The 288,358-nt window shown below is 41.9% G+C and overlaps 1 protein-coding gene across 4 annotated transcripts; it reads left to right on the top strand.

Moving 5' to 3' along the window:
* Window positions 1–139,690: 139,690 nt before the first annotated feature.
* Window positions 139,691–280,437, top strand: HMGA2 (high mobility group AT-hook 2). Of its 4 annotated transcripts, XM_070407646.1 has the most exons (7): window positions 139,691–139,763; window positions 140,781–141,103; window positions 143,703–143,789; window positions 154,745–154,795; window positions 264,931–264,963; window positions 277,506–277,583; window positions 280,280–280,437. In XM_070407646.1, the coding sequence occupies exons 2-7, from the start codon at window positions 140,993–140,995 to the stop codon at window positions 280,325–280,327; spliced, it is 408 nt and encodes a 135-aa protein (XP_070263747.1). In that variant the 5' UTR covers window positions 139,691–139,763; window positions 140,781–140,992; the 3' UTR covers window positions 280,328–280,437. The 4 variants fall into 4 exon arrangements, with proteins under 4 accessions (XP_070263747.1, XP_070263748.1, XP_070263746.1 ...); XM_070407647.1 differs by lacking the exon at window positions 139,691–139,763 and having other exon boundaries at window positions 140,109–141,103; window positions 277,506–277,568; XM_070407645.1 differs by lacking the exon at window positions 139,691–139,763 and having other exon boundaries at window positions 140,109–141,103.
* Window positions 280,438–288,358: the final 7,921 nt, after the last annotated feature.

Genomic DNA, 288,358 nt, shown 5'->3' with positions numbered 1-288,358 from the left:
AACTAACCATAACTCAAGCACCTCATAGTACATTATAGGTCAAAATACATCATCTAATTCAATTTTATACTTAAAACCGACGCTGCCTACCTCACCTCATGTCTACCACCCACCTTGCTAGTTTCCCTTCCTTCAGCCTTACCCAGTCCTTCAAAGCTGGACCAGCCTGATCCTGCTTTCCAGATCAGCCCAAGAGTTCATTTAACAGCCTCCGGGTTCCTTTCTTTGGAACTCAAAATGCCATCCTCCCACTCAAGGTCCATAGGTAGACTGCCTCACTGCATGGCTCCCACATCCCACACTCCTGTCTGCTGTCAATCATATCTGATACTTGAGACCTTGGCCCCTAGTTGTCCAAATTGTCCCCCCACACAGCTCACTCCATTCACCCATCCAAATGATAGCACTAGGACACTTTGACTCTATTCTGAAATTCCCAGCCTATTGCCCTGTTCACTTCCTCAAATCTCCTTGAGACCTGGCACATGATCCTAAATTCCAAGCTGGGGCCAGAGTCACTGCACTGTACTCTCTTCGTGAAGGTCCTCTCAGTAGTGCTAGCAGTCTCGCCTCAGAGTCTCAGCCTGGCTATGGGAGATACGGGCTAATGGAGCAGTTTTCCTTATTGCCTACCCATTTCCCCAAGACTCCTGTTAGTCTGCTCACCCCAGCATCATCATGATCTAAGCTTCCTAACTGCTCTTTTCCCACCTGACTCACCCCCCCCCCCCCCCCGCCCGCTGCCAGGTTAATATTATGACTAAGCCTGATATGCCCCTCAGACACCAGTGTCCACACATGGCCATCGTTCCTGGTAAGAGAGTGTACCTCCTTCCCTACTCTGCTTTGCAACATGTGCCAGCATACCTCATGCAACATTTACCCATTGGTGGTGATTAGGTGCTGGGCATTGTCCTAGTTGATGGAGAGGCAAAAAAGGCAAGTTCTGGACATGAAGAGTTTTACAGTCTTTATCTCTCCCTATCGACGTCCATGTTCACAGTTAATTTGTGAAGCATCTCTCTCATTAGATTACAACCTATGTGCTATGCAAAGGGTATAACAACAACAGGGTCTTACAGAATTGGACTCTTAGCCAAGTGTTACCTTAAGAAATAGTTATTTGATAGTTCTTTTATCATTAAAAAAGGAAGTATCACATAGGATTGCCTGTATAATATAACATGTAAATGAAGGAAAAAGTATGAGAATATAGCCATCCAAACACGTGTAAGTTTATACATCTGCATCACTGATTCTCAATAGTGGTGGTACTCCCCCAATGGAGGGCATTTTGAAAATTTGTGGGGGTGTTTTTTGTTCTCATGGTGATCAGGGATACTCCTAGCATATGGTGGAGCAAGCATGCCAGATGTTCTACAGTGAGGGAATAGTTTGCCTATTGAGAAAGCTGAGTTTGCCCTGACCGGTTTGGCTCAGTGGATAGAGCGTCGGCCTGTGGACTGAAGGATACTAGGTTAGATTCTGGTCAAGAGCATGTACCTTGGTTGTGGGCACATCCCCAGTAGGGGGTGTGCAGGAGGCAGCTGATTGATGTTTCTCTCTCATCAATGTTTCTAACTCTCTATCCCTCTCCCTTTCTCTCTGTAAAAAATCAATAAAATATATATTTTTTTAAAAAACGGAAGACCACTATCTATCAAGGAATAAACCCTGCTGACACCTTGATTAAAAAAAAAGAAAGAAGGAGAGAGAAGCAAGATGGCGGCGATATAGGCAGACGCGTCCCAGGTCTTGTCCCGGAGCAAACAGAGTAAGCAGCTGAAACTAATAACACCCACCCCGAATTGGCAAATTTACTCAGCTGGTGAGACGGTTTGCAGCCGGGAAGGGCAGACCTCCCCTGGAAAGGTTAAAAACCAGGGATCTGCGCAGGAAAGTTTGCCAGACCTGAGCCCAGAGGGTCGGAGGGAGACCGCATGGCAGACAGCCGCGTCTCTTGGGACAGACATAGACCCTGACCAGGGTAAGGAGTTCCGCGGGTTTGCTGGCGCCAGGAGATTTGAGATTTGGATTTTGTGATTGCGGAGAACTGAGACTAAAGGGGGCATCCTGAGGAACTGATCAGACCATGCAGTGCCCATAAGAGAGGAGCGTTTCCCAGACCATGCAGTGCTGCAGATCCAAGCAACAGCAGCCCCCTGATCACCGCAGCCTCCTGATCACCACAGCCTCCTGATCACCACACCCTCTGTCTGTGGAACAGCAGCTGTACGTGAAGCCTCCCCCCACCAGCCAGAAGAGCCAACACAGCTGTGAACAACACCCACCAGAGGAGCTGCTGCCAACTGGAAAGCAGCTGCTACCGCAACCGTCTGAGCAGCAACCACAACCCAAGGACCCCCTGCCACCCAGGGAGCAGCCACTGAACATCTCAACATGTACATATGTCAGCGAGATCAAACATGGGTAGGCAAAGAAACCCCCAAAGGAAAGAAAAGGAGGACTCGCCAGAAAAGCAGGTAAGTGAGACAGAGATATGCAACATGACGGAAAAAGAATTCAGAATAAGGTTCCTAGAGTACATGCACCAGATGTTCAAGAAGCAAGAAGAAACAGATGAAAAACTCAACTACTTATGCAAGAAGCTAGAAGAAACAGATGAAAAAATCAACAACTTAAGTAAGTCCCAAGAAGAAATGAAGAGTGACATAGCTTCAATAAAAAACTCCATTGAAAGTATCAACAGTAGACTGGGAGAAGCGGAGGACCGAATTAGTGAATTAGAAGACAAGGAAGCAAAACACACTCAAACTGTACGGCAAATGGAGAAAAAAATTAAAAGACAGGAGGAGAGCCTAAGGGAGCTTTGGGACAACATGAAACGAAACAACATACGAATAATAGGGGTGCCAGAACAACAGAAAGATGAACATGGATTAGAAAACCTATTCGAAGAAATAATATCAGAAAACTTCCCTGAGGTGGGGAAGAAAAAAGTCACACAAGCCCAGAGAGTTCCAAACAAGGTGAACCCGAAAAGACCCACACCAAGACACATCATAATTACCATGGCAAATGTTCAGGATAAAGAGAGAATCTTACAGGCTGCAAGAGAGAGATGGAAAGTAACATACAAGGGATCTCCCATTAGATTATCAAATGATTTTTCAACAGAAACACATCAGGCCAGAAAAGAATGGACGGAAATCTACAAAGTGATGCAAAGCAAAGGACTGAATCCAAGAATACTCTATCCAGCAAGGCTATCATTCAAAATTGAAGGGGAAATAAGAAGCTTCACAGACAAAAAAGGGCTAAGGGAGTTTATCACCACCAAGCCAGCCATGCAAGAAATGCTAAAGGGACTGGTGTAAAAAGAAGAAATATCAATCTCAGAAAGAAAACAGCCACACACACACACACAAAAAGAAATGGCTACAAACAAGTACCTTTCAATAATAACTTTAAATGTAAATGGACTAAATGCTCCAACCAAAAGACATTGAGTGGCTGAATGGATAAAAAAACATGACCCATACATCTGCTGTCTACAAGAGACCCACCTCATTAGAAGGGACTCACACAGACTGAAAGTGAAGGGATGGAAAAATATCTTTCACGCAAATGGAAAGGAAAAGAAAGCTGGGGTAGCAATACTTATATCTGACAAAATACATCTCAAAGTGAAGGCCATAACCAGAGATAAGGAAGGCCACTTCATAATACTAAAGGGATCAATACAACAAGAAGATATAACCCTGGTAAACATATATGCACCCAATGCAGGAGCACCCACATACATAAGAAAACTTCTGGAAGATATCAGGGGAGAGATCGACAACAATACAATCATAGTAGGGGACTTTAATACACCACTGACATCACTGGATAAATCCGCTAGACAAAAACTCAGCAAAGAAACAGCAATCCTAAATGACTCACTAGATCAGATGGACTTAATTGACATCTTCAGAACACTTCACCCCACAGCTGCGGAATATACATTCCTCTCAGGTGCTCATGGGACATATTCAAAAATAGACCACATATTGGGTCACAAGCAAAGTCTCCACAAATTCAAGAAGATTGAAATCATAAAAAGCTTCTTCGCAGACCACGATGGCATAATGTTAGAAATAAACTACAATAAAAACAACCCAAAATACTCAAACACTTGGAAGCTGAATAGCATGTTATTAAATATTGATTGGGTTACCGATGACATCAAAGAAGAAATTAAAAACATCCTGGACACTAATGACAATGAAAACACAACAATCCAAAACCTCTGGGACACAATGAAAGCAGTCCTGAGAGGAAAGTTTATAGCTCTACAGGCCTATCTCAAAAAACAAGAAAAAATGGTAGTCAATCATCTAACTCTACAACTCAAAGAATTAGAAAGAGAGCAACAAGAAAACCCCAGAGTGAGCAGAAGGAAGGAGATAATAAAGATTAGAGCAGAAATCAATGAAATAGAGACCAAAAAAACAATACAGAAAATCAATGAAACCAAGAGCTGGTTCTTTGAAAGGATAAACAAGATTGACAAACCCCTGGCGAGGCTCACCAAGAAGCAAAGAGAGAGGTCCCAAATAAACCAAATCAGAAATGATAGAGGCGAAATAACAACAGACCCCACAGAAATACAAATGATTGTCAAACAATACTACGGGCAACTCTACTCCAACAAACTAGACAACCTGGAGGAAATGGACAAATTCCTAGAAAAATACAACATTCCAAAACTCAATCAGGAAGAATCTAAAAACCTCAATAGGCCAATAACTATGGAAGAAATTGAAGCAGTCATCAGAAAGCTTCCAGCAAACAAAAGCCCAGGGCCAGACGGCTTCACAGGGGAGTTCTACCAAACATTCAAGGAAGAACTAAAACCTACCCTCCTCAGACTACTACAAAAAATTCAAGAGGAAGGAACGCTTCCAAGCTCATTCTATGAAGCCAGCATCACCCTAATACCAAAACCAGGTAAAGACATCACAATGAAAGAGAATTACAGGCCAATATCCCTCATGAACATAGATGCCAAAATCCTCAACAAAATCTTAGCAAATCGGATCCAGCAGTACATCAGAAGGATCATACACCATGACCAAGTAGGATTTATCCCAGAGATGCAAGGATGGTACAACATCCGTAAATCAATAAATGTGATACATCACATAAACAAATTGAAAGAAAAAAACCACATGGTCATATCAATTGATGCAGAAAAAGCATTCGACAAAATCCAACACCCATTTTTGATAAAAACTCTCAGAAAGGTGGGAATAGAAGGATCATACCTCAACATAATAAAAGCCATATATGACAGGCCCACAGCCAACATCATACTAAATGGACAAAAACTAACACCATTTCCCCTAAGAACAGGAACAAGACAGGGATGCCCACTCTCACCACTCCTGTTCAACATAGTCCTGGAAGTATTAGCCATTGCAATTAGGCAAGAAGAAGAAATAAAAGGCATCCAAATTGGAAAAGAGGAAGTAAAACTGTCCTTAATTGCAGATGACATGATATTATACATACAAAACCCTAGAGACTCCATCAAAAAGCTACTAGACTTAATACATGAATTTGGCAATGTAGCAGGATACAAAATTAACCCCAAGAAATCCGAGGCATTTCTATACACCAATAGTGAACTTTCAGAAAGGGAGATCAGAAAAACAATCCCATTTACCATCGCACCAAAAAAATTAAGATACCTAGGAATAAACTTAACTAAAGAGGTTAAAGACCTCTACTCAGAAAACTACAGGACGTTGAAAAAAGAGATAGAGGAAGACATAAACAGATGGAAGAACATACCATGTTCTTGGATTGGTAGAATCAACATCATTAAAATGTCCATACCACCCAAAGCAATCTATACATTCAACGCACTTCCCATTAAAATACCAATGGCCTTCTTCAAAGATCTAGAACGAACTCTCCAAAAATTCATCTGGAATAAAAAAAGACCCCGAATAGCTGCAACGATCCTGAGAAAGAACAAAGTAGGTGGGATCTCAATGCCAGATATCAAGCTGTATTACAAAGCCACTGTTCTCAAAACTGCCTGGTACTGGCACAAGAACAGACATATAGATCAGTGGAATAGAATAGAGAGTCCAGAAATTAGCCCGAACCAATATGCTCAATTAATATTTGACAAAGGAGGCATGAACATACAATGGAGCCAAGATAGTCTCTTCAATAAATGGTGTTGGGAAAATTGGACAGATATATGCAAGAAAATGAAACTAGACCACCAACTTACACCATACACAAGAATAAACTCAAAATGGATAAAGGACTTAAATGTACGACAGGAAACCATAAAAATTCTAGAAGAATACAAAGGCAACAAAATCTCAGACATATGCCAAAACAATTTCTTCACTGATACAGCTCCTAGGGCAGTTGAAACTAAAGAGAAACTGAACAAATGGGACTACATCAAAATAAAAAGCTTCTGCACAGCAAAAGAAACCATCAACAAAACAACAAGAAAACCCACCTCGTGGGAAAACATATTTGCCAACGTCATATCTGATAAGGGCTTAATCTCCAAAATTTATAGGGAACTCATACAACTTAACAAAAAGAAGATAAACAATCCAATCAAAAAATGGGCAAAGGATCTAAATAGACACCTTTCAAAAGAGGACATTCAGAAAGCCAAGAGACATATGAAAACATGCTCAAAGTCACTAATCATCCGAGAGATGCAAATCAAAACCACAATGAGGTACCATCTCACACCTGTCAGAATGGCCATCATCAACAAATCAACAAACGACAAGTGCTGGAGAGGATGTGGAGAAAAAGGAACACTTGTGCACTGCTGGTGGGAATGCAGACTGGTGCAGCCACTATGGAAGGCAGTATGGAGGTTCCTCAAAAAATTGGAAATGGAACTCCCATTTGACCCTGTGATCCCACTTCTAGGAATATATCCCAAGAAACCAGAAACACCAATCAGAAAGGATATATGCACCCAAATGTTCATAGCAGCACAATTCACCATAGCTAAGATCTGGAAACAGCCTAAGTGCCCATCAGTAGATGAATGGATTAGAAAACTGTGGTACATCTACACGATGGAATACTATGCTGCTGTTAAAAAGAAGGAACTCCTACCATTTGCAACATCATGGATGGAACTGGAGAGCATTATGCTAAGTGAAACAAGCCAGTCAATGAAGGAAAAATACCACATGATCTCACTCATTCATGGATAATAAAGACCATTACAAACTTTTGAACAATAATAGATACAGAGGCAGAGCTGCCTCAAACTGATTGTCAAACTGCAGTGGGAAGGCCAGAGAGAGTTGGGGGGCAGGGGGGAGGGGAGTAAGAGATCAACCGAAGGACTTGTATGCATGCATATAAGCATAACTAATGGACATAAGACACTGGGGGGTAAGGGAGGGTAGGGGTTTGTCAAGGGTTGGGGGGAAAAAAGGACACTTATGTAATACCCTTTGTAATACTTTAAGTGAAAAATAAAAAATAAAAAAAATAAAAAATAAAAAAAATAAAAAAAAATAAAAAAAGAAAGAAAGCTGAGTTTTGTACAACTTTTAAATATCCCAGCAAATAGTCACATAAATTAGACATCTATATATATAAAAGGCTAATATGCAAAATGTCCCCTCGGGAGTTCGACTGAGATACTGGGAGTTCAATTGCTTGCTTTGACGTGCGCTGACCACCAGGGGGCGGTGGGGAATGAAGGAAGGCCCTGGCCAGCAGCAAGCAGCTGGGGAAGAAAGGCCCAACCAGTAGCCAGAAGGCCCCAATCGGTCCTGATTGACGGCCAGGCCTAGGGACCCTACCGGTGCACACATTTCTTGCACTGGGCCTCTAGATTGTTTATAATTACCTGAGCCTAAAACCTAAAGCTACTTTCTATATAGACTCTTATAAACAGAGTCCAGCTCATTGGTAAAAATATTGAACTTCACTTTTTACACGTTGACTCTGTATTTCTTCTTGAGATTTTTCTTCTACTTATATTAGGATTAGTTTTCTCTTTTTATTATGACATATACATAGCTTGTTATTACTTATCCTAACACTTGTTTTTATTCTTTTATCCATTTGTACTTTTCCTCTGTTATTCTTTTCATTCTTCTTGTAAAGAATGGCTTTTGACTTTCTTAATAGTAACCTTATTCATTATAAATAAGTATAAACATATAACCACTTTATTATGTCTTCTAGTCTATAGATGCCCATGCATTTACACATGGAGATGTATGATTTTTATTGGAAATTACTTTCCCTTAGTTCTCCTCTATATAAAACAGTTAGATGCTGTTGTAGGCAGGTGGGCTGTATACTTCTGAAGTGTACTTTAGAATAATAAAGGAGATTGTTATAAAAAGGGAGCATTGGATTTCATAGGGTTGTTTCAACTGCTCTAGAACCAGCAAACTAACAAATAGTTTTACCCTGGAAAGAGCTTCCTGTAAGGCAAAAGTGGAACTCAAAATAACAGCCCACATAGTGCAAGCACCAACCCAGTCATGAATGACAACTGGAACAGAACCACTGCCCACCAGTGAAAATATTAGCCTTGTTTGAATACTCCTAGTTCATGGTGGTGACGCATTTTAACAAGGCACTGTTATGTCCTGCCTCCCCACCTAGGGCAATGTAGGTTTTGATCTCAATGTTCCTATGTGTTATCCCATTCGATCCTTTTTTAAAAAGCACTATCAGGAGATATTATCACCAACTTTACAGTTGAAAACCATGAAAAATTGAGAAATAATAAGGTTATACAGCTAGCAAGCAACAGAGCTGGGATTGTAGCATACTCTGACTCCTAAAAGCCATACTTGCCCTAGCTGATATGGCTCAATTGGTTGAGCAATGTCCTGTGCATGGAGAGGTTGAGGCTGGTTTGATTCCTGGTCAGGGCATATACCTCGGTTTCAGGCTCCATCCCCAGTAGGAAGCATGCAGGAGGCAGCCAATTGATGGTTCTCTTTCATCAATGTTTCTCTCTTTCTCTCTACATTTCTCTTTCTCTCTAAAATCAATAAAAACATATTTTTTTAAAAAGCCATACTTAACCACCCTGACCGATTTCATGTTCATTTATACAACTAGTACACAATGAACATAGCAGAAAGCACATGGTAGTTCATTATGAATAGCACTTTTGATCAAAACAAGAAATACAAATGATATAACAATAGGATTTATAACTATCTGATAACATTTGGATCTTGCCAATGTGGGCCTTATTGCAATCTAGCAAGCATAAAGAGACAGTTGCTTATGGTTTCACACATTCATGTGATCTTAATTTACAATTCACCTGAATTATAGTAATAAGGGGAAATAATACTATCTTGCAGGTACTGATTAAATTCTGTGATCTCCTTGAAGACAAGGGATCTTCATCTCCTCAACTTCGGTGCTAAGCACAGTGTCTAGTACAAAGTATTTGCTTAATAGATGGCTACTGGTGACATAACATTCTGCATGTCACCAGTCAATGAGAAAGGGTATGTAGTTCTCTCATTTCCATCCTCTTTGGCCTTGAAATCTCATGTGTTTGTTGTCATAAACTCCTGTGGAAGGATCAGGAGAGTATCCATACATTCACTCATGCTCCCAAGAGTTGACTCCTTAGGCTTTGCAAGTGCACATAGCTGAAGGATTATTTGGGAGGTAACTATAAGGATGAACAACTAGCAAGGCAGCTTTGGGTAAGAGAGGCTATGAGAATAAGTATAAATTCAACAAGGAAGGAAAAGAGATAGCATTCTCTATATATGAGATTCCAAGCTCTACAAATTCTGCAACTATTTTTGTTGTTGCAATTGTTCATATGTAAAGAACATGACTTCCTTTGCCAATTTATTTAGAAGTTAGTATGTCCTTGGATAGAAAGGAAAAATAAAATCCTAACATTGGAGGTTGGCTAAAGATTGATGATGAAGAATTTAAATTTGATCTAAGATAAAAGGTAAAAATAAAAGCTCCATGAGGGCAGGAACCACATTTGCTTCATTTAACACTATTTCCCTGTTACATGTCCCTGAACATGATCTGGTACTAATTAATATGTGTTGAATGAATTAATGAGATCATGCAAGGTAAAAGCCTAGTAAGTAGTGAAGTTATACTTCAGGACCTAAAATGGTATTCAATCTTTAAGAGTGGACTTCACAGAGGAATAATACATAGGGACTAGTCATCAGAAAATGAGGTTATTGTGATGGCCTTTCCAAGTCACCTTGCACAGAAGGCCCATAGACAGTTGGGAACTTGGGAACTTGGTTTTAAGAGTTCCAAAAAACATTCATGTAACAGTGCCCATGAATGGTAGGAAAATTTTATCTCCACCACTGAATCTCTAGTGGAGAACCCTCCAATGTACTCAAGATCTTATTTCTACTCAGAGGGAAGATACTTCTGAAATAATGGACTCCCTCTACTCCACTGACTGACTTACTCTAGACAGGATAGGAGTCAGGAGGTTCAGGCTTTCCTGACAGGTGTCTGGGGGAACCTAACAGAATAGTGTAGGACAAGAGGCTTGATATTAGGCATTGAAGGTTCCCTCAGATGATAGGAAAGAAGTGGAATGAGTTTTTAAAAAAAAAATGATCCTGAGAGGTTATCGCATGTAGGAAAATGGAAGACCTGTGACCTGTGCTTACTTCTACCAAATGATCTCTGTGAAGTTGAGCAGTTTCCCTGGCTCAGTGTTCTTATCTGGAAATTGGGAGACTTCAGTCGATTATCGTTAGGTTTCTCCATTAAAAGCTGGTGATTCTAAAAGGTACTTCTGATCTAAGTACTCTCTGAAGTTAACTAAGTTTTGCCAAAGATTTAGGACAGGAAAAAGGACCCATTAGCAGGTGGGAACGGTGCTGGGATGGGAGTCTGGATGGGTTTTGGCATCTCTTCTGCTACTAAGACTAGACAAGAAGCATGTTGCCCATTTGGGACATCAGATTCCTTTTCCCTAAAATCAGTGGGTGGGTAGGATGTCCTCTGTCACATTCTGTGTCTGTGTTTCACAATTTGGAAGGTGGATAGGGATAGTTGAGGGGAGAAACAATCTTCATACAGTTTTCTTAGTTACATATTAGTGTGCCAGAAGGGAGAAGGTCCATACTCCAAACAGGCTTGGCAATGAAGTATATAAATTCTTTGTACCATCTTTCCACAATTCTCTCCAAAATCACTTCCTTACCAGTTGTACTCTTATTGGTCCTATGCAATTTCAGATGTTTAAAACCTTAGAGATTTTAAAAAATAGTGTAAAGGACAAATATTTCAACATAGACTGTCATGATCACTTTATTTAATTTCTCAAAAGGAGAAAGAAACCATCCTATTTTAAAAAGGACAACTTAATAGATGTCTACTATTAGTTTGGGGTTTTTTGGAAGGTAAGGGAGGTGCATTATTCAGCCCAAACTGAAAAAGTATAAATATTGGTGATAAAAATAAAGGGTTAAAAATTATGTCAAAAAGATACTAATTTTAGAAATGGATACTATTGGGTTTGTGTTGTAAAAACTACAAATTGCAAGCCAAAAAAATAGTTGATCAACAATGTCCTTCCACCTATGGCTGATTTAAAAGGGAGAGAGTGTCTGCGTTATGATACATCTTTTGTAGCACATGTTTTCCATCTATATCAGATATGCATCTAAGAACAGAAGTCAATTTTATAATTGCTTTACAAAGCTAATTCAAGCAAAGGTGATTGTATTAGTTTCCTGTGGCTGCTGTAACAAATTACCACCAAACTGATGACTTACAACAGCTGAAATTTATTCTCTTACAGTTCTGGAAGTCCAAACAGGTGTTACTGGGTTGAAACCAAGGTGTCAGTCAGCAGGCTGCATGCTCTATGGAAGCGAAGGAAGAATCTGTCCCCTTGTTTCTCCCAGCGTCTAGAGTTGCACCGTGCTTTCCTTGGCTCATGACCCCTTCCTTCATCTCCAAAGCCAACAATGCAGCCTCTTATTTCACAGTTCACACTGCCTTTTTCTTCTGTCTCTATAGTCAAGTATCCCTCTTATAAGTATACTTATGACTGCATTTAGGGCCCACCAGGATAACCGCCCCCCCATTTCAAGAAACTTAACTTAGGTCTGCAAGGTCCCTTTTATCACACAAGGCAACTTTTCACAGTTTCTAGGAGTCAGGGCCTGGTTAGTTTGGGGGTTTTTTTGAAGGGAAGGGGGTGCGTTATTCTGCTTACCAATGTGATAAAAACATGTCTTCAATAGGAGACTGTGGTCGGAAGTTCTACTTCCAAATTAGAAATAAAACAGAGATGATTGCAATAATAATTGAGATCACCAACTTTCCAAAATATGCATGCATGAAAGAAACAGGTAAATTCATCACAAGGAGCTTCGGTTACTTTTTATGATAACCTTAGGTCACCATCAGCATATATGCTTCCTCATCATGAAAATTGGAAAGTGGGAAGTGGGCTAGACAAGAAGCAGAGCTCTCCAGGTATCTCTTCTATCTTCCCTAATGTTTTCAAAATAGAAATATTTGCAACAGCGTTGCAGTCATTGTTTATACTCACTAATAAGAATGAGGATGCATTTCTTCTTTCTGTTTTCCAAGATCAGAAATTTTGATAAAATTACTGTTTGAGTTGACTCTCACAATCCAGTGTTTATAATTTCCGCTGTGGTGGCAGGGGAATCTGGAAAATAGATAGGTCTGATTTCTCCTCCTCTTCAACTTGAATATTGTGTGATCGTTTAATTTATTTCTCACTCACTCCCATTCTAAAACACTGTTATTAAATATGGGTGATAGTCTGCAGTTAAAACTTGTTGTTTTTCATTTCAGCTCCCACTATATAAATCAAATTGATGATGAACTCAGTTAACTGAATGGTTGGAAGAAAACAGATTTTGTGGAACAGTCAATAATTTCCTGCTGTTTGCAAACTCTGCATAAGAATGATGAAAAATAAACACTGATGCATACTCTATACACTCAGCATGTGTCACAGATCCTACCAATGGTTCTTGATTCATACTCATGGATGCCAAGGGACTCAACTTTCCTCATTCTAGTTTTATAAATCTCTAAGGGGCGGGAATTGAATGGTTGTTATTGCATGATGAAAACCATGATTGGGGCCCTCATGATCTGACATCTTTAGCTTAATAATATGCAAAACACACTGGTCTTAGATCAGAAGGGCCTCTAAGTTTCCTTCAGACGCTAAGTTTTATGATTCTCTGCTCTTAGGATTGCTGACAAAAGAACAAGAAAAGAGAAACCAAGATCAGCACACCTCTCTCCTTTGCGTGTGAACCATTTGCTTTTGTTTTGGCTTGAAGCACTCACTCTTGGGAACAGATGTAGCCTCCTATGTCACATTCTTGCCACCATCTCTACACTTTTAGTTGAGACTGTCACTGACAGGGGGACACACCTGGGAACTGCAGCATTTCCCAGAACCATAACTCTAAATACCATCCTAGCAGTCTCTAAATTGCATGGGTTCCCTTGTAAGGTGAGAAACCCTGTCTGCTGGAGGTTTGTTTATCTTGCAGTTAGGAAAGGTAAGGGACTCCTTTGTGAACCATGTGCTTGGAATTTAAAAGTATAGTATTGCTGACAGAGTGCTGAAAATTCATCATATAGTGTATTTAGCATTTTCTCTCTCTAAGGGTGGTGGGCTAGGGGTGGCTCCTCCCCTCTTCGCTGTTCAGTTATTCTGACCAGGAGCAGGGGGTAGCTGCGATGACTCAGCCACTTGCTCATGAGGGTTCCCTTACCACAGGTTTGTTTGGAGGGCTCACTTCCAAAACAAAGATTAAAATGCCTTTTCTCTTTAATAGTCTCACTGAACACTGGTGCTTGTTAATGTTCAGACACTAATAGCACTAGAAAGAGTCGTTGCTTGTGTCAACTCATCAAGTAGTCTAAACAAGCCTGTTGGAGGCTGGCCAGCTCTGGCCAGTCATTGACCACAGACACGATCTGGAAGGCTATTACAGCTTGTGGAAGTCAGAGGTGGCTCTGCTTCCTGTCTAGCCCACTTCCCAGGGATTGTCCCCAGAAGCACTGGACTTGGAGGCCAGGAGGGGTTTTGTTCCCCTATAGACTTAAGATGTGCCTTATTTTTTAGCACCAAAATTGCAATGTGTGTAAAAGCTTCAGAAAAGCCAGAAATACGAACATTACCAGAAGTGATGCTTGGCAGCTGGAAGTTTATAATATAGTTATGTGGTTAGAAAGTGCTGAGAGTTTTTATCCTACTTGCATTTTTGATGAGTGGGTGGATGGATTTGAGAGAGTTCTTTTCTTTGAATGATTGTTGTGTAAGGAAGATGGATGGAGGGAATCTTCAAGTATGCCCTTCTGGTAACAGCAAAAATACATACATACATACATACATACGTACATACATACACACTAAAAATCCAGAAAACTCTATTGAAAAATTTTTTGTGGAGTTGCTTTTGTTTTCTAACTCTGGAGTATTCCTCAGGAGAGAAAAAAGTGGCTGTATCTGTCACATTGCATCCACGATCCCATTCTTGTTTCATTATTTATTGGAGAACTTTTTATCGCTTACTCTGCAGGAGCCATGCTAGCTACTAGGGGTTCAAAGATGAAACCACATGGCTGTTGCCCCCAAGGAGCACATATACTTGAAATAAAGTAGTTGCTATAATGGAAGGATGTAGAAAGCAGAAAAAGGAGCACCTGAGAGAAGCTGGGAAGACTTGGTTAAGGACATTCCATCTGTTTGTTGTTGTTGTTGTTTGGTAATCCTCACCCCAGAATATTTTTTCCATTGATTTTTAAAGAGAAGTGGAAGAAATGGATGTGAGAGAGACACATCCATCAGTTGTCTTCCGCACATACCCCAACTGGGGTGAGGATCCAACCTGCAACCTAGGTACATGCCCTAGAGGAGGAGTTGATCCCGGTGACCCTTCAGTGAGCTGGCTGATGCTCTAACCACCAGCCAGGGCAGGACATTCTATTTGAACTGGAACTTAAAGAATTGCGGGGATCTGTAGGAAAAAGAAATCAAGAGAACAGAAGGAGAGGGGATATTGCTGTGGCTTAGCTTCAGAAGCATTGAGCAGGAGCCGGTATGGTTACCCAGGGAAATTCAGATCCTTTCCTGCCTTCACAGATCGGGGAGGGCTTGGAGGGAGATGGGGCCAGGTAGATCACCAGGGACCAGTTCATTCAGTGCCTTAGAAGTTGACTTTAGATTTTACTCTTCACATGATGGCAGGTAATTGAAAAGTTCTAAACAAAAAAGTGACATCATCACATTTGCAGGTGAATAAAGAAAGCACTTTGGCAAACTGAATGCATACATAGTAGAATCCATTCATCACCTGGCACCTAGTCACTGGGGTTGATCAGGGCACACTGAAAAAGCTACCTATCTCCCAGTCTGTCTTTCTAGCTCCATCATGATCTATAGTGGATTTAAGGAGCTTTCCAAATTTTATTTCTAGTTCTGTGCAAGCCTTGGAGAGCTTTGTTGAGACTTTCCAACATTTTATCTCTGTCTAGGTTTTATTACTTGTTTTCTCTTGCTGCTGTTCCCCAGCATCCTATGATGACTTGCTGTCTTTGAACTAGTGAGCTTACGGCTTTTCAAAACATATTCAAAAGCTATGACAATTAAAACAATGTGATATTGAAAAGACAAGATTGAAAAGATATAGCACGGGAAGACATAGTTGATTCAAAATCAGACTCTAGTATGTATAAAAATGTAATATATGAGAAATAAATCATCAAATATTTTTTTCACAAATCAATCTTTCATGAAAAAGTGTGATTAGTACAAATGATTGATAAATAACAAAGTTTGATTTTACGAGTAAACAAAAAAGGCTAATCAAAGTAAAAATAAGACAAAAGATACTATTAAACAAGAAATATTAAATGTACTTCATAAAGTATATATGAGCAAGACATTCTCTTATTCCCTGAAAGAGATAACTTTTCTGAAAAGGTTTTTATGTATTAAAATCTGTTTTTAAAAAATGTATACCCTTGCCCTGGCCAGTTTTACTCAGTGGATAGAGTGTCAGCCTGTGGACTGAAAAGTCCAGGGTTTGATTCTAGTGAAGGGCACATGCCTGGGTTGTGGGTTTGATCCCCAGTGGGGGGCATGAGGAAGGCAGTTGACCGATGATTCTCTCTCACCATTGATGTTTCTATCTCTCTCTTCCTCTCTGAAATCAATAAAAATATATTTAAACAATAGTAGGTATTCAATAAATACTTGCCTAATAAAGAGAATTACTAAATTTTAAAAAATTAAATAAATAAAAAGTTTATACCCTTGATTTTGTGATTTTACTGATAGAAACTTATTTTAAGAAAAAAATTGGAGAATTAGACAAAGATTTATGTACAAAAATGTTCAGGTAGCATTATTTATAATATCAAACATTCCAAGGAAATTTATAAAATTAATCATACCAATGGTCACTCTTCTTCATAGAAATAAGTATTTACTGAATTTCTACTACATTCATTGCTTAATTTATCTCCTGTAATCTTCCCATGTTATAGAATAGGAATCTGGGGCTCAAAGGGGTTTGGTAATTCCCCCCAAACCACACCATTTTAGTGCTTATCTCAGGGATGACATCAAAGCCTTGTTCTTTCCATTACATCTCACTACTTCTGTTAATACATATTTGTCAACCATTTGCTTTAAAAATATCTGAGTAGCTCCACAGCTCTTTCTGTTTTTCCAACTTTCAAGAAAACAAGATGGTTCTGCTTTTGGATACCTGTGGTGTGGGTTGAGAGCTAGTGCCCATGGTTTGAAGAATCAATGAATTCATCTGCAATTCAGATCATTTGTTTCCCAAGAAAAAAAGAATGAGCCATAAGAATGCAGTGTCTCTCCTGGGGATCTTTCTTCTCTTACTTTTGGAGCAAATCTGAGGGAGAAAGCACTTAAGACACCGAGTACATCCCAGATAGGATCGGTAGTAAATAACCTCTGGTCCATTTGCATTTATTGTTTAGAGATATTTATAGGGCCCCCTCTTCTACTAAATAGCCAGTGTGTGAGAGCTAAGGAAGTACAGCATTATCAGTGCATTGAAGATAGAGAGAGTACACTGTCTAGTGGTAGAAGTAAAGGACTACAGTTATTTCTCAACAGTCAGTGGCTTGACTCAATCCTTACAAGAGGCACTGGTTGACTTCAGTTTTTGTAAAGATGGAAAGTGGAAGTAAAAACAAACCACCAGCCTCACAGGATCAAAGGTCCCTCAGCCTATACTTGCAAATTGCCAAGAAACACATTGCAGCAATGCCAAGTGTTGATGGTCAACTGAAAGGTCGTAAAATAAATAACACTTGTTTGCCTCCTACTTATATTTTCTTACTTTAAGGTGTTGGAACACTTGTTTTAGTTATTACCCCGTAATGTGTTATTCTGCCATCTTTAGATAGAACCAGTGGCTAGGGTCAGCATTGGATTTCTAAATAGTGTGAAGCAATAGAAAAGGCCTCATAAGAAAGTCGCAGGGCAATCTCTCCTTTCCCAAACTCTCCCTCTTCTTTCACTCCCTCTCTCTCTTTTCCTTTCCCTCCACAAAGAATAGAATTGTGCTTATATTTCATCAGATCCAAGGTAACACATTATAAGACTAACCAACATTTCAAGTATAATTAAAAAAGAAAAGTGCTGCCAATTAAAATGACACGGAGCTTTTTTGTCAACTTAAAATTTTTATTTTGTTCTTGTTGAAAGAGTTCATTTAGCTTATTTAGACAGATTTTTCTTTTTCATATATTGCTCTCTCTTTCATACATACACAAAAAGGAAAATACAAGCAAAATAACAAGCTTAAGGTATTCCTAAAGCTGCTTCACTGAATTAACTTTCCTTAGTCACTTTTTGATTCAGATATGGTTCTCTGTTCTATCGGAAATGTTTGTGCCGCACAAGAGTGCTCACTATTATCTCTGGGATTTTCTTTCAAGTCACAGACATCTACTGCTGCAAATGCTGGTTATTGCTTGATCCCACCAGATCAAAGGAAGGTTTTCAGACAACAGCCAGGATTCACATTTCTTCCTCAGATTATCGTTTAACAGTTTGTTGACTAAAATATTGAAGGGTTGCAATTATCCCACGATGCTTCCAGAATGTCAACCAAATTCAAGGTTGTGGGAGCAAAAGCAATGACAATTATGTCAGGACGTCCACCTGGTCAACAGTGATTATAAGGCGCTATTCACTGTAAGATTTCAAAGGTGCTAAAACGTAAGAAACCCAGAGGGAGAGGAGAGCATCCTAGAACGATGATATAAAGTCTGTGTGCCTTAATTAGGTGAGTGTTTAAAAGATCTTAGAGAGTCCTAGCTGGTTCTGCTCAGGGAATAGAGTGTCAGCCTGTGGACTGAAGGGCCCTGGGTTCGATTCTGGTCAAGGGCACAGGCCTCCTCTTGCAGGCTTGATCCCTGGTCCTGGTCCGAATGGCTGTGGGAAGTAACCAATTGATATGTCTCTGTTTCTTTTTTTTTTGGTCATCAGTTTATTTTGTTCTTTATGTTATTTATATTTGTATAATTCTTTATTGTTGAAAGTATGACATATGTCCCTCTCTCCCACTGACTCCCTCCAGCCCGTTCCCGCTCACCTAATCTAGGCAGGCTCTCCTAAAATAATCTCTTTTATGATGAATACAATTTCAACTGACTAAGGACCTTAATTTCAGCTGAAAACCATAAATTCTTTAAAGATATCTGAAACATAAAGTGACGGGTGGAATTGAGTGGGAGAAAGCTAAAAAAAATAAAAATAAAGTCTGTGTGCAATTTCTATTGCACATAGGGAAATGTGGGGGTAAGGGTATAGAGCAGTGATGGTGATCCTATGACACACGTGTCAGACGTGACATGCGAACTCATTTTTCTGGTTGATTTTTCTTTGTTAACTGGCATTTAAATATATAAAATAAATATCAAAAATATAAGTCTTTGTTTTACTATGGTTGCAAATATCAAAAAATTTCTATATGTGACACGGCACCAGAGTTAAGTTAGAGTTTTTCAAAATGCTGATACGCCGAGCTCAAAAGGTTCGCCATTACTGAGAGTTAGGGGTTAGGGATGGGGAATTGTCTTCTGATCATTATTTACTCCAAGTCTGAGTTTTGTCCTTTCATAGTATCCTCTCAAAGTGTCCTGCAAAGGACTAGACAGTGTTTGTGGGCTGACCCTGATACCTAAAGGAACTGGTAAGGTCTTCACAAGCTGTCTCATGTAATGAGAGCCTAGGTTTACAGCAGCATCTAATTTTCATTTCATTTTAAAGATTTTGAATTTATCATTAATTCTTATAGAAATAGACCCACCTTATAAAGAATCGGGTTTCTTTGTTTTCTCCCCCCTCTAAAGTTTGCATACAGCAGACAGTATTAGGAATCTCCTGCTGTGCCGAGGGAGAATCTGAGGAACAAAACTGATATGTGCTCACCTGCTTCTACCTTTATTATTGTTGTTGTTAATCCTCACCAGAGAATATTTTTCCCATTGATTTTAGTTTTTTAGAGACAGTGGAAGGGAGGAAGGAAGGGAGAGAGAGGGAGAGAGAGAAAGAAACACATTAATTGGTTGCCTCTTGCATGAGCCCTGACCAGGGCCCAGGCCAGAGAGGAGCCTGCAACCAAGGTACGTGCCCTCGACCGGAATCAAACCCGGGACCCTTTGGTCCGCAGGCTGACACTCTATTCACTGAGCCAAACCGGCTAGGGCAATTCCTTTATGATTCATACAGGAGTGTGGAATGAAAACCAAAAGTCAATCAATAGCAGTATGGCAGTGTTTCCTGGTTAAAAACAAAAAACAAACAAAAATTCTCTGAATTAGATGGACTTGTGTAGAACAGAGGTAGGGGAAGGAAATCGAAGGAGGAGAAAAAGAATGGAAAGTGAGACTTTACCTCCAAAGAGATAAAATGTTTGAAGAATAAACCTTTCCATGCTTTCATGTATTTCAAACACACATTATGTCTGGAATTGGCTTACGTTTGTTTTATTCAAAAAAGATACTGAGTTATTAGGAATAAACTCTATTATGTTAAAACTATATCACTCTGGTCTTCTCTATAGATTAGAATGAATTTTGGTCCAGAAATATATATCTTATTTGGTCAACTGTTGTTTAATTTTATTATGTAAAACATCCAAGTTTAAGACTAAGAATCTGACCAAAACCAGGAAGCAAAAGTAAAAACGTGACAGGTTCTGTGTGAGGAACAAAACCGACAAGAATGTTAGACTCCTGATATACAGATTATATCTTTACATTTTTTTAAAAAATGATCTACAGATATTTTGTTCTGTGAATGCATTGAGTTTGGAACTAAAAAAAAAAAAAAAAGGAAAATGCATAAAAGTAGTCCAAACAGATGTCAAAAAGGCTGTTAATTGTAGCCACTGGCTATATGTTTATCTTCACTTCATTTTGTATTAAGACTTTGCATATAACTCATTAATTAGAATTGAAAATATAAAAAATGCAGCCAAAATATTTTGTTTGGCATTTTAACAAAATATCAAGTCCCAAACCTCTGAAGATGTTTTCTCATCTAGATACACAAGTAGGAAACATGTTCTTTATCTTATCTTTTGGTTCTAAAAAACAATCTGCTTTAAACACTGAATTATACTTTCATATTTTCATAAGATAATATGAACCAATTTCATATTATTGTAGCGTTGTTAGTTTTCAGTCTCACTTTCTATTTTTCTGACTAATCATTAAAAAAAAAAAAACAGACCCATAGGACAACTGCAAATATGGGAAGAATTTAATAAAGTTATCAGCTATTTGTCTGTATTTCTGGAATACTTAAAACTTCCCTCACATTTAAGCATTCTCCCTACTGCCTTATTACACAGTAATTCTTAAATGATACAGGCTAATCCCTAGTCCTGCCCTTGTTCAAATTCTCACAAACCCTGACTTAATGAAGGACGAACTAGTGGGATGGATGGAGGAGATGGTACATATTGTAAAAGTGCTACTGGTGTTGGCCTGGACACTTAGCCTGAGGGAGTAAAAAGTGAAGGATAATGAATCATAATGGCAACAAACTAAAGGTCTCCAGTTGATTGGAAGGACCAACCCTTTGTCTTTGTTGGAACCCCAGCTTCTTCCAGCTCACTCTCCACCCACTGCCATATCTCTAATGACACCTGGATTGTCCTTAGTGCAATTGTTTAACTGATATAGTTTATTGTTTATCACCTGTCACAGCAACCATCTTTCCTCTCTTCAACTTTCCTACCACATGTGCATACATTTGTGTGTGTGCGCGCGCGAGCACACACACACACACACACACACACACACACACGCACCATGCATACACCCAGTGACTGATGTTTAGTGAGCCATTCTAAAGCCAAGTCTAGGGTGCTGTTAATGAAGTTTTGCACTTCAAGTTAATGAAGTTCCATTGCCCTGGGGTGCAGTCCCCCTTCTCCACTTGCCTCCCTCTTCTGTGCCAGGACACAGACTTATCTTGCCTCCCCAGGTGAAATTCTGTTTCCAATAACCAGTTCCCCAATTGCTGGGGTCCATCCCCAGCAGGTCCAGGGGTCCCCAAAGGTGTGGACGGAGTCGGGGAAGAAGGAATGACACGGAGACAGCGTTCAGTTGATCAGCAGCCTAGCCAGGATTCTAGCCAGGATCTCCAGCCAAGTTCTGGTCGGGATCTCCAGCGAAGTTCTGGTTAGGATCTGATGTTTATTGTCTTGTTACATCTGTATTTATACCAGCCGATTTTAATCCTGTCAATTTCTATTGCAAAGGTTAGGGCGTTTCTTATCTCCATTCCAGGGAGTAAAGATTATGTAGCTTAACTACCCGTCTGGCACTTAGTTAAGGGGCTGTATCCCCTCCCTAACCTCAGGGGAAAATCCCCACCTGGGGAAACAACCTTTCTCAGAGAGGTGACCTTGGTTAAAACACATGGCGCTAAGGAGAGCAAGCATATTAGGAACAATATGCTATATATGCCAGGTCCCTTGAAACATATGCTGTGCAGATGTTTCTTTCCTGCAGCGACTGTGTCAAGCAGCAAGGATGGACCGGCTTCTGGCACCCAATTACCTCCCCAAGTTCAGTCCCTCCTTCCCTGGTGGACTCACAACAGTGTTATAGGTTATACAATCCTATTAGCCTCGTCTTTTAAAGAGGTAGCATAGCCCTGGATGGTTTTTCTCAGTGGTTAGAGTGTAGGCCCGAGGACCAAAGGGTGGCAGCTTCGATTCTAGTCATAGGCATGTGTCTCTATTGCAGGCCTGATGCACAGCCCCAGTCAGGGCATGTGAGAGGAGGCAACCAATCGATGTGTCTCTCTCACATCGATGTTTCTCTCTCTTCCCCCTCCTTCCTCCTCTCTCCTCTCTCTAAAAAAATCAATGAAAAAATATCCTCAGGTGAGGATTAAAACAAAAAAAAGAAGAAGCATAGACAGCACAGGTATGAAGGACCAAGGAACAGGTGGCTCTTCCCCACTTGCTGTGCTCAAATGATCTGTGTGGGTGTGTGATCGTGGGCCTTAAACTCAGTGATTCAGATGTTGGCCCTCTTGATTTCTCTGTCCATGACATGGGAGACTATATATGTTGCCAGCCAGAGGACTATGAAGAATGGTTACCCAACACACTTTGTTTTTGTTCAAACTCCCAGTACATACAATTATTTCAGGATACACTGAAGCACTAAGCCAGACATGAAACATGTTTAGAACATTGATGCCTTTATCCTTTGTTTCAGAAGTTCCGAGGCCTCCATCCTATTGAGTATATGTGGCTGGGGGTTATGCTTTTGTGTAAGGCAAAAAGCCTGTGACAGAAACCGGTAATGTGAGCGGCTGCAGGGTTTGTGTTTTCGGTGTGTGGGAGGTTCACGAGAGGTTGGGAAGGGCACCCATTACTCACTCATATGGGTTCTCACTCAAAGTCAGGTTTACACCACAACACAACTGACCCTGAGTTTTGTTGATTTCCACTTGAAACGATAAGTCATCTCAGGTTCATTTGACATTTGCCCCTATCTAGTTTAAGGCTTAAGACAGGTTGACTCATAGTTTTGGGAGCCTCAGCAAACCTCTCAGTGAACTTGGACTGAATTTGAGGTCTTGATTCAGAAGTTTGGAGTTTTCATTCAGGAGCTTTGCATGATCCTTGGCTATTTCGGGCCACAATCTGAAATCCCATCAGACTCACTTCAGACCATATGGAACAAAGATAGAGACCGCTAGGGCTCTTACCCACCCGCCACACATTCATTCCTATGTTTCTATATCCTCAGCAGACCTCACTAGGCTTCTACAGAGAACACTTTTTTCTTTTTCAAAAAAAAAAAATAAAGACATTAGTCTCCGTGGCTGCTAGGAATGAACTGGTCAAGAAGACTATCAATTTCTTGACACTCTATTACATATGTTGAAGAATTGTTTCCAAAGTGTTTCCTTTCACTACCCTCAACAGACATGTTTGCTGCTTTTAAATCCAGTAACCACTCCTAACTGCACAATGTATTATGATCTTAAACTATTATTTCTAATTATGGTGGAGACTTTTCAAGAGGGTTTATTATATAATTTTGATTATAAAAGCAACAACAAAAATTATAGTCAGTCCTTAAAATACTTTTCTTGAATGCTGTTGATATTTATAATAAATGAGATGATTTAAAGTTGTATATTTTTAAAGTCTGGGATTTGTACCATTGATTTTTCCCTATGCTAGTTTTCCCCCCAGTGTGAGAATCTATTTTCATTACAAGTTCTCATTCATACTGAAATGACTCTTATTTTATGGTAAATTTTGTTGCTGCTTGCAATAGTATAGGTAATCGTAGATCATAAGAAAAATGGAGCAAACCCACATAAAATAGAAAAATTTCTATTGGTTTTGACAATGGGGAGAAAATCCCGTTTCCTTTGGTGAATAATGCAAATAAAGGATTTTTTTTCTCAGTTATAGTGCTTTGGGGGACATCTGGCTGCTCAGTATTGGGTTTTTCCAGACTAGTGCTTTACAACTGCTTTCCAAGTTATTTCTCAAATCCTCAGGAAACAGATTAACTTTGCAGTATTTATTCAAACATATTGGAAATCAAAGTGAGTTTCAACTGGTAAAATGTCTGAATTGAAGACTATTTGTAAAAAAAAAATGCATCTGGATTCCTTTTAAGGATATACGGTCATTGAAACATGGCTAATAAAAGTTTCTAAGCCAAATCCTTTGAAGGAAACTCTTTCATGAATAGAAGAGACAGTTAAGAATAAATTATAATCAGCAAGTCAATTGTTTCTAATAAGTGGGTTCTTGAAAACTCTTTGTTCCTCTCAGATTTAAGATTCTCCCCAAGTCTAGTTTTCACTATTAATTTTCTGGGTGCACATTGTGTTCACAGAGAATGCAAATGTATGCTTCAACCCAGCTTCTGAATCAGTGAGATGTGTGAGAAACTGGGGGCATTGCCCAGCCCCTGGGCTGCTGCCTCACCCGCTAGTTCGGTTATCACTTCGGGCTATATTTTCTTTGTTCTCTTCCATCGCCACCATATCCCAGACAAATAAATGCATTTTGCCTCAACCACCATTTTCTCTGGTCCTCATTGAGCTCACTCCCCCAACGCCAGATCACTGTCAAGCTTAAAGCTTCCTTCACCCGTCTTTCTTCCTCCTCCCCAGAGTTCAATCAGTGACCAAGAAGAATCCAGCCGATGCTTTCGCAACCACACCAATAACTTACCTCTCTTCCTCTCCATTTCCTCAGCCAGAATGCTGGCTCGGCAACTTACCTTTGGTTGCCTGACCTAGCACAGTCTTGCAGGAATCCTCTTAAACCTCCAGCCATCCTTCCGTCAATCATCCCTTAGAACACTGGGCACTGACCCATCTCCAATCCTAACACTTCTCTGACCAAAACCTGCCATGGCCCCTGTAGCCTGCTGAGCTCAGCACCAACTTCCTGGCCCAGCTGTTGGGAGCCTCCATGAGAACTGATTCCAGCTCTTTCCAATGTGAGCTCCTGCTCTCCCTCTGGGTAAACGCTACACTTGAACACATCAGATGATTATTTTTTCTGTTCCCCACACACACTGTGGGCCTTCCAACTGCTACACGTATTCATATGCCATTTCCCAATTTTTCTCTCAAAATCATATGAACCCTTCAGAGCCCAATACAAACATCCCAGTTTCCATAGTGTGTGGGTGTCCTTTCCAGTTATATAACATACTAGGGGCCCAGTGCACAAAATTCATGCATGGGTAGGGTCCCTAGGCCTGGCTGGGGCCTTCCTTCATTCTGCGCCACCCCCTGATGGTCAGCACACGTCATAGTGAGCTGTCAAACTCCTGGTCAGTCGAACTCCTGAGGGGACAATTTGCATATTAGCCTTTTATTATATAGGATAATCACATATAGGCATATCATACAGGGAAGCACTAGCCATATTTGTAAACACATGATCATTGAGTGCCTTTAGAAATGTGTGTATCAAGTATTCATTCACATATATCTTGTACTCAGAAAACACTTTAGAGTTCACAAAGAGCTTTCACCCACATTACCACATTTACTTTACAGCACAAACCCATGAGATGGGCAATATGGACAGCTGACAGACGAAGAAGCTAAGTCTGAGGAAATTGCGCAGATTACCCAAGGTCATCTCTCTAAAAAGTGACAGAAGCAGGTTTCACACCCAGCTCTCGTAACAGCTCCTGGCACTTTCAGCCCAATCACGATGACCTCCCTTCTAATGGGACAGAGACACAAATGAGGTGATTCCTGCAGCAGATGGGGAAAGAGGCCAGGCCGCGGCGTGTCAGGGGCGGTCTGTGAGAAGAGCAGTGGCGTGATCAAAGCGCTGCTGCAGGAAGATTGATCTGGTGGTGCTGGTGAGGCGGTGGGAGCGGAACACCCTGCTGGAATCCATCGCTCGCTCTTCTGAACCCGGTGGCTCTTTGTTTGTGCTCCCCATGCAGCATTTACCGCGCTGCACACGGGTTATTTGTTTGTTTACTTACTCCCTTCCCACACACACTCCGGAACGATTTAAGGTGGCTTGACACTGTCTTATATTTCACAACCATATTAACACAACTAGATCTTATCTCTGCCACTTAATTTTAAGCCTTGGAACAGCTTAAAATTGGGTATTAAAAAGTATGTGTTTTTACATCTTTGGACTAACCATGTGTTTGACATGGGGATGTATTGATTGTGGATGTTCAGAATCCAGTGAATGAATTCTGAGAGATTTCTGCTAAAGATAGGATGAGGGAGGGACATGGTTAAATAGATTACAATATTTATACTTAAAATCATATGCAACCATTAGTAGGATGAGATACATTTATATGAATTTAAATGGTAAGAAGACTATGATATATTGCTTCCTAAATCACAGAATACACATATATATGTGAAAAAAGCAGTGTGCATATGTTGTGTGTGTGCATGTATGTGTGTGTGTGTTGCACATTGAATTGTTAACACGGTTAACTGTTTACCTCTGGGGAAAGTAATGGGATTGGAAAACGGCCCTGTAGATGCCTTCAGACGTGCTGAATGTCTTCATTTAACTTAATCCTGGAGATTCTTTGCCGTTTGTGATCAAGACCCACTTCCAAGTCCAACTTCCTTCTCTGTGTTGCCTGCCCTACAAGTGGCCACAAAAGATGCCCCATACATGGTCTCCAGGTCTCCTTTCTGTCTTTCCTTTTCTGGAACTTCTAATGGCACACCCTGGTCCCTCCTGGTTTGACTCTCCTTCTTCTGCTTGGGACCATCTCCCTGGATCCAGCCCGCTGCCTCCATTGCCCGGCAAGGTTGCACAATACTCATTGACATTTTCACTGCAGCTCCATGAGACTTCAGTTTCAGGTGTGAAACCACCTCAGACCTGTTCTACTTACAGCAGGAAGAACTGTGGTACCATGTCCAATTCATTCCTTTCTCCATCTCCCCACCACCCTAACACCAACAACCACCACTTTTTAAAAGAAGATTATTTTCCTTAAATATTTAATGATGTTCCCTTCCAATGATAAAATATAGGTGTCAAGGGATTACAACTTTTTAAGCTATTAATACCCAAATGGTAATTAGAATTATGAGCTTCTTCATTAGCCACTACTCTTTATTTTCCTGGCACTTGAGTGTTTTTCCTTTGAAAAGTACACTTTTCCTCTTAACTCAGCTATTTATTCACTCACCACTAAATATCTTCCTTACATTGCATTAAATCTCACTTATGTTTCATTCTCCTAACACTTAAATAATGACCAAAACAGTCTGGCCTTATCAGATGGCAGCTTGTAATTTTGTCTTGTGTAACCAGGTGAACCACACCATAAAATGTGAAGCTATTGAATAATCTTCAGGAACCTGAGGAGAGATGGTTCGTCATCACCAGCCACCCTCTACCGTGATTGCTACCATCTTTCCATTTTCCTCCACTTCTTACTGAGCATACTGGAAGCTCGGGGGCATTGAGCTTCCATAGCTCTCACAGTCAAGTCTGAGACCAAGAACCCTTTCCCCAAAGACCCAGTTGGAAATTGGTGCATCCAGAGTGCCTACTATGTGCTCCACAATCACCATACCTCATATACCTGTCCCCAGTCACATCGGGCCCAAAGTTCTGCTGATCACATGCAAGACATGCAGAACTAAAGAGTGTATAGTGGGTAAAAACAATAGATCATGCAGGAACACTCAGGCAGATTTGTGAAGTTCAAAGTAAATGGTGCTTGTGCTACTCTTATTTCACCAAGAATTCATTTTCAAGGAAAATTCATTCTCTCTCACCTCTGTGCCCTGGAAAGGGAATCAAGCCATGGTTTTAATATTTTGTGGTTGCAGATCCCTTGAGAACTTGATGAAAACCATGAGGCCTCCTTTTCCTGGAAAAAAAAAAAGACTTCTGTTTATATACACGAAAATTTACAATTTCAAGGCATTCGCCTACCCCAATGCTCCTTCCCAGAAGTCCTTTCTTAGATCCTAGGTTAAGAACCTTGAACTAAAGGGAGAAATCAATCTTCTGGAATAAAGTCCAGGGGAAAGAGTTTCCAAATGGAGCTGATAGGTGGTTCTCACAGAGCTGTGTGTGAAGAGGAAGGAGGAGGTGGCATTCAGGGGAACAGTAAAAAACATGTTGGTGAAATAAAGGATCAGCATAACGGCATTACGCTTGTGGGTCAATCTGTGATGATACCGAGAACGAAAGCCCAGGCAAAATGGCAAAAGTCCCTCCAATAGTGGAGTCAAATGCTAAAAAGGAACTTTGGTACCAGATGGGTGTGGGTGAGGCCTGGCTCTGTCTTATAGTAACATTAGACAATTTACTCAACCCCTAAACCTCATTGTCTTCAGCTGTAACATGAGGGTAATAACAGTTTAATGGAGATGAGGTAGTAAATGAGATACTTGTGAAGTGCTTGTTACAATGCCTGCATAAGGGCTACCTGTTAACATTATACTGTTTTCCGTTTTCAGGCACCCAAAGGATCCTGTGCAAGTCATTTACACTATAATGTGAATTAACATTAAATGTTCACTCACTGGAAGCTATCTGTGCAGTGAACCCTCTTTCACCTGCAGGAAGTTGTCTCAGGTCAGTCCTTGGGGGGGAAAAAAAAGGTGGAGGTGATGGGCATAAGTAGGGGAGGAAGATTAAAAGATGCCTTAGCATCCTTAAAATCGCACTTCAGAGACAGCCAAGCTAGACCTGGGTGAAGATTCACATTAAGGGGCAAAGGAGAAGGCCTGCCACAGGGTTCTTGGAGTAAGGAGGCACGTCTGATCCTGGGCCTCAAGCTCCCTGCATTCTGCTAGCTGTGTTTGAACTCAGTGATTAAAATACATATACGGTCAGCAACAGGCATGGTGTTCAGTCATCTGGAAGGAAGGTCCTGTGGCCCAGCCCACAAACCTTAAACTGAGCAAAGATGTCAACTACATGAGTTAAAAATAATTGCCTCCAATTGCAAGCATCCTGACACGACACCTAAGCCGGGGAGCATTGCATTATTGTAAGCACAGTTGACACAGTACAGAGGCATTAAGAACGAAGTAGGACAAATGTCAAGCCTATCTGTGAAGTGGCCCACATCTTAAGGTTTTTGGGGTACTGGCGGTAACCGTGCTTTATGATTCAGCCATGTAATGCATCGTCCTGACCACTGCTTTGGACAGAGTTTCATTATTGTGATAAATAGCAGGGTTAAAATAGCCAAGCAGGGCTCCCACTGAGGCTGCTCTGTCTTTATTATACCGGACGACCCGGATTCCTAGAGGGGCTTATCATCCACTCTACTAAGTCTCCAAGGAAAACATGCAGAGCCTTTAAAAATGATGACATAGTGTGATTCAAGGAAATTTAAGCTTTTATTTATCAATTTCTATACTAGTCATTCCAACCGCTTGCAGTATATAAAGATTTTATTTCACATTCTATTAAAACAGACCTGTAGCACTTCCTCTAAGTTAGTGATTCAGGTGCATATAATTTTAAAACATTGAAAGTCAGACGTCTGCGTATGTGCTTATTGTTTGTTAGTGTCTATATATGTTACAAACATATCAGGTTGTTGGATGAAAACTTATGTTTCTGGATTTCATTTTACTTTGAGGAATGAAATCTGAAACAACTCTGAGATTATTTAAGTAGACTATTTAAAGCATAACATTGATTGTGCAACTTGTTTTGTTTTTTAAATCTTTAAAGGTCCATGAGTTGTATGACCCTACAAACAGAGACTTTGGTTTCTAACTTGGTCTGATCTTCATTAACAACTGTTCCTTCCTTATAAACAGAAGAAATATTTAGGAACCCAGAGCAGAGTGGTCTAACTCCTAAATCTGATGCCTTTCTCTCCTCCCTTCTTCAACCCCCTCCCCCATCTCTTTCTCTGTCTCCAACTTCATTTCTTTCTCTCTAACCAGTTAACTTTTTAATGGGATTTGTTAACTGTTGGTTAAGAGGGAAATTAAATTTGGAGGTCTTTGCTTCTTGGAGAATCTCAAGGATTTATAGAACTGTCTGGTATGAGAGACTATGTTTATTCTTAAGGCAACAGCCTTCATTTCTTGGCACTTATTCCATTTTGTTTTGTTCCTTTGATTATTGAAAACTTTTACAGGACAAGCAGGCTTTTTAAAGATTGAAAGGTCTCATTCCAGGGCAAAGCCCACTTATTTGTGAATGAACGGAAAGTTAATTGGAAAAAAAGGGGGGGCAGAGTGTATTTCATTTGTTGTCCATTTAAGTGGAGCTGATGAGCAAAGAAGTAAAACATTATTAAATTCCCAGGTATGTTTCTCAGCTCAGCTCCATATCGTGGGTTTCTTTTTCATGGTAATTCTGAAGGTCAGAGTTGTGTGTTTTTTATTCGTTTTTACAAAATATTTTACTAGATTAACTTCTCTCCTAGAAAAGCGTTCCTAGATATAGAGTCTAAAGAATGTAATGAATTTAGAAAGAGATCTGAGGACACCTTGAACATTCACACTTATGTGCTTATTGTTTGTGCAGTAAGATAATCAACTCTTCTGTTATACATTTCTCAATGTTATACAATTCTGCCTCATTTTACTTCTACTGGATGTATAATTATGCAAAATTTTTAAAGTTCCAGGGGAATAAAATTGCAATACTGGAGAACTGACTTGTGGTAATGTTCCATGAAACTCTTCTTTGTTTCCATTATTTTTAGTTTGGTTTTGGTTTTCTAAGAATTTGCACCCTTGATTTTGGAACTCATTATTTCAAACTCCAATAATCCTAAAAATGAAAGCTGAAACTATGGAATCTTTTATGGTTTTAACTTGATCATTCCTTTCACCTAGAAAAGGGCAAGAATTTGCCCCCAACTAAGCCAAATTTATGGAAAAGCTTGATAAAAATGGTGAATGTTTTGTGTATGCAGAGATGTCCACAGTGGTGTGACCTTTTCTGCCTTCAAGTTTTATTATATGAAATGTTCATGCCACTCTTCTAGGAATACTAACCTTATTTTTCTAAGACTCCTTTCATTTATTTTTTCAGTCAAAAGGGGGGAAGTAATTTGCAAAGAGTTCAGTACTGTGATAATGTACAGGGGTTCATGCTTTAGTGAGAGTTCAGAAATGGATTACAAATAAAAGCAGTTCAGTGTTCTCATCCTTAGAAATAGAGAGGAAGTTCATGGTTTATGAAAGAAAGCAGAAAAAAAATGTGCCTGCCTTATATGGCACAGTGAAGTGCAGCAGGGAATTTGTGTATATATATATATATATGAAAAGGTTATGATAGTTGTAAAAAACAAAACAAAACAGCATCAGCAACAGATTTCATGAAGATTAAATGTGAGAAACAGTTAAACATTCCCCCTCTTGTTACTTGGTCTTTAAGTAAAATTACAAAACACTGTTCTCATTGCATTTTATTCTTGTCTCTGCTGCTGACAATGAATGATCAGAAATAAATATTTGGATAGATGTTGTTTATTTACAATCTCTTGGCTGCTCTCAGAATTAAGGAAAGATAAGACTGTGGTCACAAACACACACACACACACACACACACACACACTAAATCCTGAGATTTTCTAAAGTAACACTGAGATTCAAATGTTCTTCTTCTGCTTTTTTATCCCGAACCATGGATTACACCTATTCCCAAAAGATCTTTTAAACTCTATAAAGTTTTTCAGCCATCTCCTTCTTGTTTCTTAGTCTTTCAATCTGGTCCTCATATGTTCATTTTGGCCTTCCTGTAGGCAGGCTTCCTGTCACGGCATCCAGATAGAAAGAATAATATGGAAGAGAGGAAAGTAAAGAGATGAAAATGTCAACAGATAGGAAGGCATGGAAACAAAAGATTAAGGCAATTCCGTACTACAAAGGCAGAGAAAAAGATGGAGAATCTGGGAAGGTTAATTATATTAGGCCTGTAAAACATTTGAGATTTTCAGAGAAGGCTGGGAGATGAGGAACTGGTCAGCAAATGGAGATTAATGTTGCAGTTCACGGTCAGAAACAGGAGCAGCTCTGCCTGTGACTTGGGCCTGTGCCCAAGGGCCAGCCTTGGATTTAGAAGCTGAGAAGCCCTGGGACACATTTACCCTAATGCCACTTCTTGGTTGTCCGAAAGCTTGGGTTTAACAGAATGGTGCAAAGATAGTCCTCTTCTTCCTAGGATTCCAGGACCACTCTAGATTCCCCAAAGCATCCTCAGGCCACTTTTTCAGCTATGAGTCAGGATCTATGGGGTCCAGCAACATTGAATACATGTTTGGTTATGTGAGTTTTTCTGAGATCTTTATGATTTAGAGTGATTACAGAAAGCCTAGTCTAAGTTTGGTAGGCTGACCATATATCTTTGCTTGTGTAGGGCAGACATATTTTGCACCTGTTATCCCAGCATAATTACTAATAGCACTAGAAGCCTGATGCACAAAAATTCGTGCAAGAGTAGGCCTTCCTTCCCCCAGCTGCCGGTACCGGCTTCCTTCTGGCAGGCACCCGGGACCCACGCTGGCTTCCCTTTGGCCCCGGCTTCATCAGGAAGGACGTCCAGAAGATGTCCAGTCTAATTAGCATATTACCCTTTTATTACTATAGATGTTCATTGCTCTCAAAAAAGATGGATGAAAAATTCCAAGGTCATCCTAAAGTTTAGGCTCTGAGATTTCTGAGAGACCCAGTAACCTAACAGCTCTTTTAAGTCTGGAGAAGTGTGAGCCAGGGCAGCTCACAAGTAACAGGCCATGAACCCTGCCATCTCCCTGAAAGCTGGGGAGTGAAGATGACAATCATTCTGTGGTCCCAGTCTGCAAACGTGACTGGCATTTCTAGAGAAAGGGAATAAATTTAACTCTTGAGACAGAGGTTCCAGATTTGGGGCCATGCATCTTGTCTGGGGGAGCCTTTTAAAACTAGGATCTCACCCTAGCTGGGTAGCTCAGTTTGTTAGAGCGTGGTCCCCAAACACCAAGTTTGCTGGTTCGCTCCCCGGTCAGGGCACATACAAGAAGCAACCAATGAATGCATAAACGAGTGGAACAACAAATCTCTCTCTTTCTTTCATCAATAAATTAAAAGTAAATAAATATAGGATCTCTTGGAGTTCATGGTTCATTGGGTAGAGCACTGGGACCCACCCCTGGGAATTCTGATGTTCCCCTCTGGCAGCAATTTGTTTCTTAAGGCATCCTATCTAATAATAGACAAACAGGGTAATTGACCATACCTTCGCTACGCCTCCCATTGGCTAATCACGATATGCAAATTAACCGCCAACAAAGATGGCGGTTAATTTGCATACGGTGCGAAGCGGCTGAGCAAAGACTGAAGGTGGCTCCGGCCAGAGCAGCGAGGGCTTTGAAATGAAGGCCTGGGTCCCGGGTGCTGGAGGAAAACCGGTGCCAGCAGCCAGGGGAAGGGAAGGCCTATTGCACGAATCTTTTCGTGCAACAGGCCTCTAGTGTTAAATAAAGATACAGCTTCATTAGTGTGTTCATTTAACAACTCAGATGAAAAAAATTTAAAGTACAACTAAAAATCCTAACAGGGAAAGACAAATGGTTGCACTTTGAGAAAAGGTAACCAAATACAGTAATAAAAAAATTAAGGTCATCACCCATCATACAAATTTGTAGGGAGTTTCTTTTAATACTAATCACCCTCTTTAAAACATGAATTTACTTTTATTTATATTTGATCATCAAAACAACTTTTGAGATGGGAATTATTATAACAGTTGAAGAAAATAAGGCTCAGAGAGTTAATGTAGTCTGTCCAAGCTGGTAGATGAATACTCTTATAAAAATTTGAATAATTTATAGAAATACAGAATAAAAATGACAAAGGAAGAGTTTGTCATCAAAAACAATATCTTAATGGAATACACTTGCACATGTCTCATTTCTATGGAAAAACTCACAATGAACAACCAGAAGGGCTTCTCAAGTCCAGCTTTCTTTGCCAGCTAGTCTAGAAAATTTTAAACATTAATAAACATTAAACAGGTAGTTGAGATATGGCATAGTGAGAACATATTGCTTAGTGACTTGTTACTATTCAATAACCTTATGGCCAAAAAAGTCTTCAGATACTAATGTCCATTTCTCCCATTTCTATCGATGTGACATTTCTTCTCACTATATCTCTCAGTATATTCCAACTCAAGAGCTGTGAAGATAACACTGTAATTATATAGGCTTATCAGTAATCCTGAATCTTCCCCTTACTAGAGTCAAAAACTTAACTCTTTTAATATTTTCTTTTTTTTTTTTTTTTTTTTTTTTTGTTCATCAGTTTTTTTTTTGTTTTTTTTTCGCTTAAAGTATTACAAAGGGTATTACATAAGTATCCTTCCCCCCCCCCCCCCTTGGCAAACCCCTACCCTCCCTTACCCCCCAGTGTCTTATGTCCATTAGTTATGCTTATATGCATGCATACAAGTCCTTCGGTTGATCTCTTACTCCCCTCCCTCCTGCCCCCCAACTCTCTCTGGCCTTCCCACTAAAGTTTGACAATCAGTTTGAGGCAGCTCTGCCTCTGTATCTATTATTGTTCAAAAGTTTGTAATGGTCTTTATTATCCATGAATGAGTGAGATCATGTGGTATTTTTCCTTCATTGACTAGCTTGTTTCACTTAGCATAATGCTCTCCAGTTCCATCCATGATGTTGCAAATGGTAGGAGTTCCTTCTTTTTAACAGCAGCATAGTATTCCATCGTGTAGATGTACCACTGTTTTCTAATCCATTCATCTACTGATGGGCACTTAGGCTGTTTCCAGATCTTAGCTATGGTGAATTGTGCTGCTATGAACATCTGGGTGCATATATCCTTTCTGATTGGTGTTTCTGGTTTCTTGGGATATATTCCTAGGAGTGGGATCACAGGGTCAAATGGGAGTTCCATTTCCAATTTTTTGAGGAACCTCCATACTGCCTTCCATAGTGGCTGCACCAGTCTGCATTCCCACCTGCAGTGCACAAGTGTTCCTTTTTCTCCACATCCTCTCCAGCACTTGTCGTTTGTTGATTTGTTGATGATGGCCATTCTGACAGGTGTGAGATGGTACCTCATTGTTGTTTTGATTTGCATCTCTCGGATGATTAGTGACTTTGAGCATGTTTTCATATGTCTCTTGGCTTTCTGAATGTCCTCTTTTGAAAGGTGTCTATTTAGATCCTTTGCCCATTTTTTGATTGGATTGTTTATCTTCTTTTTGTTAAGTTGTATGAGTTCCCTATAAATTTTGGAGATTAAGCCCTTATCAGATATGACGTTGGCAAATATGTTTTCCCACGAGGTGGGTTTTCTTGTTGTTTTGTTGATGGTTTCTTTTGCTGTGCAGAAGCTTTTTATTTTGATGTAGTCCCATTTGTTCAGTTTCTCTTTAGTTTCAACTGCCCTAGGAGCTGTATCAGTGAAGAAATTGCTTTGGCATATGTCTGAGATTTTGTTGCCTTTGTATTCTTCTAGAATTTTTATGGTTTCCTGTCGTACATTTAAGTCCTTTATCCATTTTGAGTTTATTCTTGTGTATGGTGTAAGTTGGTGGTCTAGTTTCATTTTCTTGCATATATCTGTCCAATTTTCCCAACACCATTTATTGAAGAGACTATCTTGGCTCCATTGTATGTTCATGCCTCCTTTGTCAAAAATTAATTGAGCATATTGGTTCGGGCTAATTTCTGGACTCTCTATTCTATTCCACTGATCTATATGCCTGTTCTTGTGCCAGTACCAGGCAGTTTTGAGAACAGTGGCTTTGTAATACAGCTTGATATCTGGCATTGAGATCCCACCTACTTTGTTCTTTCTCAGGATCGTTGCAGCTATTCGGGGTCTTTTTTTATTCCAGATGAATTTTTGGAGAGTTCGTTCTAGATCTGTGAAAAAGGCCATTGGTATTTTAATGGGAAGTGCGTTGAATGTATAGATTGCTTTGGGTAGTATGGACATTTTAATGATGTTGATTCTACCAATCCAAGAACATGGTATGTTCTTCCATCTGTTTATGTCTTCCTCTATCTCTTTTTTCAACGTCCTGTAGTTTTCTGAGTAGAGGTTTTTAACCTCTTTAGTTAAGTTTATTCCTAGGTATCTTAATTTTTTTGGTGCGATGGTAAATGGGATTGTTTTTCTGATCTCCCTTTCTGAAAGTTCACTATTGGTGTATAGAAATGCCTCAGATTTCTTGGGGTTAATTTTGTATCCTGCTACATTGCCAAATTCATGTATTAAGTCTAGTAGCTTTTTGATGGAGTCTCTAGGGTTTTGTATGTATAATATCATGTCATCTGCAAATAAGGACAGTTTTACTTCCTCTTTTCCAATTTGGATGCCTTTTATTCCTTCTTCTTGCCTAATTGCAATGGCTAATACTTCCAGTACTATGTTGAACAGGAGTGGTGAGAGTGGGCATCCCTGTCTTGTTCCTGTTCTTACGGGAAATGGTGTTAGTTTTTGACCATTGAGTATGATGTTGGCTGTGGGCCTGTCATATATGGCTTTTATTATGTTGAGGTATGATCCTTCTATTCCCACCTTTCTGAGAGTTTTTATCAAAAATGGGTGTTGGATTTTGTCGAATGCTTTTTCTGCATCAATTGATATGACCATGTGGTTTTTTTCTTTCAATTTGTTTATGTGATGTATCACATTTATTGATTTACGGATGTTGTACCATCCTTGCATCTCTGGGATGAATCCTACTTGGTCATGGTGTATGATCCTTCTGATGTACTGCTGGATCCGATTTGCTAAGATTTTGTTGAGGATTTTGGCATCTATGTTCATGAGGGATATTGGCCTGTAATTCTCTTTCATTGTGATGTCTTTACCTGGTTTTGGTATTAGGGTGATGCTGGCTTCATAGAATGAGCTTGGAAGCGTTCCTTCCTCTTGAATTTTTTGTAGTAGTCTGAGGAGGGTAGGTTTTAGTTCTTCCTTGAATGTTTGGTAGAACTCCCCTGTGAAGCCGTCTGGCCCTGGGCTTTTGTTTGCTGGAAGCTTTCTGATGACTGCTTCAATTTCTTCCATAGTTATTGGCCTATTGAGGTTTTTAGATTCTTCCTGATTGAGTTTTGGAATGTTGTATTTTTCTAGGAATTTGTCCATTTCCTCCAGGTTGTCCAGTTTGTTGGAGTAGAGTTGCTCGTAGTATTGTTTAACAATCATTTGTATTTCTGTGGGGTCTGTTGTTATTTCGCCTCTATCATTTCTGATTTGGTTTATTTGGGACCTCTCTCTTTGCTTCTTGGTGAGCCTGGCTAGGGGTTTGTCAATCTTGTTTATCCTATCAAAGAACCAGCTCTTGGTTTCATTGATTTTCTGTATTGTTTTTTTGGTCTCTATTTCATTGATTTCTGCTCTAATCTTTATTATCTCCTTCCTTCTGCTCACTCTGGGGTTTTCTTGTTGCTCTCTTTCTAATTCTTTGAGTTGTAGAGTTAGATGATTGACTACCATTTTTTCTTGTTTTTTGAGATAGGCCTGTAGAGCTATAAACTTTCCTCTCAGGACTGCTTTCATTGTGTCCCAGAGGTTTTGGATTGTTGTGTTTTCATTGTCATTAGTGTCCAGGATGTTTTTAATTTCTTCTTTGATGTCATCGGTAACCCAATCAATATTTAATAACATGCTATTCAGCTTCCAAGTGTTTGAGTATTTTGGGTTGTTTTTATTGTAGTTTATTTCTAACATTATGCCATCGTGGTCTGCGAAGAAGCTTTTTATGATTTCAATCTTCTTGAATTTGTGGAGACTTTGCTTGTGACCCAATATGTGGTCTATTTTTGAATATGTCCCATGAGCACCTGAGAGGAATGTATATTCCGCAGCTGTGGGGTGAAGTGTTCTGAAGATGTCAATTAAGTCCATCTGATCTAGTGAGTCATTTAGGATTGCTGTTTCTTTGCTGAGTTTTTGTCTAGCGGATTTATCCAGTGATGTCAGTGGTGTATTAAAGTCCCCTACTATGATTGTATTGTTGTCGATCTCTCCCCTGATATCTTCCAGAAGTTTTCTTATGTATGTGGGTGCTCCTGCATTGGGTGCATATATGTTTACCAGGGTTATATCTTCTTGTTGTATTGATCCCTTTAGTATTATGAAGTGGCCTTCCTTATCTCTGGTTATGGCCTTCACTTTGAGATGTATTTTGTCAGATATAAGTATTGCTACCCCAGCTTTCTTTTCCTTTCCATTTGCGTGAAAGATATTTTTCCATCCCTTCACTTTCAGTCTGTGTGAGTCCCTTCTAACGAGGTGGGTCTCTTGTAGACAGCAGATGTATGGGTCATGTTTTTTAACCATTCAGCCACTCGATGTCTTTTGGTTGGAGCATTTAGTCCATTTACATTTAAAGTTATTATTGAAAGGTATTTGTTTGTAGCCATTTCTTTTTTGTGTGTGTGTATGTGGCTGTTTTCTTTCTGAGCTTGATATTTCTTCTTTTTACACCAGTCCCTTTAGCATTTCTTGCATGGCTGGCTTGGTGGTGATAAACTCCCTTAACCCTTTTTTGTCTGTGAAGCTTCTTATTTCCCCTTCAATTTTGAATGATAGCCTTGCTGGATAGAGTATTCTTGGATTCAGTCCTTTGCTTTGCATCACTTTGTAGATTTCCGTCCATTCTTTTCTGGCCTGATGTGTTTCTGTTGAGAAATCATTTGATAATCTAATGGGAGATCCCTTGTATGTTACTTTCCGTCTCTCTCTTGCAGCCTGTAAGATTCTCTCTTTATCCTGAACATTTGCCATGGTAATTATGATGTGTCTTGGTGTGGGTCTTTTCGGGTTCACCTTGTTTGGAACTCTCTGGGCTTGTGTGACTTTTTTCTTCCCCACCTCAGGGAAGTTTTCTGATATTATTTCTTCGAATAGGTTTTCTAATCCATGTTCATCTTTCTGTTGTTCTGGCACCCCTATTATTCGTATGTTGTTTCGTTTCATGTTGTCCCAAAGCTCCCTTAGGCTCTCCTCCTGTCTTTTAATTTTTTTCTCCATTTGCCGTACAGTTTGAGTGTGTTTTGCTTCCTTGTCTTCTAATTCACTAATTCGGTCCTCCGCTTCTCCCAGTCTACTGTTGATACTTTCAATGGAGTTTTTTATTGAAGCTATGTCACTCTTCATTTCTTCTTGGGACTTACTTAAGTTGTTGATTTTTTCATCTGTTTCTTCTAGCTTCTTGCATAAGTAGTTGAGTTTTTCATCTGTTTCTTCTTGCTTCTTGAACATGTGGTGCATGTACTCTAGGAACCTTATTCTGAATTCTTTTTCCGTCATGTTGCATATCTCTGTCTCACTTAGCTGCTTTTCTGGGGAGTCCTCCTTTTCTTTCCTTTGGGGGTTTCTTTGCCTACCCATGTTTGATCTCGCTAACATATGTAGATGTTGAGATGTTCAGTGGCTGCTCCCTGGGTTGCAGGGGCTCCTTGGGTTGTGGTTGCTGCTCAGATGGTTGCGGTAGCAGCTGCTTTCCAGTTGGCAGCAGCTCCTCTGGTGGGTGTTGTTCACAGCTGTGTTGGCTCTTCTGGCTGGTGGGGGGAGGCTTCACGTACAGTTGCTGTTCCACAGACAGAGGGTGTGGTGATCAGGAGGCTGTGGTGATCAGGAGGCTGCGGTGCTCAGGGGGCTGCTGTTGCTTGGATCTGCGGTCTGGGAAACGCTCCTCTCTTATGGGCACTGCATGGTCTGATCAGTTCCTCAGGATGCCCCCTTTAGTCTCAGTTCTCCGCAGTCACAAAATCCAAATCTCAAATCTCCTGGCGCCAGCAAACCCGCGGAACTCCTTACCCTGGTCAGGGTCTGTGTCTGTCCCAAGAGACGCGGCTGTCTGCCATGCGGTCTCCCTCCGACCCTCTGGGCTCAGGTCTGGCAAACTTTCCTGCCCAGATCCCTGGTTTTTAACCTTTCCAGGGGAGGTCTGCCCTTCCAGGCTGCAAGCCGTCTCACCAGCTGAGTAAATTTGCCAATTCGGGGTGGGTGTTATTAGTTTCAGCTGCTTACTCCGTTTGCTCCGGGACAAGACCTGGGACGCGTCTGCCTATATCGCCGCCATCTTCGGTCCCTCTCCTTTTAATATTTTCAATTGATGTAGCTTAAACTTCTAATCCTGGAGGTGCTCTCTTCTGAAATACTTCAATTCTCATATTATTCTTTAAAACATACTATACTGGTAAACTTGACTTTTGGGCAAATGTTAAGCACCTCATGCCGCAGTTCATATCTTCAGGGCTCTTAATACTGCACATGCAAAGCTGCCCTCCTAAGAAGCAACACTGTTTATATAATGTCTCTGAATTCTACTTTTCTCATTAGAAAACGTATTTTTAGCTCAATTAGTGCCTAGAAAGAGAATGATAGGACAGTATAGACAGTGTTTCTTACACATTTCCTGTGTTGCAAGAAATTTTAACAACTTTTTTTTTAATATATGTATTTTTTAACTTATTTCAGAGAGGAAGAGAGAGGTAGAGAGCGATAGAAACATCAGTGATGAGAATCATTGATCGGCTGCCTCCTGCACACCCCCTACTGGGTGAGGATCCAGCCTACAACCCCAGCATGTGCCCTTGACTGGAATCGAACCCAGGATTCTTTATTCCGCAGGCCGACACTCTATCCACTGAGAAAACCGGCTAGGGCAATTTTAACAACTTTTACCATTGTACTTTATTTATTATTTACAGAAAAACTATGTATATAATTTATTTATGTATTTCTATTGTTCATCATAAACTAAAAAATTTTTACTTTCTTTCTTCCTCTTTTCCAATTCTTCACCCCTCCCCAAGTGGACCTTACCCTATAGGTAAGATACCAGTTTCTGAGAGAAAGTAATAATGCCAGTTAAATTTAAAATTTGACTTTTCACCTACTTCTGTGAAATACAGCACTCCACTTAAGTTATTAAAGACTTTTCTTTAGATAAAAAATGTCCTTGTCAATGAAGCTTTACTTGAAAGGTAAAGCATTGAGTTGCTGTGTTTCTTTTTATCAGCCAAATACCTATTAATCATTTTGATCTTATATGCACATAGCTCCATTAAAACTAGAAATCATAATTATACAGCACTAAGTAAACTGCACAGAGCTTTCTTTGATAAAATGGAAAATAAATTACATTTCCCTTTTCTTTGCTAGGTGAAACATATTTTTCTAAGTTTTGACTTAGGATTATATTCCCTGTACCTTTTTTTGTTAAACCATTAATAATAATTGAAATTGCACTTAATAGCTGGGGCATGTGCAATTTAAATTCACTAATAGTCCAAGGGTACACAACCCTTCACATATCTTTAATCATCAAAAGTATCAGTTTTCAAAACTGGGTGTTATTCGAGTCCACTTTAAGTTAGCACATTTTTCTCTGTGGGTAACATTTGCTACTGAAAAAACCTTGTCCGTGTCGGTATCCAGTAGAATTATCAATAATCGTGTTAATAAAGTTAATGAAACTGTACAGTTAAAGGACGGAGACAATTAGTTCACACCGTTTTGGTTTATTTATTTAGCAGTGAGCATTGTTGAACATGTCAGTCCCGAGGAACAGAAACAGCCATAAAGAGGCTTAACATTACTAATAAAACAATCAGTATCAAAATATTTTATGTAACAATTTGTCCGTGTTCATATAATAATCTGTCAACTCGATGATTTGCTTATTATGTGAATTAACTCCGTAATCGCTCCGAGATTGGATTCAGTGACACCGTTTAACTGCTCCCGAGTCGGGGGCTCTCGGCGGGTATTTTTAGGGAAGGAGCTGTCAGGTTAATCGGAGGGTATTTGGGGAAAGCCAATAAACTGTCACAAACTTGTAACAAGTTAGATTTCTCGTGGTTTGGTGGAACCTTTAACACTTCTCCCCTCTTGCCCTCCACTTCCACTCCGGCCCCTCCCTTCTCAAACGCTTTAAAAAAAAAAAATTAAGTGCTAATTCAGCACTAAACTTGCCTCTAATTGGAGAGCCTTAAAGGGCCCTGCATTGAAATGCGGCCGAGCCCAAACCTTCGGGAGCCAGGGCGGGGCGGTGGGGGAGGGGGGTGCTCTGGCGGGGAGGGAGAAATGTCAAAACCCTTCTCTCCGCCCCGCGGTGAGCGATCGCGCGCCGCAGACAGGGGAGGCGACGCCGCCTCCGGGACACCCTCGGTGGGCTCCCGAGAGGCGTCTTGGGGAGCAGCCACCCCGATCTCGGCCCAGGTCCCCCGGAGGAGGCGTGGGTTCGCTCCCAGCGCTGCCCTCGGGATGCGAACGTCTGTTTCTCCCACGCGCAATCTCCGCGCTCCAGCCGCTGGGGTCCCGGTCCGGTCCGCGGGCCACAGGCACCGAAGGGACACGCGGCGAAGGGCCACCTCCGCCTGGGTGTCCAGATCCCCGCGACAGCGAGCACGCGGGGGTCCGGACTCACAGGAGGCCAGTCCTGGGCACCGCGTGCTTGGCAGTCTCTGTGCCACAGCCTGGCCCTGAACCAGGTGGAGTGGGGAGGGGGCAGCGGCAAACGGTGAACGGGACCCCGCGGGAAGGGGAGAAAGAAACACAAGATCTATTTTAAGCTAAAAGCCGAACAGTGGGTCATTTGGGACACCTAAGGGGTATCCATGAATTGCAGCCTCCACCCCCCAAAAACCCAACCTTAGGTTTATGTGCTTACAGGTTAGCTTGTTAGACTTTCCTTTACAAATTCATCCCCACCCCACTTTTCCCTTGGCAGGGTTTCAACCACTAGATTTTTTAAAATTTCAGAGTGGATGTTGGCTAACATCTCTTTTTACAGCAGATTTCTATTTAGTATTTTTTTTAATTACCCCTGATAAATAAATCATACATGGCATACTCGTACAAATTGGTATCTAAAGCAAATCTTCTAGCAAGGTATTCCAAAATCTATCAATGCCCATCATTCCAGATCAGGGCAATTTTAGGAAGTGAAATTAATCGATCAAGGTAATTTTGGAAAGGACTAGAAAGGACCTACTGATGAGACTCCCATTTCTTTACTTATCAGAAACATCATGGCTGATCATAATTGAAGAACAAAGCAATTCAAGGAATGTCACCTGCTCCTTAGCATCCTGTCTGGGCAAATATTCAGGGTTTTGGCTCTACAGAGAAGGGTACTAACCTGTGCGCCGCAATCCAGGAGCAAGTTACACATGCAAAGGAATATTGGAGAGAACATCAGTTAGTGAGTGCGTGACTTGTTTTTCATTCAATAAATATCTGAACACACCTCTCTGGTAGGAAGGGTAAGAAAGAATTGGGGACGGGATAGAATGTGAAGAATGGATGTGTGGCTTCTGTCCTCGCTGATCATCCAGTCTAGTGACTGAAGAGAGTAAGAAAGTTTAAACCTCAGCAAGGGTTAGACAGTGTAAACACCTCAAGACATGTGAGTACAATACTAGGGAGTTCGGTGGCGGGAGAATTCCTCCCAGTTACAGGACTGTAGTGAATTAAGGTGAGTCTGGCCTTCCAAGTAGGGAAGGGACTTGCTAAAGGTGGGCTCCCTCCCTATCAGATGGTCTTTGATACCCATGTAGTATCCTGCCTCTTCTAGAACCTTCAGTATGTTCCCTTCTATCAGCTTTAAGTTGTCGCTTTCTTCCTTTTTAAGTCTCTTAACTACGAATTTAGGGAGTCCATTTCTGTAAATTGAGGCTGAGCTGAGGTGACACAATAAAAGGGAGTTACAAAGTTAAGAGCTAAATATGTTTTATTTATTACTTCTTTGCAAAAAGAATCTGGGTGGGCTATGACCCAGCACACCCCATTTCAAATAAATTGGTAAAATCATCATGGAAAACCAGAAAAAGAAAAAGTGAAAACTTGAAATAAGACAACCTTAGGAGTTAGCAGGTCACGGAGATCAAGCTTCAGATTTGGCTCTGAGCTCCTTGGCAGCCAAGGGAAAGAGAGGAAATGCCCTAAGTGACATTGGTCTTGCTGCTGAAAAATGTAAAGAATGTCTGGGTTTTTTTTTTTTTTTAATGAAACTGAATTATAAAAAGCATTTACTATGTAGAGAGCTGTCATAAAGGACACGGAGGGCTATAACAGGTAGTGTCCTACCAGTCCTCTTTTAGAAAAGAAAAGAGGATCTCACTGCCCTGTTTTGTGTAACAGCCTCCCATAAAAACCAAGACTCAAGTGGAAGGGAGTCTGCAGACTATTCAGTATTTGGGGTTCACCTGAAATGTGAAATGACATCCACTGGCCAGCCTTCCCCACATATCACTTCTCTCAGCTGTGATCTTGAGAAGAGCCAAATAATGTAAAATTAAGATGATTCTCTCTGGCAGAAGCCCAGAGTGTTGGCATCCCTTTTGGGATCCTGAAGTTCAGATTCACGGCATTTAGAAAAACAACCCAGCAGACGCCAAATTAGCCATCCTTCTACTGAAGCTGCGGAAGCAAATCGGTGTATTCGCACCGGTGAAGACCACCCTAGGTTTCCACAGAGTGAGCACTTTGCGGGGGCACTTAGAGCTTATGATAATAAAAAAATGTCATTAGACTATCGGAAGATATTTATCTTCCTATTTACTATGGCGGGCAGCTTCTAAAAGACAGGGAAGAGCATCCTGTTTTATACCACTCAAAGAATTTTTATTTGATCTGTCAGGACACTGTTCCTGCTTGTCTTGAGTCTTATAGGGAGTGTTGTAATAGAGAATTGTTTTTATTGAGGTAAAATGTACATAACATACAATTTACCATTTAACCATATTTAAGTGCACAGCTCAGTGGCATTCACTACATGCACAGTGCTGTACAACCATCACTACCCCATTCACCTCCGGAAGTTTTTCATCTTCCCCAACTGAAATTAGGTTTCATTAAACACTAACATCCCATTACTCCCTTCCCTAGCTACAGGCAACCTACTCTCTATGAAGTAGAATCACACAGTATTTGTCCTTTTGTGACTGACTTATTTCACTTTGCATGTCTTCAAGGATGATTTTTTTTTAGGACATTAACTAATAGTCTATGGGGAAACCATGTAATGTGTCTCATAACCAATTCCTGCCCACAAAATGGAGAGTCGGTGAAACCTACAGATCATCTTACGTTCTTCCAGGCGTGTTTCTCTCCAAAGCAATGAGAAATGCGCCAGTGACCAGTAAGAGACAGTAGCTACCTTTGTCACCCTCTTGCTCCTTAGGTGTAATGTCAGTCCAAATCAGAGATATAAAAGAACTGGGACAAGTTTTAATGGAATAATGCAAAAATATTGTTGGGTTTATAAATTATGAGATACAGACAGTTTCTCATAGATCATTAAGAGTGTAAACAGGTCCTGACCGGTTTGGCTTAGTGGATAGAGCATTGGCCTGCGGAATGAAGGGTCCCAGGTTCGATTCTGGTCAAAGGCATGTGCCTTGGTTGCAGGCACATCCCCACTGGGGGATGTGCAGGAGGCAGCTGATCGATGTTTCTAACTCTCTATCGCTCTCCTTTCCTCTCTGTAAAAAATCAATAAAATATATATATATATTTTTTAAAAAGAGTGTAAACAGAATCCTAGGAGAGGGGTGGTTTGAAATAAATAATTTGGTAAAGACTGCCACACATCAGTCAGAACAGGCAAAAGTCAGTTCTGGTAGTATTTCAATGACCTATTGTGAGCAAGGATTCCCAAACCCAGCAGCTTACAATAGCCATTTTACTTGGTTCATAATTCTGTGGGTGAGGAATTTGGGGATGGCCCTCCTGGGGTTTCTCATGTGGCTGCACTGCGAGATCATCTGGGACTGTGGTGTGGGTGGGGAGGATGCTGGCTCTTGGCTGGGAGCTCAACTGGGGCTGTCCCTCCACTGACAGGTTGGACCTCGTTGTGTGGACTGAGTGTCCCTGAAAGGTGAAAAGCAGATTTGGGTTTTTGAAAATCACTCTGATGGCAGCTCAGAGGATGAATAAAGGAGGGTGACAGGGGTCAGAGAGACAAGGTAGGAGGCTCTTCATTCAACAAACATTTTCTGAGCGCTGACTCTGTCAACACACTGAGACACTGAGGATTCAGCGAGGAGCAAACAAAGAAAAATTCCTGCCTTTGTGAAGTTTACATTTTACTGGGGGAAACATAATAAACAAGCAAAGAAAAGCACATAAATACATAATGTAAGTAAGTGCTAAGGAAAACTATTAAGAGTAGAAAGTGAAGTGGGTGACCACTATTCTATGTAGGCTGATTAAGAAAGGCTTCTCTGAAAGGGAGACATTGAAGCAAGAACAGAAAGAAGTGAGGGCGTGAGCTGTGCAGATATCTGGGGACAGCCTTCCAGAGAGAAAGAATAGGCCTACTCTCCTAAGGGAGGGGCATGCTTCGCTTGACTGAGGAGCATCGAGAAGATGAATTTGCCCAACATAGAGCTGTGGAAGCCCAGTATGAAGCTGCCCATTTTTTTAAAAAAATATATATTTTATTGATTTTAGAGGGGAAGGGAGAAGGATAGAGAGAGTGAAACATCAATGATGAGAGAGAATCGTTGATCGGCTGCTTCCTGCACGCCCCCTACTGGGGATAGAGCCCGCAACCCAGGCATGTGCCCTTGGCTGGAATCCAACCTGGGACCCTTCAGTTCGCAGGCAGAGGCTCTATCCACTGAACCAAATCGGCTAGGGCGAAGCTGACCGTTGGATCTGAGGAGTGAGAAAAGGGAAGGAATTTTGTGTGATTGCCATATTTCTGGATTGGGCAAATACATAGGGGTGTCACTGAGGGAAAGAGGGAATACAGGAAGGGTGGCACACCATGAAATCAATTTTGGACCTGTTGGGTCTGGTGTGCTGATGGAAATCCCAGTAGAAAAGCTTGTAGCCGCATGCACATGTGGGGGGTGTGTGTGTGTGTGTGTGTGTGTGTAGATGTGGTCCAAAGGTATGGGACATTAGCACTTTATTGAAATCCTCTTCAGAGTTTGGTCATTCATTCATTAACTAATTTTTATTGAGAGCCAAATTCTATACTAAATCCTGGGTATATAAAACAGACGTAGTCCCTGCCCATATGGAGCTTACAAGTGGACAGACAAAAAGCAAATAAACAACCAAATAACATAATTACAACTTGAAACATGATACACAAAGGAAACAAACACAGTGCTAAGAGAGTTACAGAACGTCTTAGGAAAAGGCCTCTCTGAGCTTATATTTTTGCTCAAATCTAAAGGATAAAACAAAGCTATCCATGCAGACTGTGGGAAAGAGCCTGTTTTAAGTCCTGAAGAGAAAGCCACAGAAGGTCATGAGGAAAGTACCCAAGATGCATTTGGAGAAATAACCAGACAGGTCTGGTAGGCATTGACACAAACAAGTTTGAACATTTTTAAGAATGGCAGTGACAGGATCCAATTTTTGGTTTTAAAAAATTATTTTGTGTATTAGTGGGGTAAGGGGTAGTGGTTGGGGAGAGGCAGGGAAGGAAAGATGAGAGGGAGGTAATAGAAGCCAGGAGAAACCAGTAAATAAAGCTGTTGCAGCAATCCTGGTGAAAGATAGGGCTTGGACTAGGGTAGGACAGAGAAAATAGAATCTGGAGATACATTTCGATGCATTTTGGAGGTAGAATGATGAGGATTTGGTGATGGATTTGGTGTGGGGAGTAAAGCAGATAGAATGGAAAAACGACTCCTAGGTTTCTGCCATGACCAGTTAGGTGCTTGGTGGAATCAGAGGGTTGATTTGGATGAGAAGACTGAAAACGAAATTTGGGAGATGTGAGACTAGGAGTTCTTTTGTGGATCTGTCACCTTTGAAATGCCCGAGAAGCTGTCAAGCAGGTAGAAGTATAGAGCTGAGCTCAGGGGAGAAAACATTTGGAACCATACAGGTGAAATTAAAATCCATGGAGTGTATGAGATCACTCCTTGAGGCAGAAGAAAGAGAAACGAACACCCTGGAAATTTCAGCCCTAGGCATGAGAAAAGAGGACAGGATGACAACCAAGATTGGATATATTTAACTAACAATAAGAATTCTTGAGACAACTGGTTAGAGTAAAAGACGTATTATGACACGATGGTAGAATTTTCCTGTATACCCTTTGAACATACTTTTGCTTCACATTAATATATTTTTATTTGGACTCACATGCCCTATTTAAGCTATAGGGATATTTGTTATTAATTCAATTGTCTGTTGAATAAAAGAAAGTAACAACTCTCCCCTCCCCCATGTAATCTGTCTCTAAATTTGCCAAATGGAAAAGAAGAAAGTCAGAAAAAAAGGGGGAAGGGGCTTCTGAACAATTAAAAAAAATGAGCAGCAGTTTAATTTCAAATATTCAAGAACTGTCATTTCATAACATTGTTAACATGGCTCCTTTTTCATTTAAATGCCCCTTTGCCACAGTACATTGCATTCGACAACTTTGCTAAGACGTGCCTGCTGCTGCAAATCAGCCATTTTTCACTAAATAAAGATGTTCCGGAACAAACACCAAGATAAGCAACTGCATTTAGGAGCAGAGAAAGGATGTTAGCTTTACGTTCCCTGTAAAATGAAGTAGTGATAAATACATACTGCTCCCGATCAAAGGGAGAAAAACAATTTTGCTCAGTAGAAAGTGTTTGCATTTCATTGAGAGGTAGATGGATGAGAGGGAAGAGAAAATTTGAACCATCTTTAGTTCAAAGTTGGAATTTAAAAAAACATAAAAGAAGGCACCTCTTCGCGAACCACAAACTTTTTTTTCCCCAGTGGTACCTTATTGGGCTCTCTCACTAGAATGCAGCTAACCGAACACCCTCACCTGCATCTCCCTAAGGACATAGATTTGAGCTCTGATCAGCAATAGAGAGCAGAGGTTCATGAAAATATCATCAAGAATGAGGATGACATTTTCGTAAGTGTCCTCTATTATCCATTTTATCTCCCTCCCTTCAATTGCTCTTATTTTTGCTGCTCATAATTTTTCTGTGCAATGTTTCCTCTATTTCAAGGAAGGACATCAATAATCTTAATCACTAAATCTTAGGAATTCCAAACTACCTTGCAGCCCAAGGTTCTACCTAGAACAGGGAGAACATTCAAACATAAGACTGGGGGGTACTGGATTATAATGCTCCTTCTGCTGGGCGGGGTGGGGGGCCCCCTCCAACATTACACACACGCTCAGATGTAACTCTCCCTCCTCCTAGATCAGCACGTATTTCAATAGGCTCCTTAGAACAGATGTGACCTGTAGATTTATGCGATGACCCCGTCGGAAATAATGTGGGATTGGGGAGAAGACTGCCTTCTTCTCCAGGAGCCTTTACTCAGGCAGCGGTTCTCAACCTGTGGGTCGCGACCCCTTTGGCGGTCAAACGACCCTTTCACAGGGGTCGCCTAAGACCATCCTGCATATCAGATATTTACATTACGATTCATAACAGTAGCAACATTGCAGTTATGAAGTAGCAACGAAAATAATTTTGTGGTTGGGTCACACCATGAGGAACTGTATTAAAGGGCCAGAAGGTTGAGAACCACTGCACTGTGTTCTCCCGAGTTAATGAGCCTCTGAGCCGCAAACTGGGCGCGTTATTATCCGTGTCCGCACGGCTGGAGGAAGAGAGTCGTAAGCGGCCACGGTCCGCCCCGGGGCCATCAGCCCTAGTTCCCTCAGGCCGAGGGCAGAGATGGAAAAACCCGGCGGGGTTCCGCTCCGATCCCCGGCCGGTCTGCGGTGGGAGAAAAGGGATCCATCCCGTCTGGGCGGCGGCGCGCCGCACACTTCCTGCGGCGGCTTGCAGCGGGGCTGGAGGGGGAGCTTCCCATTGGCTGGCGGCCGACGCCGCGCCGTCTGGGGGGGCGGGGCTGGGGGCGGGGCGGAGGCTGCGCGAGTTTCACTCCGAGGGGTCCCGCCTTGGGGGTCCCGCGTCTCGCGGAGCTTTTCCTTTCAAGAGCCAGCGGATGTCGGTGACAAGTTAATAGCTCTCGCCGCTCCGAGGTTAAACAGAACCGCGTTTGTGCCCGCGCCCCTGCCCCGACCTGCGGGAGCGAGCGGACTCCCCCGGCGCGGTGCCGGCGGCGCGGGGCTCAGCCTTCCGCTGCCTCCGGGGCTCCCGGTTCCCAGGCGGCGTCCGCCCGGCCTGCGACCCCCCACACCCCGGCCGGTCCGGGGCGCCCGCCTCACAGCGCTCAGCACCCACGGCCGCGGACACTGCCACACGCCGCTCCGAGCGCGCACACCCTGCAGGCACCGCGCACGCGCACGCGCGCGCGCACACACACACACACACACACACACACACACACGCCCACACACCCCTGCCTCCCCTCACACTCACCCCTGTCCTCTCTCACACACTCACCCCTGTCCTCTCACTCACCCCTGTCCTCTCTCACACTCACCTCTGTCCTCTCACACTCACCCCTGTCCTCTCTCACACTCACCTCTGTCCTCTCACACTCACCCCTGTCCTCTCTCACACTCACCCCTGTCCTCTCTCACACACTCACCCCTGTCCTCTCACACACTCACCCCTGTTCTCTCACACACTCACCCCCCCGTCCTCTCTCACACTCACCCCTGTCCTCTCACACTCACCCCTGTCCTCTCACACACTCACCCCTTTCCTCTCTCACACTCACCCCCCGTTCTCTCACACACTCACCCCTGTCCTCTCTCACACTCACCCCTGTCCTCTCTCACACTCACCCCTTTCCTCTCTCACACACTAACCCCTGTCCTCTCTCACACACTCACCCCTGTCTTCTCTCACACTCACCCCTGTCCTCTCTCACACTCACCCCCCGTCCTCTCACACACTCACCCCTGTCCTCTCTCACACTAACCCCTGTCCTCTCACACACTCACCCCTTTCCTCTCTCACACTCACCCCCCGTCCTCTCTCACACTCACCCCCCGTCCTCTCACACACTCACCCCTGTCCTCTCTCACACTCACCCCCCGTCCTCTCTCACACTCATCCCCCGTCCTCTCACACACTCACCCCTTTCCTCTCTCACACTCACCCCTGTCCTCTCTCACACTCACCCATGTCCTCTCACTGACCTCTGTCCTCTCTCACACTCACCCCTTTCCTCTCTCACACTCACCCCTGTCCTCTCTCACACTCACCCCTGTCCTCTCTCACACTCACCCATGTCCTCTCACTGACCTCTGTCCTCTCTCACACTCACCCCTTTCCTCTCTCACACTCACCCCTGTCCTCTCTCACACTCACCCCCCGTCCTCTCTCACACTCACCCCCCGTCCTCTCACACACTCACCCCCCGTCCTCTCTCACACTCACCCCTTTCCTCTCTCACACTCACCCCTGTCCTCTCTCACACTCACCCCCCCGTCCTCTCTCACACTCACCTCTGTCTTCTCTCACACTCACCTCTGTCCTCTCTCACACTCACCCCCCGTCCTCTCTCACACTCACCCCCCGTCCTCTCACACACTCACCCCTGTCCTCTCTCACACTAACCCCTGTCCTCTCTCACACTCACCCCCCGTCCTCTCACACACTCACCCCTTTCCTCTCTCACACTCACCCCCCGTTCTCTCACACACTCACCCCCCGTCCTCTCTCACACTCACCCCTGTCCTCTCTCACACTCACCCCTTTCCTCTCTCACACACTAACCCCTGTCCTCTCTCACACACTCACCCCTGTCTTCTCTCACACTCACCCCTGTCCTCTCTCACACTCACCCCCCGTCCTCTCACACACTCACCCCTGTCCTCTCTCACACTAACCCCTGTCCTCTCACACACTCACCCCTGTCCTCTCTCACACTAACCCCTGTCCTCTCTCACACTCACCCCTGTCCTCTCTCACACTCACCCCCCGTCCTCTCACACACTCACCCCTGTCCTCTCTCACACTAACCCCCGTCCTCTCTCACACTCACCCCTGTCCTCTCTTACACTCACCCCTGTCCTCTCTCACACTCACCCCTTTCCTCTCTCACACACTAACCCCTGTCCTCTCTCACACACTCACCCCTGTCTTCTCTCACACTCACCCCTGTCCTCTCTCACACTCACCCCCCGTCCTCTCACACACTCACCCCTGTCCTCTCTCACACTAACCCCTGTCCTCTCACACACTCACCCCTTTCCTCTCTCACACTCACCCCCCGTCCTCTCTCACACTCACCCCCCGTCCTCTCACACACTCACCCCTGTCCTCTCTCACACTCACCCCCCGTCCTCTCTCACACTCATCCCCCGTCCTCTCACACACTCACCCCTTTCCTCTCTCACACTCACCCCTGTCCTCTCTCACACTCACCCATGTCCTCTCACTGACCTCTGTCCTCTCTCACACTCACCCCTTTCCTCTCTCACACTCACCCTCCGTCCTCTCTCACACTCACCCCCCGTCCTCTCACACACTCACCCCTGTCCTCTCTCACACTCACCTCTGTCTTCTCTCACACTCACCTCTGTCCTCTCTCACACTCACCCCCCGTCCTCTCTCACACTCACCCCCCGTCCTCTCACACACTCACCCCTGTCCTCTCTCACACTAACCCCTGTCCTCTCTCACACTCACCCCCCGTCCTCTCACACACTCACCCCTTTCCTCTCTCACACTCACCCCCCGTTCTCTCACACACTCACCCCTGTCCTCTCTCACACTCACCCCTGTCCTCTCTCACACTCACCCCTTTCCTCTCTCACACACTAACCCCTGTCCTCTCTCACACACTCACCCCTGTCTTCTCTCACACTCACCCCTGTCCTCTCTCACACTCACCCCCCGTCCTCTCACACACTCACCCCTGTCCTCTCTCACACTAACCCCTGTCCTCTCACACACTCACCCCTTTCCTCTCTCACACTCACCCCCCGTCCTCTCTCACACTCACCCCCCGTCCTCTCACACACTCACCCCTGTCCTCTCTCACACTCACCCCCCGTCCTCTCTCACACTCATCCCCCGTCCTCTCACACACTCACCCCTTTCCTCTCTCACACTCACCCCTGTCCTCTCTCACACTCACCCATGTCCTCTCACTGACCTCTGTCCTCTCTCACACTCACCCCTTTCCTCTCTCACACTCACCCCTGTCCTCTCTCACACTCACCCCTGTCCTCTCTCACACTCACCCATGTCCTCTCACTGACCTCTGTCCTCTCTCACACTCACCCCTTTCCTCTCTCACACTCACCCCTGTCCTCTCTCACACTCACCCCCCGTCCTCTCTCACACTCACCCCCCGTCCTCTCACACACTCACCCCCCGTCCTCTCTCACACTCACCCCTTTCCTCTCTCACACTCACCCCTGTCCTCTCTCACACTCACCCCCCCGTCCTCTCTCACACTCACCTCTGTCTTCTCTCACACTCACCTCTGTCCTCTCTCACACTCACCCCCCGTCCTCTCTCACACTCACCCCCCGTCCTCTCACACACTCACCCCTGTCCTCTCTCACACTAACCCCTGTCCTCTCTCACACTCACCCCCCGTCCTCTCACACACTCACCCCTTTCCTCTCTCACACTCACCCCCCGTTCTCTCACACACTCACCCCCCGTCCTCTCTCACACTCACCCCTGTCCTCTCTCACACTCACCCCTTTCCTCTCTCACACACTAACCCCTGTCCTCTCTCACACACTCACCCCTGTCTTCTCTCACACTCACCCCTGTCCTCTCTCACACTCACCCCCCGTCCTCTCACACACTCACCCCTGTCCTCTCTCACACTAACCCCTGTCCTCTCACACACTCACCCCTGTCCTCTCTCACACTAACCCCTGTCCTCTCTCACACTCACCCCTGTCCTCTCTCACACTCACCCCCCGTCCTCTCACACACTCACCCCTGTCCTCTCTCACACTAACCCCCGTCCTCTCTCACACTCACCCCTGTCCTCTCTTACACTCACCCCTGTCCTCTCTCACACTCACCCCTTTCCTCTCTCACACACTAACCCCTGTCCTCTCTCACACACTCACCCCTGTCTTCTCTCACACTCACCCCTGTCCTCTCTCACACTCACCCCCCGTCCTCTCACACACTCACCCCTGTCCTCTCTCACACTAACCCCTGTCCTCTCACACACTCACCCCTTTCCTCTCTCACACTCACCCCCCGTCCTCTCTCACACTCACCCCCCGTCCTCTCACACACTCACCCCTGTCCTCTCTCACACTCACCCCCCGTCCTCTCTCACACTCATCCCCCGTCCTCTCACACACTCACCCCTTTCCTCTCTCACACTCACCCCTGTCCTCTCTCACACTCACCCATGTCCTCTCACTGACCTCTGTCCTCTCTCACACTCACCCCTTTCCTCTCTCACACTCACCCTCCGTCCTCTCTCACACTCACCCCCCGTCCTCTCACACACTCACCCCTGTCCTCTCTCACACTCACCTCTGTCTTCTCTCACACTCACCTCTGTCCTCTCTCACACTCACCCCCCGTCCTCTCTCACACTCACCCCCCGTCCTCTCACACACTCACCCCTGTCCTCTCTCACACTAACCCCTGTCCTCTCTCACACTCACCCCCCGTCCTCTCACACACTCACCCCTTTCCTCTCTCACACTCACCCCCCGTTCTCTCACACACTCACCCCTGTCCTCTCTCACACTCACCCCTGTCCTCTCTCACACTCACCCCTTTCCTCTCTCACACACTAACCCCTGTCCTCTCTCACACACTCACCCCTGTCTTCTCTCACACTCACCCCTGTCCTCTCTCACACTCACCCCCCGTCCTCTCACACACTCACCCCTGTCCTCTCTCACACTAACCCCTGTCCTCTCACACACTCACCCCTTTCCTCTCTCACACTCACCCCCCGTCCTCTCTCACACTCACCCCCCGTCCTCTCACACACTCACCCCTGTCCTCTCTCACACTCACCCCCCGTCCTCTCTCACACTCATCCCCCGTCCTCTCACACACTCACCCCTTTCCTCTCTCACACTCACCCCTGTCCTCTCTCACACTCACCCATGTCCTCTCACTGACCTCTGTCCTCTCTCACACTCACCCCTTTCCTCTCTCACACTCACCCCTGTCCTCTCTCACACTCACCCCTGTCCTCTCTCACACTCACCCCTGTCCTCTCACTGACCTCTGTCCTCTCTCACACTCACCCCTTTCCTCTCTCACACTCACCCCTGTCCTCTCTCACACTCACCCCCCGTCCTCTCTCACACTCACCCCCCGTCCTCTCACACACTCACCCCCCGTCCTCTCTCACACTCACCCCTTTCCTCTCTCACACTCACCCCTGTCCTCTCTCACACTCACCCCCCCGTCCTCTCTCACACTCACCTCTGTCTTCTCTCACACTCACCTCTGTCCTCTCTCACACTCACCCCCCGTCCTCTCTCACACTCACCCCCCGTCCTCTCACACACTCACCCCTGTCCTCTCTCACACTAACCCCTGTCCTCTCTCACACTCACCCCCCATCCTCTCACACACTCACCCCTTTCCTCTCTCACACTCACCCCCCGTTCTCTCACACACTCACCCCCCGTCCTCTCTCACACTCACCCCTGTCCTCTCTCACACTCACCCCTTTCCTCTCTCACACACTAACCCCTGTCCTCTCTCACACACTCACCCCTGTCTTCTCTCACACTCACCCCTGTCCTCTCTCACACTCACCCCCCGTCCTCTCACACACTCACCCCTGTCCTCTCTCACACTAACCCCTGTCCTCTCACACACTCACCCCTGTCCTCTCTCACACTAACCCCTGTCCTCTCTCACACTCACCCCTGTCCTCTCTCACACTCACCCCCCGTCCTCTCACACACTCACCCCTGTCCTCTCTCACACTAACCCCCGTCCTCTCTCACACTCACCCCCCGTCCTCTCACACACTCACCCCTGTCCTCTCTCACACTAACCCCTGTCCTCTCTCACACTCACCCCCCGTCCTCTCACACACTCACCCCTTTCCTCTCTCACACTCACCCCCCGTTCTCTCACACACTCACCCCTGTCCTCTCTCACACTCACCCCTGTCCTCTCTCACACTCACCCCTTTCCTCTCTCACACACTAACCCCTGTCCTCTCTCACACACTCACCCCTGTCTTCTCTCACACTCACCCCTGTCCTCTCTCACACTCACCCCCCGTCCTCTCACACACTCACCCCTGTCCTCTCTCACACTAACCCCTGTCCTCTCACACACTCACCCCTTTCCTCTCTCACACTCACCCCCCGTCCTCTCTCACACTCACCCCCCGTCCTCTCACACACTCACCCCTGTCCTCTCTCACACTCACCCCCCGTTCTCTCTCACACTCATCCCCCGTCCTCTCACACACTCACCCCTTTCCTCTCTCACACTCACCCCTGTCCTCTCTCACACTCACCCATGTCCTCTCACTGACCTCTGTCCTCTCTCACACTCACCCCTTTCCTCTCTCACACTCACCCCTGTCCTCTCTCACACTCACCCCTGTCCTCTCTCACACTCACCCATGTCCTCTCACTGACCTCTGTCCTCTCTCACACTCACCCCTTTCCTCTCTCACACTCACCCCTGTCCTCTCTCACACTCACCCCCCGTCCTCTCTCACACTCACCCCCCGTCCTCTCACACACTCACCCCCCGTCCTCTCTCACACTCACCCCTTTCCTCTCTCACACTCACCCCTGTCCTCTCTCACACTCACCCCTGTCCTCTCTCACACTCACCTCTGTCCTCTCACACTCACCCCTGTCTTCTCTCACACTCACCCCTGTCCTCTCTCACACTCACCCCCCGTCCTCTCACACACTCACCCCTGTCCTCTCTCACACTAACCCCTGTCCTCTCACACACTCACCCCTTTCCTCTCTCACACTCACCCCCCGTCCTCTCTCACACTCATCCCCCGTCCTCTCACACACTCACCCCTTTCCTCTCTCACACTCACCCCTGTCCTCTCTCACACTCACCCATGTCCTCTCACTGACCTCTGTCCTCTCTCACACTCACCCCTTTCCTCTCTCACACTCACCCCTGTCCTCTCTCACACTCACCCCCCTTTCCTCTCTCACACTCACCCCTGTCCTCTCTCACACTCACCCCCCGTCCTCTCTCACACTCACCCCCCGTCCTCTCACACACTCACCCCCCGTCCTCTCTCACACTCACCCCTTTCCTCTCTCACACTCACCCCTGTCCTCTCACACACTCACCCCTTTCCTCTCTCACACTCACCCCCCGTCCTCTCTCACACTCACCCCCCGTCCTCTCACACACTCACCCCTGTCCTCTCTCACACTAACCCCTGTCCTCTCTCACACTCACCCCCTGTCCTCTCACACACTCACCCCTTTCCTCTCTCACACTCACCCCTGTCCTCTCTCACACTCACCCCTGTCCTCTCACTGACCTCTGTCCTCTCTCACACTCACCCCTTTCCTCTCTCACACTCACCCCTGTCCTCTCTCACACTCACCCCCCCCCCCCCGTCCTCTCTCACACTCACCTCTGTCTTCTCTCACACTCACCTCTGTCCTCTCTCACACTCACCCCAGTTCCTCCTCCGCCCCCCCCCCCCCCCGGGCACAGCAGGGTCTCCCCCTCCAACATGCACCCACTGGGCATTCTCAGCAGCCACAGCCTGTCCCTGTGCGGCCCTGGGCTGGTTCCGCTGATGGTGAGAACCGGCGGGCCCACTGGCCCCGGCCCTCCCAGGCCCTCCCTGGCCCTCCAGGCCTCTGGTCTCCCTGTGGTTGGCTACAGTAGCGGTGCTGAGCGGCGTCCCCGGGGCGGGGCGGGTGCGGACCGCAGGGCGGCTGAGCCAGGCGCCCGCCTGCAGGGGCCTCGTTTCCTCCGCAGGTGACACCTTGGCGGGAACTGGGGTGCTTGGTGCCCGACCCCCCTCCCCTAGAGAGAATGAGCCTCCCCTGGAGCCCCACCGCGCTCCCTTCTACCCTCCCTCCCGCCCCCCCCCCCCCCCCCTCAGCCCCCAGTTCGCGTTCGCTCCATCACCCACAGGCTCTCGTCCGGGATCAGAGCGGCTTCTGCCTGGAGCTCTGGCGGCTTCTGCCTGGAGCTCTGGCGGCTTCTGCCTGGAGCTTTGGCGGCGGCTCCCTTTGCGGAGCTCCCTGCTCCGAGCTGCGGTGAAGTGAAGACTGGGCCGGGCGGGGGGAGGAGGGGCTACCCCCAGCTTCTGGCCCCACCTGGGTGGTCGCCCGCCGGACCAGCGCCTCCTTGGCACCCATCATTCTGCACACTCCATGCAGGCTGTTTTGCATAGAATAGATAAAGAAGCTTCAATAGGCTATTGTGGCAGGGACCTTGCAGGTGTAACCACCCGTTGGTCTATACTCAAGTAGACTGAGTGTGTGTGAGTATCGTTATTTTCCGGAAGGAGATGCTCCAAAGAGTGGTTTGTGAAACCATTGAGCCTGTTTTGTTTTTGTTTTGTGTGTGTGTTTGTTTTTCTTAAATCACTGTGATTTAAGACAGAAATTGGGAGATAGTAACTTTCACGGCAGGTATGCTTCTAAGGTATTGTCCAGATGTATGCTTGTTAGTGAGTTCTTGTTACCTCCTGATGCTGGGGGTTGCAGAGAGCGTCTACATCCACCCTTAAAATCTGAGCGGCCGGGGTAAACATCACTTCAGAATTAACCTGGTTACCTTTGTCTGGATAAAATAATGTCCACGTAGACTTGAGTGCTTGTACATTGCTTTCCAGTCCAGTTTCCACATCCCAGACTAGGAGGTTTTTGAGAATAGGGGTGTGCTCTCAATTGGATGGCTTAATGCTGGCCCAGGCGAATACTAGCACATTCAGTTATGGTGAAGTTGACTGAACCAGCTTTTTGAGTGAAGCTGTGCAAACATTTGATTAGATGCACTTAAAATGCTATATAAAGTTTTCCAAGAAGAGAAAAAAAATGAAAGGGAAAAGGAAAAGAGGGTGGGGGAAGGACCCCCCCCCCTCCCCCAAACACATTTCAGACCCTTTGAAAGAAAAGTTAGATGTAGTTCTTTAAAGCTAAACCAGCCAGATCCTGCACTTCAAAGCGAGAACACAGAAGCCCTAAAACCATCATTAAACACCTCAACTTTATATTGTTTTCCAGGCTCACGATGCCAACCCCCCTTAATATATAACATTCTCTAACTTTGAATTGTCTTTATGACTTTTCTGACGCACCTTCAAACTCTACATGCAAGTGCTGAGCTATGTCCACAAGGCTAGTAAACTGGATGCAGATTGTTCAAATGTAGAAAATGACAACTTTTCTTTTTTTCACCTAGGGAAATTTTATCCCACTTGAAAAAAGGGCAAGGGTTAACGTTACCTGATTAGCTGGCAATATGGAGGCATACTTAATCTTAAGAGCAGAGAACTCTATGACAGGGCATTATCTATATTATAAAAGGCCAGTGGCCATAATGCCATTATGACCAAATGACGGGTCACCAGGAGGTGCATTGAGCACTTCTTGGTCCCTCCCCCACCCGGCCTGGGAGCAGCTGCTCTCACAGTGGGTGGGCGCGGGCGGGGGGGGGGGGGGGGGGGGGGGGGGAGGGAGGCGTGAGCTCCAAGAGGCCAGAGCTATGAGTGGCAGAGGGCGGGGCTGCCAGCTGAGGCAAGCTACTTGCGCAGGACTTCGTGCGCGCTTGGCCTTTAGTTGAATATAATAGATCTTCCTGTATGTTGTTCACAATATAGACATTTTTCATTCAACAGTACATTTTGGGGATACACTATTTGACACATGTAGATCTTTAACGGCTGTATAGTATTCCCTTAAATGAATATTTCAGAATTTATTCATTCATCCTCATATATGAATGTTTAGAGGACCTTTTCTTTCTATTAGAAATAATATAACAATGTCTTTATAGGGATGGTCTCCATGTTTGCTCATGAGAGTGTTGCTCTTACTTTTGGGGTTAAAGTACATTCAATTCATCAGGGAAACAAGGACTATAAAAAGCCCACAAAAAATGGAAGCTACATCTGAAGTGATCTTGTCATCTCCAAGTCACCAGTTGCCTTCAGGTGGTGTGAATGAAACATGCAAAAGCAACAGCATCTCACTGGAGAAGATGTTGAAGTTATTGATCTCAGGAGAAAGAATCTTTAAAGATGGGAGACCTTAAACCTAACTCGAGTCGATTTTTAATGTAATTTTTAAACATTGCTTAAAAACAATGTTATAAACCCAGACTTGTTGCCTAGCAGAGTAACCTCTAAGCAAGAAAATAAACTCTTATGGCTTTTGTAAATGAAGACTTTAAAACGAAAATTGACCAATTACTATAATTGGATTCACCAATTATTATAAAAAGTTGCTTTTTTTTCTCCCACAGAGCCCTGACCAATACAGACAGAGAAAATTTTCATTGTATACTCTTTTGTGGGAGAAAATAAATATCCCTCTTGAATGAATACTGTCTAACCTGAGGCTGCACGTGAGAGTTTAATGGACTTTTTAACGCCCGCGATGGCAGAATCTACCCATCTTCAAGTTCCATGTGGTTGATAGGCTGTCTCCAAAGCAGGTGCCCTTAAGGTTACTCATGAGTGTTTTTAGCAAAGAACTCTAGCTCAATATCCACCATCCAAATGAGAATTTGAAATAGGGAGGAGGGCTGACTTCTCAGGTTACCACCATATTATAGGAGGATTAACTTGTCTGTTTGAGCTGCTATATGTCCAGCCAACTAATATCCATCTAGCTCCAAGAGATTTCACCTATTTTTTTTTTTCAAGTAGATGTCATTCTACATAGGAATCCCTGGTTGGGAGATATCATAAGTTGTGGTATTTTCTGGAAATGCCATAATTGACTTAAGGTGAAAGGTAAATTAAAATGTCTACATAAGCAGGAAAAGTGAGGTTCTGAAACTTTATGGAGTCTATAGAGAATATAAAAATCTTTGCTCTAAAGGTTGAACTGATTTTCCTCTCATCTTATTAACAGAATGAGCATTTAAGTCATTCCAACATTTTGAGAACTGACCCTATTTCTAAGCCCTAGAAATAAGTGGTAAGTTTTATACTGAATTATACTTTTCACTGATTTGTGGAAGTGTTTGGAGACAAAGGGAATAAATGGTATACCAGTCAAAACCAAAATCAAATCATCAGTTTCCACAAGACTTTGAAAATAGACAAGGTGCATTGTGCAAATAAATACACCTCACCCCTTGGAGCCCAGTGTAGGGGAAATCTATTACCAACATTTCTCAAGCCTGTTCCACCAGAACTGCGTAAGCTAAGTGAAATTTTATCAGGTATAGGAGAGAGGAAGTGACTGACAAACCCTTGCCATAAGGGCTGCTGCTTTTGTTAGCCCTGACGCTACATGGATTGAATAATTTTGACCAAAAAACATCCTCATGAGCTAGTAAAAAGAAAAAAATAAACTAACAACATTCTGGTGAAACACACTACTAGAAAAACTCAGAATTATCAATAATTAAATGTATTCTCCTGGATTATAGGCTGAAATTTTATGAAATCTGGTCCCAGGATAGATTTGTTGATGCCCTGGCAACATGCCTTCTCTTCTTACTCTTCAGACATCCTGTAGGACTAGTTGGTCCCAAAGCCTAAATAATGCCATTGAGAGTGTCTCCTATGGGGAGCATCACTAAATGAGCCGGCTGGTTTTGGCAACATACCCATTTCTCAATTCCCTGTTTCTCCGTCTTTCTCTTATCGCTTAGGAGGCCTGACAATCCCATCTTTCTCTTATCGCTTAGGAGGCCTGACAATCTTACATGCACTATGGTGTTCATACAGAAGCCTCTCCCAGTAGTGTTGCCCAGGAATGCTGTCATCACTCTTTCAGTCATCAGTGCAGTAGAACCAAACGCAAGTGAGAGGGACATATGGTAGCATAGTTACTGAGAAACAAAACAACCTTCAACGGTCCATGGAGCATCTGAGATGTCAATATCATGCTTCCCCTGTGAGTGGGTGGGCACGGAACTTTTGTTTTGCTGCAAAACATAACGCTTCCTTGATAGTTAAACTGCCTCTCTTTTTGGGCAGTGTCACAGCCCCTATGATTTAGATATGGAAAGTTTTATTTCTAAACTCTTCATGTTTCTTTGTAATTGCTTGAATCTACATAACAGCCGATTCCCAAGACAATCTATAAAGTCATCTCTCATTTGAGGTAAGTGCCTTTGACTGGAATTGAACCCAGGACCCTTCAGTCCACAGGCGGGTGCTCTATCCACTGAGACAAACTGGCTAGAGCTGTACAGTCCTTTCTTTATTAAAGAGCCCAATCTCCACCTTCTTATACAGGCAAACTTCTCACTTTCAGTGCTTATGGAAAACACAGAGCGATTTGTCTCTATGTAAAATGATGTCAGGCATCTGAGCCTTTAATGGCTTTTGAGACTCTGCAGAGTGGGTCGGGGGCACTGAAATAATGCTTCGAATCCTTAAGGTAGAAATTTTAATGAGAAACAACTGTCCAAGAAGCTCATTTTCTGAATTTCTACCACAATTGCATTTTGAAAAAGGAATTTTTGCTAAAGCTGGCCACTTTTGACTAGGAGGAGAAAAAGGGACTGTTTTAAGTGTCTGATCAAGAAAAATAAGTGACCACTCTATAAGAGAAAGGACACGCTCTCTCAAGTGAAGAAACAGGAGAACTTTCAGACATCCCTCTAGGCCAGTGTTTCCCTGCTCTGCAGCACTCTTGTAAATTTGTAAATTTGCCACAGCTTACTTGTAAATTTGCCAGGGTGGCAGGGACGCATGACTCTTTGCTGGGAGGCCTGCCAGCTATCAGAAGCCCCCAACTCTTAGGAGCGAGAAGGGGGAGGGTGTCCAGAGACCACCCCGGGTTACATTTATTTGCGGGGATACTTTCTGGTATTGATAGCATATCTCCCTAGACAGATGCAGCCCATATTGGAAGAATGTCTTGTTGAGAATTCCATCAACCCCCCAGTATCAGATCTAACACCTTATAAAATAAATCCTTACATTATAGCAAAGGTAAGTACTGCCTTCCTATCTGGCTTTATATGTCACCTGATATTTCAGGTTCGTCTGTGCCTGGATCCCTCTCACCAGAAACCCCTTGTTTATTCTCAGTGTGCAGAAACCCATAATTCTTACCCATTTCATCGATTTTCCCTCTGCTCACAAATCCCCCTTCATCCCTCTTCATTCCTGGTTCCCTCATTGTCGCTCGGCCTCCAAAGAATCATCTCACACCCGCAAGTCAGACAGATTAATGCCCCTGTTTCCCAAGGTGTGTGTTTGGTTTGACTCCAGCTGACCACTGGGATTTTCAGCCATGACCCTTCCCTGAGGAGAAACTGCCTCCCTTTTTATACTAAACTTATGCCTATTCCTGATCCTCAGTCTGAGACTGAAAAAAATATAAATATCTATTTAACTTTCCAAACATTTCTGAGAAGAAACCTAACACTCTCTTATCATATAAAAACCTCCCTTGAACCTTCGAACCCTGAAAGGGAGTACAGGCCCTATCAGAAATTTAGAATGATTTGCATTGCATTATTAGGGAATTTTAAATTAGTATCTCTCAACCTAGGTGATTCAACCAGTGGGTTTACTGAACTACATATACATGAGATGAGCTGGGCTCCTGGACCCCATTGTCATGCCCACTGAACTCACCACCTAGGATCTATCTGCCATAACAGGAACTCAGGAGACCAAAGCAAGTTTGGCAGTGACAGTTGAAAGATGGTCTTAGGGAAACAGAGAGGCCAAGAAGTGTTTTGTCCTCTTGGGGAAAGGAGGGGAGAGGGAAACAGTTCTAGAATGGACTGCTAGCATAACTTTTATTTTATAGATGCTATTCCAGCTGTCATAGTTTTTTGGGCTTATTTCTCCACAGTTTTTTGTAGAAACAGAGTTATGTTTCCTTTTTACAAAAAAAAAATGATACTATTGATCACTTTAAGAATTTAGAATAGCTTTCAGAGAAAAGGTTGTGTAAACATATTGTGTGTTAATTTTGTCAACATTTTTGATGCTGCAGGATCACATTCATGTCACGACATTCACCACAGTCATGACTTTTATTCATAGAAACACCAGAAATGAATTGTAGCAATATGCTACATAGGGAGAATTCAATGTCAAAATACCTAGGGCAGTGTCTCCTTCTCATGTCCACTTTATCCCCTCCTCTCTTCTCTCCCACTATCCCTCCCTTCCTTCTTTTCTTTCTCTGACCCCAGTGAACCAGAGGAAGCCATTCATTTAAAAGATTCTAAATGTAAAATAAATTTAAAAAGTAGTCCTTGACGGATCCTTGTAAAGCTTTGGAGCTCTCATTCATGACATTCATACATACACATATGTGCACATTGCAATGAACCCAATGTTCCAGATTATGATGAGATTCAAAACAATGCTTAGATGCTTAATTAGATGGTAAGTTCTTGGTTTTGTTTTCTTACTTCATTGGCTGGGTAGTTTAGGGTGTAGCAATGAAAGCAATGCAATGACTAGAAATTCTGATCCCAGTGGAAAAAGGCTAAGAAAGGGAGCTCAAGGGGACTCAAGGTTGGAACAGACTAACCAGAATCTTACTTTCTCGAGTCTTCTGTGCTGATTGACACAGGGGATTGTGGTATGCTGGCTCTGGTGAGGATGAGTGCAAAGCATCAGCATATGCCCAGCTATCTGCACACATGAGAGAGAAGAGTTCTTTACAAGACTACTGTTGACAGCGATGTTGTCATTTAATGTAGTCACAGAGAAGGATTAATCAAATTTCTGTCTACACATAGCTTTAGCTTAAATTCGGGCACCTTGCCCTGACCGGTTTAGCTCAGTGGATTGAGCATCTGCCTGCGGACTGAAGGGTCCTAGGTTCGATTCCGGTCAAGGGCATGTACCTTGGTTGCTGGCACATCCCCAGTAGGGGGTGTGCAAGAGGCAGCTGATCGATGTTTCTCTCTCATTGATGTTTCTAACTCTCTATCCCTCTCCCTTCCTCTATGTAAGAAATCAATAAAATATATTTAAAAATAAATAAATAAATTCGGGCACCTATTTTAACGTCCTTGCATTATTTAATAAAATAGCTATGTCATCTCAAAAAACCCATAGATTTTTGAAACAATGCATTCAAGGGTAATGTCAGAGTAAAGGAGGTGAAGCATATGCGTTTTTCCTAATATACTAGAGAATGCAAATAATGAAACTGAGTAGGTTTCTGGTCTTCTTGTTTTCAAATAAATTATCCACTTCATGGTAGTTTGTACTTTTCAAGATGGCTGCAGTAAGACCTCCCATGACACATTCACTTCTTACAACCTGATGTGACACTCCTCTGACAGAGGGGTGTAGTTTGTGCTCCTTCCTCTCAAATATGAGAGGTCCTGTTACTATGGCAGAAGTGATACTATGTGACTTGTAGGACTAGCCATAAAATGGATTGATCCAGTTTCTACTTGGTTTTTAAAAGAAATTTGCTCCTGGAACCCTGCCACTATGCCATGAAGAAGCCAAGCAGCCACAGAGAGAAGCCACATGTAGGTGTTCTAGCTGACAACCCAGCTGTGGTCCTGCCTGTCATCATATATCACTCACCAGTTATGTGTGTAATTCAGCCTTCAGATGATTTCAGCCTCTAGGATTCATCCCCAGCATTTGAGCCACCTAGCTCATGCTTTGTTCTGCCCAAATTGCAGTATTGTGAACACACACACACACACACACACACACACACACATACACTGAGTGGCCAGGTTATTATGACCACCTGACGTTTGTAGACAAATTAGCTATAATTTCGCACTGAAGTTGCTAGAGGGCCAGACCATTATAAATAGGGAAGCAGGTTGTTTACCACAACAGTAGAAGTGATTTTTTTCTGAAGATACGATTTAACAGCCTTTGAACGTGGGATATATATATATATATATATATATATATATATATATATATACTGAGTGGCCAGATTATTATGACCACCTGACGTTTGTAGGCAAAAGGAGTTCATCACCACCAAGCCAGCATTACAAGAAATGCTAAAGGGATTACTGAGAAGAAGAAACAGAGAAAGAAACCTAGCCATACAGAATTAAAATGACTATAAATAAGTACCTCTCAATAATAACCCTAAATGTAAATGGATTAAATGCTCCAATCAAAAGGCATAGGGTAGCTGAATGGATACAAAAACATGACCCAACTATATGTTGTCTACAAGAAACCCACCTCAAATCAAAAGACACACACAAGATGAAAGTGAAGGGATGAAAAAAAATTTTTCCATGCAAATGGAAAAGAAAAAAAAAGCTGGAGTAGCAATACTCATATCCGACAAAATAGACTTTAAAATGAAGGCCATCACAAGAGACAACAAAGGTCACTACATAATACTAAAGGCATCAATCCAACAAGAGGATATAACTCTGGTAAACATATATGCACCCAATATAGGTGCACCTAAATATATAAAAAACTTCTCGAGGACTTTAACAGAGAGATTGACAACAATACAGTCATAGTAGGGGACTTTAACACCCCTCTGACTTCACTGGATAGATCTTCCAGACAAAAACTTAACCAGGAAACAGAGACTCTAAAGGACACCTGGATCAGATGGATTTAATAGACATTTATAGAACATTTCACCCAAACACAGCAGAATATGGATCATTCACAAAGATAGACTACATGTTAGACACAAAACAGGTCTCTACAAGTTCAACAAGATTTAAATCATATCAAGCATCTTCTCAGATCACAGTGGAATGAAATTAGAAATCAACTACAGTAAAAACACCCCAAAACATTCAAACACATGGAGGCTAAATAGCATGTTATTAAACAATTAATTGGTTACCAACAAGATCAAGAAAGAAATCAAAAACTTCCTGGAAACAAATGAAAAAGAACACACAACAACCCAAAATCTCTGGGACACAGCAGAAGTAGTCCTGAGAGAGAAGTTCATAGCACTATAGGCATACCTCATAAAACAAAACAAAACAACAACAAAAGACAAACAAACAAACAAAAAAAAAAAACAAGAAAAATCAGCAATAAACTATTTAACCCTACAACTTAAAGAACTAGAAAGAGAACAACAAGAAAAGCCCAGAGTAATAAGTAATAAAAGGAAATAATAAAGATTAGAGCAGAAATAAATAACATAGAGACTAAAAAAACAATACAAAAATCAATGAAACCAAGAGCTGGTTTTTTGAAAGGATAAACAAAATTAATAAACCATTAGCCAGACTCATCAAGAAACAAGGAGAGAGAACCCAAATAAATAAAATTAGAAATGAAAATGGAGAAGTAACCACTGACACCACAGAAATACAAAGGATTGTAAGAAAATACTATGAACAACTATATGCCAACAAGCTGAACAATGTGGATGAAACAGACAAATTCCTAGAAAATTACAATCTCCCAAAACTGAATTAGGAAGAATCAAAAAACCTAAATAGGCCAATAACCACTGATGAAATAGAAGCAGTAATAAAAAAAAACTTTCCCCAAACAAAAGCCCACATCCGGACAGCTGCACAGGAGAGTTTTACCAAACATTCAAAGAAGAACTAACACTTATATTCCTCAAACTATTTCAGAAAATCCAAAAGGAAGGAACACCTCCAAACTCTTTTTAGGAGGCCAGCATTATCCTAATTCCAAAACCAGATAAAGACACTACAAAGAAAGAGAATTACAGGCCAGTATCCCTGATGAACATAGATGCTAAAATCCTCAACAAAATATTAGCAAATCGCATTTAGCAATATATTAAAAAGATCATACACCATGATCAAGTGAGATTTTTTCTAGAGATGCAAGGCTGGTACAATATTCTCAAATCAATAAATGTGATATATCACATAAACAAATTGAAAGACAAAAACCACATGATCATAGCAATTGATGCAGAAAAAGCATTTTACAAAACCCAACACCCATTTTTGATAAAAACTCTCAGCAAAATTAGGGAACATATCTCAACATGATAAAGGCCATATATGACAAACCTACAGCCAACATCATACTCAATGGGCAAAAAATAAAACTATTTCCCCTAAAAACAGGAACAAGACAGACATGGATGCCCACTTTTGCCACTCCTGTTCGACATAGTACTGGAAGTGCTAGCCACAGCGATCAGACAAGAAGAAGAAATAAGAGGCATCCAGATTGGAAAAGAAGAAGAAAAACTATCATTATTCACAGATGACATGATATTGTACATAGAAAACCTCAAAGACGCCATCAAAAAACTACTAGACTTAATAAATGAGTTTGGCAATGTAGCAGGATACAAAATTAACACCAATAAATCTATTACTTTTTTATACACCAATAATGAACTCACAGAAAGAGAAACTAAACAAACATTCCCCTTTACCATTGCAACAAAAAATTAAGATATCTAGGAATAAACTTAACTAAGGAGGTAAAAGACCTATACTTGAAAAACTACAGGACATTGAATAAAGAGATAGAGGAAGACATAAACAAATGGGAGAATATACCATGTTCAAGAATTGGTAGAATCAACATCATTAAAATGTCCATATTACCCAAAGCAAGCTATAGATTCAATGCAATCCCAATTAAGATGCCAATGGAATATTTCACAGACCTAGAACAGATTCTCCAAAAATTCATCTGGAATAAAAAAAGAACCCGAATAGCTTCAGCAATCCTGAGAAAGAAGAACAATGTTGGAGGGATCACAATACCAGATATCAAGCTATATCACAAAGCCACTGTTCTCAAAACTGTCTGGTACTGACACAAGAACAGACATATAGACCAATGGAACCAAACAGAGAACCCAGAAATAGACCCAAGCCATCATGCTCAATTAATATTTCACAAAGGAGGCAAGAGCATACAATTCAGTAAAGATAGTCTCTTCAATCAATGGTGTTGGGAAAATTGGACAGATACATGCAAAAAAATGAAACTAGATCATCAACTTGCACCATACACAAAAATAAACTAAAAATGGATAAAGGACTTAAACATAAGATGGGAAACCATAAAAATCTTAGAAGAATCCATAGACAGAAAATATCAGACATATGTTGTAGCAATATATTTACTTATACAGCTCCTACAGCAATGGAAACTAAAGAGAAAGTAAACAAATGGGACTACATCAAAATAAAAAGCTTCTGCACAGCAAAAGAAACCATCAACAAAACAACAAGAAAGCCCACTGCATGGGAGAACATATTTGCCAATGTTATCTCCGATAAGGGTTTAATATCCAAAATTTACAGGGAACTCATACAACTTAACAAAAAGAAGATAATCCAATAAAAATAATGGGCAAAGGACCTAAATAGACACTTTTCAAAAGAGGACATAAAGAAGGCCAAGAGACATATGAAAACATGCTCAAAGTCACTAATCATTGGAGAGATGCAAATCAAAACAACAATGAGGTACCATCTCACACCTGTCAGACTGGCTATCATCAACAAATCAACAAATGACAAGTGCTGGAGAGGATGTGGAGAAAAAGGAACACTTGTGCACTGCAGGTGGGAATGCAGACTGGTGCAGACACTGTGGAAAACAGTATGGAGTTTCCTCAAAAAATTAAAAATAGAACTCCCATGTGACCCAATAATCCCACTTCTATGAATATATGCAAAGAAATGAAAAACACCAATCAGAAAGGATATATGAACCCTTATGTTCATATCAGCACAATTTACAATAGCTAAGATTTGGAAACAGTCTAAGTGCCAATCAGCAGGTGATTGGATTAAAAAACTGTGGTACATCTACACAATGGAATACTACATTGCTGTAAATTAGAAGTAACTCTTACCATTTGCAACAGCATGGATGGACCTGGAGAGCATCATGCTAAGTGAAATAAGCCAGTTATATAAAGATAAATATCACATGATCTCACTCATTTGTGGAATATAATGAACAACATAAACTGATGAACAAAAATAGAGCCAGAGGGAAAAAAATAATATTTTAGAATATAATAGAAGTAATCCTGATATTTGCAGATTTTTAATATTCCCTACAAGTTTTGTGATATCATACTATATTAGTACAGTTTTGGCATTATTATTATTATTATTATTATACTTATTAAACTTAAACTCCTTTTTTCTTGAAATATTAATGTTTATTGCATATAATATTATTATATTTAAGATCGTTTTTCTTGAATTATTGGTGTTTACTGCATGTAACATTATTATAGTTAAAATCATTTTTCGTGAGAAAAAAAAAGAAGTTCTTGGAAACCAGAATGTCCTAGCTGCAGGAGAGTGCTGTCTGGCAGGAGCTATGGCCTTCAGCAGAGGATAAAAGACACAGCCAACCTGCCCAGGGACCCTGCAGACAGACACTTAGGGAAATACATTCTCCAGCTCTGTCTCCTCTCCCCTTTCCATCTCTTGCTGGTGTTTCCTATTAACTAAACCAACTGGAAGTCAGAGGACATAAAAGGCAGCATCCTGGGCACAAAGGAGAGTGGATCTGTGGACAGAGAATATCCATCATAGTGACCTTCACTATGGCTTACTGAAATGCCAGTTTTAGATATAGTTAGCTATGTTGATCAGTGCAAGTGAAAAGGCTGCTCTGTAAAAGGGTGCTTTACGGATTCAATAGTGCTAGCTTTGATGGAAAGAGGCGTGGATGGTGAGCACTTTGATTCCTGTCTTGAAGAGGTGTGCCTGGGGATATTGCCCAACTCAGAAAGGATCAAGGAGTAAAGAGAACAGAGAAGTGGAGGCAAAAGAGAAACAGCACATCTTTTGAAGAGTTGGGCACTTCAAGAAACTTTTTTGGGGGGAGAAATTTGGAAGGATTATCCTCTAAAAGTGGGTCCTGCCCACAGACCATGGCTCCTCTTTGTGCCTTGATTTACGGGTCTGTACACAAGATGCCACAGAGAAACTGTCCAGCCACTTTTCTGGAGTGGCTTCCCCATTTGACGTGGGTTTTCTCCCTCTTCCGGTCTAAAGAATCCAAACACCAACATCATACCTCATCGACACTTTTCATAAATACATTTATAGGGTGATCATTCGCTCTGGAAAGAACATAATGCACATACTTGTAAGACATGTCTCAAGCTGACCAGGCAAGGGAGTAGGAGACCGTCATAGCAAGGTTCTGAACAAGCTTCCTTCTTAACTAAAGCCCTCCTGAGTATTACCACTGAGCCCTCAAGAGAAAAGGAACATATTTTAAGTCATGACGGTAACTAAAATATACAAATATCTCAGGGTCAAAAAATCTAAAGTCCACAGCCAATACCACCCCAACCCCTCAGCAGCCAGAGCACAGCCTTAAATTACTGTGTGGTTGGAGGAGGAGACCCCACGTCCAGGTGTTCCTTTCCTTTTGGCTTTTCCAAAGGCCTGGTTCTGGTCAAATCTCTCCCTTCACTTTTTGGGCATCGGGTTCTTCAGATTGAAGTACATGATTGGTAAAATTATTTTTTTACCCGAAAATGATCTTGAGAACTTGCCATTTAAACCACCATGGTTTTTCATTTGTATCAATAAAATGTGATTGGTGTTTGAAAATGAAAAAAAAAAAATCACACATAAAAACAGCCATATTTAATGAAACCATCTAAACCAGAATCTTAATTTCTTAAGATTTAGCCCCAGGAAAAAGTGAAAATCCCACGCAAAATGAGTACCACTGTCTAAGAAAAGGAAGTGTAAGGGCAAATGCAGCTATCATTAATAATGCAGCAAGGGTTCTCATTCCTGGGTTCCTACAATGCACCATCCAGTGTACAAAGCAGGGAAATATTTCTTGACAGAGGTAGTTGGTTTCAAAAGATCAGAAAAAGAGGACTCTGAAGAAAGAAGAAGAGATAGGTTAGTAGATTGTAACATGAGCTAAGTTATGGACTTGGGATGAGTCTGCTATCACAGAATTTCAGAATCTCAAGTTTCATCTGCAATGTACTAGAAAAGTTATTGTCTAGTTTCTACTGTCTAATATCTTTGATATCAGGGAGAGCCCTCTTAAACTTCCCAAAGAAATTATCTGTTAGAAACTTCTTCCTTAGGTTAAGCTAAAATCATCTCTCTGCAACTTTTATCTTTTAGCTTTATTGTGAAGTTGCATCTTTTACTGGAGGTTTGACTCTAAAGTCAATGTGAGAAAACAGTTGCCTATGTCCAAACTTGGTCTTGAAAGTTTCTCAGGAGAGCACTCCAATAGTCATCAGCCTATGATTCCTCAGCCAGCATTCCCTCCAGTGTTGAAATTGGTCACTGTTTCTTTGGTTGAGAATCAAAGTCGTCGGCTGTGTATAGGAGATATATGGATTTAAAAATATGTATTTTTCAAGGCTAGACTCCCACTCAGACTGGGGAGATGCTTACACTCTGAAAGCAAGAGGGTCCTGAGATGAGGTTTTCACACTTCTTGTCTCCTGCTCATTTGGGGGCATAGATATGCTCATTAAGTGGAATAGCTAGAGTAGCCAGACACACTATTTAGATTGTACAGGGTTGGACAAATGTAGGTTTACAATTGTTTGTATGGAAAATAATATAATAAATAATAATGGAAGAATAAACTATGTGTTTCACATACTCACAAGTGTAAACCTACTTTTTCCTCATCCTACATTTTTTCCCTTAGAAATATGATTATTTTTGCAGATCTCACATAATTAAATTTATGTACATTAAACACATATATGACATAGCATTGTGTATGTAGGCCTGTTTTCTAGAGCTACAATAAGGCAGGTCTAATATCTTCTCCATGAAAGCCTAAAAAGACAAGTATTAGAACTCTTGAGACTGCTCCACATGAGACATCACCTTTCCTTCCAATGTTTCTCACAGAATGTGATTTGAGGCCCTCACTCTCTAGTATTTCTCCTCTGAACATGTGTCCTTAAGTATAAATCCCAGAATTGATCATACTGTCCATGTGCAATTAGGTCAGCACAGAATAGAGGAGGTGGGCACACATATTGTTCTTAATACTCACTTCTATTAGCCAAAAATCACACTTGAGTTTTTGGCAACCATGCTCCATGGCTGAATTATAGTTACCAAAATCCTAAGTGTTTTTTAAAGTTACAAAATGTTTAAACACTTAGAAAATAAAATAGCAGGCACCCATAACTCATCAACAAGATCAACAAATGTTACCTTGCCTTATTTACCTCTTTATGTGTTTTGATTTGCCCAGGTCTCCCACATACTGTATTTTTGCACTCATATAACCACACTATGAAGAGTTACTGATTTAATAATTATTTATGGAATCCCTACTGTGTCCTCTTTGACCTTAACTTTGCTATTCAAATGTATTATGTATTATTTCAGCATCAAATTATTTATAAATTTGATTAGGAACTCTTTGTACACAAGATTTATTACAACAATGAATGGGATTGGGTTGATGACAGATCCACCACTAATAACAATCTTCTAGATTGGCTGAAGCAATATTATATTTCTATGACCCTGTGCCTTTGTTTATGTTGTTCTTTCCACCTGGAGTGGCTCCTTACCTCCTTCTTTTGTCGGACTAACTTATATTAGTGAACTCTTTTGAGACTCAATGTCACCAGCTCCAGCAACCCTTCCCTCATCATCACCTGCTCAGTTAAGTGCCCCACTGTTGAACATTTCTCTATCATAGCTCCCGTGCTCTGTTGTACTCATTGGCTATTTATTTATCTTCCCCTCTCATCTTTAAGTTCTTTAATATCAAAAATGTACTCAAATTTATTTTTGTATTCTTAACCTTTTTAAGTGTGCCAGAACTTCAAAGGTGCTAGCTCATAGTAGCTGCCCAGAAATGCTTGTTAAATAAACATGTAAGAGGCCTGGCTGGTGTGGCTCAGTGGGTTGTAGTGTCATTGATTTCCAGTCATGGTAGATACCCAGGTTGTGGGTTCAATCCCTGGTTGGAACACATATTGGAACCAACTGATCATATCGATATTTCTCTCTTTTTCTTCCTCTCCCTTCCTCTCTCTCTAAAATCAATAAAAACATATCCTTGGTAAGGATTAAGAAGTAAAATAAAATAAATAAACATGTAAGAATAAAACAATTTAGTCAAATATTTCTTTCTGGTATTACAGGACTACTTTCCTGGATTTTGAAAGTCTTTTCTCATATTAAACCCCCAATCAGTTGCCTGCACCAATGTTCTTATTATAAACTAGAGGCCTGTTGCACGAAGAGATTCGTGCAATAGGCCTTCCCTTCCCTTGGCTGCTGACACCAGTTTGCCTCTGGCACCCGGAACCCAAGCCTTCGCTCTGGCCAGGCTCCACCGGAGCCAGGCCCGGGGCAGTCAGGTTTCGCTGCTTTGGCCCCGGAACCATCAGTCTTCGCTCCGTCGGCCCCAGGGCCGTCAGGCTTCGCTCTGCCACTTGGAGCCTATGTATGCAAATTAATTGCCATCTTTGTTGGGTTAATTTGCATACTCTCCTGATTGGCTGGTTAGCGTAGCGAAGGTACGATCAATTTACATGTTTGTCTATTATTAGGTAAGACTAGAGGCCCAATGCATGAAATTCGTGCAAGAGTAGGCCTTTCTTCCCTTGGCTGCCAGCACTGGCTTCCCTCTGGCACCTGGGACCCAGCTCCCGTTGCAGCCCAGACTTTGTTTGAAAGGTCATCTGGAAGGATGTCTGGTCTAATTAGCATATTATGCTTTTATTATTATAGATAAGTTGAGTCTCTATTCTGAATGTCAAGGATTCTTTTATGGCACTCACGTGGGTAACTAAATAGTTATTAGTGAATATGTTTTACATATAGCTAGCAGAACTGAAGAAATTATTTCAGTGCTCAGAATTGAAGCACTTTCGGGGGCATCCCATTGAGGATTTCTACCCTGAATTCTTTTCAGAAGCTAATTGGGACTGTGAAGACCACAGCACAGGTGTTCCGTGTTCTATGCAGCTCACATTCCTATGTAAACACGCCACTACTTTCTTGAGCATCACAAACTCCTGGGTGGTCTCAGGACTGCCTTCAAAGGGAAATAAATTGGAATTTTCTCAGATTGCTAATCATTTGAGGACCTGGTTAGTGTACAACTAGGCTATATTCTGAAATCTCTATTTATTGAGTCCACGAGTTCACACCTGAGGAGAAACCTAATAGACTAACCCTGGCCCCAAACTTGATTGAATAGCCAAAGAGTTGTAGGGAAAACAAAACTTAAAGAAACAGATAACTTCTGTGCTAAGATCAATGCCTTTCTATAAGTTCTTGATCGTAACTGTTACTTAGCACAGTTGGAAGCAATTGACATTACCCCTTGGGAATATGGAAGCAAACATTTCCTTTAACATTTAGGCTTTTGCCCCACAGATTGCAGATTTTTAAAAATGGTGATCAGTTGGCAAAATTTGGTAACAGAGCATTCATTATTCTCTTTGTAGCGAAGGTCAGTGATTCTTGTGTGCCACGTACTATGCTGGGAACTTCACACACCTTACCTCATGTGACCCTCATAACAATCCTGGAAAATAAATATTATCTCCATTTCATAAAGGAGGTACTGGATGCTCAAGAAAATTAAGAAACCTGTTCAATGTCTCAGAATTACTAAATTGCAAAAATAATTTAAATCCAGATAGTTCTTACTCCAAGGTCCTTGTGCTTTAGACCAGTGGTCGGCAAACTCATTAGTCAACAGAGCCAAATATCAACAGTACAACGATTGAAATTTCTTTTGAGAGCCAAATTTTTTAAACTTAAACTATATAGGTAGGTACATTGTTATTAACTTAATTAGGGTACTCCTAGGCTGGCCTTTGCTAAAAACGTCCTCAATCTGATTGAGGTACGTTCGCTGAGGTCGACCCCTTCCAACTCTCCCATCCATACTCGTCTTGTATACTTGTCAAACAGGGCTCCTAAAAAAATGTTTCATTTTATAATAATAAAGCCACCAACACCAAATAATTACAATTCTTAAATTGATGACAAAAATACCTGTAGGATTTGCAGCTGGTTGGAAAAATACAGGTAACTTTATGCTTCAATTTGCGGACGCGACTAGCACTAACCACTGCACATGAGACTGCTGACTGGCTCACTCAACTCACGCTGCGTATCCCCCGGCCCGCCTCCCGACCAACCCGACCGACACCCCCCACTTCTTCTACCGCCACTTCTTCAAAATAGACTCGCCCAGGCCGAAAACCGACTTCTGTGCGTGGGCCATGAAGTTTCAATCGCACTGTACATGTGTGCCCACACATGGTATTTTGTGGAAGAGCCACACTCAAGGGGCCAAAGAGCCGCATGTGGCTCGCGAGCCACGGTTTGCTGATCACTGCTTTAGACCGAGCCACGTTGCCTTTCATGGGCTTCACTGCATGATCTTCCACTTGGAGTTGAACTCTGCCTTTACTTCCTTGTCCCCTATTCCTGGATCACCCCTTTGATCTGCCGTTGGGTACCATCCTCTTAAAACAAAGTTATAGCATCCTTGCCTTATCAACCAGATTGTGTCTAATTCTGTTTTTACAATGTCACCCTTAAGAATATCCAGAAAGTATGGAGATGATTGCATGAATATCAGCTTCTCTCTCTTTAAAATTAAATCTTTATTGTTGAAAGTATTACACATGTCCCATTTTCCCCCCATTGACCCTTTCTAGGCTGCCCCGCCCCCACCCCAGCTTCTTTCTTTTACCTCAAGTTTGGGTTGGCAAGAGAGGACGGGTAGGAAGAGGTGATCTTTAAGTTAATAGGGTCTAACAGAAATATTTAGTAAAAAAATTAGTTGTGTGTGTGTGTGTTTTTTAATCTTCAGTCATCTGGACTGAGATGCTAGAGATAGCTTTTGTTGGTATTCATTGTGAACATTTTATTCACATTATTTAGGATTTTTTTCCATCTATCTCCATGCCCCATGCCTCACAGCATATTATTTAGACCAAGGCTTGCCCAAATCTGACCCACTGCCCATTATTGTAGAGTTTTAATAGAATGCAGCCACACTCATTCATTTATATACTGTCTGTGGCTCTTTTCACACTAGTAAGGCAGGGAGAAGAAGTCATTGCAATAGAGACTGTATGGCCCATAAAGCCTAAAATATTTACTTTCTGTTACTTTACAGAAACATTTTGCTGACTCCTGCTTTAGGCAGAACAAAAATATATGGGTGTTGCAGTCCAGCAATGAATCTCTGTGTCTAGACTAGAATGTGGAGGAATTTGGATTTGGATGTCTGAACCAGGACATCTTTAAAGGCTCGTCCAACCCTGTACTTCAAGGATTTAAAAACTCAGCATTATATACCTATATAATGTTTTTCCTCATAAATAAAGTATAAGAAGTAGGACCAAGACAGCAGATGTGAATTTGGAGTACAACGGGAATGTTAAAAACAGGCATTTCTGTTTTGTTAATTCTTACTATGCTGATACTCAAATAGAGCAAACTATATATATCCAGCACATTAGCTAAATCATGAAAAGTCTAGCCCGGCCTGAGTTGCTCAGTGGTTGAGCGTGGACCTATGAACTAGGAAGTCAAGGTTCATTTTCCAGTCAGGGCATATATCCAGGTTGCAGGATTGATCCCCAGTGTAGGGTGTGCAAGAGGCAGCCAATCAATGGTTTTCTCTCATCATTGATGTTTCTAGCTCTCTCTCCTTCTCCTTTCCTCTCTGAAATTAATAAAAAATATATTTTTTAAAAAAGAAAAGTCTCTAAAGATGGTCAAGGCTGGATACATGGAAGTGGGCCAATCTGCGTATATTGACATCAACAAGTATTTGAGAGAAATCTATCTACATAATTGTATCATTCTGCTTGTCGATGTTTGTAAAATATTATTCATGTCTTCAATGAAAACTCCCTCCAGTCATGGAAGCTTGGAATTATGTGAATGTTTTATTATTTTATTTATTGACCATCAACCCTCTGCGTGCTGCTACATGAACCAAGAGAGGAAATGTGGCTCTGCCCTGGAGGACAGTATTGCTGGGTTCTTAGACCCTCTTCCATGCCTCGGGACCTGTTATCATGTTTGGTTATTTTTAAGGTATTTCCAAATAAGTAAGATGCACACTTGAAAAATTTTGTATGATGTCAGAGGCTCACATTCTTGGGACCTAATGCCTGCTAGATTCCATTTTGCAACCCTGCGAACTTTAGCTGCATTTGAATTAGAAAACCCGTCCTTTGAATTTACAGTTTTTTTAAGCCTCCTGTATTCCCTGTAGATCTTCATTTGGCTTGCTGGTTTGTCACCGGATCTTTTAACTTGGGCCAAACTTCCTCTGAATACAAGAAGGATGTCAAAAGTTGATGTTTACTGACATCTGATCCCTGATGTATTGTATAAAACCATCAGGTACAAATATTTTAAAATATTTCTAGCATCTATGCAAGGAAATAAAAAGACTGAATTCATTTTTTTTTCTATTGAATTTAAAATCAAACCAGACTTATCTGAGTAAAACAACAGAAAGTATCAAAATTCCTTTAGGGTTTAGAATGATTTTCGTGGAGAGAAATATATCTTACTAGAGGCCTGGTGCACAACATTCGTGCACTGGGGGTGAGGGGAAGTTCCCTCATCCCGGCCTGCACCCTCTCTCATTCCGGGACCCCTCGCTCCTTACTGCCTGCCTGTTCGATGCTCCTTAGCACTGCCGTGGAGGCGGGAGAGGCTCCTGCCACCGCCACTGCACTCGCCAGCCATGAACCCGGCTTCTGGCTAAGTGCCGCTCCCCCTGTGGAAGCGCACTGACCACCAGGGGGCAGTTCCTGCATTGAGCATCTACTCCCTGGTGGTCAGTGTGCGTCATAGCAACCAGTCATTCTGCTGTTCAGTCAATTTGCATTATTAGGCTTTTATTATATAGGATGATTTGGAAATTAGAAAGAGGTTTTATCTTGGAAGGAAAAAAGATAACCTTCCAGAGAAGACTTTTTCTCATGTGTGGACATTAGGAATGGATTGTGGGTGTGACCCAACAGGAGGTCAGAGCTATCTGAACATTATACTTGCTCAGTGCCATTGTGAACTCATTGATAGGATGTTGTGTAATTGTTCTCAAGGCAGCCAACATATGAATATTTTGCTTTCTGAATCAGTAAAGAGCCGGATTTTCATCATTTATTTCTTTAGTATTTCCTCTCTTTTCTTCACCTAGGTATCTAACAAATATTTTATATTAGATATGTAGGAAGTGTTTACCAATGAATGACTACACTGTTTCAATTAGCTCATTGGTATATTTACTGAGAATCCACCCCTCATTCCCAACATTGCATGAACTTAGCCTTATAGGCAAGAAAATTCAGGAAGAAAATTTATGTTTTAAAATTGTTTAAAAAATCTTGTGTAATGGTTCTAGATGAACCCATTAAAGTTATTTCACATAATAACAATTTGTCATAAATCAATTGGCTCAATGACGAATTTGCCCCCTTAATGATATATAATGTTTTTTAACAATTAATAAATTAACAGGAATTTGTGTTTCAGTCAGGCTCTTCAATATACAGTTTACTTTGGGGAGAGACAATTTCTTGGGATTTTGGAAATTCTGCTATCAGGCATGTCACCAATCTCAATTTTTTTTTTCAACATGGTTTGGTAAGTTTTTATCTTCCAATATTTTTTCAACCTAGTCTATTGCTTTTTCTACTTCTTATAATTTTTTTTTCTTGACCAAGAGAGGAAGGAGTTCTACTGCAAGCAATTTACTGGGAATGTTCTTATATACGAACTAGTGGCCAGGTGCATGAAATTTGTGCTGGGGGCGTCCCTCAGCCCAGCCTGCACCCTCTCCAATCGGGGACCCCTTGGGGGATGTCTGACTGCCAGTTTAGGCCTGATCCTAAACCTGCAGTTGGACATCCCTCTCACAATCTGGGACCGCTAGCTCCTAACCACTCACCTGCATGCCTGTCTGATCGCCCCTAACTGCCTCTGCCTGCCTGCCTGATTACCCCTAACCCATCTGCCTGCGTGCCTGATCATCTCTAACCTCTCTGCCTGCCGGCCTGATCTCCCCTAACTGCCTCTGCCTGCAGCCTGATCACCCCTAACTGCCCTCCCCTGCCGGCCTGATCTTGCCCCCAACTGCCCTCCCCTGCTGGCCTGATCTCGCCCAGTCTCTGTCTCTCTTTGTTTTTCTCAGCAGTCCTCCAGACCTCCCTGTCTCCCTCTTCCTCTTTGCCGTCTAGGAGGGGGCGGGGCCAGTGGGGGCCACTCCACCCTCTGCTCACCCTTCCTTCCATCCAGGCCTCTTCAGGCCCAGTCTGTTTTGTTTTCTCATTCTGAGAGAGGCTCTGAGAGAGAGCTGGGAGGGAGGGAAAGAAAGGGAGAAAGGGCTGTGAGCTGGTGGGCGCTGTGTGTGTCTGTGCGTGTGTGCGGTTGTGAGTGAGTGTGAGTGCTGGCCCCACCTTCCCCATCCCCATCTCCGCTGCCACAAGTCTCCATGCACCAGGCTCTGGTGGGTGCACAGCCTGGGCATTAGGTCGAGCCTCCAGTCATTGTGGATGTGACAGACCCAGGGTTTTTATATATTAAGATAGGGAGGAGTGTTTGTGTGCATGTGATAATGAGTGCATGCATTGATACAATGAGAGTGTGAAAATGCCAGTGGTTTTAAGCTTGGCATTTTTTTCAAGCAATTATGGTAATAATTACAAAGCAACAAGTTCTTTGTGAATCAATAATATTGAATAACTGGTCTTTTGGCAAATTGGTTCTTTGATGAATTGGTAGTTAATGACTTACTATTTGGCTGATTTTCTACACTGATTTAGGTATAAAATCATCTTTCCTTGCCCAAGAAAGACCCACTTCTGTGGACTGCTAAAAACAGTCTCATGTAGAAGCAGATGAATGAAGCTTTTGCCATATTTTCCTGCCTTACAGCTTTACTAAAACAAACTGTTGTACTCCATGTAAACAACAACAAAAATCCCTCATGGTGTCTTTTTGGAGAATGTGGAGGACCTTTTAGTTATTGACCATTTCAATGTGATAGCATTAAAAAATATGGCTTTATTTTAACCATTAAAATGACTAATATCTCACAGTAGGAGGCAAAAGAAACTTGCCTATGTATAACAGGAAGGCAGAAAGAGAAAGAGTATATGTAGAAAAATGAGTAAAAATGCTCAAGGCTGGAAAGGATAAAAGAAATAAATATGCCTGAGAAAATAAAATGGCACAGGGCCATTAGAGTTTGGTGGGTGCTTAAGTACATGGATGTGTATCCTAGTATGAGACAAAGAAAGTTTATGTATATTAAAGATAGAAGGTCAACCCTCCCAAAACATTCAGCAATTGGTTATAGACATAGGCAATTTTCAGGCTTGCTTTGTTGACCTCATCCTGCCCAGATGCCTTCACAATTGAAATGCCTTCACAACTGTTCGGCTGAGCCTAGGTTCTGAAATTGCAATGACATTGGACAAACTCCATCCCACTAATGTTTTCAATGGTGATAACCAGAGACTGATGTCAAGAAGATACTAGAATTGACTATCCAAATAATGAAAGATACTAGATGTTGCTACCAAAATATCGATCTACATTCTTTTCTGTTAATAGGATACTGGCAACCATGAAAGAAAAGTCTGTAGAAAAAAAACTCAACTATCATTCGACCAAGTTTCTCTTTGTAACTTGTGCAAGAGTCCAGGGTTGTAAACAGAGCTTTCTATTCTTTAACTGTAACAGTTAAAGAATAGCTTTTTTATTCCAGGTATCAGTGCAGAGCCTAGACTTCTCACCAACCTGTCTTTCCAACACAAAAGAACTAAACTTGAGATCCTTGGAAATTCTTCTTGGTATGAGTCTTTGTCTTTCCATTGCTTTTTTCTTTGCCTCCTCTTATTTTCACTGGATTGAATCCATGCTTTTCTTCACTGAAGAAGGCGCTGCATCAGGCATAGGCGATCAGGAAAAGGTTTTTTTTCACCTCCATGATTTAGGTAGCAATACAGACATCTGGCAGCAAGGAGTTATAGAAAACTCCTTTATCCTCCCTCCTCCCCCTTTTTAAGGGAGCCATTACTTCAGGTAGAAGATATCAGCTAACATATTTCTGCAGGCATTGGGCTCTTTCAAGACCTCCATTGGTGATCAAACCAAATATTTAAAAGGACATTCCCGTAAACAAAAGCATGGTCTGCATTCACAAACCATTTTCAGTAAGATCTTTTTCCAGTCAAGACTCTGACCATCTGCTTGCCATCTTATATTTTTTAATATTATTCTGTCAAATATATGCTCTGTCAATGCAGGTAAAGGAATACTTGAAAAATCTGAACATACACAAATCAGTGGGTCCAGATGACATGAATCTTGAAGTCTGGAGGGAATTAGCTAATGTAGCTTTGCAAATAAGTACCCAAACAGAGCAGCCTCACAATATTTTATCAAACCGCCCTCCTTTCAGGAAGTACACAGGTAGTAAAATAAATACAATCAACATCATCTTAGACTCTCCTGGCATAAATTGTTACCTTGGACAAGTTCCTATTTCCAAATCCTCACATATGAGCTTACTCTACTACTATACTAGTAAAAAAGAGGGAGAGAGAAGAATATCACCAAGAAAGAACAAAAAACAAAAAAGTTTTGCAGGATGGTATTTTACTAAAGATTATAGAGGAAATCTGTAATTTATTATTTACTGAGGGTGGCTTTTGAAGAGTTAAACTACCTGTAAGACATAGCTGTGGGGTCTGAGGGAGCCATCTCAGGACTGTGAGCCAGAATGACCCCGTTCTGGCCTTATTTGTTAGGTGGCTATGCAACCACAGCCTCATGTGGGCAAACACTAGGAAGCTGGCTCACTCTTCTTCACCTATTATGGTAAGCTAGTGACCTTGTGCACTGATTTGTGCACATTGAAAGGAAATTAATTAGAAGGTGGCCAGTGGGGCAGGAGTGGGTGAGAAGGGGCGGAACATGCCCTGGAGCCAACCTCCCACGGTCCCTCTCTGGCGTCTGCAGACTGAGCAGATCCCTCTGGTAGGTGGGGTCCTTCGGCCTGGCCTGCAGGGATTGGGCCAAAACTGGCTCTCTGACATCCCCCGATGGGTCCCAGAGTGCAAGAGGGCACTCTGCAAAGTTGCTGTCGTACAGGGTGTGGACCGCAAATGCAAGTGTGCAGTAAACCAGATTTGGGGCTGACAGTGCCCCAGCAACAACATAACCCATGGCCAAAGGTGGAATCGTGTGGCCCCGTGAGGAATTGGGCTCCCTCCTCTCTGGTTTCGGGGTGCATCACCAGAGAACCGCTGCTGCCAAGTCACTGCAGCTCGGCAGCTCCTACATTGAGCATCTGCCCCCTCGTGGTCAGTGCACATCATAGTGACCGGTACTGGTGCTGGTCCTCAAACCTACCACACATGCTCCCACCTCAGGGCCTTGGCATGTGCTCTTCCTCGCCTTGGAAAATTTCAAGAAATACACACAACTTGCTCTCTTCCTTATTTCAGGCCTCTGATTATCAATGTACCCTTCCCGGACCATTTTATATATAACATAGGACTCCTCTCCTCCTTGACACTCCTTATTTCCCTTAGCCTGCTTTATCTTTCTCTTTAATGCTTGTCACCACCTGATATATGGTAGAGTTATTTGTTCACTGTCTTCTCCTCCTAGAACATCAGCTCCATGAGGACCAAGACTTTGTATGTTTTGTTCAGTGTCTACTCTCAGCGTCGTCAACACTGTGCAGAATATATTTATAGAATGACTCAACGAAGCATGCTTGCAGCTGAGATGCAATTAATTTCATCTGCTGCCAAACTACTGACAATAAACATATCGTTAAGGGAAAAGAAGAGGTTATGAAATGGTATGGGGAGTTTAAACATATGCTTTGAAAATGTGTAATAGTCTCAACTGGATGCATAACTAGAAAAGAGTCTTGTTCTGTAAGCAAGATATAAATTTGGAGGAAGGCTTGGTGCTCTGACCTGTGGGTCAGACAGCACAGGGGTTACTAAGAGAATGGCCTGGGCTGTCAGTGACAGGTGACACAGAGAAGGAAAGGGAGGCAGAACATGGGCTGGGCCAGAACTAGAGGAAGCCTACGTTTCCTATCCAGTAGCTATTTCTTTCTCTTCCTTACAAATGAAATCCACATTCCATTTAGGGGGAGCAATGAAATACTCAAAATACTCGACTTCTTGAACTTCCGTGCAGTTAGGAGACCATGTGAAAAGCACTGGCTAATGAGAACTAAAGTTAGGGTTTCTGAAAAAGCTTTTACTTTTCTGATATAGCTACTATCCTTTCTGGCTTACCTCTTCTCCCTGCCTCAGAAGAATATGAGGCCTAGAGCCACAGCAGCCATAGAGCCACCACGAGGCAGCAGATAGAAGGCAGAGACTTTCATGGAGGTGAAAGGGAAAGCTAGAAGGAGCCTGGTCCCTGCAGGACTCATGCAGCTGCCGTGCCATCTTCACACTGATTTCTCTGTGCTGCTCATCGTCGCAGCCAAACATGACCTAGCAGATGATTTGCAGTTTAAAAATAGTTTACTTTCTTCTTTCAACTTAACTTTTTGTTTTTTTGCAAGGAGTATATGCTACTTACATAATTAGAAAAGGTAATAGGTGTATGTCTGTGTATGTATATACTTGTGGATAGTTGTGGAAAAAAAAACAAAAAAACAAGAAAGGAATTCTTTTTGCTTCCCTGGTCCACTTGCCCCCAGAAGAGGGAACCATAGCCTGAGTTCCTGGACCAGCCACCCTCTTTTATGTCACCTCATTTTCTACACTGAGACAACTTCAGATATTTGGTCAGTGGCTGATGCGGTGAATCCAATCCCTTTGTAAAGACCTGCTTTGGTGAACTGGCATCTGAGGGATCCAGACAGATTCTGGTTCTCTGGCTTAAAAACTTAGGAAACAAACAAACATAATTATATTCTACTTGGTCTTATGATAGCAGAATAAAATGAATTTAAAAGAAAAGAACATATTCTCTTAGGCTTGGAGCAAAACTGGGCTCATCTCAAACCACCACCACCACCACCACCACTCCCGCCTCCTTTTTGCCTAGGTTGAGTCTGAGTGCTGCTTACCCACTATAGGGAGGTCCTTCATGCAGAATCAATCTCTGCGAAAGGGAAGAGTTTCCGACCACACAGTCTGCAGACCACTCTGCTTCTCCTATTGAAATGTCTTTTCTCAGCATCACTGCTCAGTAGTATGGGTGCAAATTCTTCCTACCTGAGGTACCTAAGCTATTATATCCCACAGACCCTGCTTCCTACCTCTGTTCACCTGGTTGGGAGTTGAAGGGGCCCAACGAATAATTTACCTGCTTTTCTTTTACTTAAATTCTGGACCACATAAGAAACAAGACTAAAGGGTCAGACAGATAGGGATACAAAATAGACTTTTACTGAAAAAGCTGATGTTGTTTAGAGTTTCCTCTATCAGCAAGTTGGCATCCAGAATGAGACATTTACCATCACTGCTGGCAACCATAGCTCCTTCCCCAAGAGTGGACCTGCTCCTATAAAACTGTAACATGAGAAGGTAAAGCACTATGCTGTCTTCTCATGGATTGGTAGCTCCCAAAAATAAAACGAAGAGGAAGGTCAGTGCACGCCTAGCTTCTCTTTCCAAACTCATCAGTCAGTACAAGGTACTTTGTTCCCTGTCAAGGTTCCTGCTTAGCTCACTCCTGCCCTCCCACACTCCACCGAGGCTAAGGTCCGCTGCCCCACTCACCCTGATGCACCGCAGACAACTTCCCTCACATGCCCAACCCCTCCCTGCAGGAAGCTCACCGAGTGGTGTTTTGGTAAGGTGGCAGATGCTTCAACTCTCCTTCCCACTCTTCCATGGACAAAGGTTTAATCTCTTCCAGCTGAACCCATTCATCTATATACTCTTTGCATCAGTTGGGTCTCAGTCTGAAGATCTTACTCTAGATAAATACTCTTTGGATTAGGAACATATGAAAAGACATATGGAGTCTCTCTAGCCAGTTCCGACTTCAAGAATTATGAAGGAGAGAGCAGTCCTTTGTTGTTGTTGTTGTTAATCTTCACCAGAGGATATTTTATCCCCACTGATTTCTAGAAAGAGTGGAAGGGGCAGAGAGAGAGAGAGAGAGAGAGAGAGAGAGAGAGAGAGAGAGAACATCGATGTGAGAGAGACACATCGATTGGTTGCCTCCTGCAGGAGCCCCTGACCTGGGGCAGGAAGAGCCTGCAACCCAGGTGTGTGCCCTTGACTGGGAATCAAACCTGAGACCAATCAGTGGGCCAATGCTCTAACCACTGAGCAAACTAGCCAGGGCCAGTCCTTTCTTTGTAGTTTTAGAAATAGAAAGTCTACTATCAACTTCAGGAAACACCACAGTTCCCAATCTTATTCTGCTATTTTCTGACTCTAAGATCTCAACACTTGGTTTAACCAAAGATTGGGTTTCTGTATCTGTAGAAATGGAATGTAATTCACATCATCGCTACCTTGCAGAACATTTTTTGTAAGTTTTCCCAGCACAGTGCCACACATAGGAGGTAATCAAGAAATACTGGTTCCCATTTTCTAATTCTAATCCATTGTAAGGAAAGTTTGTCTCAAAGTTTTATGGTAGTCATTTTAAGTCTTTAGGTCCTTCTAGCTTTTGGATAAGTCTTTTCTTTCCTATCAGTAGAAATCATGCATCTAAAGGTTGTTTTTTTTAAGCTACTTTTTCTCCTTATTTTTTTCCAGCTACTCCACGGAAGCCAAGTGCATAATCCAAAGGCAAAAAAAAAAAAAAAAAAAAAAAAAAAAAAAAAGGAAAAAGAAAGCCCCTCCAAAAACAACAAAAATCTAAAAAAAACAAAACCCACTGCCAATGCCAGCATGGCTGCTATAGAAGATAGTGGAAACCCTATGGACTGTGCTTGTTCTTCCAAGCCCCATGTAGCCTGGTGGGAAGTGGTGGAGAGGACCATGCATCAACCTACTCTATTTCAAAGAATAAGAACTAGCCCAAGCCACAACTCCTCTTTGGTAAGCTTATTTCTAGATTGGCAATACTTTTCTACACTCAGCATAAACAGTTACAATTATGTGTCTGTGAATGAACAACCAATAGGTACCTCCATGATTTATTCTTTGAATAACCAGCTGCTAGCCTAGGGCTGTGAGCAATGGGCTTTATGCATTTTTATTGAATGAATGAATAATCAATCTAGGACCAAATACCTGAATCAAATGGTGCCTATATAAAAAGCATCATGGAAAGCAGTGTCGTTACTGTGATTATTTTCTTTAAGCCTATCTTATTTTAAAATAACTCCCCTCAGTATAATGTAGGGAGAACTCTCTTTGTACAATAGTTCTGTGTGTCATAGATTTTGTTTATTGCTGGACTTAAGCGATATTTAATCACTCCTATTAACAATAGATGCCCTAATCACAAGAATGTCTCCAATAAATTTGTGTATTTTCCCATTGGGTTGCATCATAATTTCAGATATATTTTAATCAAGTGGCTTTCGTTTCAATATGTTTGTCATTATTTCAAGAAGATACATTCAGAATCTTTTTGTAATGTAAATTCTCACCCCCTAATTTATATGTTGTCAAGTTAGGGTTTTAGTATACTATATTTGACTTTCTTAAAGCAGGGCACACCTGAATAAGCTTTGGGGATAAAAGGAATACAAAAAAAAATCTGTGAGCAAAACATCTGATATAGTTTTACTTGCAAAGTTCAAATTTTCTGAATGGGATCAAGATGGCATGGTTTGAAATGTGGCTGAAGGGAATAAGAGAAATATGGTAAATGTCTACATATCTGAAAGCAGTAGTGATGAAGGTCTTATACCATATTTCCTTGTGTATTTCTCCTTAGATATTTCCACATATGTACACACACATTGAAAAAAGCAAATGGAGAATTTCCCTGTCTCTTCCCTAGGATCATTACTGTCCCACACATTCTTCTGTTATGCGATAATGGCCACCCCTGCCAGCATTTACTTTTTAAAGTAAATTTTGCTTTGACTTTACCAAACAAGAAAAAGGATTGAATTTTAAAAGCAATAAAATTCTGCTTTCTACGGGGCGGGGGGGTGGGGGGCGGATCTGTCCTGAAAGCTCACTCTTCTGGCCCTTCAAAGGTCTCTCCTCCACCTCTCAGTTTTGCTTTGTCCTTGCTTCCACCTAACAAACCCTTATCCAGGGCCTGCTAGGTACCCAGGGAAGTCTGCATGTGTGTGTGGGTGGAGTTGAGTGTGTATTGCCCTCATTGAGTTTATAATCCAAGGAATGTTTGGATTAAATTAACCAGCCATACCAGGTAATAGAGCCAGTGAGAGTGTCCAGGTCAGACACCCACCTCAATTAAAAGTGATACTCATAATGCATCCTAGATTTTGTCCTTATCTGTCTTTCTAGAATTTTCTTCCATATAGTCGCATAGAATAAGGTTTATTTCTCTTCTGCAAGAAGTTTCAAGTTTTCAAAAACAGTCACCTTTTCCTTCTGCGTGATCTCTCCTGCAGGCTAAGTAAACTTAGCTCCTTGGACACTCTGACATACTGTGAATTCCTCAAGCTTCGGTATTAGTTAAGTTTGCTACCACGGACTGGAAAACTAACCAACAATGGTTGAAATAAGGTGTGAGTATATTTTTCTGTCTAAAATTTCAGGTGGGTGATCTATGACTAGTATTGCCCTCCACAAGACCAGACACCCAGGATCTAACTAGCTTATTGCTCTTTTGTACATGGCTTCTATCTCAAGGTTGGAGTGAGAGCACCCAAGTTCTAAGCAGAAGGATAGAGGAGGGGGCAGAAGGAACCAAGTGCACATGAGTGCTGTCCTTCAGACCGGAGTCCGGGAACTGCCACTTCTGCTTCTATCTCATTGATTCAGACTTAATGACATGCCTGAACCTCTAAGGAATAGAGACTGAGAAATGTGGTGTTTTCCAGGGAGCCATATGCCCTTGGAGGCAACCCTTGAAGGTATGTTGCTTTAGAGGAAGGGGTAATGGATACTAGAGGCAGCCAGTTGTATGTGACACACTATCCCATTGTCCTCTTTTGTCGCTCACGAAATGCTGTGGTCAAAGTGGAGCAAAACTATCACTGCCCTTTTTAAAAAAGATAACACTGTAAAAACAGAAATTTTATTTTATCACACACAGATGCAAGAAAGTAATTTTACTTTTCTAAATCAAATTAAATCTAACTTTGATCCTTTCCTTACCGTACTATGAAAAAGACACTATCACTCATTTATTATTGCCTCTATGAAATCACATAAAGTAGGACTGAGATGGAGAAGGTATTATGTGGGTGCTGAAAATTGAGGAATGTGCCTCTTATCTTCAGACAATCAGGATCTCCCATAAAGTTTCATTATCCCAGTCCACTATGATCCATGTGAGGACAGGAGGGTGTCCTCCTTACTTTCGTTCCATGCTTGGGCATTAGATTCTTTGCCAAAACTAGAATAAAAGCTTTGATGCCTGGTGCCCAGCTTTCTTCGGTGCATTTCTTTCTAAGATTCTGTTACATCCCATGGATAATGACAAGCCCCTCCGTTCTCTTCCCAGGCTTGCAGAGCTTACTCCGCCCCAAGGCCAGCCATTTCTATCTTGACTGTCCACGCTATCCTTTGATTTCCTCAACTGTGGGTCAGTCAGCCCCCCTCCAGGGCCTTAAGGAAAATGACTCTTGCCTCCTTTGAGGGGTCTGTGGTAAAAGGAAATTCTGGCACCAGTCCATTCTTGTGGCTTTTCTGTTTTTTTGTTGTCTTGTTTTGTATACTCTTACCCAGGTACAAAATCTTTATAAATGCAGTTTCAAATAATTTGGACCATTTTTATAATTACACTAGAGGCCCAGTGCACAAAATTCATGCACGAAGGGTGTGGGTGGTCTCTCAGCCCGGCCTGCACACTCTCCAATCTGGGACCCCTTAGGGGATGTCTGACTGCCTCTCACAATCTGGGACCGCTGGCTCCTAACTGCTCGCCTGCCTGCCTGCCTGATCACTTCTAACCACCTCTGCCTGCCTCCCTGATCACCACTAACTTCTCCCCTATTGTCCTAATCACCCCTAACTTCTCCCCTGCTGGCCTGATCACCCTTAACCACCTCTGCCTCGCCCCACACCCAGGACCCAGGATTCTCTCCTCCGGCTGGTTGCAGGCACCCTGGACCCGGGCTTTCCTCCCTCTGGCTGGCCGCAGGCACCCAGGAACTGAGCCAGCTTCGCCCAGGCTGGCCACAGCCACAGGGGACCATGGGTGGATCGCTTCACCCAGGCCACAGCCGCAGGCACCTGGGACTGTGGGGCAGGCGGCTTGTCCCTCTCCCAGGCTGCAGTTGCAGGCACTGGCACCCAGGACGGAGGGGTGGGTGGTTTGTCCCACTCCCAGGGCACAGGTGCAGATGCAATTACTTGTACCCAGGACCGTGGGGCAGGCAGCTTGTTCCTTTCCCAGGCCACAGCTCTAGCCTCTGGTGCCCAGGACCACAGGGCAGGTGGCTTGTCCCTCTCCTGGGTTGCAGCCCCAGCCTCTGGCACTCGGGACCTCGGGGTGGGCGGCTTATCCCTCTCCCCAGGCTACAGCCCGGATGGTACCTTTTCCTCTCTTGCAAGCTCATTTGTGCCTGGCTGGTCCCCATTCCTCTCTCCCCAGTGTTGAGTTTCTGAGCCATTACGTTGTGATGGCATGATGACGTGAGGGTGTGATGACCATTTGCATATTAGCTCATTATTATAAAGGACTAGAGGCCCAGTGCATGAATATTGTGCACTGGGGGGAGAGGGGGTTGTCCCTCAGCCCAGCCTGCACTCTCTCCAATCTGGGCCCCTCGTGGGATGTCTGACTGCTGGTTTAGACCCGATCCCTATGGGCAGTCGGACATGCCTCTCACAATCCAGGACTGCTGGCTCCCAACCACTTGCCTGCCTGCCTGCCTGCCTGATTGCCCCTAACCGCTTCTGCCTGCCAGCCCGATCACCCCATAACCACTCTCCTGTCAGCCTGATTGATGCCTAACTGCTTCCCTGCCAGCCTGATGACCCCTGACAGCCCAGTCACCCCTAACTGCCCTCCCCTGCCAACCCAGTTGTCCCTAACTGCCCTCCCCTGCCAACCTGGTTGCCCCTAACTGCCCTCCCCTGCCAGCCCAGTCACCCCAACTGTCTCCCCTGCTGGCCTGGTCACCCCTAACTGCCCTCCCCTGCTGGCTTGATTGCCCACAACTGCCCTCCCCTGCCAGCCATCTTGTGGCTGTGGGCGCCACCATCTTTGAGGGCGTGGCAGTCAATTAGCATATTCCCTCCTTATTGGCTGTGGGCGCCGTTATCTTTGCAATGGCGTGAGGATCAATTAGCATATTTCCTCTTTATTAGATAGGATTGTATTGCTGACCAGTATCAGGAATTGAGTTTCTCTGCTAGTAACAGACACCCTACTAGAGGGGTAACTAGTTAAGGGTGTGTTCTCTCAAAGCTGGTATAGTGGTTCAATGATGTCATCAGGGGCTCAGTGCTCCCTTGTTTTCCTTCTCTGCCACCCTTACTCATGCCCATCATCAGTGTCAAAATGTGGCTGCTAGAGATCCAGCCATTACACCTACGTTCCAGGTAGAAAGAGGGAAAAGAGGCAAAGAGTCACCCCTCTTACATGAGTCAATACCTTTTAAATAGTTGTCTTTACATTATTTGCAAAGAATTCTATTTATATCTCATTGGCCAAACCTTTCTTTATAAGAGGCTGGAAAATATAGTCTTAGTTAGGCACATTGCTGCTCCAAATAAAATCCAGATTTTATCATTAAGGAACAAGGGAAAATGGAGATGGATAACACACAATCCCTGCTTACTGCATACTATTGTTAACTCATGGGTCTGTCCTCTGTCTTGTACTTACAGAGTTAGATGTTGGTACCCGAGCAAAGGTCTCAAAACTTTACCTTATTATAAAGTGCTCATTTCAGCTTATGAAAAAAATTCTTAGATCCAACATATTATTCTTCAGAGCCAAATCATATAAATGAGATTTAAGTGAGCCAGCTGCTGAAAAGCTCTTTCTGACTTTATCCCAGTTGGTGAAATGATGGAGAGATGGTAATAATCTATCTCCAAATATTTTTCTCTGAAGCCTTCAGCTTCAAAGATTTCCATCCCTTATTCCATAACTTTGAGATCTTTTTGAACAATCTTTGCTTTTGCTTTTTATAGAGACTTTTTATTGCTAGAGAGATGCAGTTTTTATTTCAAAGAAAACAGTACTAGTTTATCTTCCCTTCTTTCATTTCTCAAGAATAAATGGCTAGGCCATTAAAGTGTTACCTGCACCCCTTCCAATACTGCTCTGTTTGCATTCCCCTTTTCAGAATATCTTTAAACTAAAGTAAGAATTATTTCTGCAGCATAAGTTTTGCCTTGTCAATGATTATGTCTCTGCTCATTTTAAATGGGCTTTGGAATAATCTTTCTCAATGAATGTACCTTTTCTTCAATGAAAAGTTTTAATTTGTCATATAATCCTCTGGGTAGGAAGATTTGTCCAGCACTTTTTAAAAATTGAGAGTTAAATAATTATGCCATTGATCTTGTTTCATATTTCAAGGCCTTTAAAGATATGGAAATAATGACATTGCAACAACGAAAACAATGAAAGGGTTCTTTTGAACCTTGAAAATAGCACTAAATAGTGGGAGAAACAGATTGCACTCACTAATTCCAGTCCCTCTCTTTTGAGTCCTTATTCACAAAATATTCTTTCAGGTCCTTTTTGCCTCACAAGAGGAATTAATGGCCCTTTGCAACGTTTTTTAAATCTGTGCACTCTCTGTTGAGGGTTAAGGGTCCCAGACTTCTCCCTGAGGGGAGGGGAAATTCTTTGCATTCCTTCCTGATGAATCTCTCTCTCTCTCTCTCTCTCTCACACACACACACACACACACACACCACACCACACACACACACACACACACACACACACACACACACTCCCTGTCTTGGTTTCTCAGTGGCTCTTTGGTGGGATAACCTGTTATACAGGCTGAAGTCCTCAAGTCATCCCAGTCATGAGCTCTGCTACTTACTCATTGTGTACATTCAGGCTTACAGGAAACCTTTTCTGACTCTCAGTTTCCTTTTCTGTTAAGTGGGAATAGTGATACCTACTGTGCAGGGTCTTTAGGCTTAATGAGAGAATATGAGAAGCATCTAATACAGGAAGTCCTCACTAAGGATGGGATAAGTATGATGAACTAACCATTTTCTTTTCTTTTTTTACTTTCTGTGTTCCCTGGTCAACGCACAAGGTTGAATATCAGGCTGGTTTGTAACTATGAAACGGAAAATATTGAACTAACTTGGTGTACCTGCATGCAATGGTAGGTGCATGCACAGGCTTGCAGTGGCAAAAGCAGGAGAAAACATTTATTGTTTCATGTGTCAAAAACACTGTCCAGGTGTTAGCACTTTTATTTCTCACAACAACACTGTGAGTAGTATTGCCCTAATTTTGAGGAACATGAAGCTTGGAGAAGTTAAGTCTCAAAACTAGTAAGTGCAGAGCTGAGAGTTCATGTTCTCTTTGTGTGTTGGAGGCTTATGGCCTGTGGTAGGCAGAATTGTGAGAAGGCCCCCAAGATTCCCACTCCTCTGATGTCCACATTCTATGTAATCCCTTCATCCTGAATGTGGGTGGGACCTGTAAACATGATGGGATAGTCATTCTGATGATTACATTATGGTGTCAAAGACTCCGTCTTGGCAGAAGTCAGTGAGAGTCCCTGCTAACTTTTAAGGAGTAAGTAAACTGTGGTGTTGTGAGGCTGTGCATTCTCCAGGAGCTGAGAGTGACCCCTGGTCAACAGTTGGGAAGAAACAGGGACCTCAGTCCTACAACCTCCAGTTACTAAGTCTTGCCAACAATCTGCATGAGCTAGAAGAGGATGCTGAGCTCCAGATGAGAACCACAGCATGGCCCATACCTTGACTTCAGCCTTATGAGACACTAAGTGGAAAAACCCAGATTTGCCATGTGAGGACTCTGATCTACAGAAACTGATGTAGCAAATAGGTGTTGTTTTAAGCTGCCAAACTTGTGGAAACTTGTTATAGAGCAACAGAAAACTAATGCATACTCTGTCTACTAGGTTCTTCTGGACCTATAGTCAGGAGATAGGAGCATCAGATTTTATATGCTGCTCCATCATCTATTGGCCCAGAGATTGGGGTCCATTCATTTTTAAAGAGAAGTCAATAATATTATACTTGTGTTTTTTACTTGACAGAGTAGTTGTGAAACATATCTGAAATGGTGGACATGAATGTTCTTTGTCAGATTAAAGTGATATCCGAAGGTAAGATTCAAAATGTTTAACAACCAGTTCAGTGTAGAAGGCAACAAATCAGAAAGGATGATGGCCATAAGCAATATGGTTACACTGGTGCATGCTGGGAAATATTCTCTGTAGAGCAGATGTAAAGGTATTTCCAGGTTTAAAGGTCAAGGTGTGGGAGCCCAGGACAGTGTCAGGCAGGAGGGAGGTCAAGCTCATAAAGGAGGCACCTCCATTGAGAAACTCTCCAGTTCTGTATATTTCATAGTTTTTCTTTTGCAATATTCTCTTTAAAGTCTCTCTTATATTTTCAACAGCCATCATGTCAACATTTTTCTTTCTAAAACATATTCTTTCTAAAATTTGTGACAAAGACACCACTTTTTAGAGAGTGAGCATTCCTTGCCCTCTCCTCACTTCTGAGAAATAACAGCATTGTTAGCTCTTCGACAAGATGGAAAAATTATCTAATGCTCAAATGTATGCTATTGAATGAGAAATGAGAGGTTGTTTCTTTTACAGTGTCATTCACATTTATTCAATTTGACTGTATAGATGCAAATTTTGACCTTCAAGTTTTACCTTTTTCCTATAGATAAGTTACTTTTTTCCCTGCAGGTCTTTTTTCCTAGACTCAAGCTTCCCAAAGTATCTCAGTTGCTTTAGTAGTCTAATTGTGTAGTGACATATTTAAAAGTCATTATTTTTTACCATCTATTAAATGTAGCCCAAAACAGTTTAAAAAATTGGGTGAGGCATTTTTGCAAAAGCATTTATAATGTAGGCTGCCAAGAATGTACAGCTGCAGGAGCTTCTTTCTCTAATCTCAGACTTTTACTTGAAAATGTATTTAGGGTGAGTACCTGTGGAGAGAAACCAATTTGATCTCTCAGGAACTACAGGTATTGTAGAGAGAAACACACTTTGTTTGAACATGCTGACTCTAGTGATCCTGTGAAGTGTTAGCACTTATAAGGTGGCTCTTTTATATTAAAACTAGAAGCCCAGTGCATGAATTCATGCATGGATGGGGTCTGGCTGGCCTGGCCCCAATCAAGGCAGATCAGGGCTGGGCTTGTCGGGAGGAGATAGCAGGAGGTTGGCCAGCTGGCCCCAACAGGGCCAGGCCAGCTTGTGGGAAGGGCTGTGGGCTATTGGCTGGCAGACCCCACCCCTGATTTGGGTTGGGGGGCCAATTAGGGGTGGGGCTGGCCATGGGGAGGGGCTGTGGGTGGTGGGCCAGCTAGCCCCACCCCCTAATGGGGTGGGGGGGGTACCAACCAGGGGCCAGTGCCCTGGGGGAGGGGCCATAGGTGGTTGGCCAGCTGGCCCTGCCCCTGATCAGGGTGGGGGCGCTGATCTGAGGTGGGGCTGGGCAGGGGGAGGGGCTGCAGGCCAATCAGGGTGGTGGTGGCCCATCAGGGGAGGGGCCAGCAGGGGGGAAGGACTGCAGGAGGTTGGCTGGTGGGCCCCACCCCCTATTGGGGTGGGGGGGTTATCAGGGGTGGGACTGGCCAGGAGGAGGGGCTGCAGGCCTATCGTGGTGGGGCGGGCTGATCGAGGTTGGACCGGCCAGAGGGAGGGGCCACAGGAAGTTGGCCAGCTGGCCCCACCCTGTGATCAGGCCAGTTCTCTGGCCACAATGGGCATCATAGTGGCCAGTCATTGGTTGTTCCAGTCGTTACAGATGCTGGCTTTTTATATATATAGAAGAGAGGCCTGTTGCAGGAAGATTCCTGCAAGAATAGGGCTTCCTTGGGCCTATTCCTGCAAGAATAGGGCTTCCTGAGGCTGAAACGAAGCAGAGAAGGGACCGAAGCCTGCCGAGGCCGGCTTCCCTCCTGTCTCCACCGCCTTGGCTCCCTCCCTTCTCTGCTGCTTTGCTCCCTCCCCTCTCTGCTGCCTTGCTCCCTCCCGTGTCCGCTGCCTCGGCTCCCTCCCTTCTCCACTGCCTTGCTCCCTTCTGCAGTGCTTGGCTTCCTTCTAGCTGTCTTCAGTCTTCGCTCCATGCCTGTGTATGCAAATTAACCGCCATCTTTGTTGGGTTAATTTGCATATCACTCTGATTGGCTGGTGAGCATAGCAGAGGGATGGTCAATTTGCATGTTTCTATTTTATTAGTGTAGATATACTGCCTTACCTTGGACTGCCCCTGCTCTCTTGCTAGTTCTTAACATCTTTGAAGAATGTATCCTAAGCAGTGGTGTATTGGTAAGTGTTAAACAACAAGATGGGGAGAGGGGTGGCACCTGATATATTACATTTGCCAGTTTCCTTGGTGTAAATATTCTCACTATAGTTGATTTCAGACTACCAAATTGAGGTCAATGAATGCAGAGTTGGGAAGAAATGTATCATGGCACAACATCATGTAATATTTTTATCACATAGATACACTAGACAAGTAATCCCAAGAGCAGAGATAATAATAAAATGAAATTAAAAATTTAGGAAGTGATTATGAATATTTGTTACCTTTTAAATACATATATATATATATATATATATATAAAATTTATTTACTTGTAAGTTTATATCATTTAAAATTTTAATAATGACCATGGTTAACAACCAGCTTCCTTTAATGAAATCATTGGAAACATTAGTGTGGTATTTGTGATTTGACTCCCCTTTATTATTCATATTGGATTTAGATCCTAGAATAACATTTATATATACATATCTGTATATGTGTGTGTGCACCCATGGTTTAGGGGGAAAAAACTGGGGTCGTTCTGCATTAGTTTTGGTGGAGTCACCAAAGTATAAAAATATGAGGTGCTAGACCACCCATGTGGGACTTACAAAGTGGTGACTCCAAGTTGGCTCTGCCTGCATTGCTTCCTTCTAGTTGAGCTGGAAAAAGCAAGAGATTTCTTTGGGAAATATTGTGAATTGTACTTTAACAAAAATAACAAGGACTTCAAGGGGACATCTCCGAGGACTTATAAATACTCCCTGGAGTTTACAATTATAAGGACTCGTGTCTGACACCCACTAAGAACTGTAAGTGTAAAGTCTGTGGCTGTGGTGATACCGCTTTGTCTTGTCGCAGAGTAAGGAGGGCTGCAATGGGACAAACTTTACTTCCACTGATGGTGGGAAAAGGTGTTTCTTGGAGCTCAGATGTAGACCCAAAAAGAGCCATCCTGGGGTTACCTGAGAAGGGATCTTACCCAATAAGCCAAGTGACTACCTGGAAAGACAATAGGAATAGGTGCCCAAAAGGCCTCCGAGGGGACAGTGTTAATCAGACAGCTGACTAGGTCAAGGTGTTGGCAGCCGGAGGTCCCTGGATTACTGAGGGGCCAACAATAGGCTTGCCTGACAGAAAGAATTAGCTTTGAGCATCTGCCTTCTCTGGGCCACCAATGCCATGCCACAGCTCTTTCTTTCATCTTCTCTACTCCTTGATCCAACCTTTCAAGGATTAGAAACAACAGTGAGAGGGAAGAGGGGAGACGGTAAATGGGGAAGGGGGATAAAAAGTGATATCCAGGTCCAACTAAAGCCCAAATGGAAAGCTTTAAATTGGATAAAAATGATTATTATAGTGTACTGGACTATAGTCATGTGATTTTTTAAAAAATCACTTTAAATTCCAAAACAAAGGTACTCTTAATTTATTACCCAAGAGCAATGGAAAAAGCTACACAATATTTCATCTGGGGTAAGAGAGGGAGCGGATCCAGAAATTAAATTTGAAGAGCAGAAGTTTGTTTCTCCTTATAACTTATGAATATGAAATTAGTTAACCAATCACAACTATATTTTTGAAGATTTTGTGAATACATTAAGATCTTTAACACTCTAACCAATTGCTACTTAAAATAATGATGAAGTTAAGTCACATTTGCCAGTATGTGATGGCATTTTGAGGACAAATGACAATGAAAACTTAGAATAAATTTTAGAATTAAATATTAAAGTACTCCACAAAGAATTGGGTACAAAACTTGTTGTCATCCTCAATTGGTAAACCTTGGTCTTCAAAAGATAATAGGAGAAGATAAGCTGACTTGTAAAAGTCAGGGTGAATATCATTTTCCATTGGCTGCCTAAACTCAAACACTATAGAGAGTTAACAAGTAAAAATACTTAATTATTTTTTATTACAGAACACAAAACAACTGATTTCTTCTGAATTGCCTCAGTTACTTTTTGCTTGGACTGTATAGAATACACAGCCACAAAATTCTTACTAAAAGGAACTTCACCATTTGCCTATGCAATTTCATGAATGTAAATGTAACTGTAAAGGAGAGGAGTTATTTATGGGGATGGGTTGGGAACAAATATAAAAACTCCCAGGTTCTATGAAACAGACTTGTTTGTTTCACTCACTAGTAGAAAGCATATTTGCAATGACTAAACTCAGAAAATTATGTGAGGTTACTGGGTCAAGGGGCCACACACATTCTTCCCAGAAGAGGTATGCTACCACACTAAGCCTTTACCCAGACCATATTGTCTAAAGAAGGAAGCAGGTGAGTAGTCACAATGACAGAGCAAGAACAGCAAGGGGGAAAAGTGATATAACAGCATCATAAGGTCCCTTTCAATGTGCAAATATTGCACTCTTTGACCAGCATGCAAACTGAAATGCCTGTGGTGACTAGAAACATTGAAAAGAAAGAAGAAGAAACAGAAAAGAAGGAAGTTATGAGGGAAGACTACAGCAAAAATGCTGCCAGAACCGGTTTGGCTCAGTGGATGGAGTGTTGGCCTGCGGACTCAAGGGTCCCGGGTTCGATTCCGGTCAGGGGCATGTACCTTGGTTGCGGGCACATCCCCAGTGGGGAGTGTGCGGGAGGCGGCTGATTGGTGTTTCTCTCTCATCGGTGTTTCTAACTTTCTATCCCTCTCCCTTCCTCTCTGTAGAAAATCAATAAAACGTATTTTTTTTTAAAAAAAATGCTACGATAAGTAGCTATTGACATTCAGCTTCAGTGTCAGGGACCATGGGGGGAGAGGGAGAGTGTGGTAAACTGGTGCCCATCCTGTGGTCGGTCAGCCGGCCCTTGTGGACTGTGTCACGTGAGAAAGTGGATTCAGCAGTCAAAACATCCAATGCCCCAATTCTTAAAATGTTACCAACTAATTTTAAAAGTTGAAAACATCGTGTTAACCAAATAAAACATGAGTGGTCTATGATACATAGTATGTAGTACAATCTTTAAAATAATAATAATTCAGTATTGTTCAGATTCTTTTATAGTTCTTAATAGTGTCTGGAACTAAGCACTGCACACATCTTAACCTTTTAAATGCAAACCAATACAGTTGACCCTTGAACAACATGGGTCTGAACTACACAGGTGCATGTATACAAGATTGTTTTCAATAAATACTTATGCTGTTTTCTACCAGAGACTGGGAGTATGTGGATGCGGAGGACTGACTATATGCATTGATCTACATCATCTACACTAATAAAAGAGAAACATGCAAATTGGCCATCCCTCCACTATGCCCACCAGCCAATCAGAGTGAGTATGCAAATTAACCCAACAAAGATGGCGGTTAATTTGCATACGCAGGTGCGGAGGGAAGACTGAAGACAGCGTAGAAGGAAGCCAAGCGCTGTAGAAGGGAGCGAAGCAGCAGAGAAGGGAGGGAGCCAAGGCAGTGGAGATGGGAGTGGAGCCGAGGTAGAAGAGACGGGAGGGAGCAAGGCAACGGAGAAGGAAGCGAAGCCCGCCGAGGAAGCTCCAGCCGCAGGAAGCCCTATTCTTGCAGAAATAGGCCTGAGGAAGCCCTATTCTTGCAGGAATCTTCCTGCAACCAGCCTCTAGTTTTATATAAGAGATTTGCGCATCCATGGATTTTGTTATTCGCAAAGTGGTACCAGAGCCAACCCCTGTTGATCCTTAGGGACAACTTAAGTTTTTGTGGAGGCAAAAGTTAAATGCGGATTTTCCAACTGCCTGGGGCTCCAACCGGGACCCCAGGTTGTTCAAGAGTCAACTGTATATAGCAACACATTAACAACAAACAGGATAGAATGTAAATTTCATGGCTTTCTGTTTTCTTGTTCAGGAACAGAAATAATTGAACGTAAATAATTCTAAATACCTGTTATTGATTTCTCTTAATTGTATCCTTCACCACAGAGGAGGCTCATGGAATGGAGACTAGGTCAACAGGGCCTTGCTACCCGGATAAGATGGATATAGACACTAGTGAACATCAGACCTATTTATTAGCTGCCAGAGCCCTGCGCCTTTTGCTTCCTGCCAAGCACTGCATTAGCTGTGAGAAGTACATAGGGCTATGAGAACAATACAATCCACAATTTCCTAGTCTTTTAATACAACATTGCCATCTTGTTGTCTGAAGCAAAAATTCGAAAGAACCAAGTTCACCCTTTCAGAAAAGATCTACAAAGGCTACTCCACTAAAATACCAACATCTTCTGCCTGTGGTAACTGAAATGTCCCATTAGGCCACCTTTCCTTAAATTTTACGGATCTTAAGCTCTTTTTAAATAATAACAGTAAATTATTTTTGAAAATTCCTGGATGCTCTGAGATAGTAAGTAAATATTCACTTAAAATTACTGGAGGCAAGTTAGGTTGAGAGAGGAAAAGGTTGAAGAGGTAAAGGTGCATAGGAGAAAGGGAAGGACAAAGTTTAAATGTAAGTTTAAATGTATGTTGACTGCTTCTGTAAGGTCCACTTAAATTTCATATTTTAAGAACTGAGGTCATTATGGATCAAAAAAATTAATAGGACCATTGTAATTCTCTCTCTAAATTAAAATAGTTTTTTTAATTTGTTTTTATTGATTTCAGAGAGAGGAAGGGAGAGGGAGAGAGAGACAGAAACCTTGATTGGCAGCCCTGGCCCATGTGGATGTGGCTCAGTTGATTGAGTATCTTCCCATGCACCAAAAGGTTGCTGGTCCCATTCACCATCAGGGCACATACCTAGGTAGTGGATTCAATCCCCAGGTGCATGAGGGAGGCAACTGATCAATGTTTCTCTCTCACATCAATGTTTCTCACTCTCTCTCTCTCTCTCCCTCTCTCTCTCTCTCCATTCTTCTCCATCTAAAAAAATTAACATTAATTGGCTGCCTCTTGTTTCAACAAACAATTTTACAACTCTTTAATTAAATGTATTTTTAAAGTGCCTATAGAGATAGCATATAAAGGCAAAATTCCATTTTAAAAGTTTTTGTGGCTTTCCCAAATCATTTCATCATAGTGGAATTGGGTTGTCATGGCTATAATAAAATCAACACTAGAAGAAATTCTTTTAGTGTGGAGGCCTTGGAGATGAAATAGACTTGATATCCAGTTTCTGGAGTGAACTAACTAGCAAGTGTCTTGATTTCAGTAGGAAATATAGAGTTCACACTTCTTTCCCTTCCTAATATGTTGTTTCCCTAGGATTCAATATTGTTTGATTTACTTTTTGGGAGTGGGGAGAGGGCAGTTTCAGAGACTTCCACTTGGCCTTTTCCTGGACTCTTTGATAGCTCTGACCCCACAGGCCAATGCAGAAGTCAGCCAGCTGCCAAATATATCTATTTCAGTTACACATTTGGGACCAGGGAAATGACCACTGGATGGGTCCACAGTCCCAGTGGGCTCACTGGTGGTCAGACATGGGCCAGGACTCCATTTATTATCTGGTCCCATGTGACCACGTGCTAACAAGGAGCAAATGTTTTGAGTCTCTGAGCCTCAGTGTCCCTTCTCCCTAGAAAAATATCCAGAGGTTTCTTTAGGGAAGACCAGGGGAATCATTACTGCACTCGTTTCCTGTGGTATTGCAGCATCCTTCTTCCTGGGGACCTAGCCTCTGCCTTAGCCACTGGGTTCTAGGTTCAAAACTTGACTCAGGTTCAGAAACATTTTATGGGATGCCTGCTTCCACCCTCCTTATCATCCATCCTTGATTTCTTTCTTTTTTAATCCTCACCCAAGGACATGTTTCCATTGATGACAGAGAAAGAGAGAGAAAGAGAGAAGCATCAATTGGTTGCCTCCCATACCCACCTTGACCAGGGATTGAACCCTCAACCTAGGTATGTGCCCTGACTTGGAATCAAACAGGCTACCTTTTGGTGCACGGGACAATACTCCAACCAACTGAGCTACCGGCTAGCCTTTATTTCTTCTGGTTTTATGGATTAAGTAGTACCCTTCCTGGCTACCCATGTATTTTACCCTTAGTAACTCTGTAGTCTATTAACAGTGTCCATAGTAGTCTGAGCATAGTAGTCTACCTTTATGACTTTGCTTCTCATTAAAATAATTGTGTCCACCTGGGGTTCCTCTCAACCCCATTGCTACTGGAGATGGTTCCTCCTGCCATCAGCCTGTCCTATAAGGTGACAGCCACCGCTGAACTTCTTAGGGATGGTGCTACCCCTTTTACCAGCATATCCTTGTTGCTTGGCAAAAGATGATCCTCCCTTGTTTCTGTAGAACAAGGACTTCTGGTGGTTTTTGGCCTTGCATGGCATAGGCATGCCCATTTCCCTGAACTTTTCAACCTTCCCACTATCTATGAAGGCAATTCTGGTGTGTCTCATGTCTACCTCAATGTGCTTTTTCTAGGAGGCATCTTAGATGTGTTTGTACTATGTCCCAGGGTCCTTGCGATGGTGTTAAATCCTATATCCTGGGTAAACTCTCCCTTATGCAGCTTACACTCCACTACCCTTTATCAAGCCCTCCAAGAATCAGACTGCTACACCTTCATCTGCTCCTACCGGTTCATCAGCGCTTTGGGGTCCACTTCCTTTCCTCCCCTATCAGATCCATTATGTCATTGGCTGGTTGCATTGTGATTGAACCTCAGCTATTGACCTTGCAGCAAACAAGGGGAGGTGCTAGCCCTTAAGTGGGAAATGTGGACTCCTCGTGCAGGCTCAATGGGTTCAGGGGAATCTGGGAATTCATAATTATCATGCACATTAATCCAGTTGTCCTGTCCATGTGCCAGGGTCACCACCCTACCCCCTCAACCCCCACCCCCAGGCCAGGCCCTGAACTTGGCATAACAGATCTGTATTGTTTGGGAGCTCAACCTTCTTTTGAATTCTGCTACTGTTAAGATTAATTCCTGGTCTGGTCCTCAGCTTTCTCTTCCATCCCTCCAGGAGATGAGAGCCTCTTTCTGCTACTAAGAAGGCTCTCTCTGGTTTTCACTCTTATCTTTTACAGTCTGTCACTCTTGTTTTTGTTGTTGGTGGTCATAACTGTTTTTTCTAGAGTGTCAACTGAACTTAGTATTTCACCATCCCTATAGTTACTCTTTACCCACATTTCTCAAACTCCTACGACACTGCATCAATTAGTTCTTTCCTTCCACACGTCTGTCACTGGGATACCATCCTAGTTCAGCACTGGCAAAGGAGTGAATTGTACTGCTACTTTGTTCTAGAGGTCACAAGGGCACCACCTACCCCAGTGATGGAATTGGAATTGCCAGCCAAGAGCTCCAAAATTTCATCTCAAATTTGCTCTCTCACCCGTTCCTGGAACTAACTGAGGCTGGCTGAGCTCCCCAGGAAGGAAACTCTGAGATGGAAATTAGAGTTGAATAGGTTTATTATGTAGCTTCTTAAGATCGCTACCTGCTTTCTCTCTTCTCTTCTGCAGGTAATGATCCCAAGAGTGAGAAGTCAACTGTGACGCAGCCTCAACCAAGTCTGCAGCCAACTCAACAGGGATCTCTAGAGCTAGGATGACCCTTCTGTGTTGTTCTGAATTGAGATGAGAGGCCAGCATTTATACCCCAATACAGATCATCACTGGATGCAAGCATCCTGGGAAAGGGTCATGACCTTGGGTGAGGCAGCTCTCCTTAGTGGCAGGACACAATCCCCATGGTGGGTTGACTACTAAGATTGCTCTCCTGGCAGCACCCCCAACTACTGAGAGAGTAAGTCCTTCATCCCCGAAGGAGCTTCTGAGTGTGGTGCATTGCAGTGTCCACCCCATCTTCAAGACTATGCTAGACAGGTATTCCTGGCTCAATGAATCATTCTTTGCAAAGGTGAATATTAATAGTAAACACTTGCAGATATAAGCTAAATAACACTGTGGTTCTGAGTTTTAATTCCCAGGTAATTGCCATTAACTTTTCAGCTTCATCTTCCAGAACCCTTTACCATTGGTGGTGCTCTCTATTCACACCAGCATTCTCTGAACCAACAATTCAGGGTCAGGACTCTGTGTCTTTGACGACACTCAATCCTAAACTGATATTTCCTTTCTCCTCCATCTAACTCCTGGTGACCCTTTAAGACCTGGCTCCAATGTCAGCTCCACTGTGACACTTTCTTCTAGTCCCCCAGACCAGAGCTATTTGCAACCTTCTTTTCTTTCCTACAAGTATCTGGTAGTATACCACTTAGCATGTCATGTTCATAACGATAAGGGCTAAACTTGGGAGCCAGACTCCCCTTTGATTTGAATCCTAGCTCTGACATTTAGTAGCTACATAACCCTGAGTAAGTCATTTAACTCCTCCTTATCTCACTTTTCTTGTGTGTCAAAGAGGGATCTGTCTCGTAGGTTTATGTGGGGGGCGGGGCGGTGAAATGAGTTAACATGCACAAAACAATTAGAACTGTGCAAGTCACACAGTTTATACTCCATGTATTTGCTATTTCCTCATTGCAACTTTTCCATATTGTGTCTCATTTGTTGGCTTATCAGGGGCAAGGACCCTTTCTTACTTGCCCACAGTGCCTGGCACAGAAGATAGTGATGAACACTTATTGACTAAATTTGATTATCTAAGGCAGTGGTTCTCAACCTTCCTAATGCCGCAACCCTTTAATACAGTTCCTCATGTTGTGGTGACCCCCAACCATAAAATTATTTTCGTTGCTACTTCATAACTGTAATGTTGCTACTGTTATGAATCATAATGTAAATATCTGATATGCAGGATGTATTTTCATTGTAACAAATTGAACATAATTAAAGCATAGTGATTAATCACAAAAACAATATGTAATCATATATGTGTTTTCCGATGGTCTTAGGCGACCCCTGTGAAAGGGTCTTTCGACCCCCAAAGGGGTCGCGACCCACAGGTTGAGAACCGCTGATCTAAAGGCCTAAAAATCTAGCACCAGGATAATAATGGATTGCTATCACTAAACCTAATAATACTATACATTGTAACCTTAAAGAAGTACACGTATTTTTCTTTGTGATGGTAGTGTTAAACTGTGTATTCCAACATGTCTTCAATGAAATATTAGTTCTGCAAAATAATCCACAAAAAAATGAATTCAGTAGTCAAATAAGCTTGAGAAATGGTACACACACTATTGGATTCACTCGCAGTGGTTCTCATGCTGTGGGTCGTGAACAATGAAAATACATCCTGCATATCAGATATTTACATTACAATTCATAACAGTAGCAAAATTACAGTTATGAAGTAGCACGAAAATAATTTTATGGTTGGGGGTCACCACAACATGAGGAACTGTATTAAAGGGTCGCAGCATTAGGAAGGTTGAGAACCACTGCTAGAGTATTAAAGGCTCTGAGACGTTCTACAGAAATATGTTGTAGTTTTAACATATAGTCACAAATCATCTGGTACATTTCCCTGCAAAGGTTGAAGGCTATTTCCCCTCTGGTTGCATTATAAACTTAGTGACTGAATTCTAATGAATAGATTATAGCAGAAATGAGAATGTGTGTCTCCCTAGTCTTAACACTAGGTCAGAAAAGGTACCAAAGCCTTCTCCTTGTCCTTCCTCTGGAATCACTTGGTCTGGGCAGAACCAGTTGCTATGTGTGAAAAGCCCATATGGCAAAGAGCTAATGCCTCCCTTCAATAGTCACATGAGTGAGCTTTCTTGATGTGGATCTTGCTCCAGCCCCAGTCAATCCTTCAGATGACTGCAACCCTGGACACCATCTTAACTGTAACCTACCAGAGACTAAGCCAGAATCACCCAGAAAAGCTGCAAAATTTGGGGGGAAGTTGTTGTGTAGCAATAGTTAACTTATGCAGAATTAAACATGCTTAACATTATGTAATCAAATATTTGACACAGGACACTCATCCACATAATACTCAACATTGCAGCCCACACTCTGTTGGAATGTTAAAAATCGCTATACAATTACATATTATCAAGTTTCTCCAAAGTTCTGTTTTAAATCTCTTGGAAATAAACAGTCCTTCCTCCCTTCCTTCCTTCCTTCCTCCCTCCCTCCCTCCCTCCCTCCCTCCCTCCCTCCCTCTCTCTCTCTCTCTTTCTTTCTTTCTTTCTTTCTTTCTTTCTTTCTTTCTTTCTTTCTTTCTTTCTTTCTTCCTGTCTTTCTATTATTGAAGTGTATGTATATATTTTATTGATTTCAGAGAGAAAGGGAGAGGGAGAGAGAGATAGAAATAGCAATGATGAGAGAGAATCATTGATTGGCTGCCTCCTGCACATCTCCTACTAGGGATCAAGCCTGCAACCTGGGCATGTGCTCTTGACCAGAATCAAACCTGGGACCCTTCAGTCTGCAGGCTGACGTTCTAGCCACTGAGCCAAACTGGCTAGGGCTTGAAGTGTATCTTAATGTGCCTTATAGATACATAATAAAATCTTTATAAGCCAAGCAGAAAAACATTCTCAGAAGCATATTGTTCAGGTCAATGATTTCTTTCTTTCTTTCTTTCTTTCTTTCTTTCTTTCTTTCTTTCTTTCTTTTTCTTTCTTTTTCTTTCTCTTCTTTCCTTCCTTCCTTCCTTCCTTCCTTCCTTCCTTCCTTCCTTCCTTCCTTCCTTCCTTTCTTTTTAAAATATATTTTTATTGATTTCTGAGAGGAATGAAGAGGGAGAGAGAGATTGAAAGATCAATGATGAGAGAGTATCATCTATTGGCTGCCTCCTGCATGCCCCACATTGTGATCAAGCCCACAACTGGGGCAGGCATGTGTCCTGACCAGAAATCAAACCCACAACCGTTTTGGTATATAAGACAATGTTCCAACCAACTGAGCCACCCAGCTGGAGCTATAATTAATTCTTACAAAAACAGCAACAACACTGTCATACTATTATCTCTAGGTTTTCTGAAGATCAGACTTATCTTTGCTTTGCTAAAATGCCACCTTCTTCTTTTGAGAATAGTTTATTTCACTTTTATTAGCAATAGATTCACACGTGGCTTTAAAAATACATTGCGGTTTTTATTATTGAAGTCCATTTTAGTGTGCTTTATTGAAATTATTTTTATCAGATTGAAATCAAGCATTAAGTATTTTATCTAAAATAAAAGAATTTGAGAATTTTCTAGAAGTATCTTTCTAAGAAAAATAAAATCTTTCCAGATTAATGCTATTTTTATATCAATTCTTTAGATGCTCACTTAAAAATAAACCAAGATCTCTAAATAAATAATAAAATCAATGGTGAAGGCCTTGTTTTAGTATATTCAGATCCATGCCTCATAAATATTCAAAGCACATGGAGGTTAATCAGCATTGTCCTTAGGTGGTTTATCAGAACTTTAGGTTATACATAATAAGCTTGCTTTCAAGTTCAATGCCATTAGTATGGCATTTGCTTAATTATAGCTTTTTAGACATTTCAATTTTCTCTACTTAGTTTGCATGAAGGGAAACCCTTTGAAGCTCAAATACTTAGCTACCTCCCTACTTTAAGAAAGATTTGAGCAAACACAGGTTTTTCATCAGTTAAGGGAAAGCAGACATTTTCTACCATTGTGTTAAGGTTAGGGCTGGATGGGTAGAGAAGTTGGGTGGGGAGACCGGACATATTTCTCTGCGCCTGAACCATGTCTCCTCAACATGTCTTCATTATTTTCTTTGAAGTGAATATCTAGACCACCAGATGCACCAATTTTTGAATTTAAAAGCCAAACACATTCCAAAGCCAAATGTAAAGAATTTTTAGTTTCATGGCTGTTTTACATTAACCTAATCTGTGATCTTTCCAAATAGTTTGAATAATTGAGAAGCCCTAAATAACAGTTAAAGAGTACAATTTATTCAGAGTTGGGCAATTTATTGAGTTACTTTTCTTCAGTTTCCTAACCAAAAGAATAAAAATCAGTGCACTATAATACATATTTCAATTATTTGTCGGTCTGGGGTTTAAAATTGTATGGATTCTAACAAAACAGATAGCAATGAGCTAAGTACTTGTGTTAGACCATTTACCTAAATCATTTGTCTTTATCCCCCAAACAAGAGATGAGGCCTAGTTCTAGCTGTTTTACAGAAAGAACATTGAGGCTCAGAGAAGTAACTGTATCAGAGCTTACAGCTGAAAATAGATTTGTCTTGACATCAAAATCACAAATAATTAGAGGAATCATTATTTTAACCTATTATAATAATTTTTGTCCTTTTAAATGAAAAGAATCTGTTTACAGGATGCTCTTTAAATGACAAAATTATTATATATAACAACAGACTCCAATATGAAGGCAGAAGGTGCAATTTGCATAAAAGATTATATCTGCTTTCCTATTATACCTTTAAGCACATCAGGTATATCAGTTCCATAATCAACTATGATAATTAGAGAAACAACAAATGCCCAAGAGGGAGCATTTTCTAGCGATTATATCATAGATACATAATAAAATCTTTATAAGCCAAGCAGAAAAACATTCTCAGAAGCATATTGTTCAGGTCAGTGATTTTAAAAGAATTCCATAGGATGAATAGATCCTCTGTCAGAATAAAAGTTGTGGAGCAAATTCCATTATAATTCTCTTTTCTCAGTCACTTGGAACTTTCTCAAAAAGTCTCTTTCCAAGTGAAACTGTCCATGGTGGCTGCCTCCCAAATGTGATTTTTTTTTAAGTTAAAGGAAAATTTGTTTCTCCATCCAAGAAGGAAATAGTTATTCAAACTCTTTTTTTCAAAGTCTTTTAAGTATAAAATACCTCAAACTTTTAAATATTAAAGATTTTATATAAAATTAGGTATTACTCAATTATTCTTTTTGTTATAGCACATGTGAAATTAGAAACAAAATTCATCTAGAATTTTACAAAGTTTAATAAATTGTTTGCTATATTTAAATCTGGAGCAAAAGCAGGACTGGTTCTATAGAGCTAGAGTAGGGTTGAACTTGGCTAAGCATGTGACTGGCATTTGATGCACAGTGGTTTATCTATATAACCAGTCATGGGGTCAAGATAAGACATCACAGGCCCCTCTGCGCAAATGCCATTAAGGCCTTTGGCCAAGCTGTCAAAGCCATTCCTTTCACATTTGCCTCTATGCCTTTACTGATCTGCCTCTGTTGAGGAGGGTCTTCTTAAAGGTGAGCATGGCAGCTGCCTAGGATCTCAGATGCGAAAATCTCCTTAGGCTTAAAATTCACCAACTAAACATCTCCACCCCACCCACCTACCCTGAGAATGCAGAATGCTAGATTTTCCCAGGCTTATCAATACCCAGTTGTTCACACAGTATCGTTTTAGAAAACTTTGTAAGTACACACATGTAGTTAATTATTTCAAGGAGCATTTCACCTGCAAGAACTGTTGACTGGACATTGTCAGATATTATTCAGAACAAAGGAAAATCACTCTGTAGCATGTAAAATGTAAAAAAAGTAAGCCAGCCAGCAAATCCATAAGCAATCAAAACTCAGTACTGTGCTGATCACCGCACTGCTTGTGTATGCCTGCTACCAGAATGCTAACACTAAACTGTGCTAGTCATTGGCACTTCTAAGCAATAGAGATCAAATGTGATAGTTCTTTGAATGTTGTTTTAGATAAACTGATTTGGCTGTAAGTTACAAACATTGTGGAGTAGGCGAGCTGGAACTATTTCTCTTATGTTTGAAAAGTCTGAAGGCAATTGATCCTGGTTGGAATGACATTCCCCGGTGGCAGGGACCACTTCCTTCCAGGAGGTGGTCTTGCTATGCGGAGCCTCCATTTCAAGATCACTTCATGTTCAAAGATGACTGCCAAAGCTTCGGACATTGTAACTCCTTTTCAGTCAATGGGAAGAAAATACAAAGAAGGGGAACACATTGGCTCCTCACTTCCACTTAAGGTCCCATGGGCTAGAACTCACTCACAGGGTCTCATCCAACTGTAAGGGAAACTAAGAAAGGGAGTCTTTACTCCGGAAAGCTACGTGTCCAGCTAAGACGTAAAGATTTCTCTTTTTGAGGAAGAAGGGAAGCATGGATAGTTGAGGTAAAACTCTGATTAATGAATAAAATAAAATAGTAAAATTTCAGCAATTATACAAAATGAGGAGGAGGAGAGAACCTGGCAAAGAGCTGTTTGAATTGAATTAAGCAAGAACATAAAAATCAATGACTATGGACTATTTCCTTTAGGCATGACTTTCACAAGGTCTTCTTGAGGTCTTGGAGGTTAAACATCTTGAAAGTTAACATCTAGCTTAAAGATCTGCACTTTCCAAAGAAAAGTGGATATTTGGCAATTAATGAGAAATTCAGATTGTTCAGCTAGCAGTCTCAAGGTTGAGAAAATTCCACATTGAATCAAGAATTGCCCTGATTGCCAATCTATGGTACGTTTATGTTTAAATATTTATGATCTCTCAGAAAGATTTTATTTCTAAGAAAATACGTGTAATGTCATCTTGGCTATTTAGTACTTGACTTTACTATACATTGCTCAAATATTTTAACAACCTAAAATTCTCATTTCCCCCTACATTTTTTTCTGTTTAAACAAGAGAGAAAATGACTTTGTTCAATTAAATATAAAAATAGAGTATATAATATTTCAGAATGCAAGTGATTTCCTTAGGAACTACGTGAGTAATTTGAATCATCTTCAGATGGCTGTGGTCAAGAGTACAGATTCTGTCATTTATTGAAGATGTGATGTTGGACAATCTGACTTCTCTGAGTTTCAGGGTTATTTGTTTGAAATTTGCAAAATACCTATTTCAAAGGATTTTCATGGGGATTAATGAGCTTATGTGTGTATACTTGGCATAAGTATACGAAGAAGTCAATAAAATTTAAGGATATATTATAGAACAATGCTATCTGTTTCAATTTAACTACTCATAATTTGATGCTCATGCTCAGTTTTTTTAATAAATCTTTATTGTTCAGATTATTACAGTTGTTCCTCTTTCTTTTCCCCATTGCTCCCCTCCACCCGGTTCCTACCCCACCCCATGCCCTTACCCCCCCCCCCCCATTGTCCTCATCCATAGGTGTTCGATTTTTGTCCAGTCTCTTCCCCCACCCCCCACATCCCTTCCCACCCCGCCCAATAGTCACTCCACTCCCTTTCTATGGCCCTGATTCTATTATATTCACCAGTTTATTCTGTTCATTATATTTTTTATTACTTGATTTTTAGATTCACTTGTTGATAAATATGTATTTGTTGTCACTTTGTTGTTCATAATTTTTATCTTTACATTTTTTTCTTCTTCCTCTTCTTAAAGAATACCCTTCAGCATTTCATATAATACTGGTTTGGTGCTGATGAACTCCTTTAGCTTTTCCTTATCTGTGAAGCTCTTTATCTGACCTTCAATTCTAAATGATAGCTTTGCTGGATAGAGTAATCTTGGTTGGAGGTTCTTGCTATTCATCACTTTGAATATTTCTTGCCATTCCCTTCTGGTCTGCATAGTTTCTGTTGAGAAATCAGCTGACAGTCATATGGGTACTCCCTTGTAGGTAACTAACTGTTTTTCTCTTGCTGCTTTTAAGATTCTCTCTTTGTCTTTTGCTCTTGGCATTTTAATTATGATGTGTCTTGGTGTGGACCTCTTTGGATTCCTCTTATTTGGGGTTCTCTTCACTTCCTGGACTTGTAAGTCTATTTCTTACATCAGGTAGGGGAAGTTTTCTGTCATCATTTCTTCAAATAGGTTTTCAATATCTTGCTCTCTCTCTTCTTCTGGCACCCTCATAATTCAGATGTTGGTATGCTTGAAATTGTCCCAGAGGCTCCTTACACTATCTTCGTATTTTTGGATTCTTTTTTCTTTTTGCTTTTCTGGTTGGGTGTTTTTTGCTTCTCCGTATTTCACATATTTGACTTGATTCTTGAGATCCTTTAGTCTGCTGTTGGATCTCTGTATATTATTCTTTATTTCAGTTAGTGTATGCTTAATTTCTAATTGGTCCATTTTCATAACCTTGGAGGTCTCACTATATTTTTTGGAGGTTTCTAGAAGATTCTTGAAAAACCTTATAACTGTGGTTTTGAACTCTATATCCAGTAGTTTGCTTTCCTCCATTTCTTTCATTTGTGACATGTTTCTTTGTCTCTGCATTTTTTATGCTTCCCTGTGTTGGTAGAGTGGCTTTCTGTGCTAAGTGTCCTATAGGGCCCAGTGGCTCAGCCTCCCCAGTCACCTGAGGTGGACGCTCTTGGTGCACCCCTTTGTGGACTGTGTGCACAGTCTTGTTGTAGTTAAGCCTTGATTGCTATTGGTATCACTGGGAGGACTTGACCTCCAGACCAATAGACTGTGAGGACCAGTTGTGTCTACAATGGGAGAACTGCTGTTCTGGAAACACCCTTATGGGGCAGGACTTGCTTCAGTGGGGTTTTGGTGCTTACTGAGTCTGCCCACTGAGTGTGTCTTTTAGGGATCTAAAGAGTTGTAATCTGGTGTGATCTCACTTTGACCACTGGGTACACTGGCTCTTGGATCTCCAAGGAGGTGCAAAGTCAACCATTGCTAAAGGCCACCCAGTAGGAGCTACAGAGAGATCACCAGATTCCTCCTCTTTGTTTGGTGTTTGGAGGTGCCCAGATGAGGTGCAGCTGTGAAGCAATGCAGGCTGCTGATGAGCCTTAGGCCTTCTTTTGGAAGCTCTGGGGTTCTTTGACCCAGCTGCAGTTTGTTAGGTTAGGTTGCAGAAGGCCAGGCCATTCATATGCAAAAGCCTCTGTACACAGCTTGGGTGGGGTTGTAAATTGGGTGGGGTGTGGTCTCAGGGAATCACGGGGCTGTGCTAACAGCAATGGTTGCCTGTCGGCCCTGCCCTGGTAGGTCCCTGGGTCTCTGTGTCCCGCAGCCCCATTCAGGAACAATGAACGCTGCAAGCACCTCTGAGAGAAAGCTTCCCTTGTGTTCCAGCCGTATGTCAGACAGTCCAGTTTCTCCCCGTATGAGTCTGGGTCCCCAGAGTCTCTCCTGGAACTGGATTTCAGAGCATTCAGGAGTTTGGATCTCTCTCCTGATTAAAAAAGACCACAGCATACCCAGTTGCCAGCCCGTTTCGCTCGCCTCCGTACCTCCACACTTCCACACCTCTGCACCTCCTACCAGTCTAGATGTACTTTTCTCTTTCCCTCTAGTTGTCGGACTTCCACTCAGCCAGGCTTCCCGTGGTTCTGGATGATATCCATTTTGTCTTTTAGCTGTAGTTTTGATGTGGTTGTGGGAGGCAGCACGTACAGGTGTTTAGCTATGCCACCATCTTGGTTCTCCCATGCTCAGCTATTTTATAAAAAACTAGAGGCCCAGTGCATGAAATCTGTGCACTGGAGGGGGGGTGTCCCTCAGCCCAGCCTTCACCCTCTCCAATCTGGGACCCCTTGGGGGATGTCCGGCTGCTGGTTTAGGCCGGATCCCACAGGGACCTGGCAGTCCGACATCCCTCTCAGAATCCAGGACTGCTGGCTCCCAACCACTCACCTGCCTGCCAGCCTGATCACCCCCTAACCACTCCCCTGCCAGCCTGATTAATGCCTATCTGCTTCCTGCCAGCCCGGTCGCCCCCAACTGCCCTCCCCTGCTGGCCTGGTCACCCTAACTGCCCTCTTCTGCCAGTCTGATTGCCCAAAACAGCCCTCCCGTGCTGGCCATCTGTGGCGGCCATCTTGTGACCACATGGGGGCGGCCCTCTTGTGTGTTGGAGTGATGGTTAATTTGCATGTTACCTCTTTATTATATAGGATATCAAATAAATCAATTAATTTGGTGTCTTCAAACTGGTCTCATCTTTGTAAATTTTTAAGAATTTATATGAAGCATTATGTAGGTAATTGCATATAAGAACATATATTATTATGTAAACAGGTGGAAGTTAGAAGTATATGATTATTCTGAGTGAAATCTATAAGTTGTAGAACCACTAAAATATGAAAAGTCAAAATCAACTTTACATTTTCTTATAAAGCTCACTTAATTTTTTTAAAATTATAAGTTTATAATTTCCTCTTTGTCAACAAGGATATTCCCATTGAAGATATTTTAACAGTTGGTACATTGGAATATATCTATGTCTAAATCTACAAGGTGGAGCAAAAGTAGGTTTACATTTGTTCACATGGAAAACAATACCATAATTAATAAATAATAATATAAGAATAAACTCTGTTTAATGTACTTATAATTATGCCTACTTTTGCCCCATCCTGTATATCTATATCTACATCTATATATTTAAAAGGTTTTGCCACTTGCATGGAAATTACATCTTTTAATAACTTATCAGTGTTTTAAGGCCTACCCAAAGAGCCTTGTTCAATATATAAAGAACACAACGACTACTTTAGCTTCCAGTTCCTTTTTCCAAGTCATACTGCATTTGCTATAATGGAGCAATATATTATCTTGAAATGAACTGAGGAAGCACTTTTTTTTATTGCACTGACATAAAATTTTAGAGAATGAATATAACACAGTGAAAAACTGGAAAATGTGAAACATTGCATCATTTGTTTATGTTTCATATAAACATCAATATTATTATTTCCAAAGAAAATATGGGAGAATATTAATTCTGATAAAAAATTAAGTATTGTTAATGAGCCAAGCATGACATATTTGTCTTACAGTTTTATTAAATTTAAAAAACCCTACTAGTAGAATAATATTGTTACCTTTGGGCCCTTTTTTGCAATTTTTAACATAGGCAAACCTCCTCTGCCTTCTTGGGAGCATGTTTCAATTAAGCATGATGAGCATATTTCAATTAAGGTTTATATTACATATGTATTTTCACAGGTGTTAGTGCCTAGATCCATAAATACACATAAGAGTCACATGACTGTATAAGAGGGTCCCATTCCGTGTTTCTGATGTGCAAATATGTAACTCCAAATGTCTACAGAGCCAGTAGTTACAAAAATCTGGGCACTGCCTCATCTTAAAAGTCACCTTTACATGGGGATTAACATTAATGCATCAATTTTAATCATTTTCTGGATAATGGTTGCAGATTGAAATGTCCCTAGAGATAAGTGCAAGGGTGAATTCAGCTCTTAATAATCCCACACTGTTGGAGGGACCCAGATGGGTCATTCTGATGGTCAGATGTTGGGAAAGTCACTTTAGTGACATGCATTGTTATGGTCATATTTTAATATGGACTCTAAGCATTAAAGTCTAACTTAAGGCCCCACTGATACAACTTGCCCAAGGGAGCCGAAGTACTTACCCAATATGTCTCCATCTTTTAGATTGATGACAAGATGTGCTCACTGAATCATCTTCCCTAAGTATTTGCTTTTCAAAGGGCTCCTCTGCATACAAAGTCAATAGTAGAGATGTCAAAAAATATGTAGGGAAGTAAATGTGGGCTTTCACTGAAAAGTATCAAATGAGTTCCAGTGGGTGAATGTATAGAAATGTTGACAAAACAGAGGAGCCTGCAAAATCAAGAGTTGTCAGCAATCATCAGAGTGCTGGTTGATCTGCTTACAGAAAAGGCGAACCTAGTAGAGCCACTTGCTTATTTTTTCTTCACTTTGAGGTAGGGGTATAGCAGGATCATAATATTAGAAGCATGATAAAGTTATGGTCTATCAAAGGTTGTCTGGTGATTACGTGAAACCTACCATTTGAATTTAATTTAAGATTAAAACAATGAAGTTAACCGATTTATTTTTTTCAAACTGATCATTTGACTTTTGTGTATTAAAACTGTTAAATTGGTGTAATCAGTATTACTCTTGACTTTGTCTGAATTGTGTCTCCTGAGAGAGAGAGTTTCAAATAATAGAGCATGGTTCTTAACCCTAAGATAATCTTTAGTGAAGCCATCCCCATGATTTTCTCCTTGCAGTCATGGTTACATTTTTTTTTAGTAAAACATTTGGAAGCAACTTGGCAGCATTGTTTTCCTCTGTTGGGTTTCTGAAATGATTGTAAACATGACATCAGGGTTTAAGGAGAGCACTCTTTACAAAGCTCAGCAGAAATCATTCCAGATGAAAAGATGGTGGGCAAAAGAATTTGTTTTCTCCATCATTTAGTGACAAGTCTCACACTAATCCTCGAACTCAAAGTTCCTTTCCCACTGGCTTAACTGTGGATTTGGTTTTGTAGTATCTTTATAGATTGTAATCTTTGAAAATTTTGTTTTAAAGTAGCAGTGTGTAGTGGGTTGAATTATGTCCCCTAAAAATATATGCCCAGGTCTTTACCCCTAGTACCTGCATATGTGATTTGAGCTGGAAATAGCGTCATTGCCCAGATTATTAAGGATCTCAAGATGAGATCATCCTGGTTTTAGGGTGGGCCCTAATTACAACTGCTGTCTCTCTTTTTTTCCATTAAAAAATGTTTCAATTACAGTTGCCATTCAATACTATATTAGCTTCAGGTGTACAGCATAATAGTTAGACATTTATATAACTTATGAAGTGATCCCCCCAATAAGTCTAGTACCCACCTGGCACCATGCATAGTTATTACAATATAATTGACTATATTCCCCATGTGGTACTTTACATTTCTGTGACTATTCTGTAACTTTCAATTTGTATTTCTTAATCCCTTCACCTTTTTCACCCAGTCCCCCAAACCCCCTCTCATCTGGCAATCATCAGTTTGTTCTCTGTGTCTATGAGTTTGTTTCTGTTTTATTTCTTTTGTTTTTTAGATTCCACATGTAAGTGAAATCATACGGTATTTGCCTTCTCTGTATAATTTATTTCACTTAGCACAATACCTTTAGGTCCATCCACATTGTTGCAAATGGTAAGATTTCATTCTTTTTTATGGCCAAGTAATATTCCATTTTAGATATGTGCCACATCTTCTTTATCTAATTACCTGTTGATGGACACTTAGATTACTTCCATATCTTAGCTATTGTAAATAATGCTGCAATGAATATAGGGGTGCATTTATCTTTTCAAATTAGTGTTTTGGATTTCTTCAGATAAATATCCAGAGGTGGGATTGCTGGGTCATATGGTAGGTTCCTCAAAAAATTAAAAATAGAACTACCATATGGCTGCTGTGTCTATAAGAGAAAGGAAGATTTGAGACACAGACACACAGAGGGGAAGCCATGTGAAGATAGATGGAGACAAAGACTGGTATAAGCCAATGATTGACAAGGATTGTCAGCAGCCACCAGAAGCTAAAGAGACAAAGAACAGATTCTCCCTTAAAGCTTCCAGAAGAAACTAATCAAGCTGACATCTTGACTTCAGACTTCTGGCCTCCAGAACTGTGAGATAACACATTTGTGTTGTTTTAAGCCTCCCAGTTTGCCGTAATTTGTTACGGCAGCCCTGGGAAACAAATACACAGTGTATGTCTCTTGTGTGGCTCTTGGTACAGATCTTTTTCTCTGGATGCTGTCAGAGTGTGTTACAATTACAGCCATAGAAGGAGAATGACTGAGGTTTCACCACCAGCTGCTAGAGTCTTGGAGATGGATACCCATACAATATAATCATTTGTTGGCTTCAGTTGGTGGAAACAGGTAGCCCAGATAAGAGCCTATGGTTTACTTGCAAATATCAGTGTCAGACATAAACAGCACGATTTCTCCTATGCTTTCAGACTACAGATTTCCTTAACCAGGAATGCCAACACCAACTACCTACATTTGTAAACCTGAGACAAACCCATGTTTTCTGGGCCAATTGAAGTCAGGTGACCATCTACCATTTCCTGAAGGCAGCACATTGTTTCCTGAGCATAATCCAATTCCTCAGTGTCTCCTAACTTGCATAATATGAAATGACTTATTGACCTCAAAAAGAAGAATAAAGGATGAAAAGAAGGAAGGAGGGAAAGGAAGGAAGTGAGAAGAAAGGGAGGAAGGAGGGGAAGGAAAGAAGCACAGGGTGATGAAAGAAAGAAGGAAAACAGAGAGGAGGGAAGAGGAAGATCCCTATTCTTCTATGGAATGTGGAATATGTCACCTTACTTATTAAAATCAGATTACTCTCTTGGCAATGATCATAAAGGATTATATTTGAATATGTTGTTAAATCTTGACTATCTTCTTAGTTGACTACAGAAAGGTAAATGAATAGACACAGTTGGCAATATAAAATAGAGGACCCCCAGGGGGGACACTGGGGAGGGAGGCCAGCAGCCCAGCCTCTTGAGAGCAGCAGCAAGTCATCACACACTTTAACTCAGACCCAGCCCTGGGTAACAAGGCAGGTGGGCCAGTTCCGTCAGCACATTAGGCTGAGATTTAGTGCCATCACAAAGCACTTCAATGTGCTGTTGAAAGCCATGCAGTCTCTATATCTCATTGTGGAGAACAAGTGAACCGGTGCCAGGTACAACACTGAAAGCTTCTGGCTAATGAGAAGTTTTCTTTGTAGTGGTATTTACACTAACATAGTTTTCTTTTATTTTTGGATGAGGCCTTTGGTAAAACAGAAGAACTTCCTCTGCCTTTTTCCTCTTCTCCCTCCACGCCCCTACCCCCTTTTCCCTCTAATCTCAGGCGTGAGGGAGGGGAAACCACAGGACAGGATATCTGGCTTTATGCCACTATGTCCTGCAATTGAACAGTCAGCAGATGAGTAGAATGATGGTATTTAAGCACAAACAAAAGGAAAATATAAATCCTTTAGGCAGCAGATATGTGTAATTTACTCTAGTTTTCTGTTTCAACTTTTGAAAGAATGCAAGATCTTAGACAATAGTGAATCAGAAATAGGCCAGTTACAGAACTAAATCTCCCTTGATTAGGGTCATAACAAAAAAGCGATTTATAAACATATGGTGCACCTTGATGGAATTAAAAGAATGGTGGATCCAATTTGCCATCTCTATCCATAATGTCCCAGGAGTGGTGAAAACTCTGCTCTCTGTAGACCTGTGGTGAGCATTCTCAGCCAATCTTTCAGAATTCCTGGGTTCCACGGAATGACTAGGTTTGCAGCAATTGACTTGGGCTTCAGGCATCATCCCTTCATTCTTCACCAGCCCCAATACATACGCAAAAATGTTGTGGTAGTAGTGCACCAATGTTAGGAAAACTCTGTATCTAAGGAAAATTAAAATTTGGTACAACATCATCATAGTGTCTCTAGTTTGTAACCTTTTGCATTCCATTCTGTACAATTCGGACAGATTTAAATTCCTAAAACCCAGATTTGATCCTTCGAGTCGCTACAAATAACTTTCGGCTTTTGTCAACCGTGAAATGCTTAGACTGGCTTTTAAGACCCTCCCTGGTCTCGTCCAATCTACAGCTGTCTTCCCCTACCTTTCACCTCTCCCTTTCAAACACTGTTCTAGCCGAAATAGTTTTAAGTCACACATATGCACCGTGCTTTTCTGCTTCTCTCTTGGTTTGACCTGTACTTCTACTCTCTACCTGCCCTATATTTACTATCCCTTCATTATTTTTTAAATTATTTTTATGTTGGGTCTTGCTCCTAATCATCTATAGGCTTTTTAGGGGAAGGACTTTCACTTTCATTCCCTTCTCTCTCCCTTATCATCACCTAGCAAAGTGCTTTGCACACAGCAGACACTTTATAGTTATTTGTTTACTGCACATGGAGGCAATAATACATGGGTGAATAAAAAGTCACAAGATGAACATTAAAGAACTTAAATAATGATTTGGGAAAATAAATTTAAATCACATGCACTTAGTGTTTCTGACTCATTCTATATATCTGCATTAAAATTTAAACTGGAATGTTCTCATTTAAGATGTCTATGGATGTTGGATGTCCCAAGGGAAGTCAGATTAGTAATTGAGACTGTATTATGTTCATAAAGTGATATTTTATCATATCAATACTAATGTAATTTTATGCTGTCTCCTGGTAATGAGAGTTTGGAGAAACTTACATGTTAAGGCTAAGTAAGATTGCACCACTAAAGAAATTCTATCCTAAAGTTCTGATGCGAAGCCACTAAAAATGCGATTGCCTATTCCTTGAGGCCATGCGACCACTTCCATGGCAGTTTCTCCTTGTACTACACGACTACTCGTCTGCACACATGAGGAATACTTGCACATTATACATATTTGATGGGAAGATTCGTATGAAAAGGAAAATATGGGGAAAAAGTAGAAAATAATATAGACCCCTTGGTAAATGGTTGAATCAACAAGAAGAGCAGCCTGCCTTTCTACTGCATGTCTACTCGGAGAATGTGGGAGCAGCTGCACGCTTTCACAAACAGTGTGGTAAGACATGATTTTAACTTTTTTTTAATTATGTATTTTTATTGACTTCGGAGAGAGGAAGGGAGAGGGAGAAGGAGATAGAAACATCCATGATGAGAGAGAATCATTGATTAGCTGCCTCCTGCATGCCCCCCACTGGGGATCTAGCCGGAAACCTGGGCATGTGCCCTGACCGAGAATCCAACTGTGACCTCCTTGATCATAGGTTGACATTCAACCACCAAGCCACACCAACCGGGCATAATTTTAACTTTTGATTATTATTTGTTTATTAACAGCAGAGGCTTTGGAGTAGCCTGATTCTACCATCACGGACAAAGAAATTAGTTTGAATACAAGATAAAAATAGATCTAGCTGGAAAAGGCATAAAAGTACCTCCCAGAGCTTCTCTCCTGATTCCAGACTCTGCATCCCATACCCCTTTAAGCTCTGGGAAGGGAGAGAAGGAGAGAAAGATGATACGACGAGGCGGGGGGCGGGGAGGAGAACAGGAAGATGGAAAGATGGAAAGGGAGTGGGGCGAGCAAGTAGTGGGGGTGCTCAGGAGTGTATAAAACAAAGAACTGGAAAATAGAATAAAAGCTACTGTGAGCATTAGAGACAAACAAGGCAAATTAAAGATTTCTGTGTCATGTATGACTATACCTACTGTTTTTGCTACCATAATCTAAAGGATACCATGTATAATCATGATTCTAAGCATTTTACAGACATCACACATTTAACTTCATTACAAACCTACAGGGTGAAATTCACAGAAAGCCTGACCTACACTGCCTTAAACAAAACAGGAGATAGGTTGGGTCATACAAATGAGCAGTCCTTCTGACAAGGCTTTGTCCAGGGCACAGAAATCGTCTCTCTTTCCATTTCTTTGCTCTACTGCACAATATGACCCAGGCCCTAGCAGTGTACTTGTATTTTCATATATGTGTATATACATGTGCTTGTATCTAGACTGAATTGCAAGCAAGAGAAACCAATTTAGCCTAATTTAGGCAGAAAGTGTTTTTTTTAAAGGGTTTGACTGGTTCAGAGTCTCCAGGAAGCTGGCTGTCTTAGGTCAGATTGCTGGCAAGTGGCACTTGGAGGACAGTGAGTTCCTCATGAAGCCAGAGCACCTGGTAAGGGGCTGGGGAGGCAGGGAAGGGGAGGGGAGGAAGCCCAGCCAGGGTGCAGTTTCCCAGGGTAGTTTCAGCCTGATCCACAGAGAACTCTGTAGCATTAGTTACTCCTCAGTGTTGTCCCAACATAAGGCCTGGGGGCTGGGCTTTCCCACTCTGCACCTCAACGTCACTGGTTAGGGCAGCTCCCCAAAGGCAAAGTCCCAGGGCTTCTGGATCTCCATGCATTTTATCAAAACCTAGCTCCAGGAGCCCATGGACAGCTACCAAGAAAAAATATATACACAGTGGTCCCGAGGTTTCACTTCCACGGCCCAAAAAATATTAAATGGAAAGTTCCAGAAATAAACAATTCATAAGCCCTGCCCGTTCGGACTAATGTGTTGAAATCTTGCACCATCCCATGCAGGGTGTGAATTATCCCTTTGTCCCTTGTAGCCACATCATAGACTTCCCCACCCATTAGTCACTTACTGTCCTAGTACGGCAGTGCTTGTCTTCCAGTGACCCTATTTTACTTCAGAATGCCACATTCACATAACTCTCATTATAGTATACTAGAGGCCCGGTGTATGAAATTTGTGCAGGGGGGGGGGGGGGTCCCTCAGCAATCCGGGACCACTGGCTCCTAACTGCTCACCTGCCTGCCTACCTGATCTCCCCTAAATGCTCGCCTGATTGCCCCTAACCACCTCTGCTGCCTGCCTGATGCCCCTAACTGCTCATCTGCCTGCCTGATCACCCCTAACTGCTTGTCTGCCTGTCTGATGGCTCTTAACTCCCTCCGCCTCGGCCCCCACACCCAGAACCCAGGCTTCCCTCCCTCTGGCCGGCTGCAGGCACCTGGGACCCTGGGCAGCTTCACCTGGGCTGACACCTGGGACCCCAGGTAGCACCACCCAGGCCCCTGCTTTGTCAGGAAGGACATCCGGAATGATGTCCTGTCTATCCGGTCTAATTAGCATATTACCCTTTTATTAGTATAGATGTTATAACTGTGCTATTTTCTATTATTAGTTACTAGAGGCCCGGTGCACAAAAATTTGTGCACTCGGAGGGGGGGAAAGAGGGGGTCCCTCAGCCCGGCCTGTGCCCTCTCGCAGTCTGGGACCCCTCGGGAGATAATGACCTGCTGGCTTAGGCCTGCTCCTGAGTGGCAGAGGGCAAGCCCAATCCCTAGGTGCAGCCCCTGGTCGGGCTCAGAGCAGGGCTGATTGGGGAGTTGGGGCACCGCCCCCTGTCATGCACAGAGCAGGGCAGATTGGGAGGTTGCGATGCCACCCTCAGTCACGCTCAGGGTAGGGCTGATTGGGGGGTTGGGGCACCGCCCCCTGTCACACTCAAGGCAGGTTCAATGGGGAGGTTGCGGTGCCACCCCCTGTGATGCACAGAGCAGGGCCCATCAGGGGGTTGGGGCACTGCCCCCTGTCACTCACAGAGCAGGGCCAATCAGGGGGTTGGGGCACTGCCCCCCCCCCCATCACGCACAGAGCAGGGCCCATCAGGGGTTTGGGGAGCTCCCCCCTGTCACGCACAGAGTAGGGCCGATAGGGGAGTTAGGGCACCGCCCCCTGTCACCCACAGAGCAGGGCCAATCAGGGGGTTGGGGCGCCCCCACTGTCACACTCAGGGCAGGGCCGATGGGAAGGTTATGGCTCTACCCCGTCACACACAGAGCAGGGCCGATCAGGGGGTTGGGACGCCACACCCTGTCACACACAGAGCCGCAGGGCGATCAGGGGGTTTGGGCGCTGCCCCCTGTCATGCTGATCTGGTGCCAGGAGGCCTCGTGGCTCCGCTGATCCCTGTGCTGGGAGGCATATTACCCTTTTACTATATAGGATAGAGGCCTGGGGGCCGGCTGGTTTGCCCTGAAGGGTGTCCTGGATCAGGGTGGGGGTCCCCACTGGGGTGCCTGGCCAGTCTGGGTGAGAGGCTGAGGACTGCTTTCAGGCTAGCGGTTTTGACTGAAGCTCCAATCGCTCCTTTTTTTCTTTTTTTTTTTTCTTCTGGGCCAGCTTTAGCTCTGGCTCTAGCTCTGAGGCTTCCGCTGCTGGTTTGTTTGCCGTTCTATAATCGAAACAATGTATAACTTCAGCTCTGAGATCCCAGCCGGCTATATTTGTTAGAATGTTTCAAACTGCCAGCTCAGAGTCCGGCAAGTCAGGCGGGGAACGTTGGAATCTGCAGTCACGGGAGCAAGGAAGCCTCACGTTCGCTTCCAGCTGCCTGGCTGCCGGCCGCCATCTTGGCTGACAGTTAATTTGCATAAGGATATGCTGATTAGCCAATCGGAAGGGTAGCGGTCGTACGCCAATTACTATTTTTCTCTTTTATTAGTGTAGATTGTTGTTACTCTCTTAACTGTGCCAAATGTATACATTAAACTTTATCCTACGTATGACTCTACAGGAAAAAGCATGTAGTATGTATCGGTTTCAGTACTATCTGAGGTTTCAGACATCTACTGCAGGTCTTGGACCATGTCCCCCAAGGATAAAGGGGTACTGATTGTTTTTGGAAGTGAAAGCACCTTGAGATGCTGGTGAGGAGAGGCACGCAAAACAATGGAGAGGGATCCAGTGAGATCTGGGCCATGTGCAGACACAATGCACTGCTTTGGGACAACCAGTTCTGCACTATGTGGCCAGTGACTGTGCTCCAGACCACACCACACAGCTGCCTGGGAAATCTTGATGCTGCTGCCCTGACAGCTCCACGAACCCACTGCTGCTTCCAGCTGCTGACTGCAGCCATTGCTTCTGCCTTCCCCAGCATGGATTCCAGGTGTTACCTGTTCTTTGAGTCTCTATCTCCTAAAGGCTAGGGGGCTACGTGATGGAGGCTAGGTTGTGTGTTTATACCTCTGCTCCAAGAGGGACCAGTAAAAGGAATACCTGCCATTTTTGGCTTCTATATTAAGAGGCAAGAAGTGCCCCATTACATATTATGTGGGAATTCCCAAAACCAAGAGCAGGGTGCTGATCTTGTGTGGCCAAAAAGAATAAGAGGTGTTCACTGTACATAGACTCACAACTGCTTAAAAGACATTTAGAATTGCCCTGGCTGCGTGGCTCAGTTGGTTGGAACTTCATCCTGTGCACCAAAAGGTTGTGGATTTGATTCCTGGTCAGGACACATGCCTAAGGTTTCAAGTTCAATCCCATCAGGTGCATACCAGAGGTAACCAATTAATTGATAGAATTCTTTCTTTCTCTCTCTCTCTCTCTCTCTCTCTCTCTCTCTCTCATCCCCTGCTTCTCTCTAAAAATCAATAAACATATCCTTGGGTAAGGATTAAAAAAACACATTTAGAATTAACAAGAAATTGTTAACAGAAATTACCACTGGAAATGGAATTAGAGCTACAGTTCAGGAAGTGGGGTGGGGAGATTCTTCCCATTTTATATCTACCTGTAGTGTTTGAGAATTTTATAAGGAATATGTACACATATCCCTAATTTTAAAGAACTGGTTTGATTTTTAAAAGATTTGCCTCGCCCTGACTGATTTGGCTCAGTGGATAAAGCATTGGCCTGCGGACTGAAGGGTCCCAGGTACGATTCCAGTCAAGGGCATGTACCTTGGTTGCAGGCACGTCGCCAGTAGGGGGTGTGCAGGAGGCAGCTGATCCATGTTTCTCTCTCATCAATATTTCTAACTCTCTATCCCTCTCCCTTCCTAAAAAATCAATAAAAAATATATTAAAAGAAAAAAAAATTTGTCTCTTTTTAAAGAATTGCCATTATGAGCCACAATGTTTAATTAAATTACATATGCTGTCTTTTCAGATTTGGTGGCTATCATTCATTGCTTTCTTTCATTTATCAAAGATTTATTGAATTGTATGCAAGTCCCAAAGGATATAAAGATAGAAAGCAGCTTCTGCTTTCAAGGAAGAATGAATGAATGAATGAATGGTTGTGGCAAGAAATGGGAATGGGAATAAGATGCCTTTAAATGTTTGGGGGTTTTATTTCCTTAACTATTGGCCAGACTTTAGCTTTAAATAGTGAATGCCTCAACTATGAGATTTTAACTAGCTTTACTGTTTTCTTTTCCTATAAAATAGAATTGGGAACTGTAAGTTGTATATCTTCAAGATGATTTCCAAGCTAAATAATGTTGGTCTCTTTGAAAAAAGTTGCCACGGAGGTATTTTATGCTCTTGAATTAGATTTTTTAAAGATTTCACTAGAGTTTGGTAATATCCCCTTCTGTTTTGTGTTGGAGTGTAAAAGACAATTGCTATCCAGATGTATCCCTTTAGCTAACAGCAATATAAGCATTCTAAAAGTTCATATTTCTAAGGATGGATTTTAACACATAGGTAAGAAAGATGTATAAAATCTAGCATCTGAATGACTCTGTTATCCTGACATCTAGTTTTGATTTATGAAACATTTATGACATGGTCCGGCCAAGTGGTAGCTTGAAGACGGATGCTTTGTTGTGCCTCCCACCATCACCCTCAGCTCCCCAAGCCACCTTAGTAGGGCAGAAAGCTATGTGAATGCAGTCGCAGGATCTGGCCCCTTCTTGCAAACGGCTGCCTGCCCAGCCCCCCTCTCTAGAAGCTCTGGAGCAGCCACTGCTTTCCTGAGCCATCCCGGTTGACAGTGGTCCAATTGGTTGATTTAAACACGAAAGTAGCTAAAATTCTTTGATTTGGGATTAATTTGCTATGTCAACCCTGCTTGAAAGTCCATCCTTACATTCTAAAATATAACATGTGAATTGGGTTGATTAAAACAATGGTTTCCAACTTGAACACTGGAACCTCGGGCTCCATGAAGGTGCCTTGGGGTGGAGAAGGCAGAGGTTGAGAGTGAAGCTGAGGGGCTGGAGCTCCAGGGCTCTGCTTGCCTGCCCCAGATCCATGCCTTTCCTCTCCACTTTCTATATATTGGGCTTCCATGTAAAGGTTAATTTGGAAATGGTTTCTACTGATAAAACAAACAAGCAAACAATGACCTATATTTAGGATGTGTATTCTCTTCAACTCAGAAATGTAACTTTTAGAAACTATCCCGCAGATATACTGTACACATGCTAAAAATTGGCTATATCAAGAGCTACTTTATGATTGTTTTGTAGTATCAGTAAATTGGGAACAATCTAACGTTCTTCAACAGGGATATGGACAATCAAGCTACGGTATTGTAGGGCGCGGCTATAGGGTTAAGCCTCAGACTGACCTGTTGGCAAAGCCACAAACAAGTCCCAGCGTAGAGGACACAGTCCTCTTAGCATAATTAGGCTTGACCTTATGACGCTCCCTAGATCCTTCCTAGGTAGCTAATGGGCTGTGGGAGGTGCAGCAAGTGCTGCCAAAACAAGTGAAACTCACAAGAACATTGTAACTATGGTGACCACTACCTTGTTTACCTCTGGCTATAAAATAAAGGCTCAGGTTGCCTCTGGATCTCTCTCTGTGGCCTCAGCCAGCTTATTCTCTCTGTCTGTCATTTCTTCATCCTGTGGCTGCCCTCCCTCAGGCTTTCAATCCCTTGGCTGAGCTGGCTCGGCACAGGTATAACCATATTATGATAATATGATAATACTGTATAGGTGATAAAAATGCATAGAAAAATCTCCAGGACATGTTAAGTTTTTTAATAGCAGGTTTCAGGACATCTGCATAGTATAGTCCAATTTGTGCAAAACAGGGCTGTATATTTGCCCATGTATTTATGCAAATACTTTGAATAAAAAAATTAGAATGCTATCCATCAGCTGTTTCCAGTGGTTACCTCTGGGAAGGAGAATATGTAGAGTTAATAAGCTGGTAAAGAAAGACTTTCACACTTCCATGTTTCACTTCAAACATTTCTGAGCTGTTTGATTGTTCTACAATTAAATTTTATTCAAGTATGGCTTGTGTGCATAATTAAAGGAAATAGTTAGTACAAGACTTTGAAAACCACTGGGTTAGATAATGGTGCTAATGAAGCCATGAGTATCTATATGCCTTTCTCCTACCGAGGCAAGTACCACATAGAGAAAAGCTCTGTCTGACAAAGATGGTATCTGCGAACCCCAGCCAGATTTTGCAATCACATATGCCATTTGTCACAGTCACATCAGGTGAGAGAGTGGTTTCTCACTCCCAGCTCACAGCATGTGTCTAATTGGCAGCTTAGTGGCTTTTTCCTTTGTTCTTTGTGTTAAACCAGACCATACAATTTATTCATTTACAGTACACAATCCAGTGGTTCTTATATTGAAAGGGCTGTGAAACCATCACCACACCAATTTAAGATCATTGTTATCACACTAAAAACGAAGTCCCTTACCCATTTATAGTCATGCCTCTTCCCTCCTCCCATCCTCTGCAAACCATAAATCTATTTTTTGTCTCTTTAGATTTACCTATTCTGGAAGTTTTATGCAAATGAAATCATACAATATGTGACTTTTTTGGTCTAGCTTCTTTCGGTTCACATAATGTTTTTAAGATTTAACCATGTTTGTAGCATGTGTCAGTGCATCATTCCTTTTTATTGCTGAGTAATATTCCACATTTAGTTTATCCATTCACCAGTTGATGGCCATTTGTGTTGTCTTCCCTCGTTGGCTATTGTGAATAATGCTGCTATCCACATTCATGCATCAGTTACCAATGTTTTCATTTCTCTTGGTAATCTAGGAGTGATATTACAGGGTCATACAGAAAATCCTTTTGAGGAACTGCTAGACTATTTTCCAAAGAGGCTGTCCCATTTTACATTACCACCAGCAATATATGAGTGTTCAAATTTCTCCATGTCCTTGCCAAAACTACTTTTAGCTGCCTTTGATCATAGTCATCTTAGTGGGGGTGAAGTAGTTGCCATATTTTCTTGTGTCTTTGAGAATGACCAGCTGTATTAATTAGGTTTCTGCTACAATAGCATTGCATCACAAAACCTCCTCAAACTTCAGTGGTTTCAACCACAAGCATCTATTCTCCCTCATGGGTTTGCACATTGAGTATGGCTCTATGGGCTTGGTTGGGCATTGGTCCTGATTTATTTTACGAATATTTATCCTAGGACCAGGGAGTATTCTTTTCATAAGTAAGCTTACTAGCAGAACCTGAAACAGAAATATTCTAGCCTAAAACTGGCACATGTCATTTCTGCTCTCAAACCATTGTCCAAAAAATTCATATCACCAAACCCAGCTTCAGTGGACCTGGTAAGTGAACTTGGCTTACAGTGGCAAAGAGCATGAGTGCATAATTTTCTTAACTATGAAAGTAGAGAGTTGGAAACAATAATCCAATCTATTTTATTACTCAACCCTTTTTCTCCAGTTCTATCTTCTTTCCTGTTTTCCATCATGGCTTAGCCATTATCACTCCAAATTCAGTATGTGTCAAATCTCAGCAATCCTCTTCATCTTTAAATAACTCCTCCTCCCAACTTCTCCATCTGGACAACAACACACAAATATAAAATTACTAAAAACTAAAAATATTAGAGTGCTTTCACCCATCAAGCTTATTTCTTTTTAAATCAAATGCTGCTAGCTTCTACCCAATAATATTTTCCTCTTCTTTCTTAAACAAAACAAAAACAACCTAATTTTATTCAGAGTAGCAGTGTGCTTTTTCCAGGCCTCCTTTTGCAAGTGAGGTTGGCCCTGTGGTGAAAATCTGCTGTGGATTTCTGGAAAAGTTTGGTTTCTTTGTCATTTTCTTCTTCTTACTGTTGTCTAGAAGGGAGATGAGATGAGATGAGATGTGGAGTGGGCATATTTTAGCCATGAGGTGGCCACATAGATGAAAGCCACATGCGCAGAACTGGGGTACAAAATGGAAGAAGAAATGGGAACACTGATAACAACCTGGAGTTCTGCTCTACGAGACTTGACCACTTCTGGAATCTTTGTTACATCGTGCTCTTATTAATAATGGATCAGTGTCTCTACATTAACTATCAGATAATTTAGAAATGTTTTAATTTGGTAATTAAGATGTTCCAAAGTCTGATGTAAACTTCTAATCTTTCATCTCATGGTGATTCTTTGTCCTTCTCTGCCCTGTCCTGTGCCCTACCTGGAGGCTGATGCTGGTGGTTTAAGTCTCCCAGGATCCCTTGCTTGTTGCCTTGTTGAGTTTGGCCAATGGGATGCACTGGCTTAAGAAAGCAGAGCAGGAGAGAAGTCAGGCCTTTTCTTCCAACCTACTTCCTGCTTTGGTGCCTCTTCTCTGGCAGTGGTCACACACCTCCCTGACCTCAGCTCCTACCAGGTCACCCCTCCTCCAGGGCTCTCACTAGGGTCTTTAACACAAATTCCTCTGCTTGCCCCTTCATCCCTAGAGTGTTGAATGGCTCTCCAGTGTTGCTAGTGTCTGGATGCCTCAACGTTCCTTGTTTGTTCCTATGACTCTGGCCAATATCTACGCGTGGTCCTCTCAGTAAAGTGCCTTCGCGAGAACCATCTGCAGTGAATTGTTTCCAGCTGGCATCTGACTAATGTAGTGAAACCTTTCTTGGTATATGCGTTTGCATTTCAGCAACTTTTCTCATAATCCCTTTGCCTGAAATCCCTTTCCTCCCACCTCCATGTCTAGCTGTCCTTCAGGGCCCTCTCACACACCACTGCTCCCGAGTAGCCTCCCTAATCCCCACACCATGGAAATCTCTTCTCTCCTTGAACTCACTCAGCACATACTTGAGAGTGATTATCTTTCTCTGCTTTAAATTATAGTGACTTATGTACATGTAACTCTGGCCAGTTTGTAAATTCTTTGAAGTCTGAACCCACACCCAGGTCTGGTTTGTTTTTGTTTTTCTCCCTCTCCTTTGGGTTCTTCCCTGAACTTTACCTCTTTCCCAAAAAACACCTGAAAACAAGGCTTTGTACCAAATGGCCGTTCTATCATTTTTTTTTATTACTTTCATTGCTACTTATTGCTGCTTCTTATTGTATTATAGTAGATACCAGTTGCTGATTTATCACAAAGTATGATTTGCAAAAAATTATGAAAATTATGGCACAGACTAAAATTTCCCATTGGTAATAATGCATTTAAAATATGCAATCGTCATTCACCTCTCAGATATATATATATATGATAGGGAATTTTATTTTTATTTAAAAGTTTCCAGGTGATAAACCTGGTTTTCTTTCAATATTTTTTGGGGGGTATCAAAGAAAAAAATTAACATATGGGCAAATACTCATTTGTAACTGAGGCTATCTCCAACTTGGAATCAGAGTTATAGAGTTATCTTCTAATCTGGTCTTTTTAAGCTCTATTCTGAGAAGCTCTAAAGGGTCTTTCCAGGAGTGGGTATAGATTGAGAAGTCCTCAGGAGGCTTTCACTGGAAGAAAGGCTTCCAGTCTTTAAAAAGAGTGAGAACAGCCCTAACCTGTTTGGCTCAGTGGACAGAGCGTTGGCCTGCAGACTGAAGGGTCCCAGGTTCGATTTCAGTCAAGGGCATGTACCTTAGTTGTGGGCACATCCCCAGTGGGGGGTGTGCAAGAGGCAGCTGATCAATGTTTCTCTCTCATCGATGTTTCTAGCTCTCTATCCTTCTCCCTTCCTCTCTGTAAAAAAAATCAATAAAATATATATTTTTTAAAAAGAGTGAGAACAATTTCTCTAATCTCACCTCCCACTCCAAACATCCCCACAATGTCCCTCTGTTTAGTGGCTAAGTCTCTGCTTAAACATCACTAACTGGAAATTTACTCACTACATAATACAATTATACAGTATGTTTTTAAACAACCCTAACTTTGGAATGTTCTATCTTATATTTGGCTGCAATCTGGCTACTCATCATTCTCTTACTTGAATCAATGAAGAATATATCCAAATGCACTTCCTCCTCAAAATGGCAGTACTCTGATGGTGATCATATTGCCACAAATCTCTCTTTAGGCTAAAATCCCCTTTCCTTTCAATGGTCTTCATAGAATATGTTTGAAACACCCACTTTGGTCACATGTTATTTGTCAAAATTCCTCTTAAAACATGATGCCTTAGAACTGAAAATAATTTTCCTGATGTATATTGATAAGGGCACAATAGAGTGATATGATTTCCTTTATTTTGGGTATTTAAAAGCCTGTTACAGTTACTGCAAGTATCTAGTCTGGCACATAAGGAGCTTATAAGTTGCCACTCTATTATAAGGACAAAGCTGAAAAAGAAGTCTTCTGGGATGCAAAAGAGAAGGGAAACCACAGCACAAACAGCTGCCTCAAAGATTGGAGAGACAGGTGAGTACAGAGAATTGCAACATTGCAGAGCTGAAATCACTGCAGAATCAACACTGGGGTAAGAAAGCCTGAGCTGTAATTGTTATGTAATAAGACAAGAAAAGGAAATAAAAAGTATACACATTGGGAAGAATAAAAAATCTGTCTTTACATATGACATGATTATCTATGTAGAAAATTCAAAACAATTGATCAAAACACTCCTGGAACTAATAAGTGATTACAGCAAGATTGCAGATATAAGGTTAATATATAAAAGTTAATCACTTTCCTATATACCAGCAATGAACAAGTGGAATTTGAAACTAAAACTCTTTACTATTTATATTAGCACACCCCAAAATGAAATACTTAGGTATAAATCTAACAAAATATGTACAAGATCTACATGAAGAAAACTATAAAACTCTGATGAAAGATATCAAAGAAGTACATAAATGAAGAGGTATTCTATGTTCATGAATTGGGAAGACTCAATATAGTAAAGATGCTAGTGTTTTTAACTTGGTCTATAGATTTTACATAATACTTATCAAAATCACAGCAAGTTATTTTGTGGATATTAACACTCTTGTTCTAAAGTTTACACGGGGAAGCAAAAGACCCAGAATAACCAACTCAATATCGAATGAAGAGTACAAAGTCAGAGAACTAACACTAAGCAACTTTAAGAGTTACTATAAAGCTACAGCAATCAAAACAGTATGATATTCACAAAAGAATAGATACCTCAATGGAACAGAACAAAGAGCATAGAAACAGACCCACACAAATATAGCTGATTTTTGACAAAGAAGCAAAGCAAATATAATGGAGCATAGATAGTACTTTCCCAGAAGAACTTTTCAAAGACTTGCTTATACTTCATTGAGTACCCCACTCTAGAAGGGAGGCTGGAAAATGTAGTTTTACAGTTGGGCATATTGCCATACTCAACACTGTAGGTGTTCTTTTATTAAATTAGAAGGGCAGAATGGATATTAGGTATAAACCTAGCAATATCACTTCTTAGGTGTATTTTTTTTCTTTTGCTAAATTTTTAAAAAATTGAGGCATAGTTGACATATAACATTGTATTAGTTTCAGGTGTGCAACACAATGACTTGATATTTGTATCTGCTTCTTAATCTTATATGTAATACTAGGACTTATTTTTAAGTCACTTTTCCACCTGATACTGGTATAGCTGATTTCCTCCCCTCTTATAAAACTAATTACATACCTCATACTCATCTTTTTAAATTGCAGTATAGCATAAGATCTTTTTAAATCTTAATTTGGGCATCAATAGAGTAAGCTATCCCTTCTACCTTTAGGATACCTGAAAATTAGAAAATTATGCCAAGATCCTGATAGAAGAGACCACCTTTGAAGTTAATGTCAGCAGAATGGAATGCATAACATCCAAGCTATATTTCTTCATCTTTTCACAAGGATGTCATAAAAATTTTTATCAAATGCTTACTTAATTCCAGGTGTTCTTATCTATATCTATATCTATATCTATATCTATATCTATATCTATCTATCTATCTATCTATCTATCATCTATCTAGATATATGCCATAGGAAACAATGGAACACTAGAATATTCACTGACCTGAAAAAATATTCATGAGGCATTTTTTACACAAAAATAGACATGCTTAGAGAGAGGAAAGGAGGGAGAAGGGAGGGAGGGAGGGGGGGAGGAGGGGGGAAACATCTAAGCCATTTCAGACAGGTTACAATGTATTTTATATTACATTTTTATAAGAAAAAAGGATAATAAAGATAACTGATTTTAATATATTTTATTGATTTTCGACAGAGAGGAAGGGAGAGGGATAGAGAGTTAGAAACATCGATCAGCTGCCTCCAGCACACCTCTCACTGGGGATGTGCCCTGCAACCAAGGTACATGCCCTTGACCGGAATCGAACCTGGGACCTTTCAATCCACAGGCCAACGCTCTATCCACTGAACCAAACCGGTTAGGGCAAGATAACTGATTTTAAAAAGAGAGATTCTTCTAGAAGCATTGTAGAGAATGGGTTTTTTAAATGTAAGATTGAAGGCTAGGAAACTAGGAAGAAAGACATTGCAGTTATCTAAATGAGAAATGGAGAGAGCTCTAAAGCAGTGACAGTGGAGGTGGAGAGCAGACAGATTCAAGAAATAGAAGGCAGAAGTGGAAGGACTTGGTGATCATTTGAAGTGGAAAGAGAATGAGGATCTGGAGTGAATCCCAGGTAAGAGTGGTTTCTAGTGAATCAAAGCACCCATTTGAGTTACTAATTTGACTGAGGTAAAAGGAGAGAGAGAGAGAGAGAGAGAGAGAGAGAGAGAGAGAGATGGATTTTACTCATAAATCTGTAATTAGGGCAGGGTTTAGCAAGAGTCTCTCCACTCTGATCCCCTTCGCATCAGCTTGGGGGTGGTTTAGAGGTAGGGATTTGGGGGACCCGAAATTATCTGAATGTGTGACCTCTTCCTATGTGTTTCCAGCATGGTGGCTTAAGGAATTCTAAGGTATTGAGATAGGTAGAGGCAGATGATAGGTGACAGATAAATAGGTGATAGATAGATAGATAGATAGATAGATAGATAGATAGATAGATAAATGATAGATCGAGAAGAGAAAGGGAGAGAAGGACAGAGGAAAGGTGGAAAGCATTGCAAGGTGACGTGTTTTCATGCTGGCCATTGCTTCACTACGAGCCCAAAGAGACTCAGTGAGTGGCTTGGTAGGTGGGTGTGGTGCAACCACTTGGGACATCTCCAGAAAAATGATATGTGTAAGTTGTTTTTTGGAAGCAGTCCATTAGATGGAGAAAGGAGGGGAACTTTATTGACCAGATCCCTCTTGTATCAGTTTTCTATTACTGTATAACAAAATTACCACAAACTTAATGACTTAAATACCATTAAAATATCCATTTATTAGCTCACAGGTTTGTGATTCAGAGTATGGCATGGCTGGGGCCTCAGCTGGGGTATCGTGAGGCCGAAATCAAGGTGTTGCCCCAGCTGAGTGTTCTTCTGGAGACTCCACTTTCAAGCTTATTTTTGTCAGCAGAATTCAGTTCCTGTGGTTCTAAAATGGAGGTCCCTGTTTCTTTGCAGGCTGTTGCCTGGGACTTCCTTCAGCTCCTATAGGCTGCCCACATCCTTTGCCATGACTCCTCTCTGTCTTCACACCAATAATGGTGAATCAAATCCTCTTGAGCTCCGAATCTTTAACTTCTTCCCCTAAAACCCACTACAGAAAACTCTTTGCTTTAAAAGTATACATAGGATTAGGTCAAGCTCACCTGGGTAATTTTCTTATCTTAAGGTCAACTGAAACATAGCCTAACGACAGGAGTAAAATCCATTATATGATGTAGTCCCAGGGAATATGCACATCAGGTACACCAGCTGGGCAGGAAATTTTAGGGGCCATTCTGCCTACCACCCCTTCCATCCCTAAATCTGATTTAAAAGCCCATGTTCCTCCTGCTCTTCAAAGCTGCTTGATAGTATGTTAGACCAAGGTTGTTTGGGGCTGACAGTATAATGTCAACAGATGCGAGACAGAAATGAAATCATTCCACTTCGGTTCTGCTTCCATGACTTTCATCCAGAAGAATGTTCTGTGAATTCTAGCACATTGTGGGTACTCAATAAATATTTGCTGAATGAACTATGGATTGGATAGAGGAGAATAAATATTTGTAAGAGTAGATTAAAGGTTTAACCTAAGAGGTAAATAGATTTTAAATGATTACCTCACTGTTTCAAAAGAGATTCTTTCCAGTTCTGAATGAATTACATTCCTGAGTCCTGAGAGAAAAATAGGTGAGATTACTGCAAAACCAACTCAATCTCTCTTTGTTGAATAAGTGAGTGGACAAATTCATTTTGTTTGGTGATCTTCTGTCTGTGGGACAAGAAAGCTTATTCACCACACCTCTCTCATTACCAACCATCAACATGTTAACTTGACAGCATATATTCTTTCTTGGTGATACTGTAGGAAAGCTCTTAGAGATGATCTCGCCTACAGCTCATTAAATACTAAGCATATTTAAAAGACACAATCTCTAAAACTGTGAGCTTGAGCAGTACAAGTGAGTTCATGTTAAAACACTGGAAATATTTTTCAGAAATATATATTTACCTTATACTATACTGAGCTTCTATCTACTATACATTCACACATGTATTTTTGTATGTGCTATGCATTGTTCCATAAATGTTAGTTATAGTTTTTCTATGGCCTTATATAGATTCACTTTCAAAAATCTGGTTATAATAAACCTGTTTAATTACATATAAAACACATCCATCCAAGATTAATTCAATCAATTTTAATCTGAGAGAATTCTTAAATTATTCTTTAATTTTGAATATATTTATGTATAAATATAATGTAATAAATTGTAGTGTGAGAACTTCAAACACTTCATCACAGATACATCTTCCTTTAGTCCAATTAATTTTGAGGATATTTTAACATATGTAATGCTTTTCTCATCCTGTGGAACATTTGTAAAATGGTAACTTAGTAAGAGTAACTTTGTCATAGCAATCAATTAGTAAGTACCAAAAGTCTATTATGAATGGCATTAGAAATACTACCTAACTACCTATTTCAATGGAACTTATGTGCAATCTATACTAATAAAAGGGTAATATGCTAATTAGACCGGGAGACCTTCCAGGAGACCTTTTGGTCATCCTTCTAGACAAAGCCATGGTGGCAGGGCCGAGGCAGAGGTGGTTAGGGGCGATCAGGCCAGGAGGGGAGGGCAGTTGGGGGTGATCAGGCTGGCAGCGGGGGGTGGGGGGGCAGTTGGGGGCAAGCAGGCTGGCAGCAGGGGGGGGCAGTTGGGGGAAAGCAGGCTGGTGGGGGGCAGTTGGGGGTGAGCAGGCTGGCGGGGGGGGGGGGCAGTTGGGGGCAAGCAGGCCGGCAGGCAGAGTGGTTAGGGGTGATCAGGCAGGCAGGCAGGCAGGCAGGTGAGCAGTTAGGAGCCAGCAGTCCCGGATTGTGAGAGGGATGTCCGACTGCCGGTTTATGGGCCTAAATCAGCAGTTGGATATCCCCCGAGGGGTCCCAGATTGGAGAGGGTGCAGGCTGGACTGAGGGACACCCCCCCCCCCCCCCCATGCATGAATTTCATGCACCGGGCCACTAGTTTACATATAAACAGGACACAGAGAACAAGGTAGTATATACATGTTTTAAAGGCTATTAGAACTGGAAGAACCTTCAGATTATACTGACCTTGCCTTTTAGAGATGAGGACTTGGAGATACAGAGAGGATAAATGATTGACCAAAGCCTGCAGAGCTGGTTTAGTGAAGTCATGAGGAACCCAGGTCTCACAACTATCTAATTCAGTGTCACTGATACATGTTACACTACAATCCACACTAAGAAATATACTTCACATACATGTATTTCTCTGATTCATGGTGCTGTTGATTATAAAATACATCAGTATTACATATACCACTAAAATGGAAAAGAGACTGTCCAGTAAGTGATAACACAGTGCTAAGATACACTGTACTCTAAGATGCATCCCAATTTCCAAAGTGTAAAAAGGTGAAAAAAAGCATCTGAATACAATTTTTACACACACATGTAAAACAGAACTTCTACATGTGATATTATCTACTGCATTCAATTTATTGTTTCTAAATGATGTTAGGAGTCCACTGAGCTCAATTTACCACCCACTAATGAGGAGACCCAATCTAAACACTAAATCATGTATTGCAGATAATAAGAAATCTTTAACATACACAACCAAGGTGCTAACTGTTCAGTTTGATAGTAAGTGCAGAAAAAGAAAAAAAAAATAGTTTTATGTGGATAAAAACCACCTGCAAAGTTTTCAAATTAGAAATAAGAGTTTAGCCCTGAAATATGTTGAGATACAGAAGTGGAAGTGAACAACTGAACAACTTAAACTGGAAAAAAACCAAAACCTCAAATGTAAAAAAATAAAATAAAATAAAATAAATCCATTCTTTAAATGAAAATATAACCATTTAACTTAAGATATATAAAACTTAAAAGATGAAAACAAATTTGAATATCTTCCTTACAGAAAATACACAGAAACCTGAAAAAATTAAATAGAAAACTATTTAGACAAAACTGGATGCAATATTTCCCCCCTATTCTTGTTACAAATTCAAAAGGGATCAAACAGTCTGATAGCTAAGTGACAAGAGCCTGAAAACAAGTGGCTGGACAGTCGTCCCAACCCCAATTCTTCAGTGCTTTTCTTAGTCAAGGATTAATAATAAAAAAACAATAACATTTTGGAATCCCCCTCCTTGCAGGCCTTTGTGAATATTAAAAAAAAAAATCAAACAAACAAACAAAAAAACCCCAAGGATATAATGTACCCAGTATAAAAGCTGCTGGCTGAAATCAATGATCCCTTTCACAGTGGCTCTCGGAAATGTATCTATAGTCCCTGCAAAAAGGAAGCAAACAAAAACATACCCAGAAGCCCATTTAGCATGTGTATGTAAAATGTGCACAGCCTGGTGCGAATGTAATCCCATGAAAAAAGCGTGCAAACTTGGCAGTTAGGCCATGTCACTGCAATGGTTAGCACTCGAAATTTCAAACCCTTTGATGAAGATACCATCTTTCAGCCAAGCCCTGGCAGAAAACCTTTGATTCCTGTTAGACCCTCCCTCCCCAGTCAGCTGCTGGGCTCCATCCGGAGGGACGGGGGCTCTCCCTCTCTATCACAGCTAAGCGTTCCCAGACCCAGGAGAAACCCTGGGTTTCTGCAGGGCACTCAACGTGCAGCTAAGTGTCCCAGCTCTGCAAAGGGCAGCTGGAAATGGATTTAAAATGGCAACGCGGACCAATCAGCGCCGCCTCGCCGCAGCAGACATTTAAGCGCACCTCCTCCACAGGCTCGGCGGAACCTGGCGGTGCCTAACTCCCTGCTAGGGCTGTAAAGTAGGCGTTTTTATTCCACGGTGGTCTTGTACTTTTTGGGGGGCGGGGCGGGGGGGGGGGGGGGAATTCTTCCTCGGGTGAAAGTTTTTATTTTGGAATTAATCCAAAATAATTTTAGGTTTGATGTGTGAGAATCTAAACCTATTTTGTTGTTGTTGTTATTCAAGGATATAAAGAGGCACATTTTAAAATATACTCCACCTTTTTAAACTGGACTGAGGTCATTATGGTGTTCACATAACTCTGAAACAGACTAAGCTATAAAATTAGGACTTAGCAGAAAGGGAGTTCCTAAGGAGAAGGTGAAGTTGGGGTAAAATGAAGGGAGAGTTGGACAGTTGGCATAATGGTGATGTTAGGAAGCAGAGGAGGTCCTCGCTCGGGGTAAACCCTCCACCCTGCTAGCGTCGGAACCCCGTGTGTAGCGCCAGTCGGGTAGGGCGGGGGGAGACTTCGCGTTGCCTCTCCTCTTTCCGGGAGAAAAAATTTCAATGAAGAGACTGGCGCGCTCGGCGGGCGTGTGTGCACTTTGTTTGCATGTGTGCATGTATCTGCCAATGTGCAGATATACATCTGCGTGCATGTGTGCATGCAAGTTCGCACATGTTTACGCGTGTGTTTATGCATGCATGTGCCTGTGCAAGTGTGCACATGTATCTCCGTGCACGCATGTATCTGTGTGTTTGTGTGTGCACGCGCGCGTCGGGTCCTCCGATCTGTGATGAGGGCATTTCCAAGCAGAACAGGGCTGCCAGGGGCCAGCTCCTACTCCTCTTCAGTTCCTTGTCACTCACAGGGACCAAGGACTCTGCGGCGCGCGCAGCTAAACTCTTCCGGCAGAGTGTTGGCTCCGCATCCTGGAGGTGCAGGTAAAGGCCAAGCCCCTAAATGGCTCTTGGGCAGTCACATTCCCGCGCCTTCCTTGGACAACCGCCCAGGGGCGACCTCGGGCGGCGGGAGGGGCGAGGCCAGCGGCTAGCCGGCTCTGGATCGCCGGCCTGTCCCTTTAACCTCGCCGCGGGGCGGGAGCACGTGAGCGCTGCTCCGGGTGGCACCCGGGCGCCGCCGCCGCCGGGGCAGTTGTATTTAGAACGCTGCCTCTGGCCCACGGCCAGGCGCCTCGGCTCGGCGGTCCGCCTGGCCTCCCTCCTCCTCATGCTTTTCCTCCTGCGCAGCCCCCTCCCCTTTATCCGCCCACTATTAGAGGTGGGCACTACCCCCACCCCTATCCCACCGCCCCCTCCCCAAGCGCGCGCGCGCGCGCACACACACGCACACACTCACACTCATCCCACTTGAATCCTGGGGCAGGAACTCAGAAAACTTCCAGCCTGGGCAGAGCGCACTTGGTGCAGACGCAGGAGCGAGCAGCCGGTCCCCCTCCAACTCTCCGGTGCCGCTGCCGCCGGCTCTCGCCACCCGAGGAGGCGCGGTGCCACCCGCTTCTCACCCCTCCTCTGCGCTCAGTGCCCGACCCGGTCCCGGCACAATCTCCCCATCCTCCTTGGCTTTCCGACGGCCCAAGGCGCGATTTGTTTTCTCTCTCTTTCTTTTTCTTGCTCTGCGAGCGCGGAGCGGGGGGGAAGAGGAGGAGGAATTCTTTCCCCGCCTAACATTTCAAGGGACACAATTCACTCCAAGTCTCTTCCCTTTCCAAGCTGTTGCCGAAGTGCTCCCGGTGATCGCTACTCCTGCTCCCAAACCGAAAGGGGAGCCTCCCAACTTCAAGCCCTCTTTTCCTTCTCCCTCGCTTTCCTCCTCCTCTCGCTACCTCCACCTTCACCTCTACCGCCACCTCCACCTCCGGCACCCACCCACCGCTGCCGCCGCCACCGGCAGCGCCTCCTTCTCTCCTCCTCCTCCTCCCCTCTTCTCTCTTTTGGCAGCCGCTGGACGTCCGGTGTTGATGGTGGCAGCGGCGGCAGCTTAAACAGCAGCCCTCGCAGCACGCCGGCGTTCGCTCCCTCTGCCGCCTTCTCCAGCCCGATCAGCTACTCTCCCGAAAGGTGCGGGGCCGATTGGGGGCAGCTGAGGCGAAGCGGCTGCAGCGGCGGTAGCAGCGGCGGAGGCGGTAGCGGCGGAGGCGGCGGGAGGCAGGATGAGCGCACGCGGGGAAGGCGCCGGGCAGCCGTCCACTTCAGCCCAGGGACAACCTGCCGCCCCCGCGCCCCAGAAGAGAGGACGCGGCCGACCCAGGAAGCAGCAGCAAGTCAGTACCCCGGCGGGGTGGGAGCCCCAGCCCACCTTCGCCCCCTCTGCGCGGGCCCCCGCGACGCGCGGCCACTCGAACGCGCGAGTCCAGTCGCCGCGGCCGCCACGCGCTGCCCGCCGGCCGGGGGAGGGCTGCGGTCTCCCGTGCGCGGCGGAGCCGGGGACGCCCGCGCCCCTCCGGGCGGGGAGGCGGGGAGCCGGGCCGGGCGGCGGGAGGTGGGGTCGGGGGCAGCGTGTCCTCGGACTTTCGCTATTGTGCACCGCCCGGAGTGTCGCGGGGGCTCCTGGCGACTGGAAGCGGCCGGGGTCCGACCTTCCAGGGCTCGCAGACGCTTTCCTCATCGCCTTACATTTGCCCCGGGGGAAGGAAGTGCGGGGGGCTAGGATGCTCTGGAGGGGCAGAGTTGGAGGGGCTGGAGTCCCGGGGGCCGTTCGTGGGCTCTTTCTCCCGCCATCCCGGGCTGCTAGCGGGCCCGGGTCTGCGTCGCCGCAGCCGCCCCTTTGGCGCCTTCCCCAAGTGCTTGGTGGCCGGCGACTCGCGCCCTCCCGACAAAGAACGCGTGGGCCGCCCGGTCCTCTCTCTGCTCTTTAAATGCGGCGGCGCCGCCGAGGTGTCCCGGGGAAGGGGCTACCGGAGAGTCTGGGTCCGCAAGGGACGGGATTAGCTCGTTTGGCCAAGGGCGCGAAGGAAAGTAATGTCCGAGAGGGTGCACCGTAGCTGTGGTCACTTCCTCGCCCGGCGCCCGGTCTCCCTTTTGCCCCTAGATCCCGCGCCTCAGAGCTTCAGACATTAAATGTGTTACTACAGGGCGATTGGCTGGGGGGTTGGGAGGGGAAGATCGAGGGGCGCCCGGGACCCCGCGGAGTGGAGGGTTTTGTCTGCGGATGCAACCAATTAAGCGTGCAGCCGGCGCTTGCAAGGCTGCGCTCAGCGCCCAGGGCGGGGGGGTTTTGTTCGCAGCAATTTCCCAGCCTTGGCGGGCAGGGCTGGAGCGGGACATGTCCATTGAGAACATTTAAACTTCGCTTCCGCGGGCTTTTAAAACTTCTTCATTCCGTAGCCTTAAAGAGCTTCCTTCATGGCAAGTAGGCTGGTTAGAAAATTATCCTAGAGTCCCAAAGCCGCCCGAGAGAGAGCACGGTGGCGGTATCGAACAATGTTTGCTTGCCAGCGCGTTTTAGGAAAACGGAGAGGGTTGTACCTTTTTGAAATCATCAAAGGAAACAAGCCCATCTAGAGGCCCCCGAGTTTTCCCGCTCTGCCCAAGCGACACTTTATACCGCGTTCGGACCCTGTTTTACACCTCCCAGTTAGTCCCTGCCTGTCCCCCCCCCTCACCCCCCACCCTTGTTTCCCACCCGCCACCCAGCTCTCTCTAGCTCTTCTAATTGCCTCCCGCCTCCAAAAAATAATGGAAAAGAAATTGCAGTGGGGTCTGGAGGTGATTGGAGGTTTTACCTTTGAGTTGAGGCTGAGTTCACAAAGAAAGGAAAATGTGTCTCCGATGTGTTTGCTCCGGATGTGCCCACTGGCGCTAGTGGTCCCACGGAAGCTTTGAGTAACCTTCCCCAGGTTCTCCCAGTAGGATGCGAATTTTCATTGGAGACTTTCATGAGTTTTAAGTTAATTAGTCTCATTTAATCACCGAATCTGAATGAAATGTAATTTGATGATTCACTGGATAAATATTTAGGAACTGGAATATTAATCATCACATTCTCTTAACCACTTGAGTATTTACCACTTGGCATAGAAGCCATTTAAAGTTTTGCTAAACCTATTGATAGTTTCAATTTCTCCTTCCCAGACACTTCCATTCCTCCTTATCCCCCCCCCACCACCTTTATTTTTCTCCAGTTCACCCCCATAGCAGTTTTCTCAAAAGAAAGTTTTGGGGAGTTTGTTCCTTTTTATCAAAAGATATTTAAATTTAGACTAGAGACCATGCCTGAATCTCCAAAAGGAAGTGGAGAATTGAAGCAATTATCTAGATAATTCAAGCAAAACCTCCCACAACAGATTTAACATAATTATTTGGGAATTTTAAGGGGAATGGAGTTGTTTTGAGTTGAAGAACTTGGATAATTGCTCCAATATTTCACTCAATGTGTTGACTACAATGCAGATATATAGAGATGATTAAAAACCATCTTTCAGTAGGGAAGATTGCTGAAATATTTATGATGTTAGCTTCGTATTTCTGTTTGAAATGCTAGTGCAATGGCTAGTAGTATTTGTGTGAAATGCTTATGGCTGAGTTGCCAAATGCATAACCATGCAACTTTTTCACCTCAATGTATGACTTTCTTTCTAGAACATGCAAACTTGTCATCCTTTGTTACCTTGGTAGGGTTGGAATAGAGTCTAGTTTTCATATGTAAAATAACCATTTCCTCTTTGAGCCCTTGGATGAAAAGGATCGTTATTGCCCCTTTCTGAAAACTCTGAGCCACCATTCCTATTTAGGCTTGAACTGAATGTGTTCCAACAGTTCAGTGGAGCAGCACTTGCAGAAAATGTAACTACAGAGTCAGGGTCAGTCTCTTGCAGACATCCTTGCCACAACAACGTGTTTGTTTTTTCTCTCCACAATTAGGAGCCAACTGGTGAGCCCTCTCCTAAGAGACCCAGGGGAAGACCCAAAGGCAGCAAAAACAAGAGTCCCTCCAAAGCAGCTCAGAAGGTGAGATTTCTCAAGTCAAGTCTTCCCAACTTCCTCAACTCCCACAGGAACCTCCCTGTGATTTTCCCACCCTAGACCCACACTTAAGGGTTTGTCTTAACTGGTTAACCCAAGACTCATTTCCAACCCTTGATATGAATGAGATTTCTAAGCAAATGCTTAGCATAAAAAGTTCATGAAGAGGCTTCAGTGTTGTTTGTAAACAATCACCAAATAATAGGAAACTTAAACTGGGGTTGGGAGGGTGAGGAGGGGGAGTGGTGAGTGACACGTTTAAGATTTGGGCCAGTTGTGAAATAGTTAAATACAAATCAAAGCTATAGATTTTGTAATTTTCTTTAAAAATAATAAAGATTAATTTAGTTTGTGCTTATTTACAAGACTACTGAAAAACCAAATTCCCCTATTAAAGTTAAGTACTTTGTCAAATAGATGATAATTAGAAGTAAATCCAATTATGAAATACTGGAAAAAATTATGACTTTTACAGCTTTAAATTTGATGATAAAGTATACTGTTTGCTTACAATTAGCTTGCAATATATTATAATCTCTCAAAAAGCCTTTCCATCAGGTGATATAGAAATGCACTCAATGGAACAATGAGAAGTTTTTTAAACAAATATTTGACTCACTGTATTATTTTGGGCAGGATAGAATCCAGTCAAGTATAATTTCCCGTGTTATTCTTTATAAACTTTAGATTGTAGTGTAAAATACCTTATGTTGCTTTTATTTGAGCTAGAAAAGAGGAAGTATCTCAGGGTCAATGCATATAGAGAGGGTAACTATACAATTTACATGTTTTAGCCTTATAAGTAAATCTGAAAAAAAAATTTCTGTATTTTATCTGTAGGTTTGTATACTAGTTAAAAACAAAGGTTCAAAATTCAGGAGTACATTTGAGTATACCATGTACAGTATTTGTTAGAAAGGACTATGTGCTCATCTTTTGGGGATTAATGTTTTATGTGGTTTTCTCTGATTATGGGCACTTACCATATTATATGTGATAGTTTTCATGTAAACTGTCATAGCAACCAGTGATACATATAAAGTTATTTAGGGTATAGCTATGATTTTTTGTCTATTTTATTTTAATAGTCTTAAACAGAGTTGAAGGAGCAGGTTTCTAATATATTTAAATCTAACAGCTTCTCAGAATGAAGATTGGTGACTCACATTTAATTAATAAACTTTAAAGTAGCTCTAAATTACCTTCTCATTTAAAAGTGACAATACATACTCTTGTATTCCTGACCTAAATACTTTCAGTTACATTTGATTTGATTTATTAAGTTAACTAAAAAAGGCTCATTTAACAGGTTTTTTTTTTTAATGTAGCATAGTGTGGGATTTACCTAACTTAATTTCACTTTAATGAGATGGCAAAGAGATATCTTGGTAGATAGCTAATATACATTTAGACTATGATGCACTTGCTCTAAAAGGTGGATCATTATAACATCTCCCAGAAAAAAATCTATAAATCTCATCATAAATTATTTAAAATTTAATACAAAAGAAGGGAAAGGAATTATCTTTCAGATTTCATTGTATTACATGTTTTCCAATGCAAAGAGATGCTTCTATCACCTTTCATTTTGAAGTTTATCACTGACTAACAAAATCTTCATTGACAAGGAGAGCTGAGATTTGTGCCTAATTTACCACCTAAAACCAAATAACAAAAAAGTTGATCTCTTCCCAAGTAAGGTATGATTTCTTTTTAGTTACTTTTACAATAGGCATTTACAATGACCCTAATTAGGCCACTCATCTCTCTGTTAGTTTTGTATGCATACATATTATAACTTCTAAAACAAAAGTAAACTTTCTTTTCCCCAAAGAAATGCTTCCCTGAAATCTTTTATTCTTCCAGACAAAATTATTTCACACAACTGTTAAAGTCCCCCTTCTAATAAAAGTGAATAAATATATTTGCCAATAACACGACTGTTATATTTCTTCAGTTTATAAATTACGCTTCATTTGGAGAAGATAATACTTTGCAAAACAATGAATGACATTGATGAATTGTTCATGGCATGTGTAAACTTAAGGTATTTTCACTTTCAAATCCGTATTTATCAAGTTTGCTGCTACCCTATATAAACATAATTATCAAACATATATTGTATTCTAACAAAACATATGTTTAGAAGTATTTTGAAAAGGACTCTTTTTTAAGAAATAGTTATATTGTTAATAACATGTAAGATAAACATATCCTGCTAGACTGACCAGAGTGGATATGAGCAATTTTCTATGATTAATAAATTGGGTATTCTGAACACTGTGACTCATCAAAATGAAAACAGTATTACAAAAACTGGTAAGTATATAAGAGAATAGATTCTAAAACTAGAGGAGCTACAGTGAACATTAGAATCCGATGATGTGTGTTTAAACTTTCTTGCTGCTTGGAGTTTCTTTACTTACAAAGTTTATGTTTGGGCTCAGTAATTGGCCTTGGGGCATTTGAAAACAAAACTGTTCATTGGAAAATTAGCAGTGTGAAACTTGACAATGCATGCAGAGCGTGGCAAGACCAAGTGCTTGACTACTAAATTAGCTATCACTTTAATTTCAGGCCATAGTCAATATAAAATTGATCTGTGTAATATAAAACAAACATGTCTAAAAACGCAAATTTGTTATGCTTGGAACTTTTGGGAGAGAAGATAATTCTTCTTACATTTGCTTTTATTCCATTATGACAAATTCTCATAGATGACCATTATGTAGCAAATCTAGTCCTTAGAATTCCAGTCTGAGTGCTCAAAAATTGTCCCTGAACCAGTTTCATATTGTTATCTTAATAAAAGAAACTGGGAGCTAATGTTTTCCTGAATACTTTATTCATGTGTGTGTATGTCTGTGTGTGTGTGTGTGTGTCTTGACCCTTTTATTTATGTTTTAGTTTGAGATATACCTGTAACCAGTTGCCTCTTCATTTCCTTTTTGTTTTGTTTTGTTTTCCTCTCATGTTTGTGCTGGATGGAAATATTTTGTATTTTCACATTACCCATGTTTGGGGAAAAGAAAGATATCCTCTCCTAATGTTTGGTTCAGGGCTTTTGTTGTGGTTCTTTAATCATGAGAGAATACTAGAGGGGTTGTCATTAATTCTCTAGTGTTTAAGGCCACAAGTCAAATTCATCTCCAGGTCTCAAGCTAATTCTCATTTATGTACTTGTAGGGGGGAAAATTTTAGATTACATTAAATTTTTTTGTTGATTAAGGTATTACATATGTGTCCTTCCCCCCTTCCCTCCACCCCACCCCCACTCATACCCTCACCCCCCTCCTGGTGTCTGTGTCCATTGGTTAGGCTTATATGCATGCATACAAGTCCTTTGGTTGATCTCTCCCCCTTACCCTCACCCTCCCCTACCTTCCCTCTGAGGTTTGACAATCTGATCGATACTTCTCTGTCTCTGGATCTGTTTTTGTTCATCAGTTTATGTTTTGTTCATTATATTCCACAAATAAGTGAGATCATGTGATACTTACCTTTCTCTGACTGATTTCGCTTAGCATAATGCTCTCCAGGTCCATCCATGCTGTTGCAAATGGTAGGAGTTCCTTTTTACAGCAGTGTAGTATTTCATTGTGTAGATGTACCACAGTTTTTTAATCCACTCATCTGCTGATGGGCACTTAGGCTGTTTCCAAATCTTAGCTATGGTAAATTGTGCTGCTATGAACATATGGGTGCATATATCATTTCTAATTGGTGTTTCTGTTTTCTTGGGATATAGTTCTAGAAGTGGGATCACTGGGTCAAATGGGAGTTCCATTTTTAGTTTTTTGAGGAAACTCCATACTGTTCTCCACAGTGGCTGCACCAGTCTGCATTTCCACCAGCAGTGCGTGAGGATTTCTTTCTCTCCGCATCCAGAATGAATTAAATTTTAATAGAAGGAAATTGGATACAAAAAAGATCTCATGTGTGAGGTAGCCCCCTTCATAATGTCATAGATTTTCTTGAGTTGCATTTTGACCAGACCTAGAGAGCAAAGTGTGGAATGAAAATATCTGGGTAAAGGATGTATGATTTAAATAATGTGTTCAGATTAAGATTTAATATATTTCCTATTTACCTGATGTTAATTGGGTACTATAAAGATAGATTTGTGCTCCTTCTAATCACATTCTCAGAAGTGTGCTTTAGTTTTGATAAATGCTTACTAATACCAATCATAGATATTTATATTAGGGTGAGAGACTGTGAGTTTTACTTGTCATTTTAGATAAATGTCAGAGCATAATGCTGAGTGAGGACAAGATTTTTTTCCCAATACAGTAGGCTCAATTAGAGAGAGTAACCAAAGGCATCATTATAGGTAAGTTGGAGAAAGATGGTTTGGGAAGTTATAGAATTCCAGCCTATGGTTTCTATGTTACTAGTATGATTTAGTTTGATTCCTCTGTGTTTTAGTGGGGAAGTAATTTCCACTGGGATCCAGGACCCTAATATGCAAATGAATCCAGGCAGGTAGAATTACAAAAAGCCTAGTTATTGTCTCCATCGTCATGATATTTTAAGCTGACTTACCTAAACAATTGACTCATGTTTTTCACTTCACTTTTCCAGGGAGGACCAAGCCTTACTGCATCAGTAAATTTTCTCTGGCAATGCCTTTGAGTCATCATAGATTATTATCCAAATATGGGAGAGTCAAGTACATCTGAATTATTTCATGAAGTAATGTTATTTCAAGGGAGTCATAATTCTCATTCTCTGCAAGCTATCATTCTTCTCAACTTTTTTCATCAATAGCTCCTCATTACTTTGACCTACAAACAACCGTGGCTTGTTTTTATCTCCCAGGTCCCAGCAGATCATTTTGCTAAGGAGGTACTACATACCAGATTGGAATTCTATTGCATTTCAGTTCTGCCTTGAGAATAGATGGATGCTAGAGAGCATTTTATGTCAGTTAAGTCATTCAAACCTATCTTGTCTTGTTAGTTGACGTTCTGCAGTTTCCAGAGCTCACCTTGGGACCACATAACTTGGCACAATGGTGGAACAACAAATTTCACTATTCTAGACTCTGAAGTTTTTAGTTAAAATTTTTGTTCTGCCAACCAGGAGGAGAAGGTGAATGAGAACTTGTATTTTAGGCTATGGTTTTATTCGATGTTGCTTGAATATACTGAACAGTTTTGAATGACACCTCCTAATTGATTTATCGAGGAGCAGTGCAGTCATTTTCTTTTCTCCAGGATAAAGGAAGGGGCAGTTTGCTCAGAAGGTAACCCCTATGAATTCCTGCATCATTGATACTGATTTTTCTGTTTACAAAAGAGGCAGAGGGACAGTATAAAGGAAGAGAATCTTAAACTTCGGAGATAATTCCTCTGGTCAATTTGGCCTTGGTTTAATTTAGTGTTTGCATAGGTGAAGACGGGTGTGTAAATAATGATATGAGAGTTGACCGTGAGGGCTTCCTTGGTTAAAATGAGCACAAACTCCAGTGGAGGATAGAATGTACTAATAGTTCCTATTGGAAAATATGGAGTGATGACAAACTTGCAATATCTTTTTAAGACCAAAAATGGTTGCACTTAAATTTTGGAAACCCATAGAACTGGATTATCAAAAATGTAAAATGAGAGTTACTCAGTGCTTAGTCTGACCGATCAGTCCAGGTGATTTTAATGCCGTTGCACGTTGATTTGCACTGTTTATATTTGTAAAGGAACCACTGAAAGAAACAAAATGTAACTTTCTAAACTTCAGATAGTTGGTTCCATATGCTCTTAGGTCTGCAGGTCTTAGTCTAAACTTTTCTACCTATCTTCTATCTATCTATCTATCTATCTATCTATCTACCTACCTACCTACCTACCTACCTATCTATCTCTCTGTCTATCTATACCTATATACAGGCATAGAGATACATGAAAACCAAACAAGGTGCTACTATGCCTAAATATTTTTCTAGCTCTTTTTTGTTGTTGTTCAGATGCACTGATTGATTAAAGAAGGGAGAGTTCAGCCCTAACCGGTTTGGCTCAGTGGATAGAGCATCGGCCTGTGGACTCAAGGGTCCCAGGTTCGATTCCAGTCAAGGGCATGTACCTTGGTTTCGGGCACATCCCCAGTGGGGAGTGTGCGGGAGGCAGCTGATCGATGTTTCTCTCTCATCGATGTTTCTAACTCTATCCCTCTCCCTTCCTCTTTGTAAAAAAATCAATTAAAAAAAAAGAAAAGTAAAAGAAGGGAGAGTTCTGGCTTTCATGCATTATCACAGTACATATAAAATGTGATAAGAGCATTTAGATTAGCAAAAAATTCATAGCTATCCAGAAGTCAGAACTGGATAATTCTCTTGGCTCCCAATTTCAGCTCCTGTCCACGTCTTTATAGGAAACTTGAAAATGTTATACTTTTAAGTACTCAACTTGTTTCTCACCCTAGAAGGCTTTGATTTTTTAAAATCCTCCCATGGCTATTTTACTTCATATGGGAACATCTCCCAAAGTAACAGACCCCTGATTGCCTTGAAATCAGATTGGGTCTCAGTTCCACTACGTACAAATGTGGGCAGATGGCTTAATCTCCCATTTGTGAAACGAGGAGGAAGAGGATGCTCAGAAAACCACTATGGAAACTTAAGAACTGGGAGGTACTTTTTTAAAGGATAACAGTTTAAAATGTGGAGGGCAGAAGAAATTACATTCGCCTACCTTCTAAATGCTGTCACTGTTGTCAGGCACTTTACAACATATATTAGCTCCTTTCATCCTCTGATGTAGGCATTTGGTCTTCATTTCACAAATGAGAAACTGACACATCTAGTGTTCAATTCTAGCAAATGGTGGTGCCTGGGTTTGAATTCAAATCTCCTCCTAAAGCTTGTGATCTTTCCTGTATTACATGCAACTTGTCAAATATTTTGTAAGATATTTGCCAGAAGACTGTTATCTTCGGTAACCTGAAATGCAGGTTGAAAGTTAGGTTTTGAGAAACCTTTGGATGGCAGCTCTTTACAAACTTATAAAGGGCTGCAGATGTGTGCCACAGAACGCTGTCCCCCAAATAAACCACAGGGCTATGCTTTTGGAGGTCGTAAGACACCCGGAAATTTTCTTAACTCGTTAAAGATGAAATGCTTTTTGAAAGTCTTACCCACAAGTCCTACCAAGCTGTAGAATTCTGATAGCAAGAGGGAAACAAGACACACACGTGACATAAACAGTAATGTTTCTTTTGTTCCTTCCTTCCTTCTTCAATAAATACATAGTGAGCATGTCTTGTGTGGCAGGCAAAGCACTGGTTCAAATTCAAGAGTTATACTTGCTAGATGAATTTCCTTTCTTAATTATTTTTTAAGTGCAGAGTGCATTTAAAAGCTTGGAGTATCAGAACTCCTTAGAGAAAGAAATAATTACATTTCCCATTTAGCATTCCTCCCAGCTCTCATGAACTTGCTTCTGAGTATATTATAAAATTAAAGATTCAGGTCTGAATCTAAACTTTTTAAACAAACCAATATGAATGAGGACAAGCAGTAACACTTTTAACAAGATATGATATGATAGTTGCAAATGTTAGTATAACAATGCCAGTCATGGTCTGAAATTTCAGTTCTTACAAATGTAGAATTTCTGCTTCCCCTCCCAGATAAGCAGGAAACATTTAGAATGAGTTGTTGTCTCAATTATATGTGGGTTTGCAGTATAGAACCCAATTCCACTCTGGCAAAGGAAAACCAAATATACCCCTCCACGCTATACACATGTTGACATATTAAAAACAAAACAAGATCCCAGAATGTTTTGTTTGTCTTCTATAGAAAAATAATATCTTGGAGAGCATTAAACACAAGGGGGGTGGGGTGCAGTTAAAGCCTGTGTTTTGCACTGTGTAAAAACCCTGGATCTATGCTGGTTTACAAACTAGAATCCTAACTTGTTTTGCAGCCTCTGTGAGGTTTGATCAGAATGATTAAATAATGTGGGTTTTAAGGAACAATGAAAACCTCCCAGATCGAGGCCGCACAGCACAGCTAATGTGTTTCTTCTAGATGGAGTCTCAGAAGAGGGTTTCGGTTTACATGTAACTCTGGCCCGAAGACCATGCAGCAAGTTTGCTTTTTACAAGTCCAAGTGACAGTTGTGATATTTTTTGCCCTTTGGAAAATGGTGCGAATTTTGTTTTTGAATAGGCTTTCCGTAGTTGAGATGCTCATTTAAAAATCCTCTGATTTGCAGGGCTTTCTCTCTCAGAGAGTTGCTTTCTCTGACTTTTGAAATGCAGTGAAACCCTTTTAGAAAACAACCTTCTCTTCCACAGGGTTTAGTTAGATGCATCCGGACCACATCATGGCCCCTGAAACGTAACAACTGTGCAGAGAAAACCTGGGTGTACTAGCCTTTAAGGCAGTGGTTCTCAACCTTCTGGACCTTTAAATGCATGTTGTGACCCAACCATAAAATTATTTTCGTTGCTACTTCATAACTGTCATGTTGCTACTGTTATGAATCGTAATGTAAATATCTGATATGCAGGATGGTCTTAGGCACAGGGGTCGTTCGACCGCCAAAGGGGTCGCGACCCACAGGTTGAGAACCGCTGCTTTAAGGTCAATAACCCCCCTCCCCTCAACTCCACCTCTCATCGCCAAGCCCATTAGGAAGGATTTCTATCTTCCATGTCTGTGTAATTTACTACTGGGTAAGTTATGCTCCCAAATACCAAATCAGACACTGCTTCTGTATTAGACAATTTTGTACTTGTGTAACTCACTATGTACTAGCCAAAGGGTTTCTTAAAAGCTTCATTCTAAAGGTGACAGGTGGGTGTAATGGAATATTTGCATTGACCGAACCTTCTGTGAGATTGGACTAACCTGAAGGAAAACTTTCCCTTTAAGAGTTCCATCTCCTTAGGAGGGAAGGAACATTTCTCGAGCACCTCATTTAGGGCGGGCACTTCACTCCTCACAGGAGGCATTATCTCCATTTCACATATGAAACCAAATGGGGGTTTTCAGGGACCTGCCCTGAGTCCTAAAGCTAAAATGTCAGAGCAGGGGTTTGAGTCCAAGCTTTCCAAAGAGGAGTCTGTGTTTCTGTTAAGATACTGCCCCCTCTCTCTGAGAGAACACCCAGAAAGAGGGTGTGGTTCACTGGGCACTCCAGGCTCTCACTTATCTCATTCCTGCCCTTATGACTGAAGTTAAGACAACACCACTAACCCCTGACAATAAGCGATTCCTCTGTGGAGCGACTGGGAAGTAGGAAATGGCGATTCAGAGCGCCCAGTCCCAGGGTTATAGACAAAGGCTCCGCCAGGTTTCCTTCTGTTCTGGGAAATTAGCTGAATCTGTGATGACTTTAGTTAATTAAAATATCTCCTTGTGGTAGCAAATGCTTGCGGGAAGGTTGCAGCCCTGCTGGGAGGTAGGAGCCCAGTCCTTAGAGCCCAACAGAACTGGGTTTAAATCCCAGATCTGCCATTCACCAGCTTTGTGTGTGTGCCCTTGAGTTGTTTACCTCCCTATCTAAAACTTAGTTGCTCATCTGCAAAATAAGAGAAAAAGTAATACCTACTTTGCAAGGCTCTTGTAAGGATTAAAATAACATGTGAATGACTTAGCCCTTTGCCTGGGGTATTTTAAATGCTAAATCAATGTGAACTAGCATTATAATTATACGGAGTTTGGGTTAATGCATGGGACCTGTTGGATACTAATGCCAGGCCAGGGAGTTATTTAGTGAGAAATCTTGTGGTTTATTCTCTGTCTATCTATCTATCTATCTATCTATCTTATCTATCTATCTATCATCTATCATCTATCATCTATCATCTATCATCTATCCATCATCTGTGTCAATCTATTTTTACCAGGCAAATTGAAACGAGAAAGAGGAGATTCTCATTTGACAGTGTAGACAGTAATAACAGGTACTTTTAGTATCATTGTATTAAGTATCTACTGGCTGCTACCCCAGGTAACAAAAGTAAAATGCAAAACAAGTTATTCTAGCTCAGGTTACCTACATTTTTGTGTTCAGATAGCCTTGGGATGATTCTCATACACAGAAGTATGTACCAAGTGTTCTTTATCCTGTTTTTATAGAAGGTGTATGTGATTTGTGTGTATGTGTGATGTGTGTGTATGTGTATGTGTGTGTTGGTGCATTTGGGGATTGGAATAGGGTGATAAACGCAGGGAAAATACTTGCTAGAAAATTTAAAATTTTGACTCAAAGGGAAAAAATAACCATGATATCAGAAAATATTTATGAAGTAAAGCAATAAGACAAACTCTCAAAATAGAAAATATATTAATGCCATATCTGTGTTGAGTGGAGAGTTAATGTACATATTTATTATTATTTTAATATCCATAGTTTTCAAATACTGATACTTTCTTCCAGCTATTTTTCCCTCTGCTATAAGTGAACTGATTGACAGGTGATTGTTTTTTTGGCAAGGACTAGGAAATTAACTCTAGAAATAAGCAAATGTTTTTTTAAAATCAGAATCCTATGTCTTATTTATGTTTAGACTTGTTTTTGACTAGCAATGTAGAAGTGCCTTGTAAATTATAAAGCAATGCACTAATGTTAAATTTGGTGACTTTAGTGACATGGAAAGGAAATCGTCGCTTAAGAAACATTAATTTTCTAAAATACTTTACGTAATTGTGGATATGTGGGAGTCATTTTTTATTATGGCTAGAAATAAAAGAAAATCACTCCAGGGGAGTCTTTTGTATTCAGCGTTGTATCTATTGACATCATATAATGAAAGAAAAAAAGAGAAGAATCAAAAAGGGAGAAGATGAACCTAAAAAAAAGGAAGAGATGGTTAAAACAGTTCTTAAAATCACCTCTGCAAGTCGGGCATGCACACTTCACATGTGTGCCTTGGTGAGCCCTGGTGCATGGTGTCAGGTAGGAAACCATTTGACTTCCTTTTTCATTTTGCAGAAAGCAGAAGCCACTGGAGAAAAACGGCCACGAGGCCGACCTAGGAAATGGGTGAGTAATAAGAAACGATTTCTACTTTTGTCTTCTAATGAAAAGTCTCTGTTTATTTAAATGAAAGTTACTTTTACTTTTTCAGTGTCATGCATGTCTAACTTCAGGTGCCATGAATCTTTGAAAGGGTTAAGGCGAGCGAAAGATTATCACCACTCCTTACCATTAGGCTCCAGGAGCTGACTCAGAACACTTTTTCCCCCCCCTGGGAGTGACTCCTTTTTCTATCTCTTATCAACATGAAAAGAGTCTCCCCTCTTCCTTCAAGTCGTGTAACAATGAGATGACTTGTTCAGTGGGTTGCGTAACTAAGGTTAAAGGGTATTATGAAACTTTAGAAGTTGATTACAAATGGTGATAAAGTTCAGATGAAATGTGCTTGAGATAACTTTTTAACGTTTTCTTTCTCTTTTGTTTCCTTTGTGGCTTTGCTCTCGACACATCTCATTTTCTAGGTGGTTTGTGCGTGTTTTTTCCATATTGGCTTTGTTAGGAAGCCAAGTTTTAATTTCCAGTTTTTCTTGCTTCCCTTAGTCATTCTTACATCCCGATGTTATCCACAGTGGCTTCCATGCGCGTGCGCTTGACCCTACAGGCACACACATCTATTTGAGGCCAGACACTCAGTGATCACGAAAGAGCTTCGCTCATTTTACCACTTGAACCTCCCCCGCTTTGCTGCTACGCTGCCATGTTCCTCTGGTCTGTCTTTCCCACGGACGGAAGAGAAAAGTCTTAAAAATGAATAAAACCGTTTCTCAAGAAAGAGAAAGGCATCCCCTATACGTCGTATTGTCACTGATGGGGTCTTCGCCTTTCCTTTTCTCTGTTCCTTCGTTTGTGCTTCACAGGGTTTCCCTGCTGCTGTGCTGAATTCTATTTTCCTGTTAGTTTGCCATTTCTTCCTCTAAAGTTCTGCGTCACGTTCTATTTATACCTGGGTATTGCTTTTCATTTAACTTATTCATCTTGTATTTTTTTTCCCCCTCTGCTCAACATGTGTTGGGATTAGATTTCTTAGAACAAGGAAACGGGGTTGATCTTTAGATTAAACACATCTCAGTGTTACAGCGTAACCTTAAAGTAAGAGCATTTCAGTCAAACTCCTGGTCAATAAATGAATTCTCTCCAAACCCACCCACCAGGTGGTGATCATCTAGACTGTGTTCGATGACCTTGAATGTTAGGGAACTCACCACCTCTTAAGGCTGCCTTTTCTTTCCTGGGAAGCTCAGAACATTAAAGAATTCTTCCATCTGACTCCCTCTAGCTCAGTGGTTCTCAACCTTCCTAATGCTGCGACCCTTTAATACAGTTCCTCATGTTGTGGTGACCCCCAATTTCATTGTTACAAATTGAACATAATTAGAGCATAGTGATTAATCATAAAAACAATATGTAATTATATATGTGTTTTCCGATGGTCTTAGGCGACACCCCTGTGAAAGGGTCGTTCGACCCCCAAAGGGGTCACGACCCACAGGTTGAGAACCGCTGCCTAGCTTCTGCTAATTGTCCCTAGGCCTCTCTTCTGGGAATACACAGAGTAATTGTTTTCATTTTCACTCATGATAACCCTTCCAATATTTGAAGACAATGTACATACACCCTTTTTCTCTTTTCTGGTTTGAATATCTCCAGTCCTTTCATTTACCCTCCCCCCCACCCATAAATGAACGTTCTTGTTACTCTCTTCTAAGTATGTTTGATTTTTAATCTTTTGAAATATACCACCCAGAATTAAGTGTCCGGGCTCTACAACCATTGGTTTACCACCTCTCTTGTACATAGGATTCTAGCTACCTATTATACCTTAATCAACCACCCTCAAACTTAATAATGTAAAAAAAAGCCATTTTATTATGCTCCTGGGTTCTCTGGGTCAGGAGTATGGGCTGGGCACAGCAGAGAGGCTTGTCTCTGTTGCATGATGTCTCAGGCCTCAGCTGGGAGGGCTCGAGCATCAGGGGTGATGCCAGTGCTTGGAGCCTGACATCTGGAGGCTTCCTCCCTCACAGTCTGGTGCTTTCATGGGACTTGCTGAAAGTCTGGGTGCAATTGAGAATGACTGGAGCACCCACACGTGCCCTACCAGCCTTCTGACGTGCACCGAGGCCTGCTGGAGGGAGTGTTCTGACCAGTCAGGAGGAAGCTGCAAAGCCTTTTTTGACTGACTCAGACGTCAAAAAGTGCTACTGGCATTCTACTCTCATGAGTGCTCTGTTAACTAAGGTGGTATTGGCATGCATATTGAATATAGATCTGCCATTTTCAAGCATCAGAACTTTGAAAGGATATCCTATCCCACTGAACTAATCAATAAGACAGACCTGTATAAACTTTCTAATAGGCAACATCATAGAAAATAGATAGGCTCTTTGAAGTCATGAGATTAATGCAGTGAAATAAATTATAAGCAAACACAATGGAAGTTGACCAGCACAACAGCCGTCAAGCCCCTCCAGCTTTATTGATATATAATTGACATATAGCATTGTGTAAGTTTAAGGAATACAACATAGTGATCAGATACATTTTATACATATTGCCAAATGATTAGCACAGTAACATTAGTTAATACCTCCATCACCTCACATAATTACCATTTCTCTTTTTGTGGTGAGAACATTTAAGTGCATAAAACAGTATTGTTGACTATAATCACCATGATAGATCCCCAGAACTTATCCTATAACTGGAATTTATACCTTTTGACCAAATCTTCTCATTTGCCCCACCTACCAGCCCTTGGCAACCACCGTGCTACTCTCTGTTTCTAGAAGTTTAGCTTTTCTAGATTCCACATATAAACGATATCATAACAATATTTGTCTTCCTCTGTTTGACTTATTTCACTTAGCACAATGCCCTCCAGTTCTATGCACCAAAATGGCAGGATTTCCTTCTTTCTTGTGGCTAAGATAGATAGATAGATAGATAGATGATAGATAGATAGATAGATAGATAGATAGATATAGATACATACACCCCACATACCCCATAGTTCCTTTATGCATTCATCCATAGATGGCCACTTAGGCTGTTTCCATATCTTGCCTCTTAACTGGTCTTTCTACCTTTCATCTCCCCTACCAATGGGCTATCCTATACTGTTTTCCCATTGATCTCCATAGGTTACAGTCATGTCACTGCTCTTCTCAGAATATTTCTGTGGTTCCATAGCTGCCCACTGAGTTAATGACAGCCTGCCTTAGCACTTTGAGATCTCTACAGTTTACCCCTCCTATCTTTACAGCTTTATTTCCTCCAACTCATCTCCACACAACTGATGTTTCAGCCAAGCTGGAATAAAATATGGATTTATTAAATGAATTCTTGCTCATTTGGGGGAGATCTGGATTGCAGGCAGCTGACCTTCTGCTGGATAAGAAGCCCATGTGAGGCATCCACCACAGAAACTCTTGCCTTTCTGAGAATCATTGGGTCATCCTCATTGATTCTCATGGTTTCTCATTTTTTCTGGCTGTCAGAATGGAAAATGTTATGTAGGGAATTGTTATATGCCCCTGACTTGTTCCCCAAAGAAGAGGTATTCTACTCAGAAGAGGAAATAAAAGGAAATGGTGTATTTTTTCTAGACAGCGTGTTTCCTCTTTGCTTGTATATATTCTGTTGGGTAGGGTATGCAGCCAGTCAGAGCAATGCATCCAGTTTAGTGACATTCTTCACTGGAAAGCTTGTACCAAGGAAATAAATTACTGCATTTTCCATAGGAAATGGGTTTGTACTTTATAGTAAGTTCAATGCTTTCCAACAATGTCATTCACTGATTTCCTTGTATTAGAGATATATTTTTCAATTGACTGGATTTACTGAGTACATGGTCCAAAAGCCAAGTTGCTCCCCTGTTATTCTTTTGGGTGGTTTGTTCTGTTTTAAAGTTCTTTTGTTTTAAAAAAGATGTCTTGTAAATCTTATAGTGTGGTGTAACAGGCCTGGAAAAACATGCCTACAGTGTGACCCTCTCATTTGATGTGATTGGGATCTGTATTTGGTAGGTTATTCAAAGGTTGATTAACCAAAAGTGTGTACTAGTAGATGTAGGAGAGAAAGTTGTGTGAAGGAAGGAGAGAGAAGTACAACCTAACTTTTCTCCTGCTCTTCATAGTTGGGAACTCAGGGTCTGGATTCAGATGGCTTGGGTTCAAATTCTAGACTATCACTTGACTAGTTATAATCTTGAGCAAATTACATCCCCCTTTAAAGGTCCAGTTTCCTCATCCTTAAAAAAAGTGGTAAGAGCAGTACATTTCTCAGAGTTGTTTAGAGGATTAAATAAGATATGCTTGCAAAAGAAAAAAAAAAAAGCCTTAATAAAAGGCAAGCCACATGCCAAGTGCTCAATAAATGTTAGAAATTATGCTTACTTTCACCATACACTTTTATGTAGATATCACTCCAAGCCTAAATTCTAATTACTTGTAGCTACCAGTAGTTGCGCATGGAGTAAAGTAATAATAGCTGTGCATCAAATTAACCAAGTGCCTTGGTGGTATCATATGTCTTCAATATATGTTGAACATCATCAAGTTTAAGAATTGCTAATAATACTAAAGTACATGGTAAGTCTATTTACAGTTAAGGGGAACATTTTAAATTATGGTTTATAAGCCTTCTAATTATAGAGCTTTGGTGTCTTGTGTTGTTGATCAATTTGAAAAATAATATTCCTGCTGTTTGCCTCACAATGCGAGATATTCTGGTTTCTCACAACCTGTATTGAGTTCCATTAGTCCTCTTGCCAATTGAATCTATGCATTTAATATTTGCATTTCTCAATATTTGCCTAGGAAAGGATCTCCTCACCTATCTGAGTTAGTGATGGAAATATTTGGAGAAAGTTTTAGACAGTGAAGCTTAAGGCTCAAGGATACAACGGAATAAATAATAAACATGTTAACCTCATATATGAAATGCTCCATCCAGATGTTGTTTAGTAAAGCAACGGGTACTTCTGGGGGAAAAGAAGCAAGGACAAAATAATAAAGAATAAACCAATGAGAAAAAGATGTGCTTAGGTGTTTTGTTTTCAGAATATCTTTTTGAGAAAGGGAACTTATAACAAAAGGGAAATATTCTCCAATATGAATGAATGGTTTTTAAAGAAAAAAAAATCATTCTAGATATACTGAGATTGACTTAGACATTGATCCAAGGACCAGATGCTGAAGTTTAACTTGATTGGTCACTAGGAACTTACTAACAGACCCCAGCTGTTTTCTGGGGCTGCTGATTCTTTTTATTTGCTAATGGGGTGTGTGAGCTAGTATGTCGATTTAAAAATATGCTTCCCAGTTCATCTCTTTCTGGGGACAGTTGTCTTTATTAAAGAGCTTGTGATACACAGGAAAGTGATGTAATTTCATTTGTCAGTCAAACATGAGGATTCTAGATAGCGCAATAAGGGCTTTTTGTTTTTCCAAGTTTATGGAAATCTAGAAATGCAAGTGATGATTTGAAAATCAAGTAAGGGGACTGAATAAGAATTCAAACCTACTAAACTAGACTGATTGAAACACTGGATTTCTTCTAAAGATCCCAACCATTAATGTTTTGAGGAATCTGGAAATCTAATGTTGAAGTTAAAACCTTAGGTCTTCCTTTCCATTACTTTTTTCCTCTAGATGTTTGTTACTTTAAAAAAAAAAACTTTTAGCCATTTGTAATTTAACACTTGCCTTGTTTAAAATGAAATATAACTTGGATGTTTAGAAAGGAATATCCAATAATGCATACTGCAGATAATTATAACTTCTCACTGGAGTCAGAAGGAAAGAAATGACTCTCCTAACATCAAAAACTGTCTGCTAATGGAGTTTTTGCAGGCGAAGTCATTTCCCCTTAGAAATGTGTAATAATAACATGCTTTAAAAGAGGGAGATGGTCCCTCTGAAGCACATTTTGGTATATGCTCAGCAAACAAAATATACATTTTCTGATGTATGTAACGTGCTCAAAATTAGTGAGTGATATTTTCTGAAATTATCTCCTCCTTTGCAATATTTTGTGATAAAATGGAATACTTTGCAGGACAGAACTCTGTGGGAGAAAAGTGACCTGTTTATTTTGCTTTTTAATAGCATACTGTAAAAGTCACTAAAATGATTATTTAAAATTGGAGGATTAAATGTGAAGACACTAATAAATCATACTCAGAAGGCAAGAATTGGGTTTGATCCTTAACATTTTGTCTCGAGATTAATCTCTTTTTTGTTTGTTTAAATACTGAAGAGCTGTTCTTAATTATTCTGTTAAAAGAAGTCTTAAACAAAGAAATGGATAACCTGTCCTACTTGGTCATCCAGTGGTGTTTGGGATGGCCAATTCCTACCAGATCCTTTAAATTATAAAAACATTGGCCTTGGGGTCGACTGCTTAAGTGACCCCGCCACAGTACCACAATAGCCATGTGATCTTACTAAACTATGATCAATGAAGAACGTATTTTCCCCCCACGGTGGTTGAATGGCAAATTATAGACAGGAGGTGGTTCAGAAAAATGTCCCGTTTCTCCGCAAAAACATAATCAGATCGATAGAATCCAGGCCTAGAGAGTTATCTCAATTTCATTCTAATTATATGACAAGTATCATGGAATTCAATGACGATTTTATATGACAATAAATGTGTTTAAGACTTTATACTACCATACACATATTTACCTATGCTTACCCAAATCCGAGTATTCATGGTAAATGTTTCTAAAAGATTGTATACCATCATGTTTTATATAAATAAAATTAATATATGTCATATACTAGTGTATATATATACATATATATATATTTATTTATTTAACTAAGCAAGATAGGTAAAACTATTACTCCATATTTAAGAGAACGCTTGTTCTTTTTTAAAGAGTGGAGTCTGCTTTTAAGATTTTTTTAAAAAATCAAAGCATTTTTTATTCTAAACTCATCAATATTTGACACAACCATTTTTTTTGGCAAAATTTCAATCCCATGGGATTTCATCAAGCCAGTCTGTACTCTGGACTGAAATAAAGACCTCTGCGTTTGAATGAGCTGAGTGCCTCTGGGCAGCCTGCTTAATGTACCCATGCTTTTTCTCCTGTTTAGGTGTCTGCCAGGAATGTTGTATCTATAACTAATGGCTATCAAGCATTTAGGGTTGTAACCACAGACACCTTTCTTACTACAACCAGCTCTATTATCCAGGGACTAATTATTGAGTTTGTAGATGATCCAGCCTCCTGTCCCCTTCTTTGCCTTGTTTTCCCTGCTCCCACCTGCTGCCTGCCCTTTGGCCATTTCACTGCTCATTAGCGCCTCCACCAGCTGGGGGCAGGGCCAGAAGTGGGATGTCAACTCTGGTAAAAGTTTTGGGGGAAAGAGGCTGGGAGTCATGGCAAACATAAGGTTTTCAGATTATCTGTCAATTTGCTACATCCAGGCTCCCCCCAAACCCTGTCCTCTGGAGGAATTCAGTGCAGCTAGGACACCGAAATGTGACTCTTACCATTATTTATTCATACTTATAATAAGCATGATTTTGAAAGATAAGACATCTTTTTCAGGATGCTATAGGAGGCAACATCCCGGTACTGATGAGTGGCTACAGAATAGGTGTGGGTTAGCAAGTCCTCACCCAGAAAAATCACACCAAGTTTACACTTACATTAGAGCCAGGTGGTGGAAGGATAGTTCTTTATATTCAGGCAGAGGAAGGTTGCCTTATGATGCTGAAACAGTCCTGTTTGAGTGTTAAAAGATCATATAACTAACTCTAGCTGTGTGACCCAGGGGAGCCCATGTTATCACTTTGTGCTGTGGCTTCATTGCATTAACCCTGAAAATTCACTTTGAGTGTCTCCTTGAGCTCAGTATTGTGCAAGAAGGCTCAGCATGTAAGACACACCACAGATGGAGAAGAAACTGCTTGAACCCTTTTGTGTTGCTGGCTTGTTTGCTTCTCTCTAGCTCTAATTGTGAGACCCTTTGTTTCTGTGATTGTCCATTTGCCTAAAGGCGTTGCTAAAGTCTTCTGACAGTATTATGGATCAAGCCCTGCGGTAGGTCCTGGGGGTAGGTCCTGGGGGCGCAGAGAGAGGCCAATAGGCTGCCTTTGGGGCGCTTACAGTCTTGGGATCTGACAAGGAAAATCTGATACCAGCCCATGAGATTACTGCTCTGTGCTTTGGATGTTGTGAAGCTAAATTAAATTCAATTTTTCAAGTATTTTTGAGCTCCTTAGAATTTAACAGTCCCTTCATGGACGTGATGATGTTGCTTTCCAAATGTTAGCAACACTATCATTAATTTGAATTTAGCTATATATAGTATAATTCATGAATTTGTTGTGCTAGGGAGCCTGAGGTTACATTCTCTCATTATCACTATGCAGATTTGATTTATCAAAATCGTGGCCAAATTTTTATCTGATTAAGAAAAGCTATAAAAGATAGGTATTTCAGGCAAAAGAGAGAGAGACTCATAGATAGAGACCAGGCAGACAGCTCTGGTGGTGGGGGGTAGGAGGGAGGGAATGGGGGTGTTGGGGCAGCGGGTGAAGGGATTGAGCAAAACAGAAAAAAAAGAGAGCCAGAACTCATGGACATATTCAACTGCAGTGATGGCGGGGGTGGAGGTGGAAGAGGTAAATGTCAGATGTCAGAGTGTCAGCTCCAAAAGGAGGAGGTGACTTGGAATCAGAAACATCAGGATAATTCTATTGAGCCACCACCTCAACATATGTTAATCTTATTTTTTCTCTCCGTTCATACTGCATATAATTCATGTGTATCAAATAGCTTTAAAATCACTAGGTGTTAAAGCAACTAATTATATACTTCACTGTTTCTGAAGAGTGCCCTTGGTATTGCAAATGAGCTCTTGGAAAGTAGAAAGCATATCATTTCTGTTTTTCCTTGGCACCTATAGGACATAGGAGGGAATTCAGCAAAGCGAGTAAGACCTCAGACTGCCTGGGTTTAGTTATCAGCTTATCAAGGCAACTTGCTTATTGTCACCAGCTCCAGTCTCCCTGTGTGTAAAACAAAGGGTAATAATAGTTTTCATTTCATAGGATTATGTTGTAAGAACTAAATGACAAGTCATCAAAAAACTTTATTCAACATGTAGCAAGCACTCCATAGATCATAGTTGTTGATGTTAGTACAGTTCCAGGCTTGTAGCAGGATTTAATAAATGTTTGGCGAATGGAATAGTATTGCAGCAGTGTGTATAAAGCGAGGTCTTTGCATTTTTGTTTTCTGGTAGTGAACGTGGATTTGAATGGCCTTCTTTGGCTTTTCTTTTTAATGGGATGATTTGTATTTTTAAAGACGCCACACAAGGGTTAAAAGCACAACCTGTGGGCATCAAAGCCATGTTTGTAATAATTTTGAATTCCAGCTTATGACTTTCCACTTCAGAAGTAAGCTGTGAGCCACTATCACCCAGGCCCAATACTGACTTTGAATGCCTTGCCCTATATCCGTGTTTCCATTCCCTCACTCCTGGAAATAGCATTCTGCTTTCCAAAATAGACTGCAGTGCTGCACCTTAAAGGGATTTTTGTCACAGCTTTGGATCATCGGAGAAACAGAAGAGAGCCTTGTAGGCATAAAATAATTTTCTCAGATAGTTTCGAATTTTTTTTTCTACAAGAACACATTTTAATTGCCTGTCTTCCATTTCCTTTACTTCTAATTTTAGTCCTAACATGGAAATAAAGAAAGGAGGAAAATCAGCTAATAACGGTTGCTTCTTTGACTTCTTTCAAGGGTATCCTGAAACCCTTCGAGTGACGCAAAAATCGGCGGGGTTCACAAGTAAGGATTCATGGAGGGGAAAATCCCATATCCAAGGTTGACGTCACTGCAGGAATAAGGACCTCACAGTCAGAATAACATAGGTAGCAATATCACATAACTCAGAAGTTAAAACATTAACATTACCAATAAAGGAAGTGCAGACCTGCCAAGTTTCCAGACAATCCAAATATTTTCGGTCTTGAGGGAGCACCCTGTTACAGGAAGCTCCAAAGCGCAGGGAGGTGAGAGAATTACAGTCTGGAAGACCAGGGAGTCCTTAGATGATAGCTGATAATGTTCTATGAAGTTTGGCAGTCCTTTATCGTTTCCTGTTCCAAATGATTCTGATGTCAGAAAGGACATATTTCAGAAGCTGATCCTGGAGTAGAATTTCCTTGTTACAGAGTCTCAGGCCTTCCATTCTCTTTCCTACTCTTCTTCTCTCAGGTGGTCCAGTGGTCAGGTTCTCTAGATTCCCTGTTGGGAGCTGATGAAGCTTCTGCAGGCCCGGGCCCACTCTCGGTGGATAGATGTGCGGTGCAGTTGGACTGTATGAGCACGGCCATCTCTGTGGCTCCCTGTTCTCTTGAGAGATTGGCCTGCAGCAAGCAGTGCTCTTTGTGACACTGGCTATGTGCCTCCTGAGTTTAAATGGAAGGAACAAAAAGACAATGTGTGATCATGCTGTCCATCCTGTACAACGTTACGTACAACATTTTAACTTTCTTGTGCTCATACTATATTTTTAATTTGTTTTAGGAGCAAATAAAGTTTGGTTTTGTACATGCTTCATCCTTCTTTCTTATCTTTGGACCATGTATTTCCTATATGTAAGGATGCAAATGACCTCATTCCTATTCCTAATTCTCCTCCTCATAACTCCTTTCAGAGCAGTGGTACAGGGTTTAATGACGTGTGGTTGGGGTGGCCATGTAGAGTGCTCCTTTCCAGGCCGTCAAACCAAAGCAGTGGTGGGTTGTGTTTTTATTTAGTCCTGTTCTTCCGGGGACAGCAGGCTTCTTTGGTGGACATTGACATTTATCAGTGAACCAGCCAGGCTTGTGATTTTGTGCATTGCTTTGCCTCCTGCTGAGACCATTGATGAGCTACATAAAGTCATTTAAAAATCCATAATTTTATAAACATTAAAACGGTGACATTTTCTAATACATAGTCTTAATCTTTTGCTGTGAACTCACTAAGCTCAGTGGGTATAAGTTGGATATCTTTTTCAATAGTTAGCACTTACAGGAACAAAACAAAATCTTTCATTGTTGAACCCTCGTAGGGGTTCCTTAGTGTTCACAGGGACTGATTCATGCCGTACTGCCTTGTACCACATAGTGTCCGGCCGTGATACAGCAAGTGGACTTATGCACATTATGGGATTAATCAGATGCTCAATGTGTAGGGATCGTATACTGTGACAGGGCTTGGCCATACATGGTCACAGTATAAAGAATTCCCTTGTGACTTTTTTTTTTTTTTTTTCGCCAAAAAAAGAGTTTTCTGCCCAGGATCCTTATAATGTGGTATGCATTCAGCATTACTATTTATGATTCTTTTAAGATAGTTAGATGCCCCACCCCCATTTGGGAAGCTGACATTTCATATCCATAGGAAAACACAACTGTGAAAATTTGTGTGAAAATGTAGGTGTCATATTTTATGGTTTTATTATTTTTCGAATATGAGAAAATATTTAGATTTATTTACTTACAGTCCTGAAATTATCTTTGGTAGAAAAAGCTGCTTATATAAAAATACCCTTAAATATCATAGAGAAGTCTCCCATGCGTCTAGAAAGGAGGTTTCATGAGTACCCTAGGTAATGGTGTGGCAGGGGGGTCTTAATACGTTCAAACTGAATTTCTCCTTTTATGGCTTTCAGGCCATTTCCTCTTGTCTTAGTCTTAATGGTGACAGAGAACATCTGGTATGTCCTTCTTCAAAATAAATCTCCCTCCTTGGGGCAAAGTGTACACACTTTGGGTCCTAACAGATCTGGGTTTGAGTCTGGGCCTTGTCACTTACCAGCCTTAGGCCATTATTACCTCTCTGAGCCCAAGTTTCTTCTTTTGTAAAATGAGGCGGATAATTTCTCCCTTACAGTTTTAGCTGCCGTGTCCATTTCCTAAGAACTACTCAAAATATGGCACCTTGTATCATTATTGCTGAAATCTGTGAGAATTTATTAAGTCAGCTTTTCCGTAATAACATTCCCAGACCTTTCTGGCTGCGTCCTGTTTTTCAAATCCACTAAAAATGGTTCTGAATGAGATTTCAGATGGTCTGGTAGATGGAACACGAGGTTTGCTGTGAAAGGCTCATCTGACTTGCTTTCTGACTTCATGAATTTCTTCTGTATGACTTTGGACAAGTCTCTTAACATCCTTGAGCCTGTTTGCACATGTGTGAGATGGGGGTAATAATTATCATCCCTTTGGTGCCTTTCTCTCTGGGTTGTAGTAATTTGTAAGTCAGGAAGCGCCATACAATCATAAGGTGATAGCAATAAATACAATCAGCAATTAAAATGTAATACTTTACAGTGGGGTTGATGGAATTGGTCTTTTGGTCACCATCTTCAGCCTCACCCTGGTCCTACATGGCAGTTATGAGGCATTTGCTCTCTTTTTAAATATGTATTAGTCATTTTATTTTATTTATTTATTTTTAATTTATATTTATTGTTGAAAGTTTTATTAATGTCCCCTCTTTTTTTTCTTCATCCACCCCCCCCCCCCCCCCCCCCCACACACACACCCCAGGGCTTCGCCACACTATTGCCTGTGTCCATGCATATAAGTTCTTTGGTTAATTTCTTCTCACCCCCCACATACACCCCTTTTCATCTGCTTTTACGGTTGGAAGACTGAAACTGACCACTTTCAGATGTATGACTGACACATGTTTATACAGTTCCAACATTAAAGGTATCGAGTTTGTGTGTGGAGAGTGGGTCAAAAACAGAATTGAGTGAGGTTAAGAGAGGGCCTTGTGGTCTAAGTGGGAACAAAGAGGCGAAAGAGACCTGGGAGAGGTAGGGTGAGCAAAGAGGTCTCCAGTGATGGACACGAACAGAGAGGATTGTAGGCCTGTGTTTCCCAATATAGTCACTGCCAAGTTCCAAACAGAAGCATGGCATGATCAGAACATCTGAATGAGAAGGGAACTTTGGGACATTGGGGATTACTTAGAGTGGAAGTGACCTTGGAGGTTGCTGTGATCCCAGGCAGGAGAGGGCAGTGCCCGTGTCTGCACTCTAGTGGGGAAGGTCAGGCAGCCAACTGATGTGTGGGGAAGTGAGATTGCAGTATTAGAGAAAGCAGTACCAGTGGGAAAGTTGAGTGTCCTAGCCGTGTGAGCTGAACCATGGGGACTGTTCACAAATGCTAAAACTGGGCGAAGGAGGAAACAATACAGCGATGTAGTCATGTTTAAAAGAATCTTTACGTGTGCTGTTGGGTTTAGTTTTAAATCTGTTGAATATAGTGACAGTTTGTAGAAGCAGGAAGCTTTTCCCCATATTTGTACTGTATTTTAGTTGTTATTTTGTTGCCTCAATCCAGTTTGGTTTCATGTTTAATTGTGGGGCTGAGAGTACCTAAGTTTGAGTAGTGGAGAGTGGAACTTGATTAAATATCCCTGTCGTTCACTTTCTATGCTTCTGTATTCTAAAAAAAGCTAGCCACAGTTATCCAACTGCCCATTTGGGATTTGTAGATGCTGCTTTCCTGGGGCCCTTTCCTCCTGTGACCTTAGCCATGTCATCGGTGTTGGCCTCCTAAGGCAGTGACTCTGAGTGGGCAGAGTGGTAGTGTGATGTCATGTCTGGGGCATGAGCCTGTACCCTCACCACACATGGGTCCCACCCTTCCCGGCCTAGGCAGCTCAATACACAGTGCTTGGCCCATGGCGGGTGCTCAATAAATTTAGTTGTTTTTCCTGTCGCCCTCTCTGGATTTCAAATAGGAATATCCAAATCTGAGAGCACCGCCCTAGGATTAGGTTCCCCAATTAAAATCCGCAGTGAAAGCTGAGGCAGATGTGTGGGGAAGCATTTCCAGGCTCTCGGTGGTGTAGGAAAGATGATTGCCCTGGGTTTACAGTTGGCTTCCGTGCTCATGAATCGTAATATCTCTTCGGGGATTCATGAGTTTAACTTAATGCAACACTGACCAACTGTGTGTAATATTGTGATGTTTGAAAGTATTCAGTATAAAAAGTAGCTGCTAGGAGTATATATTTTGAGATACTTTGTGTTCTACCAAAATTGTTTGGGTTTTATTGACCTCTCCCCCCAATCCTCCACCCTCCCCCGCCCCCCCAAACGAAAGGTCAGAAGGAAGGTTCTCCATATTATCTCCAAATTCTAGATAGGAAAAATATCAAACTATTGATAGTCTTGCAGATTTATATTTTTAAAAATAAAAAGTATTTGTCTTTTCTCTGGTAGTCTTCCTTTCTCCTTTACCTCAAATTCCAGCAAACATATCCTCATCTTCCTTTTTAATTCAGATAATTGCAGATTCACATGCAGTTGTAAAAAATTATATTGAAAAATCTCCTGTACACTTTGCCCAATTTCCCCTCACTGGTGGCATTTTGTAAAACTATGTAGTTCTGTCTCTCAAATAGGATACGGCGTGAACACAATCCACCCATCATATCCAGATTTTCCCAGTTTTGTGTGTACCTACTTGTGTGTATATAAGTTCTGTGCCGTTCACTGCCTGTGCCGATTCATGTATCCACCACAAGAGGTATTCTCTTTGGGGACTGCAAGCTGCTTGAGAGTTTGGGCACATCCTGGGCGGACAGACATAAAGATACATCTTCTCCTCTAGATACACAAGAGCTTTGCATGGCTGGAGAAAGGTGGGGAGTGGAAATCTGGCCCGCGGTTCCTGTCTGTGGCTGTGTGGTAACTCTCTCACAGTCCCTCATTAGAAAGGGCTGGCTGGCCCAGGCAAAATCATAGGTGGGCTTGGCACACAGCTAACTACTCGCCTGGAGTAACTTACGCTTTTGTACTATGTTAAGAGTTCTGCCAATTTCAGAGGCCAGGAAGCAAAGAGTTGGCCTAGGCGTGTAACACACCTGCTTTTCCTGAGGCCACGTACAACAGGCTGATTTGAATGCCTGTTTGCCCTTCTGGAATATATTGAAACATGTCTCCAGAGGCCTGAAGATGTGGAAAATGGCCCCCATCCCAAACCCCCAGAAATTTGTTTCACACCGATTTTAAATGCCCACAAGGACTGATATTTATTGGTGGAAAATGTCCTGTGCATTGTACTTTGCTATCTAGCCCAGTCTCTAGAATGAACTTAAGTGGAATTCTGCTATGTTGAGACCTTTAGGGACTATCCCCATTCGACAGTGCTACAGTAACATTAGGTTCCCCAATTTTTAAAAATTTGCAATTATCTGTCACACACACACACACACACACACACACACACACACTCCCCAAAGCTGTGCTGAGGTGCAAACACTTGGCAGATGGCCAACCTGCCTCACCAGCTAGGTATCTTAATCCTGTCTGAGAAAAACTGGATTGGCAAATAGGTCAAACTATGGTTATTAACATTTGAGAATGACAAAGATCTGTGCGTACCACTCAGCACTCCTGCAATCTGACTGTTTAGTTGAGCAAAAGTTATGATGATGATGTTTGGGCATAGTAACCAATGAGCAATTACCTATATTTGATCACTATGGGATCCTTTCAGAGAATAAATTTTGTAAATTTTTTTACAATGTCCTGTTGGATTCTAAATTTCAACTATGCCTTGGTATATAAACATTTACACAAGCATTTCTTTTCCTCTTTGGATTAATACTTTTCCTGTTAGCACTTTCAAATTTCATGATTTATAAGTGACAATTTTATTTTGGGGGGTGATGATCTTATTTAAACAAAAGCTTACTTTGTAGTCAGCTGGAAACATTTTGAAAATCTTAGAAGTACAGAAAAAACAGTTGTATTAAAGGAAAAATTATAAAGGATTATCAGGGTAGCCTGCTATTACCTCCATAGCACACTTCTTTGGGCCTTACTTGATCCAAATGAATGTGGTCGAACTGCTGGTGTGGTCATAGGAGTGGCCATGGGAACCCGAAGTTCTGCTTCCTGTGTCAGTTTCTGTCACTGAGGCCTTGTCTAAGCAATCCATAACAGGGATTTAAAATATGTGTGTGTGTGTGTGTGTGTGTGTATTTTTTTTTTTTATTGATTTCAGGGAGGAAGGAGAGGGAGAGAGAGACAGAAACATCAACGATGAGAGAGAATCATCAATAGGTTGCCTCCTGCACGCCCCACACTGGGGATCGAGCCCACAACCTGAGCATGTGCCCTGACTTGGAATTGAACTGTGACCTCCTGGTTCATAGGTCGACGCTCAACCACTGAGCCATGCCGGCCAGGCACAACAGTGATTTTTTAACTATGAGAATGTTCATCTGTTTGGTGTTTGATCTGTCTAACAATAACCCTAGAGTTAGTTTATAGATTATATAGTTGAGTTCTCATATTCTACAGGAGACACAATGAAAACGAGGGGCAATTAAATGTGTCCAGCTCAAGGTTACCCAGCCCCATTAGCTAGGGCAAGACCCAGGTTTCCTGGCTCCTAGTCCATTGCTTTTCTGCTATGGGGAGCAACTTCCTGTCACCCCACCAGTCTTTCCTTGGTTTCCATTTGTAACATTGACAGTTCTTCTGACGAAACTCTTCCCTCAGGTCCTGTATTAGTTTCCTGATGCGTCTGTAACAAAGGAATGCAAACCTGGGTGCCTTAACCCAACGGAAATTTGTTCTCTAATTCCCGCAACCAGAATCTTAGTCTCTGCATGCTGGGAGGAGAGGCTGTCCCCTGCCTCTGCCTTGGCCCCGGGTGTTGCTGATGATCCTTGATGTTTCTTGGCTTTTAGGGGCATCACGCCAGTTTCTCCCTCTGTTGTCAGACGACAGTCTTCCTGTGTATCTGTGTGTCGCTTCTTCTCTGAAAAGAACACCAGTCATGTTTGGTTAGAGCCTACCCGGAGGACCTCATCTTAACGTGATTACATCTTCAAAGAGCCTATTTCCAAATAAGGTCCCATTCATAAATACTCAGGGGATTAGGACTTCAACATCTTTTTCTGGAACACAGTTCAACCCATAACAGGTCTCGTTAGCTTCAAAACCATTTTTAGAACCAGTCAGGTATTTGTAACACACAATGAGAACCTGCAATGAATTTCATTAAATGTAAAGCATCATACCCAACATTTGTAGTTTGTTACAATAACACATTGAAAAGATTTATGGACTGTTTTGGGTGTGATTTTTGGATTAATTCCCTGCTTTGAAACCGTTTGTTGGACCCCGTTTATTTAAAGGAGGGAATGAATAGACCTGAAAACACCTCATTTTCATTTCAGCCTGGAAGCCAGTAAAAAAAATTTTTTGAGAATTGAAAACTGTTGCAGAATACCAGCATTGTTTTTTTTTTTTAAATCATTTTGATCTTCAGTTATTAGATACTAGTTTGCATGTGCTAAGCCTCTAGCTAAGATTTTTTTTTAAAAAAAACCACTGAACTTAAACATGTTTTGTAGTCCTAAAGTCTAGAACAAAATATTTGCTATATAATATTTAATGGTGTATATATCATTTTTTTCAGGATTTCTTTTTTTAAAATCTTTTTTGTTGAGATTATTACATATACCCCTCTTTATCCCCCCAGCTCCCCTCCACCCAGTTCCCACCCTGCCCCAGGCCCTTGCCACCCTATTGTCTGTGTCCATAGGTAATGCATACATGCATGTAAGATCTTTGTCTAATCTCTTCCCACAGCCACCACACAACCCCTTCCCTCTGAGAATCGTCAGTCTGTTCCATTCCCATGCCCCTGATTCACCAGTTCTGTTCATCAGATTCATTTGATATTTAGATTAAATTGTTGATAGGTATGTATTTGTTGTTCATATTTCTTATCTTTACCTTTTTCTTCTTCTTCCTCTTAAAGAAATACCCTTCACTATTTCATATAATACTGGTTTGGTGGTGATGAACTCCTTTAGCTTTTTTTTGTCTGTGAAGCTCTTTTACATATAATTTTTAAAAAAGCCCTGGCCAACTTTGCTCAGTGATTAGAACATCAGCCCTCAGACTGAAGGGTCACAGGTTCGATTCCAGTCAAGGGCATGTACCTTGGTTGCAGGCTCCATCCCCACCAGGGTTGGAGCCTGTATGAGAGGTAACCAATCTGTGTGTCTCTCTCAAATCGACATTTCCCTCTCTGTGTTTCTCTCCCTCCCTTCCACTATCTCTGGAAATCAATGCAGAAAATATCCTCAGGTGAGGATTTAAAAAACAACAACAAAAACAACCTGCTCGTACTCAGCACTCTCACCTGTTTGCATTCCCTGGGTGGAGTGTAATAATTCGTATTCATAAACAATCCTCCTGTCCTCATTCTTTTAAATATTACCTAATCAATTTGGGAGGCCATTTCAATACAACCTTAATTTGTATCTTTAAAAAGAATGTTTTAAAACAAAGTAATGGGAATGAATGGATGCCATGTCTTTTATTAACTTTTACATAGGTGATTGCAAATCTCCCTTTAAATTAATGTCTTTTAGCTTCAAATACACCTCTTTCCATAAGGCTAGTTCCTATTTCCTATAACCTTACAGACCTAGGAGAACAGTATTTTCCCTTCTGTCGTTTTGATAATTACGTCCTCTGTGCTCAGTGGTGGCCTGTTAACTAACATGAATACCACGGGCTTGCGTAATAGCCTCAAATTTCCATATATTGGAACTGTGAGAATTTTCTGTAATGGTGCTTTAGCAATAATGATGGAGGTACAGGCATTTCCTGAGGATTAATGACCAGCTGGGAGGAACCAGAGGCCCTTGGCTCTGCCTCCCAGCCAGCCATTAATTTTAAGGAAATGTCTTTTGCTGAGGTCGTTACTGCTATTACAAGCTTAAAATGGAAAAACATAATAGGCGTATGAGTTATTTTTATGGGTTGATGCAGTTTCCAATGGTACAGACTAATTCGAGAAAATGAATGTGTATACATACAGTAGTAAGTCAGATTGTTTGAGTCATCCCTCAGTATCCCATGTTTTATGACTGACTTTACAGTTCTCTACCTTTTCCACTTTAAAAAAAAAGAAAGAATATTTGATTCAGTAAGTTCTGCATTGGCTCAAGGCTTAAAAGTGTTGAATTCAGTGACATATTTGGAAACACCAGTTTCTGTTATCAACTTCAAGTAATATTCAGGCTTCATGTATGGTCTGAACGGAAAAATTTGTGTATTTTATATTTTCGTAAAAATTCTTTTTCTGTTAGAATAAAATGATGCAAGATTTAAAAAAAAAAAAAAACCTGTAATAGTTTATCTGTGCTTCTTTGATTTTTCCCTGTCACTTATTTGTATAATAGGCAGCCTTAGATTTATGCCTTTACATTTTGAATCCAAGAGAAAGCAATGCACAACTTATGTAGTCAACATTCCAGGGTGTTTTTTAATTGTACATTAAGTACTGCAAAAATGGGGAGCCCACCCGGCTGTCATGGCTCAGTGGTTGAGTGTCAACCTATGAACCAGGAGGTCACAGTTTGATTGCTGGTCAGGGCATATGCTTGGGTTGCAGGCTCGATCCCCAGTGTGGGGTGTGAAGGAGGCAGCTGATCAATGATTCTCTCTCACCATTGATATTTCTGCCTTTCTCCACCTCTCCTTTCCTCTCTGAAATCAATAAAAATATATTATCGATTACACACACACACACATATACACACACACTCTTAAAGAAGAAGCCAAAGTATCAAAATGTTGCCCATCATGCTCCTTTCTGATTCTTTTTAAAAAGCTAGCCCTTTTGTATTTCTAATTATGGTCTTTATCAACTGACCCATTGCATTTTTTTTTAAAGTCTACATTACTAACAAAGCTAATCTAGAAACATTCTTAAACGACATAATAGGGGAAAATTGTGAGACTCCTGAAAATTGCCATCCTTGACCTTGTGGATGTAGAGAGCATCACCCAGGCATGATCTTTTTTTTAAATATATTTTATTGATTTTTTTACAGAGAGGAAGGGAGAGGGATAGAGAGTTAGAAACATCAATGAGAGAGCAACATCGATCAGCTGCCTCCTACACACCTCCTACTGGGGATGTGCCCGCAACCAAGGTACATGCCCTTGACCGGAATCGAACCTGGGACCTTTCAGTCCGCAGGCCGACGCTCTATCCACTGAGCCAAACCAGTTAGGGCCAGGCATGATCTTATGACCATTTTTTATCTCTATCGCCAGTTAATGACTCCACATGTATCAGGCTTCAGCGATCGAGGCTTGGCTCGGTGGAAGAGTGAAAAATTACAGGACACAGATCTGCACCAAAAGAAATAGAGGAGTCAAGCTAGGAAATCTCATTCTGCGGGGCCCTCGAGTTCTGGTCCCACTTCTTCCCTTTTCACCACTCACACCCACATAGTTGTTCACATTGCTAAATTCATTTGCAGTCAAACGTCCTTGAGCCCGCTTTGTCCAAGTGTCCCCAGCCTGCTTCTCCTTCCCCTGTCCTTGGCTTTCGATGTCCATGAGATGCCTCGATGCTGCTCTGACTCTCAGACCTACCCCTCCACTTTCCTTCATTTTTGTTGAAAATGCTAGGGTTCTCCCGGTTCTTCCGGAGCGACACTGCCCAGGAGAACTTCTGCAGTAGCGAGAATGCTCTATAAAGTAGTTGTGCCATCCAGTACGGTAGCCACCAGCCACGTGTAGCCACTCGGACACTTAAAATGTGATGAGTGTGACTGGAGAACTGAATAGTTGGTTTTATTTTCTTTTAATTCGTTTGAATTTAAGTAGTGCCACATGACTAGTGACACTTGTATTGGCTGGTGCAGTCACCTCTGGATCCATTCCCTTCACAGCTGTCCTTTTTACCTTCATAGTACCTTATGTGCACTCCGTCCTGTCACTTACTCCTGGTTGGAGACCTTAATGCCCTTCGACTCACATCTTGCCATATGCTGCCTTTGGTCTTTTGCCTAATTCAGTATGACAAAAACCAAATGTGCAAGCCCCACTGGGCATGGTCCTGGAGGAAGGACAGAGATGTCCTCAAAGAGCTTACAGAATAGGAAGAACCAGGGTTTTCTTGGTGGCAGTGAGTAGCCAGGTTATGATTCAGCAATAGCCCCGAGTAAGCCAAATGGGCACTGTCCTGAGGTCAGGGCTTCCAGCTGGGAGGTCTTGCCAAAAAAAATATGTGAGTTTTACTTCTAAAAAGGTTAACTTGCAAACGATTTTAAAATGAGGTATTTTGTACAGAGATAATAAAACTCTTCTCTCTTACGGTGCCACACTGCTGCCCCATAATTAAGATGAACACATGCTACACATTGATCAGGATAGTCCCAGTTTGTCCATTGTTCCAGGCTTAACACGTGTGTTTGTTGAATGAAGACAAAAAAGTATACGGCGAGGCTACTTTAGGTCACTCCTGCAAGATAATTTCTTAAAACTATAATTGGAAGCTTTTTTTTTTTTTAAAAAAAAAGAAGTATTTCTACAGTATTATGTCATTAATTACTGCACCCTGAGGAATTACTGCTGCTACTAATCTCTTGGATCCAGTACTTAGGGACATAAATATAAGTGACATCAGCTCTGCTACTGCGTTCAATGAAATTACACAAGAGAGAGTTGGCTTAGGAGCAGATGTTGGAAAAGTACCTTCAAAGATAACAAAATGGAGAGGGTGTTGCTAGGGTTAGTTCAGGGGCACCGTCTCAGGTGAAGCTGCTGGTGTGCACGGACAATATGCTGGCATGTTCTTCTGCACAATTGGAAAGAGGTGTGTCTATTTGAGGAGTTTTCCTCCAAATAAAAACAACAGCAATGTGTCTATGATTGATTTTTTAAAAGATCATTTAGAGCAGTGGTTCTCAACCTGTGGGTCGCGACCCCTTTGGCGGTCGAACGACCCTTTCACAGGGGTCGCCTAAGACCATCCTGCATATCAGATATTTACATTACGATTCATAACAGTAGCAACCTTACAGTTATGAAGTAGCAACGAAAATAATTTTATGGTTGGGTCACAACATGAGGAACTGTATTTAAAGGGCCAGAAGGTTGAGAACCACTGATTTAGAGGAATAACACTTGCTGATTGGGATGGAGAAAAATCGTTCATATACAAGGCAAAGCTTGTATGTGGATGCATTTCTTTCTTTTCTTTTTTCTTTTTTTGAATCATCTTTCTATGTATGTGGATCACTATGAACACTGAGTTCAGAAAATAAATTAGTTTTCTTTTTCTAAACCTCGTATCAGTAGTTTCATCTCTTTGTAGATTATGTCAATTTTTCTTAAATGGGTAAAAGCCTAGATACTCTATGTATTTAATTTAAGCACGTTGTGTCTGTGGTAAATGAAATGATATAATCTTAGAGTAAATTCAGAAAATAAGTATTGCAACTATTTTCTAATAGAGTATACTTTAATTTTAATATACCAATATAATTTTGGGGGGAAAATCAATTTATGCATGGGCTTGTTCCTAATTCCACACTGTGGCTTTAGATTTTAAAGGGTGATAACAAAAGAATAAGCATTAGATTTGTTTACTTTTTCTCAGAATCTTACAACAAACTTACCAACACACACGCACACACACACACCCCACAAACTCAGAAAAGAACCCTTTCTCTACCTACTTTTCTTCCTGCTTCTTACAAGCAGTTTCACCGCCACAACTACCAACAGGCTTAAATATGTTAACTGCTTTTACATGTTTATATTACATAAGAATTAAGGGAAGGCTAAATATGGCCCTGATCAGGGTGGCTCGGTTGGTTGAGCATTGTCCTGTGCACTGAAAGGTTGCTGGCTCGATTCCCGTTCAGGGCACATACCCGGGTTGCAGGTTCAATCTTTGGTCGGGGTGCATGTGGGAGGCAACTGATTGATATTTCTCTCTCACATCAATGTTTCTCTCCCTCTTCCTTCCTCTCTAAAATCAATTTTAAAAACTGTGATAAATTAAAAAGAAAAAACTAAATATGTCTGAAAAGCGTATTTAAAATACTGTTTTAGAACAATTTGTGTGGTTGTATGAAGAAGTTGGAAGCCAGTTGTTAGAAATATATTGTACTCCAAACATTTGAAAAGTGGTGTCAAGGACTAGAAGCATGGGTCACTTGGAGGATGGCCACATCCTCAACTAAGAGAAAAAGCCAGGAAAGAGAAGAATGAGTTTAGAGTTCCAGATGGACATAAAACACTCACGTTCTTAGTTATGGATCCATGACGTTTAGGGGAAGGAGCTGAGCTGCAGGTAAAGATGTGGGAGCCGCTGATGGTAGTGGTTGCAGCCATGGCTATGAATTGAAGATCTCAAGAAAATGTGGGAAAAGAAAAGTGATGCAGAAAGTAGAGAAGAAAGAGAATATGGGGATCATTGTGCATAAAGGATAAAATTGGTGGTCAGCTGCCAGGAATGGTACATGGACTAGTGGTCACCACTTCATCCTCCCCCAGTTGTCCCACCATACAAAGAACCTACGCATGACTCCCCTGCCCACTCCTGCCCCACGCTCAGCTCCTGATAACTTCATGGTTGTTCCTTCTCCATTAGCTCACTAGACTAAGCTCACCACTGAGGCATGCCACGGACAGCAGTGAACCCTAAATCCTGGCCATGCTATCAGCACTCAAGGAGAACAGGAAATGAAACCAAGGAGAGTCCGTTTGGGGCCAGATCTTTAACTCATATCGAGTGACATCCTGTTTCCCATCTGAAAAAGTTAAAATTCTGTTGTGCAATTGCTACACAGAATGGAGCATGTCTGCTGGTTTGCTGAAACTGTTTAGCAAGGTAAGGCACAAGTGCAAGGCCTGTTCCCAGCAACTGACAGCACCTTCCTTTCTGAGGAACAAAGCGAACATCTGTAATGAAGAGTGAAATGTTCCCGGTGTGTTTAAACTGACAACCTTGACTTCAAGGATCATTGGATTTCAAAGACAGAAAGAAAAAATCAAGGTGATATTCATTGCATGGATCAGATGATGAGAAACTGAGTTGTAATTTGGGATTCATTCACAAGAAAGAGTCTGAAAGGTTTTCACATGAATAGGACCGTAAGAGTCATGAACTCCAAGCTCTGTGCCCAGCTCACGCTCTCTGACGCGCTATAGGACATGGTCTTCAGGCCTCTCTGGTTGCCAACTCACACCGAGCAGACAGGATGAAGTTTTCAAAGTTTTGGAAGGGTGTGGAGCCTCCAGGTAAGCTGGCTGGGCACAGGATTTGTAGTTACACCCGACTTGGGCTGAGCAGTTTTAGTAATCCAACAAAAATGCTCCATTCTGTAAAGCTAATTGCAGAACAAGACTTTAAGATCTCCAGATAGAAGCTGGGATAGGCAAATCCATGGAGGAAAGAAACATATAATTTCCTGAGCCGTGCCTCTGCCTTCTTAGAATAGTCCCATGAGTATTATGTGTGCGCAGTAAACATGTATGACCATATACAGGTCCAAGCAGCATGTGGCATTTTGCTGATGAGTACAACAAAAGGAATCCTTTATATCTGCGTATCCACAGTTCCTACCTAGGCTCATTTCCATCGTGCTTACACTAGCTTCCAACTTGCCAGCCACACTTAGGCACTGTGAGCTCCCGCATCCTTAATTCATGTAACAGCACAGAGACGTGGGTGAGTGCTTGTCAGAAAAGCAAACTCAAGCAAGGGATTTTAAGAGATTTGAAGAATACCACAAAGCAGCCAAGGTGATCATTTCTCACTCACCTGTTAATTGAACTGAACAACGTTATAAAGCCAAAACTAGAATGATGAGTATTAAGAAAATACCAGTATTTTCTTGCATCTCTTTGAAAACTTCTCTGTTACCGACTCCATTGCTGGCTATTTTGTAGGTAGTACACATTCAGCTTGCATTTGGCAGAGATCACCTGATTTCCTATTCATGTTCATGATTTCTTAAATACAGAGAGATATTTAACATACTAGAATAATCGTTTAAATTAATGGCATTAACATTGTAGTGTTATTACATCCTCTTTTTTCCTAGGGCACACGACAAATGATTCCATAGTGTTCACATTCAACACACACGGTAGATTTTCCTTTAGTTTGTGTGTTCAGTGGCTATTTGAACACCAGCATAAAGTTGTATTTGTTAGCTTACTTACCTGTGATTAGAAATATTGTGATCCATTTTATTCACTTCAGCTCTTTTGCTCATTAGTGTATTTTTATTTAATTGCATGAGGGTGAACTTTTTGTACTATATGTTTAACAGGTGGAAATTAAAACACTTTCTACTAATTAAATGAATATGCACTGAAAATATTATAGCTGCAGTTTTAAATAATTGTGCTATTATATTTAAACCTAAGTTAGTCCTCAGTCTTTCTAAAGTTTTCATATTTGAATGGAATACACCAGAGTGACGTTTTTCCATTTCTCCACTGTCAAGATGGGAAGGCACTTGTTCCGAGCATCTGTGTCCCCATCTATTTTTCACTAATGTTCAAGCTGTAGTTCCTAGCTAACATGATGGAGAATCAAATTTGCAAACTCTAAGGATCACACCAAATGTATAATTTCTATGTGTCCAAGGTGGGTGGGCCTCTAGTTTGGAGAGAAAAACAGTTCACAAACATATGAGAAAGAATGGAATCTGAGAACTACCCCTAAGGAGACATCTGTTTGCTCACTCGGCTAACGTTTATCATGTCCAGGCTAATGCTAGGCACTGTGCTAGATATTGGAGATACACTGGTGAGCAGTTCAAGGTCCCTGTTCTCATCGATCTTAACATTCTACAGAGGAATTATGAACAACGGTTTAGTTACTGAAAAATAGAGGTGATCATTTCCAACAGTGATAAGAGTTATGAATTAAAGTGAACCAATGTAATGTGATGTAGACTATTGGAGTGGGAGAGGTGCTCTACACTGGACAGTCTGGGTGGGCATCATGGAGGAGGTGCTGTGTAAATTCAGAGTCCCCATGACAGGAAGATAGATCTATCCGTTGGCTGACAATAACAGCAGATGGGAGGAAGGAATTAGAAGAGGCTAACTGAGCACTCAACTTTATTTTTCTTATCCCCTGGGTTAAGAAAAATGTGACTGGGTAGAACACCCAAGCATATCTTATAAGTATTATAAAAGGCAGGTAAAAGGCAAGAGAGTTCATTATATCTATTCTTGTGATACCCATATGGCTGTCAGCTTCAAAGTGAAGCAAATATTCCTTCTGCCATTTTAGGCCACTTTTAATTCTTTAGCACAGATTTTTTTTAAAGCCATCAATGTAGTCATTAGTGAAAATAATCGTTCTTTTTAACTGTGCTAACTTAGAAAAAAATAAGTGCACTTAGCTGAGAGGTAGCCAACTTGTATCAGCACTGCTTGGCGTGGTGCCCTCTTGACCCATCTGAGTCATATTGTTGTTTCTGCTGCTGCTTTCCCCGTAGAAATGAAAGAGACAGAGAGAGGGTGTGTGTGGAGGCCTGGAGTTCTGCTTTTCTGGTTTCTAAACACTGCAAAAAGTACAGTAAAGTAGAAAACAGAAGAGATGGGAAGAGATGCATGTGCCTCCTTAGTTGTGGGTTCAATTGCTAGTTCGTATAACAAAAAAAAAAGGTTGACTTGGTGAATTGAGGACCTGCCCTTGTTAACTGGTACTCCTGAATGTCGTTAATGGCACAAACTAGGTAGCAGCAGCCACTTAGCCTATTGTTTTGATGAACAGAGGTCCAGCCCACAGAGGCACTGTCTCTTGCTGTTTACTCTGTTGAGAACCTCTTTGATTTTGGATACAAAGGCAGCATGAAAACTTGGAGACCTTCTCAGGAAGGGGAACCTCTTGGAACTTAATCAGTCACGGGGAGGAACTAGCACCCTTGGATTGGTGTCTGAGCAAGAGGACCGGGAATTGGCTGGCCCACCCTCCCTTAGTGAGTGTTTACTTTGTTTAAGCTACTGAACTAATTACTGTGAAAGGACAGAAAGGGAAGGAAACCCAAACCCTATCCTCATGACACTGACAAATCAGTTGGACTGAGCACACAGGAATCTGCGTTTGGTTGTGTAAAAGGGGAGGCTATGAGTCTTATGGGGAACAGAGTGAGGCAGGAGTGAGTGATTAGTCGGGATGCAAGGCTGCCTGTGGGAGAGGAATTTTGGGTGATGTTTTGAAGGAAGTCAGGAAAAGTCTTGAGTTCCTATCCACAAAGCTTGTCACCTGAACAAGACTGGAGGCACCTGGAGGGCGCAAGGATGTGGCTTCTCTTCCTTATACATTTCCCAAAGTCCCTTGCTACTCCGACGCAGTATTTCCCAAGAGCTTGAATGACTGGACTTGGGCGCCATGTCGCTAAATGGGTGAAAGGTTGGCCATCCACTCTGCCACTGAGAGGCCACAGCACAGAACAGAAACAGATGTCACAGGCACCTGTAGACCTGTCTCTTTTGTCTTCCAATGTCCACTCCCTTTTGAGCTCTTTCTCCCTCCAACATTGCTCACAAAAGAGTCCCTCCATCTGAGAAGGAGCGCATATCCAGTAACCTTGTGGGCCGCCTCCCTGAAAGGGGAGACCTGTTGAATGCCACTGGAAATGCAGGCTCTCTTGTGACAGTGAAGTCTCAGGAGGAAACGGGTGGTTAAATTGCTAAGTTCTTTGAGTCCGAAGCTTTTTTCACTTGAAGTGCAGATAAGTGCCTGATCTTGCAATATCAGGTTTCCGACTTTGTTCTTTTTTTCCCTCTCCAAAATGCCATTTTCATTTGTTGTTAAGAGTTGAGAACATGTCGAAGAGCTTCTCGGAGCGGTAGGTGGTATTACAGAGCACAGGGAGAATGAAAACTCAATATCATCCTGGACACAGTCAGCTACCATCAGGGAGGAGTCGGGTTACTTTCCAGTCTTGGCTATGTCTGAACGTGAAACAGGAAAAGGAGAGCTGAGGCCAGGAGTCACCTCATTTGGGCCCAAAGCACCATTTACCTTTATGGAGAAAAACTGAAGCAAGAGTTGCTTTGCTATTTTCTCCACGGTTCTTGTCCAATTCAATATATCTAAATGATGCTTTAGGGAATGGCAACAGCGCAGAAAAACGCAGGTAGTGTCAGTCAGTCTTGCTTGTTCTCACCTAACTCTTTTACCTAAATCCTCATCAGTATCTATGGGAATGCTAACATCAATTTTAATAAGTTATCAATGGGTGAGTAATGGTTTTTCTTGGTTGTTCTTGATGCAATAATGGAATTGTGGTGTTTTGAAATTGAAAAGTAAATTAAGAATTTGGGTCCAGCCCGAGTAGCAAGGCTCGGTGGTTGAGTGTGGATCTATGAACCAGGAGGTCACGGTTCAATTCCCCTTCAGGGCACATGCCTGGGTTGCCGGCTTGATCCCCAGTTGGGGGAGGAGGGTGTACAGGAGGCAGCCAATCAATGATTATTTCTCATCATTGATATTTTTATCTCTGTGTCTCTCCATCTCCCTTTCTTTCTGAAATCAATAAAAAATATTTTTTTAAAAAAGAATTTGGGTCCAAACCAAATTATAGACACAGTCATATTAAAAGTACAAATGCTGCCCCAAATCACCAGCATATCATGAACAAGTGAGTCCAATAGATTACCGTTGATTTCTTGTAACATATTTTAAGAGACAGGTATTAGTAAGCTGCTATACTTCCTTGATCAAAGAGGCAGATCAAATGTTTGCAAAACATTCCGTTAATAGAATGGTTAGCTAGAATGAGTCTGGGCACTATTTTCTAAGGATCTTACTTACTCAACTCAATATCAAATAGACTTTGATTCATTTTTGTGTGAGGTGCACTGGGCCAATTTAGTTTGGATATACCTCATCTAGAATCAGGTACTATAACCACCACCATCATGTATATACCTAACTTAAAGCAAGACAGGAGAAGGAATATGGTGGATCACAGAGCAATTCAGGAAGGTGACAGCGATGACTAGGAAGTAGAACACAGTGGTTATATTTCAGGGGTCCTACCCAGCAGATAGTAGTTACTATGGCTCTTTAAGTTCCACCTTATAGGTTGATGGATCCTCAAGTCTGATCTGACACCATGGTCTGCACCCCCCTGTGGCTACCTGCTGAGGTTGGCAGGAAGAAGTCAAAGAGGGTGCTGTCCGTAGGTAACTCCTCAGAGATCACAGTACACTACCCTCATAGTACTGGGTCTTCCCGACAAACGGACTAGAGATCACTGCTCTACTTATGTATTTAACAACAAATGGCCAAGAAATATAGTTATCATTTTATTCTGGTATATACTATTTTGAGCATCAATTCTCACTGTAGGTAATAAATGGAGCAGCTAAACACAGTCCTGCTTAATATTTAATCTTTATAAGAGCTTTATACAGTAGGTATTTTACAAATATTTTGCCAAAGTGTAAACCATAAATCATGAGGCCTTTATTCCAACTAGGTGAAATAAGGAAAGCTTTATGAAGAAGATGAATGGCACTTCACCTGAGCCCTAAAGGACGAATAGGAATTTAACAGGATAGCTGGAAGGGGAGAGAGCCTGCCCTGTTGTGTGAAAAGTATGAACAAATCAATGAGGCAGGCAAGTGTCGGGCGTGTTCATGTCACAGCAGCTAGTTTGGGTTGCATAGTTATATTAGGGCCGTAGCATAGGAAGACGTGAGCAATGAACCTGACAGTAAATAATACCAGGTCATCAGAGCCACACATCGCATGCCTAAGGAGACTGGGGACCATAGGAAACGGGAAGATTCTGAGTAAGAGAACGACTGGTCAGATCTGGTTTGATTTATAAAAAATATAGGCTCACTCAGAAGCCTGCATCACTAGGCATAGACATTCCCATGACAGATGCAGTAGGGTTACAGTCCTGCAACGCCTAAGGACGTTTTGATCAATGATGAACCGCATATATGACAGTGGTCCCAAAAAAGTATAATGGAGCTTAATTTCCTATAAGAAATGGGGAGATAGGTAGTTCAGGAGGAATTTATTTTTCTCTTATGGGAGCAGTATCTGTGGGGCAATCGATTCGCTCTCACTCACAGTGCCTTAGTTCTTTTTTTTTTGTTGTTCTTTTTTTTTTTTATTTTTATATTTTATTGATTTTTTACAGAGAGGAAGGGAGAGAGATAGAGAGCCAGAAACATCGATGAGAGAGAAACATCGACCAGCCACCTCCTGCACATCTCCTTCTGGGGATGTGCCCGCAATCCAGGCACATGCCCTTGACCGGAATCGAACCTGGGACCTTTCAGTCCGCAGGCCGACGCTCTATCCACTGAGCCAAACCGGTTTCGGCCAGTGCCTTAGTTCTGAGTGCACAGATTACATCCCAATCAGTCAGCCACTAACCTGTTTCAGCACAGAGGGGCCTATCCCCCCAGCGCTACATCGTGAGAGGATGCTACGTAGTGAGAGGGTGTACAGCCTCCCAGATGTAACTTGATGGGCTTCAGAGTACACTGTTATAAATTCTCTGTCAAGGACCTACGATCCTCTACAAGGACACAGGTCCACAGGAGCTACCTTAATAAGTATGAAGTGGTACTGCTGCTTTAGTAAAAGCTCTCTGCGGTGTATCCAGCCAGCCTGGCCCTCGGCTTTGGGAGTATTTTCAGGTTGCAACAATGTAAAGCACAGATAAGTTTTAATTTTCCCTTCCATTCAATGCCAGAGAAAGCCCTTTTGTCAGATAGAGTCAATGGACCAAAAACAAATTTCTAAAGTCAAAATATTCAATCCTCAGTTCTATACCCTTTCCATGTGAAATGGATACAACAAAGTTCCTTAATCTGACCACTGCTCCAACGTGTAAGAACCAAAACCACATTGCTGTGGCGATCTCCTATGTTCCTTTCTCTCTCCAACTTGATTTCTTATGCCTGCTGATCTCAGGCCACCCTCACTCCCTTCTGACTCTCAATAGTATGGTGATCTATGCCTTTCCCACCCAGTTTTTCAATATTTCCAATCAATCCAGCCCATATTCCTGTTCATGAGGCAGTACTGACTGCTTCAGTGTTCTATTTCTGACCCTGCTGGAAGGAAGCAGAGGGAGGGCTTATGGGGCAGTGTTTATAAAGTCTATAGTGGTGTACAGTAATGTCTTGGGCCTTCACATTCACTTGCTACTCACTCACTGTCTCACCCAGAGCAACTTCCAGTCTTCCCAGCTCCATTCATGGTAAGTGCCCTGTACAGGTGTGTCTTTTTAAAAATTTCTTGTACTGTATTTTTTCTGTGCCTTTTCAATTATTAGATGCACAAATACATTTTGTTGCAGTTGCCTGCAGATTCAATAAACCAACATGCTGTACAGGTTTGTAGCCTAGAAGCAATAAGCCACCAGAGGTATGCAGTAGGCTGTACCATCTAGGTTTGTGTAAGCGCAATCTATGATGTTTGCACAATGATGAAATAGTCTACCAATGCATTTCTCAGAACCTGTTCGCATCATTAAGCAAATCAAGACTGTATTTTTCTACAATAATTTTCTTCTTTAAAACATCTGTTATAAAAATAGGTGTTTATAATACAGTTAATTAGCACTTTATGATTTTTACACTTTCTTAATACCAGGGGCTGGTAATCGTCGTGTGCTTTGATTAACTTGAAAGTGAAAAGATGTACCTCCTTCTAGCAATCTAGTCTAAATATTAGTAGCCTGAGAACTCTCCCTTTAATTATATGAACTTGTATTGAAATTGCACCACTAGTTCAATGCAAGAGTCCATTGTCTCAAATAGGTGTCGACTTCTGGAGGATATGGACCTCATTTTTGCTTTCTTTACTATCTCTCACAGCACTGGAGAAATTGTTACCCAATGAGTACTTGTTGAATGAATGAAGAATTGAATGGGTAGACCCCTAGCTTAACTGTAACTTTCACTTTTATTATCAGGGTGAGTGATTCACCCAGGGTCACAGTGAAAACGACTTTGAGACTTCTAAAGAACGATATTTCTATAAATTTCAAAATACATAATTTCATGATGTCTATGGGTCAGTGGGTTCCACACCCAGAAATTCTAAACTAGGAAATCTGGGCTGATGGAAAAGGTTGAAATTGAATGAGTCTCTTCTAGCGTAGGAATCAGCAAACTGTGGCCCACAGGCCAAAGCTAGCCCATTGCCTGTTTCTGTATGCCCAGCAATCTTAAAAACAGTTTATACAATTTTTTAATGGTTGAAAAAATCAAAAGAATAGTAGAATTTTGTGACATATAAAAATGATATGAGATACAAATTTCAGTATCTGTAACTAAAGTTTTACTGGGACACAGCCGTGCTTGTTTATTCACGGATTGTCCCTGGCTGCTTTCACATTATGCATCAGAGTTGAATAGTTGCCACAGGGGCCACCTGGCCTGCAAAGACTAAAACATTTGCTATCTGTCCCTTTACAGAAAACTTTTGCTGACCCCTGCTCAAGTGTGTCTTCCTGACCCTTTGAATCCATTTATTCGCAGTTCTTCCTTTAGTGTGCAAATGGAAAATGAATTTAAGTTCATTAATAGGAGCAAGACACCTTTAGCTTTGCCTCCAGATGTTATTCTTTCCCTTCTCTTGAGAATCTTGAATGTTCTGTATCTAGATTCTCAAAGCTAAAGAATAATGAGGTAGAGTATGTTTTATCCATTACCCTATCCCTTTACTGTGGGGATCCTGAAAGTGTGGTTTTCCCTTTAGGTTAGAGAGCTACATTCTTTTCCTAGTCACACTCCATTTTTAGTTCACACTCGGGCTGTCAGCTCCGCAGAACAATGCCAAATGAGCTTCTTAGGATCTCTTAAAAATCTCTTCCGGTTTGCTTTCTGTCCATATCTCATTCAGGTAGTTTTCCTCAGAAGGCTCAGGAATAGTGGAATAACCTTTGATTATGAACAGTGTATTGAACTTCTCTCTGAGGTGTGTTAATATCATAGTAACCTACCGGTTGCCTTCTGTGCTCGGCAGCATCATGGGCCCCTTGGTTTGGGGCTCTGTAGGCACAGCCAAAGGAGGTGGGACAGCCTGTCCTCTGTAAACTGAAGCCATTATGAAGTGGCAGGGAGGCAACTGGATGCAAAGTGAAAAATAGTCTCCCCTCTTCATGTCATGTATTCCCTCGTGAGCCCAATGTGATCTGGCCACCAAACCCTTCATCCCACGGAGAGTCTTTTTAAATAAGGTCACTGAGAGCTTCTTAACTTCCACATCGAAGGGACACTTCTCAGTTGTCATGCTGATGTTGACTCTGAAATATCCGACACATTGACCACTCTTCCCTATTCCAAACTCTCCCTCCTTGGACCCCAGAACAAAAACCAGTCCTGATCTTTCTTCTCTGACCTGAAAGCTCCTTGTATCTGGTAGGCTCTTCTCTTTCTACCTGCCCTTTCCGCATTGCGCGTCTCCAAGGTCACAACTGAGGGCCTCTGTATTTCATTCCAGGTGTCCAATGTATTTCATTCTGGGTAAGCCCAATGACACTCTACCTACATTTCAATGACTGTATTCTTAGCTTACTTGAGAGTGCCACAATGCATCCGGTCATTCTTAACTCCCCTCTTTCTCCATTTTCAACACTCACTGTTGTTTCAACTGTCATTTATTGCTCCATATGTTTGAGTTTCCTTTTCCTCAGTTCCCACTGCTACTCCTCTTTCCAGGGCCTTATCATCCCTCACTTGAACTGTTTGCACTAGTCTCCTGCTAGTTTCCCTGCTGTCTCTAGTCTTCTCTCTTTAACCATCCCCAATATTGTAGCAAGTTCAAGACAGAAACATTATCGCTCTCCTGCAAAAACCTTCAATGGCAACCATTTCCTCAAGTGATAAAGTCCAAATTTCTTCTATTGATTATAACATTAGGTCTTGTTTTTAATCTTGTCTGCTGTCATTTGCCAGTTGTACTCTTCACTTCATTAGTGCAGAAAGACCTTGTTTTTTTTGTGTGTTTTTTTTGTGTGTTTTTTTTTTTTTTCGGAAACCCCCACACCTCTGCTCTGGTTGTCAAATACTTTACCTGGTTGCCATTTCGACAGCTCAACACATCTCCCAAGCCTCAGTTCAAATATGCTACCCTCCCAAAATCAGTTACCCCTCCTCTTTGCCATCCAGGGACTTGGCACACTCTTGAAGAGAGCACCTTCCCTAGTGCACTATAATTGTTTGTTAACATGTTATTCACAAGGCAGACCATGTCTTCTTCCTCTTTGTATTTTCAATGCCTATCACAGTGTTTATCTTATAAAAAATATCCAAGGAATGAATATGTCCAAGTTATATGTCTGTACCTACACCATGAATCCTCTCGATTCCATCATGAGGCATGTTAGAAAAGAATGGTGCCCCCTGGCCGGTGTTGCTCAGTTGGTTGGAGCATCATTCCAAAAGTGGTGGGTTCGATTTCCAGTCAGGGCACATTCCCAAGTTTTGGGTTCAATCCCCAGTCTTGGTGTTTTTGGGAGGTAACTGATTGATGTTTCTTTCTCACATGGATGTCCCCCCCCCCCCCCCCCCGCCCCTTCCTTTCTCTAAAAACAATTTTTAAAAAAAGAAGTGCTATGGTCACCTAATAGGACAACTAACAACAGAAAAAGTTTATTTTCTTCTCTTGATATTTTATTTGTATTGAATCTAGGCTAAGTGTATGTGGCTACAAATAGTCACTTATGAAGTTAGATGTGGGTGGAATAGTATTTATTTTAATAAAGTGGTAGAGGAGAGGAGAGACTTCCAAATGTCACTATTAATGAGTTGCATATATTAGAGATAAAGTTTAATTTCACATAGTAATACTAAGAGAGCTGGTATGAAGTCAGTGCCTTATAAGTCATATAAAGAATTTATAAAATGGGGACATCTGTCAACAAAATATATTTTTAAAAGAATTTATATATGTGTAATATAAAGTATATGTATTTTAATGTGACCATTACCACATTACTCTATTTTTTCCCCAATTAATTCTAAGAAAATTATCATGTTAAGTTCAATAATAAAGACAGAGGCTGGGCAGGACACCCGTGGGCTTTGACACATGGTCCTTGCCTTATGGAATTCAGAAATCACAAGCATAAAAAGATAAGTAATGATATAAGGCAGTTTGAGGTATGCCAATTAATAGCAAATAATAAGTGAGATTCAATTTTGTATCTCTCTTTACCCTACTATACAGAGTTTCATATACTAGGTGTTGAATAAGTATTTGCTGAATGAATGAATGAAGTGACAATGGAACAGAGGCCACTTTGCAATAATTTTTCAATTGTTCTTTCTTCCTTGTATGCATTAAAATGGAGTTGGGTCTTGGTCTATATTTTTTGACACCAACAAGTGGTGAATAAGAGTAAGAATTTATCTTTAACACTTTCATATATCTCACTTATTAGCTATGAAGATAAAGTTTATTTTTATTTTTCAAATTTAAAATCAAAATTAAATATCCTATATAATAAAAAGCTAATATGCTAATGGTCATGATGCCCTCACGCCATAATGACCATTCAGCAGGAGGCTGCATGTGCACCGGGGCGGAGTCACCACGTTGCTCCGGAGATGGGGTGGAAGCGGGGAGATGCCGGGAGGAGGCGGGACCATCCCGTGGTGGGGAGGGCGGGGGTGAGAGCCTGTAGTGCCCCCCTCACCAGTCCTTTGCCACCCACCACTCTCATTCAGTGTGCCCGCCGCCCACCTGCCAGGGGAAGGAGCACAGTGCACACTCCACCAGGAAGCTGCACTCGAAACTTTGCAGCAGGCAGGAGGCTTCCATACTCTCCTCTGGTGCCATGACGGGGCGGAGCCGCCCTGTTGCTCCAGAGGCAGAGTGGAAGTGGGGAGGCGCCTGGAGGAGGCAGGACTAGCTCAAGGAGACTCGTGGGACCGAGGGTGGGGCTTGAAGCAACCATAGGAGGCTGGAGGGGGTGGGGGCGGGGCCAGGTGCACTGGAGCTCTGGGTGGAGAGGTTAGGGCAGTGATGGCGAACCTATGACACGCGTGTGAGAGGTGACACGCGAACTCATTTTTTTGGTTGATTTTTCTTTGTTAAATGGCATTTAAATATATAAAATAAATATCAAAAATATAAAACTTTGTTTTACTATGGTTGCAGATATCAAAAAATTTCTATATGTGACATGGCACCAGAGTTAAGTTAGGGTTTTTCAAAATGCTGATACGCCAAGCTCAAAAGGTTCGCCATCACTGGGTTAGGGTGTCAAGGTGGGGTGGCGGGCAGCTTGGCAGGGTGCGCGTGGGTGGGCAGGGCCGCGCAATTTTGTGCACCGGATCACTAGTGTAATATAAATAACAAAAACATATAAGTAATAAATATATAAAATGTGTACAATTTAAAGCTATGTAAAATCTGCTACTTAGTTGAAGGATTTGTCAGTGTTGTTGAAACCCATTGGGTAAAAATATAGATAAAACTCTTTAATGATCTGAGTCAAATACTCATGAAATTTTAACCATATTTTTTCAGTGGAAACAAATGGCTTTCATACAACAAAGCCTACCTTTCCAGTAGGAAGGAAATTATCCTATATAATAAAACCCTAATATGCAAATCAACCGAACATCCGAAAAACTGGTTGCTATGATGCGCACTGACCACCAGGGGGCAGATGCTCAGTGCAGGAGCTACCCCCTGGTGGTCAGTGTGCTCCCACAGGGGGAGCGCTGCTCAGCCAGAAGCCAGGCTCAGGGCTGGCGAGCACAGCTGCGGTGGCAGAAGCCTCTCCCGCCTCCGCTGCAGGCGGGCGGTAAGGAGCGAGGGGTCCTGGACTGCAAGAGGGATGTCTGACTGGGGAGCAGGCTTAGGCAGACATCCCCTGAGGGGTCCCAGACTGCAAGAAGACACAGGCTGGGCTGAGGGACTCCTCCTTCTCCCCCTCCCCTCCCCTCCCCTCCCCTCCCTCGCCCCCTCCCCCCAGTGCATGAATGTCCTGCCCCAGGCCTCTAGTCTGAAGATGTGGTTCCTTCTAGAAGTTGTGTCAGTCTTTATCAGAAGGGGTTGTAGGTGATTTCAGATGCCTGTGCAGCCTCGTTGTAGTGGAGTATAGGTGCCCTGTATCTCATTTTTATTTGGGCTGATTTATAATATGCACCAGGCTGCCCAGGTTTACCCACAGAACCTACTTAAAGCTTAAGCAAGATACTTTTTTTTTTTTTTTTTTACAAACGAATGGGTGATCATGATTCTAACAGTTATCTAACTCATCTGTTTTTCTGCATCTATATGTGGAGATGAATGTTTTTAAAAGTTTGCTAAAAAATATCAGAAGATTTTAAATGGTCATCCTTTGCCCTCATCTCTGCCTTGTCCAGTTTAGAGCCTCCTTCTCAGGAAAATAGCCACATTTTTAAAGCAGATGTAGATCTTTCTACAAGTCAAGAAAATTAGAATCTCACAAATCTGCGTGTACTTATTAACTGTCTTCTCTTCTCCCTTTATTCAACCGGAAATGTTTTATTCCCCCAGCAATTTTCTTGTAGAATTACTGTGTACCATGACACTATGGCCATAGTGAGTTTTGTGTTTTCCCAAACCACACATGTGTAGAAATAAAAGAAGTGTTTACATTTAAGTAGAGTTAATGCAATAGGTAATTCTGGCAATGTCGTCACAAATTGAATGTCCACCCCTCCACTCTCATCTTAGAAGATACCCTGGCAGTGGCTTAGTAATACTTTCTTCAGTTGTCTTATTGGCAGTAAATACCAGATATACTTCAGTTACTTGGATAATAGCTATGTCTTGAGTGAGTAGATGATATTATTCAGAGTTGACCTGTTTATATTCATTAGAAGAACTTGCCATTTATAACAACCTTAGATTATTATTTCAAAGATCACACTGCAAATTATCCTTTTTGGATTTTCATATTATTTAGGTTTCTTTTTAATACCATGGCTTATGTCAAAAGTCAACTAACTTTCTATGAATTTGAACCACCAATTAGGTGGATGTTACTTTTTTTTAATTTGCTTTTTTCTTTTCATTATTTATACCATCATGAGAGAATGAACAAGGTTAGTTAGTAGATAATGAGCTCCTTTCTGCTGCTCCAGCTATTTTTAGAATCTTTAATTTTTTTTAAAAAGTGGTTGGAGGGAAGAAATGGACCTGCATTCAACGAGGCTGACCCTGGTCTCCATTAGCACGGGCATTGGTAAGCTTATTCTCATTCGTTTTTGCCTCTCGTTTTCAATTACACTGTTTCTTTGGAAGTTCCTTCTTTTCATTCTGAACTTGTTCTGTAAGAATGCAGCTACAGATCAGCCTGTCATATGAATACGTGTTTATAAATGATTTACTTGGCTGTTCTAGTCTTAGTTAAATATGTATTTAAGATACTTTTTTTTTCAAAATAGAAGTTCTGTATCATGTTTCTCACAGAATGGATTCAAAATTGCTGCAGATTTAGTCACTCATTTGTAATTAAATATTTTCAGGAGTTTTTGCATCAGGAGTTTACACTGTGTACTGATGCCCAAATAAATCATGGTGTAACGTATAAGTCAGACATATTAAGACAGTGAAGGAAAATGTCTTATTTGGTATTTCTACATTTTCCAGTAAGTTACTTTGCATAAGACAATGTTAAATACTCCCATTCCCCTCTTAATTTTAGTATATGCAACTATATATCCAGTTTTTCTTTCAAGAAAGCCACATCCTCAGAACCCAGAGAGGAATTCCAGATTGGTAATTCTCAGTTTCTCTTGGTATCATTCAAAAAGCAGACAAAACAATTTCTGGCATTCAATTTTTGAAAACCATAAAATCATTTCACCACTTAAGCCCAAACTTTCTAAATCAAATTTTGACTTAAGCACAAATACTTTTGCCATTTGTAAACCTTTGAAATTAGGGTTTCGAGCAGAACTTTCCAGACAGCCTTCAACAAAGCCATGTCAACACACATCTCTAAAGCACATTGAGTTATGTAGTGCTCCACTGTGTACGAGACACAGAAGGAAAAGAACTTAACCCTTGAGCAGGCCAGTGTGTTGGTGGAAGGGTGACAGGTGCGATCCAGCGAGGGTGCGGGAGGAGGGTGGGTGTGGGGTGTGCAAGTTTGAGGGTGCAGGGAGCTGGCATTCTGGGCTCGGGGCTGCAGGGCTCATTCTTTGCAACTCTGGTGTGTGAAGTGATTTATGGGAGTTGCAGCCCATGGGCCATACATCACCTTCCTGGTTGGCTTTGTTGACACCTTGTCACATTCTTGCAGGGCTTGAGGAATTCATTGTTCTTGTTTGAACTGATAAGAACAAAAAAAAAAAAAGAAGAAGAAGAAGAAGAAGAAAAGAAAGGTTTTCTCACTGAGACCTTGGGAAAGGCGGAGGGGGTGGAATGTTGATGTGGAGCAGCAGGGCTGCACTTTCCCAAGAGACGTAGCCCTTGCCTCTGCCACATTCTTCTGTCCCCGGGCCGCCTTGCCGTTAGGTGTGCCAGCTGCAGTTTGTTTGCCCTCTGAGAGGAGGTTTCTGGTTGTGAGGTGTTGGCACTGTGGAGAGGGGCTTTGGGAGGAGGAAAGAAGGAAGGAGTTTTCTCTGAGACGTGGGAGATAGAATGGCTGAGAGGAGATTGCAGTGGAAGGTAAAATGACCCTGGTCACTGGGGGAATGTAAAACATGCGGTGACTTTTGATGTGAGCCCGTCTCCTCGAAGTTCATCCTTTGTACAGCATGCTTCTCGGGCATGGCGCCATGCTGACCTCTCCCCTCTGATGTGTAGTGCCCCATGCCTCACTTAGTCTTTTGGCAGCTGCAGCAGGGCCTGGCATCTGAGCCCAGCACTGGAAGGCAGCAGAGTTTCAGAATGAGAGCTCATCGAGCCACGAGTGAAAGGTTGTGTGATGTATATGCAGGGTATTATCTTTCACTTCAGTGGAGCAAATGAATAATCTGCCTGTCTTTCTTAGATATATGTAGAATAATACCTATGATATCTTTGCTTCAAAAAATAAATGGATTAAACTCCTTTTTCCAATGAAACGAAATGGTTAGCAATTGAGATGGTTAGTAGTAGTATATAAGTTTTGAGTGTACGATTCACACATTGTATTGTGTGCCCATCACCCAAAGTCCAGTCTCCTTCAGTCACTATGTATTTGACCCCCTCTACCCTCTTCAGCCTCCTCACCCCCACCTTCCCCTTCAGTAACCACCGGACTGTTGTCTGTGTCTGTCAGTCTGATTTTTGTTAAACGTTTCAACTAAGAAAAGTAACAGGTCGGATCGTATGTACCACATGGGAGTGCACATGCTCGTACTTTCTTTGTGGAAATGTATGTTTTCTTTGAGAAGAGTTTAGCACCAACACATTCCGTTCACTGATAATCTCTGTCCTCAGCTTCGTTCATTGGAAGAATAACCCATTCACACCCCCGACAAGGGATGGGTGTCCAGGGAGTTTTTGCATTTTTGTGTAACACTGTTAACAGGTTCATGTGTAACGACATAAATCACTTTACCTGGAGGTGACATTCACACATCCCCGCTGTGAGCCTCATTTTGAACGGGAGCCATAGGAGCCATTCTCAAGCTTCTTAAATGGCTCTGTGTAACCTCATTCCTGTAGAATGCCTGTGAGTGAGCTGCTCTCCCACTGGATTTACCAAGCAGTTACCATGCTGCAGACAAGGGACGCTTGAGCTGCCAAGGTGGGTGGCCCGAGACTGGGATTCAGGAGCTGACATAGTGATCATGCTGAATACAAATGACAGTGACCTAGTAAATAAATAATAATACAGTAGTTTCGTTTGGGGGAAGTATGTGCTTTTTCTTTTCTGACATCTGCCTTGCGACAAAGTGCCATTTGACAACATTTCAATGCCCCAAATCATGCAATGCTGTCAACATCGGCATCAAAACTTGTAACACATCTCCAGTTTTTAAAATCTCCAAGCCCAGTCCCCTATCCACTCCCCCCCCTTTTTTTCTTTTCAATTCTGATGAGCCTACCAGTTCTGTCTTTGCCTTTTTCGTGGCTGGAGGCTGTGCTGGTCTCCAGAATCACATTTACTGACAGTGTTTCACTGCTCTCTGCTGGAGGAGCCCAAAGCCAGGCCAGGCTTCCCAAGCTCCAGTCACTTGCTAGGAATGCAGGTGAGATGGCTCAGCTGATAAACTCTGCAGTTCAACTGAACACGAGGCTTATTCATCCGGGCTGTAGGTCACAGTTGAAGAGCCATGTTGTGCAGGCGGGAGGCAGGTTTCTTAGAGAGGAGGATGGTTCAGACGAAATGAAACTCTGCCCGTCTCCAGCCTCTTACTACATACAGATATCCTAGGTAGTGATGCAGACTGTGCAGTTTCCCTAGTCAGCTGTCTTTGTTCTGTTTCTGACACTAGAGAGATATTTTATTCTATTTTCTACACCTGAGATAGTAATCCCCAACCCCCAAAAAAGAGAGGGAGTAAATCTCTTTTGATCTCAACTTTTTTTCCCCTAAACTTACTCTTGAATATGTGCATGACTGGAGAAAAAAAATGAAGAGTATTTACCAAGTCGTGAATGTATTAGGATATTTAAAAAAAAAATTTCTAGGCAGGAATAATTTACATCTCCATTTTCATGAACACAAAACTGTATCTACTTCTCAAGTAGGAAACAGAAGTACAAGAACAAGAAACAACACAGAGACACTTTAGGTGGATATTGTTTTAATATATGTATGTACAGAGTACGCATATGCATGCCCATGTGCATGTGCGGTTATACATATATGACACGTATATATTTTGAAGGGACCGGGTGAGCAGATATAAGCATAACACATCTCCAAAGTGTTTTATGTGCTTCTCAGTCTAGCGTCTTCTAACTGAAAGGAAAACAACAACAACAAAAGAACTGTTTGATGCATAGAAATCATAAAAAGCAAGCCTTACAACAGCATTAAAGCGCTATTCTATTCTACAGCATTCCAAGTGAATTATTGCTGTGCTGTCAAAGAAAACAAAAACATTTGGGAAAGACTGTTTATTTTACAGTGGTTGACCAAAAGTATGCAAGTGGTTATGAAAAAAATGTAGACAGCTAACGATGGGAGGTGCCACTTGCATATTCTGAAACCCATTCACAAACCTTCAGCACTAACTCTCAATCACTGCAGATAATGTTAGAGGCGAAAGCATTTTCCATGGGGAAATTCCCAGCACTTCCAAGCCTTTCAGTTTAAAGCAAGTAAATGAAACCTCTATCCCCATTCTGTCTCCCTGGCATTGCCTCACTCACAGAGCCTTGGTGGCATGATTTTTTTTTTTCCCCAAGAAGAGCAAGGGTAATTTTGCAAAAATATTTCTCTCAGAGGTTATGGCAATGAGATATTTGTGTGCTGCGCAGCACGTATTGCCCTTTGTATGTCAAGATTAAAATAAAAACTGCCATTGACAACATGAATAGATTCTTTCCTTAAACAAATATTTCACTTTAGAACCAGATGAGAAATTAGAAATCCCTACCATAGTCCTTTCATAGTAAAGACAATAAAATGTGCACTCAGAGAAGATAAATGACTTGCTTAAAGCTGCATAGCAAGGCCGTGAGGAGGGAGAAGAGTTAGAAATAGAAGGTTACTGTTTGCGTTGTAGTATGTTTCGCCCGAGAATCAGACTATATATAGTCAAGACCTCACTGCTATCTCCTGGTAAATGCTTATTTTAATATTGAAGGATTTCTCATTGGTGAAGAGATCCTTTTTCCAAGAGTCTAGGTCTTGAGTGTTAGATTTCTTTTCCTTTTTAAAATATTCACTGATCAATCGGGATCTATTGAACTTTCTGGTAGATCATTAGATATGTGTGTTTATTCTTATCATCGTGGGGGTAAAAGGAAAGCTCTTAGATCTGCGTAGCAGGATTCTCACACACAACACCACTTAGAAGATCCTGGTGGGAAGAATGCCTCCTGGGAAATGCTTCCGATTTCCTTTCCCTGTTCTCTGGGTGGTGTGTAAATTGGGAGGAAGGCGGCACATTTTAAGTGTCTCCAAGTGAACTGATAGTTTACCACCATTCACACTAGTATTAGATGCTCTGGGCAGGCGCTGGCCTACAGCTTTGCCCCCAGAGTGGAGAGAGGGAAAGGAAGGGAAGAGATGGAAGCAGGACTGTTTGCCTCTGTGCCCTACGTCAGCAGCGCCTCCTCCTTGTCTCTGAGGGTCTCCAGAGTCTGAGAGTTCTGTGAGGTGTTGGCCCAAGAGACGGTTGTCCTTGCCCAAACGAAACAACATCAGCTGTGGTGTGTGTGTTTTTTTCAGATGCAACATCTGCCTTCTTCCCTCGGTGACATCCCTGGGTCAATCATGTGCTTGCTGGCCAGGATATGTAAATAGAACTTGGCTAAAAAACATTTAAAGGATTATAAAGCCATCTTGCTTAATAGTAGCAAAACAAAACAAAACACCACTCCAACAAATCCTCGTGTGTGCTACTAAGGAGTGGGAAGATCCAGCCAGGACTGGAATTGTCCTGGGCTTCAGTGTTGTCCTAGAGGACCTAGGCGGAGGGGTGTGGGGGGGAGCGCTGTGGAGAGTGACAGGGGGAGGAGAAACTGCTGAAGGACGGACCCGCCGCAATTGTTGGCTCGGGGCCGCCGCTAATGAGAGCAGCATGCGGGTGAAGCACGCCTGCTAACCCGGGCACCCGCCTCTCACACGGGTGCTGCGATGGCAGGGTCACTGCTGCTCGCAACTCCTTGAACCTCACGCCTTTCCCCCTGTGCTCAGAGGTGGCCCTAGTCCTCGGTAGGTCCCCGGGGAGGTTCCAGGCAGCAGAATGCGTTGAGAGATCCAGATGGTGGCGTTCCCACATGGCTTTTGCAGTCAAATGTCTCCATCTCCTGTCCCTGGGCAGCCAGTTGCTGGGCAGCCGGTTGCTGGCCTGCCTCGGAGTTGTCTATCACCAGAGCTGTCTGCTCGGACCGGAGGGAAATGAGCGTGGAAACCCCCGGTGCCTGTGCGTGCCAAAAGCAACCTTAGTCAATGAAAGAGCTCGGCAGACAGCGGGTCCTGCGTGCAGACCTTTCCGCCGCTCCTCGGAGAATCATGCGCTATTTCTGTGGCTCCTGCCAGTTGGCCCCTGCCCACCTTCTCTGTTCTTACTAACACGGCCAGGAACTGAGCGCAAGAGGAAGCCTCGGCTGTGCTGCGGCCGCGCTGCCAGGAGTGCGTCTGTAGTAGGTCCAGCAGCAAAAACAAAACAGGGCAGAGCCCACAAGGCCAGCCAGAGCAGCTGAGCGTGGAAACAGAGGGGCCTGCAGCAGCAGCAGCCAGCGCAGGAATGGCAGGGAACTCCCAGAGGGGTTGCGCTCTCTCCAAGGTGGGAAACAGAGGACGTGCCAGGTATGAGCGGTGGCCCAGCCACATCTGAAGGCTGTTGGGGTTTAGGAGCTCTGCTGTTAATGATGTGACATCTGACGACCCTGGCCAACGTACTCCGCCTGGCCTCAGTGATCTCATCTGTAAAATGGGGATGAGAATGTTGCCTCTCTACCTCCGAGGGCTGTTGTGGGAACTAAAGGAGGAAGAGTAAACGAAGGCCTGGCAGGTAGGAAGCCCTCAGTAGGTGTTGGCTTGTCTTAGGGAGTTATTCATACACACCTGGTTTGTTAGCAAAATGTTTTTTTCAAACCAGGGCAGCTTTTCACTAGGAGAGGTAAGCACCTTTAAGATGGGGTTAATTTTATGACTTGGTTTAGTAGTGAAGTTATTGTAATGTTTAATCAAACAGTGGACACCCCCCCCCCCCCCCCCCCAATCCCTTTTCAGGAAGAGCCTGACTTGAATAACGAGGAAGCCGGGAATGTGAGCCTTGGAATCGTTGCTGTTCAGACTTCCTGAATCTATGTTTATCCCCTTTGTGAAAGCGCTTTCCGAACCTTCCTGCCCCAGAGTTTAACATGTTCAACTTCCAAGTTATATTCTGTTGGAAAACACTTTCCCAAAGGCTGAAAGGTTGTTCTGGGGGCAAAAGAAGAGAGGGGGTGGTGAATTATACCACGTTCAGTAAACGCTAGTGATACGATTTTTCCTCCTTAGGCCCAGGTATAGCCCAGGTATATGGGAGAGATAAGGAACCAGCTTACAGTAACACTTATTCCTAAAGTGCGTACATCCAGGTAGGACACTAACTGGTCATGCATCACTTAATAAAGATAATGATACAGACTGGCTGGTATGGCTCAGTTGGTTGAGCATCCTCCCGTGCACCTGCAGGGTCCCAGGTTCGATTTCAGATCGGGGCACATACCCAGGTTGCAGAATCCATTCCTAGTTGGGGAGTGTACGGGAGGCAACTGATCGATGTTTCACTCTCCCTCTAAAATCAATAAAAACGTATTCTCAGTAATGATACAACAACAATGTATTGAGCCCTTACCAGTTGCCAAGTGTGCAAAGTACTCTAATATTTTATGTAACATTTCACTTAATTTACACAACAACCCCATGAACTATTTCCTGCTTAGCGGAAAATGAAGCTGAGAGAAGTTTGGTAACTTGCCCACAGTCACTCAGCTCCTGTCCTCTAAGCAACTGGGCTATTGCCTGTTTTTCCCGCTTAATGTGAACCCTAACCTCTTAATGCTAAGCTTAACCTGAACTTAATCTCTATGGGTCATTTTTCTCCCCTGTAAATAAAGGCTGAAGATATTATTGCCAAGGCTACTTCTTCCAAAGTTCTAAACATTTCCAGAAGGAGGCACAGTTTCAAATAAGCAATCCGCTTTCCAAATAAATTCTACTCTATTACAATCAAAGAGCCAATTGTCCTTTCCTATGTATGTATCATTTCAGTAAGAGAAGTCAGCAAGGGATTAAAAACTGGGAAAAATAGTTGATGTTTTGGTATATATGCATGCCCAGTAGCCAATGGTAAAAAATAATATTTCTATCAAATTGTAGCTGCTCAGTCGATAATCACTGATCAATATTAATGCACAAGTGTATTTTCTGTTATTGTCAAGGGCAAAATTTAAACTTTATTTGTGCTGGCTTTTCCTCCATTTCTAAGGAAGATTATGAATCTGTGCATATAGGGTGGGGCAAAAGTAGGTTTCCAGTGTGAATACCGGATGCAGTTTATTCTTGTACGATTGTTTATTAATTATTGTATTATTTTTCCAGACAAACTACTGTAAACCTGCTTTGGTCCCACCCTGTATAATTTGTATCCCTCAAAGTAAGCAGTCCAAATAGTTCAGCATTATTACTTTACTAAGCAAAATTTCTCTATCAAAACATTCATGTCCTAATGGAATGATGCTTCAATTACCGATTTTTATTAATATCTTTGAAATTTTGTTAGCCTCAACTAGATTAATATGTGCTAATAATCACTGCCTGTGTAACCTTGGACACACTTCTTGATTTGGCTGCCTCAGCTATAGAATAGGAATGGGCGTGGAATCGTCATATTATTATAAGGAGCTGATAGGAGCATTAAATGATTTAATTATGTAAAATGCTGCAAATTGTGCCTGGTACATAGTAAATGCTCTCTGTTAACTAATATTGTTAAGCACTGATGATGTCCAAACTGGAATTTTCTTAAAATTGTGCCCAGTAATTTTTAAATCATAATAAGCCTTCCAACTGATTCTATTTTGAATTAGTATTCAGCATTATAAAATTTACTTTCATTTCTCTCTGGTGTCTCCATATTACACTTGCATAGGAAGTCTTTTTAAAGAAATTTTCATCTTCTACTTCATCCTCTCTTTAGCACTACAATAAGTGGTGACTTACTGTTTATTTTTCCTTTAGAACTTTATCCAGAGAAGTTTTTGATTTTTTAGCTCTGACATAAAATGGGTCACATTACCCCCGTCAAGTTGATTTACTTGGAACTGCAGATTATTTTAGGTAGAATTTGTCCTCAAGCTCTTTCTGAGCATCTTGAGTTTCAGGGAAACATGTTTCCAGTACTAGTCATGGTAAATGACATCACGAGACACATATCTCAGATACAAAAGTTTGTTGTTATGTTCTTTTGGCCAGAAGAGACTCTTCTTCCTGGGAAATGTAGCCACAGAATGTTGCGTTGGAGTTTTATTAATATCCTTGTAGATTGAAAACAAAATGTTTTCCCTCCCTGTTTTTGTTCTTTTCCATTTGGTAAAACCAGTGATTGGCCACATGAGCCAATGTGTGTTTCATTTGCTTATTTTTTTGTGCACTAGCATCCCTGGTGATGTCATCTGGAATGTGTGCAATCCCTGGGAATAAATAACATGCTGAAAAATAGTTTGTTTTGAGGCAACAGGATCATTTGTGCACCTTACAGCTCACTCCTACTATCTCAAACCAATTTTCTTTCCCAGAAAAATAATGCCAAGGCAGGTCACCTCTCCCATAGTTCTTGATTCAAATGATAATAGTCACAACAATGATATGAAAAGATTTTTTATAACGAAGGACTATGATCTGAGAGTCACATTTTCAAAATTATTTTAAAGTCTGTTTTGATGATAGCAAATATTTATGCCATGAAAATGACTTTTTTTTTTTTTTACAGGCAGGTTACTAGGTTAAAAGATTAGACTTATTAAACTTGGCTTACATTTATATTTTTGCTCTACTGTCACCATTCTTTACAAATGTTTATTGACTAAACAGAGTGTGAGTGTTAAGAGATGAGGATGCTAAGCAGAATTTAAAGCGGATTGTTCTCAAAATGTGTTCAGGCTGACAGTTCACTCAAGGTTAAAGATTCTCTAGCAGCCTGAGTTCTTTTGTCTCCTCTGGTGAGGAGCATCTTCTGATCTATCATCCTTGCCAGGAATTCCTGAGGAGGACATTGATCCAAAGACAACACAGGTGTTCTGGGAAGGAGGCATCCATCCAACCAGGGAAAACCATTGAGTTCAAGGGAAATTTCCAGACAACGGGTTTCCATCTGCCGGCCAAGAGCCACCTGGCAGTGGTCACTTTCACTCCCTGCCTTATCTCAACACACTTGTGCTGTGTGAAGGCACAGTCCATTGAATTCCTCACTTCCCATTTTATGCGTTGCCTTCCTCCCCCACCCTTTAATAAGAAATACTAATGAAGCAAGATTCTCTTCAACTGTGGGTTGGATTATGAAATTCCTGGGCTTTTCAATGACTTGGAGCTCTTCTAGAAAGTAATGCATGCTCCTCATGGCCCAGAATTGTAGAAGGCCAATTACCTCACTCTATTTATTTGGCAACTTAAGTGATGCCTTTTCTATAAAGGGCTCATTACACAAATGGCCCCCTGTGCAATCAGTGTTGTTTTAGTGGGAATTTCAAAGACGGAAGTTTAGTGACTTGCTCTAAGGCCAATTTGATGAAGACAATGAAAATCTTACCTTCACTCTTCTCTTTAATGGGCATTCCAGTGAATCACCATATGGAAGAGTATTTAGAAAATATTTTATATTTGAATCTGTGAAATTCTAAAAATTTTAGAGAGGGCTAGATCTTAACTTTTATAATTAAAAAATTGAACAGTAAACATTCTTTGACCACTAGGACCTCTGTAGGAAGATAATTGTAGTCAACATAGCCTACCGCCTACCAGCTGTTTCTACGTTTATGATTCTAATTGTGCTTCCTTGCCTTTTGCTCCAAGGCATTGTGTCTTTTGATCTCCCTCACTTACACAAACACACAGATACACACCTGCTCACACCTTCACAAAGTGGTTTTCCTCAGGTTATCAATGCCCTTTCCTCAAGGGTTTAGCAGTGGTTCTCAACCTTCCTAATGCCGCGACCCTTTAATACAGTTCCTCATGTTGTGGTGACCCCCAATTTCATTGTTAACAAATTGAACATAATAAAAGGCATAGTGATTCATCACAAAAACAATATGTAATTATATATGTGTTTTCCGATGGTCTTAGGCGACCCCTGTGAAAGGGTCGTTCGACCCCCAAAGGGGTCGCGACCCGTAGGTTGAGAACCACTTGTTTAGGGGCATAGGATGTGTTTGTGAATTAGGAAGGCACAGATATCTTCTTAAAAATAAACCTTTGAATAAAACTTAGTGTGCACCATTGACTCGTTGATGCACTTGCCAATATGTATAGAGTGCCTGCAGCATGCTAGGCATTTTGGTCAGATTATATCACTTAACTCATAACAAAGATGGCTCAGGGACCCAGGGGGACCATCACCACCTTCTAGAGATGCTTGTCTGACTTCAGAGTCTGTGCTCTTTCTTCCAGTAGTGATCTTTCTTCCGGTAGTGAGCTGCCTTCCAGTTGCTTACTAGCAAGGACTACAAGCTTGAAATTTTGTTTTATTATACTTTTGAATTTTACTGTCACCCTATTCCAACCAACACCAAAATATCCAAAGTATTGCACATTTCTTAAAAGAAATATTCATTGTGCTCATTTTAATCTCCTAAACTTCATTACTCTTGTCACATAAACTCCAGTATCTAGCTAGATATTTAAGACTCCTTTCACTTGGATTTCATAAGAATTATTGTTAGAATTAATACGGTATTACCATTATTTGTTTTGTTTTGTTTTTCTCGTTTCAAGAAAGGGGATTTTTTAAAAATCAAGACCAAACAATCCTCAGCTCATCACAAGCTGCCTTAGTTATCTTGCATTTATTCCTTCTCTTTCCCAACAAGATGACCTGAGCACTGAGTCGATGGTACTCAGATGCACTGCAGGTCTGCAGACAACCTGTTACAGAAGATATATTCTAAACACACAGACAGTACAGGTGAGTGCTCCAGAGAGTTCCCATGACAAGAATGCTAACTGAAAACCCAGTACCCAAGGCCAACAAGGTGTGGGGCAGAATAGTCTAGCTGTGCTGCACGGTGAATGCATCAGAGTATGACTTTAAAGAGGAAGGTGGGTAGCTATCGACAAATCTTAGTTTAAATGTGATTTAGGTCACAGGAAAGTACATATCAGGGTTGTTATGAGGATTATCTCATTTCTTTCTCATAGTAACTTAATGAGGTAGTACTATTATCATCCTGATTTTACTGATGAAGAAACCAAGGTACAGATTGAAAAGTTATCTGGAGAATTCAACAGCTACTAAGTGGCAGAGCCAGGCAGGGAAGGTTGGCTCCAGAGATGTTGTTACTTGACTACCCATTTCTTTCTAGACCCTAGACCAGTGATGGCGAACCTATGACACGCGTGTCAGAGGTGACACACGAACTCATTTTTTTGGTTGATTTTTCTTTGTTAAATGGTATTTAAATATATAAAATAAATATCAAAAATATAAGTCTTTGTTTTACTATGGTCGCACATATCAAAAAATTTCTATATGTGACACGGCACCAGAGTTAAGTTAGGGTTTTTCAAAATGCTGACACGCCGATCTCAAAAGATTTGCCATCACTGCCCTAGACCCACTTATATGGCAGACACCCTGAAAAATTCTTCTGCCTTCTTCACTAAAGAAGATTCAAGCTGTCTTTCCCCTAATTCTTATCCACATTTATTTCTTCCATAATTATCACAGGTATGGATCCCTACAGCAACAATATCACCAACTTCCAGAGTAGTTAAATAGCAAGGAATCTTAAAAATTTATCTGGCCTATTTTATCAGCAAAAACTCTAAGGTTAGAGTTGCTCAAATCTGGAGAAGTGTTATAGCACAAAGGTTAGTAGTTAACAAGTACAGGCCACTATTTAAGTATAGCACTTAAAACATTGTTTTATCTGATTATATTCAACTCCAGTAGGTCAGAGATCTTGTTTTATGTATCTTTATATAGCGAACCCTCAGCACGTGTATGAGACATAATAGCTGCACAATTCATGCTTGTGAATGATGGAGTGAATAAAGTAATAGGCCTTGGTTTTGAGTCCTTTGAGAATCCTACTTAATCTTTCATTAATAGATTCTTGTGATTTGATCAATGCAAGACTATCACCTAGCCCTATTCAAAATATGATAGTTCTATAATGCTGCTTAAGATGTAAATCCTTTCCTTTTATGGCAGCCATAGTACTCTACTGACTCAAGCCAGCTACCTATGTCATGGAAGTCCACATTCTCCACCCCCACCCCGCTTTCAGGTAGACCAGAACTCCTTTCTTTACCGCCTCTTTCATGGTTTTCTCTTCCCAGCCATCAGAATAAGTTGTCCTCTCCTCGTGAAGCATAGAAACTTAGCCCCTCCCACACTGGTTTTGATTCCAAACCCCTATACCTAACAGGCCATTTACAAGACTAGGATAAACAAGCATTGTAACTCCAGGGAGTTTCCTGATTTCCTGATCCATTTCTGCCTCGTAGGGGCCAGACAATGCTAGGCTTATGGGAAACTCAGCCAGAAAACTGGCAAGTGGATTAATCTGCAGTTAACCACAGCAGTAAATGAACACAAAGGAAATGCAGATGTAAGTAGGGGATAAACTTTGAGTGGTTCCATCAACAGTGATTCATGATGTTGAACTACAATCATATGTCCCTCCATGCACCCTCCCAATTTCCTTTCGGACCCAGGCAGCAGTTGGGGATGGTGGGTAGGCTTAGGGTGGGTTCTGTGGTCGTGACTGTGGAAGATGGTTCCTGTGGATGTGAATCTGGCTGGCAAACAGGACAGATGTTTTCATAAACATGTCTTGTTGAAAGTGGCACTATGTGCATTTAAGGGACAGTGGTAGTTAAAAGAATGACTTAAATATTACAAAGCCCCACACAGCAGAAGAGCAGTTTGTTTCTTCTCCAGGTCTGAGCTGCCGATCAGGGGCGGCAGGGTAAAGAGGGGGCAGTGGCAGGGACACCAGGTTGGGGCCCAGCCTCAGCATAGCCGCCTTTTGCTATGTAATACGAGTCTCAGTTCCCTCACCCATAATATCGGTGATGATTTCTCAAGAGTATGCATTTAAAGAGCCCAGTCCCATGCCTGGCACTGGGGCCACCCTCCAGAAGGGGCGGTCCCCTTTTCCTGTGTCCCATCCTTTCCCTCCAGCCTCTCTGCTTCATCTCCCCGCAGACTTTGACCCCCTCCTGCCCACTCAGTCATTGCAGCGATTACAGTTTTACGATAATGTGCCTCCTTGTTTCCGAGTTGGTGAATGGGGCGCGGGGAGCTCCGCCTGCCCACCAGCTCGCTCGCTCACACTGATGGTCTTGGCGAGCGGACAGGGGCTGCTGGCAGAAGCCGAGAGGGAAAGCACTGTGGTAGCAGCATGAAAGAATTTGGCAAGGAGGTGCTCGCCACATGACTGTGATTCATACTGTACTCTCGAAATGTGGCAGGAGGGCTAGGAGAGGCTTTTCATGCCAGCACACAGAGAGCAGACACTCATTTTCAAACATCACATTCTTTTTATAGTACGGGCATGCCTCAGAGGGAAAATATTGAACTTGGCCTGCCAGCACCAGAGAGTCGTCCCAACTGTGATTTTATTGCCTGAGTCACTCGCTGAATCAGATACTGGCTGCACGGAGGAAGTCTTCTATTAGGGATGCTTTGAAATTGTTTTTCATTCATTAACACCAACTCTGGGCCAGTGTTTCACTGACGTTTAGCTGACTTTTTTTTTTTTTTTTTTTCCCTTGTCCGAAATTGAGACATTTCCTCAAAGTTGCAGTTGGGTCATTTTTAAGGATCTTGGTGAAAGAGTCATCTGTGTGGGGTGAGCAACGCAAGGGACCTCTTCCAAGTGGGTTCGTCATCTCTGAGTGAATCTGATCCTTGGGAACAGCGGGGCCGGGGAAAGGTCTCTCCGCGTCGGACAGAATGCTTTCTGATCCCGACAGCGTCCTCCATCCATTCATCCCGTTGTTAAAACTTAAAACTAGAGCTGACCAGCTGTTGGGAAAAGTCCTCGGTTTTATTTTAACCAAATGGTGCTGCCTCCTGGGGCTGGAAGGGGGCTGACTTCAAGCCCAATTATAAATGTGTAGCTCTTTGGAGCCGCGGAGACCTACAAAATGGCCTTGATTCACAGGGCCCCTCCGGCTCAAAGGCGCTCAGCTTCCCGTGGGCCATAAATCTGTATCTGCATCAAAAAGTGTGCAGGCTGCAGAGTGTGGAAGTCCCTCTTCCTCTGCGAGTGTGCCTGTGACAGATTTATACCGATGGCCCCACAGTCGCAGATTCCTTCTCTAGTCATGCCCCACTGCCTCAGCCCGGTTTCCTGTGGCGGGGGGGGGACCGGGCCCTGCGTGAGGAGGGGCGAAGCAGCTCCACTCCCTGATTGCTGTGAGTTCAGGAGGACCTCGAAGGGCCAAGGCAAGACCCGTCTGTTCACAGCAGCGTCTACCATCTCCTCTCATGGGTGCGGTTACAGCCGAGGTCCAAGGCCCTGAGTCTCAGGACAGGATCCGCCAGGGCAGCGCACTCCTGCATTCAGCGCTGTGGGAGCCCAGGCCCAGCGCACACCTGCCAGGAGAACACAGCACCGACTTGGGATAGGTTTTATGCCGTCAGCATGATTTTCTCTTCCGGACAGCACACGTCTAAGATGTGAAAAAGCAAAAGGTAGCCTTGAGTCCACTTAGGCTTTGTGCATTAGTGTCTGTCAATGGATGCAGAACAGAACTTGTTTTTACAACGGCCTCCTGGTTGGGGATGCGCGTCCTTAGTGATCATTGCCGTGTTCTGGAGACATAGCCGGTCAGAATCCTCTTGTGACCTCCACCTCCTGGTTCATGGCCGGCCTGACAGTCCCTGCTGACACAAAGCTAAATCAGAGTTCTCGTGAACCGGAACTGTTGTGAGCAACCAAGCGACAAACTGCTTAATCCATCTAATTTGGGGGGACGGGGATCGAAAAGCAAAGAGGCTGGAATGGTTTGAGTCTTCTAAGAAGAGAAACAGCAAGACTGATGTCTGACTTCTGCCTCTGACAGTCTAGCCTGCACAACATGGCTGTTCCTTGTGCTGGGTTTTGCTCAGCGCACCCAAACACGTAGAGATAGAATGTTTGTGATGCTATTTCTCAGTTCACTATTTTTTAGGTCGTAGTCCCACAAAGAAGTGATATAAGGGAATGCAAAGCTACGCAGCTAAAAATTAGTGTCCTGTTTTTGAATGCGCAGTTCTTAATTTTTCTTCTCTTCCATGGGCCACCTTCACATGAGCATGCTGTGTGCCCCTGGTGTTTGTATTATATCCGCCGCATATTCTTTCTTTTAACATGCTAAGGATTCTGGTTTAAATTGAAAATAAAATTTCAGTTTGAAAAATGAAGTTTTAAAACTCTACCATCTGCTAGATTTTTGAAAGAGGATCTGCTAAATGAAAATTGTGTGTGTGTGTGTGTGTGTGTGTGTGGTTTATTTTATAGGCACTGCATATTTCTTTGATGATCTATTTTCCAAGCCCATTCTTATCTTTTAGAAGATGTTTTCAGGATTTATGCATTTGGCAAGATTTCAGAGAACTCGACAGTGGTGGAGAGGAGAGGTACACTCCATTTATAGGGAATCCTGAATCAGGGTCAATGAGCGTTTATTTTGCTCTGTGCTTAAATTTATTTCTGCTCTGGACATTTCTTTCAAATGGATCTTTTTATTCCTTTTTTTTACACTGGCAGAACTAAGGATTTTATTCCTAAGAACTCTAATAATAAAGCTTTTCAGTCCAGACATAGGAGGAAATTTGCAAAATGCATCAGGAAAGTATGCCAATTGTTTTTCAAGCCATCGTGTATGTTGAAAAAGTATTGTATTTATTAGTGTTTGCCAAACTATATGTTTAATGATGCAGAGTAAAATTGACCTCTCCCTTTTGGTGCACAGATGTATAAATTTTATGGGAGTACACCCCAAAGTAGAGACTTACTGAAATAACTCTTAGAAAGAGCAAGGTTGGCCATAAACAGTGATGCCATAACCCCACAATTATGTATGCTCAGTTATTCGGAAGGGATGTCTGGGAGAAGTGTTTTATGTGGTTACAGGGACAAGCAGAAGTGAGTATGGAGAAGCACAGTCCGAAGGCTTACATTTTTTGTGTATCCCCCAAATAACATCCTCATGCAGCTTTATAATGTAAATCCGCTGGTATCAGTAAAATGGCATTTAAAACAAATAATAAAATGAACAGCATTTGCAAAGCAATAAAGATATCACCTCTGCAACCACTTTGCTACGGTTTTGAAAAACGTTAGTAGATAGCTCTCCAAAGATGCAAATAAATAATATTTTATTAGATTTCAGCCCAAGAGAAAAGGGAGGAAAACCTTCAACTAGAATTACACGATTACTACTTTGCTCCTCTCTCAACCGAGCAGACATTAAAATGGAACATAAAATAAGTCTGTAACAAGATTTATGAGGAAAGGTATTATACTTAGGGGCACATTGGGCAGAAAAGTCATTAAAATTGTTTAGGCTTTGGGAAGGGGGGACACCTTTTTTAGAAAAATGAGAAATTCAGATGTACCCAATGCCTGACGGCTACCCAAGGCTTGAGGGTTACAGCTCTGATTCATACTCCCGTATGTCGCTTCTTCTCACCAAACAAAACGGAACGATTCTGTTTTCTCCAGGAAAACATAGGAAAGGAAGTATATTGGCCTAGCGTTCCTTTTGCATGCACTGGGAGACCCAGGTTATTGAACGTTAAAACAGCATAAAGCATGTTATTTCTGCCATTCTTTAGTTAGGGGCGGGGTCTCAGCAAACAAACATTTCTCTTGTGCACAGAAGAAGTGAGAACAGCGCTTACTGATGTCCAGGGTCCTCGCACCTTAACTTCCCTCTGCATCCTATTTAGTCTGTCGGACAAATTTGCTTTCCTGTTGGTTGTATATGTTTTCATAAGGGCGAGGGCTCAGCATGTGCTTTCTGCTCTGTTCTGGTTGGAGTTTGGTTAATATACTCAATTCAGTATTTTATGCTATTCTGTTTCCTTGACTGATACTTTTATGTTGCAGTAAATCTCAGTTGACTCTCTCGGTGTAGTTGAGGTGAGTGAGTGAATATGTGTGTGTTTTCTTACCTGTAAAGTTTTAACTTTGGCTTAATGTTTAACCCGGAAACCCGTCAGGACAAAGGAGGTCTACTAAAACTGTATTCCTATTGAGAATCTCCAAGGTTATGCAATACTATGAAATGGTAGTTTGAGTGAAAGTTCTGTAGTTCCTCTTTATGAGAGTAATAGCTTTTGGGTTATTTTTTTTTTTAAAGAAATGTTTCAAGGAGGTCTTTGAAAAACATTTTCTTCAAATGTTCATTGCATCTAAGATCCCATTTTTGTCCCTTTATTTGCTCCAGAATACCGCCAGCCTGCCAACAAAGGAGGGCCTGTGCTCCCAGGAATGTTCTGCATTCCTCTCTGGAGTAGGCATTTTTCTCAGCTACAAAGGCCCTTTGGCGAATTCCCTCTAATCATTGGATTTACCCTGGGCCCTGATAGGTGCCATTCATGGACTGGGTCTGCAGTGTGATGGGGCTGAGACATTAATGGGATCTTTTCACGATAAACAAAACTGGGTAACATTACCAGCGGGGTCACAAAGCTGCTGCTGTTAGAGGTGTGGTGCTGTCTCCCTTTTTCTTTCTCCCTGTCTTTTCCTTCTTCCTCTAAGGCAGTGGTTCTCAACCTTCTGGCCCTTTAAATACAGTTCCTCATGTTGTGACCCAACCCATAAAATTATTTTTGTTGCTACTTCATAACTAATGCTGCTACTGTTATGAATCGTAATGTAAATACCTGATATGCAGGATGGTCTTAGGCGACCCCTGTGAAAGGGTCGTTCGACTGCAAAGGGGTCACGACCCACAGGTTGAGAACTGCTGCTCTAAGGTTTGTCCTCTCCTTTTCTTTTTATGAGTGTATGTTTCTCTGTGTGTGCAGCATGGCCATTTCTAGAAGCAGATCTCCTGACCTTGGCTGCTGTTTGAAAGTCAGTGGCCAGTTGCAGGCCTTTGTTGGCACTAAGATGATTCCATAAACTGATCTCCAGTAGTTTCACAGCCTGCGGCGAGGTCTGTGTCTTCCTAATTGATGCAGCATTGGAGGAACACTGCATGAAGAATCTGTCTTATATGCTGGCATTTAATTACCCCAGATATCTGGTGGTTGTGATGAATGAGTCTGTGGGAGCAGACACCATAATCCTTCATGTGGCTGCTCTGCCTGGTGCATCGTGTTGCCAGTGTCAGATTCTAGGGCAGCTCCAGCCACTGATGCTTCCTGTTGGCCTTTGAGAAGAGTGTAGAATGGGCTAGTTGTAGAATTGGTTAGTTGGAATCTGATCACTGCAATAGCAAAGAAGTGGAAAGTACGGTTCAGAATTACCTTAGATGACATAACACTAGTTTTTGCTGAAAATAAACTGTCGTACAAACTAGAGACCATGCAGTTGTGTTAGCAACATCATTTTATAAGTTTCAAGGGAAATTAAAGAGAAAAAAATCTTATTTTAAATGAAACTCTTTTTTCTGCAGTTTGGGAATAAGCCCCGTTTTAGGCATTAGGATAGAGATAGTCTACTTCATTTCCACTAGTTTTCTTCTGCTGCATCTTAATAAGGCAGCCCAGGGGAAGGACAACACTGGGTTGGTCAGGGTGAGCACAAAGTGAAAAGCGTGCAGACAGTGTTTTAAAATTCAAAAAGGATATTAAGGCAAGCAATGGTGGGTACGAAACAATGCATATCATTGCTCCTGGAGAAATAAGAAAGTTAAATGATTCATCCATAGGAAAGGATAGCACATTGGTTTCATGGTGCCCAGAAGCCATTGATGTTAATTCTTTATTTTAATTTTTTTTATTTTTGAGAGAGAGAGAGAGAGAGAGACATTGATTTGATGTTCCACTTATGTGGTCATTGGTTGATTCTTGTATGCTCCCTGACCGGGACTTGAACCCACAACCTAAGTATGTACTCTGACTGGGAAATGAACCCACAGCCTTTTGGTGTACAGGACAACCAGCTAAGCCACCGGCCAGGGCACCAGGACCTATTTTAACTTCGATTTAAATTTAGTGTGGGTGTTTCAGCATGCGCTTCAGTCCCTAGAAGGTAACAAATATGACACCAGGCTTCTTTCTAGCTAAGGTGTGGTGCTGCTGTTTCACAGCCTCAAAGATGCCTACCTCAGTCCGTTTTTAACTATACAAGTACTATAGTTCCGGTGGGGGAAGAGTTTGACAGCTAGCACAACAGGGTAGAAAATCATTACATTTGACAGACCTGTGTTTTATTCATTTCCTTTCAGGTTTTGTTTGTTGATTAATGCTATTTGTTATAATCAGTGTGGTACAATCTATTGTAAGTCATGAACCAGTGTTCAGATCTTCTCAGTGACTTCTGCAGCTCTTGGAGGAGGTGCTTCCTGGTCTCAGGGGAAGCCTGCAGTGGTGTTTCCTGCAAAGCCCCATTACACTTGAGAAGGTGCTGCCTGGGCATCGTTAATTTTGTTTTTATTAAGAAAGCTTCATTAAGGAAGTTTTAAAATATCCATGTTATATGCTGTTCTTGTGTTTCTTACATATGGTTATTTGAATATATTGGACATCCTTTCAGGACTAAATTTCATTTACTAGCATATCTACTATGCCCTCAGTGGTAGCGACTAAATGTCTAGTGCCAACTATGTCAAGCAGTTGACTCACGTTATCCTTAATCCTCTTAGCAACCCTGCAAAATTGTGTTGTGATTATTCCCATTTTGCAGATGAGGAAACTGAGGCTCGGGGAGGTTGTAGTGTTAGAGAACAGAGATTCCAACCATAATGGGGAAATTGCCGTGGCTGTGCTCTTCCTACTCTGCCTCTTGTCTGATTATGTCCTGCTTTGAAACAAATGACACCTCAAAAGTTTGCAAATATCCTTATATTTCATAGCTTGTTTGGAACAAGTGCTTTTCAATGTTTGTTTATTCACCATAGTACCTACATTTCAACCCTCTCCCTTCCCCGCCCCCCCCCCCCCACACACACACACCCATAATGCTTTCAGATCCTACTTTGCACTGCTTCCCAATTTATTCCATTATTTCATTGGCTTTTTTACTTACCGTCACAAGACGTACACACTTTGGAAACTCTGCCTTATGATGTGATCATCTCAAGATATTTTCTGAAGTGCAAAAAGTTTTAGTAGAGGGAGATGAAGGCTTGAATCAAGTTTGACTCTGAATGAGAAGAATTCTGGCTGAGGTATTAAATGGAAACATTTCTGGCCAAGTTTTTGAATGCCTATTGAAGAAAAGCCTAATTCACTCTAGACTTTTCCCTATGTTCTAGACATTTTACCATCGTGTGTACCCTTTAGGATTTTCTATTCTGAGAAAGGAAGTGATTTTCCAGATTGTGTTATGTTTATGATGAGAATTAAAGAATTTTCTTCTCTGGATCATTTTTATTTTAATTTACAAATATCTTCCTGCACCTTAAGAAAGCTGAAATGTCTAGTTCCATCATGAAATGCGCCATCCCATTTTACCTATCAACACCTTTACCACCCACATAACTAGTTTCCTGACACTCGGGATTTTCTACTTCTCACAAAGTCAGACACAGAAGCAGCTATGTGAGGAATTTAATAAAATAATAAATACATAATAAAATTGAATGAGGGGAGGAAAACTTTTGTCTTGGTCATTGACTATTTTGTGTTTAAAAAACAAAAACAACCCTGACTTATAGGATCATTACTTCACTCTTTTAGATGATTTTGTTTATGCAGTTTAGATTACTTTGCTAGTTACTAGTAGCCTGTTAGGTCATGTTTACTCTGTTGACAATGAAAACGATGTGTTTGAGTTCAGGTCCCCCTCCCCCCCCTTGGGTTATTTTAGTCATAGCTACCTGTCAATTAGAGGGAAATGACAGCAATGACCAGTCTCCACATTCTGTGCTACACTCTAAACTAGTGGTTCCAGCGTGGGGCACATGCCCCACAGAGGGGCAATTTGATTTTTAAGGGGGGCAATTTGAGAATGAGTTATTAACAGTGAATTTTTTACATTTCTTATGGTTCTAGGGGCCTCATATTCAGTATATAAATATATATTGTGACATATTTATGCATTTCAGTTCTCATATGTTTTGAAACTTTATTTGCTATTTTTTCATACCACTTCATATTATTACTAGTGTCCCGGTGCACGGATTCATGCACATTGAAAGGAAATTACTTAGAAGAAATATTTTAATATTGCTACTCGCGTCTTGCTAATGAAAAGAAAATAGGATTCTACCGCGTCTCCTATCTACCTACTCCAGGACTTCTGTGAGGATCAAATGAGATGAGGCATGGGAAAACACTTCACAGACATTTGGTTAAACTGTAAAATGTTTGCACCTGGCTATAAAGCAAGTCGGGTTCCTGGGCTGAAGAAACTCCAAGGAGGCTAGTCGCTAGGGAGAGGAAGAGACCCTCTTGCAGGCCAGGAGGCATAAGGATTCACGTTTTAACCACACCCAGAGCTGTATGTGTAGCATTCTTATTCTTGTTCTAACCCAGCAGCAGAGACCTCCAACAGATCTATCTGTAATAGCACCTTGGGACTGTGGCTAAAACCAGAAGACTCCAGTGTTTCTATATATCTCAAGTTGGGGTATGGGGATGAACTGGAAAACTCCCGGAGGCATAAGTTGGCCAAATTTCGAGACAGAGTATGGGAGACAATTCCAGAAATTAATTGTGTGTGTGTTTGTCTAATGATATTCAGCTTGGAGTTCTGTGATTTAAATATATAATAATAAAGAATATTTTTTTAATTTGGAAAGAAAAAAAAACTAGTTAAAAGAAAATAAAAAAGCTAGTTAAACTTTTTATTGAAAGGAAAAAACGATTTAAACAAAAAAAGATAAAATCTCCAAATCACCTATATTGAACAGGAACACTAAGGTGTTCCCTCCATAACCACCCTGGTCCTCCACTACTTAGAACTTTGGCCGCTGTGTTCAAATGGAGAGTGAAGAATGGTAAGCTTCAGACTTCACTCAGGGCAGGAGAAGCTGCTGGACAGGACACTTGAACTTTCATCGGTTGTGGCAGTAGTATCATCCGAGGAAACTTCAGCCTGGGCTTTCTCTCTCTCATCTCTCAAAGCTTCCTCATACAAGTTTGTGAAGGAAGTGGGGTCAGTCCCATTGATCCTGGCTAGAAACTTCAGGACTTTCATCTTGGTGGTTTCAGCATGGGCCCTGGGACCCCACAGGACCTCATAGCGTGGAGGATCACTGTTGGGAACCTGCTGGTACTCCAGGTACTTTTCCTGCACTAGATCTTCAGTGATGAGCTTCTAGTCGGCTCGGGGTGAGCAACAGCTGGCCAGAGCTGAGCGAGTGGAACAGAGGACAGGGGGTTTTGGTGTCTTTTACATTATGAGGAAAATGGAGAACCATATTCTGATCTTGCTGGCCATCTCTGATACAACCAAGTGTTTGACTCACTCATGCCATAGGGTTTAATTATTAAACTCACAGTGCGGCCTGACGGAATTCCAACTTCCTCACTCTCCTCTTGTCCCAGGTGAAATGGCAATGTGCTACTTACTGGTAGTATTCAAAAATTCATATCTCAACTGTGTAGAGTAAGATGGTCATATAACACAGATACTGTGATTAGAAAGAAAATAAAACAAGCTGAAGTAAGATATACAAGAAGGAATGAAGAATATATTACTTATAAATAGTGGTCCAATAGTACACACATATGCTATATATGTGTGGGGTTTTTTTGTTTTTTGTTTTTTTAAAGCACCAGGACATGAGGTAGACTGATCTAGGACTTACTCAAATATATGAGTCACATACTGTGTTTCTATGTGACGTCATTCCCCAGCACCCACAGCGACCGTTGCTGGGCTGGGCTGGGCTGTGGCCGCATTTTACTCCATGGGGTCTTGGCAGTGTTGGCTGCGATTTGGTGGCATGTCGCTCCAGGGTGGTGGCGGGGCCTGTGTCCCACTTGGGGGAAGCTGAATGTTGGTTTGTTGGCGCCAGGTCCATGGTACTGTTTATTTTTAAATGGCCAATGCGCATTATGGCAGCTCCTGTGTTGAGCATCTGCCCCCTGGTGGTCAGTGCATGTCATAGCTACCAGTCAGACGGACCGACACAGCCTTTTATATATATAAATTTTTAACCATTTCTTAGTGATTTCTTCCTCAGTACTTCAAATGTCTTTTGTTCTTTTATTTTTCTCTTTCATGGATGCCATGTTCTTTGGAAGCTTGTTTAGACCAAGTTAATGGCCTTTTAGGCTTCCTCCATGTGAATAGGAGCTCACTTGTGAATAATACGAATTTTATGTCTCAGGGGGTGGGTATCAGGATTTTAGAGATGCGTAGGTGGGGCATGGCCAAAAAAGGTTGGGAACCTCTGCTCTAAACTCTATATGATGAGGTATTTTTGTTCTCAACCCCAGGGTATAGCTGGGCTCTCTTCCCAAGGTTCCTTTTCAGGGTGTCCTCAAGCTAAGTGGAGTCTGTTCCTGGTTCAGAGCATAGCTGAGTACCAGAGAGCAGAGCTTCCCAGACTGGGACCTGGTGCACAGTCCAGTTAGGACCAGACAAGTGGGATTACCTTTCCACAGTGAGCACAGAGCCGCTGGTCAAGGACCACTCTGTGGAAGGAGGCTGTCCACCTCTGTGAATGGTAAGAAACGCACAGAGCAGGGTGCGGAGACCATAGTAACAATTGCATGGTTTCCTGTTCTGGAAAAGGCAACTAAGGCAACAATTACAAACACAAGTAGCCCAATTTTTATGGTAGTAGCTCTTGTCACTTGTGAAGACTCACTAGTAATTCACCTGTTTACAGTTAAAGCTAGATCATCTCAAACTAGCATTATTAAAGGAGATTGTGTGGTGTGCAGGAGCCAATGTGTAGCAGATTATTACATCTTCAGAATTTTGTGAGCTAATTGTTAAACAGCAATTACCCAAAATTAAAGTATATAAATTGACAATTAAATATTACAAAGAAATCTAATCATTTCCAAATTATTTCACTAGATTTTACTATTACTTATGCTCTTGAAGCTTGTGTGTATTGTATCTGTATGGAGAAAGTGGAATATAATATGTGCCTCTGTGCCTCTCTTGCCAGCTCTTTGTTCAGTGATGACATATGGTGGCTTGAAATCGACTATGGTGGGAAGAGCATAGATGCCATAGAAATTGGCAAATACTACAAATAGGACTTGACATCTGGTTCTGATGACTGTCCAGACTTAAGAAAGTTACTGAGGACATTTTAAAAAGTCAGGTTAAACTTAGGAATGTTGTGTCGATAGCCTTTACATTGTGAATAGCACATAAATAATTGAGGAAACATTATTTGAGTATTCAAAAACTATTATCCAATTCAGCAAAGAAGTGATTCAGGTTACTGATGAATGAGTGAAGGTCTGACTTCATTGTTTCACTTTGGTCTTAATAATGTAAAGGGAAATATCAATCCATGTTCATGTTGGCACTGCACTTATTTCTTAACGACCTAGCTATTTTGCTGCTGAATTGAATAATAACCGAGCATTGATTTGTAGTCTGATTTTATGACACTATATTTGGCGATAGAATTATAAATAACTGATAATGAATTCTGCAAAGAAAAACAAGTCAAACAGAAGTTACAGATGTTTTTAATTTACAGAGTATTGTATATTTTATTATTATTTGACATTGTTTGCTATAAGTCTTGATATCACAAAATTTATAATAACTCATGAAAGTGTATATATGAATACACATTTATTTTCTCCCAGAGAGCCTGGTGTAAATCATTTACTAGATAATAGAAGACAATGGAAACCTTATAACCTAAATCCAGAAAATTTTTACAAACTTCTGTTGAGTCCTATTTTTTAAGACCTTATTCAAGGACACCAGCAGAACTTTTCAAACAGCATGAAAAGTCACACACACACACACACACACACACACACGCGCGCGCGCGCGCCTAAGAAAGAAAAGCCATCACTATTAACCAACTTTGTCTTTGAAAATCTAATTGAAATACTTATATCTGACATATACTGAAATATATCAGAAAATGAAGTATTTTTTGTTAGACCCATAGAACTGTTCTTCAAGTATAGTAAAAAATGATGGTATTGATTAACTTACCTCTTGTTGTTGTTGTTATTAATCCTCTCGACGATATTTTTTCCAGAGAAAAAGTGGAAGGGAGAAAGGGAAGGGGAGAGAAAGAGAAACATTGATGTGAGAGAGATTCAGCGATTGATTGCATCCTAAATATGCTCCGACTGGGGTGGGGATCAAACCTGCAACCCAGATACATGCCTTTGACCAGGAATTGAACCCGCGACCCTTTGGTGCACAGGCCGAGGCTCCAACCACTGAGCACACCAGTCAGGGCTGATTAACTTACTTTTAAAAAAAATCTCAAGTTTATTTTATGAGAACCATCTCTGTGCCAAACTTTGTCTATGGCTCCACACAAAGACATGAAAGTACTGGTACCTGTTCTCCAAGTCAAGTTCAAACATTTGTTCACAATATGGGTCATCCCACTTTAAAAATATTATTTTTCCATTCCAAACAAGAAGTAAAGTTAAAGAACCAATCTCAGTTTCTTAGGAGAATTGGAATACATCTGTGAAAGTCCATGATAACCTGAATTTATTTACATGGAAAGATAGTTCTAAACCAACAGTATTGAACATCACCTCTGTGCTACATCTTGTACCAGATACATTTCTCAAAACTCTGTAGCTAGGTTCTATTAGCTCCGTTTTACACAAAAATGAGACAGTTTATATAAAATTAAGGATCATCCTGGTAATAAATGGTGGAGGTGGGATTTGAGTTCAGGTCTTTCTGATTCAAAAATTCTCTCTTTCCTGAAAAGAATTTTTAGACCAAGAACCCCTAAAAAGTGAAGTAAAACAAACAGAAATGATGTTCTTTTCTACATCATTACTGGACACACACTGAGCCTGAGAAATGCTTTTCCAACAAGTGTGAGAACAAAACCAAGCGAGTGCTGGCTGCCCTGACCTCCCCACTGCAGTCGGCTCAGGGTGAGCAACAGCTGGCCAGAGCTGAGCGAGTGGAACAGAGGACAGGAGGTTTTGGTGTCTTTTACATTATGAGGAAAGTGGAGAACCATATTCTGATCTTGCTGGCCATCTCTGATACAACCAAGTGTTTGACTCACTCATGCCATAGGGTTTAATTATTAAACTCACAGTGCGGCCTGATGGAATTCCAACTTCCTCACTCTCCTCTTGTCCCAGGTGAAATGGCAATGTGCTACTTACTGGTAGTAATTTAAAAATTCATATCTCAACTGTGTAGAGTAAGATGGTCATATAACACAGATACTGTGATTAGAAAGAAAATAAAACAAGCTGAAGTGAGATATACAAGAAGGAATGAAGAATACATTACTTATAAATAGTGGTCCAATAGTACACACATATGCTATATATGTGTGGGTTTTTGTTTTTTTTAAAGCACCAGGACATGAGGTAGACTGATCTAGAACTTACTCAAATATATGTTTTCCACAAAACACACAGTTAGGAACTTGTGGCTTTGCTGGTAAAAGAAGACAGAGACATGGGACACTTGACTAATGTAGTGGCTAAAAAAATCAGACTGCAACGTTAAATAAATAAATGGCCAATGTACACTAGAAAATGAAGGGAAATATAGGATGTTAAAAATTAATTGGTTTAAGTCATTAGTTGGAGGCAATATAAATTGCAGTGTATTAGGAAACGTCAGAGAAATGCCAAAACACACAGTAAAATTATCTGGGGGGGAGGGGGGGTGAATACCTTTGGGGAAAACGGCAGACTGTAGTCACAAGAGCAGACCAAGCAGACGGAGACATCATAGGGTAGTTGGGGCCAAGCAAGGTCCCTGGTCAGCCCGAGCCACTGTAAAAAGGATCGAAGAGTAAAGGTTCCGAGTGTCACAGTGAATATTTATTTAGGTCAAATGTTAGCCAAATGTTCCTGACAGCCCTGTCAAACGCTGCCTCGGTGGGCCCAGAGGCTGCGTGCCAAGGGCGGTGCTCCTTCATCTTGCAAATGAATACGGATTAAATCACGGCATATCTGAACCCACAGTTATGTCATGTCTTTTGGCTACTTGGTTGGTGAGACACAGGCGTCTGTGGACAATTAGCAGATAACAGATAATGTTCATTTTTGTTGCTGGAATGAAACAGGCCTCAACACTGACAAGTTCACAGTCATGATAACTGCCTCGAGCCACTTGATTTCCTGGTGGAAATAAAGGGGAAATGTTTCATTGAGGAGGGGGGAAGGGGAGTTATATTTGCCAGTAACAGGGAATAACAAAACCAAGTACATCACACAGTGATTATCACAAGTAAGCAGCAATGATAATACCTTGAATTTGTAGAGTAATTTTAAAAGCACCGCTCATTCAACACACAAATCATTTGCTTTGTTTTCCCGAGGATCTCAGCCAGGGAGGGCTGGGAGATATGTCCAAGGTCGTAGAATTCACAGCTTGAGAGGTTAGGATTAGAATTTGGGTTTGCTGCTTCCACCCAAGGTTGTCCTCTGGTTCAAGCAGTCTGCTGAGTGATCAAAGCATTGAAGTCACTGTATCTGCTTCTAAACCAGGGGTGGGCAAACTTTTTGACTCGAGGGCCACAATGGGTTCTTAAACTGGACTGGAGGGCCGGAACAAAAGCATGGATGGAGTGTTTGTGTGAACTAATATAAATTCAAAGTAAACATCATTACATAAAAGGGTACGGTCTTTTTTTTTATTTTTTTTTTAGTTTTATTCATTTCAAACATAGTTTGCCCACGGCTGTTCTAGACTATACATTTTTCTAATAACTTCAAGTTGCAGAGCAATTCATTTTTAAATTACTTATTTTTTTAGCACTAACCGGTTTGGCTCAGTGGATAGAGCGTCAGCCTGTGGACTCAAGGGTCCCAGGTTCGATTCCGGTCAAGGGCATGTACCTTGGTTGCGGGCACATCCCCAGTGGGGGGCGTGCAGGAGGCAGCTGATCGATGTTTCTCTCTCATCAATGTTTCTAACTCTCTATCCCTCTCCCTTCCTCTCTGTAAAAAATCAATAAAATATATTTTTTAAAAAATAAGTTACTTATTTTTTAAATATTTTTTTATTGATTTCAGAGAGGAAGAGAGAGGGAGAGAGAAATAGAAAAATTAATGATGAGAGAGATTAATTGATTGGCTGCCTCCTGCACACAACCCGGGCATGTGCCCTGACCAGAAATGGAACTATGACCTTTTGGTTCATAGGTTGATGCTCAGCCACTGAGCCATGCCAGCTGGGCTTAAAATTACTTCTAACATCAAGCACTGTACATATGTCAGGTAATATCTTTCAAGATGTAATTATGGAATATCCTTTTCTTCCCATAATAGAAAGCATCTGGAATCAAGATAACAATACAAGCCACTCCCACTCCCAATTCCTTAGCAATAGTTCTTTAACAAATTTTGTTTGTTACAATTTTACAGGTAAATTACTGTCTCTCAAAAATGAACAGAGCAAGGTGCATACAGAATGCTTCTGATATCCCCAGTTGATTGCTCTGATGATTCTGAAGGATGTTATTTATTAATTCAAACAATTATTTTGATATATTGCATATTAAACTGCCTGCCAATTTGACTACTTATTTTAAAGCATCTTGTATATATATAACTCTATATGCAAGTCAGCTTTGGATTAGGTGAATTGTGGAGTGAAACAGCATTTTAGAAGTTCAGAAACTAACTTGGCTGGTGTGGCTCAGTGGTTGAGCATCAACCCATACCTCAGAAGGTAATGGTTGGATTCTTGGTCAGGGCACATGCCCAGATTGCAGACTCGACCTCCAGTAGGGGGCATGCAGGAGTTAGCCGATCAATGATTTTCTCTCATCATTGATATTTCTACCTCTCACTCTCCCTTCCTCTCTGAAATCAATAAAAATACATATTTTAAAAGTTCAAAAACTTGCAGATAAACAGAAAATCTTTTATGTCAGACTTTGAAATGTATATCCTAATTTTCTTTTCTCAGAGGTTTGACTTTCTGATTATTTTGGGAGTAGGTTACAACAAGTGGACTTTATCACCTAAATAGATACCTATGACAGGGAATATTGGCATGCAGATATTGACATAATTTGTGATATTGACATACAGTATTCAGTGAAACCAAATGAAATTGCTATTGAAGATTGTCTGTTTTGTATGCTTCAGCTTGATTTTGTTTAGCTCTTCACCAAGCTTCCTCAATAGCATTAGATTTTGAAACTGATTCCTCTTCCAGGAAAAGGAATGTATTACCGCTATTCTAATACTTTGGTTGTTCAATTATGGTTTCCCAGGTTGAGAAATAGGAAGAAAAATAAACAAAAAGCTTCATAAAATACTTCATATCAACACCTGTCCTGTATGTGGACATGGCCTATGTGACGTAGCATGTAAACCCTGGACCACACTTACTCTGAGAACAAGCCACACATCACCAGTAAGATGCACAGACATGCTCGTCTCTGTGCTCACTGTTCTTACATAAGAAATACATTTTTAAATGTATTTTCCTTAAAAACACTTATATTCTTATGATTGATTATTAAAGTAATACATTCGCTACAACAATTTTGGAAAATTTATAAAAGTGCAATAAAATAAAATTGTTCCCTTAATTCTACCATCCAGAGGAAGTCAGTGTTAATATTTTGGTTTAATTCTTTAATATATGAAATAAAATTCTTTTTAAAACTAAATATTATGTAGAGCCTATCTTAGAACATTTGGATTATACTTTACATATAATTTCTATTCAGCTTTTTACCCTTTACGGTATATTGTGAGCATTTCCTATGTCATTAAATATTCTCCTAAGTAACCAGAATAGATTGGCATTAGTTAACTTAAAACAGTGAGCGAGCTGCATTAAACATCAGCCAGAGCCTTCCCAAAGAGCTGATGCTATGAATACCAATCATAGCTTAGCTGCTGTTCCATATGTTAATTTAATTTGACAGAGTAAGAGTCTTTGAAATCCTGATTCTCTTTTGCATCCAATAAACCAGTTTTTATAGCGCCTGAACCTTTAGAGATCAGCCTGCAGCAAAACTCATGTCGGGAAGTTGCCATGAGGTCACATGTAACAATTGCCAGAAGGGGAGTTCCTTTGGAAGCCTTGTGAGAGAGGTGAGAAGGACTGTGAGGGTCACAGGGGTTGGGGGGCGGGGGGCGGGTGCCGGTGCCTCTGGTGATAGTGTCTTATAAGCATACAGATTGGTTGCCATTTTATGTGAGCCCTTGAAGGTTGATTCCTACAGAAGTGGGTGTGCAGTAGCCCAGCAACATTCACTAGTAAGTGTTTATACACATCTTTGTGTTGATTAGTGGGTTCTGTGGCGGTAGATGGGAAAAACTAAGCAGAAGTCTCATAGTGTATGGTTTTGCTTCCCATACTCAAGCAAGAAGGTGACTCTGTAGTGCCCCGCCTCCCCCCCCCCCCCCCCCCCCCCCCCCTGCATTCAATGCTTAGAATTTGGATGTAAGTTGATTCCATTCACAAAATGTGTTTTGGGAATATTTTTGTTTGACTCTGATTAGCGTTGGTGGTACTGGTTAGAGGTGTGGAGAAGAAACAGGCAAGAGCATTAAAGAGGAGGATCAAAATGCAGGCGGTTACAAATTGTGCAGAATATTTAAGTCCTATAGTGTAAGGATTTTGAATTTTCTTTTTGTTATTTTTTGTTTGGATTAGAAGTTTTTTGAAGACAGAAAACCATGATTACAAGCTTAGGAGCTGACTGTTGGAGTCTTAATACTTATTCCAGTGGCTCAATATCAAGTATAATGTCATTGCTACCAACATGAAAGATCAAGGCCTTGTTAAATTGGGTTTCATTTATGATTACTGATCATCGCAAATGTGTCAGACCTATGCCAGGTCAGCACCTGGTGGCAACGATGCATGGGCAGGCCCTGGAGCTCAAGACAAGTGGCAACCAAATATGCAAGCAGTTAAGTTAATAAAAGGGGTAAGTACTTGGTTGGAGTCTGGTGGAGTTTGGACCTCACAGCATTTGTCCCAAGTTAGGAGATCACCTAAAATGATGGAGAAATTTTAAAAGGCATCTGTGTCCCTCTTTGGAAGCACCTGGAAGGTCTGTTCTTGGGGAGTTCTTCATTAATGACAGCAATTGGGGAGCAGGGAGCAGAAAGATGGAGTGGCCACTTAGGAGGTGCACACGCCAACATTTAGGGGAATTGGTCATTAACGGGAAATTACTGGACAAGTGTTTAATTTTTCCAGTTAGGATGTTTCTAGGTAACAATCCTTTTGTGGCCGAGTGGTTCTGGGATGTGGAAGATGTGGGATTAAGCAGCTGCACTAGACAATGATGATGTAATTGTGTTTCCAATATAATTTCCAGTCCTGCTTCTGGGTGGTATCAACGACTACTGTGACCCAAGTTCCACTTTGAAATCCATTTCAGTTTCTCCCACTGCTTTCCAGTCTTTACAAAGGTAGCTTGACTGTCCATCTCTTTACACTAAATTGCTCATGTACATTCCTTTAAATAAAATGGGCACTATACCAGTCTTTGTTTGGGCTGCTGTAACACAGTACAGACTGAGGAGCTTACAATCAACAGAGATTTATTTCTCACAGTTCTAGAGACTGGAAATCTGAGCCCAGGGCACCAGCATGGATGGGTGAGGGCCCTCTTCCAGGTTGCAGAGTTCTTGTTGTATCTTGACATGGTGGAGGGGGAGCAAGCTCTCTGGGGTCTCTTTTATAAGGCACTAATCCCATTTACGAGGGCTCTGCCTCATGACCTAATCACTCCCAAAGGCCCCACCTCCTAACACCATCACTCTGGGGGTTAGGATTTCAACATATGAATTAGCAGGATGGGCGGGGGGGGGGGGGGGGGGGACACATTCATACCATAGCAATACCTATACAGTCTGCCAATGAAGCATTTAGAGGAAACGAAATACTTGTGGTGGAAAAGGCCAATGTAGACAATCCAGTGGACAAGGAATTTGCCTAAGATTTGGTATACATTTGCGGGAGCTTCCCTTGTTTTTATGGTGCGTTACGCATGCTATAAAAGGCACTCTGGATTGCCCGTGCTGGGCTTCGTAACAGACATCACACACTACGAAGGACAGCCCATAAATGGCCAGGGCTTCCTCTTCCCCCTCGGGAACAGGCACAGGGAACTGTCAGCATGAGACATGAGTCGTTAGCCCCAACTTGGAAGAATCCCACACACGCGTAGTCCTGTTCTTCAGTCTGTCTGTCCTCCTCTATTTTGTGCAGTTTCTTAAACATTCCAACGTGTTTCTCTTGACCTTTTTTCATCTCATTAAAGTCTTGTTTACTGTTTTCTCCTAATATTTCCCTGCTCCACATCCCTTCTCCTTTTCCTTCCTTTCTCTCTCTCTCTTTTTCCTTTCCCTCTTTGCATTTTCATTATGAGGTCAATCTGGCCACGACTTTACTGAGAGGCAGAGTTCGATGCTCTCTTCATTCATCCACAGCATCTCTCTTAAGGTGCAGGGTTGCTGCGCTGTCATTGTTTGATTACGCAGATGTCTCTGCCTTATAGGGACTTTCCTGGCATCTACCAGGGACCTAATAAATGCTCCTGTTTCTAACCATCGTAATTTCAATAAGGAAGTTTATTCTGCTTTCTCGATAGTCAGTTTACAAACAGACTTTTGGAACCCAACTCCCGTGTAGGCTGAGGACTTCCTACAACATGGTCACACTATAGCAAAAGGCTTTTTGTGATGGACTGTAATCTTGATGTTCTTTGGCTCCACCTGAATTCCACTGTAATTGCCTTTACAACATATATCCTGCCATCATCTTAAAACGGTGTAGCTCTGAACACAGCTGCTGGCAGAGGATTTGTTTTGCTTTCTTTTCTAGGAAACTGTAGCTTAGCAAACTCTTAGACTGTCTGACTTTAATTTTTCTTACCTTTTAACTGTTGATTAGTTTTTTTAAAAAAAAACAACAACTAAATAGACTAGTTTTGTTTATATATTATACTCAATAATTACATATTAGCAATTTAATAATTTTAATAGCTGAATATGCATCTAAACCTTCTATTGTTTGTCTGCATGGAAACCTTATACCTGAGATCTGCAATACTTTCAAAAGAGTACATCAAAGCCATTGTTTTGCCTGGCACCAGTACAAACTTCTGCTGGGACCTGTCCCATTTAATATAAATTATATTACCTGTGGAATTTAAGAGGATGTACTAGTAAGGTGTAGCATGCCCTGAAGGCAGGAAATTTAAACTATGGGTTGCTTTAAAAAACACACACACACAAAAAAACCTCTCGTTTGTTCCTGTGATATGGGATATTAAACATGCCTAATTTTTGTTTAATCTTTTACAAGCATATTTTGAATTCATATGGAAGGCAAGTTCAAAAATCCAGTTATTCCCGCAAGTTAACTTGAGAATGAAAACTATCTAAAGCTAGTGGTGTGAAGGCTTTACTTGATAGGTGATATGGGAAAGAGCTGCCATTATCTGAATAACTATTTAGAAACAGAACTGCCCCAACCCCCACAAAAACGAATAATGAGAAAAAATAATTGACCTAATTTAACTAAATCATCGTGCTTCAAGCCTGATGTCATGTCTCTGTTTTGTCTATATCAACATTAATATAGGAATAGAACATCCATGGGCAGGAATACGGAGACATAAAGCTCATGTGTTTAAATCCATCGAACACAATTTTATACCCTGCTAATAGGGCCAAGATGTGAAACTTTCAACATGTGGCAGATACACAAGCCAGCTATGGTGTTCAGATGGAGAACTCCTCCTTCCACATGCATTCACGCCCTCGGGGACCCCATTCTCCCAGCTGACATCCCTGATGCCCTGGGTCAGCCCCTGTGGCCCTTGTGGTCCTTGGACATAAGATTTCTGCATACATATCATCTTGGGTGTTGAATGTGTAGAAGAAACACCTTCACTAGGACAAAAAAGAGATAGATGAAAGGTACTAGTACAAAAGAAAATATATTGGAAAAAGGTAGAGAGGAAGGAAGGGGAGAGAGAAACAGAGACAGAGAGGGAGAGAAGGAAGCAGACTAGGGAAGTTAAGACCAAGACCATAAAAGTCAGCTCTGGTCCATCTCCCCTCTTTGTGCTCCTGAGGATTCTTACTTTCAGTTATGCTTGGGCCATAGCTTGGCTTTGTGTACTTACCCATGGGGCACCACAGCTGGACAAAGGCTCCCTTCCCTGTTCCCTGTGGGAAGAAAGGGCTTCTGCTCAGTCTTTTAATTCAGTCGGTTTCACCATTCTCATAAGATAGGTAGGCCCCCATCACAAGGAACCAGATACTTTCTTGGGATCTTCCCCCCGCCCCAATAATCCAAATATTCCCTAAAAGACAAATACTACAATCATGAACAGTAGTTATCACTTCCTGGAGCAGTGTGTTATCTCTTACTTAAAAAAAAAAAAAGTTTTTACAGTTTACTCAAGGCTCATCCTGTTAGGTTGTCCCAGTTTTACAGATTATTGAGCAAGATGTTACATGGCTTCAGCCATGGTTATAAACACACATAGTGATCATTCTACACAAGACCTTACTGTTTTCCCTTTGCTCCTGCATGTATTTCTATTGTCTCCTTTCTGTGGTCCCTGATTTCCATGGATATTTTCAGGTTGAAACTTTGGGTACTGGGTCCTGGGCCACTTTTTACACCTTAGGGTGCTATCCAAATTAAATGGAAATACACAACCCCCTGGGTTGTTGTTGTTGTTTTTGCTTTATTACATGCTTCCCTTTTTCTTTAAAAAAATGAAAAAAATAAAAAAAAGGCTGACTGAATTCAAAGGCCCAAATTCAACTCTTAAGTTTTTGAACTGTAGAGACTAAGAAGTAGCAGTTAGTAGGCACTAAATGACAGTAGTGAGACCTGAATTTTAGCCTTCCCTTGTCCCCGTCCCCCTCTTCAGTTTATTCCTCTTAGCATTGGAGCTCCCATGCAACCATGATCGAGGTCATTGTGAGCAATCACAATAAGGCTTCAGAAGTGCGAGGGATATTTTTTTAATCCTAAAAACTGATATATAGAAATGCCACTCTTATATGTATTTCCAAACAAGACTCTGTATATCCAATATCTGACTACTAACTTATATTAGCAAGCTGAATGCATAAGCAAGTTTAGAAGATGCCGCTGTGCTCAAGGGTTGAGTCTGGGAAAGAGCTGGTTTTGTTGTTAGAAAAACAGATTTTCAAAGGTTGGGCTAGCGGGCACGCTATCTCTATCACTTGACTTTAAAGTTAGTTTCAGATAAAAGGGGAGCTTAATAATAGGGCTGGTTGTTGGGAGGATCCAGGCTTCTAAAAGCCTTAATATGCTTTCAGCCTCCCCCGGAAGCAGGTGACAGGGCAGTTAGCATCCACATCCTCTGCTCCATGCCTCTCTGCTGGCACATTGCTTGGCGGGTCTCCAAGGAAAGCTGTGTGATGACAGCAAGATTAGGATGCAGGAAGCAGGGCTGGGTCACATGCTCTCAGTTGTCAATTTCTCCTATTCCCTTAGCAGGGGTGATTCTACTGTCACGAATTATCCCTAGAGCCAAGTCTCACAGTAAGCACTTGGCCGTTTGAATTCCCACGATATCAAACAATTTCATTTGAGACTCCTGTCGATCTTCTTTGTCATACTTGTGCTGGTGTAATCCCTTACACTCTAGCCTCCCCCAGTCCTTTCAAAGATCAGCGCACCTGTGCAGAAACAATACAGTACCATGATGAACGTTCGGGATGATTGAATCTCCAATGTTGGGATTCACCGCATTGAGATTGAGCTGTATGTTTTTCAACAATTTTGTGCTTGAAATTATTTTACAAGCATGTGCAAATAGGAATGAGGCCATTGTGGTGCCACCTCTATGCTAAGTTCTGCTCTCAGTGGATCTGGGAATATCTACATGCACAGATAATATGTCATATGGAGTCTCTAGTATCTAACTCATGGCTTTTTGATGGGTGCTCCCTGATTTAGACACACTTAGGCTTCTTTATAGTTTATTACCTATAACTATACTTTCTCCCCATTGTTTTTTCTGTTTATGATCTCTTTACAATCGCAAAACACCCAATTGTAGCAATCCTTCCCCCATTTTCCAGAATGTGTCTTAAGGTAAATTACAAATGTTTAAAAATTTTCTTTAAATGGTTGCATATTATTTTGGTAAGTTGAATGATTAAAACTTTTTAAGTGTTAAAGTGAACTTGGTAAGTTTTAAAAAATATTTTGGCGTTTATTTCTCTATAGGATACACAACTTTTAAAAATTTATCAGTGCTGCAAAAATAGACCAAAAGTTGTGACCTCATCTTTTTAAAATTTGAATAAAGGAATGAATAAACAGGTGAAGGAATGAATGCTCTGAGTGCAGTCTTCACAGTGAGCTTCACCATAAAGGAAACAAGCTTTTAGACGCAGCTTCCCTTTGTCTGCACCCAACATAGAACTAGTCTCATTGATGTGTCTGTAGAGGGGCCTGAGTGTTTGTAGATACTTGGGTGCTTTTTAAAAAAATTGTTCTCTTACTCTCAATTGTCAGTTTTATTTAGCAATTCTGCACCTTTGCATGCAGACTCTAGAATTTACAAGTGATTCACATGGAAGTTAAGGGAATAACCTGAGGTGGTATGGCTGACAGATAGCCAACTCTCAGAATACGTTGGAAATGCAGGTGGAGATTCTGGAAAGACTCCTGGATTTGGGATTTGTTCAAGGACTTAATATCAAGTCTTAGCTCTGTCAGTCATTAACTGGGTAAGTCACGTAGTCTCTCTGAGCCTCCGTTTTCATAACTCTAACATGTAAATTGTCATAGGAAGATCATGCCCAATCCATAGGGCAATATGAGAATTAAATGGGGCACTATACTTTTTAATTGAGGTCATTATTAAATCTATATAAAGTTAAAAAAAATAAGCTGCTTTTCCCTGGCTGGTGTGGCTCAGTTAAAGTTTCGGCCCATGCACCAAAGGATTGCGGGTTCGATTCCCTGTCAGGGCTAATGCCTAAGTTGCAGGTTTGATTCCCCATTGGGGTGCATCCAAGAGGCAACCGATCAATGTAGCTCTCTCATATCAATGTTTCTCTCCCTCTCTCTCTTCTTCTCTCTCTAGAATCAATGCAAAACATATCCTTGGATGAGAATTTAAAAAACAATAAATAGGCTGCTTTGAGGATTGCAAAGGCTCTGGTGGTCATGTAGCCAGTGTGTACTCCTGATGAGAGGCAGCACCACCCTTACATTCTTCCATTCAGATAAAAATCTTTATTGCTTGAAAATACTTTCAGAGAAGGAGATGCTGTAGGAATTTGCTCCACAAAGATAGTTGCAAAGAGGAGACATGAAAACAAAAGTTTTTTCATTAATTATTTATAATCCTGATTCCCTTGTTTCCTCTTTACCTCCCCATCCGACATCCCTCCTGCCACCTTGTGCCATGGTGCAGCGTGCCATCCCATGGTAGGGTTCCTTCTTTTCCTTCATTCCAGGCACCTCCTTCCGTGGCTTCCTCCATTCTAAACAAACTCCGCTTTCATCCCCTTACGGGGGTCGTTTGTCTTACCTCGTGCACAGGAAGAAGACCCCACAGTGCTCCTCGGCCCCTCGCCCCGTTACACGCAGCCCTTCCGGTAAGGAAGCTTTCCCTCATGTTGCAGTTGAAGCCCATTTCCTATTTCTGTTTCTTCAGAACAAGCTTCAGAAACAGCTGGTCACCATCCTTTAGGTTCGTCCTTCCTCGACAGTACTTCAAAAACATTATATCACTTTTCAGTCTTTTTTTGTCAAGCGTGAGTTATAGAACTTCCTTTAGCTTTTTCTCGTCAGGCACATTGTTCCGCCCTTTAATAAGCGGCCCTGGTGTAATTGAAAGAATATGGGCTTTGTAGTCAGACCTGGGTCTGAATCTGAGCCAGGCAACTCACTAGCTCTTTGACTCCAGTCCGAGCACCTAACTTCTCCGAACGGCAGTTTCCTCCTCTCAGGTGGGGTTAATGGGTCCCGTCTCACAGGGTCCCTGTTGGACTTGGCGAGGTGTCTAATGTTCCTGGTCTAGAAGCAATGCTCTGAGAAACGTGAGCTCCCTTTCCCGCTCCCCGTCTTTGTGACTCCCTTCTACATCCGCCCACTATTTCCTACTAGTTGCAGAGCCTAGAATTGAGCAGTGTTAAGAATGTTAAGTAAGTCTGCTTACCCACCCCCCAAATATGCTTTCCCCCCTCTATGATGCTGTCCCATCACTAGAGCTTCTGAGGTATTCATGTCATTTCCATACGCCTTCTGATGTTTTGTCCACAGGGATAAGATACTTCGAAGAACCAGCTCTGAGAAGAGAACATTCAGAGGAAACCCTGTCAAAAGACTCACTTAGTTGGCATGGGAGGAGTCCAGGATAGCTCTTAACCTTATTTCCCCTTGAGGAATTTTCTGTGTGGCTTTGTCTGTGTCTCCAATATAGGACTCATCAGGTGTTCTTCAGATTATTTCAAAACACTGATTAGCCTGGCCAGCGTGGCTCAGTGGTCGACCTATGAACCAGGAGGTCACTGTTCGTTGCCCGGGTTGTGGGCTCAATCCCCAGTGTGGGTGGCATGTGCAAGAGGCAGCCAATCAATGATTCTCTCTTATCATTGATGTTTCTATCTTTCTCCCTCTCCCTTCCTCTCTGAAACACACACACATACACACACACACACACACACACACACACAAACACACCACTGAGTTACTCATTCCTGGGTTTCACTGCTGCCCCGATGGCACCCTTGTGCAAATTAGAGACAGGCGCTGCTCTCAGCAGGGGCGATGCCGAGTTTCAGAGCATGGGCTGAATTTCGGACACCCTTGTATAACCTTTCTGTAGTATCTACAGTGTTGGCCCTGGTGTGGTTTAATTTCATAAAATAGATGCTCAGAAAGTACTTTGAGCATCAAAGTGTCTTTGTCTCTTTGGTGTCATCTAATATCAACCTTCCTTTCTTATTCCATTGGCCTCCTCCTTGTCCTGTATCTGTTATTCCCTATGCAATTTGTAAATAACATGTTATTCTCTGCATCGCACTTGCTCTGATTACTTCTATTGGATCTAGCTGTTTCTTCACATGTGCCTTTGAATACCTGCCTTGACTTATATTTTTGTGGATTACTCTTCGTGTTTTAACTTTGGGCAATTTGGGATTAAGCCAAATACATATTCCTAAAAATTTCAACATTCTCTTAACAGATTCTTATTAAAAGCAAATTGGCAAAATCTATATAATTGATTCGGTCCAGTGTTGCTTCCCTTCTTCTCTACTTTCCCTCTGGAGATGACTTTAATAAGCATTTAAATTGCCTGAACCAAGGTAACAGGAGAGAAAGGGAGAGGGATTGCCAAGAGATTAGATAATCCACACACTAACTTTCAGAGGAAGTGAGAGTTCAGAGGTTCTTGTCCTTTACCGGCAAGTAGATCCTTTCATACAAAGCTCACACTTTGGACAAATCCCACAGAGAACAATAAGGGAGGTGCAGCGAACAATTAGATTTTCCAAAGCTCGGCCAAGTCAGTTCTGGTGATTGGTGAAGTTACAAGTCTCAGCGAGCTTGTTTTCATGTCCAGTAACTGATACTTATGCTTAAATTCATCTCAAGGAGTTGGAAGAACACTGTAATACAAAAAAACTTGTGTAAAAAGGCTTAAAATTAAAGGAGAAACTTGCCCTGGCTGGGTGGCTCATTTGGTTGGAGTGTTGTCCCCTACACCAAAAAGGTTGCAGGACTGATTCCTGGTTAGGGCACATAATTAGGCTTTGATTTTATACCTGGTCAGGAGGTAACCAATCGATGTTTCTCTCCCTCTCTCCTTCTCTCCCTCTCTCCCTCCCTCCCTCCTTCCCTCTCCCCCCTGCCCCTACTTCTTCTATCTCTAAAATCAATGAACATATCCTCAAGAGAGAATAAAAGAGAAAAAGAGAGAGAGAGAGAGAGAGAGAGAGAGAGAGAGAGAGAGAGAGACTTGAAGATCAACCAGATGCAAAATGTACTGACATGATATACTGGACAGCAAATAAGTCTTGTGGTTGGAATGCAATTCTTAAATTTGCCTTGTCTCCATTTTTCTTCATCTATTTCTAATGTGCCTCCTTGGCCAGAGCCTCCCTGGGAACATAACAATAAAACAACTATGGAGTTAAGTAAATAAAAAAAAAACTAAAGTTATTCCTATAACTCCAGCTTGAATCATTTCTTTTGTGCTCTATAAATCATTAGCAAACATGTGCCAGGAACCTTCCTCATCTGTGTCAGGATGTGCAGGGTACCCTGAGAAAGCTTTCCTGTTTATTACTTCTTTGACTGCATGTACACATATCACGTTGAGATATTTAATATCTGGGGTAGTCCTGTGGCTGGGGAAGAGTGTGGGTCTGAGGAAGTAACGCAGAACAAGAGTAAAAAGGGCTTAGTTGAAGGAAGGATGCAGGCAGAGGGTGCAGTGAATGGGAAGAGGAGACCGGTGGAAGGCAGACCTGGGATCTGGGCACTAGCACTTCCGCTGCTTAGGGGGAGGTAGGCAGCAGAGGTAGCTTTGGGGGAGAGAGAATAAAATCTGGTTTTGACCTGTTTGCTTTTGATGGCAGTAAAACGTCGAGTCTATATATTTTTGTGGACATTGAGAAATATGTGACTGGAGAGAAGGTGAAAGGTCAGGCCTGGAGATAGGGGGTCTGGGGCTCATCTGGGTATAGGTGCTAATTGCATCCATGTGGGTGCACTAAGGAAGTGAGTAGACAGGGAAAAGAGAAGCAGAGCCCTGCAGGCTGAGCCCTGGGGCACTGATACTGCCTGCAGGGGACAGGGAGTCAAAGAAGAAAGGAAAGCAGGTAGAGATATGTGAGAATTCCCATGGCCTGTGTCCCATGCCACTGAGGCCTTGAGGATGTCGGGAAGCACATTGCAAGGGGCCCAGATTTCTAGAACTGAGAAGCCACTAAGTTCGGTAATGAGCTGCAGTGTTTGATGGCTCTCAGAAAAGCACCGAACAAAAATGAGGACTGTAGAGAAAGAGGCAAAACAGGGGCTGAATCTGGGTCTGGCCACCTCGTTCCTCAACGTTGTCCAGCACAGTCTTTGAAAGACAACCTTTGTTTAGCAGTGGTTCTCAACCTTCTGGCCTTTTAAATACAGTTCCTCATGTGACCCAACCATAAAATTATTTTCGTTGCTACTTCATAACTGTAATGTTGCTACTGTTATGAATCGTAATGTAAATATCTGATATGCAGGATGGTCTTAGGCGACCCCTGTGAAAGGGTCATTTAACCACCAAAGGGGTCGCGACCCACAGGTTGAGAACCGATGGTTTAATGAATGAGTGAATGAATGAGCAAATGAATCGGTCACATAGCAGATATAGGTAATCACGACTTTTTTCCCAGAAAAGAGAGGAAAATAGCGTAGAACTGAACAGTACCTGTAAATATTGCCATTAGGCCTAACAATTAAAACAGGCAGAAAGGAGAAAAGGAGTTGAGAAGAAAAAGGAGGCAGAGTCTGGGAAGAGGAGACAGGAGCAGTGAGTGAAGAAAGCCAAGGTTTCCTGGAGTGTGAAGTCAGAGAGGCAAACAACCTTCGTTTATGAGCTTGGCCTTTAATTTGCTTGTATCTCTGGCCATTTCTCAAACATTCATCTTGTCCCTCTGATGGACCGTCACACTTCTTGGCAAAGACAGGAGCTTCTTTCATGTGTCTCTTTAGTGCCTCATGCAGTTCTACACGCATTTACTCTATACTTAGTGACAGCTTGAAGGAAAGAGAGGCACGTTTTCAGTGATTTCTAAAAGTGTATACTTATCCAGAAATTTACTCGGGGAAGATGTTCAGTTTTGATAGATCAAACTAAAACATCCCTTCTCCACACAGAGGAGGCTTTTAAACTTGGATTTTCTAAATAATTTACTCAAAGCCTTCCCTCTGGAAGGGTGTCGTGATGCATTGCCTGTGAAATTTCCCTAAGAGCCAGCTCTACAGACATCCTTCCTAAACTTAGCAAAATGCAGAAAAGGGCCTAAAAGATGTGAAATATGCTTCTCGCTCTTACTCCATTTTTGTTCTCCGTTTTCATAAGAATACCTATAAGCGTTAGAATATCTGTAAATAATGATATGAATAAGAAAAATGACTTTGGAAGCATCAAAAATGTAATATTTAAAAAAAACCTGAACACATTTTTCTCAAACTTTTAAGGAAATGAAATTCACCTTTTGGTGGAGATCAAGATGGAAGTGTTGATAAATATCAGGAGGCTGGAGACTCTGAAACTAATCTTGTGAATGACATGTGTACCCATACCACTTTTTTCTACCACAAATGGTCCTAGAAGGGTAAAGAAGAGATAGTTGAAAAAGGCAGCAATGGTACTTATTTTATTAAATATATAAGGGTTGTTTGCATCTATTTTCTGGCAGTAGTTTCTCTTTTTAAGTTAATGATACTGTAGAGCAAGTGATACCAATGGATTGACCATACGTTTCAAATCACCTCGAGAAGGAACAAAAGGTTTCTTCTGCAGGAGGGAAGGGGTCCTGCTCTGGTGAGTCTCGCAGCAGAATTACAAAGAGAAGGGAGGTCCAGACAGCCTTGTTTTATCTGCTAGAACTTTCCCACAGAAAAAGGACAAATATCAGATAAGCATGTTTATCAGACCGCACAGATATGACAGCTACATCTCTCCAGACTTGCTGATCCCAAACATGGAAGAGGGGAAGCACCATAAAAATATGGACTGGCTCCCTGCAAAGAACAACAGCCAAGTCTTCATTATTCGCACTGCTCTATACCTTAGGCATTTTGGTGGGCTTGTTAAATGACCCATCAGACAGTACCACTAAAGGAAATACAGCAGTAGGCCATGTGCTCCTGGCCCAAACGAAAGCTAAAGTGAATTAGGCAAGATATCCAATGTAATAAACAGAGGGCAGGGGTCCTGATGGAAAACCATTAAATAGAATTTAAGTAACAGAAAGTGAACATTATTTCAAAGGCAAATACAATCATTCTTATGTAAGTTTGCCATTTTCCGCAACTCTGTAAAGACAGAGCAATGCGGAAAGTTGTGTCATGTTCTACTACTTACCATTAAATTGATGAGAATTAAAATGTCTGTGAATCCATCAACACCACTGAAAGTTGTGGCATAGCATCAATAGGTGGTCGAATCTATAATAATAAAAGCGTAATATGCTAATTAGACCAGATGTCCTTCCGGACGACCTTCCAGACGAAGCTGGGGCTGTGAGGGAAGCCTGAGTTCCGGGTGCCAGAGGGAAGCTGGTGCTGGCAGCCAGGGGAAGGAAGGACTACTCTTGCACGAATTTCGTGCATCGGGCCTCTAGTATGTATATAAATGACAAAGTGTAACAAAAAAATTCACCAGGTGGTGTTCAGATCTGCTACCTGTTTGTTTGTGGCTTAGTATTGTCCTGTTTTACCTCAGTCCATAGGGGAATCAAAGCTGCATATGAAGAACACAGTGGACCTCAGGCAACCTTGAGTTTTCAGTGACCAAAGATGGACTCTGAGGTCCATGACATTTGATAGTTTGTCAATTTTCCCAGACAAAGAGTTGAATTCTGGCTCTTGGTAGCTGATGTTTGGAAGAAAATCATTTAGTTTGTGAATGAAGTAGGCCAACACTTTGCCAGTAGCCACATCCCAATGTGACCTTAATTACATAGTAACTCTCTTTAAGAGACTAAAACAGTTGTTTTAGTTTCTTTGTGAAAATAGCCATCAAATGAGAGATGGATCCTTGGTGAAGGTTGGAGATGGAGTTAGCCTTGGTTGGAGGATATGCACAGGAAACATTTGCCTCTAGATAGTAATCGTTTCAGGAGAAATCTCCAAACCTGAGCAAAATGTTCCCTAGATTCCCAAATTTAGAGACTGTGAATTTGGGGGGTTGCCAGACCCTTAGAATCATCAGGGGACTGCTAAAACATAATAGGAAATTATAGGGAAAAGAAAAAAAGACAAGGAAAATGTGAAAGATTTATTTAAAATGTGTATTTTAGATCCAGTTCTCCTACTGCAAACCACATGGCCTTGGGAATGACCTGTCTGACCACTTCTTTAGTGTCACCAATTGGAAACGAGGTTGAGGTGAAACTTCTCACCAATTCACGGCCCCAGAGAAGGATAACTTACTCCTCTGGCTGAGGTAAATGTGGGCCTAGGCAAGTAAAAGCGAAGTGAAAAATCCCTGTGGCCATTCTTATGAGAAAATTCCTCAGGGAATAAGACAACAAGATTCTGGGTCCTTTCCCACTCTCAAGCCAGGGAAGCTCTGTTTTTATCATTCATGTAAGTTGGTGTACTGAGGGCTGGGGGCTGGGGGTGGAGGAGAGGGATTCTTGGGTGAAGGAACACTTGTCATCCACTGTGGGCTTCCTTGTGCTCCATACAGGTCACTGTCAGTTCCCAGGCTTCCAGGGAATAAGCTGGAATAGTCCAGGGCTCCCCTTGCCAGCTCAAGTACTTGAGGGAACAAAATGTATGATGATGCTGAAGATCAAGCAGCTCCCTCACTCAGTTCTTCAAGTTCCTGTAGGTTCCTATACACAGTGGACACCCAGAACAGTATGTTAGGATGCTGATATAGCTGCCATTTTATGGCTTCAAATGGGAGCTCAAGAGTTTTGCTGTAATTAAGGTCTATTTTGTTTTGGTTTATTTGGGGGCAGTGGAAGCCGGAACCATGTTCTGTTCTCTCTCCTTCATGTTGTTGAAGCTAGTTTTTATTTGAACCTGTTCAAGTTAAGTAAAAAAAAAAAATTATTTTAGTATACCTTCATCTGATCTGCTTCTAATCCCATTGCTCTTTTTGCCATGCCTGAGGGGTAGTCTCCAACTTCTCCAATATGTTAATTTCTGAGCTGTAGATTGGATATAGAACAGGTACTGGATTTTTGTAAATACTCTAGGGTTACAAATCACAGTTGCCTTCAGTCTTGGCTCAGCCTCCCATAACACACACACACACACACACACACACACACACACACACACCTCTTGAAAGTAGAGCAGTGCTTCTCAACCTTCTGGCCCTTTAAATACAGTTCCTCATGTTGTGACCCAACCGTAAAATTATTTTTGTTGCTACTTCCTAACTGTAATGTTGCTACTGTTATGAATTGTAATGTAAATATCTGATATGCAGGATGGTCATAGGCAACCCCTATAAAAGGATCGGTCGACTGCCAAGGGGGTCGCGACCCACAGGTTGAGAACCGCTGCTCTAGAGAGTAGCCACTAAGAAGTCTTTGGCAGAGGGCACTTTGCTATGAACTAGAACAGAGTGTTGTGTGGCTCAGAGATTCTTCCTGCCTTTACATCCCCTCAGAAGAATAGCCTCACATATATGTTCATATGCTCAAATGCCAATTTGTTTCCCTTTTCCTTCTCCCTCCCAGCTCTTTCCAGTTCTTTCAGGGCATGTCTTCCGATTTCCTTCTCTGCCACTTTTATCTACCATTTTGTCATATTTGCGAGAGTGGCCCTGGAAATACACGTATCAGAGAGGAGAGAAACCATATGTTTTGAGGTAAAATTTAATAGAATAAAGAAAGAATGCCATTAATCTCTAGCCCTTGAAAATGCCCAGAAGCTCCCATTCAGATCCTCCTTAAAAGTTTCCATCCACTGTCTTTTATTAAACCCTGGTATTTCTCAAATGTTAAATTCCTAGAGGAATTTTAAAAATATTTCTTGCAAACTTTTGTTTAACTCTTTTAATTAACTATGAATAGCTCCAAAGTGTTCTTTTCTGTAATTCAGGTTGTAAATGTGCTACCTTTTAGCATCTAGGTGTTTGTCATCCAGCCTGAGAATCTAACCACCATTTTATACCTTTTATCAATCAAGGGAAAACATCTCCCAAATTTGAAAAAACTAACACCCAACCCAACTGTTGAACGGCTTCTATTCCAATAAGGACTTGGATGGCTCTGAGCAAGAGGAAATGTTCTTCTAGCTTGAGGAATACAGCTAAGGAAGACATTGTAGAGATAGTAAGGGACTTGCATTTCTGAGACCTTGGGAAGTAACCTGCCTTGCAGTTAAGGTGCGTGTCTAGGATTGACAGTGAGCAGTTGGGAGGCCAGAGGTCTAGTTGCGCCCAAGGCCATCTTTATTGTTACGATCGGCTCCACTTGCTGCTCAGCATCCTTCACCATTACTGGTGAACACTCTCTTTATTTGTCTTTGTGGCTGTCTGACACAGAGCTTCATAGCAGGGCACTTAGTAATTGCTTCCTGAACTGAATGTAACCCAAGGCTCATTAGTGGTTCTTCACCATCAGATTTGGAGGAGAAATGAAGTTAAATGAAAAGCATTATAAAGTACTCAGGTGAAACCGCATCCAATGATGACTGGATTTTCAAGGAGGGGGAGAATCCATCCTCAGCATTTTCCGTTGTGCGGGCGGAGAGCTGCGATGTGAATGTGTGGGTGTCCTTACACACGTTCTTACTTACACAGGAGGAGGAAGGAAGTTGTGAAAGGGGAGAAAATAGAGCTATTGACTGAAGAGCCATACGGCTGTTTTTAGAATGACTGCTTCTGTTGTATTGGGGAATGCTTCCTTTGAGAAGGGGTATATTATGCATCCTCTTTCCATTAAGTCTATTTTGGGAAGAAATTACCAGGATAATATATTACCAACTCCCGGGGATCTCATATCAACACAGCCTCTATTCTCATTACACACCTGCTTAGAGCAAAATAAATTAAACCTTCTGTTCTCGGGGATACCAACTCAAGACAATCAAAATCTCCACTAAATCATGCATCTTATTAGGGAAGCTGCTAGTTTTTGAAAAGTGTCAACTCCACCCCAAAAGCAGTAAGTGGGGGCAGGAACAGCTAGCGGTGCCTGTGGTTCCAGCATTCAGTCTTTTCCAACAGTGGCCACGGCTAGGAATTGTTTGCAAAACAGCATGGGGCTTCCTCCTTGGAGTGAAGATTTATCTGCATTTGGCAACTGCTTTGATTACTGTGGAACAAGAAGTTTACTTCTCAATAGTTTTACAAATTATGTGTTTAACTTTGTCTCTGTAGAACTAATTCCTGGGAGGCCAGTAGGAGTGTGGAGGGGAGATTTGCAAGGCTAGTTTACAAATCTGAGTTTTGAAAGTAATAGTAGTCATTTCCCCCCCAAAGCACAACAATGTGATAAGGACCTGTTTCAACCCAAATGCAGTTTGCATCTTGCATGTACATTGATTTAAACATTAAAAAAAACTTCAATGTTGTGTTTAATCATTAAACAGCCATCATTTTCATTTGCCCTTCAAACCTGCATTCAGTCGGCTTGGATGCTGGTTTACAGTCTCCTTAACTGTGCAGATTGCAGAAGGGAAGGTTTGCAGATTACCACCAGCAGCAGGAAGCTCTGAAACACCCGCATTGTCTCAGGAAACATTCAGCTAGAGGCTCCTTCAGCTGTCTCCCAACTCACCCTCTGCTCCCGGGGAGGGATGTGGTAAGAAAAATGCAAACTCTAATTCCAGGAGCAGCCCTGTGTTCATTCAAGGAAAGAAAAAAAATGTTCTTGCACTTAATCTTCTGCAGGGCCAGGCTGATCATGTTGCCTGTGAAATAAGCAGGGTCTTCTCGCTGGAGTGTAACTGGAGAGAGAGTGTCATTGCGGGCTGCTAAGCGGAGGGCCTGGATGCTCCTCTTATGTAAAGGAAGAAGTTACTGTATTTTATTGCCACCTTCCAACACATGGGAGGTTTTATCACCCATCTTAAAAATAGAACAACACCGTGTTCCAGCCAGCCTGAGTCCCAGCCCTGGGTTGGTTCTAGGTTGACAACAGCAGCCCATTATGTGCTAGGCTTGTAGGGACTGAATGTAGTCTCTTCGTGGTAGGAAAAGCAAAAGTGTTTCCTGAAATTTAATTCGATGAGCTATAATCTGTGGTCACATCAGGCTCTAGGAAGAGATCACAAACTTCTGAAAAGATAAATTGTTACTTTATCGCAGACTGTTGGCCTTTTGGTTTCTTTTTCTCCTTCTGTTGGGTGTTCCTTTTTACTGCCAAATATAAACCACACTGAAAAGGACAATCCTGCACTTTTAAGTGGCCAGGTTATAGAAAATATTGGTCATTATTTCAGTTTTGAAGACGGCAAGGACCAGCAGCTCTTGGTGTTTTATAGGACGATGAAATTTGATAGTGAGCTCCATCTGAGATGGAGTAATGGAAACCTAGTGAGTTCAAAAGACTTGCCCAAGATCTTAGAGCTAGTTAAAGCAGAAAATGGGTTTGTAGCCAGAATCTTTTTAAAAAAATATATATTTTATTGATTTTTTACAGAGAGGAAGGGAGAGGGATAGAGAGTTAGAAACATCGATCAGCTGTCCCCTGTGTCCGCAACCAAGGTACGTGCCCTTCACCGGAATTGAACCTGGGACCCTTGAGTCCGCAGGCCAACGCTCTATCCACTGAGCCAAACCGGTTAGGGCTGTAGCCAGAATCTTGACATATAGTTCATTATGCTTTCGGCTATCCAGATGCCTTTACTGATTCATTCAAATGGTTGCTGATTTGCCATTATGGAAGATAAAAGCTTGCCGTTGATCTCTGTCATATATATATATATATATTATATATATAATCTCCATCCTCAAGATAGCTCTGCACTCACCAGCATTCTTACTTTTTCAAACTAAACAATCTAGTTCTTTTTCATTTACTTTGAGATTTCTATTTTCCAATCTTTCACCATTTTTAACTCAGTCAATGCACAACAAACTTTTGGAATCTGAACCAAAGCATTCTGGGTATTGGTCAAGTTTTTATGGAGATATTTGGATATTGTGTAGACAAGTTTTACATCTCTCTGTTCTCAGAGCTGCTTCCCAGATGCATGCCGGGTGTCCTTGGACCAAGTGTCTCAGTAGCAAAACAGCCCCATGTTTTTCATTCTCGCCTTTCAGTGATGCATTTGAACACATGTGATTGTTGGAAGCAGTGTTTTGTTTTGTTAGCCATAGTGCATCATGGCCACAAAATTTAAGTATTTTTCATTTCTGAAGATGAAAAAGGAAGCTATTGCTAATTTTAAAGACCTGGATCAATTCCCCCTTATTTAAAAAAATTGAAAAGGCTTATCAACTGATCTTTCCCAAAGAGATGCATATTTATGCAACTAATTGACACAGGTACGTAACAGAATAAACCTAACAACCTCAGTTCATCAAGTACTTCGACAAATACCCATTTCTACTCGATTGTAAACGAAATTCAATGGAAAATATCTCTATACTTTCAAGAGGATAGTCGATCAACTCAGGGAGGAGAACCAATGGATTAGGCTAGTTGCTTGCCCTTCGCCAGATAACGTCACTGATTGACTGAATGAATTTAAAGGTTGCTTTAACTACCATGCACATTAAGTATGGGATATATGGCAGGGGATAGAGGGTTGTGCTTATAGTACAATAAGAGCTGTGGAGAAAGAAAATCTATGAAAGATGGAAAAGAATGAGGGGAAAGAAGAGAGATGATGAACTCAAAAAAGTAGAATCAACAGGGGGTTTCAGAGTAAAAGTATATTGTGTGAAGAATAAATCCAACATAGCTGAGTGCTTATCGGCAGCTCCTTTGTTCCCTAATGTCTATACTGTACCTGAGCATAATGCTTCTTTCCTGTGAGCTGGACAGTGGGAAGTAATCTATCTTCAACCTTGTTTAGTTTGTAAATAACACTGTAGACAAGGTCTGTTGAACTTTGCAAAAGCTGTCTCCATGGGCTTGCTCACACTCTTGGAGGTCAGTTAAAGGGCATGACCATGGCCGGCACCTAAATCCTACAGGGATTGTTTACAAAAGATTGAATAATGTGCCCAGGCCCCATGCCGTCCCTCAGTGGAACTAGCACCACTCAAGTGAGCTGGTGAGCAAGCCTGGCTTTCATGAAAGCCAGAGAGAGTTTGGGTGAGCCTGGCATCTTTCAATGCATGCTTTTTGCCTTCTACTAAATTTTTCCCTCATAAAATGTCAGTGGGAAAATGACCACTGGCCTTCTTTCTTTCTCTCTGCTGCTTTGGAGCTATTGGAATGCTGGGCTTCGGGGTAATGAAGTAGGTTGTCATTTCCTCCCCCAAATAATGCATTACAAAGTTGGAAATGCAAATTTCCTGTGGAAGCTCTAAGTAGCAGGTGGTATTTCCTTAATATATTGTTTTTGACCTTTGGGGAAATTGGTATTATGAGCTGACTTTGGAAAATTAAAATAGCATCAAGGTCCTACATTCTAAATAAAACAGTCAATATCTTAGTTAATTTGAAAAAAAAAAAAATAGAATGGGGTACTACACCAGGAAAAGACATAACATATTTTACTTTGGTGTGTTATTCTAAGGTTTGTAATTCATGAAGGACAAGAAAATGGGATATGCCACAGCCGGATTTCCTTATTCATTAAGAGTGAGAGAGAGAGATTAAGGAAAATTGTGAATTTTTAAGTTTTCCTTTAAACCTTTGCTGTTACTGATGCTTTGATATATTTAGTGAGTTGTACAAAGAGAAGCATGGGACTGCTCAGATGGCAAATCTGAGTTGAGCTGAAGGTAAAGACATCTGTATTTTTTATTCATTTGCTAAGCAGCACTAAATTTGAAGCTTGTTTTTTGTTCAGCATCAAAGAAAAACTTGTTTTATGGTTATTGGATTTTTTTTTAACTCACATATTTCATGAAAGGGACTCAAGTCACTGGGCCTTTGTATTACTTTTCTGCCCAACAGCCCTTCTGCGTGCCATCTTGTTGAATAAGGAAAACATAATTTTATTTTCTTTCTCTGCCTTTGAAGTAAAAATTTAGGAGGTTTAAATACCATACACATTTTGGAATTTCCTTTTTTGCTTCCTCTCAAAACCATCATCTCACAACCCCATAAAGCGATCCAATGTTGAAAAACTTAAGAGATTCTTAATCCTATAAATATCCTTTATGTGATTATGACTCCTGGGTTTATCAAGGGCAACAAGAGTGGGGCTTAGGAGCTAACTAAGTGTAGATATAGGGGTGTGTGTGTGTGTGTGTGTGTGTGTGTGTGTTTGTGTGTGTTATATACATCTAAAGCTCTGTATACACAGTATTTTTCACATACTAATTGCTGCTTAGGCATCTATAATTCTTCTCTAAAAATTCTGAGTGTGCAGACCTATTAGTTGTTTGGGGTCAGATGGTCACAATTAATGGAAGACTAAAATACTGACCAGATCCAAAAAAAAATGAGATTGTTAGAGTAATTTAAACTTGACTAGTTTAAACTATTTAAAACAGATTACTTTAAATAATGATCTTGATGCTTTAATTGTTTTCTAGCCCAAATTTGGCTTTAAGTCCAGGTTTCTAATTGTAAGAAATCACATTTTTATTCTAAGACGTAGAAAGCAAGATACTTACATCACTTAAGGTTCATATTTATTATCACTGCACCTCTTCCCAGAAGAAAGGGGAAGTGAGAGCTGGGGTCAAAACCAGATACAGTGAAAGTTCAGCTAATGTGGGGCTCTCAGAAAATACTCATTTTCCAAATAGTTTAATATTAGCATCTTTAAATTTTAGCATTAAATTTTGATAATATATATGAAAATCTTGCTCATGTGTATGGTACATGTGTCTCTGGCTACATTTATAAATGTACTGAATGTAATTTTATGTGTTTCTTTATGATGGTTGGTCCTTGGCATAAGCGTCACTAGACTGTTAAGTGGCAAAGATCATATTGTTTCATCCTTTCTTCTTTTCTCATTTCTTGGGTGTTTACTTCATGAGAGGATGCACTCAATGAATGTATGTGGAAGAAATGAATGGATAAACAAGTTCAATGGGTTATCAGAGTAGATTCAAGTCAGTAATCCTTGTTTGGGGTGTAGGACCAAGCATAGTCCTAGCTGAAACTATAGGTAGAGCTATATGATAGTAAATAGGATGGAATATAGGGGTGAATGTGTTCATTAGCTGGCCGGTGGTGCCCTGTCCCTCCTTGAAGAGTACTCCAAACATGAGAGTGCCTTTTTTCCCCCACTGGCCACTTTCTCATGAAATTGAAAAAAACCTGTGCAGCTGCAGGACTCTCTGGGCCTGTGACAAGGCTACTGTCTGCAAAATGCATGCTCAAGTCAAAACCTAAAGCAAAGCAAGCAAAACCTCACCCCAAAGGGTTTCCCCACTTTCTAAATAAAAAAACTGCAGTCGTAACAACTCCAGTCAGTGATTCAAAACACCCATGGTTTTGGCATCCTGAGCATACATCACAGATACCACTTGCTGGTCTACTCGCCATGCCTCTGACCCATGTACCCTAGGCTTGTTTTGGGGCTGTGACAGAGGAACATTCCTCACCACTTGGAGAATTTGGGCTAGGATATTTGGGGGAATGAATTAAGTGCACTCATACAAATACTTTATCATCCTTACATTCCCATCCAGTGTACTAGTAATGTGGAGGGAAAGTGTGGCCTTGGGAATAGACAAACATAGGTTTGAATGTCTGCTTCATCCATTACTAGCTGCTTGGGTAACCTTGGGGAGCCCCGTCTGTCCTTATAAACGTGGTGATATATAGAAAAGACGTCTGTAGAGCTCCGGGAAAGCTTGTTCTTTTTGTTATTGTCACCTTTATCAGAAGATGACATACAACTGACAGGACACACCAGGCTAGAAGTTTTTTGTTTGTTTTTTTAACTTTCCTGAATATTTGTCCTTTAAGTATAAGCAATACAGCAGAGTTCCCCTTCATTTATCCCACCTAAACAATCTCTGTAAAGTATGCAAATAGATTTAGTTTCTCATGAAATCCAATTTTAATAGCATTTTATGTAGTGAATGGTCCATTGAGTGAATCAGAGGTAATTAATGCTGAGAGATAAATGGATCAGTATTCCCTGCTTCCTCAGGTAGCCATTCATAGGTAAGTCTGTTGCTCTGAAATATTGTTTACTGGAAGGAAAAATATAGAAGATGGTAGGGACTAACCATCAAACATGTCTTTATCCTTTTTAATATTAGGTTATACTATGTAAGCAATAGGAAAAGCGAGGATATTTTCTAATCAACAAATTTTTTTTTGCCATCTCTAAGAAGAGGTAACCAATCCTTAACCTGCTTGTACACATGGGAACATGGTTTGCTAACATTGAAAACTGTCCTGGGCATAGCATATGCGCAGAAATGAGTTCTCAGAAGCAGCCACAGAAATCTTTTGTAAACTCCCAAATCAACCCAATCTTACCTCCTTTCTGCCTCAGTTTACAATGGCATTGTCTCTCTTCCATAAGGTACACAAGTCCCTGTCAACCATTTGAATTCCCCGGAAAATAATTACATTTGTTTGTGTGTTGTCTGGACACAGATAAGGGAATTCTCCACATCTTTCTAAGAAGAGACGCAAAGTGACTGTAGTGTAAGTGCTCTAGTTCACATTCAAATGGTAGCATTGTGAGATATTATTCCACATAGTTTGAGCAATTGAGAATTTATACAGATTTTCAGCAGTGGACCTTTAAATACAAGGTAGATAAATCAGTGTCGCATAGATCCAGTGGCATTTCCTGTGCTCACTCTTTGCCCTTGGATAGCAGCGACCGTATTTTTCAATAACAATAGCATCTTTTTATGCTTTGATCTCGTTGCTGTTCATTTGAAGCGATCTGACATGCGTGATGTGGTGTGGTCCCTTGTAAGCACTAGCCCACCTGGGCACTTACATACCCATTATCTTGCTACCGAATGTGTTGTGGCTGTAACTGGAGGATGCAAAATTTGCCTTCATGAGAGACTCGTCCTCTATGTGTTCTGCCAAATCAGGGTTCACCGTGCCTCCATTTTCTCCAGAAAAACCACTGGAGCCGACATCCCTTAGTGATGAGCAGAACCGAGGCTCTTTTGTTCGGAAGCTTACCTTTGTGGATGAACGAAAGTTTCCAAGTTAAGAGTGATCTGCAAAGAGGCTGAGGCACTGGGATTGTAAACACTCAGCTTAGAGGTCCGCATTCTTTATTCATGCTGTTGTCTCTTGTTTTCTTCATCTTTTCCCTGAAGACTTTAAATGAATGGTGAGCATCCATCAGAGCATTAGGAGACACTGTCTTGGGCACTCTCGGCAGCCGAGTAGGCGTTATCCTGCAGGGCTTGGAGGGATGTGAGAGCAAGAGAAGAAAGGAATGGTTCCTCTCACCAGCGGTCAGAGCAGAGAAAGCAAAAGAGCGAGTTACAGGTGGCTTCTGAACTGAGTAGCAACCAAGCTGTCTTCTCTCCTTAGTTCTTCTAGCCCCAGCACCACGATTAGAATCACTGCTTTACTGCCTCCAAGGAGAAGGGAACTTACAGTGTGTGTGGCTTAGCATCCTGAATATGTTGTGGTTGTTGCATCTTTTGGGAGGGGGGGGGGACACTGAAAATTTTCAGTGTTCGAACATCCACGCTTTCACATTTGTTCTATGTTTATTTTAAAGATACGTTTTTATTGATTTCAGAGGGGAAAGGAGAGGGAGAGAGAGACAGAAACCTCAATGATGAGAGAGAATCATCGATTGGCTGCCTCCTGCATGCCTCCTACTGGGGATCGAGCCTGCAACCCAGGAATGTGCCCTGACTGGAAATCAAACCGTGACCTCCTGGTTCATAGGTCAATGCTCAAATACTGAGCCACACCAGCAGGGCTCACATTAGTTCTATTGATGTCAAACTGTAGGTGGGAAATTTAACTTAGCTTTAAAGTTAATGTTTATACAGGGAATGTTATCAAGTATTAGAACCATTAGAAGTGTTGCTCAACAATAAATGTACAGTCGGATGTCATCTCTTACTAGATGGCTGCCTAATAGTTGTTGCAGAGTAGTCCGTTCATCATCTCAGCACAAAGAAGCGACTCAAAAATGCGTTGACTCAATGAAGTCTGACAGAAATATTTGCATAATTGCAGTGTGTCATACATGCTCGTTATACCGTATGAACATCATAATGCGAACACTTACTGCTATTATCTTAAAGAAAAGTGTGTCTCTTCACTCTTCACAGCCTGAGCATCCTAAAGGTAGTTTGCAAGCAACAAATAACTTAGAAGAAGATTTAAAATTGCTTTTATTGAAGTTATAATTTCATAACTTCCTGAAAGTTATTTTTGGGGAGAGAGGTCATTTTCAAAGAAAATAAAGCTTTGTTTTTGTTTTTTTAATCCTACAATCTAGTTGGTAGTCCTTAATTCAGTGTAATAAAATACAGGTTCCTTTCCAAAGAAATTCCTGACAATAGTACATTGAAAGCCTGTTTCCCTTCCCCAGCTGCCCAGGTTGCATGGGAGATAGGAGGACGAGGGAAGTACGTTAAGCTGTGAGGTCTAGCGGGATTGCAGTTAAGTGCTTTGCTTTAGGTCCTACATGCTCGATGCAGCATTTATTACCGGAGTATTATGAGAGAAAGCTACAAGCATTCCTCATACATGCCTAACAGATGTAGCTCTAATGTTCACATGGCTGGATCCATTCAACAGATTGGGTCAGATGCAGTTTGAAAGCCACTGTTATTAAGCTGTTTTACCATTAAGTAAGTAATGGTGCCTTGTTAATATTGTGGATGTGTGTATTCTTTGCTCTCTGTAAATCTTTTTGTTTGTTTTGGCTTTAACAGCATGTGTGGGGAGGACATCCCTCTCCACAAATTAAGTGCTTTAAATAGCCAAGCTGGCGCTGAATGAAGGAAATCAGGCTAGATAAGATCTTTGTAAAGTGTATGCCTATGAACTCTACATCACACCATCACACAATGCAAAGGAAATTGCCATTGTGCTGTGCAAGTTGGATGAACAAAGCACATAAAACACTCTGTCCTCGTTGCCAGGCATATTCCTGTGCTACTGAAGCTGGAATCTTGAAGGCCCCAGAAACGGTCAAAGTGACACGTTGGCCAATCAGAGAGGGTGGACGTTGATTTTATAATGCAGTCTGGTAACAGTTCACCAGAGGGATGCCCGATTATTTTATAATGAACAATGCAAATCATAAGCAATGAGGAATGCTGCCGCTGCTATTGCTACTACTATTGTTACCGCTACTGCTGTTATTGCTGCTATTGCTGCTATTGCTACTACTACTCTATTACTATCTCTATTCTACAGCTATTATTACTACCTTTACTACTGCTGCATTACTACTACTATTACTGCTGCTGCTATTATGACTCTTCCCACTACATCTATTTCTACTACTACTATTACTACCACACCACCACCCCATCCTCCTTAGTGCTATTAAATAATGTTTATTAAGTTCTTATAGCCATCAATTGTACCATATATTTTAGAGGCATTCGTTATTTTAATCACCTCAACAACATCACGAGGTACCCACATTATACAAATTAAGAAACTAAGCTTTTTATAAATTGCTACCAAGTCACATAGGCTGAGTATATTTGGTTGAGACCTGACTTCAGAGGCCTTTCTGGCTCCAATGCCCTGTTCTCCCCATTATCTCAGGCTTCCTTTGCTTGTGGGCCAAGGACATGGAACTCTGTAGGTATCAAGATGCCACCTGCAAACCCTTACCAAGTACATTGAGTTCCTTAGGGGAGAATTGCCTCAAGGCCAAAAAGCTGCCTCTTGAGTACTCCAAAGCAGCTTCCATATCCTGGAAACAGCAACTACAATCAAAGATAGCACCTTAGAAACATCCTTCCTTTACTTACAAAATTTTTTAAAAAAACCTACTTCCATCAACAGGCCCTCCTAAGATCAGATACCTACATGTATCTGGCAATAAGCCCAGACATACCAAAACATGTATTATCTAGAGCCAAGACTTGAGTCGCACTGCATCTGCAGACAAGCACCTCATTTTAATAGGCAAACCATTCACAGAGTAGGTACACTCCCCTGCTGAAGTGTCAGGGAGTCGGAGGAGCAGCATAAAACAAAGAGCAGCTATTACCTGGCAGCGAAGGCCCCAGACATACCCTCTGGCTCTGCTGGTCCCCAGTTTAGTCAAGTAAAACTCTGATGGACTCCCATTAAAAGTCAGTAGATATTTAGTTGACTTCTAAAAAGTGGGCAGAAGCTAATGCAAATTATTGACTACCTACCCCTGGAATTCCTTTTGGACCTGACCAATGAGTGACAGCTGGTTCCCAGGTAGCATGGCACGCTCATTCTCTAGCTGTGGGGAACAGCTAAACCCTTCTGTCCACAATGAAAGGAACTCAAATTTAGATTTACCAGAAGAAAATTCCAAACAGACCAGGAAAGCAAAAACCACCGACATCTTCTCCATAATAACTAAAAAACGGAAATGGGTTCTGTCTACAAAGAGGCCTGTTCTTCTACCTCCTCTGAAACAGCTTGACAAAAACAAGGGCTTTATGTACTAGCACAGGACAGACGATGCAAAGGAAAGTCTTGTGCAGCAGATTTCAGGGTCAAGAGGGCACTTTTTGCCAGCTCTCAAAGGCAAACCAGCACAGGGAACCATAAAATGCTCAGAGCCAAAGTGGTTCTCCATTCGTTCCCCATCTTCCTTTATTCACAGAAAGTGACCTTTCCCCGGCCAGGGGCAAGTCTCACTTCTCAGAGGCAGTCCTGTTCCCCTCGCAGGGCAAGCCTGGCCTGTGGAGGAGACGGCAGTCTGCTTGGTACCATAGGAAGAGACCACCCCTCCTTCTGCGGGACATTGACATTCCTGGAAGTGCCACCAGGAATGGCTGCACCCATTCTGTGACTCTGAAGGAGGTAGACTGAGAAGAAATCTAAGATGACAGAGCAGAAAGGCAGACACAATCCGAAGCCCTGAGGATTTCACCAACTGCATTTAGCCTGCTGAGCTCACCGGTCTGGGAGGTGTATCATCGCTAGGCTCTTTGTTGCATTGGGTAAATTATATCCTTATTAAGTCAGTGTGAGTTGGGCTTCCCTGTTGTACCCAAAAGCACACAAGAGGCATTTTCTTTGGGATACTTGAGATTCATTGGAATTCATTATCTACATTTTTATAAATCTGTTGAATTTCCATACCCATCTCCCTATACACTGATCTACAGGAAATATGGGGGAATAAAGTCACATTGAATATGTCTCCTCACCCATTTCCGTCTCCCCACTTTTGGATCTCCGAAGAAGTAGCTCCTCAGAGCACCAACCATGGGACCAGTTGCCCATTTTTAAAGCAATTACCGGGTCCCTCCTAAACCCAGGAGTAGAGTCAGGCACCTGCATTTCCAGCCAGCACCCTTTAATGAGCTCTATGGAAAGGGTGTCACTGCCCCCCGAGGAAGAGGGACTAGGAGAGGAAAAGGCCTTCTTCCAGGCAATGAGAAGGTTTAGAAAGCGCTCAAAAACCTTTCTTGAAAATGTGCTCCGTGCAAAAGACAGGCTGGGGGTAGCGGCTGAGTCAGGTGGGTGGGCAGTTTAGTTTCCCTGTTTGTGAAGAGGCTCCCCAGGAGTTTTCCAGGGGTGGCGTGGTGCGCTCAGGGTCGGTGCACACAGCTTCTGTGAGGTGGGAGCATGAAGTGGTCGGCGTTGATAGCTTTGACTAGTAATTGTGCCTTAATGTAAATATATATAAATATTATACATATAGGTAGGTGCAGGCTGTAAATGACTCCGTCTGTATGGCACTGTGTATTTAATATGTATCCTGGGTAAAAAAATAAGTGTAATGGGTGGTCACATTCCAAAGAAATGAACACATCACCAAAGCACCAGCCAGTGAATGCAGCCACCATACAGAACAAGGGATTAAAAGCAGGAGACCTACAGATTTCCTGGACAGAAAGCCACTGGGAATGAGAAGGGGGGTGTCTGAGGATGCAGAGGAGTAGCCTGTATGGGAAGCAGGCTTCTCTTTTCTCCCTCACATATTGCTCACAGACAACAATATATCACACATGAGGTTGTAAACAACATAGATACAGAAACTGTGTCCATGTATTTCCTATGTTGTAGACCCCACAGAATTTATAGCTAACATTTTTAAAACAATCACATATTAGAATAAGTGATAAACAAGAGGGGGGAAAACCAAAAGTAATTTGTTAGCATTTATCATGGAAATTTTCTTTAGAATACTTTAGATTCATCAGCCTTCACAGTCTTGCCTGAATTTTTTGCCATAGACTTTTTTTTTTCAAATATACTTTTATTGACTTCAGCAAGAAAGGGAGAGGGAGAGAGAGATAGAAACACCAATGAGAGAGAATCATTTATCAGCTGCCTCCTGCACGTCCCACACTGGGAATCGAGCCCGCAACCTGAGCATGTGCCCTGACTGGGAATCAAACCGTGACCTCCCGGTTCATAGGTCAATGCTCAACCACTGAGCCACGCCAGTCGGGCTCCATAGATTTTTGAAGAGAATAAAAGAAATAAAAGGATGAAGGAAAATATATAATATAAAGATGAATGGCAGGATGGGATTTCTACTTTGATAGAAATTTAGTGAGAAAGAAGATGCCATTTATATTCCTAAGACATCTTGAACTTTTTGACAAGAAAACATTTTTCAGAGCGAAGCTGTTACCTGAGAGAGTTTTCTACTACCAATTTGTCCTATAAAGGCATTAGAAACATTCTTTAGAGTTACGATCTTTAAAATTGTTACATTAAGATGCAGTTTTTCTTACTTGGTGATTTTTCTTCTTGGTGAAATCATAATCCTAGAAAGCTAGATTTTTATTATTTTCCACAGGTGCTATTTTTATGGGTGCACAAAGCACTAATATTTTATAAGCAGATAAGCACAGAATAGGCAGTTGTTGGAGCAGTGTGGCCTAGTGGGAAGGGCAAAAGACAGCGTAGGTTGAAGTTGTAGCTTCAGTACCTACTGTTGTCATCCTTCGTGTGTCATTGACTGTCTTTAGCATTTTGCTTAATCTGAATGGCAGTGCTTCCTTCAGATGGCTGTAGTGAGGCAAGTCAGACAGTACACATTAAATCACTTTGCGAACTGTTTATTGCTATATTGTTATCATAGAATCAATATACAGTAGTCCCCTATTTTCCTCGGTTTGAGTTACCCAGACTCAGCCACAGTTCAAAACTATTAAATGGAAAAATTCCGAAATAAGCAAGTCACAAGTTTTAAATTGCACGCTGCTCTGAGTAGCGCGATGAAATCTCGCTCTGTTCCACTCCATCATGCCTGGGACATGAGTCATCCCTTTGTCCCAAACATCCATGCTGTAAACGCTCTCTGCCCATGAGTCACTTAATAGCTGTTTCGATGACCAGATCAGTTCTCAAAGAGAGAGAGAGACCACATTTACATAACTTTTATTACAATATATTGTCATAATTGTTCTATTTTATTATTAGTTATTGCTATTAATCTCTTACTGTGTCTAATTTGTAAATCACACTTTATCATAGGTATGTACGTATAGAATAAGCATAGTCTATATAGGATTCGGTACTATCTGCAGTTTCAGGCATCCACTGGGGGTCTTTGGGACTAACCGTCCTCTCCTGGATCCTTGAGAACAACTTTAAATATAAAGTGAAGACTCCTATCATCTTATCCTGGCTTGTAATTAAGGAACATTTGATTCAATGGATGTGATAATAAAGCAGAGTTCAGAGAGACATTTCTGGAATAGTCTAAACAAAGATAGTGTTTAAGATGACATTATACCAATCTTGAAACATCCATTTGTAGAGCAGTTGGGTAAGTTAGGTAGTTCAGGGGGTTGCCTGAGGCTCCATCTGAATTTGAGATAGAGATTTCGGAGACAAGCTGAATGAAATGCTTAGTTTTCTGAAGAAGGAATGGAGACACTTTAATTTATGGATTCTGCAGAAAGAGACTTTAATCCCAAGAAAACTTGAAGGAAGGTGCAAGAAGAAGACATTCTCTGGAAAGATGAGGGTGCTGGGTGTACTGTGAAGTGTGAGAATGTGGGGGAAAGAGAACTCACTTCTACAACTATTTAAAAAACTAAAGGAAATAAGCTAATGTTCAGGAATAGTTAACATTTCTCAGATTGGATATTAAACTTCCTCCAAGGAAAACAACTCAACAGCTAAAGTCATCCCTAAATTGGTGCCAAGAAAATACTGCTAAAGTAAGGTTCTAGGAGAGATATGATTCAGTTAAGTATCATAGAGCTCTCAACCCATAAACTATCCCTTTGTAGTCCTTGAGAACATAAGAGATTACAAATAAATTTACTGACCCTTTCCTTAAAGAAAGGAAATACCTAAAATCATGATTCAGCTTTTTAAATTCAGGTCCATGTACAACTATTATGGTTGTTGGGAAATACTGGATCCTTAAGTCATTTTGTAATGCCATTTTTAAATGTTTTAGTCTTAGATCCAAACAAATATTCTTAGAACTAAAGAAATTTTCTAAGTATTGATTCTAAATCTCTTTCGTCAAAATAAAAGTAACTAGAACTACTTTTAAAATCACATTATTTCTATCATAAACGTAAGGGCAAGCACACAAGAAAACATATACATATTATGTGAAAAACTGTGTGTATAAAGTTCAAATCCAAATTCAATTTCATATAACCACTACCTAAAATGTTAAGAAGATACATGTCTTAAAAGGACTTTCAAATATACCACCAACAAATATAGAGTATTAATTATTGCTCATCTCCAATTAGCATATAATATCATTTTCATTATCTCATAGACATTACTCTCTCTATCTGGCTAAAGTTGACCTTAGTCCACAGCATCTATGCACATGTGTTTGATTTGTTGAAACCAAGCAGCATGATGTTTCAAATATTTATTCATTTTACTTTGATGCTGTTAACCACGTGTGCATATGCAAAGTGAACCAGCTTTGTGAATAGCTACATACAGAGAAAAAGAAATATTTATAGACAATAAATAAATAATTTGAGGCTTTGGAAAATACGTAGTGTTTCTGTTTAAAAACTTGTAGGATAAGGAAACAGGACCGAAACAGATTGATTTTTTTTTTGAAGTGATATTAATCTTACAATTTTTATTCAGCTTTTTTGCCTATGGGTGAAAATTTCCCCAAATCTTGGGAAATCATAAAAATTGAGATGAAAAGTCAACTCATGAGACTATGTATTTCTTTACCCCCACCTGTGTGTGACTGTTCACTTCAGAATGTTTTCTATCCCCAAAGTACAGCCATCTTCTATAAAATAAAAATACCTATTAAATGCAATAACTTTAGAACATACCAAAGTATCGTCTTAAAACTAGCCATGGTTTTGATATTATCTCCAAGAGCTACATCTCTCTCTCTCTCTCTTTTGCTTATTTTCTGATTTTTAAAAGCTTAATCATAATCTTTAACTTTCTAAAGTGAAAATAAAGAAAATTTATTTCCTACCTGTATTTTTGTGTGTGTGATAGGGAAGAAGTGATACTTTTCCTCTAGATCAAGTCTTCAAATTTCATGTTGTATTTTTTTCCCTTCCATGAACTTATCTCTACTTTCTCATTTTCCCTATTAGAAGGAAAAATAGTCATCTCTTCTGTGATTATTCTCTGTACTTCATGATCATGCCTCTCGACTCTTAAGATTACCTTGGACATGAGAGATTAATCTAAAATTGTACATTGTATTATAATATCTCTTTTCTCATTTGTCACCCACATTAGACTATAGGCTGCTTGAGATCAGGAAACATTTCTTATTCATTTTTATATCCAGGACCTGTCCAGGACCTACAGTTTATCAAAGATCAGTTAGAATTTGATGAGCCATCAGGTCAGAGTATAGACGATTGGCTTTTGACACTCATCAGGACACTGAGATTTTTAAGGATTTCTCGTTGATCTTTCCCCTCCATTCTAAAGGCAAGGGCTCCAAAGTATTACCCCTAAATCTGTTTTTATAAGAACTGCTTTCACATGGCTTGTTGCTGTGCACACATAGCCTGATGTTAATCAGCACTAACTACAGCAGAATGTAACTATTCCCATCCTTGAACAGATGAAATGAGGCCAGCCACAGTGAGGGCACTTTGTTCTAATAATCCAATAAATACTTTTGAAATGATGCTTATTTTTGTCTTTTGCATTAAAGTCTAAGATTAAAGCCAAGTAGAGTAGGAAATAAAGAACATCTCACCTCCCTCCCAATACCAAGCAGAAGTTCCAGGGATTTTGCCAAAACTCCCCATAGATTTATCACTTCTTAGGAGACTTTGCACTGTAAGGGCCAGATGTTACTGTCAAATTGTAACCATGCAGGGCTATATGTGTACACACATAACACAGTCATCTCTAAGTGCACACAGGAGGCACAAGAAATAGAAATTATGATCCAGCCCCAGCTTTTTCTAAGCTGGAGGAAAATTGCCACTAGTTACTCATGGTGGATGGTTTCCCCTCTTTTCCAAGGCCTCCCACCACCAGGGGGCAGGGTCGTTCTCAATTGAGGAAGCTATTAAATAGGAACACTTCCAGCCCAGTGAAGAGGGGTATCTGCAAAAGGGATGAGATTTGTATTAGTGACAACTGAGTCTCATACTCACATTGTTGACCAACACTTGATCTGATATAAATTCTTCAGACTTCAGGTACACCTTCCTCTTTAGTTACCCAAAATATTTCTTAGGTAAGTCAAATAATTTTTTGACCACTTGGTGTTAGAGAATATCCTGAACTCAACTCCCTTGTATCGGTGTCAGTAACTGAGAGCTGACTATTTATTTTAAACTAGAGGCCCAGTGCACAAAATTTGTGCAAGAGAGGGGGGGGGGTCCTCTCAGCCTGGCCTGCACCCTCTCACAATCCGGGACCCCTCAGGGGATGTCCGACTGCCAGTTTAGGACTGATCCCACAGGGATCAAGATCAGTCCTAAACCGGCAGTCGGACATCTCTCTCACAATCCAGGGCCACTAGCTCCTAACCGCTGGCCTGCCTGCCTGCCTGATGGTCCCTAACCACTTTGCCTGCCTTCCTGATCGCCCTTAACCACTCTGCCTGCTTGCCTGATTGCCCCTAACTGCCTCTGCCATGGCCCCTGCTGCCTCAGCTTTGTCTGGAAGGACGTCCAGAAGGTCATTTGGCTGTCCGATCTAATTAGCATATTATGCTTTTATTATTATAGATTGAGTTAGAAGTCACAGTTTTCATTCCGAAGCTTTTTTGAATAGCCATCAAGGATTGTTATATGCAGATTATTGGAGCCATCCAGTTTCAGTGAAGAGGTAGAGTTCAGAAGGGCTTGAAATGGGTATGAGAAGTTACCTGGCTGGTCAAAAAGTTAGCCATGATGTTCTTGAAGAAAGGCTGCAGGAGAAATGAAAAAACTGGAACCTCATCTGTGGTATGAGCAAGTCCCTCCTTTCACCACAGAGTCTGGCTTCCTTTGGCAAAATAGGTGTAAAGGAAAGGACCAAAGGTGGAATTGAGAGCAGGACCTAGGTGCACAGAAAGTATAAAAGTCTGTTGGTTAACATAACCTAAGAACAAGTCATAAGAATTATGTAGCTAAATTAGCAAAAACCATCACCTTACCTTAGGCCAAACGTATTAGGTTAAACCATATGATATTATTGCTATTTGACTGGTTTTGACTGACAAAAATTCCAGTTCATATGGTGGTTCAATCTAACAGTACAAGTCACACTGAATTAATGCTGTGAAGAGGCTCTGCCTCCACCAACCCTGGTGAGATACAAGTCTGATGGAGGATTTCCATCTAGAGATCAGAGACTTTCACATGATCTTCCCAGGACCTCGTGGTGTTCCACTGAAGGGCAAGGAATGTGTTGGAGCATCGGTGTTCCAATCAGAAGTACCATTTTGTCTGCTTCCTATTGTAGGATTCCACGTAAGATCTGATTTGGAAAAAAAGAGGAAGAGGTTCTTATGCTTTTTAAAAAGTGGTTCAGCCTGGCCAGTGTGGATCAATGATTGAGTATGAACCTATGAATCAGAGGTCACAGTTCGATTCCCGGTCAGGGCACATGCCTGGGTTGCAGGCTCCATCCCCAGTAGGGGGCCTGCAGGAGGCAGCAGATCAATGATTCTCTCTCATCATTGATGTTTCTATTTCTCTCTCCCTTCTTCTCTGAAATCAATAAAAACATATTTTTAAAAAGTGGTTCAAAGCCTACAGAGCATAAAATTTATTTGTTAAAGGTACCCAGGTATAACTCTTGATATTCTAGAATATTGAAGCTTTAAAATTATAAGTCCAGAATGCCATGATAAGTGTGTTGAACACATCATTTCACGAAAAGCAGGGAGGAATTTCCATTCTTGATGATGGTAACCTCCCTTCAGTTGGGTTAATGTCACAAAGAAAATATGTTCAGAACAGCACTGTGAAACTTCAGAGAGTGAAAAGCATATTTCCCCACACATAAATGAAAGTCAGTCTTGGCCAGTGGTGATATACAGATTACCCGTTGAGGCTTTAAACTCCTTGGGACAAAGGGTAAAAAGGATGTTGTTCAAACCACAAGTCAAGAAGCACTCCTGTCAGTATGCACACCGCAGACATGAAGCTGCTGGCCTTCGTGGTGCCTGGCCATGTATGGAGGGTTTATATAGAGATGGACAATTACCTGACTTGAATCCGAGCTGTGTCTACTTATTCAGTTTGTTTGATACTTTTTTTGCTATAAATAATTAATCAATCTGGGCCAGAGAGCAGTTGAAGTAATTGAGCAATAGATCGATGTATTTATAGAAATTTTCATCAGGTGGTGGAGATACACTCACCAGTGAGTTGAGGCAGAAGGTGAAGCTGTGTGCACTTGTGTGGGTGCAAACATAATCATAAGCCCCACTAATTCAATGTGCTGGCTTCAGCATAAAGAACACCTTTGGGAGTTTAAAAACAAGTATCGTTTTAGCAAATATTTTTAGTTTGCTACCATATTTAATTTCAAAAGTAACTGAGCTTATCCTGTGAGATGTTATTTAGTTGGCGAGCGAGTTTAGAAATAAGAAATGAGAGTTACATTTTAGGGGCCTTTCATATCCCATGGAAGAAATGAGGGTTTTTATATTCTTCTCTAGTAAATAGCTAGGGGGCCTGTCTTACCCTCTACTGCTGTGAGAATGAAAAGCAATCACATGGACAAAGGTTGTGTTAGGGCACAGTACTTCTTGATTCAATGATGGTCTTATGATCTTGAAACAGAGTGAGCAAAACTGCCTACTACTGGCTGCCAAACACAGGATATAATTAGGTTAAACTTCTGCTGAGAACAGAGATCCAAACGAAGGGCTGTTTTCTCTCACAGGTCAACTTAAGACCCTTTGCATAATGATCATCCTCACTTTACTGCACATTGTACCTCATTTTTAAAAACTTAAGTTGGTAAGCCCAGTTCAAGCCTCTTTTCATTTCATGTTGAGATTAGTAGTCAAATGAGCTAATAATGTCTAGACCCTTTGTTATGAAGGATTTCCTTTAAATTCCTACTGGAGGGGGTGGCTTAGCTGTCTAAGCAACAGCTTTGAAATACCTAGACTCCCAGGAACCATAGGTTGGACTCCCAGGAGGCATGGGGAGCCCCTTAATTATTCTGAAACAGCTGGGGTGGCAGACCACTTCCTGCAAAAGTGTCTTTCTACAAAATCTGAAAAAAACAAAATAGTCTGTGGACCTTAAAAATGCAATAACATGTTCCCTTTCATTTAGAGAAATCTGGTTTGCTGTATGGTTTCAGAAATAATAATAATAAAAAGGTCTTTCTGTTTTTGGTATCCTTTGCACTTTCTTATTATGCCGTATCCTAAGCTATTTGCAGGCAATAATATTTATTTGCTTAAAGATTGTACTTTGAATTTAGCTAAGGATTAACCTGCAGCAAACTACACGTCCCTGTGGTTTGAGAGGGCCTTTCTTAATCTACATTTGATTGACAGGGTTAGTTCTCCTCGGAGTTTTAGCTTAACATTATATTAATCCAAAGCATTTCTTCAAAGTCCTTTGTTGTTGTTGATGTTTTGTCCTGGGAGGAGGCTCTCTTTCGCCCATTATATTTTAGAAGTTTAAACGCAACTTCTAAAAGGAGAGGTTTTCATGACAGGCTTCTGAAAAGTGTAACAATCTCTTAATATCTGGAATGCAACATCTCAGTGCTCTGTGAGTTTCGCGTGCCACGTCGACAAAGTGCCCAAACTCTACAAACCTACCATGTGCACCAACTTATTAGGAACGGAATCTTCAGAATTGTCTCAGTAAGCAACTGGGTGGGCTTTGCTCTCCATTCAATAGAACAGTTGTTATGAAAGCCACGCCTTTAAAAGGGAGTCCTCAGACTCTCCACAATCAGTAACTGAGGAAGAGTCTCCAAGGGGGTCGGGATCTGTGGGCCTGACTCTTGTCCTCGTGGGTTCACTTTTTGTCTTCAAGCCCCAGGGAGAAGCAGAGCCGGCTTCGCTGAGGGAGCGGGCTCCCCGAGCTGCGATGGCAGCAGGCGCCCTGAGACCCAGGGGAGGAGGAGAATCCAGAGGTGGAAAGCAAGGCCAGGAGGAGTCCCTATACCCCTGGATTGGATCAGATTCGACTTTTATTTTTTTAAAGGATGTGAATGAATTTCCTCAGATCATTATTCAGAGGATGAAGAGGATTAGAAGGCGTGGGTTTAGAAGACGGTCTTGGGGAAATCGTTTCAATTCCCTGTGCCTTAGTTTCCCTGTGAGCAAATGGACATATGAAGGCCTGGCCTCTTCCAGTCACAAGGGTGCTGATGTTAAAAATGGAAAGGATTTCAAGCTTTTATGTGGGAAATGCATGTGCAAAATATTCCTCATTTTTTTAAGGTGCGGGATAGTGCACTGCTAACCACAGTAAAGATTAGCATGCATGATGGATATTCTTTGGTTCTTCGTATAAAATATATAGTGATCAGCCATGTTTGTAATGATGGGAGCCCTGAGGGGCAACTGGTTTCTGGGTAACAACAGCCAGTTCTGGGCCAGGAGATGCCTCCAGGGAAACGAGCGTCTTGCCGCTTGCTCTTATCCCAGAAGATTTCCAGACAGCGGCGCGTTTCCTTTCCCTTTTTATGAATGGCAGCAGTATTGTGCTTCCGTCTGCATTTTTCTCCCAGAGCCATTCATAAAAAATAAAAACAAAATAACAACAACAGAAAACTTTCCTGGCGCAGTCTGGAGCCAGTGGGTGCCAGAGGCTGGGAAAACATCCTGGCAGCCGTCACCCCGAGCAGCATTGAGAGCCTTCAAGGGTCTGTTTGTTTGGTGAAGTGCCGTGTGGAAGGGCGGGCAGCTGGTGGAAGTTGTGTGACGCGGACTAGGCCGGGCGCCAGGGCTGGGAGCGTTTCAGACATTGTCTTTCCCCTCATTGAAGTGTCAGGACCTAATTCATGGAAAATTGGGGGAGCTGGCAGCCCTTGCGGAGGATTTCATTGAGCCCGCCGTGTGCAGGAGTCACGTGAATGCGGGATCCTCAGCCAAGAAAGGAGGGGGGCCCCCCCAGCAGTAGGAAGCTGTCAGCCTGCAGGAATGCGTGTGGATTTGAAGCAGTTTGGGAGTAAGTGTGCACAGGTGGGGTGGCAGGAAGAAAGAGAGGAAGAAGAGCGGTGTGTTCTGACAAAGGATTCTTTTGAAATGAACACTTCTCTCTTAGCGCACACTGGCGAATCCCCAAAGGCAAGAAGTCCTCCTTGTCCTTGGTTCATTCCACCTGGAGAAAACATCATCTGGAAGCCTGGGCTTTTATCATGTCAGCTCTGCTATGATTTAACGTCAAAGGGAAGAACTTTTTTTTCAGGGCACAAAAGCATTTTGCATGTCTTTTCTGTTTAGTTTGTTCATCTTAGAAAAATAAGGTTCCGATGATTTTTGTATACGTTTAATACGGCAGCAATAAGATACACATCATCACAGAAATTCCGAGAGGAAGAAAAATGAATAGGCAATCTATCCCTTCCTTCCACGACATAGTGCATGTATTCTAACTTCTGTTACTTGGGAGAACTGTAGCAAATTTTTTCCCATTGGAACCATGACAGCATGTCACTCTCCACATCAGAGTGGCTCAATGGGATTCACAAATCTCAGCGATATATAGACAGAACAAGGGAGGTTTATGGGATTCAGACAGGAGGGTGAGTACTGGAAGGAATCCATCGGAAAGTGGGGGCTTCCAGTCCGCCTTTTACAATACAAAGAATAACAAATATTTTTCTAATACTCTAATTCTTGGGAAATTAATTTAGGCTGGGTAGAAAACTTCCCTCAGGTGTTTGACTTAAAAGTGAAGAGTTTTGCTCTGCAAACAGAATTAAATAGATATATAGACATAAGAATTAAATAGATATATATAAACGAGGGGCCCAGTGCACAAATTCATGCACCTTGAAAAGAACTGTGGGCCACAAGGCTGTGGTGGGCACAGGGGCGGGTCTCGGCCCATCCTCCACACCCCCTCCTGGCCCCTGGTTCCCTGTCTGCTGGCAGCCCTGCTCCCGCCACTGCAGCACCCACATGCTGACAGCACCAGCCCCACTCGCACCCGCTGGTGGCGCAGAGTGATTGGGGCCAGCACCAGCAGTGGGTGCAAGTTGGGCTGGCACTGTCAGCAGATGTGAGCAGCAGCTACTGCCCCGATTGCCCCTCAGGAGCAGGGGCGGCAGAGAAGCCCTCAGGGGCAATTCAGGCTGGTGCCAGGCGCCAACAGCGGGTGCGAGCAGCAGCTGTGGCACCTGCTGCGGGTGCGAGCAGTGGGTGGGACTGTGGCACACGGGAGCAAAGAATTTACAGTAACCACTAGATGCTCGCCCCAATGACAGCGACCAGCCTTGGTTTGGTGTCCCCGCTCACCTGCTCCACCATCCCATCACGGCTGATGCCCCCCATGTTCCATGCTCTGCCTCCTGCTGCTGACACCTGCCATGTTCCGCACGCGCCCCCTGGTGGGTAGCGCACATCATAGCGACCAGTTGTTCGGTTGTTCTGCGTTCGGTCTATTTGCATATTAGCCTTTTATTATATAGGATAAGACATTGGTACAGATGGTACTTGCAAGTGACACCATCAAGAAAGTGAACAAACCCACCCATATTCTGTTGAGACTTGTACCCAGAATACATAAAGAACTCTTACAACTCAATATGAAAAGAGAAATAAATTTTAAAATGAGCAAAAGATTTGAATAGCTATTTCTTTAAAGACAATATTCAAATGGACAATAAGCACATGAAGAGATGCTCAACATCATTAGTCATTAGAGAAACTCAAATCAGAACAACAATGATATTCAACTTTACACCCGTAGGATGTTTAAAAGGCAGACAGTGACAAGTTTTAGAGAAATTGGAACCCTCATGTATTGCTGGTAGGAATGTGAAATAGTGCCACTGCTTTGGAAAACTACCTGGCAGTTCTTCAAAAAGTTCAGCACAGTTACCTGTGTGACTCAGAAATTCCGCTCCTAAATATATATGTATATTTTTAAGAGAAATGAACGTGTATCCACATTATAACTTACATATACATATGTTCATAGCAGCATTATTTATGATAGCCAAAAGGTGGGAACAACCCAAGTGTCCATCAACTCGTGGATGGTAAACAAAATGTAGTATGTTCATACAATGAAATATTATTTGGCAATGCAAAGGAAGAACCACTGATAACACGCTGCAACATGGACAATCCTGGTAAACGCGCTAAGTGAAAGCTGCCAGACCACAAAATACCATTTATTGCATGCTTCCATTTACACGAAGGCAAGTTTGTAGAGCCAGAAAGTAGGTTAGTGGTGAGTTAGGGATGGGAGGGTGGCTAGGGAGGCAAGAAGAAATGGGGAGTGGCTGATAAAGTGTATGAGGTTTCTTTCAGATGAGGTGAAAATATTCTAAGGTTAGATTGTGATGATGATTGTGAAATCCTGTGAATATACTAAAAACTTTTCATTATACACTGCATATGTGTGAATTTTATGGTATGTGCACTAAATCTCAATAAAGCTCTTTTACAAAAAAATATATATATTAATAAATTAGGCCCGTTTCCTCCTCAAGTGTTATGGTATTCAGACAAAAACCAGCAACAAAAAAAACAAAGTAAATGAAATAAGTTCATTTTGATATAGCTGGTATGCATGCCAGACTTTAATTGAGAATTGTTTTAAAAGAGATAACCTGCATTTTATTTCCTTAACATATAGAGACCATGAATAAAGAAACCTTTTGAATCTTAACATTTTTACCATTATTTGCAGAGGCATGTCTATGTTTAAAATAATGTATAATTTTTTTTTCATTACATATGTTTTCTCTTAAACTATAACAGTTCTTTTTGTTGTTGTTCTTTTTCAGCCACAACAAGTTGTTCAGAAGAAGCCTGCTCAGGTAAGAGATGGTCATTATGAGTTTTCCTCCCAATGAATATAAAAAGTAAAGTGAAAAACAAGTCCCCAAATTAAACCTTCAATTCATAGTTTTCTAGTTGGATTACATCAGCATTGCGGTATTGTTGACAGTTTGTTCTGTCCTTCAGAAAACGTCAGAAATGCACAGTCAGAGATTGTCATTAAAAACCCTACACAATCAAGACCTTTGCTTAAGTGCACCAGGCAAAGATTTAAAAATAAAGTGTTTATTTCAGTGCCTTGTGTATAAAACATATCAAATTGCATGTGTTTTACCCATCCTTAAACATCTAATTGTGTTCTTTCCACCTAACTATCCATGTTCCATTGACTTGATGTGGGACTTATTAGCTGCAAAATATTTCATGATTCATGACTGGAAACATATCTGTTTGTTGAACAATACATAACATTAAATGATCCCCAAATGCCCCCCAGGGGAAACTGGGAAATTAAGTTACACTGGTTTTGCAGATTGATGATTCTCAGGTCTTGCTTCGATGACTGAGTCATAGTCTCTGAAGTCTTGGGATACATCAATATGAAGAACCAGCTTTCCTTCTCTTGTCCCATATGACTGGAATTCCTTGTCCTGACTGTAATCCATACTTGGAAACATAAGAATCATACTTATTGAGGAAGTATATCTTGAAGAAAGCAAAACTGAAGGATAAATTAATATATTGCCAAGTATGTGAGCTGTTATTAATGTATAAGGCTGTCCTGCTGCTCTCCCCTTCTGGGTTTAAGGAGAAGGTCAGGAGATCCAGGTGTATCATGCAGAACTAACTGAAGTAAGTTATTAAGTAGCATCATGGGTTACCAAGTTCTTTGTAGATCTCTGTCACGTAATTTAAAATATATACGGGCCCTGGCCAGGTGGCTTAGTTGGATGGAGCGTTGTCCTGTTGGTTCGATCCCCACTCAGAGCCAGCACGGGAGGAAACTGATGGATGTTTCTCTCTCTCTCTCTCTTTCTCTCTCTCCCCCTTCCTCTCTCTCTAAAATTAATAAATATATTCTGAGGTGAGGATAAAAACAAAATCTATGGACTCTTTTTCTTAGAGGTTGCAAAAATGTATCTTGCACCCTGTTCTCTTAGGACAGTGTCACCTTGCCTGGGAAAGATCACCCACATAATATAATGTGTTTACTGTTTTTATTTTATTTCATTAATATTTTTATTGATGTCAGAGAAGAAAGGAGAGGGAGAGAGAGAAAGAAATATCGATGAGAGAGAATCATTGATCAGCTCCCTCCTGCACACACCACACTGGGAATTGAGCCCGCAACCTGGGCACATGCCCTGACAGAGAATCGAACAGTGACCTCCTGATTCATAGGTCAACACTCAACCACTGAGCAACACTGGCCAGGCATTTTACTGTTTTTTAAGAACGCCGCTTAGAAGAGAATTGAAGCTTCTAAATATGGATAAGCATGTAGGAAATGTATATCCAAATAATTACACATGTGCTTTAAGTAGAATAAAAGTAGAGTTACCATGAAAAAAAATCATTCTCATGGCTGCTCCCATACCTAGAAGGTGAAAGTATTAGGAAGCACACAAAAAAATACCCAGTGTTTGAGTATTTGTACACAATATTAAACAAAATGAAATAAAAACTTGACATTTTAAGTAGGACATACCAAATATATTGAGCCTCTCACCCTTTATCAGTAAGAAAATCAAGAGGAAGTGAATTTATATTTCTGTGCATTTGAGTCAAAGGATACTGCAGTGTTCACTGTTGCATCATAGGCTGTGAACCATAGCTCAATACCCCTATGTGGTCTCTTGGCAACATCGATTCAGTTGCTATTCTTGGTGTTGCAGGGAAGATGTAGCAAATGAAAACAAGTCACTGTACCTAAGAAATGTGTAATCTAGTTCAGAGGTTCTTAACCTCGTCTGCATAGTAGAATAACCTAGTGATTACACACATACACACAGTAGATCCCCCTTATCTTCAAGGGATACGTACCAAGACCACCAGTGGCCTGGCCAGCGTGGCTCAGTGGTTGAGCATTGACCTATGAACCAGGAGGTCATAGGTTTGATTCCCAGTCAGGGCACATGCCCAGGTTGCGGGCTCAATCTCCAGTGTGGGGTGTGGGGTGTGGGGAAGGCAGCTGATCAATGATTCTCTCTCATCGTTGATGTTTCTATCTCTCTCTCCCTTCCTCTTCCTGATATCAATAAAAATATCCTTGATAATAAAGCCTAATATGCAATTGACCAAACAGTGAACCACTGGTCACTATGATACGCACTGAGCACCAGGGGGAAGTTCTGTGCACTGGCCTCTAGTATTAAATTTAAAAAAGACCACCAGTGGACACCTGAAACTGGGGGTAGTATTGAACCCTATTATATACTTGTACTATGTTTCCTCTTATATATACACTAGAGGCCTGGTGCACGAATTCGTGCACGGGTGGGGTCCTTTGGCCTGGCGGGTGATCGGGGTTGATTGGGGCCATCTCGCCCAGTCCCAATCAGGGCCAGTCGTGGCCGGCCAGGGGGAGGGACCATGGGGAGGGACTGCAGGAGGTTGACCAGCTTACGGGAGGTTGGCTATGGAAGCACACTGATCACCAAGGGAACTGCTCCTGCGTTAAGCGTTTGCCCCCTGGTGGTCAGTGCATGTCATAGTGACTGGTCAACCGGTTGTTCTCGTGGTTTGGTCGTAACGGTCGCTTTGGCATATATATATATATATATATATATATATATATATATATATATATTTATACACACCCATGATAAAGTTTAATGTATAAATTAGGCACAGTAAAAGATTAATGAATTATAAATACACAATTATAACAATACTAGAGGCCCGGTGCATGAGATTTGTGCCCTGGGGGGGGGGGGGGGGGGTCCCTCATCCCGGCCTGCACCCTCTTGCAGTCCTGGAGCCCTTAGGAGATGTCCAACTGACTGCCGCAGAGGTGGGAGAGGCTCCTGCCCCTGCTGCTGCGCTCACCGGCCATGAGCCCAGCTCAGGGCTTCTGGCTGAGTGGCACTCCCCCTGTGGGAGGGCACTGACCACCAGGGGGCAGCAGCTCCTGTGTTGAGTGACTGCCTCCTGGTGGTCAGTACGCATCATGGCAACCGTTCATTCCACCGTTCAGTTGATTTGCATATTACCCTTTTATTATCCTATATAATAAAAGCCTAATATGCTAAGTGTCCAGTCGTCCATTCAACCAACACATAATATGCTAATGATATTCTAAGGCCGCTCAACTGCTCGCTATGATGTGCACTGACCACCAGAGGGCAGACAGTTGACCAGTCACTATGACGTGCACTGAACACCAGGAGACAGATGCGCCGACTGGTAAATTAGCTTGCTGCTGGGGTCCAGCCGATTGGGACTGAGCAAGAAGGGCTGGACATGCCCTGGAGCCCTCCCGTGGTCCTTCCTCGGCTGGCCAACCTCCCACGTCCCTCTCTGGCCCTGGTCATGCATCGGTGGGGTCCCTCAGCCTGGCCTGCACCCTCTTGCAATCTGGGCTGAGGGATCCCACCCCCCGAGTGCACAAATTTCGTGAACCAGGCCTCTAGTATAGGATATTATAATAAAACTAGAGGCCTGGTGCACAAAAATTTGTGCACTCGGGGGGGGGGGGGGGGTCCCTCAGCCCGGCCTGTGCCCTCTCGCAGTCTGGGACCCCTCAGGAGATAACGACCTGCTGGGTTAGGCCTGCTCCTGGGTGGCAGAGGGCAGGCCCAATCCCTAGGTGCAGCTCCTGGTCAGGCTCAGAGCAGGGCTGATTAGGGGGTTGGGACACCGCACCCTGTCACACACAGAGTCACAGGGTGATCAGGGGGTTTGGGCGCTGCCCCCTGTCACACTGATCCAGTGCCAGGAGGCCTCGCGGCTCCGCCGATCCCGGTGCTGGGAGGCATATTACCCTTTTACTATATAGGATAGAGGCCTGGGGGCCGGCTGGTTTGCCCTGAAGGGTGTCCTGGATCAGGGTGTGGGTCCCCACTGGGGTGCCTGGCCAGCCTGGATGAGGGGATGATGGCTGTTTGCAGCTGGTCACACACCCTTCAGGGTGGGGGTCCCCACTGGGGTGCCTGGCCAGCCTGGATGAGGGGATGATGGCTGTTTGCAGCTGGTCACACACCCTTCAGGGTGGGGGTCCCCACTGGGGTGCCTGGCCAGTCTGGGTGAGGGGCTGAGGGCTGCTGCCTTCAGGCTGGGGATTGAAGCTCCCAACCGCTCCTTTTTTTCTTTTCTTTTTATTCTGGGCCAGCTTTAGCTCTGGCTCTAGCTCTGAGGCCTCGGCTGCTGAAAGCTGGTATCTGGTTTGTTTGCAATGTATAACTCCAGCTCTGAGATCCCAGCGGCTGAAAGCCGGTTTCTGGGGTTTTGTTTAGCGTCTATATTTGTTAGAATGTTTCAAACTGCCAGCTCAGAGGCCGGCAAGGCAGGCGGGGAACGTTGGAGTCCTCCTTCACTGAAGCAAGCAAGCCTCATGTTCGCTTCCAGCTGCCTGGCTGCCGGCCGCCATCTTGGCTGACAGTTAATTTGCATATACTCACTGATTAGCCAATGAAAAGGGTAGCAGTCGTACGCTAATTACCATGTTTCTCTTTTATTAGTGTAGATAACCATTTCAATAATCTTGATGGCTACTAAGTGACTAAGCAGGGGAAGAAGGAGAGGATATTTTGGACAAAGGGATGATTCACGTCCCAGGCAGGATGGAGTAGGACAGCACAAGATTTCATCACGCTCTCAGAGCAGCACACAATTTAAAACTTAGTTTATTTCTGAAATTTTCCATTTACTATATTAGGGCCAAATTTGACTGCAGGTAACTGAAACCACAGAAAGCAAAACCACAATAAGAGGGCCTATGGGTGTGTGTATATGGTATATATATATCACCATGTATATACCATATACATTTACATGTCACCATATAAATGGTATGTACACCTCATGTGGTGTGCGGTGTGTGCTGGAACCAATTGTGAGCCTCTCTTCCATGTTCTGCATTCCGCAACGACAAGTTGGTAGCTTGAAATCCACTACATTGGAAATATTTGTACCATGGAAATTGATAAATGCTACAAATCAGGACTTTTTATTCCTGGAGAGCAAGTTGTTAAACACACCAACGGCCCCACCCGGCCGTGGTTCTGATTATTGGGTCTGACTCCGGCGTCAGTGTTTTTTATGAACTCACCCAGTGATTGCCATGTGCAGCAGGGATGAGAGTGCTCAGCAAACACACACAACACGAGGTGTGAACATTTGAAACACAGAATATCAAGGTTGATGAGGTGCGTGGGGGATACAAAAAGCCACATGGGGATGATTCCCGGAAGAGTTTTGATCTTGTTGTTTAGTTACAAAGGGAAAATGGAGACTAATTAGGGGAGAGACAGGGAGATCCTACAGAAGAGATGAATGACATATTCAAGAGTAGAGAGACAGAAACAAGTCAGTCACAGGTGGAGATTGCTGAAACTGATTGCAAATTGGGCAGCAACACAACGATAAAAGTGAAATAATAAAATGCCTTCCCAAGGCCATCCGGCATATCCAAGAAGCCACAGCTGGGCCGGGTTGGTGTTCACTGACCGGTCAGCTGTCTCACAGACCCTGCTCCAGACCTGCCCTCGAAAGGAGAGTTCAGACTCAGAAACGGGGAAAAAAGAGCATGAGCTCATTGGGCGTCTTAATCTACATTGCCTGAGGACACGGTGATGAATTGTATAAACACGGGGACTACATGGACGTTCATGGAGGATAATGTAAATTTTACACTGCATTCGAAAGAATCTCTTCCTTTTTCATCTGTTTCTTTCAAAAGACCCTCCCAGATGGCTTTCCCATGTGGCAGTCTGGATTACCTCAGGCTTGTATCCTTTCTTCATCAGCAGTATTTGAGGGGTTACATTTAGATCCTGTTGTGAGGTGGTGAAGATTTTAGCACAAGTAAATATTTTACAGCTAAAGAAAAGGGCTCAGCAGTGTATAAGGCAGGGGTCCTCAAACTATGGCCCGCAGGCCACATGCAAATACAAATACTGTATTTGTTCCCGTTTTGTTTTTTTACTTCAAAATAAGATATGTGCAGTGTGCATAGGAATTTGTTCATAGTTTTTTTTTAAACTATAGTCAGACCCTCCAACGGTCTGAGGGACAGTGAACTGGCCCCCTGTTTAACAAGTTTGAGGACCCCTGGTATAAGGAGACTGAGGTTTTGCTCTCCAGCCCCATCCCTGGGCAAACTAATCTCTCTGTACCCTATTTATCCACCTTTGAAATAGGGTAACAACAACACTTCTTCCCTTACTCTCAAGAACTATTTGAGAGAGAGCGTTGTTATATTGTGACTTATTTTTGGGTGCTAGGTGTGAGTTTTTATTTCCAGAGGTGGATATTCTTGAAAATTCTAAAATTCTAATTCATTTAAAACTACTATCCTTTTTACCGCAAGTGTTTTTATTGATTGTTTTAAAATAAGGATGTTTTTAAACTAGGGGGAAATTTTATAGTAATTGCTACATCCTATCTTTAGGACTAACGCAGTCAGAATCACCTTCCCGGTACATCACGTGTATCCAGAATTACAGTGGCTCTATTGTGAAGGCTGGTAAATCCCTCAAATGCTGGAACCTCCTCTGAGCTTCCAGAATGCCACATCCTGAGACGGGGATACAGAGTGACAAAATTCACTCTGAGGAGACAAATTCAGGATTATGACAGATCTCAAAATTTAGACACTCATTTGTGTTTCTGTATATAAATACATGTGTCTAGGGAGGAATAAAATTTTAAAAGGAACTCTACTGGGGGAGGCGGGGTGTGATTGGACAATCCACCAGGTACCATCAGCCGCAAACCTCAGGTGTGCCGCATAATCCCCAATGGGAAAGTTAGAGTCTCTTATAAATCTAAAGGGGAAAATCTGCAATATTCATATTAACTTTTTAAAAAATTCCGAAACCAGTAAAAACAAAAGCTTACTAAGGAACTCTACTATATTTTCATTCTTAAAGTGATAAAATCAACAATAAATAAAAATTAACTAATTTCCTAGGTTTTAACAATTTGAAGTGGTTGAATCCTCTGCTCCGTGGGTTACATTCTTAACTTTAGTAGGAAATAGTGGTAGATTTTGTTGCTGTCACCATTGTTTTAATTTTAAAAAACACTATAAATGTATCAGGTTGTCATCCTTGATTGAGGGAGCTTTGTTTCTCTAGTTTTTATTTTGATAAAAATACATTTCGCCCTGGCCAGGTGGCTCTAGTTAATTAGAGAGTTGCCCCCTGCACAGAAGGGTCTCGTGTTCGATTCCCGGTCAGGGCACATACCCAGGTTGTGGATTCGATCCCCAGTCGGGGTGTGTACGGGAGGCAAAGGATGGATGTTTCTCTCTCTCTTTCTCCCTCTCCCTTCTTCTCTCTTCTGTAATCAATGAAAAAGCATATCCTCAGGTGAGGATTTAAAAAAATAAAGACTACGTCTCACTCTATCTCAGACTTCTAACAAATTTTTGCTGGTTTATCAGATATTAATGTTTTTTGATTTCCCCCTTTTAAGGCTTTAAGCAGAGATTGGAAGTGAATCCCTATATGTTATTCAGATTTGTTTTTTCCTCACCAGAGCCCTACCCACAGGATAAAAACAGGTTTTTAAAGTCCCAACAGTTATCCTTCCTTCCCACCCAATTTCCTCATTGTTGGACAGCCCTGGCAAGCTACACCTCTAGCAATTAAGACAGGTATAAACCCATTCCCTTCCCCCTTCCCAGTGAGAGAATTGGCAAGTGTTCTGTTTCTGAAAGATTGGAAACAAAGCTATCTGTTTCAAAATAAGAGTTTTTACCTGCAAATAACATCTCCTGCGGGTGGTGTGCATCAGGGAGGAGAAATCTCTGTAAGCCTTGGTTATCAGGAGGGTTTTTTGTGTTTTCTTTCTCCCCTTCAAAAAAAAAAAAAAAGTTGAATGTTTTCACAGAGACTTCAAGGGCAGTTTTAAGGATGTTTATATTTCAGACAACCTAAACATTGTTTGGAGCAAAATGAGAGATTTCATTTGGGGACAAGCAAGTTGATGAATTGCAGTCAGCATCGTGTTCTCAAAGAAGGCATTTTTACTGGGGGCTTTTAGTCTAGACATGCTGAGGAAGAGGGGAGAAGGAGAAAGAGGGGCGAGCATTCTCACTCTAACACTCATCTTTTACATGGCACCTTGGCCAATGCAATAAATAGTTCATAATAAATCAGACTTGCAAATAGTCCGTCTTGTGCTCACTCGGGAAGCCTAGTGATTTACATTGCCTAAGTCATAAAGAACACTGATTTATTTTCCTACTTATGCTCTTTCAAGCTGGTAAAACATTTTGTGGGCCAGTAAATGTTTGGTACCAACTGGTAAAACATGAAGAATTATATCGAAGTCCACCCTGAGTGGCACTGTTTTGCTGTATAGGAAATACTTTTTTATTTCACCCCTGACCTCTGGCATTGCAAAGGTCAAGGGAAAGGGAGAGAGCAAAGTAGAAACCAACGTTTAACCCTACAATAAAGTAGCTCCAGGACATAACAGCACAGGGGTAGGGTAGAGGAAACATATCAACATGATTATTAACTGTAAACATATGGAGTAATTAGCTCACAGTGGTAACAGGAACATTGGCAAGATGAATCTAGCAGTGTGTGGGCGGCGAATGTCTTGTAGAGATGACATAAACTTCTAACAGAAGTAAGAGAATATTACCCAATTTGGGGAAATATATAAAACTCCAAAAGGAAAAATTTAGTGTTTCTGGACTTGACAGATTTCATAGAGTTTTTAAAAGTGTAATTGTTTTTAACGGTGTGGTGAAGTCTGTGTGTTAGACTGGAAATAAAGTGGCAATGACTGCCTGCTTTTTCTCTGCATTCTGATGTGAGTTGGATATAAAGCAACATATTTATTAAATATGTAAGCTTCCCTTATTATTAGCCAAACTTGCTGACCCAAATTAATATAAATCATTGTAATCCTTAATCTTTTAATACAAATATGTTGCTTTATCCAAGGTACTTCCTTTACATTCAGGAAATGTTTGCTGGACACCCAGATGTCCATTAAATAATTACTTGTTGACTTACTATTGTTACTGATATTTTCATAATCTTACTCAAATGTCCTAGGATAATGACAAACGATTGGTGTAGTCATGGTTAAAATCCAGAAATGTTCTGTTCCCTGGCAACAAATACAAGTTATGCAAAGTTTTATACACATAGAAAACAAAAAGGTTTCTCCTAGTCTATTCATCAGTAAACACACCTGGAATATAACCATTAAGCAGCCTTCACCACAACCATTTTTTAAAAGCACTTTGCACAAAAACAAGAATATTCCTCAACAGTTTTGGAACTGTTGAAATAAATTTCCTCCTTCTGAGGTCTTCCTTCATGCAAAAATCCTTCTGCTATATCTTCAGTTATTTTTTTATATATGAGGTTCCTTCTATGAGAATTAGAACTGGCATGGAAAGTTGATCAAGCTGCCCTAGCTGGTTTGGCTCAGTGGATAGAGCGTCGGCCTGCAGACTTGATGGGTCCCGGGTTCGATTCCAGTCAAGGGCACATGCTCAGGTTGCCAGCTCGATCCCCAGTAGGGGGCGTGCAGGAGGCAGCCGATCAATGATTCCTTCTCATCATTGATGTTTCTATCTCTCTCTTCCTCTCTGAAATCAATGAAAATATATTAAATAATTTAAAAATAGAAAGTTGATCAAGCTCATGATCCTCAGAAATCATCACATACAGGATCCTGAAATTTGCAATTAGTTTAAACATAAAATGATTTTCCTCTCTGAAAAAAAAATGTGACTCCCTTCTGGAGACATTTTTATATATTCCTTCATCCCAGGAAAGGACTTTGCAGTATTCTAGGGATCTCTGACCTCTCTTTGCCGTATTTTCAGTGATGGAACTCTGATCGAGGGCACAAAGGAGACAAACTGAAGTGCATTTTAGAAACTTAAGATGTCTTACATTTGTTTTTCTTTCTCAAGAAAATCTATTATTGGATCACAGGTAAAGAAATAAAACAGGATGAATAACTGTAATTGATAATCATAGTTCCCCACTATAGTCTTACAAGATTTTTACTTTTATTCTTTCCTTCAAAATTTTCCCCTTTGGTTGTCACATTTTTTTCTCCCACCTTGAGTGGCAAGTAGATGGGTATTATCCCTACTAGTATGACACAGTGGGAAGAAGACAGGTTAAACAACCCGTTCATTCCAGGGTTGGTGCTATGGTCAGTGACATCTAGGACCAACCTTCATTTTTAACCACCCCCCAATAAGACCTTTGAACTGACTGCATTAAGCTGATGGTAACACATGTAAGGAAGTTCTGATACTTCTATATTTTTATATACATAAAACTACAATAGAGAAAAGATGGGGGACAGCTGCCATAAACATCCCAACTTCTTATGTCTCCTTTTGCAAAACAGATTTGCCTCCTAACCTTTCCACCAGAATCAGTGGCCAGATCCTATGGTTTATATATGTTCCATTTAATGTATTTTTTTATAAACCTAATATAAAGCTTTCCTAGTTGGAGGAAGTAATCACTTTCCATTAAGTCAAACAGTCCCAATCCATTGGAAGTTAAAATATCTGACAGAGAAATAGAAACACTCAGCTTTGTGGTCTGGTGGGTCGAGACGGAATGGTGGTTGGTTTCTGGCCATTGCTGCTGACGAGGAGAGCCCATTATTTCTGCTCTGGCAGGACTGGCTCAAGATAGTCGTGGACATGAAAATATCTTAAAGATGTCATTCCAACTCCTTAAGGAATTAAACATATTAAGATAACAAAAGGAGGATGTCATGAAACCATTTCTAGATTACCAGATATTTATAGGGTTTGGGGGTTTTTTTGCAAGGTAACTTAAATTAAAAATCTTGTGTTTTTATCCTGCAACATCTTATAGTAAACATTGCAGAATTCTTTGCAATCAAGGGGGGAAAATAGAAGGATTGATTGAAGCCAACACAGACTCCTTACTACACACAAAGAGGGACATCCTGGTGACACAACTCTTCAGGTTTGCAAGGAGGCTATTTCCATTTCGTGGTTCTATTTAGGGTTCAGTGGCCTCCCACTGCAGACCTGCTATTTAGTCTGCACATGAAAATTAAACCCAGATACTGAGCTTTTCTCCAGCTCCACCCCTACCCATGGCTCTGTGGTGAGATCAAGGATTCAACTCTTAAGACATTGTAAAATTCCATCAAGCATTAGGAGATGGGATTGGATATTGGGCTGTCTTCCTCCTTGGGATCAATCAGTGGAAGCATACCAAAAGGTATATGCCACCATGCACATTCTGTGGCAATAAAAAGAATGAATGCCGTAAGTTAATTAAAATTAATGAAGATAGGTGCAAACCATATTAAAAAGAATGAAGATTAGGTGCAAACCATATTTCTAGGATGTAATGGGTTCTTTTCTAAACTTAACCAAAGCAATGAAAGAGTTACATTTATTACATTCCTTTTTCCCCCCATTTGCAAAAGAAAACTAAGGCAAATGAGTGCAATTTTCCAATAGTCATAATAAAAATATAGTTTTCCAACTCTGCCCACTTTCCTTTCCTGCTCATCAGTTTTGTGCCAAAAAATTCCCATGTTTCGCCCCGGTATGGTGCAGCCTCAGTTGTCTTTGTGAAATAAGTGCGTGAATGGTGGCCAGCAGTTCAGTATTTAAAGCCCTTGGTGGCTGGTGCTCATAAAAATGTCTCAGTGCACTTCCATTTTGAAAAGTCCTTTTAGCCTCCATTCCAGAAGCACCATTCCAGGACTGAGCCTTCTTTCTTTTTTTAAATATGTTTTTTATTGATTTCAGAGAGGAAGGGAGAGGGAGAGAGAGCTAGAAACATCACTGATGAGAGAGAATCATTGCTCGGCTACTTCCTGCATGCCCCCTACTGGGGATCAAGCCCATAACCTGAGCATGTGCCCTTGACCAGAATCGAACCCGGGACCTTCCAGTTCACAATCCAATGCTCTATCCACTGAGTCAAACCAGGTAGGGTGGACTGAGCCTTCTTGACCTGACTGCTGCTATTCGGCCTTCCCACGTCGCCGACAAGCCCCTATTGAAATGTATAAGATTCTTGGCTGCAATATTTCTCCTTATTGCCTCAGAGTTGCTCTTGTGGGACTACACAAGCTCAAAAGTCCTAGGATAATGACAAACGATTGGTGTAGTCATGGTTACAAAAGTCCTTTGGCTTATGTGGCGAACATGAAGCAGTGTCGATACATATCTCAAGGTGCAAGCTATGTCTACAAGAAGTGGCTTGTATGTTACATTACTTCTACATTAATGAAGAGGGATGGATCTGAGGAGCCCTAGTAGCTGCTCTGCTATGGAAATAAGATTCTCTGGGGACAGAAGAGCCTTCTGGGAAGTCTGCCCAGCCAGGACACAGGATGGCTGAGAGTGGGTTTTCAATTTTCTTCCTGACAGGGAGGATTTTTCTTCTCTCAACCACATGCACACTTTGGTCACAGCAACCAAGTCCCTGGAAAGGTGAGGTTTATAGAGGTGAGTGCCCTGCGCCCTGCCCACATCATTCGCGTGGCAGCCAGGCTGTCCTGTGGAGAGTGGCCGTCAGAGCTACGCGAAGAAGAGAGAGAGCTCTCCGCTACGTAGCCGATGGAGAAAACCATTGCTTTGAGCATGTGAGAGCCACACTGCTTCCAAAAGTTAAATGGAGTGTGAGCTCCCACCCTCTGAGATCCAGTGATGGACCCAGTGCTGTAACTAACAGCTCCAAGTAGAAGCGTTTCAAGGTCAGTGGAAAGATACCTTAGTAAAACAACCGTTGTGTTAAGAACTGTTAAGGAAGTAGTACGAGGGACCATCCTTTTTAGCTGAGTTGTGTCTAAGGGGTTTGAATAAACTACTTGCATATCAGGAGCTTCAAGAGCTCAAATTAAACAAAGTTTCTGGAAATGTTCTGAACAGCTGATCACATTCCATCTGCCCCGAGGTCTCTGTGAGTTCATGGCCTGAAAAATTCTGTTTCCTTCCGGATTTAGAAGAGGTTTCCAGGTAGACTAGAAACACCGAGAAATGGAGTCATTACTGATAGATCCAGGAGGGTTTCCAGCCTTACTGAGTCCTATTAATTAATTAACCAGGAGAAGAAGGAATAAAGTAATGCCTGCCAGCTCTTATGCGATGGCCTGTTTCAGAGTACTACCCTTACTCCTCACCGCGGGCCGGGGACGGGTGAAGGGTATATCTGCCAGACAGCTTAGTGACTTTCTGGGGTTTAAATACTAAGTGAAAAGAGAAGGTCACGGGCAGCTGAACCTCGGCCTGTCTCTCTTTCGTCTGTCCGTGGCTTTGGTCAGGCTACATCCTCCTTTGTGGCCAGGACTGCATAGAGAATCCTGGGGTCGTGGCCCGTTGCCTATCAAGAGGTAGAAACGTGCTGCTGAGGTGGGTGAAGCCCGAAGTTCAGGGGTTGGGAGTAGAGGGGCAGTAGCTTCATACGTTCCACATTTCCCACATAACCCGAAGCAGACTAAACAAAACGGGTGTGAAATCTCATGACTTGATACTGCCGTGGTTATATTTTCTAAGCTGTAACCCATTCACTGGTAGGTGTGTTTGGTCCCAGGATTTACAGCTCTCTCCATCTTGGGGGGGAAGAATGTTTGAAACCTTCTGCAAAAGGTTGGCAGTAAGCAGTGGCCTGTGATTAAAGCCCAGGATGGAGTTCGTGAGTGTGTGTGTGCGCGTATGTGTGTGGGAGGGTGTGTGTGCGTGAGCACGCGTGTGTGCGTGTGTGGGGGGGTGTTCATGCGTGCATGTGTGTGTGCGTGCATGTGTGTGCGCTTGTGTGTGTGTGTGTGCATTCATGTGAGTGAATGCCGGCTCACGTGGGCTCTCTTCCTCCCGTTTGCTGCTTTTACGCAGAAGCGTCACACCTGGTAGCAGTTAGGAGCCCCTTCACAGCTGAAGTGTTTCAAACACTAATGAATGGGGGTTTGGTCATATAATGCAGACAAGCTCTAAGGCATGCGTTACTGAATGGTGTGCTGTGGTGACCTGGGGAAGGAAGAGAGGTATAAATTGTGTCAGTTAGCCACCCAGACAAAATGAAGCCATGTGGAAAATCAAATCTATTAAAGTATGAAGACTGCTAGAAGCTGTTTTAAGCTGGCCATTCTTAAAGGGGCTCGGTTTGCGGCCGGGGTAAATGTTTACCTCTTCTCCCGGATCTTTTTCACATGCTGTCGTAGGAGACAGTGTGCAGCATTTGATAAAAATCATCCTTTCGCTAACGACGCTTTTATCAGAAATGTTTATTGTCTCCGCTTTACCACCCATGTCCTGAGAGGTACTGCACATTTGTAAAATAAGCAAAAGGAAAGAGAACTGTGTGGCTCCAGCCGGCTTGCAGAAACTCCAACAAATTCCAGAACCACAAGGAATCAGAAAAAAAGGAAAGAGAAGGAGGAATTAGATTTATATGAAGACGAAGCTCTGTAAAAACATATATATTAGATTTTCTCTGCTTGGCCAGCCCAGCGTTAAATGTTTGGTTGATGTGGACTTAGCATTGAGAATGAGCAGTGATGCCAAATGTTGGTCATTGTCTTAAAATGTACTTTCGTGCATATGAGACCGAGGAACCCCGTTTAGAGAGGACGTGAGGAGGCAGCTCCTGCAGCCTGAGCTCAGGCCCCCTCCTTAACTCACTCGACCACTACTTGGTCGAGGATGCTTCGGGGTCACACACGGGTTCCGACGCCCATCTGACAGCTCTACTCCTGGCCCTACTCACCATGTAACTGGGTATATTGCCTTGATTTTCTCACCTGTACAATGGGAATAATAGCAGATAGTCCCTAAAAGCATCTGGTAGTCACCATAAGAGCATCAGCTCTTATTACCAATATCTAGAGGACACCTTCATTTATGCCTAAGTAAGGGTCTCCTGGACTCTATTTTTCTTGCTTGCACGCTGGTTTTTAAAACTGATGAGTGGCATGCTGTGGGGGAAAAGTCACCCATTTCTTTTTTTTACCCTAATTGGTGAGGAAGCTTCCACTGGCCTGACATTCTCTGGACTGCAAACAATTGAATTTGCTGACCAGCCACCTTGATGTCAGGCCTTAAGTCAACAGGGGCTCATGACTGCTCTGGGGAAAAACAGCACCTTGATTCCTCAGTTACCGATTTAGAAGCCCACGCGGTCTAATGCTTGTGGCCTTTGTGTGTTCCAGGAGGAGACTGAAGAGACATCCTCACAAGAGTCTGCAGAAGAGGATTAGGGGGCGCCCACGTTTGATTTCTACCTCAGCAGCAGTTGGATCTTTTGAAGGGAGAAGACACTGCAGTGACCACTTACTTTCTGTTGCCATGGTCTTTCCACTTTCATCTGGGGCGGGGCAGGGTGGGTGGGGGAGGGGTGGGGCTCGGGGGAGAAATCACATAACCTTAAAAAGGACTATATTAATCACCTTCTTTGTAATCCCTTCACAGTCCCAGGTTTAGTGAAAAACTGCTGTAAACACAGGGGACACCATTTAACAATGCAACTTTTAATTACTGTTTTCTTTTCTCTTAGCCTACTAATAGTTCGTTGATCTGATAAGCAGGAGTGGGTGGGTGAGAAAAGCTCTGAATCAGGTTTAGTCGATTACTGCACTGCACACAGACAAGAATCATGTCACAGCCGTGACACTGGGCATTCACGTAGGAAAGGCACAGTGTGTGACACTGTAGCCCCCAACGCCACCCAACCTGCTCGCGTAGTGAGGCTTCTGTTTAGAACCAAAGATAGGAATAGATACAACTTCTCTCCTTTTCGTATAATCTTGTAGACACTTACTTGATTTTTTTTTTTACTCTTTTATTTCTAAACCAGACGAAATGCTGATGTGTCCTTTCATTCAGCTAACAGACCAGAAAAGATTCCGCTCATTTTTTTCAAAAAGGGAAGTAAGCACACGAGTGTTGCCAACTCCCAGATGTATGGCTGTCACACATATCAGTAGGGGAACCCATTGGCCCTGTCACACTCTTTCAGGAGAAACACTCATCTAGGTAGGATCTACTTCCCACAGAGCCAAATGCCATTCAGCAATATATCACACTTGTCAGCCTCCAAGCGTTGAAGGAACCTAGATAAGTAAAATCATCTTCTTTGTAATTTAATGAAAAGGTACAACAATAATGCATGATGAACTCACCTGAATTATGAGGTAGGAGCGAAATCTAAACTTCTTTTGCTATAGTTATGCTACAACTTTAAAAAAGCAAACAAAAAAAGCAATCTCTCTCTCTGCCTCTTTTCATTGTGTATCAGTTTCCGTGAAAGACCTAAATACCACTTACCTCAAACTAAGCTTATGTGTTACTTCAGGTAACGCGTTTTGACATAGGATGGTTGACTGAGGTGCTTCTCTTTGGCTTCAGTTCACCGTCTCTTCATTCAAACTGCACTTTTAGCCCGAGATGCAATATATCCCCACTACTCAATACTACCTCTGAATGTTACACTTAATTTACAGTCTAGTACTTTTTACATGCTGCTATACACAAACAATGCAGGAAAGAAAGACAAACTTAATGGGTAGGTGATGCTAACCGCGGTTCTTTTTGTACACTTAACCCACAGTTAATGAAGCAGTCTCCTTACTGTGTTTCAGCATGGCTTTGTATTTTTCTATGGTGTTTTTTTTTTTTTTTAATTAAAATTTTGCAAATACTTGTTTCAGCTTCTCTGCTAGATTTCTACATTAACTTGAATAGTTGTTGTTTTGTTTTGTTTTTTTAACCAAGTCGCTCCTAGGTTCTTAAGGATCATTCTCCCCAGTCGCACTACACAGCACACAGAATTTGACTGTAATGTTTAAATATCACCCTCCAAGTTTGTACCTCAGATGAATTGTTTAAGGAAATGGACTAATTGACTTGCAAAGACCTACCTCCAGACTTCAAAAGAAATGAACTTGTTACTTGCAGCCTTCATTTTTGCCAACGTTTGACATAGTTCAAACTGCAGCTATCCCTAGTCAAAGCTATTTTTGTTAAAAAAAAAAAAAAAAAAAAAGAAAACGTTTGCTAGAGAGGAACACATTTTCACATACTTTTGCAAATAAATAAATAAAAGAAAGCCAACCTTCAAAGAAACTTGAAGCTTTGCAGGTGAGAGGCAACAAGCTTGGGCCTTTGCGATGCAATCAGAAATATGTGTTTTTAAGATTAGTTGAATATGAGAAAATGCTTGACAAAGATTTTCATGTACTTTACACAAATGTGATTTTTGTAATATGTCTCAACCAGATTTATTTGAAGCGCTTCTTATGTAGAGTTGTATTCTTTTCTCTCCTAGTGCGTGTGCTGACTCTTTAACGTGGTATTATCAACTGGGCCAGGAGGTAGTTTCTCATGAGGGCATGTGTCAGTGTGGCTTTTAGTTCTGAAGCCAAATGAAACTCAAAACCATCTCTCTTCCAGCTGCTTCAGGGAGGTAGCTTCAAAGACCGCATACCTCTCTTGGACTGGCAGATGGCTCACTGTTGTGAATCACCAGAGGAGCTATGGAGAGAATGGAAACTCAACATCACTGTTAACTGTGCATTAAATAAGCAAATAAGCAGTGGCTCATAAAAATAACAGTCCCATGTCTTTGGTTGGGCCTTTCTGAAACCTCATTGGCCAGCTCGTAAAACTGACAACAGTTGCTCACGTTGGCCAAACTCGGAAACCAAGCAATTTCCATCTCTGATGAAGTTACTCTTTTATTTCCTCTCTGTTGTACAATCAAAACACACGACTACCTCTTAAGCCCCAGTATACCTCATTTTTCATACTGAAAAGAAAAGAAAAAAGCTTGTGGCCAATGGAACAGTAAGAACATCATAAAATTTTTATATATATAGTTTATTTTTGTGGGAGATAAATTTTATAGGACTGTTCTTCACTGTTGTTGGTCTCGGCTAAGTAAGACTGGACATTTAACTTTTCTACCATTTCTGCATGTTTGCAGGAGAAAAGTATCAAGACGTTGAACTGCAGTTGACTTTCTCCCTGTTCCTTTGAGTGTCTTCTAACTTTATTCTCTGTTCTTCATGTAGAGTTGCTGTCTATGATTGTACTTTGAATCGCTTGCTTGTTGGAAATATTTCTCTAGTGGATTATCACTGTCTGTTCTGCACAATAAACATAACAGCCTCTGTGATCCCCATGTGTTTTGGTTCCTACTCTTTTTCATAACTCCATTAAGTCAAGTTTAGTCAAAACAGATCAAGGAGAGAGGCAGTCCCTTTGGAAGTCGTCATGTCGCCCTCCTGCATATTGTGCGTCCAGACTTCTACACACACTGACACAAAGCTTTAAAGTATCATATTTCTTCAATCGGCTGCCCTGAAGTCATCTTCCGTGGTCTGACATTTCATTCTACAAAGATGACGTCACCTTTGAAGAAATGCAGAGAAATAATAGTTTAAAACTAGAGAATTTCTAGTTGAAGGCTGGCATTGACAAACTGTCAGCGAAATAACTGACATACCAGTTATCTTTCAAGTAACATTTGCAGAGATATCCAACAATTTGGAGGAAAGAATAAGGAATGAAAGGCACTACTACATAGGAATCTTTCATTTCATAAATACTATAAGCAGGGGCAGAATTAGTCCTCCACGTTCCAAATCACTATGACATCTCGATCGCTGATGATGGATGAATAAATCCCAGATTCTCAAAAGGCTAAAATTTTCTGGATAGTGCTGCTACCATTGTCACGAAAACTTCTGCGTTTAGCTTCTTAGGAAGGACTTGCCCATATTAAAATATCTCCTGTCAGGAAATCTATTCTCAGGTTTTACTCCACTCCTTCATTTATTTTCACAGCCAATATTTTGTGAGTGCCTACTTTGTGCTGAGCTCTAGACCAAGAGGCCCTTCAAAAGATTGTCTCCTTGGAGATAATTATGCAAGTGTAGAAATACAGGCAGCATGCAAAAAGAACCAACTATATTGCTTATGCAACAAGTTTCAAGAATTCAGAGGAGGAAAAGCCATTTCCTGCTGTGGTGGATCATTAGTTCAGTCTGTAAGAGGGAGACAGGCCAAATGCATTTAATAGAACCCGCATTTAGTCTTTTCATTTTTATTAATATAGAAAAGCACATAAGAAGAAATTACTTCCTGAAAATGAAAGTAAACCAAGAGGGAATCTTTGGGTTGAAAAAGAAAGAATAAAAGGGGGTATGTTCAGAATAGGATATGTTGGTGAATAGGATAAAAGTTTTAGCACATTTTGGAGTCAGTTACTCACTAAACGATCTCTGAATTAGGTTTTTTTCTTCTAGAAAAATTAAACTAGTGCTTTCACACAATAAGCAGTATGCTTACAAAAGTTACTACGTGAAGAAATCTTTTTAAGTTTAAACCTAAGTTCAAATAGCAGTGGGGCCTCTAGTTTGTACAGGATATTGTTTGGGGCAATAAAAGTTGATGAGACTTCATCCCTGCCCACAAAGAGCCAAACTTCTCAGGAGGGAGGTGGACCCCAGGGAGAGCTGTGTAAATAGAACCTTACTGAAAGTGGTTGGAGGCACCCCCAACTCTGCAAGTACCAGGGAGGAATTGCAGGCCCTCCCACTAGAGGGCGCTAGCATTGCCATCACAGGGGACCCTGGGGCTGCATGGGCAGTGAGTCACAGCCTACGTAGCATTTCATATGAGTGATTGCTTTTCAGTAGGGCTAGGGGCACTTGACTCTTGTGAATTGAGGAATGCTAAGTGGTCTAGGAGTATGGACAGTAATAAAACCAGAACTAAAGAATAACATTCCAGTCGGTGAGACATGATGCAAACTCAGACTATAGATTAGGAATGAAACTTCAGGAAAGTGAAAGAAAGAAGGAGAAGAATAGACAAGAGGGCAGAAGGAATATGCTTTATATTAAGTGTATTTATTTACATATGATGACTTGTTAATCCAATATTTTTCTATTGATTTTTAGAGAGGAAGGGAGCGGGAGAGACAGAGAGAAACATTGATGTGAGAGACACATCAATTGGTTGCCTCTCACATGCACGCTGACCAGGGCCGGGGATTGAGCCTGCAACTGAGGTACACGTGCCCTTGACCAGAATCAAACCCAGGACCGTTCAGTCCTCGGCCAGCACTCTATCCACTGAGCCAAACTGGCTAGGGCTATACATGATTACTTTTTACTGAACAAGTGTAGTTCTTAAAGTTAGGTAAGGCCATCCTTGAGCAATTACTGTTCAAAGTCCAGGGACACTGGGAAAGACCTCCCATTATACCATTTGTTGTAAAAGGTGTGGGCTCCAAAACTAGACTACCTGGGCTTGAATCCTGGCTTTGTCACTAATTGGCTGGGGGCCCATGGGCAAGTCACATAATAGTTCTGAGATCACTTTTTTTCATTTTCAAGTAGAAATAACAGCAACTACCTAAAAGTGTTGTTGTGAGGAGGATTAAATATGTCAGTGTATGTTTTCTATCATTATTTGCCTCACAAGGATATACACAGATTGTGGTCAAAAGGTATGAGGGTTTCAAACACCATTTTAGTTGTACATTCCATGCATGAAAATCATTAATATATGTATAGACTCTTTTCCACCCTGTGGCTTGCAGTGTTTGAGCTCAGTGGATTTGATTACTAAAAGAAGCCTGACCCTGAAAAATCAGCAAAATGCAATTGCTTCTATTCCAGTGACAGTCATAGGGGGTCCCTGATATCCCCCGGCTTTATTTGCTGGTGGGGACACTCTCTGTCATTCAGTCCAGCCCTCGCCCAGATGCTCCAGGCTCCTCCTGACTTTGGCCTTGGTTGAAAGCATCACAGTGTTGGAGTTTAGGGCCTCTTGGTGGCCTTACTCCTCCTGGCTCAGCACCCAGCTCCTGCCATTCCTTCAGATTCCAGTCTCCACCTGTCGTCCACCTGTCGCCCACCCGCCTAATGGAGCTAAACTAAACACACTTCTGTAGCCAATCTGTGCACCTCATCTCATTAGTATTCTGTAGTCCGCCTGTTGTCCTCTCCTGCCCAGGCCTTGTCCACTGAATTCTACTAGTATAACCCCTTAAGTTTCCTTAAGTAGCCTATGGATGCTAGTCTCCTTGGACAAAGAATGATGGACCACTTAGTAGAATACCAGAAAAGGAGAATAAACAAGGAGACAGATTTCTCATGTCTTCGATTTTCCCTGATGACTGATTAGAACTGGAGTGAAGGGGCTACATGCCTGTCTTCACCTGCACTGCCAGGTCCTTGACCAGGCTGGCAACACTTTTATTGGAGACTAGAGGCCCGGTGCACGAAATTTGTGCACAGGGGCGGGGGGATCCCTCAGCCCGGCCTGCACCCTCTCCAATCCAGGACCTCTAGGGGGATGTCCAACCACCTCTCACAATCCAGGACCACTGGCTCCTAACTGCTTGCCTGCCTGCCTGATCGCCCCTAAACACCTCTGCCTGCCTGATTGCCCCTAACTGCCTCTGCCTCGCCCCGCACCCAGGACCCAGGATTCCCTCCTCTGGCTGGTTGCAGGCACCTGGGACCCGGGCCAGCTTCACCCAGGCTGGCTGCAGCCACAGGGGACTGTGGGCAGGTGGCTTCACCCGGGCTGCAGCCACAGGCGCCCGGGCCCGAGGAGTGGGTGGCTTGTCCCTCTCCAGGGCTACAGGCACAGGCACAGGTGCAGCCACTGGCACCCAGGACCATGGGGCAGGCGGCTTATTCCTCTCCCAGGCCGCAGCCTGGCTGGTCCCCATTCCTCTCTTGTGAGCTCATTTGTGCCTGGCTGGTCCCCATTCCTCTCTCCCCAGTGTTGAGTATCTGAGCAATTCTGGCGCAAGGGTGTGAGGGTGAGAGGGCGAAGGGGCATGATGACCATTTGCATATTAGCTCTTTATTATATAGGATGAGTGACTATATTATCCAGGGTTCTTTTAACCACAAGGGACATACATCCAGTTTGAATGGCTTACTCCAAAAAAAAAAAAAAAAAAAAAAAAGAAGGGGAGGGGAGGGAAAGGAAGAAAGAAAAGAGAAAGAAAGAAAGAAAGAAAGAAAGAAAGAAAGAAAGAAAGAAGAGAAAGAAAGAAAGAAAGATTGGCTCTTTGGGTTCACTGTCAGATAGGTTCCCCTCTGGTGGTGGCAAGGCAACTGCTAGAAGTCCCAGACATGTATCCTTTTGGTCTCACGACCTCTGCAGAAATATACCTTTTTTAAAAAAAATATTTCCAACAAAATATTGGGTTTGGATATTGTTGGGCCAACCTGGATCACAGTCCACTCATTCTACCAGTGATTCTGGCCGGGGGGTTGGGGGTGGGGGTGGGGGAAGAAACACTGGCCAGATGTGGGTTACATATCTATCCCCAGAGCCAGTCAAGGATGGGGGCCCTCTGTGTCTGGTGGTGGCGGGGGGGGGGGGGGGCGGAAACAGCTCTGTATGAATCATGAAATGGGTGAGGTCCCAATGAAAACTACAAGTGGTCTTGCAGAAGAGAAAATGGACACAGAAGAGGGGAGAAACAGCAGGTGTGTGTCACAATGGTTCAGTCAGCAGGGCCCCTGAATAACCAGCCAGTGAGGTGAGATCCAGGTGAGCAAGGCTCCGTAAAGACTCCTACTCCATCAACAGGAATAAAAGGCAAATGCCCTGAGAGTTGCCAATGGGGCAGTGGACATCGCAGGGGCAAAAAAGAAACTTGTTTTAAGGCACTGAGATGTTGCTATTTCTTACCTCGGCACAATTTAGACTGCCTGGACGGAGCAAATAATGACAATTCTTGTTGCATCTTCATATTTTTGCTTACAAAGCACTTTCATGAATATCATTTCATTTTCAGTGCTGGCCTGGATAATATAGCAGGCATTATTATTATTATCATTATTATATTTACTGGTAGGTTAACTGAGGCTCAGAGAGTATAAGCGACTGGCTTTCGGAGACAGAGCTAGAGCCATAATGTAGTCTCAGGTCCCCCAACTTTATTTCCACGCTTTCACCTTTAGACTAATGAACATCCAGAGACTATGCAATTGCTGCTCAATATCACCCTTCTCTTGGGTGCACATCCCTAGCACATTTAATCATAGCTTCCACTAAGGAAGGCTTTGGTTTTTTAAAGCCAGTTTTCAGGGACCACAGTAATAACGGTGCCCTCAGTCTGGGTCTCGGCCCCCATCAGCTGGAACGCTTCCATTGCATTGCAGAGCATCTGAACCTGGCTGTTCATCCCATTTATCAATCCAAGAATATATTTCAGGAGAATATGAGCTCTAACTGATTTAAGGGATTATCAAAAC

The sequence above is a fragment of the Myotis yumanensis genome, unplaced genomic scaffold (genome assembly GCF_028538775.1).
Source record: "Myotis yumanensis isolate MYYU_CA2020_CCGP unplaced genomic scaffold, mMyoYum1.0.hap1 SCAF_3, whole genome shotgun sequence".
Taxonomy (NCBI): Eukaryota; Metazoa; Chordata; class Mammalia; order Chiroptera; family Vespertilionidae; genus Myotis; species Myotis yumanensis.
The sequence above is the reverse complement of the archived record's forward strand: the minus strand, read 5'-3'. Positions and strand labels throughout refer to the sequence as shown.

Bases quoted from the DNA above. Each gene is read 5' to 3' on its own strand.
- HMGA2 (XM_070407646.1), top strand. From the start codon at position 140,993: ATGAGCGCACGCGGGGAAGGCGCCGGGCAGCCGTCCACTTCAGCCCAG. The intron at 141,104-143,702 runs GTCAGTACCCCG...CTCCACAATTAG, and splicing joins GACCCAGGAAGCAGCAGCAA to GAGCCAACTGGTGAGCCCTC. The intron at 264,964-277,505 runs GTAAGAGATGGT...TCTTCCTGACAG, and splicing joins TTCAGAAGAAGCCTGCTCAG to GGAGGATTTTTCTTCTCTCA.